This window comes from Astyanax mexicanus, chromosome 24, assembly GCF_023375975.1.
Source record: "Astyanax mexicanus isolate ESR-SI-001 chromosome 24, AstMex3_surface, whole genome shotgun sequence".
Classification (NCBI taxonomy): Eukaryota; Metazoa; Chordata; class Actinopteri; order Characiformes; family Acestrorhamphidae; genus Astyanax; species Astyanax mexicanus.
Window position 1 is genome coordinate 25,017,605 of NC_064431.1, and position 288,358 is coordinate 25,305,962.

General features: G+C 38.3%; 9 protein-coding genes, 2 long non-coding RNA genes and 15 other non-coding genes across 37 annotated transcripts; 20 read left to right on the forward strand and 6 right to left on the reverse strand.

Annotated features, from left to right (window-relative positions):
- Positions 1–6,034: 6,034 nt before the first annotated feature.
- On the reverse strand, positions 6,035–8,067 carry LOC125787486 (uncharacterized). Its single transcript, XR_007429353.1, has 2 exons — positions 7,323–8,067; positions 6,035–7,231 (listed from the first exon to the last, which is right to left on the reverse strand). It is a non-coding gene; the product is annotated as an uncharacterized LOC125787486 (long non-coding RNA).
- A 10,260-nt stretch (positions 8,068–18,327) lies between these two features.
- Positions 18,328–18,981, forward strand: LOC125787568 (uncharacterized). Its single transcript, XR_007429434.1, has 2 exons — positions 18,328–18,359; positions 18,862–18,981. It is a non-coding gene; the product is annotated as an uncharacterized LOC125787568 (long non-coding RNA).
- Positions 18,982–22,153: 3,172 nt separating this feature from the next.
- LOC103043315 (golgin subfamily A member 6-like protein 7) lies at positions 22,154–23,478 on the reverse strand. Of its 5 annotated transcripts, XM_049471980.1 has the most exons (3): positions 22,973–23,478; positions 22,901–22,930; positions 22,154–22,816 (listed from the first exon to the last, which is right to left on the reverse strand). In XM_049471980.1, exons 1-3 carry the CDS (start codon positions 23,429–23,431, stop codon positions 22,169–22,171), a joined length of 1,137 nt encoding a protein of 378 aa, XP_049327937.1. In that variant the 5' UTR covers positions 23,432–23,478; the 3' UTR covers positions 22,154–22,168. The 5 variants fall into 5 exon arrangements, with proteins under 5 accessions (XP_049327937.1, XP_049327934.1, XP_049327936.1 ...); XM_049471977.1 differs by having other exon boundaries at positions 22,154–22,930; XM_049471979.1 differs by having other exon boundaries at positions 22,901–23,478.
- A 6,452-nt stretch (positions 23,479–29,930) lies between these two features.
- On the reverse strand, positions 29,931–105,661 carry camk1b (calcium/calmodulin-dependent protein kinase Ib). 3 transcript variants are annotated; one of them, XM_049471654.1, is made up of 13 exons: positions 105,551–105,618; positions 100,991–101,003; positions 91,507–91,617; positions 59,786–59,917; positions 53,407–53,481; positions 45,037–45,175; positions 42,448–42,574; positions 41,186–41,261; positions 40,169–40,281; positions 39,206–39,284; positions 37,570–37,657; positions 36,366–36,531; positions 29,931–32,965 (listed from the first exon to the last, which is right to left on the reverse strand). In XM_049471654.1, the coding sequence occupies exons 2-13, from the start codon at positions 100,999–101,001 to the stop codon at positions 32,859–32,861; spliced, it is 1,224 nt and encodes a 407-aa protein (XP_049327611.1). In that variant the 5' UTR covers positions 101,002–101,003; positions 105,551–105,618; the 3' UTR covers positions 29,931–32,858. The 3 variants fall into 3 exon arrangements, with proteins under 3 accessions (XP_049327611.1, XP_049327612.1, XP_049327613.1); XM_049471655.1 differs by having other exon boundaries at positions 36,296–36,531; XM_049471656.1 differs by lacking the exon at positions 100,991–101,003 and having other exon boundaries at positions 105,551–105,661.
- Positions 105,662–113,384: 7,723 nt separating this feature from the next.
- nek4 (NIMA-related kinase 4) lies at positions 113,385–130,655 on the forward strand. Its single transcript, XM_022682782.2, has 16 exons — positions 113,385–113,677; positions 115,009–115,275; positions 116,296–116,493; positions 116,886–116,993; positions 117,141–117,295; positions 118,176–118,305; positions 119,099–119,713; positions 120,072–120,128; positions 121,895–122,032; positions 122,169–122,285; positions 123,033–123,099; positions 124,199–124,308; positions 126,310–126,398; positions 128,097–128,296; positions 128,941–129,074; positions 130,069–130,655. The coding sequence occupies exons 1-16, from the start codon at positions 113,591–113,593 to the stop codon at positions 130,165–130,167; spliced, it is 2,571 nt and encodes an 856-aa protein (XP_022538503.2). The 5' UTR covers positions 113,385–113,590; the 3' UTR covers positions 130,168–130,655.
- On the forward strand, positions 126,468–126,539 carry trnae-cuc (transfer RNA glutamic acid (anticodon CUC)). The gene has a single exon. It is a non-coding gene; the product is annotated as a tRNA-Glu (tRNA).
- On the forward strand, positions 127,188–127,259 carry trnae-cuc (transfer RNA glutamic acid (anticodon CUC)). The gene has a single exon. It is a non-coding gene; the product is annotated as a tRNA-Glu (tRNA).
- Positions 130,656–131,277: 622 nt separating the features above from the next.
- On the reverse strand, positions 131,278–134,742 carry spcs1 (signal peptidase complex subunit 1). The gene is made up of 4 exons (XM_007228731.3): positions 134,590–134,742; positions 134,117–134,176; positions 133,934–134,020; positions 131,278–131,557 (listed from the first exon to the last, which is right to left on the reverse strand). The coding sequence occupies exons 1-4, from the start codon at positions 134,623–134,625 to the stop codon at positions 131,432–131,434; spliced, it is 309 nt and encodes a 102-aa protein (XP_007228793.1). The 5' UTR covers positions 134,626–134,742; the 3' UTR covers positions 131,278–131,431.
- A 1,513-nt stretch (positions 134,743–136,255) lies between these two features.
- glt8d1 (glycosyltransferase 8 domain containing 1) lies at positions 136,256–148,973 on the forward strand. The gene is made up of 10 exons (XM_007228730.4): positions 136,256–136,392; positions 137,312–137,374; positions 137,458–137,556; positions 138,699–138,906; positions 143,782–143,890; positions 143,975–144,059; positions 144,791–144,903; positions 145,153–145,319; positions 145,658–145,770; positions 147,044–148,973. The coding sequence occupies exons 2-10, from the start codon at positions 137,362–137,364 to the stop codon at positions 147,226–147,228; spliced, it is 1,092 nt and encodes a 363-aa protein (XP_007228792.3). The 5' UTR covers positions 136,256–136,392; positions 137,312–137,361; the 3' UTR covers positions 147,229–148,973.
- trnae-cuc (transfer RNA glutamic acid (anticodon CUC)) lies at positions 139,696–139,767 on the forward strand. Its single transcript has one exon. It is a non-coding gene; the product is annotated as a tRNA-Glu (tRNA).
- Positions 140,020–140,091, forward strand: trnae-cuc (transfer RNA glutamic acid (anticodon CUC)). Its single transcript has one exon. It is a non-coding gene; the product is annotated as a tRNA-Glu (tRNA).
- trnae-cuc (transfer RNA glutamic acid (anticodon CUC)) lies at positions 140,583–140,654 on the forward strand. Its single transcript has one exon. It is a non-coding gene; the product is annotated as a tRNA-Glu (tRNA).
- trnae-cuc (transfer RNA glutamic acid (anticodon CUC)) lies at positions 140,896–140,967 on the forward strand. The gene has a single exon. It is a non-coding gene; the product is annotated as a tRNA-Glu (tRNA).
- Positions 141,279–141,350, forward strand: trnae-cuc (transfer RNA glutamic acid (anticodon CUC)). Its single transcript has one exon. It is a non-coding gene; the product is annotated as a tRNA-Glu (tRNA).
- trnae-cuc (transfer RNA glutamic acid (anticodon CUC)) lies at positions 141,662–141,733 on the forward strand. The gene has a single exon. It is a non-coding gene; the product is annotated as a tRNA-Glu (tRNA).
- On the forward strand, positions 141,975–142,046 carry trnae-cuc (transfer RNA glutamic acid (anticodon CUC)). Its single transcript has one exon. It is a non-coding gene; the product is annotated as a tRNA-Glu (tRNA).
- On the forward strand, positions 142,360–142,431 carry trnae-cuc (transfer RNA glutamic acid (anticodon CUC)). The gene has a single exon. It is a non-coding gene; the product is annotated as a tRNA-Glu (tRNA).
- trnae-cuc (transfer RNA glutamic acid (anticodon CUC)) lies at positions 142,734–142,805 on the forward strand. The gene has a single exon. It is a non-coding gene; the product is annotated as a tRNA-Glu (tRNA).
- On the forward strand, positions 143,084–143,155 carry trnae-cuc (transfer RNA glutamic acid (anticodon CUC)). The gene has a single exon. It is a non-coding gene; the product is annotated as a tRNA-Glu (tRNA).
- trnae-cuc (transfer RNA glutamic acid (anticodon CUC)) lies at positions 143,641–143,712 on the forward strand. The gene has a single exon. It is a non-coding gene; the product is annotated as a tRNA-Glu (tRNA).
- Positions 146,728–146,799, forward strand: trnae-cuc (transfer RNA glutamic acid (anticodon CUC)). Its single transcript has one exon. It is a non-coding gene; the product is annotated as a tRNA-Glu (tRNA).
- Positions 148,974–150,271: 1,298 nt separating the features above from the next.
- Positions 150,272–159,440, reverse strand: gnl3 (guanine nucleotide binding protein-like 3 (nucleolar)). The gene is made up of 15 exons (XM_022682784.2): positions 159,336–159,440; positions 158,630–158,688; positions 157,650–157,790; positions 157,439–157,558; positions 157,267–157,356; positions 156,382–156,517; positions 156,187–156,290; positions 155,859–156,000; positions 155,587–155,674; positions 154,077–154,254; positions 153,802–153,944; positions 152,304–152,440; positions 152,024–152,193; positions 150,662–150,722; positions 150,272–150,537 (listed from the first exon to the last, which is right to left on the reverse strand). The coding sequence occupies exons 1-15, from the start codon at positions 159,346–159,348 to the stop codon at positions 150,431–150,433; spliced, it is 1,689 nt and encodes a 562-aa protein (XP_022538505.2). The 5' UTR covers positions 159,349–159,440; the 3' UTR covers positions 150,272–150,430.
- On the reverse strand, positions 154,351–154,428 carry LOC125787595 (small nucleolar RNA SNORD69). The gene has a single exon (XR_007429444.1). It is a non-coding gene; the product is annotated as a small nucleolar RNA SNORD69 (small nucleolar RNA).
- On the forward strand, positions 159,438–186,978 carry pbrm1 (polybromo 1). 4 transcript variants are annotated; one of them, XM_049471546.1, is made up of 30 exons: positions 159,438–159,562; positions 161,508–161,656; positions 161,830–161,927; positions 162,170–162,317; positions 163,116–163,265; positions 163,405–163,515; positions 163,627–163,695; positions 164,364–164,462; positions 164,571–164,656; positions 165,507–165,598; positions 166,046–166,262; positions 167,119–167,260; positions 167,420–167,514; positions 167,980–168,259; positions 169,439–169,544; positions 170,795–171,434; positions 172,418–172,629; positions 172,779–172,964; positions 173,059–173,216; positions 174,253–174,507; positions 174,624–174,769; positions 175,522–175,679; positions 176,100–176,287; positions 176,675–176,875; positions 177,435–177,636; positions 177,930–178,085; positions 179,686–179,817; positions 181,232–181,281; positions 184,377–184,590; positions 186,162–186,978. In XM_049471546.1, exons 2-30 carry the CDS (start codon positions 161,519–161,521, stop codon positions 186,332–186,334), a joined length of 4,902 nt encoding a protein of 1,633 aa, XP_049327503.1. In that variant the 5' UTR covers positions 159,438–159,562; positions 161,508–161,518; the 3' UTR covers positions 186,335–186,978. The 4 variants fall into 4 exon arrangements, with proteins under 4 accessions (XP_049327503.1, XP_049327504.1, XP_049327505.1 ...); XM_049471547.1 differs by having other exon boundaries at positions 177,930–178,001; XM_049471548.1 differs by lacking the exon at positions 179,686–179,817.
- A 1,214-nt stretch (positions 186,979–188,192) lies between these two features.
- rpn1 (ribophorin I) lies at positions 188,193–197,453 on the forward strand. Its single transcript, XM_007228726.4, has 10 exons — positions 188,193–188,560; positions 190,132–190,196; positions 190,366–190,672; positions 190,972–191,181; positions 191,778–191,970; positions 192,249–192,348; positions 192,905–193,043; positions 193,249–193,368; positions 194,698–194,943; positions 196,509–197,453. The coding sequence occupies exons 1-10, from the start codon at positions 188,309–188,311 to the stop codon at positions 196,689–196,691; spliced, it is 1,815 nt and encodes a 604-aa protein (XP_007228788.2). The 5' UTR covers positions 188,193–188,308; the 3' UTR covers positions 196,692–197,453.
- Positions 197,454–224,614: 27,161 nt separating this feature from the next.
- gata2a (GATA binding protein 2a) lies at positions 224,615–244,184 on the forward strand. Of its 3 annotated transcripts, none has more exons than XM_049471744.1 (6): positions 224,615–224,745; positions 231,262–231,715; positions 233,507–234,111; positions 237,066–237,224; positions 241,476–241,601; positions 242,336–244,184. In XM_049471744.1, the coding sequence occupies exons 2-6, from the start codon at positions 231,493–231,495 to the stop codon at positions 242,630–242,632; spliced, it is 1,410 nt and encodes a 469-aa protein (XP_049327701.1). In that variant the 5' UTR covers positions 224,615–224,745; positions 231,262–231,492; the 3' UTR covers positions 242,633–244,184. The 3 variants fall into 3 exon arrangements, with proteins under 3 accessions (XP_049327701.1, XP_049327700.1, XP_007228786.1); XM_049471743.1 differs by lacking the exon at positions 224,615–224,745 and adding an exon at positions 230,872–231,077; XM_007228724.4 differs by lacking the exon at positions 224,615–224,745 and adding an exon at positions 230,874–231,077 and having other exon boundaries at positions 233,507–234,112; positions 237,079–237,224.
- The last annotated feature ends 44,174 nt before the right edge of the window (positions 244,185–288,358 follow it).

The following is a 288,358-nucleotide window of genomic DNA, read 5'->3' on the forward strand; positions in this document are numbered from 1 at the left end:
AGATATGTAATTCTTCCTATTATAGTCAGTGGAGTAACACATATTATTTTGAACCTGTAAGATAAGGTAACAATGCTACAATTGATTTACTGCATGTAGTTTTTTCATTTATAGTCATTTAAACACTCAGAATTGCTATTTGATATCTGACCTTAGATCCACTTTACATACTGTGTGAAACTATAGACTGCCTTCAGTGAAACTCTCTACATATAATTTACCTCTTTTAGTATATCTGTTAGTGACACATTTATGGTTAATCTCTTCATAGACTGCCTCAAGCAGAGTCTTCCTCCTCGCCTGAAACATGGAGTCAGTTCAGTAGAAGAGAAGACTGATGACAGATTGAAGGACTAATGATGATTATAGAAAGTACAGAAAGTGGATTTTAGATGATCTCTAAATCTCCCTACCTCTCCTGAGCACTCTGTTCTGATAAAACAGCACAACCAGAAGCACTAAGGCCAGGAAGAACACAGATCCCAGAACCAGGAGAGACACTGGATAGATGTATGGAAAATTAGATGATGGATTTTTTGAAGGAGGGACTGTCTTTTTCTCTGTTAGCTGTGCTGGTACTGAAAACACAGAATAAAAACACTGTTGAACACTGCATAGTGTTGTTTAAACTTAAAAAAAAAAAATCACACAAAGGAACTAAGTAAAAGAGTACCTGTGGTGTAAGTTGTAGTTGTTTCAGATGAAAAAGGTAATGTGACAAATATGTCTGAAAGAAATATCATAAAAATGGTCAAGAAAAAGAGGTTACAGAAGGAGAAAGAGATTAGAGCAGCATTATTTAAGAAATGGTATTTATTGTTTTTGTGTTTATTGTCTTTGAAACAAAAGAAGTATATGGCTGATTTGGTAATATTGTAGGTATTTTCAAAAATATTGTTGCATTATTGTCTGCCAATGTTACTTAGTGTATTTATCAGTGTTGTGAGCCTAAATCAGCGATAATATAAATGCTATTCTCCCTTTTACAGGTCAGAGGAGCACAATAATAATAATATTGAACCTGACTGAAATACAGAGTACACTGCTTAACATAACCATAGTTATCTTAAGAGAAGTTAATACTAGATTAAAAAACGTTCTCGCACACCTGCACAGGTGACTCCAGCACTGTGGGAGCAGCCAGTGTGGATCTTCAGGGAATGAGGACAGTCCCACAGGTGAATCTCATTCCCTCTACACTTCACTCTGTTCCTCCACCAGAACCATCAACAGCTCTTCTATTAGCACTCAGCGCCGGCCCACAACCCAGCTGCCTGCAGACCACCTGAGCATCCCTGATGTCCCACAGATCAGCACATATAGACCCCCACTCAGCATTATGATACACCTCCAACCTCCCAGAACAGATTTCCTCTCCTCCTCTCAACCTAATAGGCATGTAATCTACATCACACATGAACAGACACATGAATAATATTACATTTTTATAACAAAACTACAGCAAACTGCATTAGTGTTTTTATTTAATCAGTTTTCACTCAAATCAAAGATCAACTGATGAAAAGGGAAGTTTAGAATTATTTGACAAAACAAGTTAGAATGTAGGCACGAACAAATCTGATTAATATGTATACTTATTCAAGTAGTGAATGGAGTGGTAGTCAAATATTCGTACTTGAGCACTGACCCTGGTTTGGAAATAAGAAGAATTTTTGAAGGTTTTCAAATGCAAGCTGTTTCTTCTCTCCTAGAAATGGAGACACATGCTATAAATACTACAAAAATCAAAATCAATACTACTAAACTCATTACTAAAATAATGATCTCAGCAATAACAATTGAGAGTTTCAATTGAGCGGCAAACCCCCTCATTTCACACCAACGCACAGAATTAAAAGTCAGTCTGGTTGTGCTGATTTTCAAATAACACCAGGCATTCTAACAGGGCGCACAGGAAACTTCAAGCTGCACCAGACTGCTCTTTTTCTCTAACCCCACCGAACTATTCCAGCAATGACAAAAACTTTTTCAGTGCGATTTTCGGACAGAACAGGCTCCTATTAGTAAATGTACGCCATTATTGTAAGTCACTTTGGACAAAAGCATCTGCCAAATGTAATGTAATTCAATGTAAAATATCTTATTATTTCACTCACAAATGTAATTTTTTCTGATACACTTTACACTTTTTATTAAAATGTGTTCCCAGCATGACCAGATGAGTGTAAAAAGCACAGCAAGGTGTAGCTTGTAGTCCCAAAAAATCTCAAGCAATCCTGCACACATACATTGCCATGAAGAAGTATTTGCCCCCTACAGATATACTGATATTTTTCTGATTATTAAAAAAAACTTTAACATCAGACAAAGATAACCCGAGTAAACATAAAAAAAGCTCATTTTAAATGATCAGGAATAAAGGAATTTAAAGAATTTCTTGATTCTACAGGTCTGGCAGTAATCAGGCCTGGTTGAGTTAAGTGAAATTGAATACTCATCTATCCAAAAAGTGTAATTAATCATTTTATTTTTTAGGGGGTGTTTGGATATTTTTTTCCCCTTAATAAATAAAATGATTATTTAAAAATTATTTTATATTTACTCAGGTTGTATACACTTACACAGGGAAAGAGGATGAGGAAAAGTGAGGGTGATCCGGTCACCACAACACTTTCTTTCAACACAACTTTCCATGAAAAACTGTTTTACTCATGCTCATCTACTACAAAGAAAAACAACATACCGGAGCAGGTAATGTGAGTCACCTCACTGCTTCTATCACAATTGTTCTGACTCCAGGATGAAGATGGACAGTGAAACAGAGAAGAGTCATGTTTCCTACATTTTACATCATCCAGCCAGTTAGGAGCTGATTCCACTCGTGCTTTGGTAGCTCTCTCAGTCTTAAATCTTCCACAGTTCAGCTCCCGACAGATGAGACCCATTGTTTCTACATCCATCCCATTGTTACACACATTCCCCCAGGTTCCATTATAGAACACCTCCAGATTCCCCTCACAGCCCTCAGTCAGTCTGATCACTTTATACTCTGATGAGAGAAAATGCTTTATGTTTGACCCTGGAGTTTTCATGTAGTTTAAAACAAACTTAATGAATCTACACTATTAGTTAAAAGTTTTAGAACACCCCCATTTTTGCCATTTAAGCTCTCCAGCCCAGTTAGTAACCTGAAATGGTACAAAATCCAGTGTGCTCGAATGGTACAAAGGTTAGCAGTGCCAGGGCCTTTAAACAGAAAAGGACCCCAAAAAAGTGTATATTGTATAAAAAAAAAATAAATAAATAAATAAAAAACCTGAATATATTTGTTTTAAAGAAAGCTTTGGAAATTGGCGCAAAAATAAGAATAAATTAAGTCTTAGTCTGTAGTAAAGTTAGAAGAGAATGTGTTACTGCACTCTACTGCTGACTTTGTAGTAAACTGCACTTTTATCATAATACCTAAAAAAAGACACCAAAATACAGATCAATTTGAAACAATTAAGTTTGCCCTTTAGATACATTCTGACACATTCAAAAAAACAAGAAAAAAAAAGGTACAGGAAGAGGTCTGGCTGACCCACATGGCAACAACTTTAGATTGGTTTAACAAGTCTTATTTTAAGAGTTTAACTAAGTCTCACTTTCAGCACTGAAGAGAAAATTTAGAGGTCTGACAGGTGAAGTGTTCAATGTAAGAACACCAGCAATCAGCACACTGTACCTGAGCAGACGACTCCTACATCATCCTTGTGTCCACATTCATCCTCTCCACACAGCTGATATCAGCAGTTCCACAGAGACGCCTCGTTCCCCTCACACTCCAGCTCATTCAGCCATATGGGTCCAGTTCCAGATCCAAACCGGGCTGGTACCGGTACTGGAGCACTGAGGGCGACTCCACACTGCAGCTGTCTGCAGACTACCTGCGCATCCTCAATATCCCACAATTCATCACTCACTGTCCCCCATGATCCACTGTGGAAAACCTCCAGCCTTCCAGCACAGTCTCCCCCAGAACCAACCAGCCTGATGAAGCTGTAGCCTAAAATTCAGAGAAACCAGTTAAAAGTATGATTTCTTAGTTCACCCGTAGTCACATGATGATTGGTTCATTTCAGATTCATAATAATTATAATAACTCTTACAATAAAACAAAATAAAACAATTTCCCCCTAACAACAGGCATTATTCACTACAACTCCAAATAATTTGAATTAAATGTACCAGAGCAGGTGATGTAGAGCTGTTCCGTGGAGCTGCAGTTAACTGCTTGTGAGCTGCTGCAGTTCCTCAGATGAGCTTCACTCCCAGAGCAGTTGAAACCCGTCACACACATGTAGCTGTGTTCAGGACTGGATGAAGAGGAGCTGGAGATGTTGAGTACAGAACCACAGCCTCAGACTCACTCCAGGAGTCCAGCAGAACTCTCCTCCACTCCTGCCTGAAGAAAACCTCTACCTCCCCCTCACACTCCATCCCTCCAGTCAATCTCACTACACCCTCATGAGACGCCAGAGAAGAACCTGAAAGTACCACAAATATATTTTAGATTTTACAGGCTTAATAAGATTGTTTTACAGCACTTGAAATAAATCAGATTTAGAAATTAAACACATTGTTTTTTTACAGGTACTGCTGCATTAGCTGAGCTATATATGGAGCAAAATTAGAAATTGATTTTCAGAAATCAAAATTGTCTATGGAAATGTATATACATGTTCAAAACTGAGATACATTAGTAAATTAATTGAAGTGAAGTAAACAAAAATATATATAAGAACATTATAAGGGCACTTCCTCCTAAAATCACTTTACAGCCCATTGATAAGAATGTTTAAGATTCTTAAAAGCTCACCACTGCAGATGAGTCCAACATCCTGTTTATGAGAGCATGCAGTTCGACTCCATGATGAAATGGGACATTTTAACAGGTGTGTTTCGTTCCCCTGACAATCAAACACATCCGCCCAGATCCGGCCACTCCCCTCCCCAAACCAGTCTGACCCCAACACAGCCACAGCACTCCCACACTTCAGCTGAGCACAGAGGACACTGGAAGCTCTCATATCCCAGCTTACATCACACACTGTACCCCACTCACTGAGGTACTGGAGCTCCACTCGACCAGAACAGGAGTCTGAGCCGTTCATCAGCCGAGCCTGAGTGTGACCTGAATTTACAACCAAGAGACTCGTAAAAGAGCAAGTTCTCTCCTATACTGTATATTATATAAAGAAATGTTAGACAATAATATCACATATTATACTGTACCAGAACATACAAGTCCCACATCATTACCATGAGAGCAGTTGTATTTGTGTGAAGAGGTTATTGGACAGAGAGTAATCTCAGATTCATCTCCTCTACACTGAAGCTCCTCTGACCACACCTGACCCTTCCCTTTACCAAAAGCAGCTGCTCCCAGAACCTCCACAGGAGAACCACAGCCCAGCTCTCGACACACAACCTCTGCACCCTGCTGGTCAAAGTCAGCATCACACACTGTGAACCAAGACGCTCCATGAAAAACCTCCACTCTCCCAGAGCAAACATGAGGACCATCAGCAAGTCTGGATGTCCTGTGATCTGTGTGTAATGCAAAAATGTTAAATCTCTCTCTCTCTCACAATCAGATTAAATAAAGACTTGTATAATAGACAAATGCTAAACAAAACAGAAGGCTAGTAATGAGATGAAAAAATACTAGAGTTGTCAAATTAACATGTTCACTTCATTAATGAATAAAAAAAATGAACACAAATAACAAAAATACTGCTCATTAATTACCCTACTTTGTGCCCTCTGACCTCCGACGCTAGATCCCAGTTCACAGATCATATCAAACCACATAATCTATCCAATTCATCCATGTTAATAATACAGATTGATTTAGCTAGGAAAACAGTTGGCATCGCCAAATAGCCATAGTGGCTAATCCGCCATTTTGAAAATCATAACAAAAGATTTATAGAAAAACAATAAAAAAACATTTTTTTTTTATTCTGACTTTTTTTGTTGGTCAAAATATAATTAAATATCTAAATTCTGTCCATATTTGCATATTATTTTTAATCATTTTAAGCAGGGCTGGTATATTTTATTATTACACAGCAAAGCATTTAAGCTGTTATTGTAATAATAAATGTAAAAAATGTTAACTATTTTAGAGTAGCCTAGAATATCTGGCATGTGTGACCTTCATTTATATTTTTTGTAATTTGCATACGAATAAAGGAGCATCAATTTATAACATTTTTTTAAGATATGTACAGTATTTACAGCATCTTTACTGACTGATTTTTTTTAAGCGAAACAGCAGAGTGGTATAGAATACCATAGTCTGGCAATCTCAGTGTGTGATAATGTACACATCAGGAAGTTGTTCAGTTGAGCTGTACACATTTATATCAAAACGATAACACATCGACTAAAATTTATATATTGTGACATAAGTTTTGTCATATCGTCCAGCACTAAATTGTTAAGCTGGAAATGGCACTATGTTTCTAATTACAGTGTGTTGACTGGTTTTGTTTTGGCACATAAAGTGTTTGAGAAGTTGTCTGGAAGTGGAAAGGACTAATGCATTTTGTTTCATTCAGGTTATAATTTTGAAAACAAATGTTGTGCTCTAGCAAATCAGTACTGCAGACCCTTTTTTATTGAATTAAATTTTATCAAACAAAATGAAACTGACTAGACAATATCTTGGGTTAATATTTTCAGCAATTAAATAAAAGTCAAAGCAAATGTTAAAAAAAAACATCACTGCTTCTCACATTAGCTGTAACTGTCAGAATTTACTATGTAATAGAATATTTAATACGGAATAGGTATACAAAACAGTGACATTCCATCATATGATCTCTGATTTGATTTTGTCTATGATGTGTCGAAACATTCTCAGAAAGTTCACAAATGTAATACATGTAATACGTACGTATTACAGTTTTTGTCTAATTAAAACATACCTGAACAGGTAAGCTCAATATCCATATTATGATTACAGCTGTGTTCACCCCACCCTAATGATCCACAGTGTTTCAGTGTAGACTCTGATCCAGTACACTTCACATGACTCATCCAGATCGGTGCAGATCCTGGAACAGCTGCATCAGTCCTAAACGGCTCTCCACAGCCCAACTCTTTACACATGACAAAACCCGCTATGAAATTTGCACCAGCACCACAAATTGTTCCCCACTGTCCTCTGTGAAAAACCTCTGCTCTCCTCAGCGACTGCCACCATCCGCCAACCTCACACTGTCTGTGTAAGAGAAAATAAGAACAAGAAAAATTTACCGAATTATGAACTAGTAAGAGTAAAAATGGGAAACATTTTTTTGAAAAACACTTACCTGCACACACCAGTCCCACAACGTTATCATGGGAGCAGTTGTGTTTGAGCCCAGCTCCTGACACACAACCTCTGCATCCAGCTGGTTAAAGTCAGCATCACACACTGTGAACCAGCTCTCACCATGAAGAACCTCCACTCTCCCAGAGCAGCGAGAGCCATTAACCAGCAGGACACCTAAAAATTACCATGAAAAAAAGAAAGCTTATTTATCAGTAATGATAAATGATTAAGCATGATGATGCTAAATATTGCACAATGAATGATTCATAAATGCATTGGAAAAAACTAAAGAGAGTATAAGGATTCAAAATAAGTTCAGTAAAGCTATGAATTACATTAAACAAATTAATATGGATCAGCAAAATTATGAAATCAGTAAAAAAAAAAAAAAATCAGTAAATTAATTGTTGGTTGAGAATTCCAGTGTACAGCACAGTTTGGTGATTGCTCAGTTTAAACATACCAATTTACCTTGGCAATCAACAAGGATTTAGGGTGGGTTAAAAAGAAAAATCATATGTGCTGTACACTTTGCCTACATGGCAGATAATGTACAGTCCCTGTTTACAGTGTTTTACCTGAACAGATAACTCCAGCATAGGACACACCTAATCAAAATGTATATTATTGTGACTACAGAAGGAAATAAAAATGACCTAATGTTTAGAACACATAACATTGAAGTGGACACGTCTATTTAGCATTTTTTATATTTTTTCCCTTTACAGTTTCAAAATAAAAATAAAAAAGATACACATAGACTTTTAATTTGTTGGCAATCCTGTGAGCAGTTATTTTCCAGACACTATATGACCTCCACCAGTCTTGTTACCTGCTTAATGGACTGGAGGAACAGAACAGTAGACACATACTTAATTCACCATTCTTGCTTTTAAACTATGTGCTGCCAGTACAAGTATTCTAAGTCTGTTCCACTCCAACCCAGAATATTACATGTGATTCACATGGATACATGTTGCTGTAGCCATTTTGTATAATGTGTTACTGCAGCTCCAAAAATCCACAAATTATCTCCAAAACAACAGTCTCTTGTGTCTGTTAGACTAGAGAAACTCATTACATTTGTCCAAAGTCTATTGTGTTTATAATTAGTGCTATCCACCAGGAAGTTTCTGCTAGCTGTGTTTTTAATGTTTTTAAATTCACACTGCAAGGTATTCTAGACAAACACAGATCCCCTACACTTTATTACACTATTATCCACTAAAAAACAAATGCCAGAACAGTAATGCTGCACAAACATAACACCCTCACCCCAAACAAACAATATAATAAGTCACAAATATTTAATTTCACCAGGTCTTAATGGCAAACAGGTAATGGAGCACAGGGCTGAGCTACTGAGACAGAGGGCTGTCTAAGTAGGAATAGATGAAGTCACAGGCTCATTGTGCTGAATGCAGTTCTTACCTGCACACACCAGTCCCACATCATTATCATGGGAGCAGTTGTGTTTGAGTGAAGATGATTTTGGACAGAAGTGAGTGAGATTTGTTTCCTCTACACTGACACACCTCTGACCACACCTGACCCTCCCCTCTACCAAAAGCAGCTGCTCCCAGAACCTTCACAGGAGAACCACAGCCCAGCTCTCGACACACAACCTCTGCATCCTGCTGGTTAAAGTCAGCATCACACACTGTGGCCCAGCTCTCTCCATGAAGAACCTCCACTCTCCCAGAACAGCGAGAACCTAAAACCAGCCTGGCTCCTAAAATATCACAAGAGCATAAACAATGAGATAACAACAGGATTTAATAAATGAAAGTCAGACAGCACAGACACACAATGTAACTATTCAATACAGTGCACATATTATATGAACATAGTGTAGCTTGCCTGAACAGATGACTCCAGAATTGTGGGTTTCATTGCAGTCATGTTTACCCCATACTGGTGATCTACAGTTCTTCAGTCTAGACTCTGATCCACTACAGTCCACATCATCCATCCAGATTGGTCCTGATCCTGATCCAATAGTGCTTCTTTTGTATTTTTACAGTTAAATATACATTGGGGCAGCACGGTTCGACAAGGTAGCAGAATTCGACAGAACACCGGGTCGGGCTGGATTTTTGGGCCCGATCTAAGCTCTACCGCTCCACACACTGCAGGCTTTTTGCAGCGGGGTAGCCATACACTTTTACAAAAACACAGTTAACTCTGGACTGGAAATATTCCGCTGTTTTAATCTTTCCAGACCTTGTCTCACCCCTAGGCTATTTTAATTAAGTTTTTCCAATAGCAAACTATTTAAAGTTGGCTTATTTAACGTTATATAATATTTACATTCTTCATGCTGATGCTAAGCTAATGGTGGGAATACACATTCATTGAACTCTAGACGAGAAATATGTGCAGTTTTAATCTTGCAAGGTTTTTTTTTTAATGGCTAGGCTTTTTTATTGAATTTTTCCAACAACAAACTATTTAAAATTGGCTTATTTACATAATATTTAACTTACATGTAAGTTATTTAACGTTACTTCTAATGCTAATATAATGCGGGGATACACTTTTAACACCTGACCAGAAATATGTGCAGTATTTTAACAAAACAATTTCAACAACAAGTTGGCTTATTTATATGAAATTTACATATAACGTTACCTTTATTCTTCACACGAACACTGAGCTAATGCTAAGCTAACAGCGCTAAGCTTACACCTGAGGAAAAATATTGTGCTGTTTTAATTTTCTCACACTTCGCCATTAAGCTATTTTATCTAGGTTTTTCCCACAAAAAAAACTATTTCAAATTAGCTTATTCATAAGACAAGTTTTAAAAATCTGCTCATTTTCAAATGCAATTCATATTACATTTAAACTATGGCAATGTTTAGCTATCCTTAGACAACTAACGTTAGCTAACTACCTAGAAAGAGAGGCAAGGCCAGCACGTGCAGGTGGTGTAAGACACTACAAACACATACATGATCATAAAATAAAGGACCTGGTCGAACTTACCTTATATCTTAGTAGCACAACAAGTCCTGAGGTGAGCTGAGCTGAGCCTAAATGAGCTGTGCTTCCGCAGCAACTAAAAACGTGCTGCTTGGCGCGTTGTGGAGTTTGGGTTAGAGGTGGGCGGATCGATCCAAATATCGATAATATCGATACCAACGCTGGTATTGGTATTGAGCAATACTCGTGTAAAAATATCGATATTCAAGCTTTTTTTCTCTGCCGCACGCACTGACTGCTTCGCACGAGATTCACCACAGTCTACTCTCTGGTCTCTTGTTGTTGCACATGCGTCACATGGCTCAGCAAAGCCAGCCAAACCGCCACGCAGGTAGGCTCAGCCTGGCCCCGCCCACTCAGCGCTCTCCTCGAGTCGACACGCCTCTACCTCAGGAGATTTGTGTTGAGTGATATTTTTTTACACTGTTTATTTAAGAAAAACTTGCATTTGAATTGCACTGAAAGGAAGACAATTCCTTATTTTTTATTGTTTTTCCAAATGACAATTCTATTAAAAAAAGAAACAAAGAAACAAAGAACTATAAAAGATGTCTAGTGAGGGGAGAATTTTTATTTTATTTTTTTATATTTTTTTATTTTATATTTAAACTTTGTTTTGTTACTGTTCCATTGTTTTTAAACAAAAAATGTTGATTGTGATACTAAAGTATTTTGTTATCACTTACAATGTTTGGTGAAATTATATCCTAGGTTTTTGGATCATTTGGATCTATAAAGCTTAAATATTAAAAAGTATCGGTATCAGTATCGATATCGGCAATACTGGCCCTGCGTTTACTTGGTATCGGATCGATACCAAAATTCCCGGTATCACCCACCTCTAGTTTGGGTTGTGATTATAGACTGTATAAAAGTATGGACTGGACGGTCCCCATTTACTCTCATTAAGGCGTTTTAAAGCCAAAATATGGCCGAAATTGAAGCTGCCATCTTGCCTGCGCTTGCAGAGGCAGTAGAGGCAAATTGGAGCCAGAACTGGCGTGACAGAGTGTGACTGCTCAAACCCCGCCCACTCCACGTAATTTTCACCAAACAAGTTTAGTTACTTTACTTAGCTAACCTGAATTGGCTAACCTAGTTAACTATCGTTAAGTACCCAAGGCTAAGTTAAAAACCTAACGTAAATACTAAAATTAGGGAGAAGAACAAAGTATGTGTAAGGGACAGTATTAGTATAACAGTAACGGCATTAGAAATGTGTGTTACCACTAGGCACCTGTAGGTGGTTAGATTCGGATAATTACAGTGTTTTTTGGGCAGGAGAAAAAACAAGACAAGCAGTAAAAAGCCAAAGGAGCCTCACCTTTTCTGACCGCAGTTTTAGGATTTAGGAATTAGGAACATGAATATAAGTACCTAGTTTTCTGTTTATAAGCATTTTAATCGTTTTTTGTTCAGTTTTCTTGTGTATTATTTTGTAAAGAAATAAATCTTTGGTTTGGAAACCTAAAGCGCGAGTTGGAAAGTGAGTCAAGAACCGCATGGATCTACAGTATGAATACTAATGAACTGATGGAGAGAAATGATCCACTCACCAAAAAAAAAACTGGAGAGAAAGTTTTCCTGAGGGTACTGTAAAAAAAAACAAAAAAAAAAAAACACTGGGGTTATTAACAAAGGAGTGGGGCTTGCAGAATGTACAGAAATCAACTTTCCAAAAAAATCCTGGATGTGTAATTTTAGATTAAAAATTCCGTCATCTTTCATTCAGTTGAATGGAAATAGGCTTTAGGGTTAAAAGCTGTACTGAAACCAGCCACCAGAGGGCGTAAGAGACGTTGTGGCTTCACTTTTCAACCCCTGCCGTGCTGTCCATACTTATATACAGTCTATGGTTGTGATCAGTGCGGTCTCAGCAAATCAGAGTGGTGTTGACTGGTTAAAATCAACCTAACAATTTTCCGCACAGATTGCATTTTCAAATAGAAAAATACATACAGTGAGTCCAAGAAGTATTTGATCCCTTGCTGATTTTCTTCGTTGGCCCACTAATAAAGACATGATCATTCTATACTTTTAATGGTAGATGTATTCTTACATGGAGAGACAGAATATTAAAAAGAAAATCCAGAAAATAAATCTAAGGAATATATATTAATTGATTTGTATTTCATGGAGTGAAATAAGTATTTGATCCCTTAGTATTCATTAGCAGTTCTGGCTTTTACAGACCAGTTAGACACTCCCAATCAACTTGTTACCTGACCTGAAGCCACCTGTTCTCACTAATCACTTGTGTGAAAAACACCTGTCCACAGAATCAGACAGATCACACAGATTTCAAGTCTCCAACATGGGTAAAACCAAAGAGCTGTCACAGGACCTCAGAGTCAGAATTGTTGACCTTCACAAAGCTGGAATGGGCTACAAAAAGATTAGTAAGGTGTTGGATGTGAAAGTAACAACTATTGGTGCAATTATCAGAAAGTTTAAAGAGTATAACATGACAATCAACAGACCTCGGCCCGGTGCTCCAAAGAAGATTTCGCCTCATGGGGTGGCAATGATGCTGAGAACGGTCAGAAATCGTCCTGCAACCACTCGGCAGGAGTTAGCAAATGACCTGAAGGCAGCTGGGACCACAGTTTGCAAGGAAACAATTGGCAACACTTTGCGCAACAATGGATTCACATCCTGCAGTGCCCGAAAGGTACCCCTGCTGAAGAGAGCACATGTGGAGGCGCGCCTCAAGTATGCCAATGATCATTTGAAAGATGAACCAAGTTATTGGGAGAAGGTTTTGTGGTCAGACGAGACCAAAATTTAACTTTTTGGCCTCAACTCCACCCGCCATGTGTGGAGGAAGAAAAATGCTGCCTATGACCCCAAGAACACTGTGCCCACCGTCAAGCATGGAGGTGGAAGCATAATGTTTTGGGGGTGTTTCTCTGCCAAGGGTACAGGGCTACTTCACCGCATCACTGGGAAGATGGATGGAGCCATGTACCGCACAATCCTGAGGGACAACCTCCTCCCCTCTGCCAGGGATCTGAAAATGGGCCGTGGTTGGGTCTTCCAACGTGATAACGACCCTAAACATACAGCAAAGGCAACAAAGGATTGGCTCAAGAAAAATCACATTAAGGTCATGGAGTGGCCCAGCCAGTCGCCAGACCTCAATCCGATCGAAAATCTATGGAGGGAGCTGAAGGTCAGAGTTGCCAAGCGACAGCCCACCAACCTTCATGATTTAGAGAGGATCTGCAAAGAAGAGTGGGACAAAATTCCCCCTGGTGTGTGTGCTAAACTTGTGGTTAACTACAACAAACGTCTCACCGCTGTGCTTGCAAACAAAGGCTTTGCCACTAAGTATTGAGTGTGTTTGGCAAGAGGGATCAAATACTTATTTTCCTCATTGAAATACAAATTAATTAAAATATATTCTTTAAAATTATATTCTGGATTTTTGTCTTGATATTCTGTCTCTCCATGTTAGAATATATCTACCATTAAAAGTGCAGAAGGATAGTGTCTTTATTAGTGGGCAAACAAAGAAAATCAGCAAGGGATCAAATACTTCTTGGACTCACTGTACATAAATACCTAAATTCGTTAATTAATTAAATAGATACAAAAATATAGTCTACTAAATAATTAATAATAAATAATTATTAATAAATGACGCTTAATCAAATTGTCTATATTCATACTGATTAACAATATTTATAACAATGATGTTGATATATTATAAATAAAAAATGATATGTATTCTTTAATAATGTCAATTTCCTGCACCTGTCACCATAACGTCCAAAAAGGGAGCCTGCTGACAGTACGCCGGCAGTTTTAAAAACTGTCAAGGAGCTAACCTAGGATGGACTCTTTCATATGGAAGTGGACCTGTTTTGGCATTATGGAAAAATCATGAGAAATTTAATTTTAAGCATGAATAATAAAAATAAATAAATAATATAAAATAAACAATACAGTGAATTTTTCCCAAACTTGCAGGAGTCATAGCTTAGGACAGACTCTTTCAAATTGTAGAGATCATGAGATCATGAGAAATTTAATTTTAAACATGAATAAAATAATAATAATAATAATAATAATAATAATAATATAAACAATACAGTGAAATTTGCCCAAACTTGCAGAGGTGATAGTGTAAGAAAGACTCTGGCATTGAATCTTAGCCCCGCCCCCTTCACGTGCAGTTTGGTCTAGTTCTACTGCTGTTTAGTTTTACTCTGTTGCTTCAGGCAAGTTACCACTTCAGGTTGACTAGATCACAGCCTCAAGAGAATAGCATGTGAGGAGTTGTGTGCGTGTATTCCAACCAAACCACACACCACTGAGACTCTTGCACATTTAATTGAAGTGTGAAGTTTAATAAAGAAACGAAAAGGAGACAACTGCTTCATGGTGTTCTGACCGACACCCCCCATACAACACACATCCCATCATTAGAACCTGCACATACAGTCCTTTAGTGGTCCTCACCAACATTGAGGTCCTTCGAGCCGGATTCTGTGTTGATTTGGGATCAAGATGCAACAAAGCAGTGAAGCAGTTCGTCCTAAGCGGCAGACCCGTCTCCCTGCCTACCTCAGAGATTATGAGCTTGATGCAGCCAGCTATAGGCAACATCTCAGTGGACCGACAGCGATGCAGATGCACTCACCAGGGAGGGAGTGGACATCCAACATAGAGGGAGCAGTCGAGATGACACCCACCACACGCCCTTACACCTCATATCCCAGGCGCCAAGTCCAGTGGGATTCATCCCTCTGCGAACAAGAGGACGAACATCCCCACTTGCATGCCATAGGACATGAGAGGCGGCGTGAACGGCCTGGGATGCCCCGTCCATCCAGCGCTGAGTATGATGTGAGCAGTGACTCAGTCAATGCATGCAGAGCTGAACTACAGGAGATTTGCATTGAGAACATGAAACTTCAGCTATCTCATCAGCATATACTAGACAGTATGGCTGAACTTAAAGATGTTTTTAGAGAAGTGAAGTCGCTTACAGAGAGAGTGACAACCCTCAGTAATGCTCAAGCAGAGCATCGACAGGAAGAGTGGCCAGATCTACCCCCTCCTCCACCTCCAGCACCACGTGCCACAGACAGAGAAGGAGAGGACTACAGTGACTGGCCACCCCCTCCCACACCATGGCCACCACAGTCAGAAGGCTACGATGAAGGTCAAATGGTCTCAGCAATAGACAGAATGATGAATGAGCTACAGCTACTGAAGCAGAGTGCTGCCTCAAGATAAACGCCAATGGCTAGCTCCCCTTCCACCCAGCAAACAGGCTATTTCTCTGGGCCCAAGCACCCTGGCAAGCCCGCAGCTGCTCCGCCACCGCCAACCATGGGAACGCCTACGCCACATGTGTCAAACACAAGGCCCGCGGGCCAAATGTGGCCCGCCACGTCTTTTTATGTGGCCCGCGAGAGCTTGTAAAATCTTAGTGTCTATAATAAATAGGTCAGAAGCGTTCTTTGACCAAAAAATACATTTCCCACAATGCTTGTCGATTGTATTACCCGCAAAGTTACGGCTTACTGCCACTACACGGCAGTGTAGTCATTGATGTGGAAACCCTGCCGGAGGGAAGGTGTAACTTCGCGGGTGGAATTGGAATGTTTATCCCATAATATCCAGAAAAAGAAAAGTTGATGCAGACGGACGGCTGTGCTTCAAGGCGAAAGACCGGTATGCATTTTGTGTTACTGACCAAAATAAACGCTTTTTAGAAGAGATATAAATTATGTGTAAATATTTATAAGACAATAGCTGATAAAATCTGTTTTAATGAGGTTAATAAACATCACTGTGACATCGCTAGTCGCAGTTTCACCTCAGCAAAGGACGAGGAGTTGAATCACTTATCTAACCAGCCTTTACTGATTTCTGCCCCCAATAACCCTTTCAATAACCTCCAATAGCCTTTAATAGTCTCCAGTAGCCTTCAACAGTCTAACCTTGCAGCCGTGGTGTGTTCTAAACTCCGTAGTTATAAACATCCTGAGGTTAGCAGCGCGCTAACTGACCTGTTTATAATGTAATCCAAGCAGTGACTCCGGGATGGCTGCTCTAAACTGCTGCTGTTAGCTGCTTGGGCTGAAATATGAACTGTAGAGAGCTGTATTATCCGGTTAGTGGGGTTATTTTATTTCATACACAGAAGAACTTAAAATTTTAAAAACGCTCCAGACTGGCTCAGCTGAGTCCTGTAGCCCGTGGCCGGGCTGTAGCTCTGACTCAGTAAAGACTGCGGGCTTGTGCTGCTGCAGCTCCCACTAGTGGTTGGATGAGGAAATGCTAAATCTGTCACAGCTCACAATTTTTGATTTTATATTTATTAAGCCTCTTTTCAGTATCAAACGTTTTGATCAAAGTTAATATAACTTGTATTTTATGTCATTTCTATTCACTTGTATAGTTTGGTTCTTGATTGATGGAGTTTTTGGATTTCATAACAGGATTTATGTTAATAGAGCAACAAGCAAACATTTTTTCCATGCAACTGTAATATTTGATTGAATAAATAATATATTGAGAGTTATTTAACATTAAGGAGTAATTACATTCATTTACATATATTACATTTGGTTACATTTTCTTATATTTATAAGTTACATCTGGCCCTCGGAGGACAGCCAATATGCCAATGTGGCCCTCGGCCAAAATGAGTTTGACACCCCTGGCCTACGCCTTCCCCAGTCTTCAGTCCCTCAAACTTCAGAGCCCAATACGGACCTGGCCAACACTCCAGTTCATCGCCTAGCCCACGAGCAGGCCAATCATCTCCACATCTGGGTGCCCAGCAGTCTTTTGTATCATCTGCGTTTGGGGAGAAGGTGTATAGGGGACCCAAGCCGAAAATTCCAATTTTCAAGAGTAGAGATCTGGTGGAGTACGCAAGACTTAAGATAAGTCTAGAGAATTTGCTACCTGAAGACAGCACAGAGCTCTTTAAATATCAGGTCCTTATCGACCACTTGAAACTTGAAGAGGCCTGTCTGATAGCTGATTCTTACCTAAATTCGCCTACTCCATACTCAGACACCATGGCAGCGTTGGATGAGAAGTTCGGCCAGCCGGAGCTGATGACTAATGTTCAGAAGTTGTGGCAGATGGATGTGCTGCCATTCCGTAGCGACAAAGTCGTCACTCGGTCTAAGGAAGACCAGGAGGCCGTGGCTCTGTTGGAAGCAAGGACAACCAGAGTGGAAATCGAGGGCATCCTACGCTATGCCACCCCCCTGCTTCGGAAGCGCCAAATGCCCCTCTTTCAGGCCACCAAGGAGGCGGTTATGCCCAGTCTGAGGAACACAGAGAAGAGGCTGGCCAGAGATCCACAGCTGGCGGAGGCATACTGCGAGGAGATCAGTAAGCTGGTCAAAGCAGGATCAGTGAAGAAACTAGGCCCTGACCTCTCGACGGAGGGTGAATCCTGGTTCATTCCCCACCATCTGGTACAACACAACGAGAAGAATTGCATAGTGTTTAATTGCTCGTACCAGTTCCGTGGACTAAACCTGAATGAAGCACTACTGCCTGGACCTACACTGGGTGCCTCACTTCTTGGCGTCCTGCTGCGCTTCAGACAGAGCGCAGTAGCAATCAGCGGTGATGTACGCAGCATGTTTCACCAAGTTAGGCTCTTGCCGGAGGACAGACCACTTCTCAGGTTCGTATGGAGAGACATGAAGCGAGAAGATCCCCCAGACGTGTACGAGTGGCAAGTCTTGCCATTCGGCACGACCTGCTCTCCATGCTGTGCGACATACGCACTTCAGCGACACGTCAGGGAACACAGCGCTCCAGACTAGGCAGCATTTTCAGGCAGCATAGGCGCGCTCCCGAGAAAAGGACTGTCCCATTCGGAAGGTAGCATGTGCTGCCTACCTGGGCAGCTGCCTTATTTTACCCCGATTCTGAAGGCAGCGCGAGATGTATCCTTCACGGCGCAGGCAATCCCATGGTGCATTTCACCAGCTCAGAGTTCCAGCGCTCAGATTTAAAAACATGGCGGCGGACAGAGCCGGCACTGCCACGGAGTTTCTGTACAAATGTAAGTAATTCCCTCCTGTATTTCCACTCACCGCTGCGTGGGTTTATCAAACTAGCATATTTTAGACTGTTTTAAGTTGTTTTCCATCGTTGTTTTCGCCTGTACTTCATTTAATGTAAGACCTGACCGGCGGAAGCTACCGTTAGCTTATCGCGCTAATTTACCGGTTAAGCTAACACGCATCTAGCCGACTTACAGAGTACCAAACGCGGCTGCAGCGCTGAGGAAACCCCCGCTAGGAAACAAAGATACCCTGGCCGTCCAGTATAAAAAGTTTTAACTGTTTTAAGTCACTGTTACGTATAACTAAGTGATTTACTGTGTAAATAGTGTAAAACTGTAGAATAACCTGTAATTCAGTGATTTAATGCGTAAACAGTTTAATTGTTAGAGGGAATAACTAGATTTACCTGTAACTGAGTGATTAACTGTGTAAATAGTGGAATTATGAGCGTGTTCTCCATAAACCGCTGTTACTAATTCAGATTTATTTTTTTCACAGGGATGAACGTGGGCCGGGGAAGGTGAACTCTGGTCAGACCGGCTGGAGGCAGCGTTAGCTCCCTTTATGAATATATTTTTTTTTTCTTTGAATGTAATAAAGTTTTCTCTCTTAACATTATTATTTTTGCTTGCTGTGTTTTTATTGTCACTATGCTTATTGTAGTATCACATCTCAACTAGTGGGTATGGGTAAATAAATAAATAGAAAGTTTCTGAATCATGTGTTTTATGCAACTAAAAGGTAAAGATAAATTAGCTGACTGTGTATGAATGTACTATTGTGTGAAACGTAGCTTAGTTTGATAATTTAGCTCTGATGGCTCATACAAAATATTTATTATATTATGGTTTCATTACTCATGCATTTCTATGAAGCATCTAATCAAAAATAAATTAAATACATAAATAAAACTGACCATACTCTGAGAATTAAGTGAGGAAAAGTGTATAATTAAAGTAAATCATGAATATTTAAATATCTGTAATATTTGGATGAGTAAAAGAGAAATAGCTGCCGCTGCATTGAGATTTATCCCGAGGTAAGTGATCATTAACTTTAGTTATTTATAAACAGCTCACGGGCACAGCGCGCTAGACGTGATGACGTATGCTGACTCCAGAGCGTGTCCCGAACGCGCTGCCTTATAAGATCCCTTATGGGTGAAAATGCTGCCGAACGAGGGAGCTGCCTTTGAAGGCAATGACTACCTAGGCAGCTCCCTTCAGATTGGACCGCAGCTACAAGACATTTTTTTACATTAATAGCTGAAATATGTCCCACTAAACAAAGAGACGTTGAAACGACATCTTTTCTAGGTTAATTTTTGCACGTCCAATTTTGGTCTTCTGAAGGTGCAGACTGTGGCGGCAGATAACGTCTTTTTTTACGACGTCTTCCGCACGTTCAATATTGACGGCCCAGACCTTCAGATAAGGGCTAATTCTAGTCCAAATTAGGTCTTTGCAGACGTCTTTTCTATGTAAAAGGTTCAGGTTCAAATCTGCTGCTACCCACTAAACATTAGACGTCTAATGTTTGGATGTCTAACTATGACCCTAATTGGACGTCAATACGTCAATACGACGTACATTATTATTAAAGAAAAAGTATTACTATTTTTATATTAGTTTATCAATCTTGTTGTTATCAATATCATTGATCAATATGAATATATATTATTAATTATCAAGCATTGTTTATTACATTTTTGTATCTATTTAATTAATTAACGAATTTAGATTTTTTTTTTTTTTTTTTTTTGGAAATGCAATTTGTGTGGAACATTTTTAGGTTGATTTCAACCAGACAGCGCCACTCTGATTTGCTGAGACCGCAGGTCATCATAACCCAAACTCCACTCTGATTGTCAGGTCTCAGCGTTGTAGAGCTGTAAGAGCAAATTACCTTTACTCTGTGTTACTAGTGATCACAGTATGTTGGCTTGGAGCTACAGAGTTCACTCTTTACGGAGTTTACTCTTATAATGTCAGTATTGGCAGTATTAAAGACGTCTGCAACGACCTACTTTGGACTAGAATTAGCCCTTATCTGAAGGTCTGCACTTTCAGGAGATCAAAATTGGACGTGCGAAAATTACCCAGAAAAGATGTCGTTTCAACGTCTCTTTGTTTAGTGGGATAAGTCAAACAATGCTACAGGAAGGTTTACTGGAACACAAAACAGCTTCACCACCTTCTGGTACTAGTTACGCTTGTTAGTTACACACCATGTTTTACAATAAATTGCATTTTAATCCCCCTCATTTTTTCTAAAACACTTCAATCTTCAACCACTAAAAGCAATGTATAAATTACATTAATTACCCCTATGTACCACTGTGTTGATTTTAGCAAATCAGAGTGGCGCTGTCTGGTTGAAATCAACCTAAAAATGTTCCACACAAATTGCATTTCCAAAAAAAAACATAAATAATACCTAATTTTGTTAAATAATTAAATAGATACAAAAACTGAAACTAACTGAAACTGAAACTTTGATTATTCTGCACACTATCAGAAAGCCTGTGATTGTTTTAATGAGTTTATATTTTATATTATTTTTTTTATTCATTGTAATTATTTGTATTTTTATTATTAATATTAGTTTATTGGTATAAATTTGCTAATTTCTTATCATTATTACCATTATACTTTAATTTCACTGCTATTATTATTTTATTCCTAAGATATAAATTCTTTACTTTTTATGTCAATTTTTATGATCTTTTTAAAATGTCCTATTTTTCCTTTTTTATGTATATATTTTATTCGTCTATGTCAGTTTTTATTTCAATTTTTTTTAAATATTTTTAATTCCTTTTAAATTGTAAATGAGGTTCCCCCTTCAGTGTAAATAATCGATTGCTTGATTAATATTCAGTGTTGCAAACCCAGTTTTTACATAAACAATAAACAGAATAAAGAATAAAATAAATGTACTCTTATATAAGCTGCTGGTGTATCTTCACAGCGTGACGGCACAGTTTCCTATGCGCTCTTAAAATAGGAACGAACAGAAGTCAGAGCGCAGCTGTAATCTTAGCTAGCTAGCGGTTTGAACTTGCTGTTTGACATTGATACTGTACAGAAAGTCAGCTGGACATGAATTTGGAATTATTGATTTAATTAACCCATATTTTTTAGATAAAGAAACGCTTGCGCGTGTGCATTGTTTAAAAACGTTTGGCGCTAATGAACCTGATCACTAGTTTCCACCATCCAAAAAGTGAAGAAGAAGAAGGAGTAACTGAAGAAAAAGATTAAATCTACAGCCTTTAAATGGTCCTTTGATTTTCCAGATCAGTGGAAATAAGTTATCATCGTTTTTAACCAGTGTTAAAAGTGTTCATGTGTTTTTATATAAAAAACTTGTGTTCCCACCTTACTTTTTGAGTGATACTTGGTCACTAACTTGTGGGCTCTTAACACTTGTTCCACCCTGTTCCTCCACTGTGTGTATGGAGACAGTTACAATTGGAATGTAGTATTCTCTTATTTTATATTGCCAGCTCTTTGGATTTGAAGAGAGCTTCATTGCTATTAAAGCAATTTGGAAGTTCAGTGCTATATAAAATAATCAGTTGCGTTAATATGTAAAATTTGTTGAATTGAGGTCAACTTTTTGCATTAAACCAAATTGACTATTTATACTAAACACTCCCCCCCCCCTTTCTAATGCATCCTCCCTCTTTCTTGTTTTCCCCCTTTTTCTTATGCTTTATAATTCACCCCCCTCTTGATAATCCACCTCCCCCCCTTTCTAATGCATCCTCCCTCTTTCTTGTTTTCCCCCTCTTTCTTATGCTTTATAATTCACCCCCCTCTTGATAATCCACCTCCCCCCTTCCTAATGCATCTTCTTCTCTTTCAGCAGGATCTATTTCTGCAAGTCCTTCTCTTTCAGCTGCATCTTCTTCTGTTGCATCTACTTTATACAGCTGTTCTTCCTTCTCTTGCAGCTGCTCTTCCTTCTCTTGCAGCTGTTTATCCTGCTCCTGCAGCTGCTCCTCCTTCTCTTGCAGCTGCTCTTCCTTCTCTTGCAGCTGCTCCTCCTGCTCTTGCAGCTGCTCCTCCTTCTCTTGCAGCTGTTCCTCCTTCTCTTGCAGCTGCTCTTCCTTCTCTTGCAGCTGTTTCTCCTTCTCTTGCAGCTGTTTATCCTGCTCTTGCAGCTGCTCCTCCTTCTCTTGCAGCTGTTCTTCCTTCTCATCCAGTATTTCCTCCTTCTCTTCCAGCTGCCTGTTCAGCTCATCCAGATGCTCCTCCTGCTCGTGTATCTCCTGATCCTCCTCTTCCAGATATTTCTGATACTCTTGCAGCTCTTCATTTTTCTCTTGCACCTGTTTCTCCTTCTTTTGCAGCTGCCTCTCCTTATCTTGCAGCTGTTTATCCTGCTCCTGCAGCTGCCCCTCCTTCTCTTGCAGCTGTTTATCCTGCTCTTGCAGCTGCTCCTCCTTCTCTTGCAGCTGTTCCTCCTTCTCTCGCAGCTGCTCCTCCTTTTCTTGCAGCTGCTCCACCTTCTCTTGTAGCTGATCCTCTACCTCTTGCAGCTGTTTCTCCTTCTCTTGCAGCTGTTCCTCCTTCTCTTGCAGCTGCTCCTCCTTCTCTTGCACCTGCTCCTCCTTCTCTTGTAGCTGATCGTCTACCTCTTGCAGCTGTTTCCCATACTCTTGCAGCTGCCCCTCCTTCTCTTCCAGCTGCTCCACCTCCTCTTTCAGCTGTTCATCTATCTCTTGCTGCTGTTTCTCATACTCTTGCAGCTGCTCCTCCTTCTCTTGCAACTGCCCCTCCTTCTCTTGCAGCTGCCCCTCCTTCTCTTGCAGCTGTTCCTCCTTCCCTTTCAGCCTAGCCGTCTTTCTTTTCAGACTCATCTCCTTCTTACTCAGTTGCAATTCTGTCTCTTTCAGCCCCGCCTTTTCATCTTTCAGCTGCATCTTTTTCTTTTTCAGGTCCTCCTCCGTCTCTTTCAGCTGCATCTCCTTCTCTTTAAGCAGCCTCTCCTTCTTTTTCAGCTGCATTTCTTTCTTTTTCAGCTGCAGCTCCATTTTCTGCTGCATCTCCCTCTCTCTCATCTGTATATCCTTCCTTTGAAGGTGCAGCTCTTTCTTTTTCAGAAGCATCTCCTCCTCTTTCTGCTTCACCTCCTTCTCTCTTAGCTTCATCACCTGCTCTTTCAGCTCCCTCTGCCACGGCTCTTCAGTCTGTACGGTGCCAGAGGAGGCTGAAGGCACAGGTTGGATACACTCCTCCTGCTGTCTCTCCTCCTGTTTCTGTTGCACCTTAGTCTTTGTATTAGGTACTGCCATTATAAAAGTAAGATCCATTGATGAAATCCCTGATACCCTGATGCGTGGCTCTATTTATAACCTCGGCGGCGTATGACGTCACGCGCCCGAACCAGTGGGTCTATTTTTAGCCTCGGTCGTATGACGTCGTAATGCGGTCGGCGCAGCAACGTTGTGACGTCATAATGCGGTCGGAGCAGCAACGTTGTAGTTAGCATAGGTCCGCGCATGCGCAGTCCTGTTAGAAAGCAAGTTTGGACGTCGCGTAACTGGGCAGAACACCTGCGCTCCTGACGCTGCCAGCGTTGCTAGGATACGGGTGTCCGAATGCTCAGTAGGCGCAATATATATATATATATATATTGAGTTGTGGCTTCTTAGTGATTAAAATGGCATTTTAGTGATTAAAAAGCGACTAGCGACAAATCTAGCGACTTTTTGTGGTGTTATTGGAGACTTTTGGCGACTCTGAGATGAACACGCGCTCTTCAGTTCCTGTCCTCCGCGCTGCAGCGGGCGCTACCGGGAGCCCCGCCCCACACCACTCACAGTGCAGTCTGACTGTCAGAGCACACACACCGCTCCACCAACACAATGCAAATGAGTCGCGCGTGCCCACAGCCGCCGCTGACTGACCTCGCTCTGTATTTACAGAGCAGAAGTATAAATATTAACGTGTCTTCAGTGTGACCACTCACACAGTCTCAGTCATTCACTCACCTCCTCCACAGTGTCTGCCTCCTTATAAAAAGCTAAATATCTATTGAACCATTGAACAATTTGTCTATGATAGGTTTAAAAATAAAGAAAACTTAAGAAAACGTAAAAAATAAAAATAAAACAAACAAACTAAAAACAAACAAACAAACAAAAAAACGTAGAACAACAGTTCCAGCTAACTGCTGCTCTTATAATAACATTTAAGAACATGGCAAAAAACTAATTTATGTAATTCACATAAAAATGAAGTTACTGTAAAAAAAAAAAAGTGACCACCTATTTAAAAAGCAACAGAAGTTGTTAATTTGTAACATTTCTAACATATTTATGTTGTTTTTACTCACCTTTTTCTCTCCCTCTCAACCCTAATCCTTAACAGCTTCAAAAACATGTATTATGCAAATTAGGAGATGGCGTCATTTAACGACTTCTAGCGCCTTTTAGGACAGCCAATAGCTACTTTCCTTAATGAGGAGTTGGCAACACTGGGCGCATGGGAGACCCCTCCAATATGGCGGATGGCGTCAGGGGATTTACAGATGTCTATGGAGCGGCGGAGGACAGGGGAGAGAGGGGTATGAGATAAAGAGCTTTGGAAATCTGAACTGTGTTGTTTGTTTGTGATATCGGGCTGTAAAAGAGAGATTTATGAGGGTTTATTTGGATTTAAGTGCCGAGTTTTAGGTGTGAGGGTTTATTATTAATGGTGCTGCAGACAGAAAAACGTCTTTATTTTCGATAATAAATCTGAACTGCTTCACAGAGCAGCGTTAGACAGTTTAGCATGTGCTACTGAGAGCAGTTAGCTAGGGCTACCAAAATTATCACAACTCTTTATAAAAAATTTTATTGTCTGCAGAACCAGCGTTTACCAACGCACTACAGCCCTGTGTATTGCTGGCACTGCTGACGAGCTGGGGCAGGTTTAATTTAGTACCGATCAGCCTGTATAAACTCTTCTGAGGTAAAAAAAAAAAATAAAATAAAAAGGCTTCTGAAATCAGAGAGGCTAGCCCATCTTCAACAGACCGACTGCCACGAATCACACTTATAAATTATATCCAAAATCTGACCATTCCAAAGGTTTTTGCTTTTTAACTAGCTAGCTAACGAGCCACGGTGGTAAACCTGTTATGTTGTACAGAACATAATATACAGTTCTGAGAACAAGGGGGCACTTAAAAATGATGTGTTTCTTTGAGTTTACCAAATTGAAAACATTTGGAATATAATCAAGAGGAAGATGGATGATCACAATCCATCAAACCAAGCTAAACTGCTTGATTTTTTCCACCAGGAGTGGCATAAATTTATTTAAAAGCAGCGTGTAAGACTAATGGAGGAGAGCATGCTAAGATGCATGAACTGTGAATAAAAATCAGGGTTATTAAACCAAATATTGATTTCTGAATCCCTAAATCTATGAACATGAACTTGTTTTCTTTGCATTATTATTATTATTATTATTTGAAAGGTCTGCATTTTCTTTATTTCAGCCACTTCTCATTTTCTGCAAATAAATGCTCTAAATACAATATTTCGATTTGGAATTTGAAAGCAGTGTTGTCTGTGGTTAATAGAATAAAACAATGTTCATTTTACCCAAACATATACCTATAAATCGCAAAATCAGAGAAACTGATTCTGAAACTGAAATGGTTTCTCAATTTTTTCCAGAGCTGTATACTTTTCTAGGAAGCCAACAACATAGGGCAGTTTTCCAGACAGGGAAAAGATCTAAACTTAACCATTATCATCTATCAGAGGACCAACTTGGCAATAGTAAGGAACCTCCATTTATACCACTGTGCTAATAGCTACAATATCATGAGAATTAGGGAACACATCCCAGATCAACACTCTTGCACTGAGATATTTCTATATAACCACATACTTTCACACAGGCCAACAAGGTTGTTCTGTTCCATCTCATTTCAGTGTAAACCACAGCAAAAAAAGCAGCAGTAGCACAGCAAATACCCCAAACCCCAGCCAAATTTTCCTCTTCCAAACCAGCAGCCAGTTATTACCCCAACCTACCATTATCCTCTTCACCACAGCCTCTTCCCAGCTTTCCTCAGGTTCTCTCGCTCTCAGTACACACAGCACGAACACACAAAACATAAAGCTTTTTAAATCTTTTACAAGTACAGATCTTTAGATTAAATTCTAAGTGTTACTACATTGTGTGCAATAATTCAGGCATTTCCCCTTAATGCAGTTCATCCATATAAATAAATAGCTCAAAACTGCTTTTACGAGTCATACAAAACATAAAATCACAACTTAGTAAGTAACCCAGCAAAGCAGTAAAGTAAAACTCTGTGTGGAAGCAGAAGAGCATGCTACATCAAATAGATCAGGATATTTCACAAATAAAAACTTTTCCAACATTGTTCTGACATTTAAATTTTAAAAGTTCCAATTACCTTTGAGTGAAATTTTACAGGAATATTTCTCACAATTTTTTTAATTTATGAGAAATGTCAAATTTCTTTTGAGAAAAGAAATCTGCAATAAAAAAATAATAATTTTAGAGAACTTTTAGAAAATTAACTTTTGTAAAAATTTTACTTTATTCGAAAGAAACTGCAGTTAAATGTCAGCAATTAAATGTTTTTAAGAAGCAAAAAGGAGTGATTGGGAACTTGCAATCCACAACATTTTTGAAATTGCTTATTTGAATGTTGGAGTTATCGTTGGATATCGATTTGATCAATAAATGCAGTCGTTTGCAATAAACAATAGAGATTAACTGTAGATTAAAGCAAAAATAAGCTAAACAAAAGCACATGTCAATCAAACAAATCAGAATATCATACCACAAAGAGCAATATATATTTATTTGACATATTAATACATGCAGAAGTAACATTTGTCTTTGAGTGAAATTTCACTTGAATTTTCTGAATATCTGAAAACTGTTGTTTGAATTTTGGAGAACAATCGATCTTGCAATCAGAGAATTTTTTATTTTATTTTGGAGAAAAAAAAAAAAATCAGAAAATAATTGTAAAAATTCTACTTTATTTAAAAGAAATTTCAGTTAAATGTCAGCAATTTAGCATTTTAAAAACTTAATGCAGAAGCAAAGAAGTGATCGTGAACTTGCCATTAAAACTTGCAAACCCCGAAATTAAAAAAAAAATTGTTTGAGAATTTTTTTAGCTTGCAATAAAAGCTTACAGGTGTCATTTTTTAAATACATGTTTTTGTTTTTTTTTCTATATAAAAAGAAATTTGTTTTGCACAGAAAGCCACAAACCAAGTTATTCAACCTACCGTTATCCTCTTCTCCACAGCCTTTCTCCTCCGGTTCTCTCGCTCTCGGTACACATGGCACAGACACACAATGCATAGACAAGAAAGATTTAATAAGCTTTACATTTACAAATCTTTTAAAAGTACAAATTGTTAGCTTGAATACTGAGCGTTACTCCATTACGTACAATAATATCCAGGCATTACCCCTGATGCATTGCATCCATACAAATGAATAGCTCAAAACAGCTTTTACAAGTTTCCAAAAAATAAACTAGAAATAAAATAATAAATAAGGTTAACATTCAGCTCTGCCTGGGTAAATAGGTGTTACACAGTAAGATTTCAGTCTATCAGTACAATTCAACTGTCCAAAAGTACAAAGGGAGGAATTGAAATACAATAGGAATTTTCAAACCACAAAAAAATAAATTTAATTTCAGATCAGAATTGGGCAAATCAATTAACTAGTCAATTATGTTTAACAATTGTAATTACAGCATAAATGTTGGAAAGCCCTGTTGCTTTTAATAAAATCAAGCCCTTCAAATTCTTCTTGCATATAAAATTGCAACCGCTTATCAATGCCAATAATGCTAATTTTGTACTAATCCTTTGTGTACGAATACTACTTTCTTGGGTTACGAAGGGCATGCCCTTTTTCTATGATTTTTACACAACATCAGCATCAATCACATTACTGTCCTGAGTACCTATGTGAATTACTAAATGTTTTTACTATATATTTTTCATTTTAAACTTGAAAAACCTTGGAAAATATTGTATAAACAGGCCAGCAGACATTGTGCATCCTATGCATTAGGCAACTGAGAGGCAGCCATCAAGACTGATCTTAATGGTGCAGTAAAATAAAAAACCTTGTACAATAAAAAAAAAAAAAAAAAAATGACCAGAAGTTGTAATTTATCGATTGTCAAAATTTACAATTTAACCAGTCCATTGGTTTTGTTTTTTATTTTTTTAAGTAAAATATTGAAAATCTTGAACTTTTTTTGTACATCTATTTTGATAAAAAAAAAGAAACATATCATAGCATTAACTCAGGAAAAGCATACAGAATAATAGATATTAGCATCAATGTATACAATCCCTTATTTCAAACATGACGTCTTAGTTATTTTAGAGAAATTTTAAAGATTATTAATGATTTTAAGAGAATTCAGACATGTTATTGGAATTTTTAAAAAATTGAATTTTTTGTGCAATGTCAAGAATCTTATTAGCATGTCAGAGAAATTGCATGTAAACTGAAGAGAAATATCTGGAATTTCAGTACTATATTTTAGAAATATTTGAGAAGTTTTAGAAGGAAATCTACTTGAGTGTTTTTTTTTATTTATGCAATATATCTGGAATTTCAGCACTATATTTTAGAAATATTTCTGAAAAGATTTAGAAGAAAATCTAGTCCAATATTTTGTATTTACAAGATATATTTGGAATTTCAGCGCTATATTTAAAACATATTTATGAGAAGTTTTAGAAGAAAATCTACATGAGTTTTTTATTATTTAAATTTAAGAGAAATATATGGAATTTCTACTGCATTTCAGAAAAAAAAATATTAGAAATACATAAGAGGAATTTTAGAAAACATATTTAAAGTTCAGATAAATTTCATTTAAATTGAAAAACAAACAAGCATTGAATGTTAATTTGAATGTCAGAAATTTCAGTTCAATTTCAAAGATTTCAGATAAAATTATTTGAAATTCATAGAAAATATTTTTAATTGGACTAACTGAAAATCTTTAAATGATAGAAGCTTCTGATGAATTTTAGATATATTCATTATTATTAGATTTTTTTATTTTATTCTACTGAGCCGACAATGACTGTACTTATTACAGAAATACCTATATTTCTTTTCAGTTGAGTTTTCTGTGCAGAACCACTTTCAGACAAACAGTGTATAGCTCACCACCTACGCCTCACAAAACAGCTGACAATTATTATTTTGGAAAAAACACCACATTCACCATAAAAGCAGTCAGTCAATAAAGACGTCATTCCCCTTTTGACCTGTAAAAGCCGCAGTGGAAGTTTGATCAATAAATGGGATATTTTGCAATAAACAATGCTGCAGGATACACTGGTGATTAACTGTAGATTAAAGCAAAAAGAAGCTTCTTTTTTTAATTTCTCACAAAAAAAATCAAACCCACAGATCATCGTGAAAATTCAAGCAAATAGACAACAGGGCAAGCAAAACATAAACAAATAAACAAAATCACTCCTCAATCAACAAAATCAGAATATCATACCACACAGATCTATATATCGCTTTGTTGTTTTTTTTTTTTTTTTGTCCTCATATTTTATTTGGCATATTGATACATGCAGAAGAACCCAAACCCGGGAATCTAGTGAACCCAGTCTGACCCAGAATAAAGAGCCTGGGTTCTGGCTCCACCCACCTACTAGAGGGAAAATTTGGTTCTACAGAGGAACCAGTAAGGAACTTGCAGTTCACAAGTGGAGATTAAAAGGGTTCTTAATATTGGGAAACATCACAACTAAACATAATAAATTCAACCTAAAACTGAAAATCAGCATGGCTAATGTTTTGTGGCTAAAAACACATACTAGCTAAGTGGTAAAACTCAATGTGGAAGCAAAAGCCAAATATATTATGAGCTTGCAGTTAGATAATCTGAATGAATTTTACATAAATTAAAAGCATTCTAAGAAATTTGACATCGCTAAATTTTAACTGATTTCATAAAAAAAAACAGCAATTTCTAAGAAATGAATTTAAAAACAAATGCAGAAGTAATTTCTGAAAATTTTCTGAAAAAAAAAAAATCTATTTATAGTTTAGAGATATTTCGTTTAAATTTTAGCTATTTTAGATTTCAGGATCTCAGTGCAGAACAAGAGTTTGCAAAAAAAAAATAATAATAAAAAAAAATGAAGTAATTTATTTTTAATTATTTTTTTTAGTTTAGAAACGTTTTATTTAAATTAAGCAATTTTAGATTACTAAACACATCAATACAGATGTTGGTCATTTTCATTTAAGGTAAAAAAAAAAAAAATCTGGAGATATTTTTTAAATTCAGCAATTTTAGATTTCTAAACCTTAATATGAAAGCAAAAAAGCTTGCAAAACCTTACAGATGGAAAGTTTGCTATATGTTTGCTATAAATTTCAGAAATGTTCTATGTTTAAAATTAATTACAAAATAGCAGTAAATTATTTTTAATTGAAAATTATTTAAATTTCAGATTTGTTTTACTTCAGATATATTTTATTTAAATTCAGCAATTTCAGATTAATGAATTTTGATACAGATGTTAAGCTTAAAATTAAAAGAAATGAAAAGAAATGTCAGTAGTTTATAATGGAAGTGAGAGATATTTGTTTTTAAAAATGCAACTTTACAGAAACTTTTCAGATTTACTTTTTAAATGTTATTTAATTGTTTATTTATTTTTTTAATATTTAAATGTTAGATTTCTAAAACTCAACGTGAAAGCAAACATGCGTACAAATCCATAAAGATGGTGATCTTGTGATTAAAAGCAGTTCTATTTTTTTTTTTTTTTTTATAAAATGTAAATGAAAAAATGTTTGAAAAATATTAAAACAAATGCAAAAGAAAAGAGCTGGCAGCGGAAAAAAGCATGTGTGAAACAAATCAAATGGGACGCATGACGTACAACAAAATTCTTTAATTAATTCACTTCTGTACAGGTTTAATGGTGCAAAGCAATATGAATGTTACAGCAGAACCTAAAATGACCGGGAAACTTCCCTCCCTCTGGTGATATAGCTCCATATATATATATATATATATATATATATAGTTCAATATCCCTATCATATATATATCTATATATATATATATATATATATATATATATATATCTGTGTATATATATTTAAATCTTATATCGTATGCTCTGCAACACAACTATCATTTAAAATCCCCAAACTCTGACCTTAATCAGTCGTCCTCCCCTGAGTTAAAGCATCATTTTTTTTGTGGTTTCTTTATGGAAAGAAAGGGCCTCAGAAAACAGGAATATTAAAATACCATAGCATTTACAAACATGGTAGAATGATAGATGGCAGTAGACGTTAGACGTTTTTGTATTAGAAAGAAAAAAAAAAAAGTTCCACTAACAGCGCATAGCTGACATGGAAAGATACGCCCTGTAGGTGAACACAAGATAAAAAACCTACACTTCGACATTTACAGCTTTCAAATTAGTATGAACCGAAGAGACAGACATTTTACACGTTTACAAAAGAAACAAGAACACTAATAATCATACTGGAAAAAAGAACAGGATACTGCAACCGTGAAGGCACTGCAGATGATGAATGTCTGATGACGTATTAAAAAAAAAAAAAAGACAACACATGCAGCATGATGATGTTACAGGACACTTTGCTGAATTAAAACTGAACATACAATGTAAAAAAAAAAATAATTACAAACACGATGTTCTGAACTTAAGTAGAGAGCTACCTAGAAACCCTAAATGAGCCCGAATAAAGTGTCATGCTAACATAGTGTGTGTGTGTGTGTGTGTGTGTGTGTTTGCGCAATATTACTCTATTATAGTACCATTCTAATAACCAGTGTGCCTATGATCTGTACTTCTGAATTTCTGTATAACCTTCGGTAAGCGTTCATTATAAAACTAACCATTATATTTATATATATATATATATATATATATATTTTTTTTTTTGTGTATATATATTTATCTATATGTTTGTCTGTGTGTGTGTGTCGCATTTGACTAAAAGTCAAGTTGAGGCAAGTTGGACTCTGGATTTTAAAACTAAAACAGGCTTGAACCCACCGTACTCCATACGCTCAAAGATAAAGAGATGACATATGATGGAGTTTTTCAAAGAGTTAAAAAGTTTAAAACACTGTCCAATCTCTGTCCAACTCAATATCTGTCCACTAACAGCCTACATTACCCACGATGCAGCTGTGGCATCCATGTTTTACTTCCTCATCATCTTCTCCTCTTCCTAGGCTGTCTCCATAAGCAGAATCCCTCCATTGGCATAGTGACCCTGTTCCCGTCTGGGTTTGGTGACACTGCAGCGCCTCCTAGTGGCCAAATGCTGGAGTTACTCAGTATTCCTGGCCAGACTGGGGATGTGGCAGGGCTCCAGCGGGAAGAAAAAGAAAACAGGACAGTCAAGTCATTGGTTGCAGCAGGACTGATTGGCGGGGGGGTGCGCTCAGACCCGGCTGGGTGGGTGGACGCGGTAGGTGCAGTTCTGGAGGCCGTCTCGCTCCGCCCCATCGCCAGCACTTTCACAACATCCACTACTGTCCCTCTGAGAGGCTGCAGGAGACACAGAAAGAGAGAGCAGGTGAGTGAGTGGGAGAAAAAGAAAGAAAGAATGAGGACGAAAAGGATTTACATGCAATATGCAGTATTATAATATAGAGTGCATGCACATGCTTCAAATCCTCCAGAGCACTGAACAAATAAAAATCCACGGAAAGCTCTTTAGAGAGGGTAGCCCATATTGCTGCCAGCAAAGCAAAAACCATGCATCTCCAAAACAGCAAATTTACATGAAAAGGGGGAGAGAGAGAGGGGAAAAAAAAAAAAAACTCTTTAAATCAGTAATGGAGATACATGCTTATCCAAAATCATTCTGAAGCATTTCTATTGGTCCACTTATCATGAAATTCAGGTACAATGTAAAGAGAGCAGGTGAGGAAAGAATGAAAAGAAAAAAGAAAGAGGAATAAAAGAAACAAAGAGAGAGAGGTGGGGACAAGGAAATTAAGCAATAAACAAACAAGCAAATAAAACAAGCGTCACTGTCACACAGAAACTGAAAAATCTTCAAAATGGTAATTTTACAGGAATTAATTTTAAATTATTTTTTTAAAGAAGTCAATGTAAAAGAAGTATTCAAAGTCATTGTGAAGCATTTCGATTGGTCCACTTATTATAAAATTCAGTTACAATGTAAAGAGAGCAAGTGAGTAGGAGAGAGAGAAAGAAGAGTGAGAGGAAGAGAGAAAAGTGGAAATAAAGGAAACAAGGGGGAAAAGAAAGAAAGAAATAGAGAGAAGGAGACAAGCAAAGCACGGAAATAAGCAAGCAAGCATCAATGTTACATAAAATGGTAATTTTAAATGGTCAAGAGCGAGAGGAAGACAGAAAAAGAGGAATAAAAGAAACAGGAAAAAGAGAGAAAAGAAAATGAGAGCGAGAGGGAAAAAATTGCAATAAACAAACAAGCAAAGAGAGAAAGCACAGGTGAAAGAAAGAGTGAGAGGATGAGAGAAAAATAGAGGAAAAAAGGAAGAGAAAGAAAGAGAGAGGAGACAAAAAATAAACAAGCAAATGAGCAAGCATCACTGTCACACAGAAACTCGTAAAAATCTCCAAAATGGTCATTTCGCAGGAGAAGCTAAAAACCTTCTTAATTCAATCATCATTAAATTCATATACAATGAAACAAACAACTGCCAAATTCACATTATGCCAAATAGTGTATAGTCTCAATACAATTTGAAATTATGGCTGATTGGCTCAATTCCATGGATATTTTGTCTTTATAGATTTCATTACATTACATTACATTACATTTCATTTGGCAGACGCTTTTGTCCAAAGCGACTTACAATAATGAAGTACATGAGTACAATAATGAAGTTTCTTAGAGATATGGAATTTTTTGCTTTTTTTACTTGCTAATGTTGTGCAAATTTAAGATATATAACGCACATTTTTATAAACAAATAAAGCCTATTTAGATCAAGCGAATTGGTTGCGTTTTAATTGTCCATCAAGTGTAAATGGCTAAAACAAGGATTTTTTAAAAACAAATAATCCAGATGCGGTGAGACAGCAAATTAATTAATTACTGTAACTCTGTAATGTTTACAGATTAACATGCAATATGCAGTATTTTAATATACAGTACATGCACATGCTTCAAATCCTCCAGAGCCTGCATGTACAGCGATTTACAAAAAAACCCACTGCAGGCTCTAGAGAGAGTAGCCCATATTGCTGCCATCAAAGCAAAAACCATGCAGCAAATTTACATAAAAAGAAAAAAAAAACCTTCTTTAAATGCGCAATGGAGATGCATGCCTTTTGTGAAATATATACAGCTCTGAAAAAATTAAGGGACCAGTTTCTGAATCAGTTTCTTTGATTGTGCTATTTAAAGGTATATGTTTGAGTAAAGTGAACATTTTGTTGTTTTATTCTATAAACTACTCTATACATTTCTCCCAAATTCCAAATAAAAATATTGTCATTTAGAGCATTTATTTGCAGAAAAGGAAAAACGGCTAAAATAACAAAAAGACACCGAGCTTTCAGACCTCAAATGATGCAAAGAAAACAAGTTCATATTCATAAAGCTTTAAGAGTTCAGAAATCAATATTTGGTGGAATAACCCTGATTTTTAATCACAGTTTTCATGCATCTTGGCATGTTCTCCTCCACCAGTCTTACACAACTGCTTTTGGATAACTTTATGCCACTCAATCCTGGTGCAAAAATTCAAGCAGTTCAGCTTGGTTTGATGGCTTGTGATCATCCATCTTCCTCTTGTCCTCTTGATTATATTCCAAAGGTTTTCAATTTGGTAAAATCAAATTAAAAATAAAGTGGTCTCTTATTTTTGTTCCAAAGCTGCATATATACATATATACACACACTCAAAGAAAAAGTTGATAAAATAGTTGCACCTAGAAGGTGTTGAGTGAGTCAACGCACCAACACCAACTTATACATGATTCAAACGGAACCCTATTGTTTCTAAAAATAAATAAATAAATAAATAGCACTGACCTCACGCTGAACTAAAATGTTTTTGAGAAATCTAGATGTGGGCAAATCAAGAAAAATAAATTTGCCTGGTGCTGCTCCTGTATTCCGTCGCAGTGATAATGAACTATCCTCAAAATCTTTATACTTTTAACTAATATACACTCTAATCTAACTATTAGTGAAAACTAATAGAAAACTCTATTGTTAATTGATTTCAAGTCTGTACATTAAAAAAAAACAAAAACAAAAAAAACTAATTTTAAATTTCAAAACATGATCAATTCCTTGAAGACTTACAAACTCTGGAATCGTTTGGATCTCAAATTATGACATTTCTGAGCAGCTCAATGTCTTTTGGTATAAATTAAAATAATAGCATTTGGCTGTCTCCTAACATAACTGTTTTATAACAAGTGAAAGGGAAATTGACGAAAATTTGAGAACAAAAACCCACCAAAAAAGTCTGTAATGTAAAAATGATCTAAAATTAGTTGTGGAACTAATATGGTCTATAAAAATGACCCTATCTGCCGAACTAAGTCTCCCCAACACAGTGTGACGTCTCTACCCACCAAGTTTCCTTCCTGTCTGCTGATTTCTTCTGGGTGCAACTATTTTTACTAAAGAAGACGAGGGCAGAAATCTGTTCATCTCCGCCTTCCAGATGGACTGACCCCAGCATTCCCCCCGCCCCCTTCAGCTCAAACCATGCAGGCACTTTGCATTGCTCCAAAGCATTCCTCCACTGAAATAAGTGATGCCTTGAATCTGCTTGATTTAAACTGAAACATGGGTGTTGTATATATGATGTGATGTATTTATTATTATTTTATAGAGATTTGAATCAAAGAAATCCAATGCATCACTTTCTTTCAGCGCAGCGAGTTCTGGTCTTGGGTTTAAAAATGCGGCGGAATGTGGTGTGAAGGCACTGACGGCTCTGCTCTTCCTCCTCCTCCTCCTCTTCCTCCGTCCCCTCGGGCAGCAGGAGACGCTCGTGGCAGGGGCTGTGTGGTGAACGGTCAGAGGTCTGACCTTCCTGACTGGTGCCCAGCTGCAGCCGCCGCATGTGCCTAACCACCGCCGTGGCATTGAACGCTTGCTGTGTGTGAGAGAGACAGACAAAGAGGGTGTATTGTCAATTGGCTCTTCTTTTTGCAAATATTTTATTATATACTCTTATACAACACTATGAAAATTAATCTTTGATATACTAGTGAATCTAAAAAAAATTGAATATAATTGAAAAGTTGCTTTATTTCAGTAATTCAGTTCAAAATGTGAAACTTAAATATTATATAGATGTATCTCACACAGAGTGATCTATTTTTAGCGTTTATTTCTTTTATTGTTGATGATTTTGGCTTACAGCCAATGAAAACCCAACAATCAGCATCTCAGAAAATTAGACTATTGGTACTTTTGGCAATGTGGGCAGTGTACCAAGTCCTGCTGAAAAATGAAATCTGCATCTCCTTAAAAGTATAAAGTGCTGTATGTTTTTGCGGGAAAACACTGCACCTGCTTTGGACTTGATAGAACACGGTGGATCAACACCAGCAGATGACATGTCTCTACAAACCATCACTGATTGTGGAAACTTCACACTAGACCTCAAGCAGCTTAGACTGTTCGTCTCTCCACTCTTCCTCCAGATTCTGGTCCCTTGATTTACAAATTAAAAATGCTAAATTTACTGATGGTCAGTGATGGTTTGGAGAGACATGTCATCTGCTGGTGTTGATGTTTTATTATCAAGTCCAAAGCTGGTGCATTTTTTTTCCCGCAAAATCTTACAGCACTTCATGCTTCTCTCTGCTGACAACTTTTATGAAGATGTGGATTTCATTTCCCAGCAGGACAGCAGACGCAATCCCCACACTGCCAAAAGTACCAGTTGGTCTTATATAATATTCGAAGACACACCGACGCCCTAAATCCAGCTGTGCAATCCACTATAGATCGCCAAAATAGGGCCGTATATGTTTAAAAATATATATATTTTATTTAACTATTAAACTATCTGAATTGTGACTTCAATCGAATATGAACAGACTGAATCAGACTGACAGATGGAAGGATATAAAAAATAAACTGAATGAAATGACAGATGAGCCGCGGCACCGGTCCAGGCACTGACCTTCCATTTGCTCTTGGCGAAGTTCTTCTTGATCTGCGCGCTGACGGACTCGTGTATGTTCTTGTCCAGAGCTGTGTCTCCAGCAATCCTGCAAAAACAAAAACAAAAGCTAATTCACTCAGTCCTCTCCATGGAGATCAGAGTTAGTCATCCGTTATTTCTGCCAATGAAAGCAGTGCTGAAAGTCCCTCTGGAGTCGCCAAAGTGGATTGAGAAAGTAGAACCAGATCCGGCCGGCTGTCCTGCAGCTTAGCCATCCGTGCTGGTCTGATAAAAACCTCCAACTTAGAGACCAAAGGAAGTCTTGTGTAATTTTGAGTTCTTAATGAAAAGTAGTCATTAAAAGTATTATTGCTTATTGAATTGAGAAGGCCAAACGTATGCAGACTTAACATAAAGATGTACATTATATTAGAGACGCACCAAAATGAAGAATTTTAGCTGACACTGAAACAGCAGTGCTATATTAGTCATACATTTACCTCAGCAGTGCTATTTTAGTCATGAATTTACCTCAGCAGTGCTACTTATGTTAAGTATGAGTGAAATATACACAGAGAAAGGCAGACATTCTTTTCGGAAACAGACGCTAACGCTAAATTAGCTCAGCTAACGTTACTAGAGTCCTGTACAGCTTGAGTCATTCAGCTGGAACTTGTAGGCTGCTCCAAAATGAACACTTATACCTCAACAGTGCTATAAAAGTCACTAATGTGCGTCAGCAGTGCTATATTAGTCAGAATTTTTCCTTAGCAGTGCTATTTTAGTCATGAATTTACTTCAGCAGTGCTGTTTTAGTCATAAATTTACTACAACAGTGCTACACAAACGTGCTACCAATGTGACTGAAATTTGCAATGAGAAAAGCAGACGTTCTTTTCGGAAACAGATGCTAATGCTAAATTAGCTCAACTAATGTTACTGTCCTAGCCCTGTACAGCTTGTATCATTCAGCTGGAACTTAAAAAAATGTTTTGTCTTGCTTGAAAAAACTTAAACCACAAAAATACTATTTAAAAATATTTATTAAGACACTAATCAGTGCTATTTTAATTAAAAATTTACATCAGCAGTGCTATTGTAGTCAAAAATTTACTCCAGCAGTGCTATATTAGTCACAATTTTACCTCAGCAGTGCTGTATTAGTCACAAATTTACCCCAGCAGTGCCATTTTGGTAACAAATTTACATCGACAGTGCTATTTAAGTTTAATTTACCAGTACTACTAAAGTGGAATGAGTAAAATTCACACAAAGAAAGGTAGGCATTCTTTGGTAAACAGATGTTAATGCTAAATTAGCTCTGCTAACATTACTTTTCCAGCCCTGGGTCAACTTGTATAATTTATCTGGAAAATATCCAGTCTGTGAAATGATCCCAAGCATGATAAGTTATACTAAACACAGTTCTATTTAGTCTAATTTATGCGACAGTGTAAAATCAACTTAAATCTGCTATCCTATTTAATAGGCAGTACTTTTTAACAGAGACTAGATAACCTACACGTGTGCATTTGCACAAACTATTACCCCTCTTATATAATGTCTATGTATAAGGTGGCTATAAATAAAGATCTGTGTAGTTGGTGTGTAATAGACTATAGTTATGCTATAATGTGTATTGCATTAGTCGTACCAGGGGTGCTGCAGGGCCTGGTCACATGTGTAGCGCTGACCTGGGTCTCTCTCCATTAGATGAACAATAAAGTCTTTAGCTGAGGATAAAATCACAGATTGAAAAGGTTTAAGTTCAAGTAAAATTACATATTCAGGACAAAAGTGGAAAATGTTGGCCTTGTTTCGGTCTTATTATATGCTACTATTCTTCTTATTATTATTAATAATAATAATAAAAAAATATTAATTTTCTTTTTCTCCAATTTGTGTATCCCCCATCACTAGTGATGCCACAACACATGGAGGGTGAAGACTAGCACATGACTCCTCCGACACATGTGAGGTTAGCCACTGCCTCGGAGGAAAGTGCGGCAACTCGGTTCCGATACATCAGCTCACAGATGCATTGTCATAGAAGAGTAGGTTTCCAATTTATGGAAATATATATTTTGGTTCTATATCAATAGGTAATCATGTATTTAGAGAAGATATATATGGAGTAAATTAAATTCACAGCTGTGAACATATTAAACACTTTATGTATGCCTCAAATGCTATGTTTATTAATGTCATAAAAAGCCTCTTTAATCAATTCAGATTTTTATTTACACTGGATCCGGCCATCTTTACCGTTCACATTCATAAATGTTCTGTTCTTTTAGTGTGCAATATAAACAAATATATGGGAATGCCCACAAATTGGATATAGAGCTGATCTGGTTTGATAAAATGTAGGATAAATTGTGCTAAAATCTAATATATATATATATATATATATATATATATATATATACACGTACATACATGTTTGCAAAAGTTTTGACACCCCTGGTCAGTTCACATGCTTGTTGTTTTCTATATAAAAAGTTCCTATGAATAAATTAACCATGTATTGCATTAGACTGACTTTTCACATTGTGAATGCTCTCTACGCAATAAAACTACGCTACTGTGTCAATCTATAGAGGAATTCCACAACAACCTGAATCGGAGATATCGTCCCAGTACGGAGAGTCAAACTCATATTCCGCCTTCAGAATCTGTTCAAACAGCTTGGCATCATTCTCATCGTAAAATGGCGGATAGCCACACAAACTGTGAGCAGAGGAGGAAAAGAGAGAAAAAGAGGGAGAGAGAGATCAGAGGAGTATTGTTTAAGATGAGGTGCAAAAAAGATTTTACTGAAAACACACATTTTAATATGTAATTGATGTGTTTAATTCAATTTCAACATTTGGAGACACCTTTTCATTCAACATTTTATTTATTAATTTATTTATTTAATTGTCTACATGTAAATTAATGCTGAAGTCACAGAGAATATGAAGGAACACGTAAGGAATCATGTAGTGACTTAAGTGTTAAACAAACCAAAATACTCCGTAAAGCATTTAGGTGCTCTTATCAGGGGAGCAGTCCTAATGAGAGCCAGTTTCATCTTTTTTGATCAACATTTTTGATGGTCTTCGCACTTGAGGACACTTTCAAAGTTCATGAGATTTTTATTGGACCTTCATTTCTTAGTGTTTTTTTCTTTACTTAGTTGAGAAGTTCTTGCTTCTCATAATCTGGATTAGAACATTATTTAAATAGAGCGATTCACTGTATACCAACTGTATCTACCTCTTCACAACTTTACAACTGATGCTCTCAAACTAACATAAGGAGGCAAGAAATTCAATTAATTAACTCTTGACAAGTTCAGCACAGCTGTTCACTGAAAGCCTAAATTTCAGGTGACGTTACCTCATAAAGCTGACCTAGAAAATGCAGCCAAGATGTGCAAATAATGTGGTGCTACTTTGAAAAATCAAAAATATAGAACATATTCTGGTTTACTGAACTCTTTTTTGTTTACTAAATAATGATATGTTCTTCATAGTGTGGATGACTTTAGTATTAATCTACAATGCAGAACATTTTAAAATGATGAAAAACACTGAATTTAAGGTGCGAACAAACTTTTGTCTGGTACTGTATTTTATATGGTGGTACTCACAGTATGTATGCGATAACTCCGATGGACCAGCAGTCTACTGCTTTACTGTACGGTTTCTGCGCCAACACCTCTGGAGCTGGAAAACAACAGTAAGTAATAATGTTCACATGTTTCTTATTGATCTTATTCACAACACATTAATAATCAGACCTGCCATGATAATTAAAAAATATACTGTCTCAGAAACAATGGTCCTTTTAAGACCATTTTATGCCCCTGACATGACTATTGATGTGCCAACTCTTCCCTAGATAAGTAAGGCACCTGCACCAGGCCATCCACCTGACCTGATGATGGTCCATTGGCCTGATGGCTTCCCACCCCCTTCTTCTAAATTTATGTAAAAATTGCATGAATTCTTATCTGGATTACACTGAAGGGGCTGAAAAATTACTTGAAAACACCAGATTCAGCAAATTGAAGTAAATGTAAAATTTAGAATCCATGTTCTCATTGGTGAATATTTAATTCAGCCACTCTCTATAACAAATTCACTTTCCCTAAACCATTTGAAAAGGAAAGTTTTATACATTCTGAAATATTAACACAAATTAACAAAAATTGAAGATTCAAGGTTTTTCTCCACCAGTGGCTACATGTATTTCAGTCTTTCTAGAGGCTTCCTGGTATCTTCACAGCTTGAAATGCAAATATGTTGTGCTGTTAAAATACCAATGCGCCAGAGTCAGAGCACACCTGGCTCTTAAAGGGAATGGCAACTGGCACACTGATTGGTTTTATTTCACATTACGCCCAAAACACCCCCATGACTAATTAAGATAATAAGTTCATGCCTTTAATGCGTTCCGAGATGCACAAGGTGTATTTTTTTTGCGTCCTCAATTCAGCTGTGCTAATCTATAAAATAGGGCCCATAATGTTCCTAATAAATTTAGTAATAATATACACTAAGTAATATACACACATTATCTTTATAGATACCTCACAAATAAATAAGTCAATCACATTTACATTATCCATCTCAGCTTTATGTGGGACAACAGAGTCATACCAAGTCCTTAAAGGCTGGGCAAACGCAGAGGCAGGGGCGGGACAACACAGAGCCAAACTCAGGCAGAACCAATCAGAATCTTGATTCTGGGGAGGGGCAGGACTTCCAAACTCCCAGTAAACGCACACGTTTGGTATGAGAACAGCTTCAGCTGATTAATCAGGTTAATTCAATCTTTTTTATGGCAATATAGTATCCGAAATGACATCTGAATTTGACATGCCTCTCTAACGTATGAGCATCTTCTTACCTACGTATCCAGGCGTGCCGCAGGCCGTGCTCATCACACTGCCCGAGCCTTCAATCTTTGACAGGCCGAAATCGCTGATCATGATCTTCGAGTCCTCTTCCATACTGTAGTACAGCAGGTTCTCTGGCTGTGAAACGAACACACACACACTGTGATTTTGTATACTGTGTGCATTTTACACACACATTCATTCCCCCTCGCTCCGGTTCCCCTCGCTTGGATGCTGACTCTAATTCTGCATGTTCTGAGAGAGGCTTAATTAGTATGTGCATGAATTAATCTGTGCATCCTTCACTTCACCGCCTGTAAACAAACGAGCTTGTTGGGTCCGGAGACCAACAAGACTAATAACTATGACCTTAAAAACCTTGCAGAAAAACAAGTGGCATGTTAATTAGTTACTACACACACACACACACACACACACACACCAGCTCTTGGGATTAGATTAATGAACAAAAGGGTAAAATCTGAACTCATAAACTGATCTGTTATAAAACAATTATAAAAAAGCAGAAAGAAAAGATTTAATCCTGTCATGCTTCACTGATTAAATACAATAATTTCAATATTAATCACCATGTGTAATAATACAATTTTTTCTGGGTTTTACTCTTACATTATAAATTCAGGCCTGATTTACACACATTTTTATGCATTCTGGCAACACAGTATCTTATATTTATTGCTGTAACAGAATTTTTTTTTTTACAGGAAACTTTACAGGAGTAGGAGGAAATAAATGTCATTAACTAAACAATATTTTAAACCAATGAGGAAATTAGATGTGAAAGAAATATTAAACTAAACTTTTTTTCCTCCATTAGTTTAGTAGCTGAAATGTGTTCCTTTTAAGTAATAAAACATACATAATAAAACAGTCCTGCTTAAAATTTGTATAAATATTTCCCAACCTTTAAAAACATTTTTATTAAGGTAATTTTCACCTCTGCTATAGGCGTGGATGATGTTTCTGTGTACTTCAATCAATCAATAATACTGCTTCCCTGCTGATACACTGCTGCTACTGCAGCTCAGCCAATCAGCTCTCCTTTCTGCCCCGCCTCTAAACCCATACATCAACCAAGGCCCCTTCCATTTTTAAGCCTTTTTCAAATTTGAGCTGAGGGTGGGGTCAGCCAAAATCAGGGGGTTTAGCACTCCTTTAAATGTTTCTTTTAAAGCCATTTACACTGATCTGTCACATCAATGCACCGCAATGAATCCTATTCATTTTCAATGGGACGTTTTGGTTCCATGAGACACAATGCATGCACAGTGCATCATGGGTACGCCGTGTTGAGTTTCTGCCGACAACCTGCCAGGTACATCTCCTAGAAATCCCTGGTCCCTTTCCCTGCTCCTCTGAATCCTATTTTCCATCCACAGACAGTGGTAAAAAGGGGGTGCTGTTCAGCTATACGAGACAGCAGTCGGAGCTGGAGCCGAGCCAGGAACAAGAGCCAGAAATACGGATGAAACTGGCACCAATCCGGCCTTCAGTTATCATCGGTAATGTAAAGACTTTGGCAAACAAACCAGACAAGCACTCCATGCCGAGCAGAAGTCGTTAAAACATCTGCAGCGTCCTGAGCTTTACAGGAAGCCGGCTGACCCTCACTGTCCACTTCCTGTAACGCACAGTAGCTCTGGCCTGTATTACATCATACATGTGGACGAAAAAGAGGCAACAAGAAGGCAGGTGGGGAATTTGTGATTGACAGATGATGAAATTCATGCCAACCCTAGGGACATAACGCATCAACTCTGTAGTTAGAAAACTTTTTATACCCACTTCAGTTTCTGAATCAGTTTCTCTGATTTTGCCATGTATAGGTTTATGTTTGAGTAAAATGAGGATTGTGGTTTTATTCTATAAACTACGGACAAATTCCAAATAAAAATATTGTCATTTGGAGCATTTATTTGCGGAAAATGAGAAATAGTTGAAATAACAAAAAGAAGCAGAGCTTTCAGACCTCAAATAATGCAAAGAAAACAATATGTGGTGGAATAACCATGGTTAGTTTTTATGCATCTTGGCATGTTCTCCTCCACCAGTCTTACACACTGCTTTTGGATTTATGCTACTCACTCCTGTTGCAAAAAGTTAAGCAGTTCTTCTTGGTTTGATGGCTTTTGATAATTAATCTTTCTCTTGATTATATTACAGAGGTTTTTAGTTTGGTAAAATCAAGGAAAAACATCATCATTAAGAGGTCTATCATTTTGTCCAGAGCTATGTATATATAGTGTTTTTGTTTTTTTATGATTTTTGTTTTACATTGTACATTTAATATTGAAGACATAACAGCCATACAGGGACAGTAAAATAATAAAGTAAGAAATAACAAAAAAAAAATAGAGTAAAAAATACTGTGTTACTGACACCAATTTTTTTAGTTTTTTGGCTATTCTAGACTCCCACAGATTTGGTGATGTTTTAATGAACACAGTGAACATGCTCTAATTGTAAGTATTTTTGCTGTTGGGGTGTATGATAGTGTTACACTGCTTTGCCCTATTTAAACTTTCCTTTTTTTTAACAGGTGCCACAACTCTCACACCTGCTGCCTTCCTAGGCCTCACCTTCAGGTCTCGGTGCACGATGCCCATGTCATGCAGGTACTTCACAGCGTCCAGAATCTGCTGGATGAGCTTGCTGGCGTCCTTCTCCGTGTAAAATCCTTTTTCCACAATCCTGTCAAAGAGCTCCCCACCAGAAACCCTGCAAACAGGAAAATATGCTATCAAAGCTGCTCTCTCTCTCACTCTATCTTCGACTTTCTCTCTCACTCCCTCACACACTACCACACACAATTTTACACGTTCTCTAGACAGACTGCCTCACAGCATGGCCACTAAGCAAGCTGGTGATGTTCTACCCCTCCTTCACCCCCCAGGGGGAGCTCTTTCCACTCGCTTTCTGCCAACACGCTTACCAATCGCTACCCACACACACACGTTGGTTTTGCTATGCTTGTGAGGACAGTGCATGCAGATAAAATTAACCACTGTGACCATTACACATAAGCCTAACCCTTATCTTAATCTTACTGAGCAAAAATAAATCATTTCACTCTTCACTTCAGATTTTCTAATTAAAAGCATTAAAAGCAATTTGTGTAAAGAAAACACATTCACCACCAAACTATCCTCTCACAAATTACAGTTTTTGCTACACTTGTGGGGACACTGGTCCTCACAATAGTACCAAAACGTGTACACAAACACAGACACATACACACACAAACGGACATATTTGGAGAAAGTGAAGTCTGAAGTGTGAATCATCAGAACTGTTGCACATATTTTGTTTCTTTTGCGTTCTCTCAAAAGTCGAGCGTCATTAGCCGCTGAAGCTGTTTTCCTTTTCGGGCGGATGGTGTGATAAGAGCCTATGAAGGAACCGAAGTATAAAAAGATGGTGCTGATGAAAAATTTGACGCCAGAATAACGTGACAGAACACTCACATGCTCGCTTCAGTGCGATATGGTGTAAATAGCAATGCTCTATTTAACTGGGAGTTTTCCAAATTTAACCAATAAGGGATAAGTAATGAGGGCTATTTTTCGCACTATAAGGCACACCGGGTTATAAGGCGCTTTATGTGACACTAGTAAGGAACAGGGGTGTCAAAATGAGTGCTGGATGTTAATCTACACAGATTACTCTTTTTAAAATTGTTTATTTAAGTACAATGAGTACAGTTCTTCCATTTTTTCTGTACAGTAAGCTTAGATTTCCAGGTTTACACTAAGGCTGGGTGCAGCAGCAGCACTAGCCAGGGTTAGCGGCTGTTGCCGCCCGACATCACTACACTGAGGAACCCTGAGAGTTCCAGTAAGCCAGGGTGATTTTAGCTAGCGGTTTGCACCACGTAACTTGTTTTAACTCGATAAACGTGCAGGCTACAGGCTGATAATACTCATCTCTTATCAGCAGAAGAGCTAGTGCTTAGCGGGTAAGGCTAATGCTGCTCCAGCAGTGCTAGCTGGGGTTAGCAGCAGACTACAGGTCGATAATACTTAGCTTTGAACAGTGTAAGAGCTAGCTTAGCACTTAGTGTCATTATTTCATAACAAATTAACATTACAGAAGACCTACATGATGATGCACTGCCAAGTTTGCTCAGACAGGTTAATCTGGTATTCAGCCCTGCCCCTGATCGCCATCAGTGATTGGTCGATTGTACTTAAAGCCGAGTAACTTAGGGTAAAAGTTACCCTGTTTTTTGTCTTGTTTCCAAGGAACTTAGGGACATTTTGTTCTGGGAAACTGTACAGGCACACACACACACACACACACACACACACACAACGAAGATGAAAGGCCTGGCAGGCTCCAAACCTTCCAGCTTGCATGGCAGGGTGGTGCCATCCCCCCCTAAGGAGCAGCACTCTCCATCCTTAAGCCCTCCCTCTAACTCCGCCCCTCCCTATCCACCTCCCAAATTCCCCTCCATTCAGCTCCAAATGGGCAATCAGTCAGTACTGAGGGAGGATTTCAATGAAGTGCTTCAGATGTCCATCTACTCAGGCCAGATTGTGAGCCGAGCACCATTGGTTACCATACAGTGACCTCCAGGGACGTACAAATCAGCCAAAATAAACATTTAACTATCAAGCTGTACATAGTAATTTTGACATCAGTGCTCATCTAATAGTCTTTGCTAGACATCATATAACCAAATAAAAAAAAAAAACACTTAAAAAAAAGTCCTGCGTCATTCTGTAGTCCTAAGCGTTTTTCCCGATGACAAAAATAAATAGGGTTTTCAAAAATCCGCCTCTGTCACATTCTGTGGTAAATAAATATGTACAGAACCCTGTACGTTTTACTCTGTGTACATTTACCTCCTGAACATCACTGGATCCTCTGAATTACGAGATCGTTTAAGAGTCGCAATGAGAAAAATTCTAACTTTAAGCTAATGCTACAGCGGCGTGAACTGACCTCCCAGCGCAGCTGCAGAGATCAGCCGGGGACTATTTTCAGCGCATCACCAGCAAACTCCAGCCGTAACTATACAGCGTATTACCACATTTTAACACAGCCGCTGTGCTGTGATGTCAGTCATTAGCTTAAAGTTAGCATTTTTCTAATTACTACCCTTAAACAATCTCGAAATTCAGAGAATCCAGTGATGTTCAGGAGGTAAATGTACACAGAATAAAACGTACAGGGTTCTGAACATATTTATTTACCACAGAATGTGACAGAGGCCAGTTTTTGAAAAGCCCATTCAAATCCCCCATTCATATGGACCGCATAGACACGGAACCCCAAATATGGGCATAAACAACATGGCGCCGACTACAAAAATGACAACACGACTTCAGTGGTCTAAAGTGGAAGAATCATCTTAATCTCTTCTTCTCTCCATCAGCCCCGCTCTAATTCCTTTTCTCTTTCCACTATTACCCTGTCTAAACCTCCCTCTCTCTTCATTACCTCCATTTATCTGTGCTATTCCTTCATCAATCATAATTATAGATGAAGCAGATGCAGCAAAAGCCAAATAATTAGAAGTTGAGCATAAAATGTAAGGAGAGAAAGAAATTAAAAGAATAATGAAAAAGGAAGCAGAAAAGTAAAAAGAAAAAGCAGCAGAAAAACAAGAATAAGCCAGATTGAGTCAGAAGAAGAAAAAGAAGCAGATTATGAAGTCGTTTAAGGAGAAAATGGAACAGAGTAAGACGAAAAATAATAAAACAAATAAAAAGTAAAAAAAAGAAGCAGAAAAAGATTCAGATGATGCAAATAAAAAATAAAAATAGAAGAAAAAAATAGACAAAGAAGAAGAAGAAGCAGCAGATGAAGAAAGTAATGATTGAGGCTGGAGGATGAAGCACATTGGTAATTATAAAAGAAGCAGATGAAGCAGAAACAAAACAATCAGATAAAATAGAAGCAAAGGAAAAGCAGAAAACGACAAGAACAAAAAAGAGCAGATGATCTTTCTTTTCACACAGAATAATAAAAAAAATCTATACAATGTTTTTGAAAATGTACACAGTATTTTAAAACTTAGTATTGCGATACGATGTGATGGGATAGGATACCAATATTTGCTTATGCCCCTATGCAGTTCATTTAAAAATGCTAGGGGGCAGTGCAGCACTTGGCGGTAGCAAAAGTGCTAAATCATTTTTTGGAGTTTTGAAAAAAGGCTACCCGCGGAGCCTTTCTTCAAAACTGCATGATGTGTACAGGTGTGAAAAGACATTGAGGCAACTGGAGCCCCCTAGTTGAGGCCTCCAGTAACACATGGGTGAGTATGTAAACAGCTACATTCACAAAGCAGCCAGTCACATGGCCAAACATCGACAAGTTTATGCCTAGCCTAAGTGAAGCAAAAGATGCTAACAGTTAGGTATACCATGTCCTCATACTGGTCACAGGTGCAGGTATACTCTCCAAGTTATACCTAGTGGGTGGTGTGTGTATGTGTGTATTTATGTGTGCCTTTACCTTGATTTTTCAATGGACAGACAATAAAGAGTCTCTGAGGAGCATGTGTAATTGAAAGGGCTTGACATTACATGCAGCAGAGAGTCAGAGGGCATTATGGGAGGCAGTGACAGACATAAAACACACACACACACACACACACCTAATCTTAAACGTGTTAAAAACACAGACAGATAATAACCCTCATTTTATACTATACACAGACAAGCCAATCATGAGTCATGGGCAAAAGTGGAAAGTAACTAATTACATTTACTCACATTACTGTAATTGAGTAGATTTTGAGTCATTTGTAATTTTTAAGTAGTTTTTAAAATAGGTAATTTTACTTTTACTCAAGTACATTTTGAGTAATTTACTTCACTACTTTGGAAAACTTCTGTTACTGAGTAAAAAATAAAATGCTGGGGAAAAAAAATTAAGTTTTGTTCTCCGTGGCAGCGCAGCTGAACTTTTCCCAGCAGTGTTTATTATGGTTAGCGGGAGAGACGCTGTGTGAATCAGCTGTGTAGCCTGGGGTCTGTGTGCACGGTTCGGGGAAACCGGTGTTCTGTCGAGTTATGCTACCCATCAATATGTGCTTCTTTACGGCACTGCGCATGCACCGACCAACAGTTTTTTGTATGTTTTCACGTTTTTCATGATAATTGCTTAAGTTTTTATTTATTAGGAACATGGATGCTTGGATGTTAATAAAACATGTAAATAGCAGTTAAAGCATATCAATGGCAAGTTAAAAAATAATAATGAACTGTAAAACTATAAAAATACAGTTTATAGTCACATATATGACCATAACCTTTTAACTTTTTAACAGTAAAGAAAAAAAAATGGATCATAGAAACCTATGCCACTTGTTCTTGAAATTTTTATGGGGTGGTCTGAACAAATACTGCCTTATTTAATTTAATCATTATTTAATTTATGATTTGTACTTTTTTACATCAAATGAATTTTAGCAAAGTAAAGGTACTTTTACTTAATTACAATTTTTCAGTACTTTTTCCACCTCTGGTGGTGCGACAACAGTATGTAATCAATCACAGTTTTTCAGTGTTCCTTCAGGGGACAGCTAGCTTAGAAACACCCACAAATGTCCTGTATAAGTTGTGAGGAGCTATCTATAAGCAAGAAAGGTTAAATGCTGTCCAATGTACTAATGAGGCAAAAGGCGACATCATTTATCAGAGTTTGAGGTGAACTGACACAGTGTTTAAAAACTCCAGCAGCACTGCTGTTTCTGATCCACTCCACTCCGGTGGGGCCCTGATCATTAAAGAAGAGAAACAGAACAACTACAGTCTTATTGCAATCTTATTGGAGTTGGAAAAAATGGAAAATTGGTGAGAAAATTGGTCAGAACAAAGAAGTGGTCATATTGTTATGCTTGATTGGTTTATTTGACCTCTTTAAACAAGGTAGAGGAAGCTCACATCTGAAGCTTAAACATCTCAACCAAAAAAAACTGTTTTGAATCATTAGGCCACATTTTGTAAGTCATCATATTTCAAATGCTATTCTCCCCAGGAGCAGCTCTGCCCATATAAAGTCAATCACTTGCTCCAGACAGCTTCTATCAGATCATCTCTGGCACAGGTTTGGGTTTTGTCTCTTTGAATAGGCCTAGATTTCTGGATTTGCTTGGGCTCTGCTATGAAGTTAACTATGAGCTGATTTTTGGATGGAACAGCTGTAGAAACAGAGGGGAAAAAGTGATGAACTTCAGAAAAAGTAAGGAAAAGCTGTTTTTTAGAAGGTCAGTCTGCCCTCTGTTTCTTGTCACAGGGTTGGAAAGGTGGAGGACTGCGACATCGCTGGCTCGGAAACTTTAGAGATGAAAGTACTGGCTGCCGTTGTGCTCTCTAATGCAGCATGATGAACTGGGGGACACCTGCTTCCACAGAGACATATCCCAGCTATCTGGCAACCAATTCCTGGCTAGGCTGTGCTGTGTGTGATGTATGATTGGCATGAGGTGGAGGACTAGAGTGGCAGGAAGCCTCCAGAGAGAGAGACTGCGTCCAGAAACTTTTGCTACTCCTCCTCTCCTACTCCTCCTCATCTACCCCGGAAGAAGGTGGAGGAATCGAGGAGAGGAGAGGAGGAGGAGGAGGAATTGAGGGAAGGAGCTGTAATTGGGGAAATGGGACAGCTGATCCCTTTAGATAGGATGTTGACTACCGTTGAACTGAGCCAATCACAACGCTCACTTTCAGCACATGCCGGATACTGCCCAGCCAATCACAGCTTCCACATACAAAAATAAAAACGAGAAATCAATAAACACAACTCCAAATTCTAGAGATCATAACTTTGACAAACATATTAAGCTTCAAAGTCAGCCTGATTTGCTATTGATGAAGGTTGCATATGTAAATATTAAATTATTTTAATAGTAAATGTGATTTCATTGAATGTAATAAAACAAATAACAAATATTAATAATTAATAAATATAATAATAAATATCATATTTTTCATACATGTTGAAATTATGTGTATATATACACAACATGTTACATATAGGGTCATTAATCTAGTTTTACTGAACATACAGCTTACCTAAACTAAACATTATATTACTGCTTTACTGGCTGTTTAATTAGATAAGGAACCTAGTTAATTTATATGCTTATGACTTATATTTGAGCGTTGCCTTCTCCATTCCCACGTGCTCTGTGGGCGTGGATGCAGTGATGTCATTCGAAAATCCCTAAAAGTCTCCCGGAGTAGGATGGTCTGATGTACCCTCCATTGGAAGTCTATTCGAGGCGGATTTTAAGCGGCTTCTTTCGTCTCCTACGGTATTCAGACAGGGGGCAAGATGGAGTCATGAAATCAGTTTCCGGGTCACGGAAGAGAGGAGGAGGATCGGTAGGAAAAAGGAGACACTTTTGGGGTTTCTGGACGCAGCCAGAGACTGTCTAGCAGTTACATTACAATTACTTTAAAATAGTGATCTAAGGAGGTCATGGGTTCATTCAGCCGATTTACTCCACTACGGGGACAAAAGTGTTTGGAACCATGTCTTGTGGTCTGACGAGATCAATATAAACTTAATATACTGTCTACAGTCAAGCATGGTGGTGATAGCATCAAGGTCTAGGGGTGAATGAATGCTGCCAGCACTAGGGAGACAAACTAAGGAGTGACGTGTACTGTGACATTCTGAAGTAGAGCATGATCTCCTCCTGTCAGAAACTGGGCCACATTTTTCAGCAGTTTTCCGACTCAAACACACCTCCAAGATGACCACTGCTTTGCTGAAGACACTAAAGATAAAGGTGATGGACTGGCAAAGCCATGATCTAGATATCTTTAGACCTAAACCCAATCAAGCATCAGTGGGGTATCCTTAATGTGGCCATTTTTAATTGGGGTGTACTCACTTTTGTTGCCAGCTCTTTAGACATGAATGGCTGTGTGTTGGGTTTTTATGAAGGCACATTACAATTTTCACTGTTATACAAGCTGTACACTGACTACTTTAGATTGTATCAAAGTGTCATATCTTCAGTGTTATCCCATGAAATTGAAAAGATATAAAAAAAATGTTTATAATAAAAAAGGTGATGGGTGTATTCTCTTTTGTGAAAATGCCTTCTACTAGCATTTAAAGCACCACTGTATGGATCCGATTGCAATGTTGGTGAGAAGTCAGGATATTGCATGGTCACCATCCCACCTCATCTCTAACTAAGCAATGGAACTCTGGTATGATGGTTGGTGCTTCATCCAATACGGGATTAGTTTCTCAGGGGGACGTCTGTGAAAAATATTTCACTTTTCTACTCAGTGATAAAACTCTTGCGTCTGGACTGCAATTGAAAAAAACAGGAGGACCAGTGAGGTTTTTTTTTTTTTTGCTTTCTCGGTCACATGACAATCGCGTTCAGTAGTTCCTCCATTTCCACTCACTGTTGTTTTTACGTGGATCTCCGTTGAAACGTGCACCCAAAGTGTAATTATGGTGCGTAGCAGTGGACAAATAGCTATTTTATTAAACACAAATTGACGAAACTCAGTATTTTAAGTCCCGTCTGGACTTATCTCTGTTTAAGGTTAATACTGTAGTAGGTGATTCAGCCTGTAATTTTCTTAGAGGACGTCTGAGGGAGAGAGGGGAAAAAAAAAAAAAACATACATGGTCGTTCCAGACGGGAATAAAATCACAGAGGACCCCCCAAAAAAGGGAAATTTCCCCCAGGACCCCCTGAAAAACTAATCCCATTCCAATAATGAGTGAATAAAGTGTGTTGACTAAAAATACACCTGAAATACAGTTTAGAAAAGGACACCCACACACACACACACACACTCACACTTCCCTATCCTTTGTGTCAAACGCTGTCAAGATTCAGAACATGGATGTGTTTTGAAACTGGGGCTAAAAGAAGAAACTGAACTAGATCACGAGTGTCTTCTTTAGAACTCCAGCAACCGCTCACTCGCTCTACACTCCGCCCAAAGAGAGACATCACTTACAGCTGCATGACAAGGTAGAGGTGAGATTTATTCTCGAAGATGTCCTCCAGGGAGACGATGTTGGCATGTTTAATCCTGAAAGAACGACAGAAAGAGAAAAAGAAAAAAAAGAGAGAGAGACATAACATTAAAAACACCCATCACAAATCACAATTTAGACTACACAAGACCTTTTCTTGAAGCCTGTTCTTCACAAAAGCAAGCAAAATACATGATCCTGGAGAAATACAGGCAAAGTGGAGAATCATTCTGTAAAGGTACTCTAACATCCCTGGTAGTCTGGCAGAAGTCCTGCGTTTACATCTTTGCTAATTTAAGTGGGACACACTGAGCCAAAGCCTCAACCCAGCGAAAGGAGGAACATGGTTGCGATTCTGTTTGTACGCAAGAAAAACTGACCTAGAAACTAGGACTGAGGATTTGCAAGAACTTGGAAATATGACGCACATGATTCTATAGGGATTACAATTCCATATATAAATGATGTATTGCAATAAAATAAGGCAGATGTACATTATATTTTGTGATTGTTTGGTTGAGTTTTAGGAAAATTGTCATAGTATTAAAACACGTCTCTATTTTCAACAGAGTAAAAAAAAAATGCTAGTTCAATCAAAAATAGTTTAAATAAGAGATCACTGATTTGAATCCCAGTCATGCAGCTAGCTCTCCATCAGCTGAATTTTTTGGATTACTGGATTACTGTGCACGTGTAAAAAGAGAATATATACAACTCTGGAAAAAATTAAGAGCCCACTTTAGTTTCTGAATCAGTTTCTCAAATTTTGCTATTTATAGGTATATGTTTGCGTACAATGAACATTGTTGTTTTATTCTATAAACTACAGACAACATTTCTCCCAAATTCCTAATACAAATATTGTCATTTAGAGCATTTATTTGCAGAAAATAAGAAATGGCTGAAATAAGAAAAAAAAAAAAAAGACGCAGAGCTTTTAGACCTCAAATAATGCAAAGAAAACAAGTTCATATTAATAAATATTAATAAAGTTTTCTCCTCCACCAGTCTTACACACTGCTTTTTTTATTACTTTATGCCACTCCTGGTGCAAACATTCAAGCAGTTCAGTTTGGTTTGATGGTTTGTGATCATCCATCTTCTTCTTGATTATATTCCAGAGGTTTTCAATTTGGTAAATTGGTATATTGTATGGTATATTTGGTATATTGTTTTTGCAAAAATTCTTTGGTTATAAAATAACGATCACAATCTTTCAGTGAGTGAAGCTGCTGTACTGGCAGGAAGTTGACTTTTCATTCAGTAGAAGTAGAACTGGGTCTCAATCAGAATGACAGAGTGATCTAGATTACTGTATGACATCCTCCTCCTCCTCCTCCTCCTCCTCCTCCTCCTCCTCCACTCCAGTCAATAGCCTGACTCTCTCTGAGACTTCTATTCACCTGCAAGCAACTGTGTGTGTGTGTGTGTGTGTGTGTGTGTGTGTGTGTGTGTGAGGGAGAGACATGCGTGGGCTCTAATTGGGCTGTGGTGGATTCCCACACATTACCCACGAGGCACTGCAACACGAACAGCACGACAGAGCTGGCGAGGTGAGTCACTGGCCCTCAGAGCCCCTCACTCTCCCTCTCTCACACACACTCTCTCTCTCTCTCCAACTTTCACTCAGTGAAAACACAACACACAACACACACTGGCTCATTGTCCGACTCCGCCTCCAGCTCCCTTCTGAATGGCGCGCTGTCGGCCTTGTTCCCCCGCCTGCCTCCCTCTCTCATCACCTCCACCTAGAGTGTGTGCGTGTGTGTGAGGGGGTGGGCATGTTCTGGTGGGCAGTCTGACACGCAGAACACGCACCAACATCAACAATATATCCTCCTCCCCCACCTCTGTCTCACACACCTCTATTTATGAAAAAGAAGCCAAGAAACTTCTGTGACTCTCATAAAACATCTCAAAAGTACAGACAGATGTAAATGAACTGGTAACACTTTACAATATGGGTCACAATTATCAGTATTTACGACAGTAATAAACATAATTAAATGGTTAAGTAATGTCTAAACTAATATTTTGACATAAGTTAAGACATCATTAACATTATTTTATACTGTAACACCTAAGAATGTTGTAAATAATTCAGCTGTCGGAGCCCTGTGAGAGAACAATTGGCCTTGTTCTCTCTCTGGGTGGGTAGATGGCGCTCTCTCCCCACATCACTCCAAAGGGTGATGTCGCTCAGCACAAGTCTGCGTCTGTGAGCTGATGTATCTGATGGAACCGAGTCGCTGCGCTTTCCTCAGAGTGCGCCGTGATGCTACTCAGCAATTCTGCACTAACAGCAGTTTGAAAAGAGGTGGTGGCTGATTTTACATGTATCAGAGGAGGCATGTGCTAGACTTCACCCTCCTGGTGTGTTGGGGCATCACTAGTGATAGGAGTCCTTATGAGTGGGTTGGGTAATTGGCCAAGTAAATTGGGGAGAAAATGGGGAAAAATTCTGTAGAAAAAAAAAACGATACTGGGCTCACGAGAACGAGACGAGATTTATATAATTAATTTTGCAATCTGTGTATAAAGTGATTTTTTTTTATAAACTACCTGTGCACGTTCTCATGACTGGAGGTGAATGAATAAATGTTTTATTCCTTAAAAGCAGAAAAAAAAATCCCCCAAAAACAAATCTGCTATTTATGCTTGAATGCTGCTCTTTACACAGATCCAAGTTTATACTAATAATAATTAATGCAATTTGCACTACCGCACTAGAACTCTTATATATCCTCACTGTCCAATGAAAAGCTAGTATCTCCAAAATTTGGTGCAGATACATGGAATTATTGAGGAGCTACACAGCACATATATTAGGTGTCCTCTAGGCATTTCCAAAGTAAGATTTCTGGGAAATGGTTCCATAGAGATGGTTGAAAATTTGTATGTAGATAGTCATAGTAGTAGTAAGAAATTTTAGTCTGTGTATTGTATGAACAAAGCTGGGTTTGTTAATACAATACAAAAATCTCATTTTTTGGATGTGACAGCAGTGCATAAATTGAGTAGCCACTCCCATCTCAATAGTCCTCTATGCTCTAATGTCTTATTATCTTGTGTGATTCTTATCCTGATCATAAATTTACAGACAATTTCTACTAAAATTACAGTATCCCACCATCCTATGATTCTAAAACCAATCCCATTGAAATTGAACATAAGACATGTTCTCGAGGTCTTGTACAGGCAAATTCACAAATAGTGATAGGACCAGGGCTTGTTTTCCCATAACTCCAAAGCCTGTTGTATAAGAGCTGCTTGATTTACATCTGAGGGTCCAAATTGGATTAGGTCCCAAAATCTGGCAAATTACATTGTGCATTTCCAGGCTTTAACCCAATACTCAACCAGAATCCAACAGAATAGCTCACAGCTGAACCCAGATTTGTTTAGTCTGCCCCACAAGTCCAGGAACAGTGTTCTCGGTGGATGTGTGATATATCTGGAGTCTAAGTGTGCGCGAGTGTGTTTTTGAAGTGAGAGACTGAAGCTTCAGCCTGAGGATCACTCAGCGGTCACCTCAAGTGGTGCTGCAATCTGGAGGACTAATAGTGTAAACGTGGACGAGAGAGTGAGAAAGAAGGACAGAGGAAAGGGGGATAGTAGCCAATAGGCAAATTTGAGGCCATGCTGCAATTTATTTAGGTATACAATACGAGAACTTTAAATGCACACTGACCAAAAATGGGGTGGTCTAATTAGACACAAGAGGACGTAGAAGAAGTGTTTCCCTCACAGCCCCGTAAAAAAGCTCCAACGGCTACTTTTGGGTAGTGCACCTCTTGGTGAGAGACTGTTCATAGACTAAGCATCTAGTCCAAGACTGGGCTAAACTCAATCTTACATCTTATAAATGATAGTCATCCAGCAGCATTAGCATTAGCCGCTAACCACGCTAAGCACTAGCTCTTTTGTCATTTAGAGTCGAGAATATCGGACTGTAAACTGCGTGTTTATCGCCCTGTTAAAACAAGCTATGCGGGACAAACCCCTAGCTAATCTCGCCCTGGATTACCGGAACAATCAGGGTTCCTCAGTGTAGTGCTGTCGGGCTAACGCTAGCGGCTAATGCTAATGCTCCAGCCTTAGTGCTGGAGAAATTTGGGAATCTAAGCTAACTGTAAATTTTATTCACCCAGGAGAGAAATCTGTGTAGATTAACATCCAGCACTCATTGGAATTTGAAAGAAATGTTATTATTATTATTATTATTTTTTTTTTAGAATTACAGTTTTGTTTACTTTCTTAGATTAGCTTTTCTTAATTTCGACAACCTATCCCAGATTAGCCACAATGGAGCTGGCTAACAGGTAACTGGTGATGCTAACTGCTTTTCAAGCTGGTTTGATTGCTCATTCCTAATAAAAGATAACATGATATTGGGTTAAATATCATTAAATATCATAATTGTTGTCCAACTGTATGTAGTCATACACTGTTTTTTTTTTCCTGGAAAATTGAAAGAAAAAAAAAATCTCTGTTCAAAATGCTGAGATAATTATGCTGAATTTAAGTAACAAATTTAGTTGCATCAGTTTCTCTTTCCTACATCAATTTCAATCTTCTGAAACTTTCGTCTCAGCAGAGCGCGACATTTTTTCCCTCCTTCACTCCGTGTGATCTCTCCAGTCCTCCATACAGGCCCAGAGCTCCCTCTGTGTGATCTCCAGGTCTGTGTGGCGGCGGTAACCCAGGCGACGGCGGGTGCGCGGGGGATAAAAATAGCGTCGACTCCTTCAGAGCCGGTCGTTTCCGGAGCGCTCGGTGATTCCAGGGGTTCAGTGGGGAGATTCTTTAACAGCAGCATCATTACTGCTGCTGGCCTCTGGTGTTTACATGAGCAGCTGAAAGCGAGGACTGAGAGTTCCCTCAATGCTTCACTCGGGCCTCCTGAGTAATGCGGGGGCTGAGTTAACAGGGTTCACGTGTATACAGAGGGCACCAGGGGGTGGGTGGGTATGTGATGAGGCTGCTGGGTGTTGAGTGAGCCAGTCTGAGGGCTAATGAAGTTATTACCTAGATGGTAAATTTCACCCTGTTCCCTGTACTAGGGCTTAGTATTGTTGGTATTGTTGATATGATACTTAGTGATAAAAATATTATAGGGGAATATTTAAAGTCATTTTCACGATACATAATGTTTAAAAATTTTACATTGCCACAGATTATGAAATTTTATGCTATGATGCTCTGTTGATTTGCGCTACCTTAGTTGTATATTTATTAGGTCAAGCAGCTTAAATTAGTAAGAATTAATAGATACAAGTGCATCACAAAAAAATCTCATTTTTATAATTGAAAAGTTACTTTATTTCAGTATTTCAGCCAATATAAAACCCAAAAGTCAATATCTCAGAAAATTTGAATATTATATAAGACCAATTGGTGCTTTTGGCAGTGTGGGCAGTGTGCCAAGTCCTGCTGGAAAATGAAAACCGCTTCTCCAATACATTTTTTTTTTGTCACTTTGGACCAACACCAGCAGATGACATGTCTCTCCAAACCATCACTGATTGGTGGAAACTTCACACAAGACATTGAGCAGCTTGGACTGTGTGTCTCTCCACCAAAACTCTTACTCCAGACTCTGATCCCTTGATTTACAAATGAAATGTAAAATTTACTGATGATCAGTGATGGTTTGGAGAGACATGTCTGTCATCTGCTGGTTTTGATCCACTGTGTTATACAGTATCAAGTCCAAAATCAGTGCAGTTTTGTTTTCCTAGTGTTTTCTTACAGCACTTCATGCTTCCCTCTGCTGACAACTTTTATGGAGATGCAGATTTCATTTTCCAGCAGGATTGGCACACAGCCCACACTGCCAAAAGTACCAATTTGTCTTATATAACATTCTTATATATTTTCTGAGACACTGACTTTTGGATTTTCATTGGCTTTAAGCCATAATCATCAACAATGAAAGAAATAAATGCTTAAAATGCTTTTAGCTAGGCCAATTCATCGCTATTTTATCCATAATTAATACTGATGTTTTTGATCATTCTGCCAATACTGTGGATGTTTTGAGCAAGTTGATCGCTCAGGTTTAGACAGACGTCAATATAAATAAGGGCCAGTGAAGAACAATATGGTCAAAAAATAAATAAATAAATCAATCATCTTAAAGCTCAGCTGAAGGCAGACAGACAGGATGCAAGACTGCATGAGTGTGAGTTCATGTGCATGTGGTCTGTGTGTGTGTGTGAGAAAGTGAGACTGATTGCGAGTGTGAAGAGTGTGTTCGCATCTGTGCATGTGCGAGAGAGCGAGTGAGTGAACGTGCGAGTGTAAGCAGGTATGAATATGTGTGTCTCTGTGTGAAACAGCTAAAGCGTGGTGACTCACTTGTGAAGAACGGCGATCTCGTTTTCAATACTGTTCTCTTTGCCTTCCAGCGCTTTTTTGGGAATACACTTTATGGCCACCAGCCTCCTCGTCCTCTTCTCTTCCGCTAGGACCACCTCAGAGAACGCCCCGCTGCAACACACACACACACGCATGAACAAATTACTGTAAATGCAGGAGACTAAATTTACTGAGCTCAGATTAAAAGGAGAAATATGTATAATACTTTCTGCATTAACATTAATAATATGATGCGGATGTGTAATCAGATACTAAGGAAATATGCTAATTTTAAGTACTAGATTCTGGTTGAACAGGTGGACAACCTGAGTAGAACCTTGGATGGGTTCCACTATCGTTTTTGAAAACAAGTCTCACAGATTAAAAAGGAAAATGCAACTTATTTGGACTCAATCAATCACTTATACAGCTCTGGAAAAAAATAATAAGAGACCACTTAAAAGTTTCTTAATTTTAATTATTTGAGGTCTGAAAGCTCTGCATCTTTTTTGTTATTTCAGCCATTTCTCATTTTCTGCAAATAAATGCTTTAAATTAAATATATAATATATTTTTATTTGGAATTTGGGAGAAATGTTGTCCGTAGTTTATAGAATAAAACAACAATGTTTATTTTACTCAAACTTATATTGTACCTATAAATAGCAAAATTAGAGAAACTGATACAGAAACTGAAGTGATCTTCAGAATTCTTTTCCAGAACTGTATATATAAGGGACACAACTGTAAAGCATGAGGGTGGATGTTCACAGTGAAATGCTTAAAAAGTCATGGGACTGGAACAGCTTTCAAGTCCTATTACTTTTTCAAAGTTGCTCTGCAGATAATGACTGTGGCATTGGTTTGTGATGTCAGAGTCCCTTGTCTGTTTGCACGGACAATTCTAGACAGACACCGCCGGCCACAATCATTCCCACCCAAGGAACATTAACTGCCCACAACTTTGCCCACAACTTCAGCCCTTCAGCATCTGGTATCCACCATCAGAGCTCGTTCAAACTTGTTCTAAACTTTTAGAAAATCCCCGTCACCTTGGTAGCACCTCACTATGTACACAGATAAGGATGTTCCCAAGCTATTCCCTGAGGGAACACTTTCAATTTACATAATGTTGACTTCTGTTTTTTGGCATATCATGCGAGTATATTTGAGATTACTTAACATCCATTCAATGGAATTTATTTGGTAGGTTTACCTCCTCTCTAAACTATTTGCCCAACAAACTGCTGCAGCTTCTGTTTGTACAGGCAAGAACCAAAAAAGCTTAGGCAGATCCTGCTCAACAAAAACAACCAGTGTATCCTCCGGCAGGGTGTGTGACCTGCAAGCCCAGGTCCAGGCCACTTCCAGGGAAACGTTCTGCATGTGTTTACGCATGGCCGAGGGATTCCGAAAGATGTTTTTTCGCCCCCTATTTATCCTTTTCTCCAAGAAAGCTAGATCAAGATCAACATCGCATTCAGCCCTTAGAGACTGTGGGGGAGGCGAGGGTCCCATACTGATACAGTGGCCGTTAGTATAAATCACATCTGGAAGGTTTCCTGGTAAACAGTTAGTGGGAAAATACTTATGGTAAGTGTACACTGTTAACAGAATAAAAGTTCCTTGAGAAACTTTTAGATGTTCTTCAGTTTAAAACTGCAGAAACAAAACTCTTTAAAGCCCTTGGAGGAAGAACCCCTAGGTACTCAAGGAACTTACTACTTTTAATAGTGATACAGGAGGTCTAAATGCAAATATCCAGAACTCTGTAGATGTGTCTCGTTAGCTTAGCTTCCCTAAAACTACAGCATGTTTTGAAACTGCTCAGCTGCCACATTTAAGGTGGAGCAAAAGACCTCAGCGAAATAGCTAACTTGTTAGCTAGCCAGATGCTAATTATTTACAATGAGACACACCTTGTTTAACTAGTCTAGCAGGCACTAGTAACATTAAGCAAGAGGAAAAAAAATAAGACTTGTCGCTAATGTTAGCATAGCTTCTCTAAAACTAGGCCTATGGTGTGTTTTGAATCTCCTCAGCTGCCAAATGTAAGGTTTTAAGACATTTAAGACGGTTACATTAATGCTTTTTATTATTATTTAATGTGTCGCATTAGCTTAGCTTGGCTAAAACTATAGCATGTTTTAAAAAATGCTCAGCTGCCACATTTAAGGTGGAACAAAAGACCTCAGCAAAATAGCTAACTTGTTAGCTAGCTAAATGCTAATTATTTACAATGAGACACACCTTGTTTAACTAGTCTAGCAGGCACTAGTAACATTAAGCAAGAAAAAAAAAACTTGTTGCTAACGTTAGCTTAGCTTCTCTAAAACTAGCCCTAAGGCATTTTTTTTAAAATCTGCTTAGCTGCCACATTTAAGGTGGAACAGGGATCTTCCACAGATTCAAATTAAAGAACCCCTAGGTACTCAAGTACCTAACACTTAACAGTGATATAGGAGGACCAAATGCAAATATCCATGGAATAAAAGCCATGCTAGGTTCTAAAGCTGGGTATCAACACTAGTTTAATAAAACTTATTTTAGCTCCAATTCCCAATTGGGTTCCCAATTACATTTTGATTAATTTGGAAAAATTACATTTACAAATCACAGGATTTGTTCACATATGATTTTTTTTTTTTTTTTTAGAGACTTAATGGTTTTGTGCAACACTCAACCTACCACACAAATATTAGTGTTTACATTAAGAATTAACCTGACGGTTACATTAATGCTGTTTTATTATTATTTAACATGTCACATTAGCTTAGCTTCCCTTAAACTATGGCATGTTTTTAAAAAACTGCTCAGCTGCCACATTTAAGGTGGAGCAAAAAAAAAATCCATAGAAAAATGATTAATTAATTAGCATTTAGCTAGCTAACATTTTTTTACAATGAGACACACTTTGTTCAACTAGTCTAGTAGGAACTAGTAACATTAAGCAAGAGGAAAAAAAAAAAAGGTTGTCGCTACATTTAGTTTAGCTTCTCCAAAACTAGACCTATGGTATGTTTTGAATCTGCTTAGCTGCCACATTTAAGGTGGAACAGTGATCCTGATCAAAAAAAAAAACCTAGGTACTCAAGAAACTTATACTTTTAACAGTTCAATATGTTCTATGTTCAAATATGACTGATATTTGTAGAGACCCAACGTTATTGTACATAACTGAATCTACCATAATTACAAATATAAGTGTTTACATGAATAATTAATCCAAGACAGTTACATTAATGCTTTTTATTATTATTATTATTATTTTATGTGTGTCTATAACACAATACAGGTGTACATGTAATGCAAACATACAGTTAGCTGTGATTCTTCCACTCTTTCACATAACCTCCATGTCAAAAAAAAAACTTAAAAAGACTTATTCTTTTCTATTTATATTCTATTTAAGGTGGAAATGAAAAAAAAGGTGGATAACCTAAAATAAATGAGACACTCCAGCAGGCTTCAGTAACATTGAGAGAGGGGGGGGAAATCAAACTTGCTAATTATGCTAGCTTAGCTTCCGTAAAACTTAGGCATGTTTGGAATCTGCTTAGCTGCTACATTTAAGGTGGAGCAAAAAAAATTGAAAAATTACTAACCAACTTATATTAAACTTATATTATTTAAATTATTTAAAACTGAAACACACTTTGTTTAACTAATCTAGCTGACACTAGTAACTAAGTGACATGTTGTCACTGTTTTGAATCTCCTCCGCTCCCAGATTTAAGGTGGAACAGAAAACTGTATATAAAAAAAAAAAATTAAAAAAAAAAAGGAGGAAAATAAATAAATAATAATAAAAAAAAACTAACTAACCTTCTTTGTTAAATTTGACCTCGGATTTGGAGTTAAGTTGGGCCCATAATTACTTAACCCAGACATACCCAGATATACTGAATTCTGCAAGTTTTTAATCAGTATTTCTTCAGTTTCAGTTCTAATCCTCACAGCTGTGTAAGCACTGTTCAGTACAGTACAGTAGCGTATCAGCATCAAGAGCTGTACGTGACATAAGCTCATTACATGCTCATGCTGACATATCAGGGACAGGGACAGAGGTCATCTCTACTATCTCTCTCTCTCTCTCTCTCTCTCTCTCTCTCTCCTATGCTTACTTGAACACACATGCACACATACAGTCGAACAGCAAACGACTGGAGCATCTAGAACTTTCAAATTAGTATGAAAAAAAAACATCATATATAAAAATTGTGATCATCCAGAAATTGTGTGGTCACGTGAGAGATGTGAACACATGGGAAAAAATTGGAAAAAACATGGAAAAATGTGAGATTACTGTATTTTTCACACTTTAAGGGAAACTTAAAATCCTTTTATTTCCCGAAAAATCAACAGTGCGCCTTATAATACGCAGAAGCACAGCATTATAAAGGAGTTTCAGTGTAGTTTCTCCCAGAAATTGAGATACATGATATTATTGTTATTTTAATTAAATTAATTAAATTAATTTATTAATAATTATATATATATATACCGTATTTTTCGGACTATAAGGCGCACCGTATTATAAGGCGCACGATGAGTGAACGGTCTATTTTTAGTGTTAGTCCATACACAAGGCGCACTGGATTATAAGGCGCACTAAATGAAACTTTATTTATATCAGTAACAATAACTCTGAGCAATAAATCAACAAGCACAGCAAGTACGTATTACTCCGCGACGCTCCTGACAACGGTAGCCGCAACGCTCCGACAGACCATAATATTATGTTGAAGCACAGCAAGTACGTATTACTCCGCGAGGCTCCTGACAACGGTAGCCGCAACGCTCCGACAGACCATAATATTATGTTGAAGCACAGCAAGTACCGTATTACTCCGCGAGGCTTCTGACTATAATAGCGTGTTGTGCCGAATTCGGTGAATAAAACGGTTTTAAAACAGAGATAAAGATTGGATAAGTTTCATTTCTGGATGAAGTGATTTCCAGCGCTGTTTGGATATAACTGTGGATTACAGGAGACTGGATTGATGGATTCTCTTTAGTCTGGACGCGTTTTGAAGGTAGGACCTGTGGCTGAGCGCGGGTGTGTGTTCGGGGGGTGGCGGCAGTGACCGGAGGTTACCCCAGGACAAAAGGAGAGCCTTTTATTACTGGAAACATGCGCTCTGACGCAGCTCTAATTCATGAAACATACATCCTACAGTAAAAGCACAGTTCTGGAATCCGGAGAGCCAGACGGTTCGAATGGTGTATGACATGACCGCATTCGATGAAATATGGACGAACGATAAACGCAAATATGAGAGTTATGAATTATTAAAATCATAACCAAGGCATATTTCGCCCTAAATGTTTATTTTCTGAAAGGATATTCCGCTAAATAGGCTAAATAGCTCAAAAGCAGAGATTCTAAGCTTTAAAATGGTATATTGGATGTCTATATTGAACCTGTAACTGTTCATAACTATTCAGAAACACAGCCAGTTATGAAATATTAAATATTTCTGGCCCGCCGGTGGGCCAGCGCGTGTTAAGAGGTTAACTTTACTTAGAAGTGGGCGCTATAAAGAAACAGTTTGTGCTATTACCCCAGAACGGGTGGAAAGGAAAGTTTACCGGCACCTTGTTCTGGCCACGGAGCTACAGTGGAAACTAGCTACCCTGAACCACAGCCGAGAGGCAGTACGGCAGTCAAAGGTAACCGCGCGCTAGCCCAAGAGGGGGATCTTTTTCTGGCGTGGGTGAGGAATTCTGCACAACAGAGCGCCGTGTACCACATAAAAATCGAGGTCAGTAAACACAAGCAAAATCCATACACAAGGCGCACTGCATTATAAGGCGCAATGACCAATTTTTGGAAAAAATAAGTATTTTAAGTGCGCCTTATAGCCCGAAAAATACGGTGTATATATATATATATATATATATATATATATATATATATATATATATTTTTTTTTTTTTTTTTCAATAATTTATTATAATTAGTTTGGGAATTACATACTTCTCTTTACCAACTGCAGTTGGCACACTGTGTGTATGGAGTCACAGATATTAAAGCATTGGTCAGTTATTGAAGCATGATCGGCTAAAATACTTTTCACTGTTATATATATATGAACAAACCTACAAATAAACACAATACCCAATATCACATTTATCAAATACGATATAGGTCATGTCCATGTCCATTTATTAACAATACATCAAGAATGTAATTATTGTGACAGGCCTTGTTATCAGGAGTCATTAGCTGCTAACTGTGGCTAGCGGCTAATCTTGCTGCTCCCAGCCTTACTCCAAAAGTATGACTTTAATTTTATTAGTTGCAGGCATTTAATGAAATCTATTTTTTGGAGCATCCATTTGGTAAAATCTATAAATATTATTTGTCAAGTTTATTTCTATGTACACAAACATGCAACGAAAAAACGGACAATAAAGAGGTTAGTACGTTTTTTTAAATGATCTCCATATACTGTAAAATAAGTCAGTAATGTAAATGACTGTGACAAGCAGGTGATTATTTGATGAGCTACAGGATGAGTTTATTGTCTCCTAGTCAATACGAGAACAGGAACAGCAGCCTGAGATCAGCTGAGCACACATTTAAACAGCAGGCCAGTCTGTCCACTTAACATCACCCAGTTCAACTACTGTCTGATACCATCAGCAAACCATCCAGCCTGAGCTCTGTTTACACACAGCCAATACAGAGAGAGAGAGAGAGAGAGAGAGAGAGAGAGAGAGGGGGGAGGCATGCACAGAGAGAGAGAGATAGTAAGAACATAAAAATGGAATGGAATTAGGCGTTCAAAAAAGGAGGGAAAAGAAAGGTAGAGAAAAAGAAGTAAAAAGAGAAAGACGGTGGAAGAATGAGATGAAGAAGGGAGGACCAATAAGAAAGAGAAAAGAAGAGAGAGAGAGAAAGAGGCAAGAGGGTGACAGAGAGTTACCAAATAAAATAGTAATGAAGAGCAAGAGAGTAGTAGAGAACATGAAAGAGAACAAAGAGAGAGAGACATGGAAAGAAAGTGACAGAAAGAGAGGGAGCGAGAGAGTGAAAACGAATGAAGATGGAGAGCTGGAAAGAGATAAAGAGCCAGTCAGACTTATGCAGACAGAGTGAGAGCAAGGACATAAAAAAGAGAAAGGTAACAGAAAAAAAACACAAAAGAAAGGAAAAGCAAGGGAGTAGAATAAGCAATTGTAAAAAGAGAGAAAGAAAAAAAGACTGCACAAAGAGATAGAAACAGTAGAAGGGAGTGTCAGAGAGTGTGAGTGTGAGAGCGAAAGATTAACAGAATGCAGAAATGAGTGTACGGAGTAAGAGTACGGAGAGAGAAAGTAAAAAAAATGTAAGAAAGAGTAGGAGAATAAAAAGGACAGAGAGAGAGAAAGAAAGTGACAAAGAGAGGGAGAGGAAGAGTAAAAACAAGATAGAAGTGAGAAAAAAAAACAGACTGAGTGAAAACTGTGTGTGTGTGAGACAGAGAGAGAGATGGAGAGAGAGAGAGAGAGAGCGCAAGAGAGAGAAAGAGCGTGAGAGAGCAAGAGAGAGATGATGGGTTAACAGGACATGGTTATGATCCTCATTCCCAGATCCGGCTGGGCACACACACATACACACAAGTAAACACTGATACAGTTATCAGCTGATGAGTCGGTGTGTGTGTGTGTGTGTGTGTGTGTATGTGGTGCGTGTGTTTAGACTAACCAATCCGGTCACATGATTAAACAGATGAGGATGGAGGTCTGGATCTGTGAGACTGAGAAAAGCTGGAGAACTATCTCTCAGAGCACATTCACTTAACAGCACATCACCATCAGCACTGCTGCTCTAACACACACACACACACACACACACACACACGCTAAAACACACAACAATCAATAACGCACCACTGCTGACACCCAAACTGGGGCTGGCCTACATTCAGAGCCCAGCATGTTTATGACAGTAGGACACTGAACTGAACCAAACAGCAGAGGAGCCAGTTGCACACACACACACACACACACACACACACACACACACACACAGCACATTAACAGTGTGTGTGAGGTGAGATCTGTGTGACGGCGGCAGGTGATCATTTAAATGTGTGCAGATGTTATGCAAATGATCGTCCTTTCCTACTCTTCCATGTAATACATCACTGTTTCATTGCTATAGTTCTATTAAACTATTCCCTTTACAGCCATGCGAATCTATTAGGGGTGTCACGATTCTCAAAATCCTCGATTAGATTTTATTTCTGATTTAAGGGTCACAATTCGATTTGATTCTCGATTTTCTTTTTTCTTTTTTTTTACAGCAGAGAGGCCTATGTCAGTTTTAGATTAGTCAGTCATTGGTTTGATTCATCAAATTTACAATATCTTATTTCAAAAGGTGGGCTTGATATAAGTGATGCAAAGTGATTCAAGTGATCTGTAATACACCACATTAGGCACTAATGGTCAAATTTAAATAATTTAAATAAGATATATATGTAATGCCATCTAGTGGCTTTTTTGGTCGGTCCTCTTTTTGACTTCGAGGCTCGAGACCATGACATAATTTCGATTGATTTCGATTAAATATCGAAATCGTGACACCCCTAGAATCTATGGAGGACAATTCAGCCATACATACAATAAGAAACAACTGCACCTAACAATAGATCAAACATGTAACAATGTGTGTAGAATAATCACAAATTCTGTATAAATGTATATTTCTCCAAAGGCTTTTCCATAGTATGTAATTAGGGTTTTAAAAAAAACAAACAAAAAAAAAAAAACAACATCACATAAAAATTGTGATCATCCAGAAACTGTGTGGTCACGTGAGAAATGTGAACACATGGGAAAAAAATTGGAAAAAACATGGGAAGATGTGAGATTACTGTATTTTTCGCACTTTAAGGCAAACTTAAAATCCTTTAATTTTCCGAAAAATCAACAGTGCGCCTTATAATACGCATAAGTACAGCATTATAAAGGAGTTTCAGTGTAGTTTCTCCCAGAAATGATTGAGATGCATGATATTATTGTCATTTTAAGACGATTAAATTAATTTATTAATAATTATTTATATATATATATATATATATATATATATATATATATATATATATATATATATATATATATATATATTTATTTATTTTTTTTTTAATCAATAATTTATTATAATTAGTTTGGGAATTACATACTTCTCTTTACCAACTGCAGTTCATACTGTGTGTATGGAATTACAGTTATTAAAGCATTGGTCAGTTATTGAAGTATGATCGGCTAAAATACTTTTCACTGTTTTATATATATATATGAACAAACATACAAATAAACACAATACCCAATATCACATTCATCAACTATGATATAGGTCATGTCCATTTATTATACAATACATCAATAATGTAATTATTGTGACAGAACTTATCAGGAGTCATTAGCAGCTAACTGTGGCTAGCGGCTAATGTTGCTGCTCCCAGCCTTAGTGGAAATCCGGAAATCTAAGCCTACTGTAAATAAATGGAAGGGCTTTACTCACCCAAATAAACAATTTTCAGGATAGAAATCTGTGTAGATTAACATCCAGTGCTCATTTAACTTTTAAAGGAAACGATTTGTGTACTTAGCTTAGCGTTACAGGGTTCTGATTAGAAGGAAAACATGGCAACACCCTGTTTCTGTCGCATAATGTGCCTAAAAATGCGATACGCCTTATGTATGAACATAGACCAGAAAACAGATGTTTATTGATAGGGCATCTTACAATCTGGTGTGCCTTATAGTGCAAAAAATATGGTAGGTAAATAAAAATAATATTAATAATAATAGAATTAAAAATGTGGCCATGTGGAGAAAAACAAATATCACAAAAAGAAAAGGAAATCACATAGAAAACATTAATTGTATAGAAAATGCTTGCATTTTTAAAACGTGACCCCTTTAACAACAACCATCCCATAAAACAAAATAGGATCACAAAAAGGCAATAATCAAAGCATTAATAAAGCATGACTGAGAAGGGTTAAATATATTTAAAATAAAGAAAACACGTAATTCACATGGAAAAAAAGGGTCAACTGATCAAACCACTATAAATTCAGTGTGTGTGCGTGTGTGCGTGGCCGAGCGAGTGCATGTATGTAAGTAATGAATGTGAGCTTCAGAGAGGCGGGCTGACAGAGCTTCATTCAGAAATGCTGCACTGGAATCCCCAGTGATCTCGGCTGCAACCAAACACAGTGAGGAACCAAACGCACTCAGAATGCAGCAGGAGAACCGAGTGGTGTGAGGTTCTATGTAAAGGAGAACCAAAAAAAACCCAAAATAAATAAATAAAACACTTTCGTTTTAAAAGGTTAATGCCTATTTTTGTGGAGAGTTGGTGTCCAGACCCTGTTGCTAATGGCAACCTCCAGCGAACAAGATGAACTCTCATTACCTCTTAAACAAGCTGTTCTACATCAGCGAGCGTTTCACACACTTACACACTTTCACGTACAATATGAACGAAAAATGTGAAATGAGATAATGCTGTTTTTATCCTGATATTGATGTGGAACGTGATAAATTTGGTGATTAAGATCCTTAATTGCAGCTCTTTTAATGCGTTTAATGCTAAAACTCACATTTTCATACTGATAAAAATTCAATTTATTATACAACTCTAGTCTGCAGGGTCAAGAACTCCCTCTGTTGCTGTACGTGGGTACTACAGTTTTAGTTTGCGTAAAGTGAACATTGTTGTTTTATTCTATAAACTACTGAAAACATTTTAGCCAAATTCCAATTTCATTTAGAGCATTTATTTGCAGAAAATGAGAAATGACCTCAAATAATGCAAAGAAAACAATTTCATATCCATAATGCTTTAAGAGGTCAGAAATCAATATGTGGTGGAATAACCCTGATTTTTAATCACATTTTTTATTCATCTTGGCACGTTCTCCTCCACCAGTCTTACACAGTGCTTTTGGATAACTTTATGCCTTTACTCCTGGTGCAAAAATTCAAGCAGTTCAGTTTGGTTTGATGGCTTGTGATCATCCGTCATCCTCTTGATTATATTCAGGAGATTTTAAATTTTACGTTTGGATACATTTTGATAGTGTACACATGACACACTGAAAGGGGTTGCCTGTTAATTATCAAGCTACACCTACGAGAGTCATCTGACCACTCGACAGGAACTCCTGTGACTGGTCACATCACTCGCAGCGGACATTCCTATGATCAGCCAAGGCGCTCAGCTGTTTAGCATCTCCGTTTATTATATTATGACATACTCAATGGCCCAACATTAGCCCTAGTGCTACTTAAAGAGCAGAAGCCAAGAACAATGAATACATCAGAGAGAGAAAAAAAAAAAAAAAAGGCAAAACCACAAGGTCCCTGTCGAGACTGACAGACATAGCTCCGGGGATCGGAGTGAGCCAAGCAGCAAATTCCTCTCAGGTCACACACTCAAGCAACGGGCCATCTGGCAGAACCAGGGCAGCTGGACGTACAGTAGGTCAGTCTTGCAAGAGTGCCTGATAAGACTAAAGAGACTCCATTTCCCAGAGGTGCTTCTTGCTCATTCAAAAACTCTTCAGAAACTCTTTTACGCTTGAAATGTACCTAAAATTGCTTACTGTCCTTAACTAAACTGATAGAAACCAATCGAAATGGTCAAGAAAGCTTTTGGCACAACAAAAACTGAGATTGGTTCCATGTGATGCCAAGTATATTTGATTCAACCAAAATCTGAGAAAAATTGGAAAGCAGGGCACCACCATGAACTTTTCTTTATCCTTTTCAAACCTTTCTTAAACTCCATCCACAAGAATCAATTCCCAAAGACTACATGCCTTATATGCCTTTGGTGCCAACAAAACATAGACTTGTTCCAGGTCATTCCATAGACACGTTGATCAGACTGAGAAGAACCTGCTACAAGGGAGCCAAAAAGTTGAAGACTTGTTGCAGGTCATCCCACGAAGATGCTTGGGTGAACTCGGAAAAAGCCTCCAACAAACTTGGTTTTCCCCCAAGCAACTAATAATTTAAGCATCAATGATTCTATATAGTGCCATTTTCTTTTCTAAAGTACTTTTGGGGAAACCCAACTCTTAATTAAAAAAAAAACTATATCCCAATCAATCAAAACTTCTGACTAACTGATGACAGCCATTATTTTTTTTTTAGGTCAAATCAAGGGACTACCTGTCCGAAATGCTGTTGGCGCCTCCAAAACTGGGACTTGTTCCAGGTCACCCAACAGGTACTCAAATCGAATCAAAATCTAGAGAATTTGAAGAACAAGGAAAGACAGTAAAGTTTCCTCAAGTTTCTTGATTCTTTCCTGACCAATATGTAGAGTGAAGAAAGACAAAACACCAAGCTAAGAAAGGCAACTTTCCTTTTCAGGGAATTTCACTGCTATAAAGGGAAGTAGCTGTCCACGACAATGGTTAGGAAGTTAGAACATTAAATTGAATTCCACACAAATGCCCGATCCCAGGAAACCATATGCAAGAAGGACACTGCCCAGAGCAGGGTTGCCTAAGTCCACCAGCCTGTCATCTTCACACAGTGCTGACCTGGAGTATCTTGTAAGCACTGACATCCTTAAACAGAACTGCTGTGCAAGAGTAAAGATTGCCAGTGGAAAGGCCATGCCCTCTTTCACACTGCCAGAATGACAGAACTGCTGTGCAAGTGGGATAAATTTGCTCAGTGTTTTCCGAGATGCCCACTCCATTGCGACAGCGACATAAAGTCCTCCATTCGATTTATTAGTCTGCTTCTAAATTTCTTGGTCGCGGAAAGCATTGCGAAAGGTTTTTAGCTTGCAGTTCTGTTTCTTTTTATCACTGACAGCCACTTAATCATCTTGAATTTTGTATTTGCGTCACACATATGTAAAACATGATTAAATGATAGCATGCTGTGTTGAGAGATGGTGTTTGTGATGGTGGCATGTAGAAACCCGCTCATTCTGGGTGTCTACACCAAAACATAGACTTGTTTCAGGCCATCCCATGAATGCTTGATTGGATTGAGAAGATATATGGTGCAACTTTCCGTCATACATCAAGTAGAGCTTGAGATACCTCATAAAGTCTTTATCACCTTGTATCGACATCCAGCTACAAATCAAATCAAGGGATTGAGGGGCTCCTGGCAGAATGTTTTCTATCTAAAAGGCCTTCAAAGTCAAGGCAGAGATTTCCCAGAGGGCAAGTATCAGTGGCAAGTCTTGGATTGCCTTGCTTGTGTTTTCTGGAAACAAATTGCATTCCAAGTTGATGTCAAAACCAATCGTAGCTGGGGGTTCAAGGGAATACTGGATGGAAAGAATGAGGTTTCTTTCCAAAATGTACTGTACAGTGGTGCTGGCCTAGCACTTTCAGCTGTCCTACATTGTACTACATTGCGGATTCAGCAGTTCAAAAGCAGATGCAGGGGCTTGGTCTAGAAGTAGTTTGGTCTGGACTTGCTGTTAGGAGACTCACAACAACACACACACATAGAAATTCCCATCACTGCTGAGCTTTATTAGCATAGCCAGCTGAAGAACATCACCACAGGGAATAGTTAATAGCATTCCTACTGAAAATATGCATTTCTGATTGTTCCCCCATCAACAGCACGGTCCGCGGACTTCAAAGCCGAGCCTGGAGAGGAGCTCAGCTGAGGCAGTTATTCTGAGTCAGTTTAGGGGCCTAAAAATAAATCGCACCCGAGAACACAGGAGGGATTCAGAGATAGTATTGTGGATAACAGAGCACTCGTTTGTGTGTTATTCCATTCTCTCATTCACTGCTTCCCACCTCCTCCCTCTCTCAGATATTTACACTACTGAATTTTTCCCTCAGCCTCTCTCGCTCTTGCGCTCCCTCTCTCTTACTCATGCTCCCACTGGACAAGGCAATAACACCATTTTTTGAAAAATGGGAACGGGACCAAAAGGATTGAGAAAAACAATTACTCTTTACAAGCAAAGATCCTTCTGCTACTGCTTCCAAATCAACAACGTTACTAAACAAGTTGGGGCAAGAAATTTTCACATTGTGATAATCTAATCAAATAAGTATTACAGGATAATGATTAAAATTAAGTAGTCTGGCATGCTTTGTGCAAATAAACTGATTGTAAGACTGTATAGAAATTACTGTGGGAAGTTTAGAAGTGCTAACAGACAAAAGATCATGAAGTGTTTCCTTAGGGGATGGCTTGGGAATGCCTGCACCTGTAAACATTGCGAAGGGGTGAATCTTGTGAGTGTGGGTACACTGTGTTTAAGATTCCCTGACCCGGGGCTCTGGGTGGACTAAGGCACTGCCACTATGATGGGGAGATTGCCGGTTCAAATCCTGTTCATGTAGTTTGACATCGACTACCAGAGCCCTGATAGAGCACAATTGGCCTTGCTCTTTCTGGGTGGGTTGATGGCGCTCTCTTCAAACATCACTACAAAGGGTGATGTCGATCAGCACAAGGTGTCTGTGAGCTTATGTATCTGAACCAAGTCCCTGCGCTTTCCTCTGAGCTCACTGTGATGCTACTCAGTAATGCTACATCAGCAGCAGTTCGAAAAGAAATATGACATTAATTTCTTCCCCAAGACACTTGATATGTCAGTTTAATGAATCGCTATTAATCACAAATGTATCCAAGCAGCAGATTAAATGCTGGCCTACTACTCTTAACAGGACACTATCAATATAATCACTTGCTTGAAGGATTAAGCACAGCTGCACACAAACAGCTTCTCAAACCTACCCACTGTAAGCTGTCATAAAGCTTTGTGAAGCAAACTGAGTGAAAGGTGAGCATACTGCAACATAACACACCTGCTATTACAGTATTTGACCATTATAAACACTACATGAACAGCCAGTACAGAGAGTATGACTCTGTTTAAACTACACAGAGGCTTAATCTTATCAAAAGAACAAGCTAAAACAAACAGAGCTGAATTAACTTTTACAGTGTTCCCAAGCCAACAGGAAAACAATCAAGCAGTTAATCCACTTACACACCAGCCAGTCCTTCCTACCCAAGTGCCAAATGACCGTATGACCTTCATAATCCTCATAATAATCCTGATCTACTAATCCTATCACCGGTTCTGCCAAGAAATACTGTGCTACACACTCTTCAGTGACTTACAAATCAAGTTGTGTTTGTAACTGAATAATAAATGTTAATAATAAAAATAATAATACTCATTATTAAGTTTCTTACAATATCAGACTAAACAAATCTAGATTACTTGTATAAGTATAAAATGCATCTAAAATAAACAATATTATATTTTACTTCATGTAATAAATGTCAATTATACAGCAGAATAAACTTTAAATGGTAGTCAGGGTACTGATTTTTTCTTGCGCTATAAGCCACACTTAAAATCCTTTAATTTTCCCAAAAATTCACAGTGCACCTTATCCAGTGCACCTTAAGTATGAATTCTACCAGTCAGGTATTAAGGAGCAGTAAAGCCACTCCTCAGTAGTACAGCGTTATAAAGGAGTTTCTCTAGCACCGAGGCTGGAGCAGTTTTAGCATTAGCCGCTAACCACAGCGCTAACGTTAGCTCTTTCGCTGTTCAGGGGCGAGTACATGACGTTTTATTGCATTTATTTACAGTGTTCAAACAAGCTACATGGGTCAAACCACTAGCTAATATTGCCCTAGCTTACTGAAACACACTCAGGGTCCCTCAGTGCAGCGCTGTCGAATGGTATTTACTAGCGCTTAGCATTGCTGCTAACTGTGCTAAAATAGTGGAAATCTAAGCTCACTGTAATTAAATAGAAGCGCTTTACTCACCCAAAGAAAAAGTTTTTTTTCAGGAGAGAAATCTGTGTGGATCAACATCCAGTGCTTGCTTGATCTTAAAATATATATTTCTAAAGAATTACAGTTTTGTTTACGCAGGCGCCTCCAGTGGCGAGACCTGCTGGTGCAACTTAAACATTGGGAACAAGTTATTTAAGAGCATTTTTGTTGGTCCATTCATCATGAAATTTTGACACAACATAAACAACAGCCACATTCACATTAAGTGAAAAACAAAACAAAAAAAGTATTACATTTAAGGTTTCTGTCTGAGCTTAATAATCGCAAAACCATCTACCATCTAAAGTTGGAATTTTGCGTGTACTTCTGTACTTAGATTATGATATAGAAATAATAGATGATAATATTGTATAGCTATAGAGAACTAGGAGGGACAAATTAATAATGAGTAATACAAATATGATGCTACGTGATGCTAACAGCCTCATCATTTGGGCACAGCATAGTAGAAGCGAGTTAGCTGTGATGCTAACAGCCAGACTCAACAGTATTTGAGCTGCAATGCTAGAAGTAAGAAACAGCAGCTGGGTTCAGCAGTGTAGAAGGGGGTTAGCCACAATGCTAACAGCCAGGCTCAGCAGTGTTGCATGTAGTATAGCAACAGTTTATTGTTATTATTATACAATTAGTAATTATTGTGCAAAAGACGTGTTCTGAGTATTTATCATGGATTTTTGAGTATACTCAATGTCAGCACTTTTATCTATACCACATACTTCATACTCAAAAAGTAGTTAGTATTAGTAATTGGTACACAATTATTAATTAGTATGCAAACAGACATGTTCTGAGTATTTATTGTGGATTTTTGGGTATACTCAGTTTCAGCACTTTTATCTATACTGCATACTTCATACTCAAAAAGTAGTTAGCATTAGTAAAAAGTAAACAATTAGTTTTTAATATGCAAACAGACATGTTCTGAGAAATGCCTAATTTAAGCACTTTTATCTAATACTAAATATTTCATATTCAAAAACTAGTTAGTATCAGTTATTATTATACAATTACTAATTATTGTGCAAATGACATGGACATGAGTATTAATTGTGGATTTTTGAGTACACTCAATTTCAGCACTATACTACATATTTCATATTCAAAAACTAGTTAATTTAAGTAATTAGTACACAATCAGTAATTAGTATGTGAACAGACATGTTTTGAGTATCTATTGTGGATATTTAAATATACACAATTTTAGCAATTTTATCTATACTACATACTTCATATTCAAAAACTAGTTAGTATTAGTAATTAGTACACAATTATTTAACATGCAAACAGACATGTTCTGAGTATTTTTCATGGATATTTAAGTATACTCAACTCTGGCACTTTTATCTATACCAAATACTTTATATTCAAAAACGAACTGTTAACAGTTTATTGTTTATGCCCCCATTTTTTTATTTATGGATATTTTTTTTAACATTTATGTAGCTTTTATTAATAAATCTATTTTTTGGATATTTTTTCATGTTTTATCCACCATTAATTATCAAATTAAAAACCACTGCAATCTCTCCTTTACATGCAGACACACACACACACAAACCAAGTAAGAATCATCCAGTACCTGAAGAACCAACAAAACATGGGGTTGTGTCAGAGTGACCTAGTAAGGTCACAGGCACACACACTCAAGCGGCTCATCTGTCATTACATCTCAGCGGGGCAGCCACCACCACAGTTTTAATTGTGTAAGATATCGGCACATCTACCCAGAAACGCTGCGTATTCGGTCACACTGTTCCACTACAAACACCATTAAAATACCCTAATCACTATACCGTTTTTTTATAATAATAATAATTATTTGGATCTTTATAAGCCCAGCAGGAAGCCAGTCTTGATTGGCCAACTCTCGTCATACTGAGATGGCAGCGAATCACACAGCTTAGCTTTACTTTACATCACCCAGGATTTTTACTGGACCAACTTCTTCTCCAAACTCCACATTGTGCCATGTTTCCGCCTACAAAAGCCCAATCCCCAAATGCATTGTAGGCGGTTCTTCAGAAACCCATGCAAACTGTTTTCTTTAGGCTTCATGCCACAGTCAGAAGCCTGGGAGACGATGCACAACATGCAGAATCAGAGCTTTAACACTTAATAAAACAGTGGGAACACTGACAATTTAGAAATTAGGCTGCAAAACAATATCACAAAGGGGTAAAAAAACACAACATAATAAAAATATTATGTTTTTCGATGCTAACAGACACATCAGTGAAGTGCAGCAGGGTTGTATGAGGTTAGCTGCAATGCTAAAAGCCAGTCTTAGCAGCGTTGGAGCTACAATGCTAATATACTACTTACAGCCAGGGTTAGCATGTAAAAAGAGCTGTAATACTATAGGTCAGGGGCTGTAGGGCTGAATGGGGCTCAGCATGACAGATGCAGGTTAGCTGCAATGCTAGCGGAGGCCAATGGGGTTAATACAAATCGCATGAAGGATTAGTGTTGGTTATTAATTGTTGCATTTATGTATTAATTTAATACATTTTTATTTGATATTTAAAAGTGTTCAAGAATGTATATAACCGTATTTGTCAAGGTCCTGACGGTTTCACAGTATATCATGGTATTTTTATTATCATCATCATTCATTTATATTTTTTGCTAGGCTTTATGACTAGGCTTTAATATAAGTTTTTGACTTTGACTCTGCCATAAGATTCACATGAAATAAAAAACTAAGGCTTTAAATTAAGGTTTTGATTACAATTGGATTTACTTTATCCCACAAAAAATTGCACAATATATGAAGAAATCAAACTGCATTAGCAGAAAAAAATCCGCCACAACTCCCTTCTCGTATTTAATACCTTGAATCCAGTGTTTTAGGGAGTTTTATCCCTTTTTTTCTGAGCTGTGGATCGATTGTGTAATTCCATTCCTCTCTTTTCTAAATGAATTATTGCTGTTTTTTTATCCATGCACATTTCAGCTATTAATGGAAAAAATATATGGTTTAGGGTTAAGTGTCTCTTTACCCAACCCAACTTTATTTGCAATGTGTTGTAGGCATCTCTGAAACGTAGACATGGATGTATATTAACATACTTAATTAAGTTCACCATGTGGAATATATCTTAGGTCAGGGGTGTCCAAACTACGGCCCGCGGGCCATTTGCGGCCCGTTTCCTTTTGTGGAGCGGTCCGCGAGGGAGAATGAAAGTTGGCCCGCTGTTAAGCAGGTTTTTATAATGTGAGATTCAAAGTTTGAATGCTAGGTGTCAGAAACGGGCCAAAGAGTCTAAAAGCGGATTGAGTGCGCATTTCTAGCGTAGAAAAATGGGGCAAAACTGTCTAAAAGCGGAGAGTGTGCGCATTTCCAGCGCAGAAAAACGGGGCAAAAAAGTCTAAACGCGGAGAGGGTGCGCATTTCTAGTGCAGAAAAACAAGGCAAAAGAGTCTAAAAGTTGTCTAGAGTTTAATATTAAGAGACATCATGAAATTAAACATCAATTTGCAAAATCTTAGTTTACACAACACTGTCAAAGATAAAGACAGTAAGTCAAGTAAAATGGTGTGTAAATGAAATAATCAGGAAAAAATTATTATTTAAAGTAGTATATTTCATTATTTAGTTAGCCCCAGCAGTCTTATCATCGTCACCAAATCATCACACATCGACCTGACAGGAGGGGGGACAGGAAGACCTTAGCGAGCCGCACGAAAGCACTGCAGCTTCAGGGAGGAGGTGTCACTACACAGTGTTCTCCTCTGAGAGCTGCACTGTCGAGGCCGCCTTAATGGATCTAGTGAGGCTGTTAGGGATGGTGTAAGCCAATACTGGCCCTGGGTGAGGTCTATATGATGAGGTGTTGACATTATCGTCATAAATTATGCAACTGTGCCTTTAAGACCAATATATACTGACTGAAAACTTTATTAGGAAGACCTGCATCCAATGCTGCAGATAAGGTCCTAAAACTTTAAGTACAATTCACATTAGAGCTTTTATGATATTAATTTTAGGGATAAATTATATTTTTATAATTTTCTGACACTAATATAATAAAATAGTAGCCTGGCATGATAAATGTCATTAAAAAATAAAAAAATGTTATTGATTGGAGTAGTTAAAAAAAAAAAGCTTAATGTCAATAAAAGACACATTTACACACTTTTAGGATTGCAAGGAACAGAAGAAAAAAGTGGTCGCAAACCGAATGGTTACACAGCTGAAGTGGTTCACACTGGCTGCTACAGTACCCAGAATTGTTGCTGAAGTGTTGCTTAGTGGTTTCTAGGTGGTTACTATGGAAATGTGTTGACACCTATGGTGTTGCTAAGTGGTTTTCTACTGTATACAGTTGGTTGCTAAGGTGTTGCTAAGCCTTACCTAAAGTGTTGCTATAGAAAAAGGGGTACAGTAGATAAACACTAGGGTTATTCAGGTGTTACGATTCAATAAATCGCAATATATTGTTAGCATACTGTTAGCAAGGCAAAATAGTGAGATAGTGAGACTGAGTAGTAGAAAAGTTTACTTTTTATCCAATCAGAACAGTAGGATACAATGACACTGAGTACAACACTGCACTCTAGTGGCCGGGGATTAAACACAACCCAAAATGAATCACTGTCTGACACCAATCTTTACACATAAAGTAATAAATAAAAATCATTTTTTTTAATTAGATACAAAATACTTATATATAAAAAAAATACTGATATACTGAAGCATCACAGTATTTTATTTTTTATACCCTTAATAAAACATGTAAAAAAAAAAAAAAAAAAAAGATTGGGAACCGATAGGGTGGAAAAAGGGATGCAAAAGGGGTTCGTTTTAGAGAGACACGGCATCGGGGTCAGAAACGTCAGGTGTAACCTAGAAAAAAGGAGGGTAATGGATGAAGCTGGAGTGTATCTGCAGTAGACTCGCTCTGTACGCATGGGAGGCTAAAGTAGTGTGTGAAGAAGCCCCACAGGGGTTTTAATTTGTTGTGTGTGAGGGGAGGTGTGAGCGGAAGGTGCAGAGGAGGGGGGAGCAGGTGTCTAGCAGCCTGGTAAACACAGGGAGGTGCCTCAATGTATTATTTAACTCCACATACACAGACAGACAAAATCTACACACCTACTCACAGACACTTTAAAGCGATTTTAGATTAGAAGAGCATTAGGTCATATCACAAGCAAAATGCATCTCTATCTGATTGTTAATAAGATCCGATTATGAAATCCAAAGGACACCAAACACCACAAAGTAAGAACACAGTGCCAAAATAAATCACTGCTGGTGAATACATAGGATCAGAACAAGGCTGCAACTTATGATAATTTCAGTAATTAACTAATCTTGCAATTATTTTTCTGATTAGCTGTACCATTACATTAGTTTAAATTGAAAGAAATGCTGAAAGAAAAGATGAACGTAGGACTTAAATGCATTTTAAATGCAAAAAAGTACTGATATTTAGCAAATAAATATGTAATCTGTTGTGTTTTGGCACTTCTAGAGACACACAGAGTTGAGTGTAACTGTACGAATTGGATCAAACTTAAAACAGCTGATACTTTCCTGCAATGAGGGTGCACATGATGTTTGGGGTGGTGTGGCTGTGAGGACACAAACCCTATGGCTTGGGCATGTGCAGAAATGAATAGAAATGAATTGCAGAATTAAGAAATTACAAAACAAGAAATGACAAATAGAGGACTATGGGATTTATTTTATAAGCTTGAAAATGGAGCAAAGAGTGATGAAAAAATATCAAATAAACAAGTGAAGTTCAAAAACTACAGCAAAAAGTACTTATATTTAGCGAGTAAATATGAAATCTGTTGTGTTTGGGTACTTTTAGAGTCACAGACAGAATTTAGTAAAACTGTATTAACTGGATCAAACTTAAAACATACATAATCCACGTAATCCATTAAAATAAAACATGCCTGGATTGGCTCCAATCCCAAACCAATGGATCAAATTTGGACAGTCTACAGACTTGAAAGATTCCCTAAACTTAGAAGGAGAGAGATACCTTGTACTGAATACCAAAATACGCCTTTAATTGAAGTCAATAAGCAGATCATGTAATGTTGATATTATGTCCAAGTATTAGGGATGGGACAAAGTATTGATATTGCAATTAATTGTACAGTTTAGTTTGTAAAACATTATCCATAAGTGGTGTCAAATATCTAATATTTTATTGAAACATAGGCACTCTAATCTCCCAAACTATCAAATTCTGTGAAACTGACACCAATAAATCTGCGATGGATTGGCAGCCTGTCCAGGGTGTATACTGCCTTCTGCACCACGAGGGAGTAGCATAAAGTTATCCAAAAGCAGTGTGTAAAACTGGTGCAGGAGAACATGCCAAGATGAATTAAACTAATTAAAAACCAGGGTTATTTCACCAATTGATTTATATTTTTTTATTTGGAATTTGGGAGAAATTTTTTACTCAAAAAAACTTTTTTGCTCATTTTACTCAAACACATACCTATATAGCAAAATCAGAGAAACTGATTTTGAAACTGAAGTGGTCTCTTATTTTTTGTAGAGCTGTACATCATTTTTCTAAAACATAGAGATATTAATTTTTAAAGACAAATCGCCCAGCCCTAACTGTACCTGTTAACAATGAGAAAATTCACTTTCCACTGCTTTACACAACTGAGATCAGTGAAACAGGACCTTCCGGCCCCTGCAGAAACTCAATACTGCCGTCTGATCCCCTTTACCACAATACAGCCACCAACAAAGCAGCCCTGTAGTGGACTAGACGTCTGGGGCATGCTAGACCTGCCCAGTAGGGAGCAACAGTTTGTATTTATTAATAATTTAGAAAAGAAACCCTTGAAATCCATTTTGTTACAGTATATAACCATTTCCAAGTGTTCCAACCAAGGGTTCTATAAAGAACTTTATACAGAAGGTTTTCACTAAAATGTAAAGAACATTTTACGCCTCCAAATGGTTGTTTGAGTTGTCAGTTGTGAGTTTTAGTCAAGACCAAATGAAAATATATCACATCCTTTTTTTAGAAGCATGAGGTGCTGACCGTTTGGCCAAACCACACGGCCCATTTGCATCACACCTCCACCTACTGATCTGCAGAAGATAGCTGCATGAGACTTCCTTTAGAATCAACTAACAGACATAGAAAACAGGAGATTTTTCAGCAGCAGATCTTTCTTTCAGGCTTAAATGTTCAGATGATGAAAAAAAAAAAAAAGTTTTGGTTAGCATATTGGCTAATAGTTTGGGTATCCAATGCTCAGCCTAATCGTTAAACTGTGTTTCTTGGTATGAAGCATTGTTCTACAAACAATGGCTAAAAGTGGGTTTAAACCAATGACTATAAAACCATGACTCCACTCCATAGAAATGAATTAACACATTTCTACCTATTTAATTCCTTGTTAAATCACATTACCAATTTTGGCGTCAATGTCATTCTATATTTCACTTTTACAGAGCCTGGTGACGTTTTAGCATTTTCTGGCAGTTTTTCTTGGCGATTTAAAACACAGCGATATAAAACACAGAAGATAATTTTTTATTTATTTTATTTCACCACAACTGGCCTGAAAATTCTAACCTAAAAATTTTAACCTAAAACCATTTTTTATTCTCATATACATCACCTTTTTGAGCACTGTTAGCACTGTCACAAGCTAGCATTGCTAACAACTAACAATTAATAACAAAGTATTATGCATGGTTTGTGCATCCAAATACAATGGGGGAGTTGATTTTAAAGTGATTTCAGTTTCACTCTTTTGCTCGCTCGCTCTCACTCACCCACACAAAATCTCCTGTCAATCATGTGACTCTCCTCAACCTTTCACCTCATGAAGCATGCCACAGTCACACCATCACCACTGTACAACACACTGAGCTGCTCCAGATCAGCATGGCCCACTGAACAAAAGCAATTTGCTGGACACACCAGTGAAATCAATAAACACACATCACAGAGTGTGTTGGACCGGTTAGACCAATTCCCAAACTGTACAAATGGCAGCTTAACTAATAGGGAGCAATAAAAATAATAAAATTTATATTACAATTATGAACTGGAACTTAATTAAATCAGTCTTCCTCAGCTCTACTTTAGATATTACAATTAGTTCAAATTGTTTGTAAAGTTTAATGCTTTAAAAAATACATTAACACCTTCTGTCTCATTAGAAAGTGGATTCTATATGTTCATTTCCCCTTATTCAGTGCTATAGGGTACTTTTTAATAACTGAATATACCTCGACTGGTTTCCCAGCCTTTCTGTGACTAACAGGGGGACTACAGCAGGAGTGGGGCAACATCATTAGTTACCAGAGAGGCACCCTTGAGCAAGGCACGTATCATAAGGTTGTCTTTTCCAAAGCTGAGGTGTCCTGGGTCAAGACACCAATCGGAAATTCACTGGTTTGATCCAGGACTGGCATTAGAGTTGCTCCCGACCAAAAGGATGTTGGTTAAATTCTCAGAATCTGAATCTATGGCTAAGGTGCCTTTGAGCAAAGCACTGGCACAAAGATTGCTCGACATTTTACTGGAAGGTCGCTGGTTCAATCCCAGGACCAGCATCCGTAAGAAGCCCTTGAGGAAGGCACTGATCAGAACGTCAGAAGATAACCAAGACAGTGTTTCCTGGCACAGTTGGGTTGCGCCTTGTGCAGGACACTGACTGGAAGGTTATTGGTTCAATCCTAGGACCAGCATTTCATAAGTAGCCCTTGAACAAGGTACTGATCAGAAAGCCAGAAGAGAACCAGGACAGTGTTTCCTGGCACACTTGAGTTGCACCTTGTGCAGGACACTGACTGGAAGGTTGTTGGTTCAATTCCTAGGACCAAAATCTACAGCTCCACAGTTGCCGTTGAGTAAGGCATGTGTGTTTGATGGCTATGGTAACCCTGAAACAAGAAACGAACCAGATCATCCAAATTTGAGGTGGCCACAACTGGAAGGAAGTTGGTTAAACTCTCAAAACTTGCATCAATTGCTAAGGTGCCCTTGAGAAAGGCACCGGCAGGGAGATTGCATCTACAGCCGAGTTGCTCTTAAGCAATGCACTGGTCGGTAAGTTTGCTAGTTTGCTAATCAGGACAGTGTTTCCTGGCACAGCTGAGGTGCTTTTACACAAGACACTGACTGGTAGGTCGCTGGTCCAATCAAAAGGTTTGGCATGCAAAGATTGCCCTTGAACAAGGCACTGACCAGAAGGCTGTCTGTTTGCTGGCTGAGGTGCCCTGGAGCAAGGTCACTACTGTGACATCATGAGTGTGAATGTGTGTGTGTACACTGCCATTGATGGGTTAAATGTGGAGGTTAAATTCTGCTTTACTGCTATGAGCAACATTAAAGTGTGCAACCTTACTTTTCACACAAATTAAACGAAACTAAAGCTTACTAAACAAAGAAAAGATACCAAAAAAAAAAAAAGAAAAGAGAAAAAGGAACAAAGTCATCCTTCATAGAGGAAGTTCTGCAAGAACGTGCACAATAGTTTACTCAGCCAAACATTTACTCAGGGGTGTCATAACACTGCTAATAAACTAAGTTTGTTGAATAATGGCGTGATCATTCGGCAGAGGAACACGCTTCCCTAGTTTGAGCTTATTTACATTTGAGGGCCGAGTCAGAGTCCATCCAAGAGGGTTCAAACCAGACAGAGTGCATGGGAGCCACCCAAAAGCTAAACATTAAACTGTGTACGTTTGTAACGGGATATGAGCTGGAAAAAAGGCTATGATGTATACACTCAAGATTGTAATGGGATAGCTGTGCGATGAACAGACAGAGTACGGTAAAAGGCTGTACTATTATACATTACTTGACAAATTTATTTTAATTTATTTAAGTAGCAATACATGTCCTAAAAATGATCAATTTCTATATAAACGTAATTAAATCTTTCTTCTGATTGAACAAGCTGTTTTTTATTTTATTTATAATAAAATGTATAATTCCCCCCCCCCCATTTTCTTCCCAGTTTAGACTAACACATGCTTCCTCTGACACACAACTCAGTCTCTTTTCAAACTGCTGCTGATTTAGCATTGCTGAGTAGCGCACTACACAGCGCACTCAGAGGAAAGCGCAGCAACTCTGTTCCGATACATCAGCTCACAGATGCCTTGTGCTGAGAGACATCACCCTAGGAGTGATGAGGGGGGGAAAAAGCTTCATCTACCCACCTAGAGAGAGCAAGGCCAATTGTGCTCTCTCAGGGCTCTGGTAGCTGATGGCAAGCTACATAAACAGGATTCGAACAAGCGATCTCCTGATCATAGTGGCAGCGCCATCGTCGCCATCATTTTAAAAGATATCGCTCTTCTGGAGAGGTGAAGCGTGTTCAGTCATAACATGTCACCAAAAAGCAAATCCCACTCTCTGTAATGAAAGCAGTTTGTAGGATGAGTAAGAGGCTCCATTTGAAATTTAATGAATGTGATGAATGTGTAGAGGGATTGTGCTCCTTTTAAATATGAATCAGAAAACAGAGAAAAGCTGGAACTTCACTGCACTGTTAAGCACCATTGAGTTGTCCATTGTTCTGAATGGTGGTAGAGAGCAGACTGGAGGAGTGGAGGGGGGAGGGACCAATAGAAAGACGTTTTTTAAGCTTTGAATTAAAGTAAAGACATTAATTAAATCAAATAAAATTTGTGTATAGCGCTTTTTACAACTGATGTCTCATAGCAGCTTTACAGAAATGTGATCGCAGGATAGAGAATCAGGAAAAAGCATCAAAAATATAATACAACCCCCAGTAAGCGATATAATGGCAGCTAAAACCAGTTAACAAGTCTTAACCTGGATCTTTTGGTAAAGTATGGGAGATTACTAAAAACTCTACAGACAACTTCAAGCCTTCGAACAAAGTAAACTCATCATAATATACAGCTGCTGCCATTTTAAGGACCGAATCAGGGACTAGGTAGTTAGCACCAAAACAACCTGTGCACAGATCTGAATGGAATGCTTAGCTTCCCTAATCTAAAAGACTAGATTAGCTTAGCGTAGTTTAGCTAAGAAATTGGTTTTCATCCCAGCTTTCAAAGATTACATATTTTAATCCCAAATGCCCACGGGGTATGCATTTTTAAGGGTGGTCTTCTTGGTTGGCTAGACTGAACAATGAAACTGAAACTGAAACACCTGGTTTTAGACCTCAATAATTTATTTTTCTGGACAGATCTGGCGGAAACAGGAGAGTTGAGGTGCACATTGAATTCTGCCGTGATTTGGGCAGTCGTGGTTTTATGTTTTTTGGATACAATCCGGGTTAGCACCCGAACATCCCTTTCAGACAGCTTCCTCTTGCGTCCACAGTTAATCCTGTTGGATGTGGTTCGTCTTTCTTGGTGGTAGGCTGACATTACCCAGGATACCGTGGCTCTTGATACATCACAAAGACTTGCTGTCTTGGTCACAGATGCACCAACAACTTGTCCTCTTTTGAACTCTGGTATGTAACCCATAATGAATGAATGAATGAATGAGGAACTCATACTGAATCTGAATGGGTTCACCTCTGCAAGTGTCAAATCTTAGGGGGGGGGGGGGGAGAAAGAAAGAAAGAAAGAAAGAAGCCAAAGAGGGGTTTCCTGGGGAGCTGCCGAGCGATGCACCAAATCCTGATAAAAAAAAATAAAATTATAATAATAAATTTCAGCGGGATTAAACTGAGCCCTCCTCTCAAATGCTCACACATTCGCTAGCCAGATTATTAATAGAAAATAAGACGAAAAAAAAAAAAAAAAAACTTTGTTTCCATAGCAACTGTTATAGTCCATATGGAAAGTGTCTGCTCCTGTTGCCAAGACAACCAACCCACGGTGAACTCATAGCTGAGCGATGCCGAGTGCACGCGATCCGTCCCTGGCTCAGCCCGGTCAACAGCCCCAACTCAAAAACTGACCGGGGAGGTTTTGGGCAGGAGGACAGAGCATGACTCCGGTGAAAGCGACTAATAGACTGACGGGCCGGTTCTGGAGATACAGGCCTGTTTTTAGGAACATAGATTAGCCTCCTAGGCTAAAATTACAAAAATGCTATTGGGCTTTTTTGGACGAATCAGCCTAAGAAACACTTTTCTTTGGATCATTTTAAATAAAGGATTTGTTTTCCTGTTACTAGAAATGATGTGTTAGCTATGGGGAGGTCTGAATAACCCATGTGGTGTCTGAATGGGTAGCCTAACTGGAAAACTGGGAAAGTTTTATCCAGTCAGTGCTGGGCAGTATGACCAAAAATGCACATCATAGTATTTTTCAAGATTCTGACGATTTCATGGTATATCACGGTATTTTTATTTATTTATTTATTTTTTCTACTGAGCTTTTTTTATAGGTCTGTGACTTACTGTACTGTTAGGAGTGCATATAATAAAAACACTAAGGCTTTAAATTATAGCCTTGATTACTTTTGGGTTTACTTTGTTCCACAAAATTACACAATATATGAGTTAATCAAAATTTATTAGCAGAAGAACAGCTAAAGAATGTAAACAACAAACCTTAAAAAGAGACGCACCAAAAACACTGCTTCCTTTTTAAAACCATTTTAATAAATAGTTTAATCCAGGGGTGTCCAAACTACGGCCCGTTGGCCATTTGCGGCCCGTTTCCTTTTTTTGGAGTGGCCCGCGAGGTATTTTAGAAATAGAATGAAAGTTGGCCCGCTGTTAAGCAGGTTTTAAAGTTTGAATGCTAGGTGTCAGAAACGGGCCAAAGAGTTTAAAAGCAGCAAGAGTAAAGTTGAAGCGCGTTATTTGTTTTATTATAGAGTCTGTGGCCCGTGACTTCAAATATATTTCTCCTTCTGGCCCCCAACAAAACAAAATCTTGGACACCCCTGGTTTAAGCCATTAAAGGCCTTGCAGTATTAAAATCAGCCACAATTCCCTTCTCTCTCCAGTTAATAAATAAATTCAGGGCGAGGCCAGACAGACCAATCACAGCTGCGGCTGTCCGGGTCGCATCGTTATATTTCCAGAGAGGTGCGCGTCAAGCTACAGGAACACTACTGTGTTCTCCCCAACTCTGCACAGCAACAGGTGGCCCCAGTGCTTGGTAATTGCTGGAGCATTCTGATTGGTGCTTAAGCAGAGCACTGTGTGGCCATGAGCTTAGCACGTGAACAAAGGGAGCCTGGCTATTAACATTGCGACTCACCTGCTTCAGCCCTGCCAAGCTTTCTTATCGAGTGTGTTAAAGCTTGATGTTAGCATGGCAACAAACACAACTACAACCTTGCTGGACCTGGCTGTTGTATCTGTTAGCATCATGCCTCCAACCGAGCTGGGGCTGGCTGTTAGCATCACAGTAAACTGGCTAAAACTTAACTGAGCCCCACTGTTAGCATCATGGCTAACCTACTCCAAAACTACAGAGCCCAGCTGCTGAGTCTGTTAGAATTGCAGGCTAACTTAGTTTCCTTAGAGCTTGTGAACTGCTCATACCGCCACTTCTGAAGAAACCCTAAGGAGGAAACGCTGTTTACCCTAGTAGTATTCTTGGTGCCGTTATTTTTAGAGAGAGAATATAAGCGAACACAAGCTGCCGCTGTACAGAAAACAGACTTAATTGCTTGCTCTCCCTCTCAGGACCTTCTGACTACTGCCTGATAACCCACACAAGGCCTTCAGAGGCCCTGCTGTGGAGACCTGGCTTGGGAAAAGAGGCCTGAAAAAAAAAAAATTCCACACATCCTACAGATGACCGGGGGTCATCTCAACCATCCACATGCCGAGCGGGACAGCATCACCAAAAGATTGGCCGCAAATGGCTGCCATTAATGTGGAAGTGGTTAAGAAATCCACTGAGAGAAAGAGAAAGAGAAAGAGCTGGTCTCCGCTCTCGTTCTTCCTCAGAAAAACCAGAAGCACATCATTAAGCCACAGATTGAACAAAATTCCACTCCCAGGCCTTTGCAGCAGGAAGTAACTACAGACGAAAGACAGGCAGAACAACATTTGTTACCGCATTTTTACATAGTAAAGCCTAATAGTTCTGTGCAAATGGCAAGAACACTTAAACTGAAAGCAGAATTTAAAAAGGGATGTTGGTGTGGTCACAAAAGATTGTTATCAAAAAGGGTTATAGGATTTAGAAGTGCTAAAGTCCTCATCCACTACAATGTTTCTTCTGTAAACTTGGCAAAATCCACCTTATTCTGCCACACCCACTTTCAATATATATATATATATATATTTTCTGTGTTTGTGCAGCTACTGTTGTGGATAGTAGCTACCTATGCTAACCCAACATCTCAACAGCCCATTTAAGCTTATTTCACTGCTATTTACAACATATGCGAAGACACAACATAGCTATACATCCATCCAAATGTCCATACCTCTATTCTTACTATTCTGTGGAGAGAAACCTTGATTACGAGGCTCCAGTGTCTGGAGAAGGCGTTAGCTTTAGAGCTAATAGATCTATGAGGACTGGAGCATTGAGGTGTGTGTAGCAGGTACCCTCAGAATCAAGCCATTTCCCATGGGTTACCATATTCTGATGCTGGTTTCTTTTTCACAAAATGGTAAGAACAGACGAACAGTATGGACGTTTGGCTGGATGGGTTAAATTCAGCTCCTTCAACCACAGACGCAGCTTCTCTCTTTTGGAAAGCACTTCAAAAACCTCCAAAAACCTCCAAAACACTGCAGTTTTCTTGTGTTGTGTAGGCCACTCTGCTGTTTAACCACAATTCTTTTTCTTCTCTTCCAATTACGGGGACTCCCTTCAACTAACTGAGAATATTTTAGGCCTACCACTCATCCTGTACATTTATCTTCACTGTCGTTTTAATCTATATCAGTGGTCCACTGCCACAGCAGAAGTTATAACACAAAGTAAACCAATGTGGCCTCTTCCTTCTCCTCTTGCAGAATAAAGTTGATACTTGATTTTATCTGTGTTTTATCAAAACAAAAACTCATACCATACTGAGAGTAAGTTTTTTCCCTTTTATACAGCTCTGAAAAAAATAAGAGGCCACTTAAAAAATGATGAGTTTCTTTTATTTTACCAAATTAAAAACTTCTGGAATATAATCAAAAGGAAGATGAATGATCACAAGCCATCTAACCAAGCTGAACTGCTTGAATCTTTGCACCAGGAGTGAGTAGCATAAAGTTATCCAAAAGCAGTGTGTAAGACTGGTGGAGGAGAACACGCCAAGATGCATGAAAACTGTGATTAAAAACCAGGGTTATTCCAGCAAATATTGATTTATAAATTCTTCTTTGCATTATTTGAGGTCTGAAAGCTCTGCATCTTTTTTTTGTTATTTCAGCCATTTCTCATTTTTTGCAAATAAATGCTCTAAAATGACAATATATATTTATTTGGAATTTAGGAGAAATGTTGTTCGTAGTTTATAGAAATGATACAATATTAAATACTAACCCAATATACTGTCCGACCGCTAATTATGGTGCTTTTCTGTAAATACAAGAGTCAAAATTGAAGTCTGATAGACAACAGCAATCACCCAAGCTGTACTGTAATGTCTAATGGATTTTTACAATGAATTAACTACCATTAGTTGCAATGTTATTATATGATTATGACAAGATAAATAATGTATTATCATGTTCCTACACAGTTTTTAGAGACAACTGAAAGTGATAATTATTTCTTAAGAATCTGCAGTAAGTCTTAACTGTTATGCCACATTTTTTTAGCGGTTGAACAAACGATTCTCATTCAAACCTCATCAAGTCTTATTCATCAGGAACAAAACCACAAGTTAACTCTATCTGAGTGTCCCAAAAGTGTCCCAATCCCAGTAGCCCTTACTGTGGTCCACAACAGCAACAACCACAACAGTCCATTAAGGCTGCTGCCCATATACAAAGTCCAAAGTAACACACAATGCATTTCAATTATAAAGCTGATATCTAGCACTTACGTTCCCAAAACATCCTTGAAGTCATAGATCTCCTTAACGTCAGAGGTCTTCTTCTTCCAGGAGTGTCCATCTTCTCCCAAGGGCATTTTGTGACGGTCGAATATAGTAAAGCTGGGAGAAGAAAAAACACAGTTCAGTCACATGAGCTGGAAACACAATCGTTCTCTCCCCATCACACACACAGACACACAATGCTTGGTGGCCTCATTTTAAATAGGTTAATGTAATATTGAAACTATTGGAGAATTGGGGCTGTATTAAAGCTTCAGGAAGAGCAAATCCTCTGAAAAAAGCACCGCTTCTGTGTCAAGAACAGTCTGACCTGACTAAAGCTTCGCGATGAACTGTCGCACGCACGGGAGGACGAGCGGCGGGGCTAATTGCTAGGCCTCAACTTGCCAAAAAAATAACAAAACAAAATGCTCCAGGGAAGTTGAAGCAATCAGTCTGCCAGCAAACTATTAAAATGTCAACCACAACTCAGATCAGGTGCCAAGAAGAATGCTGCAGCACCTGTTCACTGGAAACATAATGAATTTCTTCTTTACTTCATGCACCCATTCTTTTAATACTTGCATATGAAAAGATTGTTTACTAACTAGATAGTCCACAACTGAAGGTACAACGTGGAACTATTAAGGAACCTCTATTTTTAAGACCCTGTTGGTTCTGACAGAGTTGGAGAATAAAGAACCTAAGTATTGTACTACAGGACAAGCTGAAATATCTGAATCGTATATCGTAGATATTGTCCCTGTATTTGAGCAAAAATGCGCCATATATAAAACAAGAAAAAAAGAAACATTGGTTATAATTAGGGCTGCATGATATATCGTGTAAGCATAATCATCATCGCAACGTGCAGATGCGCAATATAGTCACAGTGAAATGTCACTTAAGGGAATTAAATCAAACACGTCATACTGCAATGTTTTGATTCTTGACACAAGAAGTAGATACACAGTGCTGTCTCTGTGTCTGTGCGAGTGACAGGCTGCTGCTGCCTGAGAAGAGTTTGTGCTTTTAATCTAGAAAAACGCACTCAATTTACCCTTAAAAAAGCCATTTAAATGCCTGATTAAAGGGCTGATTATTGTTGTTTTGCTGTTTTCCTCGGGTTTTGAGAGCTCGGAGCTGACTCAGCTCTTGATCAGTCCGGGCGCGGGGGCGGGGCTGGTGACGTCATGGGCCCTGCAATGGTCATGTTCAGAACCTCACTGAATGTGAACTGAATGTGTCTGTAATTGGTCCTAAGAATAAGTTCAGCCTGTAACTGCAGACATTCGCTTTAACAAGTCATAATTCAATTACATAAGGTTGAGAAACTCTCAACTCCTCGCTTGACGCTGTGTCGTTTGCGCCGTGTCGCCAAACTGCAGCTACAAATTGCACCATCCCATAGGAAATAAACTGTCATTTGTCGCTCTGTGATCTGCCAGTGTGAAAGCAGGGTTAAGGTGGATTCAGTACAGATCAGTTTGGGCTCATTAAATAGAAAACTGCAATTATATTTAGATTTATGTAGCTTTTAACATACAGTTTGAATATAATCCAATTTCCCAATGGCTAAAAAAAAAAAAAAAAAAGCTTACAAGGTTTTGGTATAAAGTGACATGTGAGAATGTAGTACCGGGGTTAAAGTGCAGCCTTGGCATGAAACCATAAAAGCTTCTTTCACAGTATGTTGCCATTACAACACCTCTGAAGTGCAACAACTGTAATAACTGTAACAACTGTGTGTCATAAATGACTTGTGAATGGTTTTATAGGTTTTAGGTGTTTGCTGATTAGCTGGTGACAGCCAGAGCTACTGTTTGGCTTTAGCTAAAACAACATGCATTCCTTCATGCTTCAATGACAGAAAGCTCTTGACTGGGCATGAGAGCTTATGATAACTGTGCAACCACAAGCATGCTTAGCTAAACTAGTTTAGTCTCTATATACAAATCCACTAACTGGGGGCTCTGAGCGGTTCAGCGGACTAAGCTGCCACTGTGATCAGGAGATTGCCGGTTCGAATCCTGTTTATGTAGCTAGCCATCGGCTACCGGAGCCCTGAGAAAGCACATTTGGCATTGCGTTCTTTGGGTGGGTAGATGGCGCTCTCTCCCCACATCACTCCTAGGGTGATGTGGATCAGCACAGGGCTGCGTCTGTGAGCTGATGTATCAGAACCGAGTCGCTGCGCTTTTCTGCTCAATGCTGTTCAAAAAGAGGTGACGGCTCACTTCACATGTTTTGAAGGAGGCATGTGCTAATCCTTACCCTCCTGGTGTTGGGGTATCACTAGTGATAGGGGGGTTCTAATCAGTGGGTTGGGTCATAGGCCGTAGAAAAATAGAAGAAGAAAAAAAAAATCCCTACCTTACAAAAATTAAATAATAGTGCCATTTCTGCAAAAACCTTGACCTGCAGTTATACTGTATATCTATCTCAAGCCGATATATAATTGACTACAGGTGTGGACTGACTAGACAATGGGACTGTTTACCCAAAATAAACTTTTGAAAGCCTTTTATACGCCCTCTTATAGAAGTGTACCTCCTTGTGAGAAATTGTAACACTCAACACACAATTTTAAACAAGCTTTTTAACAAATTTGTCCACCACCTAAGCAATTCTGACCAAGCTGTCAGCTGTTAACAAGAAACCTGTATCACGGCTAGTACTGATACGAGGGACACTAAAAGCTTAGTTATTTATGCAAAACTTTTTGCAGACACATGTATTGCTAATTGGTCTAACAATTAGCATTTTTCAGCAGGATAATGCTCAGGGTTTTGAGCAAGGGTTTTGCAGGATTGTACCCACCAGATTGTAACACATTCTTTACCTGCAGGTTTGCAAAATGTATCGACAATTGAGCATATCATCGCTGTCCAATGACGAGTATAAAACAAGCATTTCCATTTTTGTGGAATTATAGTTTACTAAAAACACAGAGTGTCCCTTACGCTGCGTCAACATTCCTTGTTGGACGGATAGACCAGTAAAAATTCTCAAAAATGACCTGAAATTAACGCTTTTTGCATTGACTTCCACTGAAAGTTAATAAGGTTTTATCTCTGTCTCTCCTGTAGAGATACATGATTTTCACTGGACAGTGACGATATATGGGACCAGCCTATGCTACAACTGTAAATTATCTTGTATTAATTTTTTTAAACAAACATTCAAGCAAATATATCCCATCATTCTAATACTGTAATCACTTCATTATATTCACTCAAATAAAAGTTTCATTCCATTGCAACCACTCCTACTGGGTGTTTTATTTTTTTGTAGTTTTTTTATTGTTTAAAGCACTGGTCCGAGCTAATGGTCTGTTCCATTGTACAGTTGTGATCAATGAGCTGCTGATCAATGGACTGAATGGCCGAACTATAAATGGAGCTGCTGCATTCTCGCGCTGTGTGAGCGGGGCCTCCTCTCCATATCTGTGATCCGTGTGGTAAATCGCCTCCGCACGCCTCGCTGTAAGAGCTTTCCTGCGAAGCCGCGAGAGTTCATCATCCGTTTCAAAATACATTATCTCCAGAGTGAGAGTGACTCTTACCAGCTTCAGATAACGTTGCAGATGAAGCACGCTTTCACACAATGACTCCAGCGCTTTACATAGTGCTCTGAAACACACTCCTGAAGAGCCAAAACGGGCATTGTGTCAGGCAGCTTTGCATCTGATACGCTCGCGGCCATGGAGAGTCACTCAACACGAGCGTTTAAACCTTATAGTACCTGTTGAGTGAGATTTTGTGCTCTGTTCAGGCAAGCAGGGTTACATATATGAGGCAAATGTTTAGAATTAATATTTTTGATAACATGTACAAAATTATCATATTTTTCAAACTTAAAGTGTCAGTCTGTATTATTTTGGTTTCTAAACTGAAAGCAGAAGCATTTTTAATTGAAGAAAGAACAAAATATTGTGTTTTAAAATGTTACCAGTGTGCTGGAACCACCCTCCCGGCTAAGCATAATATATTCATTTAAAAAACTGGTGTATCAGGTCGCTTTTCAAAGGAGTTCTTCTGGCCACGTCACGCATCTTTACGTACTTTTTTTTTCACACGTACAGCCTCTAAAAGAGGATCCGGCTTAGTTTTACTGAATGCGAGCAGCTGGTGGAGCAACGGAGACTTCAGAAGGGGGAAACTCAGAGCTCAGTAACTCATTCACTCATAGTAAAAACAAAGAATTAAAGCAGTCAGGTTTCTGAATGAGCGCTCTCTCTCTCTCTTTGACTTTACATAACCTGGAATCGAATTCACACCTGCCCTGTTTAAATTGATTCTTCCGCATGCTCGGTGCAATTACCCATTCTCACCAGAGAGGGCCCTAAGTCCCTAAACTTACGGACATCAGCTTTAAATGCAGAATTCCTGCACAGCTGAATTCTGGTGCTATGTGGTCACTAGGGTAAGTCTGTTTTTGTGATCAGAGCCACATGCTAGTTGCTATGTGGTTGCTAGGTCAGGTGGTTATTATGACATTGCTAGGTGGGTACCTTGGTATGCCAAATTACTTCTAGAATACTGTTCTGTTCAGTGGTTGCTGTTATATACAGCAGTAGTTGCTGTGGGGTTGCTAGGGGTTGTTATGGCACTGCTAAGGTGCATGCCAAGTAACTGATAAGGTGCCACTAAGTGGTTGCTGTTGTATACTAGGTTGGTGCTATGAGGTTGCTAAGTGGTTGCTGTGGAATATCTAGATGGTTGCTCTGATGTTGTAATGTGGTTACTATTGTCTACAAGGCAGTTGCAATGGTATTGCTAAGCGGTTGTTGTATAACAGGAGGTTTATCATGGTCTTCCTATATGATCTGCACTGGAGTTGCTAAGTGGTTGCTAGGCATTTGCTCTGTTATTCCAGATAGTTCTGAACATGTTGCTAAGTGGTTGCTAATTTACAATAGGTGGTTACTATGGGGTTGTAACGAGGTTGCTCTGATGATGTAAGGTGGTTACTATTTTATGACAGGTGGTTGCTATGGTGTTGCAAAGTGTTTGCTATTGTATACCAGGAGGTTTACTATTGTCTTCTTCCATGATTTGCTCAGGAGTTACTTAGTGGTTGCTAGGCATTTGCTATGTTATTCCAGGTAGTTCTGAGCACTTTGCCAGGTGGTTGCTGTGGTACCCCATGTAGACAGTTGGATAGTACTACTGCAATTGTATTCAAAGCTAGGTTTTTGATTGGACGGTGATATATTGTCCCAAAAATAACTATGAAAATGATACTACTGGCATTTTAAGAACATTTTATGCCAGTCATTCCTACGGAGAAAAGAAAATCCTAATTATATTACCTAATATAGCTCTAGCGAAGAAGATATTAACTTACTGGAGTAAATAATTGCATGAAGCTTCTAAAAGTGGAAGGTTATTATAACACAACCCTACAGCCACCACTTTAAACCATCTAATACCAACAGGGCTGTTCAGCTCTAATCTAATAAACAGGGTGGAGCAATGCCTCACCACCCCACCATGATGGGAATGTGCTTTGTGACTATTTTTAGGGGCCACGGCAGCGGCACCCGTCCAGACCAGACCAACAGTGGGAACACTGGGCATCAGGTCCTTTTAAATTAGGCTAATCTGAGGGCGTCTCGGACCAAAATAGGCTGCTTAATAACGTCCATATTCTAGGACCCTGGAGATGGACATTGTGGGTGCGCTGCCAAATGTCGCTGACCTCGTCTACAACTACAACGTCTTTTGGAAATTTTGACTGACAGTTATGAAGCTTACTACTCAAGCCTCTCCTGATCAGACATAACATTTTTAACCACCTGCCTCATACTGTAAGTTTCCTTTTTCTGCTAAAAGAGCTCTGACCCGTTAAGGCATGGATTACACAAGGCCTTTGATGGGGTCCTGTGGTATTTGGCTCTAAGACATTAGCAGCAGATCCTTTAAGTCCTGTAAAGTTGAAAGTTGTGAGGTAGGAGCTCCATGGATTGAATCAAGAAGCTTGGTGGTCCTTCCTTGAGGCACTTCTTTTAATTGATATGCACCATTGTGTACAAGGGCTGCAACGATTAGTCGATATAATCGACAATGTCAATTACTTAAATTTGTCCACTATAAATTTCACTCTCGACTAATCGTTTATTTGTGACAGTACCACATTACACAAAGTGCAAAGCGCAATGGGATATTTAGTTTGTGTCTCCAAAAGTGCCCAAATACAACAGATTACATATTAAATTACTAAATATCAGTAATTTCCATGTTTAAACAACATTCAGATATTTAACTGCCATTTAAATCTCAAATTCTGCTGTTTCTATTGTTTTTAGAGATGGCAGAAATAATCGCTGACTAATCACTGACCAGTCGACTAATCGAAAAAATAATCGTCAGATTAGTCTGCATACTGCATACCGGGAATACCCTTCAAAACCTGCTATTTAGGAGATGCTTTGGACTTTACAAACGTATTGTTCACTTGCTTTACAGTTTGTACACTTATAGATTATAAAAGATATGGTCAGTATAGGCTGGTGCAGAACTGGTTTCAGGTTCAGGTGGTGTCTGACTAAGCCACAAGAAGGCGTAAAGTGTTTTCCCCCCAATTGCCCTATAAAAAGGCTCTCAAAGACTCTGAAAGACTACTTTGGGGGTAGTGTACCTCTTGGTGAAAGATTGCTGACTGATATACACATGCCTCCACGATGCATTCAAAGACATTTTGCCCAGTTGACAGACTTTAAAATGGGGCATTTGCTAGGAGGTCACCAGCTTCGCCAACCCAAGGGTTTTTTGCAGGATCTACTGGCTAAGCTGGCTGAACACCTGTGGGCAAATATGCCAACAGATGCCATATGGAACCAGTATGATTCCATACCTGTACTGTAAGTACTGCATCTCCTTGTATCTTGTACCTGTAGGCTAGAGGCAACCCAACAGGGTACTAGAGCCCTCTTCAATTCAATTGTACAGTTGTCTTAAAGAGTGTTTATGCTTAAATCAAATGCTCAAATGACCTTTTAGAGTATTTAACTGGTAAGACTGCTTGGCTTTTACACATAAATGTACTACAACTCCTCCCACTTTGAGTCCTTTGCAGAGGTTTAGGCTTCTCTATTAATGGCTACATTCATTAGCCATTAATAAAGAACTTGCGGTTCTGCAGTTCTGTTTTTCTGGTATAATAAAGGCCAGCTGTGAGCAGAACCCAAGCACCACTGCCTGTACTGTCAGTACACTGTGTTCATTCCCCACCTCTGGTTCTGAGGATGTCTCCATAGATACCAAGGAGAGGCGTCTCTTCCTCTCACTCTCGCGCTCTGTGCTAAAAGCTGGCAAAGGTAGAAACAAGGCTGAAACAAAAGAGGGGCTGGTTAGGCTGCCACAGCAAACACAGCGCCTGTTCGGCTTCGCAAGAGACCGAAATTAACACAGCGAGTGTCACGGCTGACCGCAGGATGTGAAGTTTCACTTCCCCCATCAGAGAGACACAGTGACAGTGGTGCAAACAGTGAGCGCCTCATATTGGGTAAAGCTTTTACGAGGACGACCGACTGCACACGCCATTATAAACAACGTTATAATCTGACAGGTTCTGTAAAACACCAAGCACTCATCGAAATCAAGGAGCAAAAGCACGGAGCTCATCTCACTAAGCTCATCTCACTGTTCTGCAGCAGACATTAATGTATTATACTTAATCTTAATGTATTAGCATCTAATCTCAACTCAAATCGATGGGTTTTATTCCATCTGTCATCGAGGAGGCAATACAGCCAACTCAATCACCACTGACTTCCTACACTGTATATACACTGCCATTATGATTGAGATATGAAGATTTCGGGGTTTAGAAATGCATTGTATTAGCCTAATCACACAGACACAGAAACCAACTCTACCGCTCCTTCTATTACAGAAGACTTTTATAGGATTATTGAAAAATAAAGGAAATTCGATTAGGCGCAGCTTCCAGAAAGATCCGATACAAGAGGCTGGATACTGCTCTGAGCAGAATAAACATGATGTAAGATAGAGAACAAGAGAAAGTCACATTTTTAGATAACAAACAGGCTCTTCTCGAACAACAAACCATCCCACCAAACTGACTTTGGAGGAAAAATATGATTGCAAGAGAGATTTAAAAAAAAAAAGTTGCTCACCATTACAGGAGTTTTTTTTTGTGCTTAGATTTCATTGTCCTACAGTTTCAGTTTTTTTTAGTTTCAAGAAGCATTCATAGCATTGGCGCACACCATTTGAAATTCAGTGCAATACACTCTTAACAAATGAGCGCAGGTTACTTTCAGATTTAACCTGGTTGTTGCCAATATCGTTCAATGTCTTGTCTATAGTATGTAAGCAAAATATGATTTAACACGTACACATCTGCCGATGCTGATTCCAATACACACATTTATAACTATAACTATTACAGAGAGACTATTTATTTGCATTACCTTTTAGCAAATCAATTTTATGCAAACAAAAAAATAAATACATTTTTGGTCAGTGTCAGCCAGTGTGACTTGATCCATTTCCAGGCTTTAAATATCAGCTAAAACTGGGCACTGGGCAGATGAAGATGATGTTTCTATTTAAAAAAAAACCAGATACAATATAATTGCAATATCATCGCACATCCCTAATAAATTGTAGAAAAGCTGATGCCCTGCTTCTTAAAAAAAATATTTGTGGTACTGTTTCTTTTTTTTCTGTTACTGGTGGACCCAAACTCAAGCTGCAGGGCTTTTTAAAATCAAATTGTTGTCTATTTCTGTCTTTTATTTCTAAAATCTCTCTCTGAAGTTCTCTGCATTAGGAAGAGTATGGAGCCCTACATTTCAGCCATGTTACAGAAGTGCAAACGCATCTGAATCTCACTGTAAATTATTACGACCAAAAAAAAAATCAGTAAAAAAAAAAACAGTAAAACTCTCAGTAAACGTTAACAAGACCAGTAATAATTGGCCCACAACAAGCAAATTTGTATATTCACTTGGAGATGCACTTGGCTAAAATCTGATCAGGTCACATGAAGTGACCAGGTATATAGGAAGTCTAGCAGGACACTCTTAACAACTTACGCAAATAAGTTGAAATTCTACAACAAATAAGATTTAATTGAAAATCTCTGAATAAGCTTAAAATCGAGGCACGGAAAAGATCCATCTGCAGGCAACTGACCAAACAAAACCAATGGACATTCCTTGGGGACTCAGGCAAAAGGCAAAGAGGCTTCCAGATAAGGGCCTGAAATGTTGAGTGCTTGCTTGGGTGTGCATGCAGGGTGACCGGTCAGAGGGGGCTCAGTCAGTCATCACCCATTGGTGCAGATTAAGGAAACGGAAGGAACGAGATAGGCTGACCAACAAACTCAGGGGAGATAAGATCAACAGGCAAGTTTGAGAGAAACAACCAGCTACCCTACGAACATGATGCTAACATCTACTCCAGCATGCAGCATTCACAGAATCTGGAAATCATCGCATATGGAAGGTGCAGATACTCACTTGTTTCCCATGGCTGCTCGGAACACAGAAGAAACACACACAAATAAAATCAAAAATATAAAATAAAGACCTGAAACTTGAGCCCAGTGCAGCGCACTAGCAAGTGAGAGCTTTCAGAAAAGTCTACAGAGTAGGCTTCTCTATATATCAGGTTCACCACAGTCACTCAGCCAGGAAGCAGAAGGCCCGTGTACTGGTTCCCGTATGTATTAACCGCCCAAAACTAAGCTGCCTCTGGTTGAGGGTTATGCAAAAACAACTGTCATAATCGGTTAACCCTCCCACCACTCTTCTCCCTGTGCTAATTCAGCCTAAACATCAAACATGCCAATTCCGCTTTCAGATTTGCATCCATTGTGAACAGATAACAGGGTTCCTTATCTAGTTGTATGAACTGTCGTTTTTCTACAGTAGAGATCCTCTTATTAGTTTTCCCTGCACTTACACTATATGTCCACATATTTGCAGACACCCCTCCTAATGCTATTCAGCTCCTTCAGCTATTAAGTTTTACTCATTGTTGATACAGAGCTGCAAATGGAAACACAACTTGTCTAGTTCCATTTGAAAAGTTCTGCCAATAGAACTGAACTAGGACTAGAGCAGATAAATGTGGGCTAGCTAGAGGGGTACAAAGCCCACTACCCCAACTTAGAGGTGGGATGTTCGGGGTGGAAAGATATTGGGGATGTTCATTCGAGGTGGGAAGAGTTGGGAAAAGTTGGTGGGAAGAGTTGGGCGTTTGAGACAAGAGAGTTTGGGGTGGGATGGATTAGAAAGTTTGGGGTGGGAAGGACTAGAGAGCTCGGAGTTGGATGAAATTGGGAAGTTCGGGGTGGGATGAACTGGAGAGTTCAGGGTGGGATGGACTAGAGACAAGAGAGTTCAGGGTGGGATGGACTAGTGAGTTCAGGGTGGGATGGACTAGAGACAAGAGAGTTCAGGGTGGGATGGACAAGAGACAAGAGAGTTCAGGGTGGTAAGAGATTGGGCAGTTTGAGGTGGGATAAGACGGTCAGTTTGGAGTAGCATTACAGCAACAATGCACCAAAATCAGGAAATTATTCAATTGTACAATCCTTGCAATACTTATATTTACCCCATATTGTGCAGCCCTTGCACCATATCATTGTCTCAAATGACCCTCTTACTGCATGAAAACACAAAGCCTATTCATCCACGCAGGGCAATTGTCACACACTCTGCCGACAGGTCAGAAGGGCAGCAAAATAAGGCAATTTTCTGCTGCTAACGATGTGGAGATGACCCTGCAAGACAACTCTCTTTTATGACACTTGGTTATCTGCATCTGATAGCAATCTCTTCTCCTGGTTGACATTTGCAGTACATTTTGCATTAGAACATAAACCAACCAAGCTTTAAGCTGTTGTGAAACCTGCAGTCCCCTCTGCCCCGTCAGAGAAGGGTATAAATGCCACCAGGGCATAAGAGGAAGCCCCACTTCTGTGATGTTGTGGTTTCACTACAATACTGTGCAAGAAGCCACTTCATGGACTTCCCCCTTGCACTGTTGAGCAGAGCATTGGTGGAATGAATGAGAAAAAGAAAATGGGTAAGAGGGTGGGGTGGTCTTTATTTAGCGCTTTTTTTCTCCGGGCCTTTGTAAATCAACAGCGGTTTGACCTGTATACCAGTCAAAAACCCTTTATTCAATTCAATGACTGTATATATAAGCATGGACACTTTAGTTCTTGGTCCCTTCCAGTGTAAAGAAATTTAATTGTGTTCATACATTTGCAACCAAAGTATGCACAGTAGAAAAAAGGGACAGAGCTAGACACACTCTCTTAAAAAATATTTTTCTCCTTCTATCATTATCTCTTACAGCAGTAGATTGGGGTTAAATTGGAATGTATTTACTCCAGTTCATCTCAGCAGCAAACAGAGTAAACTAAGCTCCAGTACTCCATTGTTTGAAGTAGGATGACTTGGGGAGCGTCTGGGGTGGGATGACTTGGGGAGCGTCTGGGGTGGGATGACTTGGGGAGCGTCTGGGGTGGGATGACTTGGGGAGCGTCTGGGGTGGGATGAGATGAAACTTTTACTGTTGAAAAGTTACACTTACTGGTCAAAAATCCACTTCACTTCTGGTCCTTTAGGTCGTGTTATAAACTTAATATTGGTGATCTAAGAAAGAGTTAGTTTGGAAGAAGGGGACAGGGCTACTGCGCAGGCTCTGGTTGCAAATTTGGCAACATGGCAGATATATCAGGCCTTATTTTTTATAGAACGGTAGGCAATAGATACATCTATATTAATTTGACTAATGTAATTGGCTAGGTTAATAGGATTGTCTTGAGGAAACAGGGACATCACCAAACTTTGCTGTATGGATCCCAGACGTCCAGTACCTTAAGAAGTCCTAGAACTTCTCAACTTTGCTGTAAACCATGCCAGTTTGAAACATACAGTATGTAAAAGAGTGATAATGAACAACATCCTGAAAGAAAAATAGAAGATAAGACCGACTCTGAAGAAACATGAAACATGAATCAGGAAACTAAATATTTATCATTCTTCACTCATGTGGCCAAGAACAGGAATTTATTTGACCTTTTATGGAGTTAAGTGAAAGCTGTGGGTTTTTTACCCTGGATGTTTACCAGTTTTTCTTCTTCCTCATGGTTCCATCAATCTGCTTTACAGCTGTCAAACCTGAATGGTGTCATAACCCTGTGTAGTATGTAGCTTCCTTTTTTTAGCTTGCCTTTCTTCTTCAGACTTCTTCCCAGAGCTGGCAATGGCTAACCACTTCCACCCCAAAGTCCGTCAGTCATTCACAACAGGCTTTCCTTTATGATAGTGCTGCAGATAAGCCTATAGCTATGCATGTACCTACATTATAGTGGCTGCTTAAGGTAGAATAATTAGTAAGGCTAAACCTGTATTAAACTTAGAGGTGGGCAATGTGACAATATTTTATGATATTGTAAAAAAAAAAAAAAAATTCTATATTGTACATACTTTTGGAGCATATTGTAGATATCATCAATGCTTAAATAACAATCTGTTTTATTAGAAAGAATTTACCAACTCGACTTACCAAATTTACACTATTTCAGCTATGCTATCTCAGGACAGGCTCCTGAGAATTAATTACCTGTCATTTTGACATGCACTCATTTACTTGTCATTTTTTATTCATCCCTCATTACTCCCATTTACTTACATTCATTCTGATCCCTACCAAATACCAGTTTCACTTTAGGTCGAACAATTTAGGAAGGGGCAGGTCCTCAAGCTTTAATCCATAATAATACTGACCGGAATTCATCTTTATGTTTTTTCATCCCTTGTTCCTCTCACTTTAGCTGCACTTCCTTTGTAATAAAGGACAAATATGTTCGAAATAAGAGCAAGCATGTAAAATGGCTATCACAGTCCAATTTCAACACACTGGAGACACCAGTTGTCTGCCCCACCCCCTGGTCCCCAGACACATATCTCACACAGGTTGCCAGGCTGAGTAAACACATTTGGTATTGGTGACTGATTAGCAGTTCACATCATATTAGCATGTTGTAGCATGATGACAGAGTTAAACAGCACTAGTCTGGAACACTTTATAATTTACACACATTTTACTCCATCTCAGATCATGCATGGACCTAGAAGCAAACAAAGGCTGCAGCTAAATGGTTTTGACTGCTATTGTGTTCTTTACCTGACAACCTGGCAACATGAGTTGGAAATGGGAAGAGGCTAAAACACAAGCTTAAAAATGGATTTACAATTCCTATTACAGGGGTAATGTTAGGTAGTGTTGAGAGTCTTGCCCAAGAACTCTTACTGGTGTAGCATAGCATTCAGTTACCCAGACCTGGAATTGAACCCCAGTCTCCCACATGATGTGGTAGCTCACTGACCGGACAGGTAGTGGTGTTATCCACTACACCACACCACTTTAAAGAACATCATTCTGGATGCAGTCAAGAAATTAACTTAGCAACGTAGCATGTTTCCTTAAAATCTAATTAACACACCATAATTATTTAAGCAGAGTGAGCATAGAAAATATAATAAAACCATTGGCCCTTTTTAAAATATATATATATAGAAGATTAAATAAATTAAATTAAACAAACACTATTGCCACTGATGCATTTTTATGTATTTATATTATTATATATTTGTACCATATTGCCCAACCCTAATTTTTTTTTAACCTGGATACATTCATCTCACTGCACATTCTGTCCACAAACAAATCCACAATCCAATAGAAAACTGGTCACAACTAGTGATAGGAGTGATGCATCAGTAACCTGATGAGAGCCAGTTTCATCATCTACAAGTTCTGCTGCTAAGATAAAAGAGCTGAATGATGCACGAGCTGCAACACCATTGGTGATAGAGATAGAGGAGAGGCACAGGAGGACGAACATCACCAAGCAAAGTCTCGCGACCACAAACAACCGAAACCAATCAGTGTACCCTACCTAACCAGCGCCCTGCTCACTAACGCACGAGCACCACAGCCAGCTGCCCCGCGCGCGCTTGTGTGTAAGTGAGTGAGTGTATTAGCGGCTATGTCCTCACCTGGAGCTGGTACAGCGGTACAGCGGTACAGGAGCAGATGTGTGTTTGAGAGTGTCCGCCGCCCGCGCGCTGCCTCTAATGCGGATGGCTGACTGCTCGCCGCTGCCTTTCACCAACCCCAACCCGGCACACGCCTGACGTCACTGCGCTCGATGAAAGAGGCGGGGTAACGACCAGGGGCGGGACCTGTTTAACTCCTGGCCAATCAAAAGCTCTAAAATCTCGCAGGTAGACGGGGAGCGGTTTCCATTGGCTGATATTTTCGGCTCTTTTTATTGGTAAGCCGTCTGTCATTAAATAAACCCCATCAATCTCCAGTTTTCAGCGTTTCATTTGCATCAATTTGCCTCTTGAGTTGAAAATGCTATTTAATATTGCTGCTTTTAGCAGAGGTATTAAATTATGGCTAAATTATGGATAAAATATGTTTTATTTGATTTTTATTAATTTGGTTTTTAAGCCTCCATGAACAGCTTTTGTACTTTGTAAGCGTTAACTTTTTATTACTTTTTAATTTAAATTCTTTTCACCTTTTTTTAATCCAATATTTTATTCAAACATATTTTTATTTTCTTTTCATTTGTTTTTTAAGCCTGTTTAAGCCTTTTTTATTTAAAATGAACTGTATTTTGCTTTTTTAAGCCTCCATGGACAGCTGTTATAATTGTGTAGCGTTATTTTTTGTCACTTTATTATTATTATTATTATTATTATTGTTATTATTATTATTATTGTTATTATTATTATTATTATTATTATTATTATTATTATTATTGTTATTATTATTATTATATATTTGTAATATATATGTTTGTTTATTTTCTTTTCTTTTTTTGTCTTTTTTTTTGTTTTGAATGTTGTGATCTCTGCAACATCAGTGTTATCTAAAACAAATAATTTTTTTTACAATATAGCTGTATGCAATCAGATATATGTTTTCTGCTCCCTGGTGGACTGTCCGAGCACTGCATGCAGCTGAAAAAAAAAAACATAAAATTCAAAGCTTTAAATTAGTGATACTTTAATAAAACTTAGTTAAAACTGAATTAATTCAGATAGAGGTGTTTAAATATATATTTTTTTTGTTTAAAAAACTACTGTAATCCGGATTTATTAAAACTATATACACACATACAAAGTGTTATAGACAAAGGAAGACAACAGACAGATTAGATTAAAATCATTAATTAATTGAAACACTATTAAAACTGTTGCGCTCATTATAAAAAAGAAAATAAAGTTATAAACAGTAAAATTACATATATGTTTTAAATGTAGGGTCAGAGGCAAATAAACAGGAAATTAAAATAACTTTTAAGATAAAAATGTGTTAAGGCTCTTTTTAAAAGTGCCTCAGGGCTCATCAGATTTTTAGAGGTGGGTTTCAACTGCTTGTTTTCGCGTTCCTACCTATTGGTCTTTACAGGTGGAGTGAGCTGTCAATCATCGTCACGCTGCTGATTTGATGTAAGAAAAATGGGCGGAGTCTTTTGTTTAAAGCTTCGCGGAAAAGAGCGTAAAGACGGCGTAAAAAGCGGCGTTTTAGTGTCTCTCTTGACGCCGTAAAAAGCGGCGTTTAATAATAAGATAATGAGCTCCACCTTCCAGTTTTGAAAGCCAATACATTTAAACTCTGTTCAGCCAATGCTCTTACAGAGAGACTCAGTCTAAAGCAATTCACTGCAGATCCGAGCTCTTGAACCTGAGCTCTTCAGTTTTTTAATTACAAATTTACAATATACCTTCTTCAGACATTCACGCTGGTGCTCATGCCTTTTATTAGTCTAATATTTATGCTGTTCAATGTATTTTAAATAAAATTAATAGTAGTAGGGACGCCCCTTGTGCATGAATTTTATTAATTAATAGTGTGTTTCTTTTTAGGCTACGTTTGGTAAATGGTAGCTAATAGGGTCATTTTGCTATATTTCAAGAGTTTCTTGGTTTATTAGCTCTTAAATATTTGGCCAGGTACTGTATCAGTATTTATATAATTTGAAGGATCTAAATAACAGGAGTGTTAGTAATCATAAAAACGTAAACGTTTATAAGATATACAGTGATAAACTAAAAAACAACAACAAAAAAAAAAAAAACACCCCCACAGCTGAATATTCAAAGAACGGACACGGAGGTGGTGGTAGAGAGAAGGATGGCGACTAAATTTATACTCCACGAAGAACACTCTTGATCACTGGATAGCTTAACTTACCAATCATTCAATCATTCAATCAATAAACCTTTTTTTACTCTCGGGAATACATCATTTCCAGTGTAGCCGAGCATTTACAATTTAAAAGAAAACAGAAAGTAAGAAAATAGAATTAATAAGAATAAATGAGAAAAAAAATTATTTTTCTCATTTTTCTCATTTATATATATATATATATATATATAATATATATATATATATATATATAATATATATATATATATAATATATATATATTATATACATAATAATATAATATAATATATATATATAATAAATGAGAAAAATTAGAAAAATAAAAAAAAATCTCATTTATTCTTATTAATTCTATTTTCTTACTTTCTGTTTTCTTTTAAATTGTAAATTTATCCACTTTGTCACTTTGTCAGATCTGATCCACTTTGTCTCGGAGCCGCGTCAAGAAAAATGCATACACGCACGCAAAATTAAACAGCGCTTTTTTAAGCTAATGATCCAGGCTGTCCAGCATTTAGACTGGAGTTAGGCTAGCTGTGGTGCTGTTGGTCAGTTTGTGTGTTTATAATAAATACAGTGTATTGTACTGCCTGTATGTGTATCAGCTAATTGATGTTACATAATAATAGAATATGATGAGATAAGTTGACACTCATAATGTGCGTGGGGCTTGCCAATGAGTTTGGATATTGAATAGATTTTCCAAAGTAAAGAGCCAGATTAATAATTTAATGAAGGTTTCTAAACGACTGAAGTAAATATAATATAATAATAAATATAAATATAATAAATATGTAACTTGTAAGTCTATGTCTGTAAATGACATTACTTGTTTCCTTATGGAAATAGAAAAATTACCGGATCTGCTGAAGCATAAAAACTAATATTAATAATATTATGCTTAAACAACAACAAAAAAATAATATTCATAGTAAATTAAGAATAATTTACATCTTATAATAATAATATTGTATAATTATAATATATAATTTTATATAATATATATATATATATAATATATTATAATTATACTGCATAATTATAATATTTTAATAAGAATAAAAATAAGAAGAATCAGCTTCCTAATATAATTTGTAACTAATTGAATAAATTAATGAATTCATTTATTGAAACCCTGATGTTTTTGCAACAATAGGGTTCTTCATGTGTGGTATACTGACAAGGTGATGTGATTTCCGTCTGGATAAAAAAAAGTGGGGAGCTGCACAGCATTTTGCTTTCACCTAAACCTAGAGTTTATTTTTACATTGATACAGCATAAATATTAGACTAATAAAAGGCATGAGCTCCAGCGGGAATGTCTATAGATGGTATATTGTTAATTGTGTCTAAAAAACTGTGTCTGAAGAGCTCAGGAGCTCGGATCTGCAGTGAATTGCTTTAGACTGAGTCTCTCTGTAAGAGCATTGGCTGAACAGAGTTTAAATGTATTGGCTTTCAAAACTGGAAGGTGGAGCTCATTATCTTATTATTAAACGCCGCTTTTTACGGCGTCAAGAGAGACACTAAAACGCCGCTTTTTACGCCGTCTTATTGCACTGAGACGGCGCTCTGTACAACGCGCCAAAAGGGTCGAAAAACGCCGGGGGAAACGGCGTTTTCTGTGCTTTTAGCGGCGTTTTTAACGCCGTTGTGAAATCATATGGCGTATATTACGGCGTCTTGAAATCATACGGCGTATATTACGGCGTAAAACCCACACAGAATTCTTTTCTATAAAAGGCGTCTGGTCCAGGCGTTTTTTGGGCCTTTTGGCGTTTCATACTTTCGCCCAGTTTGAACGAGTTACTGCTGAGTGGAAGTGTAGGTTAGCGATTACACGCCAATCCCCTAGCGTTTACCGTCCCTGTTCTCTCTCCTGGGTAAGACAAGACTAGCTGTAATACTCCTCTGTTGTGTCTCTATCTAGTGATGGGCAGATGAAACCTCATTGGGTGTATGGCACATTTCCCAAACTGTATCGACACTGTGTTGAAACTGTGTTGCTGTATCACTTAATGGCGACATCTGCTGGACTAAGAAAGTCATTGCAAGCAACTGCGCGAGGAAATACATCGGTCACGTGGTTTTCCTTAAAATGATACGCGGTCTGACACAGGGGATCGCCTTGTTTGCTCGGTGCATGCGCTGAGGTTCCAGTGTCGTCAGACCCATCGCTACCAAACGATACAGGAAGTGCTCCGCCTTGACAGCTCGGAGCATGTGTCGAGGTTTCAGGGTCATTAGACCCATCACAATCTCTATCTTTAGTATTCTTGAATAAATTCTATATTGTCTTTGTTAACGTCTCTTCAGTTCTGCCAGCACTCCTACCTGTAGTTAATTACTCTAAATCAATGAGTTTTTTTTTTACTTGGAACGTTTTACAGTTGGTTTGGTTTGTTTTCACACATGCGCTAAATTGCTCCTCAACAAATCATCCAAGCACTGCATTCTTTGATTGGTCAGAGTGCATGAAAGTAAATGAAGCAAGACCAGCATGTATTTGCGCAGTGTGAGGCTGCTTTAACACAACATTGCTGCTCCGCTTTCAAACAATAAGTGTAGTTTAGTAGTGTTGCATGGACATGAGCGGTAAGCTGTGTACACTTTTCAAAATCATTACATGCAGTTGTTGCCCTCTCTATTAATTAATGCCTTGCCTGCTCCATAGCCCTCATTGGCTGTGAATTATTGTTCAATCACTTCTAAAGATTAAAATCGGTTTCCACACATTTTAATCCTTATTCATCAGATCATTTTACAGCAATAATTGATATGCTTATTAAGTGACATTGGTCTTAACATGGGTTCAAATAAATGAAGTGGTCTAGCTAGTTCATTGCTTGCAAATGAATTTGGATTATTTCAGGAAAAATGAGTTTGAATCTTTTTTTTTATTATTATTTAGTTCCAATCAATAAAACTATTTTATAATGTTTTTAAAGTTGATCAAATCAGAGTTGATTTCCAAAAAGATCTGAATCTTCAGGTGAATGGGACCGGATAATCTGAATAGGACGCGGGCGAGTAAGAAGTAAACTTCAGCCTTGTATTGAATCAACCTTCAGTGTTTTCATTAGAGGGTTCTGGTCTTCTCATGGACTTGTACAAATAGGATATGGCTCTCTTCTAGAGTGTTTTGCAAATGTGGTTGGAGTTCCTAGAACCAGGCCCGTAGCCAGCATTGTGATGGGGGGGATCTTTTTCCCCCAAAAGTGGACTTCATTTGGCTCTCTACTCCAATGCCCCCTAAATACACGAGCACACTTAAAACCTTTTAATTTAGACATATTTTATTTATTATAAGTTTGTTGTGAATCTGTTGTTGCCTTATTGCTTGTTGTCCTTATTGCTTCGTCTGTTGCTCCCCACTGTTAACATACATTTTATATAAATGTAAGTGTTACTCAAACTTCCTACATCTGTGATGTGACTTCATTGTCTGTCTCTGTTGCTCACCTCAGTTGTCTGTTGCTTTGTTCCATTGTCTCTGTTGCTGCCCTCCATTGTCTGTCTCTGATGTTGCTGTCCTTTATTGTCTCTACTATTGACATAAATAGATAAGAATTACTTCATTAGGAACACTATCGGTATTGTCATTAAAACTTAAACATGAATTAATAATAATATAAATTGAAGTGTTCTGTCTTATTCAAATCTTCCTAACTGTGCTGGGACTTCGTTGAACATGTCCGCATTCGATCAAATATGGACGTACGAAAAACGCAAATATGAAAATAATATTTCATAACTTTCATAAACTAGGCATATTTCGCCCTAAATGTTTATTTTCTGAAAGGAGATACGGTTAAATAGGCTAGATAACTGAAAAGCTTTAAAATGGCATATTGGGTATCTATATTGAACCTATAAGTATTCATAAACACAGCCAGATATTAAATATGATATTTTTCTGGCCCGCCGGCGGGCCAGGGCGTGTTAAGAGGTTAACCCCCTTTTTACACCTCTATACTGTATTTTATATATGGCCTTAGGAGTAACAGGCATGTTGAGAGTAAAATACACCCTAGCTTGATCGTCAGCATTGCAGAGTGAGTGACTGAATGTTATTGTCACTTAACCTACATTTCTTAAAAATCAACTAAAATCCAGACTTTGGAGTTATCGCAATAATAACAGTAATAATCCGGTGTTACATGTACAATATACTATTGGGCTAAGCCGAGCCCGGCACTTTTAACGCAGGGGAGTTGTAAAGAAATAGAAGCCTGCACTCAGCAGCTTACCGATTTTGGGCCTTTTTTTTGAACAAGTCACCAATATTTTGGGACAATGTTACTGCCGTTTTCGCTCCTTGTCTTCTTTTTTACCCATTATGTCAAGTAACCTTCCCCTGATTCTTATTCTTTCCACAAGCTAAGAACAGAAACGGGGGAATTGCCGCCACCTACTGGATTGGTGTAAAACAGTAGAACAAAATGTGTAAAGAGAAACAATTTTTCTTACTCGTCACTACTCTGGGGGCAGGCGGGGGGGGGGGGGGGGGGGGGGGGGGCGGGGGTTGGGGATTTGGGTGGCTGAGGGGGGGTTGGGGGGATGGGGGGATCGAACGAACCCTTCGATCCCCCCTGGCTACGGGCCTGTCAGAACAGTGGTTTGGATTAATTATCCGGATTATTTTTGTCTTGTTAAAGTGTAGTGACCTTAACCCCAGTGAGAATGTTTGGGATGCGCTGGAGAAGGCTTTGTGCAGCGGTCAGCCTCTACCATCATCAATCAGCAAGATCTTGGTGAAACAATAATGAAAGTAAATTTTAGAAGTACATTTTTTCACACTGCAGAAGCCTATCGAAACTCAATCAAAACTAAAGGTGGTCCAATGAAATGTTGGTGTTTGACTTTTTTTTTTTTTTTTTGGCCAAGCAATGTATATTTAGAGAGAGAATAAAAATAAAATATTTTTTATCATGGCATACATTTTTTTCTCTCTTCCATGCCATTTTTGGCATCCCAAATGTGAGCTATGGTTTATTAAAGGTTGAACGCACGACAGAGAAACAACATTGCCATATCAACGCTGATTCACTTTTCAAAATCAACACCAAATTCATCGTTCATTCAATGTTGAAATGCCAGCTGGGGTGAAAAATAAATCATTTTGGCGGAGTTTTGAGATCACACACTGGTATATACACACCACTTCAGGTAACTAGCTTTTTTTTTTTTTTTTTTTTTTTTTGAACCCAGAGACTATGGTTGAACCTGGTCCATTTTAAAAAAAGTCATTAAAAGTTCTTTATTTAAAATCCTGCATTTAATATGATGCAAAAATGTATATAAATGCGAATCTAAAAAACGTTTAATGTTAAATGTTGCTGGTTTTGCTTGTAACTTAATTTATCTCCATTTTCACAACAAAGAATATATCCCAAACCTACCTATACATGTACCTAAATATCTGAGACAATTATCAAAGCTTCAGTACACTCAAGTGTGAAAATAGATCATGGAATCATGGCAAATTTGCATTTTTTTTAACTCTTAAACTTCAGAAATTGACACCGAACAAAAAAGGAAGTATAAACACAAACGCTGCTTTGTAGTGGTTGGTGGTCGCTGGAGGTCCTTCTCCCGGTGCCTGCTGGGGGGCGCTGTGTAAAAGTAGCCCACAGTAGACAGCAGGAGTGTCTATGGTTTACTGTAATCAGTTGCTTGGTGACGAAAAAGCCACGGAGGACTGTTTTCTGAAGCATCGCTGTTTCTGAATTAGTTTAAACCCGGATAAAAGCGGATAGAGCAGTGTGAACGGAGCTGTTTTAAACCGGAGCGGAGCCTCGGTAACTAATCCCCCGCTATGTGACGGAGAGTGTAGCCGCAGAGTCAGCGCTATGGAGAGCTACGGGTTTATCAGAGTTGTGGGGAAGGGCAGCTACGGAGAGGTGAATCTGGTGCAGCACAAATCAGACCGAAAACAGGTAAAACCAGCTCCCACTGTTTAGACTAGGGGGCAATTTTTACTGTTTTACTGTTTCCTAAATGATGTGTATAGGTAGGTTAGCTTAACTAAGCTAGAAACATGATATCCAGATTGAAAGTGCTAACTGCCCTGATTTAATGTAACGTTAAGTTAACGAAACGTAACTAACGTAAGCTAATTTCTGCCATGTCATCATTAAAATATTTTATTTATTAATATTTTAATCTCAGCTCTTTCTATTCGCATATTTAAGCCACTCCAGCCTAAATATAAGCCAAAATGACACTAGCGATAACCATCTATGTTCTAAGTTAACGTTATCTCCGCGTTTACTAATTCAACTTTAATAAACTAGGTTAACTAAGTTAGTTAAGTTACAGATCGTTTTAATGCAGTTTTACCACGGCTGGGTGACATGACCCTAAAACAATATCACGATATTTCAGACAAAACATTAAATAAAAAAAATTAGCCATATTTGTGCATCTCAAAAAAATCAACCATCATTGAAAAGTTACTTTATTTCAGTAATTAATTTAAAAATGTGAAACTTATATATTATATAACGTTAGTTGTATTACACACAGAATGATCGGTTTCATTTGTTTATTTTTTATGGCTTGCAGCTAATGAAAACCCAAAAATCAGTGTCTCAGAAACTTTGAATATTATATAAGGCAGTGTGGGCAGTGTGCCAAATCCTGCTGAAAAATGAAATGAAGTGCTGTGAGATTTTATAGGGAAAACACTACACTGACTTTGGACTTGATATAACAGTGGACCAACACCAGCAGATGGATCAAAGTCTGGAGGAAGAGTTTTGGAGGAGAGACACACGATTTAAACTGCTTGAGGGTTTCTAGTGTGAAGTTTCTACAGGCAGTGATGGTTTGGAGAGATCTGCCCTTTGGCCAAAAGCTCAATACTGAACAGATTTTTTTTCAGATATGCCTATTTTTTCACCATTGTTTACATTACTTCTTTTACGTATACGGAACATTTTCTTTAAAGCACTTTGTGAACTGTGTTTAAGAAAGGGCTTCACCAAGTTTATTGTCAGAAAACCTTGGTTGCTGGAAATTTGGTGCACCCCTACATAAAATGTATTATTTATTAATAATGGTTTCCTGCACAGAAAAAAACACAGAATCTTAGAAAATAATGTTTTACATATTAAATATTTTATATTTCATTCATTAATGTAATTCTACAAATGTTTAATATATTTAATATCTAGTAGCCCTCTAAAAAAAGACAGGTTGGCAGTATGTGCCAAGCACTCTAGTGCTAAACTAACTAACTAAGTGCTTTTTTTTTTACTAATCTCAGTACGTCATTAAGAAGCTGAACCTGAGAACGTCATCGAAGCGTGAGCGCCGGGCGGCGGAGCAGGAGGCTCAGCTTCTTTCTCAACTCAAACACCCCAACATCGTCACCTACAGGGAATCATGGGAAGGAGACGACTGCCAACTGTACATAGTGATGGGTTTCTGCGAGGGTGGTGACCTCTATCATCGACTTAAGCAGCAAAAAGGAGAGCTGCTGCCCGAGAGGCAGGTGGTGGAGTGGTTCGTCCAAATAGCGATGGCTCTCCAGGTATGGATAGGCAGGATTTTCGTATTTCATGCTCCTCCTGGCTTACTGAGTACATAATAAGATAGATTTTAAAAATTTTGAAAAGGTTTTTTAGCTGGTAAAGTTATAGAAATAATGTAACATACTTATTGTTTGCAACACAAAATTATTAGAACATTGCTCACATAGTATCAGTGTTCTGGAATAAAGTTGGAATAAATTGGAATTCTCTTTTCATTAACCGATACGAATTTCCCAATAAGCCCGTCTCTGCATCTCTTACTTGATAGTTCTTCCTGTCCTATGGAAAAGAGTACAGAAATTTTGGTTGATTGGCCTTACAGCTGCTAAAAAATTATAGTTTAATGCTGGCTTAGTCCATTCGCTTTCTTTTCACGCTGGTTACATTCCTTTTTAAATATTCTTATACTTAGAATTATTCATTAATAATTCAGCTAGAATCAATAGAGCAAATCCGGATATAATGAGGATATGGCTAAATGAAATTAAAAATGTGACAATCCATTTTTTTTTTTAAACCATGATCAACATCAACATGATGAACATTTTTCTAGTACTAGACTATGTATGTTTTGTGTATATATTGTGTACACGTTTGGTGGTAGGGTGGGGAGGGATGTTGATGTGGGTGGGATAATGTTGGGTTCGGGTCTGGATAGGATTTAAAAGGAATAGTAAAATATTATCTGTTTACTGTACTATTGTCTATAAAACTTTCAATAAAACAAACAAAAAAGCATTTTTCACATAACATTCCCACAAGTAGTAACATTACGGAAACGTTTAAAAAAAGTAACATTGATATAGGTAATTCTGCAGAAACCTTACCAGAACATATTTAGAACATACTATAAACATCCAGAAATCCAGATTTAACATTTGAAGAACGTTGTTTGTAACATTCTACCAACCAAAAACTGTTAGCTGATTGGGTGGGTGGGTGGTATAAGGACTAGTCGAAAAGGTAATAATATTTAAAAAAAAAAATAATAATAAAATAATTGTTGTTATTCTCTACAGTATTTGCATGAGAAACACATCTTGCATCGAGATCTGAAAACCCAGAACATATTCTTGACAAAGACCAACATTATCAAAGTTGGAGACCTGGGCATCGCACGTGTGCTGGAGAACCAGAACGATATGGCCAGCACCCTGATCGGTACACCTTACTACATGAGTCCTGAGCTCTTCTCCAACAAGCCTTACAACTACAAGGTAATTTACTTACTTATTGTAAATTTACATGCCTTAGATTACAATGTGTTTTTAGGTAATCCCATATCCTATAAACCCCCTCTTTGGGATAATATCATATTGTAAGGTGCCAAGTCATTCCAAATTTAGCATTTCGGCCATGCAACATAAATGAAAATGTTTGTGTATGCTTAAAGTAAAATATATATACAGACAGAGAGTCTGGAGTAAAAGGAGCAATCCAACTGGACATTGTTTGCCAGAAGGTAACATAGACATGATAACACTTGTGTATGTGTTTAATATAAAAAGATATTTTCAAAAGTTGGGTAGGTAGGTTTATTTTTCTACAGCTTTTAATAATTTAATCTTCATAGTTGAAATCATTCTTATTCTCTCTGTGGTCTCTGCAGTCGGATGTGTGGGCTTTGGGCTGCTGTGTCTATGAGATGTCCACTCTGAAACACGCCTTCAATGCGAAAGACATGAACTCGCTCGCATTCCGAATCATCGAGGGAAAGGTAACTTGCGTTTTTCCACATCAGAAACACTGCTGTAGGTTTTGCAGCATTGTTGTTTATTCATTTACTGCATGACTGGGTTTAATGGCTGTAGTTATTTCGGGATTTCTCAGGGGGGTCATTTTTGTATCGCTTCATTTTCCCCAGTTGCCGCAGATGCCGAGTAAGTATGACCCTCAGCTGGGGGAGCTGATAAAGCGCATGCTGTGTAAGAAACCGGAGGACAGACCGGACGTCAAGCACATTCTGCGGCAGCCGTTCATCAAACAGCAAATCGCCATCTTTCTGGAGGCCACCAAAGAGTATGTGTCTAATTGAGCTTAATTAGTAATTATGTCCAGAGGTTGGTTATTGAACGTTTGTTATGGGTATTAATACCTTGGTGTTGTACCCTTTTACAATTCAGTTTATAATCAGGCATAGTGCTATGTTCACATTACCAGGCTGAAGTGACTTAAATTAGATTTTTGCTCAATGTGTTTCAGATCTGATTCAGATTTTTCTTCACTGTGTGAACTTGCCAAATCTGATTTTTTTCAAATCAGATTTGAGTCACTTTCATATGTGGTCCTAAATCGGATACGTATCCGATCCATGGTCATGCGACATGAATGTGAATGGTCAAATTGGAATTCATGCACCTTTTTGCTTTTACAAATGTACCCAAACACATCTCTCGGTGCTGCTGTGCAGCTATAGCTGCAAAAACAGCAAAAGCAAACCACCTGGCCTTTTTTCTCCTCCTCGACCTGAGCATGAACTTCAGACCAGCTGTTTGCTGTTTCTCCACTGCAGCAAAAGATGCTCCACCTTTGAGCTGCTAACTCATCCATTTCACCTTTATAAAGCTACGAGTCGTCTCTCAAATATGACAATTTTAGTTGTTGTTGAAGAATTCGACATTTATACACATATCAATGTGTGCATGTAAGGCGTATCAGGGACAGATTCGTTCACATTACACACAGATGCAGGTCATTTACACTTGTGAACCGTCAAGATCTGAGCAAAAAATCGGATTTGAGCAATGTGGCTTGTTATGTGAACGTAGCCTTAGACTCAAATGTAGATACTGTAATTGTATACTTCTGGGCATGTGCTGATAAAATATTTGTAAATTATTTCGCCAGAATGGAAATTATTGACATTCCCAATTCATTAATAAATGCTGCCGTTTAACAGGAAAACTGCCAAATCTCGAAAGAAGGTGATGAACAGCAAATCTAACAGCACTCCTAATGCCGCAGTTCTTCAGAAACAGGAAAATTCCCTTCAGTGCCTCAACTCTGAGCCAAAAAGCAGAGGGAAAAAGGTAAAATATTGTTGTTTCATTAGGCAGTTTTAATAATATGATGAAGAAATATCATGGCATTTTGGTGACCGCTTTATACTACTAAATCCTTTCACTCGTCAAGCAGTGTTAAAAGCTCACGATGGACCCATTCATGACGTTTGTACAAACCAGAAGATAATTTATTTTTTCATCATTGCATCTTCCAAAAACATTTTTTTCTCAATATAAATGCAATATAAAAGTGATATTATAAATATTTTTAATTAAGCATTTAGTCATGTTACACATCATTGTGTGTTCTACAAAGTTGCAAGATGTCTAATAACCGATAACCAAGTAAATTAATTAATTAAAAATGGTTTTGGAATGAAATTTCATATATACCCACTGGGGGAAAAAATAAGAGACCAAATAAAACATGATGAGTTTATTTGATTTTACCAAATTGAAAACCTCTGGAATATAATCAAGAGGAAGATGGGTGATCACAAGCCATCAAACCAAGCTGAACTGCTTGAATTTTTGCACCAGGAGTGAGTAGCATAATTTTATCCAAAAGCAGTGTGTAAGACTGGTGGAGGAGAACATGATGCCAAGATACATGAAAACTGTGATTAAAAAACAATTGTTGGTTATTCCACCAAATATTGATTTTTGAACTCTTAAAACTTTATGAATTATTATTGCTTGGAGTTTAGAAGAAATGTGGTCTGTAGTTTATAGAATAAAACAACAATGCTCATTTTACTCAAATGTATACCTATAAATAGCAAAATCAGAGAAACTGATTCTTTTTTTTTTTTTTCCCCAGTCAGAAGAAAAAATCCTCCATCAACACAATGCTGCTAAAGACCCTGTTCCACCAAACGGACCACTGCCCCCTAAACCCCCCAACCAGGATGCGCTTAACCTGACAGGACAGTCCCTGGCAACCATCAGCAACATAAACATTGACATCCAACCTCCGGAGCCCAAACCCAACCCGAGGAAAGCGAAACCACCTCGGCCAGTGTCCGCCCACGCGATCGCGGGCGAGCCACCTTCAGTGTCCAAGCGAAGAGAGATAGAAAAAAAAGAGAAAGAGGATCCATTCAATCTTCAGCCACACCCCAGGAAACCAAAGGTATTGGGTGACCACAGCCGAGAGGATGAACTGTTATCACACCCAGTCATACCCCAACTCCCCAAGGGAGACGTACCACCAAAACCCACCGACAGATTGAGGCATTATAAAGAGAATAAGGCTCCTAATGGCAATTTGGCCGTGGAGGAAGACACTCTGAAGCTGCTGCAGCAAGCAGAGATGGAAAATATAGATACAGAGATAAAGCTGGAGAACCAGGCCGGTCCACAGGCCTCAGGGGACCACAGAACAGGGGCTGCCCTGAGGGACGTCTCTGCAAAAAGTCATGCAGCAGAGGGAAGAGTAAGTTATTCTCTGTGTTGAAATGAAGGTCAGAGCATTTTAAATTAAATTCACTTATATATATATATATATATCTTATATATATATATATATATACTTATATATATATATATATCTGTATATATACGTATATGTGTGTATATATATATATATATATATATATATATATGTAATATATATATATATATATATATATATATATATATATATACATATATATATCTGTATATATACGTATATGTGTGTATATATATATATATATATATATATATATATATGTAATATATATATATATATATATATATATATATATATATATATATATATATATATTTTTTTTTTTTTTTTTATTTAACAGACAAGTTTGGAGTCCACAGATAAACTACTTGAGCCATTTGTTCCAGTAGTTCTCATGGTAAGAAAAGTTTTTTTTGCTTTTTATTTAGAAAGTATAAATATATGACTACGTTTGGAACGTAGTTTGATTTGTGTGTAATGTGTATGTTGAAAATTTTATACATGTTTGAGGTCTGAATTTGCTTTACTTTTGCTTTAGAAACAAGCACAGGGTTATGTAAACAAAGACATAACAGAAAGCAGACAAGAATCACCAGGGTGCAATGATGAGAGGGCGGGGCTACAGATTAGAGACAGTTAGGCCACAACACATAGGGACAGAACCCATATTCTGTACATTCTGTGTTATAGATTAAAATGCTGAAATTGAGTATACTTAAACTTATACTAATTCGTTTTTGAATATAAAGTATTTGGTATAGATAAAAGTGCCAGAGTTGAGTATACTTAAATATCCATGAAAAATACTCAGACCATGTCTGTTTGCATGTTAAATAATTGTGTACTAATTACTAATACTAACTAGTTTTTGAATATGAAGTATGTAGTATAGATAAAATTGCTAAAATTGTGTATATTTAAATATCCACAATAGATACTCAAAACATGTCTGTTCACATACTAATTACTGATTGTGTACTAATTACTTATACTAACTAGTTTTTGAATATGAAATATGTAGTATAGTGCTGAAATTGAGTATTCTCAAAAATCCACAATTAACACTCATGTCCATTTAATTTGCACAATAATTACTAATTGTATAATAATAACTGATACTTACTAGTTTTTGAATATGAAATATTTAGTATAGCAAAAAGTGCTTAAATATCCACAAAAAAATTCTCAGAACATGTCTGTTTGCATATTAAAAACTAATTGTTTACTTTTTACTAATGCTAACTACTTTTTGAGTATGACGTATGCAGTATAGATAAAAGTGCTGAAACTGAGTATACTCCAAAATCCACAATAAATACTCAGAACATGTCTTTTTGCATACTAATTAATAATTGTGTACCAATTACTAATACTAACTACTTTTTGAATAAGAATTATGTAGTATAGATAAAGTGCTAAAATTTAGTATACTCAAAAATCCACAATAAATTCTCAGAACACGTCTGTTTGCATACTAATAACTAATTGTGTACTAAATACTTATACTAAATAGTTTTTGAATATGAAGTATGTAGTATAGACAAAAGTGCCAAAGTTGAGTAAACTTAAATATCCATGAAAAATACTCAGAACATGCCTGTTTGCATACTAATGAATAATTGTGTACCAATAACCAATACTAACTACTTTTTGAATATAAAGTATGTATAATAGATAAAAGTGCTGAAATTGAGTATAAGCAAAAATCCATGATAAATACTCAGAACATGCCTGTTTGCATACTAATTAATAATTGTGTACCAATTACTAATACTAACTACTTTTGAGTATGAAGTATGTAGTATAGATAAGTGCCAAAGTTGAGTAAACTCCAAAAAAATTACAATTACTTTTCAGAACCTATTAATTTTTGGTTGTGGTTACAAAAAGATGCTGTTATCCCACAATGCAATGCAAAATGGGAAGAAATGGGCCACTCACTTCTGAAAGAGTATTAGATAATTATGTATGTTATTATGTATCATTGAAATTATTTATTGTATTTTGTTTATTATTTAATCTGTGCATTAAATTAATGGTTTTACCTACACATTGTTGGTAAAACCTAACCCCACCGTGCGGAGGATGTATTTTAGTCTAGGTAGATCTCACAATGAGTTAACGTAGTTGAAAACATGAAATCATGTGTAACATTTATTTCAGGAGCCTCACAATCCAGAGCCAGCTCCAGCTCCATCACAGCGCAGCAATCCGCCTCTTCATCCTGCCTCCTCTTCCTCTGAGCCGTCCATGTCCCGTCAGCGCAGACAGAGAAAGAAGGCTGAAGATGATCCCAGCAGAGTGAGTGATTAAGATTTAAAGATTTAAAAGTGTTATTTGGTTTACTGATAATTATATATTAAATGCAGTTCTCATAATTCAGGCTCAGCTAAGAGCTAATTTCTTTGTTTAATCTCTTTTTTTAACCTGATTACAGGAGAAAGCAGCGAACTCCAGACCTCTTCCTCCTCTACCTGAACATGCACCATCAGTAAACACACAGGCTAAACCTGCAACACACTCTGGATCTTCCAACAGCCGGCCTGCTCCACAGGTGGGAGAGACTTAGACCCTTTAAACGGGAACTCTACAATGTACCCCTGCAATAATGCAATTACCAGTGTTTGGGAATTGTAACGCTGTAGCCATTTCACATGCTTGTTTTCATATGGCAACGATTTTTTCTTTAAATTACAATTTCGGGGGATCCGGGTGGTCCATTGGACTAAGGTGCTTGCCGTCAGTTTGCCTTGTTTTCTCTGGGTGGGTAGATGGCGCTCTCTCTCTCTCTCTCCCCAAATCACTCCAAAGAGTGATGCCAATCAGCACAAGGCGTCTGTGAGCTGATGTATCGGAAGCGTGTCGCTGCGCTTTCCTCCGAGCGTTAGCGCTGTGATGCTACTTGGCAATGATGCATTAGCAGCAGTTCACATGTGTCGGAGGAGGCATGTGCTAGTCTTCACCTTCCTTGTGTTGAGGCTTCACTAGTGATGGGAGATATACAGCTAAGTAGCAGCTGAATGGGTGTGAGAATTGGCCAGATAAATTGGGATAAAACTGTAAAAAATAAATTACATTTTCAAAAATGCGTTTTGTCTTGCTTTTCAAACAAAAGCAATTACAAAAAAATACAATTTATAAATATTTATTGAACACTAAACAGTAGACAAACCGACAAGGCACAGTGCATTTACCTCAGCAGTGCAGTTCTAATCATAAGTATCTAAGCTATAAAAATGCAGAACGCGACTGCAGTGTTGTCTGTCACAGTTTGTCTGACCTGTGCTTCTTTTTTTTACAGAATCGTCTTCTGTCAGCCAGAGAGAGGAGAAGGTTGAGGCAGTCGCAGGAAAACCAGAGTGAACAAGGTAAACAGTGTTCTGATTTTTTTTTTTTTTTTTTAATTTCCTTAAACAATAGTTTTGTTGTTCAAATTTGACCTCTTTAATTTTGCATGCAAGGGGTTTGTGGGGGGGCTGGTGGGGGATGAATTAGACACAGCACTTTAAAAAATGCAACTCACAAAATTACAAACATGCTGCCGCCTAGGATTAGTTGCTCAGGGGGACGTCTTTCACGACTTTCTACTTTGTAGAAGATAAAACTCTTGCATCTGGACTGCAATTGAAAAAACAGGAGGACCAGTAATTTTTGGCGTTCAGTAGCTCCTCCATTTCCACTCGCTATTGTGTTTATGTGGATCTTAGTGGAAACGGGCACCCAAAGTATAACTCTGATCTGGATTATAGGTGTGAAAACATCTAGGTATGGAAGCTAATATCGGAATTGCCCAATAACTGCTCAGAAATCAATATTTGGTGGAGTAATCCTGGTTTTTAATCACAGTTTTAATGCATCTTTGCATGTTCTCCTCCACCAGTCTTACACACTGCTTTTGGATAACTTTATGCTACTCACTCCTGGTGCATAAATTCAAGCAGTTCAGCTTGGTTTGATGACTTGTGATCATCTATCTTCCTCTTGATTATATTCCAGAGGTTTTCAATTTAGTAAAATAAAAAAAATCATTATTTTTAAGTGTTTTTTTTATATTTCTCAGAGCTGTACATGTGCAATATTGGATTTCCCTATCAACCAAGAATCCCCACATTCTCTGCATCCCTAAAAACGCTAGATATTGCTTTAAGTGTGTCTTAAATGTCAAAATTCTGGACCTTAATCCCCCCTGCAGTGACAGTGACAAGCTGACCCGGCCTGAATGAGCTCCAAAATGTGTCTTTTCACCCCTCACCTGAAAAGTTGCCCTGGAGATGAAAGCTTTTCTGCAGACTGTGACGATATGAATTCATGAATTTAGAGAATGCTCGCAGAATTGCTGGCTGTTGCGGGATGATCAAAGCGAGCAGGTGCTGCATATATGAATGCGGATAAAGGGGGCATTGTGTTGTGGGGGCTTTTTTTTTGCGCCGTATGGTCTCTCGTTAAAGCTTCTGCTCTTCTTTGAAGCGGCCCCTGCTGTCAGAAGGGCATCGTGTGATGTCTCCTCGTTAGGCTCCGAGCACGCCGACCAGCCCGACTGCCCGAGACCTGCCAGCGTTGCTGTGGTAACACACAAGGTAGGATGACTGGCCCTTATTGGTGGTCTGCAAATTGGACGTTTTAAGACGGTGCTGACTGCATGAGCACATACTGTAGATCAGATTTCAGTCCTGGAGGGACGGGATTGGCAGAGATTAATGTTTTTTTTGTACTGCTGAACTGTAACACACCTGATTCAGTTCAGTTGTGAATTTATAAACTAGCTAATAAGATTTATAAGAAGTATTAAGACTGAGTGTTAATAAAACACCACAGATGCATTTTTGGCTCCAGTACTGTAAGAGATTAGAAATAACTGCTATGTTTCAGCTTTGAAAATCTCTCTCCAGGCAGTGGGCTATTACTGTTACTCTGCTTCTGCTACAATATTTTCCTTTTCTGATTCTAATAATACTGAAATGTTTAAAAAGCTCCACAAAATACACAAAAATAAAAAAAATATTGTGGCCGAAACTAGGCCTGTCACTATAATTTATTTCTTTATTTTTTTATGGACATTGCGCTAAAAACTGTTTTATTATATTTTTATAGTTCAGAAATCAATATTTGGTGGAATAACCCTGGTTTTCAATCAGTTTTTATGCATCTTGGCATGTTCTCCTCCACCAGTCTTACACACTGCTTTTGGATAACTTTATGCTACTCACTCCTGGTGCAGAAATTCAAGCAGTTCAGCTTGGTTTGATGGCTTTGAAAGTCTCTCTAAAGACAGTGGGCTATAACTGTTACTCTGCTTCTGCTGCAATATTTTCCTTTTCTGATACTAATGACACTGAAATCTTTAAAAAGCTTCACAAAATCCACAAAAATGAAATTATTTTGGCTGAAACTAGGCCTGTCGCTATCATTTCTTTCTTTCTTTATTTTTTTTAAGGACATTGCGCTAAAACTATTTTATTATAATTAAAATGATTACCATGCTGATTTAGCCATTTGCAGGGGTGACTGGAAGGGGGGGTGTAATTTGATTCCCCACAAGCAGTTACTATTTTCAATCCAGTAATCAGATTATTAAGTAATTGATCCAAGGCATTGTGTGTAACTGTTTTGTCATTTTAGTAAAAAGATACGCAAGTATTGTCGCTTTATTGCTGGAACTTACAAAGGTTGCTGTTAGTCGCAACCACGCCAAAATGACAACAGGCTAGCGAGCTAACAAGCTAACAGGCTAAAACTAGCACTCGGGCTGAACACTCACACTAGTGCTTGTCTTTGTTGCTTAAATCTATACATTTTAAAGGGGTAATCAGTAATCAGATTACTTTTTTTTAAGTAACTATGTTATCACTGCCAACAAGGGTCATACAACAGAACAGTGTGACCAGCTAAAAGTAATGATTCCGATTTAAATCACGCAGATAAAGACAAACGCAATATCGAAGGCGGCAAAAATGATCAACATCATGTTTGTTTATGGTAATTACAGAATACAGAATACCAAACACAGTTTTTCACAGGTTTTTATTTATGTTGCTGTTATATATGCATTGTATGCAATGCTAACAGCTTGGTTAAAAGCTGCAGTGCCCACAGAAACAGCAGCCACACTCTGTCTTGTGGCTGCGAATTGTTTTCAGAGCTGGATTAACAGGTAGTTATTCCTGTGAGGGTCTTTACACGCTTTAGGCTAATTCTGTCATCTTTATGACTTTTATTTACTACTAAATAATTTGTTTACTTACATTTTTACATTACACTTGTGCAGGCATTGAATTGACAGAGTTTAATCTTTATTTTAGCAATTACTTTATGACTGCACTTTACCAGTCAGACCTCTAATTCTTCTGTCTTCTGTTGCCATGTGGGTGAGGCAGACCTCTTCTTTTGCCAGTTTTCTCCAGTCTTTTGCAGGTGTAGGAAATGATTTTGTGCTGGGTTGTGTATGGAGGGTCTTTTGTGCCAGTGCTGGAATTGGTGTTGGCTTCCATGTCTGGATATTCTTTTTTTGCTAATGCTAATGCATTAATACTCAGTATGGGCTAACAGGAAGGCTTCTTGTGTTTCTGTGTGGGAAACAGGAGAGGAAGTCGTCTTGGCGGTCAGACGAGGAGGAGTGCAGTTCTTCTACCAGCTCCACAGAGCGATCAGAGGGGGAGTACAGAGAGGGGTAAGAGCCAACAACTCAATCTATACACATCCTGACCCTACAGACAGCTGCTTCTTCCTGCCACACAGCTCCCTGGTGGTCTAGTGGTTAGGATTCGGCGCTCTCACCGCCGCGGCCCGGGTTCGATTCCCGGTCAGGGAACATAGCTTTTCACCTTTTTATGTTTAGTAAAGCATTAGTTTTGTTCATTTTTTTGTTACTTTAATTTAGTTAGCATACTAAAAAGGTAAAAAGTAGCCACCTGGATTTAACTAAGTAAATGATCTGGGGTTGATGCTGCAGTTGATCTGCAGGTTTAGGTTCAGCAACAGTATGTGCTGAAAGAATGAGCTCAGCTGACTACCTGAATATACTGAATATAGACCAGGTTATTCCGTCAATGGATTTTTTCTTCCCTGATGGCACGGCCATGTTCCAAGCTGACAATGGGAACAATCTTTGGGATGTGCTGGAGAAGCTGCTTTGTGCAGTGGTCAGACTCTACCAACATCAAAGCTGCTGCAAAATCATGGTGAAAAATTAATGCAACACTGGATTGAAATATATCTTGTGACATTGCGGAAGCTTATTGAAACAATGCCACAGTGAATGTGTTCTGCAATTAAAGAAAATCTGTAATTCTGTAACCTACACATCCTAACCCTAGTAAAGAAAATCACAGCAATAAGGAGCCTGTCCAGTCAGTGCACACCCAACAGGTTAAAAGTTCAGTCTCAGTGTGTCCTACACTTACTGCCATTCTCAGGTTGCAAACAGCTGCATCCCCCCCCCCCCACTCACCCACACAGCTCCCTGGTGGTCTAGTGGTTAGGATTCGGCGCTCTCACCGCCGCGGCCCGGGTTCGATTCCCGGTCAGGGAACACAGCTTTTTTTTTTACCTTTTTATATGTAGTAAAGCATTAGTTTTAAGTTGAGTTCAATTTACAGAAGAAAATGTACACAGAATAATATATACAGCTCTAAAACAAAAATTAAGAGACCACTTCAGTTTCTGAATCAGTTTCTCTGATTTTGGTATTTATAGGTATATGTTTGAGTAAAATGAATATTGATGTTTTATTCTATAAACTACAAACAACCTTTCTCCCAAATTCCAAATAAAAATATTGGCATCATTTTAAGTATTTATTTGCAGAAAATGAGAAATGGCTGAAATAAAAAGATAACAAAGATGCAGAGCTTTCAGACGTCAAATAATCCAAAGAAAACAAGTTCATATTCATAAACTATTAAGAGTTTAGAAATCAATATTTGGTGGGAAAAACTTGGTTTTCATGCATCTTGGCATGTTCTCCTCCAACAGTCTTACACACTGCTTTTGGATAACTTTATGCTAATCACTCCTGGTGCAAGAATTCAAGCAGTTTAGCTTGATTGATGGCCTGTGATAATCAATCTTCATCTTCATTATATTCTAGAGGTTTTCAATTTGGTAAAATAAAAGAAACTCATCATGTTTCAGTGGTCTCTTATTATTTTCCAGCGGTGTGTAGGGTTTCAAACATATTAATTCTTCGTACATTTTAAATTAGATGTTGGAGCTGGGAATGACGTCACACCCGAGTTGGCTACCTCAGTTTATAATGAGCACCACCCTCAACTGTACGCCGAGCCTTTATAAAGGGTGATTTGATTAAAATTCGAGAGCTTTCACGTTTACCTCCGTAATCAATCCAGTCCCCATTCCTGTTCTCTAGGAAGAATGAGAGCAGCGAGATGCAGGATCTGGTGCAGATGATGACGCAAACATTGCGAATGGACTTCCGAGACGTTTCACAGTCCAACTCTACACTGCTCCCAGAGTTCAAACTCAACAGGAAGTACAGAGACACGCTGATGCTTCACGGGAAGGCCTGCGATGGAGAGGTGGACTTTCACATTAAAGACTTTCCCTCAGGTTGGGTCCTCAAATTTTACTCAGTACTGTAGTAGTCTAACACACCTCATTTAGGCCCTATATAAAGATGTTTTTACCTTTAACTTCTATTACTTTTGTACTTCACTATTGTAAGTCGCTTTGGACAAAAGCATCTGCCAAATGTAATGTAATGTAATGTAATGTACTGTAATTCCAAAATGAAGCTTTTAATTTAACGCCTAGCTTCATTTGTATTGTATAAATGTACAAATGTATTGTATAAATGTAATAAATTGTTTTAGATTATTTACTACAAAAAAACTTTAGTTTATTAATTTATTATGGTCTTTTGTTGCTGTTATTGGGACACAGCACTAATGCAAAAGAAATCCCACTTTTTTTGTTTTGTTTAATAACTGACTGTTCTGGCCTGTCTATTATACATTTTCAGCTGTTACCTATATCAAAAGTGTTCTAAAAATTAATGCAGTTTATTATTATTTATTAGGGTTTTACTCCATGCATTGTCTAGGGGGGATACTGTAATTAATTATTTTTAAGATATGTTTTACTTTTATTTAAGGATTGGCTTGCACCCACAATAGAATTTCTCAAAAATTTAACTAACCCACTCTTAAATACATTAAGTTTAAAGCTTAAGATCTCTCTTTCACTGTGTACAGAAGATTCTTCAGGACCAGCAAAGATCAGGAGAGCTGTGGAACACCTGCGCACGGACGTGGTTAAAGGACTTGGAGTCAAACTGCTGGATAAAGTCCTAGAGATCATGCAGGAGGAGGATGAGGAAAAGAGGGAGGCAAGTTGGATGTAATTAATGGTGTTTTTATAGCTAAATATCACATTTAGAGTAAACATTTATATATGGTTGCCATATTTCTCGCACTATAAGGTGCACTTAAAGTCCTTTAATTTTCCCATAAATCATCAGTGCGCCTTATAATCCAGTGTATTAATTCCACCAGTCAGTTTGTAAGGAGCAGTAAAGCCACTCCACTGATGTACAGCTTTATAAAGAAGATTCAGAGCAGCATTAGCATTAGCCATTAATCGTAGCGCTAGCTCTTTCATCATTCAGAGGTGAGTATATCAGACTGTAATCTGCGTGTTTATCGTGTTAAAACAAGCTACATGTGACAAACCGCTAGCTGATTGTGCCCTGGCTTACCTAAACACTCAGAGTTCCTCAGTGTAGTGCTAAGATGCTGCTAGCCATGGCTAGCGCTTCTGCTAACCACTCTTAAAAATATTGGAAGTCTAAGCTTACTGTAAATAAACGGAAGCACTTTACTCACCCAAATAAACATTTTACAGGAGAAATCTGTTTAGATTAACACCCAGCACTTGTTTGACTTTAAAAGAAAATGTTTTTAAGAATTAAAGTTTTGTTTACTTAGGATTTTCTTTAATAATCATAGGTTTAATAATCATATATTTGGCATGTATATGTATTTATGCATGATTGTCTAAGAAAACTGAAAGAAATCAGAAAACGTGCTAAAAAATATCCGGCTACTGAGCTGAAAATCCAGCTGTCTTTATCCATTTTTTTTAATCAAATTTAATTTAATCTAGGTAACTGAATTTGAATTTATAGATAACTGCAAAAATCAGATTTGATATGATCTGATTACTGAGTGCATGTAAACACACTCATTGTTTAACTGGTCCTATAAGCAAATCTATATACAATAAAATGAATTGATGTAAAATGTGAATATGAAAGTTAAAAGCCAGACAAGATAATGCACATTTTTTAAAATACGTTTTTTTTTTTTCTGGCTCTCGTTTAGGTCCTGCTCCGCCAGCAGATGGGGGAGGAGAAGTACAAGACGTATGCTGTTATGGTGCGGCAACTAAAGTTCTTTGAGGACGTCGCTTTCAAGCACTGAACCTGATAAAGCGAAGAAGCACTCCAGCAAACAAACAGAAACAAACACTGATTATGTCTCCACTTTTAATTAAGAACATCTGAAATGTTGAGTCGAAGGCTGTGGAAAACTGCTGTTACATGTTGATGCCTTTCTACGTCTGCATTGATCAAATGCACGATGTTGTTATATATGCAATTCATCTAATTACTGCTCATTTGGGCCATGTGATTCTGATTATTCATGTATTTGTTCCCATGTATTTGAAATGTATTTGTGAGCATTATTGTAAACTTCACCGGAATCTGATATGATAGAAATATGAGAGAGAAGTTTTTTTTTTTTTTTTTTACTTTTTGCACTGTACATTATGTTTCTAAGAGAATAAATGTAGACTGATTAATATAGAAAATATAGTTTTGGATGTAGCATTAAATTCTATAATGCGAAGTTAGAATGTAAGAATGAAGAATCTTCTGTATTAAAACAGATTTGTTATTTAACGTGAATTATGAGCAGTTCTTTTATCATAGAATTTTGGCAAATCCACAATTTCTGTTAAACTTGGATGGTTGTTTCAAGAACAAAGCTTGGTTCCAGATTTTTTCCTGGACACCTCCAGCCTGCATGTGGATGTGTTCAATTCCATCAGCAGCTCACCTGATTTAACATTATTTAACAGCATGATTTACCAAACCAGGTGTTTTTCTCTAAAAATATGTTTCTGTTTTTTTAATTGCAATTTTAGCTATGAAGCGTAAGGAGGAATATGTAATTCATTTTTTGTGTTACTCCTTTAAGAACTTATACTATGTCTAAAAAGCACTATTGTTTGAGATTATTTTGGGTTCAGATTTTGTTTTATTTTTTTTATATTCTAATTTGGGGGGGTAAAAAACAACCAAAAACAATTATCTTAAAAGTGTGCAGTAAATAATCTACATTATATAGACAAATGCATTGGTACACCTGTTACTTTAGGTGTGTTTTAATAGTTTTATCACACCTAAAGGTTATTTTATTGTTTAATTTCTACTGTTCACAGTGTATACTGACTCAAAGAAAAACACTGTAGAAAGATTTAAAAAGAAATAGTTTTTGATGTAGCATTAAGTTCTACAATGCAAGATGTAAGAATGATGAATCTTCTTTATTAAACAGATTTGTAATTTAACATGAAACGAGAGCAATCCGTACAGTTTTATCCAATTTTGGCAAGTCCACAATGTCTGTGAAACATGGGGCGGGTGGGGCAGAGGGGTTCAGGTGATAAGCAGATGGTGTTCTACTTGTGTTTCTTCTTCTTTAAATTCTCCTGAGGCTTTTCACGGCTCTCTACGGGGGCCTCGGGTAAAGCAGGCTGCCAGGTGAGGGGGTTCTGTCTGTACATGGGCCATGGAGGCAGTGTGAGCTGCAAAAGAATAGAAGAAAAATAATTTTAAAAAAATTAACAGAGGGATAAAACAGCTCTTGAGCTTATAGCTGCATTACACTGACATGCCAAAAAGTCATGGGGCAGCAGCATGCAAAGAGATCATGATGTGTTACCTCACTAAATGGCCTGTGTGAGGTGTGAGGTGTTTTCTTCTATGTGAGACCAGTAAAACACTGGTCAACGTGCTCATGGCAAGGCAATGTAAATTATGAAAGTTCGAGCAAGGTCGGATAGTGGGTGCGAATAGATGAGACTTTCCAATTAACGAAGTATAGCCTCTTTAAAACAATGCAAAAGTCATGGGACACAATACTAGTCCCTGTTCTATGATATTTGGCATGTCTGTGTACATAATTAAACAGTACAGTAACAGTAATACAAAATACGGCTGTGCCATATCGAACCATGCGCAATAATATCGCCAAGATTGAATATCGTGAATGATACCCTAAAATATTGTTCCATATCACCCACCCCTAATTATCACATCAGTGTAGGGCTGTCCCTAACGATTATTTTTTAAACGATTATTCTAACGATTATTTTTTTCGATTAGTCGACTAATCTATTTATTGAGAAACATATTTAAATAATTATTATTTTACGTTTTAAAGCAAACGATAAAATACTATATTTATATATAATAACAACAACAGCAACACAAGCCTACTAAACCAAACCCCACACTTATAATCACTTACATGTACAACACGTTTAGATCTATAACGCTAAAAATGGATAAGCTCCCATACACCACAACCGTGTGTTGCACTGTTTTCTGTGACCGCTAGATTTTGTGACCACGGGCAAGTAGTTCTCAGCAGACCGGTGCACTGGCCGATTCGAAACGTGTTCGTTTCTAATGTTTACCCCGACTGGCCAAAACGGTTCAGTTTAGGGCTGAGGGTAAGGTGTAGGTATAGAAAGCTTCCGTTTTGCCAATGAACGCTCATAACCGTGAGCACTGGTCACAAAATTCCGACGGTGACAGAAAACGGTGTAACACCGCAGCGCTAAAATAACTTAAGGCAGCTAGCTAGCTTAGCTAAACACCTGAACTTATGAATAATGCTACTGTTTCTGGAAACTGTGAAATGCCATGCACAAATATAAACCAAAAATGTATAATTTCTGCCTGTGGCAGGTTTAAAACCTTTGGTAGACAGCCTTAAGTCTTTTTAAGGACACCCGCGGAGACCCTGATGTAAACGGTAACTTACTGTGTGACCCTGTTGACATAGTGCTCCTGGATGTTTGCGCTTCAAGTGCTCCTTTTGCACGTATGGCAGAGGACCACATTGTTGCCCTTTTGCGTGAAATGCTCCCAAACTTTAGATGCCCGCTGGCGTTTTTTTGTAGCTGTTTTCACTACCGCAGTTCTACAGCGGGGGTGTTGTGCCGATTCTGTCCGCGAAGCGGGAGTCAGATTCAGCAGAGAGTCTCTCTCTCTCTCTGTCTGTCTCTCTCTCTCTCTCTCTCTCTCTCTCTCTCTCTCTCTCTCTGTGTGTGTGTCTCTCTCTCTCTCTCGCACGTGAACTCCTCCGCGTTTGACTTGCAGAACTGTGTTTAGCTGTTCTTAAAAATCATTTTAATTAAATAATAGTTCTATGCTTCTATGTTACCGTGTTAATTAACATGTTTACGACGCGCCGACGCACGTTATGCAAATCGATGTATTTTCGTAATCGATGACGTCGATTATGTCGACGCGTCGCCCCAGCCCTACATCAGTGTACTAATTTTATCCTGTTTTTAGCAAAAGAAAAATTCACACTGTTCTCATTTTCTATTATATATCTACTAGAGACAGATTATATCTGTTCAGTATCATTTATTTTACTTTAATCCTGGATATATGGAGATATTAAGAGTACATTATTATTATCATGACATTCTGGATCATTTACTTCTGTTACAAATCTGATAAAATTCTTATATTTTTCAATGTGTCAGTTAGGGGTGTGCCATATTATATCCTATACAATAAAAAAAAAAAATTGTTTTAATGTAGTGTTTTGTCATATCGCCAAGAGTATCATTATCATGAAAATACCAGGAAATATTGTGATATTATTTTAGGGCCATATCGCCCACCACTAATAAAAAATGGCTTTTCTAGTCATGTAAAATACATGACCAAAAAGAATTTCTGTGGCAAAATAGCTTTTTAACAAAAATAGGCATCATAAATATTTCTAGCAATATTTTCACAGTTAAAAATAAAAATAGCAGCATATTTTACACAGTTTGGCCCAATAATTGCCTACTGATATATAAAAACATTAAGACATATACATACAGCAAATAATATAGAACAGTAAGACATAAAAAATATAAACATAATCTGCTTACCAAACAAGAGACAGTGAATCCAGCTAACATTATATAAACAGTCCATCCAAACTGCTCAATTATAAGACCATAAATGAATCCAATGACCTGAAAAAACACAAAAATACAGATTACAGGGATAAGAAAGAACAGAACAAAATGATGCTCAAATGTGACGCAGAGGGAACCAAAAACTTTTCTTACCGCAGAGACGAGGATGATGCCCTGGAAAATCTGCTCTGCAAGTTTCTGTCCTTTGTAATCCTAAACAAACATATTTATATTAATATATCAATTAATGATTTAACACCATAAATAACCTAAATACACTTGTCTTATAACCCTACCAGTGGTGAATTGGGCAAAAATAGTAAACAGCCATTCAGGTCTCCTTTAATTTACACAGCACTGTGTTTCGCGTTACAGTGGGTCTGTCCATATGTCAGCATTTACAGCTAACTACAGATTATAGAACCCACATTTGAAGCAGCAGCTGCAGTTCTTAATGTTTAAAAATATGAATTATTACCGAATTATTACTGTAATGCGGTTAAAACTGACCGCTAGATATCAATACCCTGCTGCTGCTAACACTAGCGCTAATAAACGGCGCTAACCCGCCGAATAACAGCTAAAACTACGCATTACCGAAAGCTCTATCTAACGTTCACACTTACCATATGCGTCGGAATCGATTTGAACATAGACAGCATGCTGAAATATCCGAATTAATCCGATTTAAACATAAACTTATCTGCAGTTAATATGAATGTGTGATTTCCTGTTTCAAAAAGGTGCACGTAGATTTCGGAAGGACCCAGACAGAGCATCAAGCGGATAAAAGGAGATAACAGCATACGGCTTTAAATCTATAACGTTATATTTAATCATTCATATCATGGTTTTATTTACATATACGTACATTAAATAATCTACACTACAAAGAATTAATTGAAGTTAAACGAATCATGCCAAATTTTTATACTGGCAGACAACTAGACAGCTTTGGCTAATCTATATTACATACGGATTGGCCAGTAAGCGTGGATGGCATGGAGCGGAGATGGTTTAGAAATCTAAGAACCGCTCTCCGCTTGCGTTTTATTTCTTCGGGGAAAAAAAGATAAAATCATATTTTTTGTTTGTCTTTTTTACTTATTGATGTATCATTTTGGTGAAATAACAAAAATAAACCGATTTTTATATACTAATATAACTAAATGTGATTTCCCCCCCTGTTTCAAAAAGGTGCACATAGATTTAGGAAGAATTAACATAAATAACAAAGGTTTTTATCCTACAAATGTAAACAATTAGATCACGATTTTTGATTAACAATCATATAGGTGCACATAGATTTCAGAAGAATTAAATGGAATATAAATAACACAGGATTTTAACCTACAGATTTAACCCTTTAGATAAAAAAAACGATTTAGACATTTAAATCATGCTTTTATTTACATAAATCCGTAAATCGCTTTTCCAGTGTTTTATTTCTCAAGGAAAAACGTTTTTTAGACTTATTAATGTATTGCAAAGTAACGAAAATAATCGCAAATAATGTAAATAATATATTTTTTTCTGTTTCACAAAGGTGCACATAGATATCAGAAGAAATAAAACTAACATAAATAGCATAGGCTTTTAACCTACAAATTTAAAAATTTAGATCATGATTTTTGATTAACCATCATTTAAAATAAGAAATTAAGTCAAGAAATCTGTAAATCACTTTTACAGCATTTAATTCTTTCAGAATAAAAGTTGCAGGGTATTTGCCTGCTTCACTCTTTGATTAACAAATATTTGCTTTGAAGGATGGGTTTTATGTTGATTAAATTAAGTTGACTGGAGTTGAATCAGGCCAAACATTTTATTTTCTACAGGCAGCGAGCTAGACAACTAATGCGTGCCATAAAAGCGATGTAGCAGGTTTGTACTGATTAATAAATAATAAGGATGGCCCGATTAGCTTATACTATATTAGTCCGCTGTTGCGGAGATGGTATAGAAGTCCGTGGAAATACGTGGATCGCCTGTACAGCGTTTTATTTCTTCAGAATAAAAATGGCAGCGTGTTTGTCTGCATCGGTCTTTGATTAACACATATTTACATTAAAGAATGAGTTTTGTGTTGATTAAATGAAGTTAAATTAGGTTAAATGGAGTTGAATCAGGTCAAACATTTTATTTTCTACAGGCAGCGAACTAGACAACTAATACCTGCGATAAGGCAAAAATGGGCGGTAGTTTTTAGCGTCATAGCCGGATTGCACTGATTAATAAACAATACGGATAAACCTGTTCGGGTATATTGTATAAGTCCACTGTGGTGGCGATTATATAAGGATCTGTGAATCGCCTTTGCGGCGTTTTATTTCTTCAGGAGAGAGGGCAGCGTGCTGGTGTGTTTGTGTGACTTGTTGATGTTGAGTTGGCGTTTTGGATGAGGAGCTGGAGCAGCGCTGAGGAGGCGGGTAAGCTTAAAGAAGGCAGTAGTTGCATAAATTATCTGTTTATTTACAGTTTTATTGGGTTTTGTGACTATACACACGTTATGAGCCATGGCTGCTTATATCTTAAATCAGAATTAGTCACTGGCCTTATTTTATTCGCTACAGAAGATAAATTTAATTCACAAAAGTATCCAGGCACATCTTTATATTGTTAAATTTAGCAAAATATCACTGATCCAAGCTTAAGGTCACTATCTATATTGCTCAAAGTCAGTTAGAGGGGTTTAAACCCCATGATTCCTCTCAGTATTGAACTGTAGATGAGTTAAACGGAGTTCTCTGTATTGATTAAGATCAAGCCACACCTGGGATAAGCTGGAGTGGCATTTCTGATCTGCATGTAATTATCTGACATTAGTACTTGGCCTTTTTAAACCTCTATGGACGGTTGGGTAAACAATACTACTAATAAAAATGTTTTTTTTTAGTAATCAACAAAAAATGTTTTTTAGTGATAAAAAATAACATTGCAAAATTTTAAATTATGGTGTAATATATAATAAAAAATTATCTTGTACAGTCAAATCCTCACAGCAATGTCTCAAATAGTTTACACTAGATTTAGTCCAATAAAAATAAAGGAAAAGGGTTAACATATCAAACATTTCCATCTTCCCAACTATTGAGAAACATCTCTACTTCAGCATGATCCTACCACCACCAGGCTTCACTGTAGGTATGGTACTTTATTTGGAAGCTTAATATAACCATTTATATGTCACCAGGCTCTGTAAAAAAGATAACTTTTTACAAGAGGCTTGTAAAAAAAAAAAAATCACTAATTTGAAGTCTTTCCAAATGCATTGTAGATGCCCATTTGTTCAAAAGTTGACTGTTATAATAGGTGGTGTTGTAATTGTGTTTCTTTCTTTCTATACAGAACAGAACCAGTGGAGCAGTGTCCTGTCCCAGTCTGAGAAGTGAAAGGCAATGACGCGCAGAGGTAGATAATGAAATTTATCCCTTTTTGTTTTGTCATATTTTTAGGTAAATTCGTATTTCTAAGCTGGCCTTGTTGTCTTTCAGTGAACGTGGTCATCCTTGTGCTGCTGTCCATTGCGTTCTTGATCATTGTTCATCGAAATCTGCAGAATCTCAGTGATTTCCTGAAGCAAGACAATGCAGGTCCGTATATCTTTTCTGTTGAGAGTGTTTCTTAATATTCAAAATATATACTCAAATTAGAAAGAGTTTGCACTGTCTGATGCCAAGGTATGTTTAATGTTTTGTCCACTCAAGTTAAATGAATTTGTTAAAGTGGCAGTCCATATTATTTTGTTTCTAAACTGAAAGCGGAAGCATTTCTAAGGGGAGAAGAGATAAAATATTGTGTTTAATGGTCCCAGGGTGTTGGAACAACCATCCCTGCTAAGCCTAATATATTCATTCTAAAAACTGGGGTGTCACGTTGCTTTTCGCTGAGTTCTTCTGGCCACATCACGTGTCTTTGTGTATTTAAGTCAAATGTACAGCCTCTAAAAGTGGATCCAGCTCAGTTTTACTGAATGCGAGCGGCTGGTAGAGCAACAGAGACTTCAGAAGGGGAAACTCAGAGCTCAGTAGCTCATTTACTCATAGTGAAAACAAAGAAACGAATGAGTGAAGTTTCTGACTGAGCGCTCTCTCTCTCTTTGACTGAACACAACCTGGAATAGAATTAATCCGCTCTAAAAGAAGACTGCATCACCAATAGCGCACAGCGTACTCTCAACCGGAAACAACCGTCCACCTGGAGGACTGTATAGGACACTACAGCTTTTACCCAGGACTGAGTGCCATTCCATTTCTGGGCCCACAGTCATACATACATACATACATACATACATGAAATTAGAGGGTCCTAAATATTCTGGGTAATTTTAGAGTATCCAGTTTACCTGATCTACATGTTTTTGGACTCCAAAAAAATCCAGATAGGGACTTGAACTCAAGATCCCAGTGCTAACCACTAAGCCACCGTGTCATGAGATATAGTTTAAGAGGGGAGGAATAGGAAGGAATTTCGGTGCTTACTGGGCAAGGCCATCATTCAACAGTAGCTGTTAGAACCACATTAACAAATGCCACTCAAAACTTTATGGTGCAAAACAACCGAAGGCTTGCATTAACCACGTCCAAAAGCGGCGTCAATTACTCTGGTCTAGGAGGTTTCTGGGACAGGCCATCACACAGCAGGTTTTTCTGATTTGGGGTTGTAATTATATTCATAGGCGTGATGTTGTTGGTGTGCCTTTCTTTGGATCTTCATTTCTTTCATCTCTTCCTAGATGTTGCACCTGGTATGATCCTGCCCTTTGAAACGGGATTCTTCTCAGATCGCAAAGCCAGGACAGGGGAGGAGATCCCTGTGGTCATCACAGCCGCAGAGGAGAGGCTGGGGGCCGCTGTGGCTGCCATGAACAGCGTGAACCAAAACAGCAAAGCTAATGTGGTCTTCAGCATAGTCACCCTCAACGAGTCTGTGGAGCATCTCAGGTAAGAAATGTTTTAGAAACACGAATATAGATTGTGAATGTTAACGGTGGCATGCCCCTTTTATCTGCTGGTCAAGGGGATTGAACCAACAACCTTCTGGTTCAAAACCTGCTTTCTTATCATTTTAAAAGCTTAACAATCCTGGACAATCTTTGCATATTGTAGCATAGAAAGCTCCTCTGAACCAAAAGCTTCAAGGACTTTGCTTAAGAACCCTCTAACAGTGGCAGCTTAGGAGTGGGTCTTGAACCTACAACCTGGGAAGCCACCTCAGTACTTGTGGGACTCTAGGGAACTTTGGTTGTAAAGGTAAAAACAGGAGAAAGTGCTGGTTCTTGACTCGCTTTTCTTCCTCGTGTAGGGAATTGAACCAATAGGCTTTTGGTTCCAAACCTGCTTCCTTGACCTTTTTATGAGTTTTAAATGCTGTAAAAATACACTGTTGCATATCCTACCTTAAGAAGCTTGGGTCAGCCATGCTATGGCAACCCTTGTGTAGGGTTTTTGTGGGTATTGAACCCTCAGCATTGCCCCTTCTATTATTTTAGTAAAAATGACCCTGTAATATATAACAATGTATGTAATAATTGTTGTGTTTTAAAAATAGTATTCAGAGTAGTTACATGGGCAGAGTGTCCAAAGGCTCCTACCTGATTGCCATGGAAACCAGGGATTCTCAGATAAGAGCTTTTCACAAGAAGGACTTTATCTCTTTTTTAATCTGACCAGTGGTGATGCTTACAGTTCAGTGTCAGTGTCAGGGGCTTACATTTCCCCTACCCACCCAGCTCCCTGGTGGTCTAGTGGTTAGGATTCGGCGCTCTCACCGCCGCGGCCCGGGTTCGATTCCCGGTCAGGGAACACAGCTTTTTTTCTTTATTTTTACCCTGTGTGGAACCCTGCATGCAAATTTATGACTCGCCATTAGATCACAGGCTTTGTACATGCATTTCTAGACAAGCTGGGAGTCAAAGAACAGTCATCTGAAGTAGCATGTGTCAAGTTTTATAGAGAACCAATAAAATAATGATGCCATCTTTAATGTTGGCTTCGTCAAAGGAAAAGACTTCTCGTTCAGTCTCACAGACTGCTGCTTCCTTCCATGCACCAGCCTCCCTGGTGGTCTAGTGGTTAGGATTCGGCGCTCTCACCGCCGCGGCCCGGGTTCGATTCCCGGTCAGGGAACTCAGCTTTTTACTATGTTGCTCCTGCTATCAGCTATGCAGCATATATTATTCATATTTATGGGTGAGCCATACAGTAGTGAGTGCTAATTGATATGGAAGTTTCGGACTCCTTTACCTTTCTGTGTATCTAAAAAAAAAAAAACTTTATTCAGAAAATTAAGCACTTCAGGAATCCAAAAATCCAGCCAAATCTGAAATTGAATCGGGACATTGTGATTCTGTTCATCAGTGGTGATACCCAGCACTAATGTAAATCAGTGGTATTTAAGACATATAATTATGTGACTTTGTGTTTCTCCTTTTTGGGATCCCTCTACAGTCAGTATGTGAATTTCAATCCAAAAATTGGATTAATGTGTTTATGATCCAAAATACTCAAGGAACCAGCATTTCACAAGAAGGGCTTTATGTTTTTTAATCTGACCAGTGGGTATGCTTACAGTTCTGTGTCAGTGGGTCAGCGGGTCACATTTCCCTACCCATCCAGCCTCCCTGGTGGTCTAGTGGTTAGGATTCGGCGCTCTCACCGCCGCGGCCCGGGTTCGATTCCCGGTCAGGGAACAAGCCTTTTACTATGTTGCTCCTGCTTCAGCTATGCAGCTATACTTTTATTCATGTTTATGTTTATGATGCAAAAAAACTAAACAAAACCCAAGTGAACCTGTGTAGGACAGTGGTTCTCCAGCAACCAGAAAGACAATTTTAAACCAATCAGGGAGACACTCACAGGTCTGTGTCAGTGGCTCATACTTTGCATGCCTTTCTCAGATTGCAGACAGTTGCATCCTTGTGTGTAACCAGCTCCCTGGTGGTCTAGTGGTTAGGATTCGGTGCTCTCACCGCCGCGGCCCGGGTTCGATTCCCGGTCAGGGAACACAGCTTTTTTCATTGTTTCTACCCTGTGTGGAATTCTGCAGTGGATTATGTGCCTTATCAGGAGTGTTAAAAGCAGGCATAAGCAAGAATTTATGACTCACCATTAGAGCACATGTTTTGTACATGCATCCCTGGGCAAGCTGGGAGACAAAGTTATCTGAAAGTTAAGTAGCATGTGAAAATTTTATGTAGAAAAACAATTTAAAAAATAGCGATGCCATTTTTAGCATCGGCTTCGTTGAAGGGAGAGACTTCTTGTTCAGCCTCTGACTCGGCTCACACATTGCTGCTTCCCTTCTTGCCCCAGCCTCCCTGGTGGTCTAGTGGTTAGGATTCGGCGCTCTCACCGCCGCGGCTCGGGTTCGATTCCCGGTCAGGGAACGAGCTTTTATCATTGTTTCTTCCTTGTGTGGAACCCTGCAGTGGATTAACGGGCCGTATCAGGATTACTTAAGCATTATGCTTTGAATTGATGACTCCACATTAGAGCACAGACTTTGTACATGCATTTTGGGAAAGGCTGAGAGACAAAGAACAGTCACCTGAAAGTTAAGTAGCATGTGTCAAGTTTATGTAGAGAACCAATGAAAAATAGTGAAACCATGTTTAATGTTGTCTTCGTTTAAGGTAAACTCTTCTACTTCAGTTTCTATCTCTGCTCACAGACTGCTGCTTCATTCCACGCACCAGCCTCCCTGGTGGTCTAGTGGTTAGGATTCGGCGCTCTCACCGCCGCGGCCCGGGTTCGATTCCCAGTCAGGGAACACAGCTTTTACTATGTTGCTCCTGCTATCCAGCTATGCAGCATACTTGTATTCATATTTATGTTTATGACGCAAAAAAATCAATAAAACCCAAACAGTGATCCTATGTAGGACAGTGGGTCTCCAGGAACCAGATACACTACGTTAAACCAATCAGGGAGACACTCACAGGTCTGTTTCGGTGGCTCATACTTCGCATGCGATTCTCAGCTTGCAACTGCATCCCTGTGTGCAACCAGCCTCCCTGGTGGTCTAGTGGTTAGGATTCGGCGCTCTCACCGCCGCGGCCCGGGTTCGATTCCCGGTCAGGGAACACAGTTTTTATCATTGTTTCTTCTTTGTGTGGAACCCTGCAGTGGATTACGGGTCGTATCAGGAATAGTTAAGCACGTGATGCTTTGAATTGATGGCTCCCCACTAGAGCACAGACTTTGTACGTGCATTTCTGGAAATGCTGAGAGACAAAGAACAGTCACCTGAAAGTTAAGTAGCATGTGTCAAGTTTATGTAGAGAACCAATAAAAAATAGCGATGCCATCTTTAATGTTGGTTTCGTTGAAGTAGGAGACTACTCGTTCAGTCTCTGTCTCGGCTCACAGGCTGCTGCTTCCCTCCTTGCACCAGCCTCCCTGGTGGTCTAGTGGTTAGGATTCGGCGCTCTCACCACCGTGGCCCGGGTTCGATTCCCGGTCAGGGAACACAGCTTTTATCATTGTTTCCACCCTGTGTGAAACCCAGCAGTGGCTTATGTGCTGTATCAGGAGTATTAAAAGCAGTGTAATGCAAAAATGTATGACTCACCATTAGAGCACAGGCTTTGTACGTGCATTTCTGGGCAAGCTGGGAGACAAAGTCACTAATCTGAAAGTTAAGTAGCATGTGAAAATTTTATGTAGAGAATCAATAAAAAATAGTGATGCCATTTTTAATGTTTGCTTCATCAAAGAAAGACACTTCTAGTTCAGTCTCACAGACTGTTGTTTCCCTCCATGGACCAGCCTCCCTGGTGGTCTAGTGGTTAGGATTCGGCGCTCTCACCGCCGCGGCCCGGGTTCGATTCCCGGTCAGGGAACAAAGCTTTTGCTCTGTTGCTCCTGCTATCAGCTATGCAGCTATACTTTATTTATATGTGTGGGTAACTGTGAGCCATACAGCAGTAAGTGCTGCTTGGTATGGGGGGGGGGGAAACAAAACAAAAAAAACAGTGAACTGTGTAGGACAGTGGGTCTCCAGGAACCAGAAACACTACTTTAAACCAATCAGGAAGACACTCACAGATCTATGTCAGTGGCTCATACTTCACATTCCTTTCTCAGCTTACAGACCACTGCTTCCCTCCATGCACCAGCCTCCCTGGTGGTCTAGTGGTTAGGATTCGGCGCTCTCACCGCCGCGGCCCGGGTTCGATTCCCGGTCAGGGAACAAGCTCTTTTACACTGCTGTTGCGCTTTAAGATGGCCAGTTTGTGCTGTGTGTTCTAATTGCGTTGTGTAGAGTCTTGATTTTATTGGTCAGTTTCCTACAAAACATGGACAGAATCCAATTACAGATCAGAGGCAGATGACAACACTACCAGTCAGACTCTGTTAGGCTCTGAGGTGGAGTGAGCATCTCAGCCCTAGTAGGCGGAGACTAGAGCCTTATAGATTAAATTGTGTTTAAAAAAAATACATTTCCGAATTAATCAAGTGTTAATGAATTAACAGTCACAGCACTACTTTTTTTTTTTTTTACCTTAAAATAACAGCTGAAAAATCACTGTTATGCTCCACTGACAGATAATAACATTCATACTCATACTTCATACTTCATACTTCAGTTACATACTCCGTATGCTAATTTTAGTGGGGCATGCCCTACATGCCTCTCTCAGCTTACAGACAGCTGTATCCCCCTGGCCACCCAGCTCCCTGGTGGTCTAGTGGTTAGGATTCGGCGCTCTCACCGCCGCGGCCCGGGTTCGATTTCCGGTCAGGGAACGAGATCTTTTCACTGCTTCTGATGTTTTTATGTATACGACATACATTTTGTTATTTCTCTTTTTTTAGGTCCTGGTTAGGTAAAACGGAGATAAAACATAAAATCATCACGTTTGATCCGAAGGTCCTTGAGGGGAAGATTCCAGATGATCCACAGAAGGCAGATTTGTTAAAACCAGTAAGTGCACATGTCCATTTTGGCATGCTATCCATGTTATACTGTGAGAATTAGCATTTTCAACTTAAATATATTTTCTTTCAGCTAACTTTTGCCAGATTCTACATGCCTGTGTTCCTGCCTGATGCAGAAAAGGCTGTTTACCTGGACGATGACATTATTGTACAAGGTGAGTGTATATCCAGTTGGCAGGTGTATGGCCACTTAACAAACTTGTTGATGGTCCCGTAAATCAAATAAAGTACCGTATTTTTCGCGTTATAAGGCGCACTTAAAAACCTTTAATTTTCCCAAAAATCATCATGCGACTTTTAATCCAGTGGCTTTATATATGAATTTTACTAGTCTGGTATTAAGGAGTAATAAAGCCACTCTGCTTATAACTTGTACAGTTTCAGTTTTGCTCTCCAGCACCGGGGAGAGAAATCTGTGTAGATGAATATCCAGCACTCCTTTGACTTTAAAAGAGTCATTTTTTTATAACAGTTTTGTGTACTTAGCTTAGCTTTACCCAGTGTCTTTATCCTTTTCTAAATATAGATTGCAGTGTGCTTTTCCAACAGGACAATGCTTGTCCACATGCTGCTTCTGTCTTAAGACACTTTGAAGACACATCACCAGACCTATCTCTAATCAAAAATGTGTGGGATTCTATTAAACCCGCTAGCTATAGCGTGTATTATCACAGGACACCATTAAGAACCTCTACAACTCTACACACTGAGACATCGCTCTACTTTTTTTGTGTGGCTCAATTAATATGACCAAACGTTGCCCATATAAGTCTTGTGTTTTAACCATTTACTATTCCTTGTAGCCATTATCTCCTATCTAAAAAGCATTACAACTCGACACGTCCTCAATGTTTCTTTGATGACAACTGTTTCTTTGCCATTGCAGGAGATATCCAAGAACTTTTCGAGAGCAGTTTAAAGCCTGGCCATGCCGCTGCTTTTTCCGAAGATTGTGACTCAGCATCTGCTAAAGGCATCGTCAGAGGAGCGGGTAACCAGGTAAATATAACCAGAAGCCATAAAACACACAGGATGTGGATTTTTTTTGCTCCATTGCTTCAGAAATCTGATAAAGCATGCGCACTCAGTTTCCAAGGGAACTGATACTGAACACAAAACTGTTAAAGGTGGAAAGGGTAGAAAAACTTGTCATTTATTTTATTACGCAAGTGTTTGCATAAAAATTAAGACATGCTGACCGCACGTACACAAGCACTTATACAATTATCATGTCTGTGTGTTTCTCAGAACAATTATATCGGCTTTCTGGACTTCAAAAAAGAAGCTATTAAGAAGCTTGGGATGAGGGCGAACACATGCTCTTTTAATCCTGGAGTCATTGTAGCCAACCTGACCGAATGGAAACACCAGAACATCACCAGGCAGCTGGAACAGTGGATGGAGCGCAATGTCAAGTAAGTGCACACATGAATAGTGTTTGGTGCCTGTCTTTGTTTCCCATTTGCAGAGTGAAGAAAGAACTGTTAATGTAAATTTTAGTGTTTAGGTGTGAATTTGTAGCTATGCATGATCAATATAAAAATAAATCTTCTGTGAAATCCTCTTAAATCATAAATATCAGATGTCTTTTTTTTTCAGATTGTTCAAAAATATTGTATGAATATTTAAGTTATTTAATTTTTATATATATAAAATTGTTTTAATTGACAAGTAATTTCGTCTTCTGAAAGTGCTAAGAGAACCTGTATTTTTTTTTAATAATATTTCTCTCAATTCTGATCTGTTCTACCAGGGAGGATCTCTACAGCAAAGCTCTGGCAGACAGCTTCACCACACCTCCCCTGCTTATTGTGTTCTACAAGCACCACTCCAGCATCGACCCTATGTGGCACGTCAGACACCTCGGTAAGAATATTCATTAATTTTTTTTATCTTTTTTGCTCTAATACTAGAGCAGTGCATGTTTAGATTCTCCAAAATGGCCACTGTAGGAGAAAGAAGGAAGGACGATTTGGAGCATTTCTATTATACTATCTCAATATTTCAGGGTTATTTTATTTGCCATAACAGTATTATTGGTGATGTGACAAAACACCAGAAGAATATATGACTGCAAGCAAAATACAGATTTTTATTAAGTTTATTAAGTATAACAAAAAACTTAATAAACAAACAATTGTAAACTTGTCTTTTTTTTTTTTCCCCCAAACAAAAACCATCATATAAAAATATATATACAGCTCTGGGGAAAAAAAAGAGACTACTTAAAATGATGATTTTCTTTGATTTTACTAAATTGAAACCTCTGGAATATAATCAAGAGAAAGATGTATGATCACAAGCCATCAAACCAAACTGAACTGCTTAAACTTCTGCACCAGGATTGAGTGGCATAAAGTTATCCAAAAGCAGTGTGTAAGACTGGGGGAGGAGAACATGCCAAGATGTATAAAAACTGTGATTAGAAACCATGGTAATTCCACCAAATATTTATTTATATAATGTATATATAAACTGATATATAATTTTTATTTTAAAATGTGGCAATTGTGCATTACGTAATATGGAACACACACATACCGTCCCCACATATAAACTGGATACTTTTTACTTTTTAAGTGGTGCTTTTTGAAGCTGACAAGCTGACTAGCATCGTGTATATATATATATATATATATATATATATATATATATATATATATATATATATATATATATATATATATATATATATATATATATATATATATATATATATATATATATATATATATGTCTTATCTGTTCAAACTACATGTTGGTGGAGCATACTCTACATGCCTTTCTTGGCTTACAGACAACTGCATCCTTCAGCCACCCAGCTCCCTGGTGGTCTAGTGGTTAGGATTCGGCGCTCTCACCGCCGCGGCCCGGGTTCGATTCCCGGTCAGGGAACACAGCCTTTTTTTTTTTAAATGTATATATAACATCACTGCGTGAGCTGCTACTGTTTTTTTTTGAGCCATGCAAAATGTTTTGTACATATTGCATGGAAAATGTTATATACAGTGATATGTACAGAGTCCCTGAACCTCTGGATTGTTTATAAAATCTCTACCTTTCTGAGAATCTTATAGGATAGAAATAATTTCCTGTACATTAAAATTTCCTCCTGTTCTTCTACTACTTCTTCTTTCAGGAACCACTGGAGCTGGAAATCGCTACTCGACACAGTTCGTCAAAGCTGCCAAACTACTGCACTGGAACGGACATTATAAACCCTGGGGCAGAACCTCCTCCTTCTCTGAGATTTGGGACAAGTGGTACATTCCAGATCCCACTGGGAAATTCCATCCAATTAGAAGACACTCAGGGGACGAATGAGCTTGGATTTGATTACCCGGACACTTTTGCACTATCATTCCTGCTCACTAGGATACACTACTTTGTTGCATCAGAAGATTTAGCCCTTGTATTTTGTATTTTTGCCACATAAGACAAAACTAGGAATAGGGCAACACTGCTGCTGCCCCTTCTCTCTAGTGATGTATGTTTTGGTTGGCATTAACTTTAGGAACCAGCATTGAATATTGAGTGCATTTACACCAGCCAAAAATCAGTTCATAATCTGCAATATAAACAGAATACTCAAGTCTGATTAAGAAATCTGATTAAGTAATCATAGCAGAGATGAAACTGAAGCATTTAAATAATCACGTTCATGTTGTTGCCTGTTTTGTTAAACAAAGTTTGGCCACGAGTTTATTGGCTGTAGACTCAAGTAAACTCATTTAAATTAAAGTTTTACCAGGATCCAATTACCCAAGGATTACTAGCTAACCACAATCATATGCACTTCATAATCACATCATAATGATGATTTATGAACAGTTTTCTCATGTAAACAGCATACATTGATTTCTTAGATCAGCTTAATCCAAAATAAATCCAGTTAAAAATCTGATAGAGCTGGATTGTATCTTTAGAAATTTGATTTCTCAGTGCTTGTGAACTCATGCACAGAAACTGACTGTGACACCAGTCTGAAGGATTTTAGCTGATTTACATTCATAAAAGAGCATGACAAGGCATCCTGTTTTGTTTATTTGATGGTTGCAAATCAAAAAGCAGCGACTCGGTTCTGATACATCAGCTCACAGATGCCCTGTGCTGATCGACATCACCCTTTTGGAGTGATGAGGGGCAAGAGCGCCATCTACCCACCCAGGGAGAGCAAGGCCAATTGTGCTCTCTCAGGACTCCGGCAGCTAGAAGATGAATATTATTTAAATTCTTCGGTTCCAGTGTCGCTCCAAAAAAAAATTGTTTGGTCAGCATTTTGTTTTAGCTGTGTTAAACACTGCCTTTTTTATTTCTACTAAAACGGGTCTGTTTTCACTTATGCACAGACTGAGAAATCAGCTAAATAAAAGATGGTTTGGGCCTTATTCTGATCTAAGAAATTAGATAATTGCAGTAATCTGATTATGAATGGATTTTTGAGTGCTAGTAAACACACGCATTGTTTTTCTAACCATGTCAGTCCTATTTTTTTTATCTTAATTGTTTGTACACTAGCTGTCTGTTACATGTCCAGGAGAGAATTGACCTAGAGATCTTCTTGTGACAGAATCCACTAAAATGCGCTACTACCTCAGCCCTTAACAGTGTGCAGTATGGTGAACTATAATAATAGGAACGGTCCCAAATTTCATCTTTTCATAAGGTTGTGTTTTTTTTTTTTATATATATATATATATATATATAAACTCACTACATTGCTTCTACAGGTACTTTATTCTGTTACAGTTACAACACTAACCATTGACTGCCTTTTTTGTGGCTTTCCAAGCATGGAACAGAACCACTGCCAACATGTTTTGTGTCTGATGTAAGCTTGTTTTCATATTGTTTTCTAATTTGTTTCATTACCGTGTAGTATAAACAGTTAAAGCATGCATGTATTTTGTGTTTTTGTTTGTTTCTTTGAATAAAATGAAAGCATGAGCTGCATTTGATCCCATACGCTATGGCTTCCCTCAGTATGATTTTAAGAGTGTAAAGGGATGTACATGTATATAGGGAAGCAGTTGTTACGATGCCTTGAATAAAATTGGTTACTCTTTGTATCCCTGTTTGACCAGTTATTGTTCTTCTGAAAGATGTTGACTAAGGCTTTGTTCACTCAACAGGTAAAAAAAGTTGCCCAAATCTGATTTTCTCACAAAATATGTATATGGTTATTATTAACGGTTTTTAATATGACCCCTATCTGACATTATTTCGGAACAGTTCTTCTCCCCTTTTTTTTTGGCTTCACTGGCTGTTCCGTGACTTGTATTTATGCAAATAATTTGTATGTATGGCATATCAGTAGAACAAAATCTCTATTACAGAGAAGAATACCCACTTGAGAATCTCTCATGGGGTTTGATTGACCAACAAAAGGTGGCAAAATGAATGGGTTCACATGGAGCAACTAAGCAATTATTGTTCAAATATTTCTCATACCGAAAAATGTCCTCATTTTCTCAACAAAGCCCAGTATCAAATGTTTCAGCACTGCATCATTTTAGTAGTAATTATTAAAGTTTATACTCTATTTTTAAACGTTTAAAACATCTTCTGGCTCTATTTACAGCATCATCAGTTTAACATACAGCTATGGAAAAATAAATAAGAGACCACTTTATGGAGTCACATCAACGTCAAAAGTCGAGGGCTCAAAAATACATCAGGGGCACTTTTTTTGCTCGATATTTTCACATTTGTGCTTAGGTGTAATTTACACACTCACAATTTTAAACCGCGCTGGTTAATTTTTTTTCACCTGTTATTTTTGCGCCCTCGACTTTTGACATTGATGTGACGCCATACCACTTAAAATTAGTTTCTTTGATTTTACCAAATTGAAAACCTCTGGAATATAATCAAGAGGAAGATGGATGATCACAAGCCATCAAACCAAACTGAACTGCTTGAATTTTTGCACCAGGAGTGGCATAAATACATCCAAAAGCAGTGTGTAAGACTGGTGGAGGAGAACATGCCAAGACGCATGAAAATTGATTAAAAATCAGGGTTACTCCACCAAATATTGATTTCTAAACTCTTAAACTTAATAGGCATTTGATCATATTACATTACATACCAGTTGATAAACTGTACATAAACTTTAATTTTTGAGGAACAGGGAACCAACACAGTCAATTCCACAGAAATACTGTGTGAGGGAATTCTCCGTAATTGTACATTCATATGCACTATACTGGAAACAGAGTATTTCAGATACAGTATATTTAGGCAACAAAAGCATGAATCCTTTTCTTTATAAGCTTTAAAATTATTCAGAATGTAACTCCGCATTAACATGCTTCTCAAATGTTCTTTTTTTAGACCAGAAAGTATGGACACACAAGACACTGTGTAGAAATCTCAGAAGATCAAAAGTTTAATTATCTGTCTCATATTTACAACAGGTCCTGTCAGACAGACAGAAATACAGAACATCCGACAAATCAGCCTCATCAGACCTTTACACATACACACACAAACACTCTGCTCTCTGTTGTGTAGACACAAACATTTATACAAAGTCTGTGTTGAAATCATAAGCTTCATCATCATTCTGCTGTGCAGCCGGCAGGTCAAAGCTGACATGTGCTGGCGTGGCCTTTGCTTTCGTTCGCTTCCCTGTAATACATAAAAAAAAAAGCTATTACATCACACAGAAATACAGCACATATTTAAAGTGTGATTTCAATTGGCTAATTAGTCACAAAACAGGGTAATTAAAATATATAGATATCATACTTACGTGCATTTTTCTTCTGAGATGGTTTTGGAGTCTGTACCACTTCTGACTCAGGAGTCTCAATCTTAAGACCATAACAAAAAAAAAGGATGAATAAATCATAGTATATCACAAACATACCAACCTTGCTATTGCAATTCTAAGCTCTACATGAACAGTACTGCAAGATCAGAGTTGGATTATTATGTCATCAAAAATATATGTGACACAATAGACTCATCATGATAAACATGCAGATACTGAACAAACATGCACAGTTTCTGTTCAACCAAAAATGACTTAATTAATTAATATTTTTTTAACCTAAATAAATACATTAAATCCAATAAAAATAATTGAACAAAAAATAATTTATTATTTAAAGTTAGCCCAGTTTAATTGCTTGCACATACATACGTTTTACAGTGTAGGGTTCTTTTTAATATATAAAATAAACTAGTGCATCTCAAAAAAAAATGAGTATCAATGAAGTTATTTTATTTCAGTTTAAAATGTTAAACTTATATTATATAGATGTATTGCACACAGAGTGATCTATTTTAAGTGTTTATTTCTTTTATTATTCTTTATGTACTTTAATTATGGATTACAGCCAAAGATAATCTGAAAATCAGTATATTATATAAGACCAATTGGTACTTTTGGCAGTGTGGGCAGTGAGCCGATTTCTGCTGGAAAATGAAATCCACATCTCTATAAAAGTTGTCAGTAGAGGGAAGCATGAAGTGCTGTAAAATTTTCCAGGAAAAACACTCCACTGACTTTGAACTTCATAATAAAACACAGTGGATCAACCCCAGCAGATGACATGTCTCTCCAAACCATCACAGATTGTAGAAACTTCACACTAGACCTCGAGCAGTCTCTCCACTCTTCCTCCAGACTCTGATCCCTTGATTTCCAAATGAAATGTAACTTGTACTCATGGTCAGTAATGGTTTGGAGAAACATGTCATCTGCTGGTGTTGGTCCACTGTGTTTTATTATCAAGTCTAAAGTCAGCAGTGTTTTCCCCAAAAGTCTTTTATGTTGATGCAGATTTCATTGTCCATCAAGACATAAGACCAAATGGTCTTATATAATATTCCAATTTTCTGCGACACTGATTTTTGGGTTTTCATTGGCTGCAAGTCGTAATCATCAACAATAAAGGAAATAAACACCTAAAATAGATCTCTGTGTGTAGTACATCTACATAATGAGTTTCACATTTTGAACTGAATTACTGAAATAAAGTAACTATTTAATGATATTCTATTTTTTTTTTAGATGCATTAGGATCTTGAAGGATATTCTCTCTGCATTAACGAAACAGCCTGAAATAGAAAGGTTCATCACAGTGCATATGGTAAATTTCTACTGTACCTCCTCAGCATCCTCAGTTTCCTCAAGATTCTCTGTCTGCTCCTCCTCCTTCTTCTCCTCCTCCTCTACTGCAGGCTTTACTGCTGGTAGCTCACAGACACTCAGAATACCATCAGTCATATTCTTCGAGTTGAAAGGAATGCTGCTCGCCTTGTTAGGGCATCGTATGCCTAGAAAATAAATAAAAATAAGAAATAACTGTAATAAATTATTTGATGATTCAGTCAAACTCAGGATCTTGTGTTGAGAACATGCTGTCAGTAAGAGGAGAGAAACATACATTTGATGATCTGCACGTTCGCCATGTTCATCTTATCCAAGTTCATGCCAGCCTGCATCTGTGCAACCAGATCTTCAGTGAGGTGTGGAGGCAGGCCCTGTCGCTCTGGTACTTTGGTATGGTAACTTAGTTTAGGTCTGAGAAAAACAGATACACACATCACTAACAGTTTAATTTTTATTTTTTTTAACAATGAACTGATATGTGCTGCCATTGGCAACATATATATGTGCCTCACCATTATGAGCAGTCCAACCATCAATCATTCAACCACTAAACTTTTCTACATTAGCCCTAAACATCTATACTGTGTTTTTATGCACCAAAAACATTTTTACTTGATTTTTTTTTTTTTTTGCATATGGTCCTTAGATTTCTTTAGCATGTTCCCTTACACAGGCAGTTTTCAGATTACTGTGTCTTTAAGACTAATCTATCTAAATGATCTCGGTTGTGACTTGCTTTTCTGTATGATAAGTGATTAAACAAGCAGTTCAAGCTAGGACTGCACGATATTGTAAAAAACAAACGATATATTGTGTTATGTAGAGAATTCAGGAATTAATACCCAAATCTAACATGATAACAATATTAATAATGCAATCTGTGCATTAATGATTGAAGTAATATAAAATGGTATTTGGTATATACCATCTTCAATGTAATACAAAATATGAAGTGTGATTTCTTTTTTGTATTAACAGCAAAAAATGCAATGTGACTACTGTGCTTGTACTATATATTGTGCAGCCCTAGTTCATGCTGATAAAAAATCCTATTACTGGTGTGTGGGTGGGAAGGGCTAAACTGTTACAGGCATTTTAATTGGACCACATTAAACGTATTATAAATGCTCAGATCCACCATTCACAACTATTACCACCCACTGTGCTATCCACTGTGTGGGTTAAGGCTTTCTATGACATACTCCCAATGCACCATTGACCCTGAGACTAAGATATGCACATCCTGCATACATCTGGATTGGGAAGATTGGGATATACTTGTATACTTGAAACAGACATTTATTTTCCAAATTAAATAAAGCAATGGGTTTTTTGAACGTCAGTGTTGGATTGAATGCAGACTCCATGGTACTGGTCAGATCAATCACTGTCATCATTGTTCAAAGAAACCCAAAAAGGTAAAATTGGTGAACACCTCACTTTGATTATGTTAATTTCACAAAAACATTTTTACAATATCAGATCATATAGTAGAGATAAAAAAAATAAACTGTACTAGAACTTAATCCCTGTCTGAGAAATCATTCATTAAAGTGACCAATGTGATGTACACAGATAGGATAGGGCTGGACAATACTTCAATATCAATATACAGTCTATTGCAACAGAAACTGTCTCAGTAATGACATGATTTTTAAACAGTACAGTACTTACTAGGGGTGCAAGAAAATATTGTTGAATCTAAGTAGCGCAATATTTGGTTTTGCAATACTGTATCTATTCCCAAAAACATGGTATAAACCTTCACTCACCCGGTCCAGTCATTGAGAAACACAGTTGCAGCCTGTTCTACGTTGGGCAGTGCACCTTTCTGCAGGAACCCACGCTTCTTGGCAAAAAGGGTTAAAAACTCCAGAGCGTTTCTGTAGTCTGGAACGGTGTACTCCAGCATGATCTGAAAGAGATACAAAGGTATCATAATTTAATCTAAATAATTAAATGAATGCATATGGCTAACATTTTAATAGGATACAATCCAGACAGTAGTCACATGATGTGCAAGCAGATCTACAGTAGGAATACTTACATCTTGTTGGTTGCAATGTTTCAGCAATGTTTGCACTGCCTCCAAAGGACTCGCCTCATTCTCCTCCACCTGTAGACTCCTCAAAACCAGCTTTTCTCCAGAACTGGATGGAGCTGCCACCATTGCTGGACTGTCAATCATCTTCACCTTCTTGGAGATATGCACTTCCTGCATACACCTGGATTGGGAAGATCATAACTAACTGTAATAACTGTATACTAAAACCAGTGCATTAGTTTTTTTATTTGTTTCCACCAAAATAAAAGCACTGGATTCTTTGAACGTCAGTGTTGGATTGAATGCAGACTCCATGGTCTTGGTCAGATCAATCATAGTCATCATTGTTCAAAGAAACCCAACAACGTCAAAATGGTGAAAACCTCACTTTGATCATGTTAATTTAACAAAAATATTTAATTATGCAACATCATATAGAAGAGCTACAATAAGCCAAGGCCAGGACTATACACCAGTCTGAATAGAAAGTCTTTACTGAACTAAAACTTAACTTTCTGAGAAATCAATCAAAGAACAGATAGTGCTGGTAAATAATTCAATCTCAATTTATACAGCTCTGGAAAATATTAAGAGACCACTTCAGTTTCTGAATCAGTTTATCTGATTTTGCCATTTATAGGTTTATGTTTGAATAAATTTACATTGTTGTTTTATTCTAAAACTACGGACAACATCTCTCCCAAATTCCAAATAAACTTTGTCATTTAGAGCATTTACTTTCAGAAAATTGGAAATGGCTGAGTGACAAAAAAAGATGCAGAGCTTTCAGACTTCAAATAACGCACAAAAAAAAAGTTCATATTCATAAAATGTTAAGAATTCAGAAATCACTATTTGGTGTAATAACCCTGGTTTTGAATCACAGTTTTCATGCATCTGGCATCATGTTCATCCTCCACCAGTCTTTCACATTGCTTTTGGATAACTTTATGTTACTCACTCAAGCAAAAATTCAAGCAGTTCAACTTGGTTTAAAGGCTTATGATCATCCATCTTCCTCTTGATAATATTCCAGAAGTTTTCAATTTAATAATATTATAGAAACTAATTATTTTTTAAGTGGTCTCATTTTTTTCCAGAGCTGTATATTGCAGTTTTTAAAAAGGGGTGTAAGAAGCTATCATCAAATCGAAGTATTGCAATATTTTGTTTTGCAATACTGTGTCGACTTACAAAATTAATTCAGATGTAAAGACTGGTGTCAGACAGTGGGTTATTTTGTGTTGTGTTTAAACACTGACCAGTAGACAACAGTGATGTACTCAGTCATAATATCCCATTAATTGGATTAGATAAAAAGTAACCTGTTCTTTTACTCAGACTTTATAAAGATAAGTTCTCCTAAAATTTGAGATTGGTGTTCAATACAGGGTGCTGCTGTCAGGTCAAACAGTTTAAGCCAAGCAGAAAAAGCAGAACACAAAAAGTTTCCACAGTCTGGCTACATCAGACCACTGAACCTTAATCACAATTATAGCCAATATAAACTCACTTTGTCAGTCCTCGCTGTACACCAGCATGGCATGCTCTGATGCCCTTCAGAGAGTTAATAATACTGCTTTTTCCCACACCAGGAAAACCTTTAAAAAAAAAAAAAAAAGTAGGAAAACAGAACCATTATATGATGAACTTCCTGAATAAAACCAATACAGAAAACATATAACTATGCATTTATATGAAAAAAGGAATATTATAATAAAAGAAATTCACATCACACTCAGAAAACTAAATGTAATAAAACATGTTTAAATCAAGCAGTCTTACCAACAACGCCAACTTTCAGCATGCTCTCACTTTCAAGCTTGTTGGACAAGTCTGAAAGGGTCTGCATTAAAGAATCACAACCAAACGAAGATGCTGCTCTGCTGAGGTCCACTTTTCCATTGGCTTTTTGCTTCTTCTCCATCTAGAACAACAGCAGGGTTAAAGGCATGGGCCTTTGCAAATATATAGATTTAAATAAAAAAAACATGTTAAAGAAATAAGGAAAAGCAAATTTTATAGGGGTTTAGCTTAGGAAGAACTTCAGCCTTGCAGTCCCACTAAAATGATACCTAAACCCTAACATTAGGAATAACTAGAAGATACATACCACAGTCTTATCCTGTATCCGCATGCATGCTTTGAAGACAAACGTTGGACACTCTTCTTTAAGATATTCAACCCACTTCTCTAAATTCTCTTTAGGAACAAGATCTAAAGGACGAAAAGAACACAGTCAGTAAGCAATCTTATCAACAGGACCCTATTTGAGTTAAAGATTATGGATGTTGTAGAGGTTACATACCTATCTTTGTCATCACAAACAGCAGTCTTTTCTTCCCCTCATGTTTCAGCACTGCCTCCTCTAGCTGAGGACAGCGGCAGCCCAAAGGATCCCTTGCATCCAGAACTTCTATTATAACATCTGATGCTTCGATGACCTGAAGAGGACATGAAGCATAATGCAGTTATGAGTATAAGCTGAAAATGCAGTCTGACGAACAGCTTAAAGCCAACACCGACACAAACTTTCCCTTTTCACCAAGAGATATTTGGTGTCCAAGGTTTGATTTGGAGTGCTGCACTTGCTGTAGGTCCAAATGTTTGTAGACATCTGATCCTCATAAAGTTACAAATATGGAGTTTTGTCTTTTTTTCTCCAGGAACAACCCTGACTCTACTAGTAAGTCTGTACACTAGGTGTTGGAACATTGCTGTGCAGACTATAGCTAATAAAAAAATAGCTGCAACCACCTACAGTGTTCATACACGTTTTAACCAATATATTTCAATGATTTTTTTCATGACTTTTCCATGCCTTGGAAATTTTCAAGACCATACGATTTTTAAAACATGCAGACATGGACAGTAAAAATAAAAATCAACTAGCACTATAACTTTCAAAACTTTTTTTTCCCAAAACATGTCTGGTAATCCTGGTCTGGAAATTGCTATTTTCAGATTCCTTGACTTTTCCAGGTTTTTCATGACCGTACAAACCCTGCACCTAGAAGTTTAAGCACAGATCATGTCTGTACTGTTTTTGGTCTCTGTACCGTGTACAGTGCATTGTATTACAAACTAATGATTAACCAATACTAAAATTGACACATTTTTATAATAAACTTCTTCAATCAACTAATAGTTGCATCCCTAATGGTTATCAGATTGTCTTACAGAAGTGTTTTACCTTATTCAGCTCCTTGCATCTGAACACCTTGTTGCTTTTCTCCTTGGCGACAGCTGCCCTAGCTTGCCTCTGAGCCTTTACCTTCTCCTCCTAAAAGCAACGACATCTTTAGAGGCAAATACAGAAATACATTTTCTTTTTTTCCATTGTTTCAACCTCACATGCAATTCACCTTTTTAACTCTCTTTGACTTTGGCTCCTCAGCACCACTGACGCCATCTTTGGCCGCCTTTCTCTTCTCTGCTCGCTCCTTCTGCTTGGCTAGTCTGTTCTTTTCCTTCAGCTCTTCAAGCTGTGGAACAGATATAACAGAATTACTTAGCTCTGCAAATTTTTAACCCATAAAACAAAGCAGACGGACTTAGCATGTAATTTCGTAGGACCTCCTGTTTCCTCTGCTCTGCTTCTCTAAGGACCTCTTCCTTAAATGGAGCACTGTTTGGTACTTCAATGTCCTTCTTGAGCTTTCTCTTGATTCCACTTTTCTTCGCCTCCTTCCGTAATTTTTTGTGGTGTTCCCGAACCTGGAATGGGTAAAACAAAGATAAATGTTAATGATTGTGCGCAATAGTATATCAAAAAATTACATATTTATATAAATATACAAAAAACACTTTGAAAGCTGTGTAATTAGCATTTGTATTGCTATTAACAGTATTTATATTTAATTATTTGTATACAGTTTAAATGCAGCACTAAACATTTTTGTTTTATGTATATAGATGTATATAGATTATGGGCAAAATTTTTATCAGAATTCACTGTTTTTTTTTTTTTTTTTAAATTGGTCGATACACTATACTCTGATAACAATATGAACATCAGCTCACAGATGCCTTGTGCTTATCGACATACCCTAGGATTGATGAGGGAGAGTGCCATCTACCCACCCAGAGGGAGCTAGGCCCATTGTGCTCTCTCAGGGCTCCGGCAGCTGATGGCAAGCTACATGACCAGAATTTAAACCAACCATGATCTCCCAATCACAGTGGCTAGACTTTAGACTGCTGGACCACTTGAGTATCCCTTGTAATGTAATGTTTTGTCATATTTTTTTTTGTGCCAGTAAGTGAAGACAGTCAACTAACGTTACTGTCTGATTCAGTGACCATGTGTGTCACACAGTTTGATCACAGCTGCAACTTTGTGACCAAACTGACAATATGGACCAGTTTAGAATGTACAGTATTGAGCTATATCCACTCAAAACTGTTTGTGTTACAACAGCAGTAAATAAACTATATGTTAACTAGGTTATTGATCTTTTATGTTTTAACTAGTTAACCTAGTTAACTAGCAACACAGCAAGTAGCTAAACAGCAAGCATATTTAAACTACGCAGGTTAAGCGTAAGATTTCTTACCTTTTTCTGAATTTTGAAGCGTTTAGCGCAGGATACGCGCTTGCTTCCCTTCTTTAACTCTAAAAGACAGAAAAGAAAAAAGAAAAATTAAGTTAGCTAACTAACGTTATTTAACCCTTTAATTTTCACAACACGCTGACTCCACAACGTCGGCTAGCCAGCTAACTAACCTATTAACTAAGTTCCATAACAGCTAACCTACACATTTAGCTAAATACCCAATTAATAAATTAAAAATTCAAATTAAAGAACGATTAGTTAGTTAACCTAGTTATAATTTTCACAACACGCTGACTCAACAACGTCGGCAAGCTAGCCAGCTAGCTTAACTAAACTATTCGGTTAACAGTTCTAATTATAACAACTAACCTACCAACACATTTAGCTAACTTAATACCTTAACTAGCTATTACCTAACTACAGATATATGTTTAAAAAAAATGAGGAAAATATAGCTTAGTTAGCTTGTTAGTAACGCTATATTTTTTACAACACGCTGCCTCACGTTGAGACAGCGTGTTGTAAAAATATAGCGTCTATGCTAAGCTAACGTGGCTATAAGTTAAGTAAAGCTAGCGCACACAACTAACTACGTACATATTTCAAGTTTAACTGGCCTAAACCATATGATAAAGAGTTAACTATATCTCTATTTCCCGCTGTAATTGTTAATAAACGCGTTTTTAAAGCGGTTATCGTGACTCACTCGGTCGCTTCATGGCTCTCTCTCGGCGGCTGCTGCTGCTGTTCGCACACGTGCACTGAAACCAATGGAGCAGCGCGTGCAGCGAGCGCGCGCACGGTTTCCGTTTCCGCCGTCTGAACCGAAATGGTTAATTTTTTCTCTCCATCTAATAAATTCACTCTGCTTATTATTCCAAATGCCTCCAACCGCCCGCAAACACCACACACAGGCCCGGACTCAACGCTGAGGTAAGGCTCACCCGCCAAGCGCCGTTTTCCTCCAGCGGTGCTGGTAGATAGTTTATCAGCTCAGCGGGCGAGGCAGCAGGACGGCGCCGGGAGAGGAGGCGAGCATCCCGGCTACAGCTAGCTACAGGCTCCGGCCGGCGCGCCTTTGTGTTTGTGGAGCGGAGCCGCTGCTGAAGCTGCTGCTGCTGAAGCTGCTGTCATCCATCCATTCACACCAGCACTGTAATAATCCTGCCCTGGACTATAACACTCCACGCAGCCCGGGCTGTGAGATATTCCTCTCATCTTAAATAAGGAGTTGTGCATTAAGTGTTGAAATTAATCTACATTTTTTTTTATATAAAAACAGATTCCTGAGCTTTGATTTATTCCACACTGTGGAACAATAGAGTGCAGGGTATTATATTAAGCTAGTGAACCCAAATCAAACAATACAGTGTCTATGTTATAAACACATGTTTATAGCTAAATATTATTATTTCCCACCTGTTTTTTCATGATTTGTTGTGAAATCTGTTGTGACACTGCTCCCCATAAACCAGAAACCACTGGACTGACTGGTTGTTGACTGGACGTCTGCTGGGACCAATATAAAAGAGTAGATGATTCAGGTGGTGCTTGGTTTAAAAAACGGTGGTGATATTTTAATTAAAATACTGTATATTGAGTTAAACCTTGGTTCCAGGCTGCTTTTAATTAATTAATTTTTACAGTATAAACCTTTTTTATACTGAAGAAGAAAAAAGTAAAATTATGGAAATACATAAAATAAAGGCATTATCCCATCTACTGTACATAACCGCTAACTGATAATATAATAAGTCAAGCAATAAAAATATTATTAGCAAATGTTACCATGTGGAAGTCAATTTGGGCTTAAAGAAGTGTTTTTATACACTGACTGGCCACCTAGATTTAACTGAGCAAATGATCAGCAAATGAGGTTGCTGCACTTGGTCAGGTTTAGGTTTAGCAACAGTATGTGCTGAAAGAATGAGGTCAGCTGACTACCTGAATATAGACCAGGTTATTCCATCAATTGATTTTTTCTTCCCTGATGGCACAGGCATATTCAGAGATAACAATGCCAGCAATTCACGAGGCTGGAATTGTGAAAGAGTTTCAGGTTCAGGGAGCATGAGATCATCATTTTCACACATGGATTGAGAGAGTTCACCACAGAGTCCAGATCTTAACCTCATTAAGAATCTTTGGGCTGTGCTGGATGGAGAAGAATTTGTGCAGCAGTCAGACTCTACCATCGTCAATGCTGCTGCAAGATCTTGGTGAAAAAGTACTGGATTGAAATAATTTTGGGACGTTGCAGAAGCTTATCAAAACAATACCACAGTGAATGTGTGCCGCAATCAAAGCTGAAGGCGGTCCAACCAAATTTTAGAGTATGGGCTGCATCCTATATTGGTGCCATGCTGGAATTCACTGAGCTCCCGAGAGGCCAATTCTTTCATGCTATTGCTTGCATTGACTTGGGGGGCAAATACAAGCCTGGAGTTCATGAAAACCATTAACCTGTTAGCACTATGCCTAATGCCATGCGTAGAAAAGATGGATATTGGTTGACGGGGTTGTGGCTTCGATTCCTGGGTTTGGCAAGCTGCTTTTTCCTCATATATATTGTATATTGTATTGTACATTTATTAACTACCCAAATGTACCTCCCAAAGCTAAAAAGTTTATTGTAAAAGACATTCAGAGTGATTTAATGTGAAACTAACTATATTAACTATATTATAGAATTATCAGTTAACCTCTATGCCTTCTAAATTTTATATATGATGTTGAAAATGGTAGAACTGTGGGAGAATGTTTAGCCTATCAATAACTATTGATAAAGTACTCTGAATAGCCATTTAATTCAGCAAATTTATAAAAAAAATCTGTAAAATAACCCATAAGATTTAAAATCTATATATTTTTCCTTAAGGCACCTCGGCAATGGGATCTAAGCGGAGGCGGGCCACCTCCCCGTCCAGCAGTATCAGTGGTGGTGATTTTGAGGACAGCCAGCCAGCCTCCATGCCTTCCACCAGTCGCAAGAGAAGGAGAATCACAAACATCCCCACTGTTGATCCTGTGAGTCTTTCTTGTTATCATTTTTTTTGCAGTGTTTCAGTTCTTTTCTTTATATTATCTATTTTCTTTAACATTTGCTGTTTTATTTAAGTACATATGTAGACTACAATAACTTAAAGAATTAAACAGTACCAACTACACCAACCTCTCTTTCTCTCTCTCTGACCCCAAAGATTGCAGTGTGCCATGAACTCTACAACACAATAAGAGACTATAAGGATGACCAGGGCAGGATGCTCTGTGAGCTCTTTATTAGAGCACCAAAGAGAAGGTGAGCTTATTACTGCAATGTTCATTATTATTATTATTATTATTATTATTATTTTTTTTTTTTTAAGGGGAAGTAGAAGAAGAAGGTTCAACATTCTTTTGCAAGATTTCCATGTAAAAATGTATGTGGTTGTGTATTTGATTCCAAGGACTTTGGGCCGTTTTGTTATACTCCAAAGTGTCTGAAATGTACTGGATGTATTTACAAAAGGAATTTATCCGTTTTGTTTTCTCCTCTGAAAGGAATCAGCCGGATTACTATGATGTGGTGTCTCAGCCTATTGATATGATGAAAATACAGCAGAAGCTGAAGATGGAGGAGTACGATGACGTAGAGCAGCTCACCGTTGATTTCCAGCTACTCTTCAACAACGCCAAGAGCTACTATAAGGTATGCCACACTTAACTTTTTAAAAAGGCAAGGGGGGTATAACGATGCTAAAAGAGCTTCTAGGTTTGCTATTTTCCAAAAAAGTAGAGTTGTGTGAAAATGAATGGAAAGGAATTAACATCCGACAGGTTTTAATACTTTGACTACCGACAGTAAAAATCAAAACAAACCATCTTATGACTGTGTTTTGATAAGAAACTGAGTTGACAGAACCTTTTTTGTGGAATTGTGTTGATAGCCATTTACAGACAGACCTAAATGGCTTTATATTGTTTGTTATGTGTTTAATATCTGCTTTGGTTAATCAGTACTTTATATTAAATTAGATGGGCTGCTGGTAGATTTGAAAAAAAACATTTGTTCAGAAAGATAAGATAAGATAATTTTTAATTACCGTAGTCCCATGTTACAGCAGCAAAGTGATAGCAAAGTACACTTAAGCAGAGCAATAGTATTAGCAAAATAAACTATTATAAATAACAATAAGAAGCTTGAGTTAAAATCTAGAGTTCTTTCAAACTAGCTAAAAACATATAAACTACTTTTTAACAAAAAAAGTCTTTTTACACAATTAATCATTAAGTAAGTTTGAATTTGTTATAGTGTTATATTTTATTTCTCATGCATAAACTCACAGCTACATGGTTTACATGTTTTTTTTAGGTTGCCAAAACCTATAAGAATAGTTTTTAACATCTATTTTTAATAGACTCCCTCCTTAATATGTCAATTTTTTCAAAGGTAAATATGCTTTGTTTGTGTAAACTGCAGTAAAACCTCTTTAACCTTTCTGTCCAGCCTGATAGTCCAGAATACCGAGCTGCATCGAAGTTATGGGATCTCTACATTCGCACCAAGAATGAGTTTGTGCAGCGAGGAGACTATGAAGATGATGATGATGATGGTGACGACACACATGACAATACTGGAGGCTCATTGGAGGATGAGGTGAATAGATTGCATTTTGATTGCATTTTTACACACAGCAACACAACGAATAGATCAGATCTTTACTGAACGTACATAATCTTCTTTAATGTGGGGAGAAGTCTAACTTGCTTGTGTGTGCGTTTGTGCTCTTCCTCAGCCTGCATCCAGTCTTAGAGAGGTGTTGGAGCAGCTGCTGGACACAGTGTTGACCTTCACTGAACACGGACGTCTAATCAGCGAACTCTTCCAGAGACTTCCTTCTAAATTAGTAAGAGATATTATAGCTATGGTTAGGTATAGTGTTTTCACTCGCATTTCATAGTGGCAAATCCTAAATTCCTCTATATTTTGCTTTATTTTATTTATTTCTTTTCTACAGCAATACCCTGATTATTTTGCTATTATCAAGGAGCCAATAGACCTGAAGGCCATTGCTCAAAGAATACAGGTATCTGTAATATATTTTACATACACATGAACATACTGACACACGGTCTAATGCAGGGTGTTCTCTGGATTGATGGCTGGATGGTTGGTTGGTTAGTTGGATGGATGGTTGGTTAGTTGGATGGTTGGATGGTTGGTTGGTTGGATGGATGGTTGGATGGTTGGTTGGTTGGTTAGTTGGATGGTTGGTTGGTTGGTTGGTTGGATGGATGGATGGATGGTTGGATGGTTGGTTGGTTGGATGGTTGGTTGGATGGTTGGTTGGTTAGTTGGATGAATGGTTGGTTGGTTGGTTAGTTGGATGGATGGTTGGTTGGTTGGTTGGATGGATGGTTGGTTGGTTGGTTGGATGGTTGGTTGAATGGTTGGTTGGTTGGTTGGTTGAATGGTTGGTTGGTTGGTAGGTTGGATGGATGGTTGGTTTGTTGGCTACATCCAGTACTTTTGGGATGAGTTAAGGAGTTGGGGGTGATAAGATGAGGTTGTGATTAATCATCAACCAACATCCTAACCAACAATCAAAACCTCAAAACAATGCAGAATCAAAAATCTAGAATATAGTCTTTTCTGGACACTAGAGACAGATACTCCAACCAAAGTAGGATAAAGTGTTACATATTACATTACAATATTATGTTAATTAAAGCATTGATTTTTTTTTCCTCCTAGATTGGCTACTATAAGAGTGTGAATCACATGGCCAAGGACATCGACCTCTTGGTCAAAAATGCAAAAACATACAACGAACCCGGATCACAGGTGTTTAAGGTAATTTGTTATAAAATAAAAAATGTGAATCGTAAGTATCAGTATCCGTGTTGCTCCATATTTTATTTTCTAAAATATTTTGACAAACCTGTTATCTTAAACCTACAGGATGCAAACACCATCAAGAAGGTCTTTGCGCAGAGGAAGATCGAGCTTGAGCATACTGAGCCTATTAAATCCAGCATCCGAATCAGGTTAGTTAGTTCTCTCAACCAATCAGCTGAGCCCTTGTTGTTTTTGTACAGCATGTAACAAAGAAATCAAAACTGGTTTGCTTAGTAGCAGGAATTAGCAGCAATTTCCTAACACATAATGTGTTTGAATTTGTGGGCGGAGTTTGTTGAGCGCTTGTTGAATTCAAATATAAAAAATCATTCTGCAGAATCGTATACAGCACCTTTAATGTGAACAGTAGCTAAAAGTAGGTTTTGTACTTAGTAGGGCTGCACAATATATTGTCTAAGCATCGTCATCACAATGTGTGCATGCGCAATAGTCACATCGCAGGCAATTAAATCAAACACGTCATGTAGCAATGTTTTGATTCTTGACACAAGAAGTAGGTACGCAGCGATGTCTCTGTGTCTGTGTGACTGACAGGCTGCTGCTGCCTGAGAAGTGCGAGGGGGAGCGATTTAAATGCCTGATTGAAGAGCCAATTACTGTTGTTTTGCTGTTTTCCTCGGGTTTTGAAAGCCTGGGGCTGACTCAGCTTTTGATCGGTCCGGATGCGAGACAGCGCGCGGGTGGGGGCGGGGCTGGTGACGCCATGGGCCCTGCATTGTTTAATATCGCGATATATATATAGTCGAAAGAAGAACATTTGCAATGTCATTTTTTTCAATATCGTGCGGCCCTAGTACACGACAGTGCTCCAATAAAATATACAAGTAGTCGTAAGATTCAGTATTTGTATTTTACATTGTATTTTACTCAGGAAAGAACAAATACACCAAATACAAATGTTACATTTCTAAATAAAAATAAATAAATACTATTCACTGTACGTTTTACTGTATTGTGTTGTCCTTTGTGTGTGAGTAGGAACAGAAGGGTAATACATGGAGACAGGCTCTCCTCTATCACCATGGCTTTACAGTACGGCTCAGAAAGTGATGAAGATGGCATCCTAACAGGTACATTTTATTAATTTAGTATTTGTATTTTAATACTACCTCACAGTACAAAAATCAGATACATTAAAGATCAAGTGAAGTCAATCAGCTTGTCAAGACATGAGAGTGGCAAAGACTCAAAACATGATTTATCTTAAAACAGTCAATCTGGATTCATAAAAAGGACTAGATATTTAATGCCTGTTTGCCATCAGCAGCCGGAGTCTGAGAGAGCAACAACTGTGATGCTCCTATTGTGATGCTGCCTGGCAAAGGTGTCTGTTGGCTGATGTATCGAAGCTGGGGATCCAGCTCTTTCCTCTGAGCACATTGGCTGCCTAGCGATGCTGCATTGGCAGCAGGTCAAAATCCACTCCACATGTATCGAAGGAGGCTGCTCTTGTTCACACCCTAGTAGTGCCTGAAGCACTGTAAGTAAAATGAAACCAACTTCTCTCCTTGTTCCAGGCTCGGTGCATTATGACGAAGGGGAATCAGAGGCAGAGAGCATCCACTCCAACATGGACATGTCCAATCCCATCTTCCAGATGTACGAGGCTGTGCGAGGGGGTAGAAACAGCCAGGGCCAGCTCATAGCTGAGCCTTTCTTTCAGCTGCCCTCTAGAAAAGACTACCCTGACTACTATCAGCAGATCAACCAACCCCTCTCCCTGCAGCAGATCCGGTATGGGCAACCATATTCATAACCGTTCATAATCATAGCGGATATTACAGTAATTATTTACAGAGTTTGATAGGAAATAATAGGCAAATTAATTGTAAAATGGTTTTAAAGTAGAACATTTAAAAAATGTTGCCTATTCTTTTTTTATTTCTAAATGTTTGTAAAAAAATTTGGAATACATTTTGGAGTAGATGTGTAGAAGATCTTAAAATCTTTTATTAGGAATCTTCATTATTTTTTTATATATATTATGATTATATTATATTCAGCTCTGGAAATAATTAAGAGACCACTTCAGTTTTTGAATCAGTTTCTCTGATTTTGCTATTTATAGGTATATTTTTGAGTAAAATGAACATTGCTGTTTTATTCTATAGACTACGGACAACATTTCTCCCAAATTCCAAATAAAAATATTGTAAATTAAATCATTTATTTGCAGACAATGAGAAAAGGCTGAAATAACAAAAAGATGCAGAGCTTTCAGACCTCAAATAATGCAAAGAGAACAAGTTTATTTTCATAAAGTTTTAAGAGTTTGGAAATCAGTATTTGGTGGAATAACCCTGTTTTTTAGTCACAGTTTTCGTGCACCTGGCATGTTCTCCTCCACCAGTCTTACACACTGCATTTGGATAACTTTATGCCACTCCTGGTGCAACAATTCAAGCAGTTCAGCTTGGTTTGATGGCTTGTGGCCATCCGTCTTCCTCTTGATTATATTCCAGAGGTTTTCAATTTGGTAAAATCAAAGGAAAACATATTTTTTAAGTGGTCTCTATTTGTTTTTCAGAGCTGTATATTATGATTATATTATATATAATTATTTAAAATGTACTGTCTTGTCTTCCGCCAGAGATAAAATGAAGAATAATGAATATGAGAGTGTGGAGCAGATGGACTCTGATCTGAACCTGATGTTCGAGAATGCAAAGCGCTGTAACGTTCCCCACTCCCACATCTACAAACGGGCTCTGAAACTACAGCACGTTCTCCAGGTACACTCCCTCAACTCTGTTTCACATTAACCTACCATAATCCACATTTTTAGATACCATCTATAAGTTAGACAAGTTAACCAGTTAACCAGTTTTCAGTTTTTTTATTGTGTGTTTTATTGTGTGTGTGTGTGTGTGTGTCTGTGTGTGTGTTTTCAGCTAAAGAGGAAGGAGTTGTTGAGGAGAGAGGATGAGGATGGGGACAGTATGCTATCCTCTACTCTGTCGGACGGTGGCAGCATCAAACGCAAGAGGTAAAATCTTTCAAATCACTTAATAGCTCAGTTATAAAGCTAATATTAATATGTGAATCTGCATTTTGTATATTTGAATTACATTTATTTTGCGTAAACATTAAAATATTTAATGTTGAAATAAAAAGTATTTTTTTCCGTTGTAAAATTTGCAGTTAAAAAAATACAGTATATTTCAGCTTTTAAGTCTTATACTAAATTAGCTATGCGTGAGTGATCATCATGTATACATTCTTTAAAAATGGTTCTTAGCAGGTTCTTTAATAAAAGCATTGATTTAAGAACATAATAATATACCTTCTAGATAGTACTGAAAAAAAATTTTTTGGGGTCTTTTTGATGCTGTGTAAAACCAGATGTAGTGTAAGTAGTTCCTAAAAAACAACTCTAGAAAGAATTCTAGAAGGATATTTAAGTGCTTATAAATAACTTTCTAAATCTTTCTTTTCTGGAATTATCCATCAGTCATAAGAAGAACACCAAGAAGAACCGTATGAAGGCTCTGTACCTGGCTGTGACCGAGGCTCGAGAGTTAGGCTCTGGTCGGAGACTGTGTGACTTATTTATGGTTAAACCCTCCAAGAAAGACTATCCAGACTATTATAAAATCATACTGGAGCCCATGGACCTGCGCACTATAGACCACAACATCCGGGCAGACCGATACCATAACGAGGACGCCATGGTGGAGGATATGAAGCTGATGTTCCGTAATGCCAGACACTTCAATGAAGAGGGCTCACAGGTGGGTTACTGATGACATGGAACAAGGCAGTGGAAGCTAAATCTGTGGTAAATTAAATATGTGGTAAGATGGGGTACATTTTTGGAGATCAGAGCAATGGAAGCTTTGTATAGCTTAGTTCAGTATAGCAGTTTTTTTATTAATACATGCTTAGTGTTCTAGTGTTTACCAGAGATGGCATATCATTATTCTGATTACTATACTGTAACAGTGTATATACTACCCTATATTTCCTATACTACCATACACTCCATATTTTACCCTTTACTACCCCACAATCCCTATTTTACCCTATGATGCCCTTTATTTCCTATATTACCCAATTCTACCCTATACTACCCTACATTCCTTATACTCCCTGTATTGCCCTACATTCTCTATACTACCCTATACTCTGTATACTACCCTATACTTTCCTACACTGCCCAACAATTCATATACTACCCTACATTCCCTATACTACCCTGTACTCCCTGTATTATCCTACACTCTTATACTATCCTACATTTTCAATACTACCCTATACTCTGTATACTACCCTATACTTTTCTATACTCCCCAACAATCCATTCACTACCCTACATTCCCTATACTAACCTATATTCCTTATATTCCCTATATTGCCCAACATTTCCTATATTCCCTATACTACCCTATACTTTCCTATACTGCCAACAATTCCTATACTGCCCTACATTCCCTAGACTACCCTATACCCCGTATACTACCCTGTACTTTCCTATACTGCCCAATAATCCATATACTACCCTACATTCCCTCTACTACCCTATATACCTTATATCCCCTATATTGCCCTACATTCCCTATACTTTCCTATACTGTCCAACAGTCCCTATACTTTACTATACTGCCCAACAATCCTTATACTACCCTACATTCCCTCTACCTCCTACACTAATCTATATTCCCTATAATACATATTCTACACTACATTGAATTTAATGATGAATTGAATTTTTTTCCTGCTGAAATCAGGAAAACTTCTTATTCTGTGACTTAAGACGATGGTGTGTTGTGTAGTCAAATAGACGTATAAGGGATTAACATATTGGTTAGCTTGTGATAATGGTAATGCAGCAGTTACGATACCCAGTATAATCTTTTATAGTTAGTGTGCACTATATAAGACAGCAAGCTCATGTGACGTTTTGACTGCAGGTGTATAATGATGCGAACACTCTGGAGAAGGTTCTGAAGGAGAAAAAGAGAGAACTCGGGCCTGCGCCGGACGACGATGACATTATCGCACCAAAACTCAAAATAAGTATGTCACTTTCACAAGCAAACTAAAAAATGGCTTCTGTAGCTTCTTTATTTTCCAAGATAGATTGAAGACAGTACGTGTTCTTCCAGCTGAAGAAGGTACATGCCACCATCATCAGTTTCTTAGGCAGGTTTCTCCCTATCAGATTGAGGAAAGCTAGACTCTACTCTGCTACTTTTCAAAGCAGAATAAGAAAGAATTAACCATTAAACCGCAGACAGAGCATTTTGTGTATATTTTAACAGAACATTTTTAATTTGTTAAGAATTAATTATATTTATGCTGCATTCGAGTGCTGATCAGAAGATTGTATGTATATCCCACTAGAAAGTATAACACTCTATACTGGTGCATTTTTAGAAGATTGACTAAGCATAATTAAATTAACCAAGCAAGATCTATAGCATAATTAAAGACATTGAATAGTTGATAATCACTGTGAAATATCAAATATTAATCAAAATAATATCAGCAATAAACAATAATATTTAAAAGCAGAGTTTACTATGATACTGTGATTCTGTGGTATTGATTAGTAAGTCAAATTGAGGGTGAGTCTTAGGGAGTTTAGAGCTTCTATGTTTAAATAAAACCATGATATTTGATCAATATGATACGATACAAATGAATCAACATAATATATCACAATATTGACATATTATCCCACCCCTAGTAGGCGCAACAAGCATATCTGAAGCTCCATTACATTGTGAATTCAGTACAAACCTGAAAAAGCAAACCTTGGACACAAAACAAGCCTTGACTGATTATTCAACTGTATTTAGAATATACTGATAATTGTACACTAGGGGTGGGCAATATTATATCGTATACAATATATCGTGACACAGAAATATCATGATATTAAAAATCCATATCGTGATAATAGGGCTGTTCTGTCTTAACAGTAGTCTATTATTATTTACTGTGAAGCTTTAGGTGTATTTATTGTATAATTGTTTTTGTTTGCAGTTTATATGCATGCACTAAATATTCTGCAATATTATTTGCTGCATTATATTATTTTATGCTATATTATTTATTTTGCCACATTATGATTATTCTGTTATACTATTATACTATATTCTCGAAATAAATGAATTATTTTAGTTTTCCTATATTGCCAAGTATATCGTTATCGCAAAAATACCCTAAAATATCTTGATATTATTTTAGAGCTATATCGCCCCCCTTTATTGTACACATTCTTTATAAAATTATATATTTTTTAATATCCTATGTAATGACAGGAAAGAGTGGCATCTCCCCAAAGAAGTCCAAGTACCTGACCCCTCTGCAGCAGAAGCTGAACGAGCTCTACGAGGCGGTGAAGAACTACACGGATAAGCGCGGCCGTCGCCTCAGCACCATCTTCCTCCGCCTCCCGTCCCGAGCCGAGCTCCCCGACTACTACGTGGCCATCAAGAGGCCCATCGACATGGAGCGGGTCAAAAGCCACATGCTGGCCAACAAGTACCAGGATGTTGACGCTTTGGTGGAAGACCTGGTGATGATGTTCAACAACGCCTGCACCTACAACGAGCCCGAATCGCTCATCTACAAAGACGCACTGGTGCTCCACAAGGTCCTTCTGGAGACCCGGAGGGACTTGGAGGGAGGAGACGACGCCCACGTCCCAGACGTCCCCCGCCTCATCCAGGACCTGATTCGCAGTCTCTTCGTGTCCGTGCTGGGTCACCAGGACGACGAGGGACGCTGCTACAGCGACTCGTTGGCGGAGATTTCAGCAGAGGACCCGGCCCATCCCGAACGGCCCCCGCTCAACTTCGAAATCATACGGGCCAACGTGGATAAAGGACGATACAAGCGGCTGGACGTCTTCCAGGACCACATGTACGAAGTGCTGGAGAAGGCCAGGCGAATGCACAGGTAAGAGCATGTATTGATACTAAAGTTCTAATGTTTTGGAAGGTGCTGGGAGCTGGCATGTTTAAAGCCACTAAAAAAGGCCGTTCAAATATACAGTGTACACTAAAATTCAGAAGTTTAGAATTACTTGATTTATTTTTAGTTCTACTACTTTCTCATTATTATTGTGAGAAAGTTGTCTATAGTTTATAGAATAAAACAGTGTACAATTTTACTCAAACATAAGTAGCTAAAACTATAAGTAGCAAAATCAGAGAAACTCTGATTTTCATAAACTGAAGTGGTCTCTTATTTTTTTCCAGAGCTTTATATATACATACATTGTGGGGTTGAATATGTTAAACTAGAAGTATTTTAGATTTTCTCTATTGAATATTTAAAAAATTGCTATTAAAGGTAATAATAACAAAATAATATAGTAAAAATATGTATTTACGTATAATAATTAATCTGCCTTGAGATAATCACTATTAAAACATATTTATTTATGAATTCTGGATATAATTCTTCATTTTACATTTTTTTTAATTTGCAATTTATAAATTAGGGCTCCGTTTTTTTTATTCTGAACAGATCTAAAAAAAATCTGAATAATAAAAAAAGAAGTGTTTAGTAGATTTTTAATAGTATTTGAAATTCTACATTATTATTATACAAATTGGTTTTGTATAATTTGAAAACTAAACATCAAATAATTGGTATTGTTTTGTCTTATCATTTGTTTGAAGGTGACTAGAATTGTGATGCAGAATTGAATTGAGTTTTTATGAGTATTATTGTATTTAATGTATATTAATGTGTACTATATGCAATATTAAATCATAAGTTATTAATCAGTTATTACTATAACATATGATTCTAAACTTTCCATACAGTATAGTTTTAATATTGGTGTAATTCTGCTTTCCTAGTTAGTGATTAAATGGTAGTTACTAATACTAATTTCTGTCATTTATGATCGTTCTTTGTGGTTTCTGCTACAGGACGGACTCTGAGATCTTTGAGGACGCAGTGGAGCTGCAGCAGTTCTTTATCCGGATCAGAGACGAGCTGTGTAAGAACGGAGAAATCCTGCTCACCCCGGCACTCAGCTACACCTCCAAACACCTGCACAGCGACGTGGAGAAGGAGAAGAAGGAGAAGCTGCCTAAAGAGTTCGAGGAGGACAAACAAAAGAGGGAGGAGGAGAAGAAGGGTATATTGGACAATGATTTTTCTTTTTTATTCATAATTAATGGAAAATCTACTCTAGTCTAAATAATTGTTGTACTTACATAGTTAGGTTATTTTAATACAGCAATCAATAAATGTATAATTATATAAGCTGTTTTTTTCTGACTCCAGAAGCAGAGAAGAGTGAGGAGTCCTCTGGGGGGACGTGGCAGGGGGGCCTTCAGCGGACGTACAGTCAGGACTGCAGTTTTCAGGACAGAATGTATCATGTAGGAGACTATGTTTACGTAGAGCCTGCTGAGCCAAACCTACAGCCCCATATCGTCTGTATAGAGCGCCTCTGGCAGGATGACACAGGTATAGCAACTGGTGAATAGAGTCAGAATTCAGTAATAGATTAAATGCTAATAGGTGCGAACTTTGCTAAATGTGTGTTTGCATTTCTGTTTAGGGGAGAAATGGCTGTATGGCTGCTGGTTCTACAGACCCAATGAAACCTTCCATTTGGCCACCCGCAAATTCTTGGAGAAAGAAGTGTTTAAAAGTGATTACTACAACAAAGTTCCTGTCAGCAAAATTCTGGGCAAATGTGTGGTCATGTTTGTGAAGGTAAATTCTTTTTATGCATGGTTTGATAGACGGATCTTGGAAAATAGTGTCTAATAATTGTCTGACTCTGTGCTGGGAATGCTTCTAACTGCACTATTGAACTTTGGTGAAGCAAGCAGGGCAGCATTTACAAGAACCGAGACACAGAGACACTGTACAACTCGAGTTATATTTGTGTAAAATAATGGAGAACATATAGAAAGGAGAATTACCACTTTAGAATATCTTGTCATGTTTTTTAAACATTATAGGCTTCTCTCGAGGGAGTCCAAAATAATTGTTTGATAATAAAAAAGACACATACCTCCAGCGAAGTGAGGCGGAGTAAGGCTTGCCATCAGCAGCCAGACTCTGAGAGAGCACAATTGGCCATGCTCTCTTTTGGTGGGTAGATGGCACTCTCTCCCCACATTACTACCAAGGTGATGCTGGTCAGCACATGTATCTGTTAGCTGATGTATCAGAGCTGGGTTGCTGTGCTTTTCTTCGAGCGTTCTGTGATGCTACTCGTTAATGCTACATCAGTGACAGTCGGAAAAAAGGCGGTAGCTGTAGTATTCACATTTGTCAGTGAAGGCATGTGCTAGTCTTTACCCTAATGCCCCTAGTGCTGGTGGCATTCCTAGTGATAAGAGGAGGCTTAGTGAGTGGGTTGGGTAATTACCTTCTGAAATTGGGGAGAAATCTGGGATAAAATTAGACATACATTTTAAAAATGAAAAATATACAGGTGGGTTTTCAATAGTTTTTTAGGTAGGTTTTCGAAGAGTTTTTTAATAAGATGTCCCCCCTAGTCCACCTCAGTCCACATGCTTCTTTCATTTTTTTTTTTTTTTAGTTGCGGTTCTTAGCTTAGGTTCTAAGCTATAGAAATAGCTTAAAGTGCAATTTACACTTCCCTCCTGTAGGGGGAGCCCATTAGAAAGAAATGCTTATTCCTGCATTATTCTGCCTGGTTTAGACCTGCTAAATTTCATTTGTTGTTTCCACTAAATATCTATAACAGTATCTGCTTTGCTGGATGTTTATGTTTTAGGAGTACTTCAAGCTCAGTCCCGAGAACTTCAGGCCCGAAGACGTTTTCGTCTGCGAGTCGCGTTACTCTGCCAAGACTAAATCCTTCAAGAAGATCAAAATGTGGACCATGCCTCTCAGTTCAGTGAAGTTCGTGCCTCGAGACGTGCCACTGCCTGTGGTTCGAGTGGCCTCAATGTTTGCACCTAAGCCAGAAACCGAAAAGCCTTCAGAGCCGGCTGAGGACAACAAAAATTTAACCTCTATCATCGATAAGGTAATTATTATTAGATAATCAGAAACTGAAAAGATTTATTATCTGTATTGTTTCAGAAACTTGATTTAATTTCCTTTTGTGATGTTCCACTGGGATGTGATGACCTGTGTTTGCAGGAGAAGGAGGACGTTCCTGTGGAGGTCACCAATGGGGAGCCAGGCTGTCAGTACTATGAGCAGCTCAGCTACAACGATATGTGGCTAAAAGTGGGCGACTGTGTCTATATTCGCTCTCACGGCTTGGTGCGCCACCGAGTGGGCAGGTAGAGCATTAATAACATCAAATTCCCCGACACTATCTGTATTAAAGTTTGTGGACACTTTTACTGCAGTTCCACTAGAATGAGTAAAGTAATCGTTGAAACTCCTTTGTTCAAGAGAATACAATTCCACTGTTTCACAGGACAATGCTGTGAAGTGGAGTGGCTTTAATGCTTCTTATAATCTTCGTATAACTGGTAAAATCCATACATAAAAATTGCACAGGATTATAAGGTGCACTGGCGATTTTAGGTAAAATTAAAGGATTTTAAGTGCGCCTTATAGTGCAAAAAATACTGAAATTTTGACTTCAATAAACAGGTGTCCCAATACTTTTTGTAGACTAATAATTCTATGAACATCCAGCACAATTCATTGAGGACTCACAGGTTATTTTCTTTCCTAGGTTTTTCATGAACTGGCTTTGATTTTACTTCATTACCTCAGTGCACATGTTATTTTCATTTTCAGTTGGGGTTCTGTATCTCTCAGCTTGTCCAGAAATGTGTGTATTTCAGAATAGTCTCAAAGCCACAATTACAAAATACACTTCAGTCCTTTAGACGAAGCCCAGGGGAAAGAAATGACAATTTCTGCATTATGCTGACTTAATAAGCAGGATAGGATACTTTGTGGGTGTGGCAAATTGTTATAAGTTGAATGCTAAATAGTGCTAATACTATTTACAGATTGTTGCATACTGTATGTTATATGAGACATGAGAGGATAAACTTATGGCTCTTTAATGTAACAGGATAGAGAAGATGTGGGTGCGTGATGGGGCTGCCTACTTTTTTGGCCCAATCTTCATCTACCCCGAAGAGACTGAACACGAGCCGACCAAGATGTTCTACAAAAAGGAAGTGTTCCTTAGCAACCTGGAGGAGTCTTGCCCAATGACCTGCATTACAGGTATCCTTCAGTTCTGTATCCATCATTCTGTTTATGACACTTTAGATAAATATACTGCTTCTTTAAACCACTTGATGAAGCCCATCTAATGGAATGCTCCTCCAATCTGGCACCCACTTTTTTTGGACTTCTCTCAAACTATTATATAAACATTCTCGCCAGTGTGTTCAGCCTCAATCACAAGATAGAACCTCACAACTTACAATACAGGTGAGGGCATTTCCAAGCTGCCCCCATAAGTGATTCCAGAGTTTTAAGCCCATTTAGTACAAGATTTCTAGTAGTTTATGGATATAGTGGTACAAAGAGTCTGTTTTAGAGTTGCTTTTCTAGATTTTAAAAAATCTGCATAACACCATAACACATCCTTAAGATTGGTACAAAAAAATACCCTCTCTCACTTTTCTCACTGTTCCTTAGGGAAGTGTGCAGTGTCCTCGTTTAAAGACTACCTGTCGTGCCGTCCGACCGAAGTGCCAGAAGAAGACGTGCTGCTGTGTGAGAGTCGCTATATCGAAAGCGAGAAACAGATGAAGAAATTCAAAGGCCTCAAACGCTTCTCCTTTTCTGCCAAAGTAGTAGAAGATGAAATCTATTATTTTAGGCAAGTTTGTGTGTTTTGAATGGTGCTTAGTGCGTACACTCCAATGCAGTATTTTAACAATACAATGCTTGTCCACATACTGCTAATGTTTTAAGGGCCTTTTTTGGAGACACAGATACTCTGCCCTGGCCAGTCGCATCAGCAGACCTATCCCAGACTTAAAATGTGAAAAATATGCAGGACCTGCGCGAATATTCAACTCCATGCTGAGACGTCTGCCATGTTATGTTACACATGCGTTACATTGAAACCCGATACTTTCCTTACGTCTACTGTGTGTTACTGATTAAGAAATTGAGAGATTGCCGGCCAACACTTATTCAGTATTTCCAATTAAATATTATTTTTACAGAAATTATTAAAAAAACTAGACTGTTTCTCTGACAGAAAGCTGATAGTGCCTCAGAAGGAGCCGTCTCCTCTCCTGGACAAGAAGATCGAGGAGCTGGAGGCTAAGTTTGCCGACATGACGGATGAAGAGCTGGAGGATCTGGGCGATGACGATGGCGAAGGATCTGATGCCCAAGGCATGCCTCAGATGCAGACACCTTTGTCCAGTGATATGGACATGATGCAGTATACACCTACACAGGTTGGCTTTAGTCCCTTTTATTACTGTTTTACTGTATATAAAATGCAAATAGGTAAAGTAATTAAAATGCACAGCTTGTTAGGGGTATATACACTGATCAGCCATAACAATGAAACTGCTGCTGATGTAGCATTGCCAAGTAGCATCACAGCGCTAACACTCGGAGGAAAGTGCAGTAACTCCGTTCTGATACATCAGCTCACAGACGCCTCGTGCTGATCAACATCACCCTAGGAGTGATGTGGAAAGAGAGCACCATCAGGCCACCCAGAGAGAGCAAGGCCAATTGTGCTCTCTCAGGGCTCTGGCAACTGATGGAAAGCTACATGAACGGGATTCGAACCAGTAATCTCCCGATCATAGTGGCAGCTCCTTAGTCTCAGAGCCCCAATCATTGTTTTTACTTTACCTGTCAGTGGCTTAATGTTATGGCTGATCAGTCTCTACATGAGATTGCCAGTGTCTTTTTCCAGGGATTTTTTTCCAAAATATTATTCACAGATCCACAGATATCCAGAGATATTTCACTCATACCCATGTTTCTTCATACCTACCACAGTCCACACCCAAGTCCATCAAGGGCCTATCAAAGAAGGAGGGAGCGAAGAGGAAGATCAATATGAGTGGCTACATCCTATTCAGCAGCGAGATGCGGGCGGTGATCAAGGCCCAGCACCCAGATTTCTCCTTTGGGGAGCTCAGCCGCCTTGTGGGCACAGAGTGGAGAAACCTGGAGTCGGCCAAGAAAGCTGAGTATGAAGGTCAGGTCAAACATCAAACATTCCTTGATTTACAGTGTGTACTGAGTATTCATATTCATAAATACCATAAATTACCACCCACAGTGGACAGACCTGTGGGTGGTAATGATCGTGACCAGCTCCTTTTGGCTGGAATTGTTCGTGTGAACACTCAAGCAACACTGGTAAAAACACAGAACATTCAATATCAAAATGTCAAAAGTCACTGGACAATTTTAGCTCCTGTCCCATGATTTTTGACATTTCAGTGCTGCCATGTTTAAAGCACTCAGTATGAATCTTGTGTGTTTCAGAGCGGGCAGCCAAAGTAGCCGAGCAGCAGGAGCGCGAGAGAGCGGCTCAGCAGCAGAACTCCCCGAGAGCAGGTACCCCAGTAGGGGCGCTCATGGGGGTGGTGCCCCCTCCGACCCCTATGGGGATGCTTAGCCACCGCATGACACCTATGGCAGGTAACCCCTCTCAGACTCGGTGGATACACCTCACTGGTGCCACACAGAGCCGCAATAAGAAGCTTAACTGCTAACACACTTCATATCTCTAGCATTCCTCATTCCTCCCAATCCATTCTTAATAATATACATCTCTGGAAAAAAAGAGACCACTTCAGTTTCTGAATCAGTTTCTCTGATTTTGCTATCAATAGGTATTGGTTTAAGTAAAATGGACATTGTTGTTTTATTCTATGAACTACTGACAAAATTTCTCCCAAATTCCAAATAAAAATATTTTCATTTAGAGCATTTATTTGCAGAAAATGAGAAGTGGCTGAAATAACTAAAAAGAAGGTTTGAGGTTTCAGACCTCAAATAATAACAAGTCTAATTTGATAAAGTTTTAAGAGTTCAGAAATCAATATTTGGTGGAATAATCCTGAATTTTAATCACAGTTTCATGCATCTTGGCATGTTCTCCTCCACCAGTCTTAAACACTGCTTTTTGAGGTTTTCAATTTGCCAAAATCAAAGAAACTCATCCTTTTTAAGTGGTCTCATTTTTTCCAGAGCTGTACGTCACTGTTTGTGTTTTTAACATCTAAACTGTAACTTTCAAAAAAGATATGATGATTGTGAATGCATCATATTCCTATCATAGTAATATGTTAGTCTATTAAGGAGTATTTAAGCATTTTTCAAGCATGTCTGTATGAATGTCTGAATCTGTCTCATCTGTAGCATGAAGACCAATACAACAGACACATTTTCCAGTATTTAGTAAAAGAACAAAAAAACAATGACAAAGAACAAACAACCCTAAATCAGAAAATGTTTTTTTTTTTTTTTTTTTTTTTTTTTTTATTTTTTTACATTTATTGACTAAACTCCAGCATGGTACAATCAAAGTGTGCCCAATGTACAATTTTATTCTACAGCCATGCCTTTAGTCTTTCATAAAAAATCTTTTTGAAGGCAACAGATGTTGCTTTAAGACCCCAATGTACTTCCTGCATTTATGCTGCGTCACAGAAGAACCTGTTTTTTGGATTTTTGATTGTTGCTGATAACAGACTGGATGGTCCTTTTTGTCTTTGGTCTAGAGCACACAGTGTCCATTTCTCCGAAATATTCTGACCCCTCTATATGAGTCAAACATTTTTTAGTCTATCCTAGATGCCACAAGCCCAAAATAACTTACTTTAACAAACAGCTTTAACAAATGAAATGAAGTTAGACCTGAAAACCTTTAAAAAAAAATCTTGGTTTTCAAATATAAGAAACATTGCACTTTTTTTTTTTAATTTTCCAAACTTTTCTTATTTGGGGTTGTAAATACACAGAACTACACTCATGCAGATGCATGAATGTAATAAAGATGCTGCACATTCAGATTAGGAAAAATATAGATTTGTAAATCTGCAGCATGTGCATGAATGTACATATTAGCTGTAGTTTATAACATCATGTTTCTCTGTCATGTCTTGTGGTGGTTATAACCTGTCTGTCTCTTCTGTTAAGCACAGTGCATGGATTCGCCCTCCATAGTTAGCTGCATGTTTTACTGATGCATGGATTCTCTTGTGTTGCCATCTCTCCTCCCCTCACTTCTCAAAAGGCATGATGGGTAGCTTCCAGCCTCCCATGCCACCGCTGCTAGGTCCTGTTGATGGTATTGTTAGTATGGCTGGCATGCATCCACACCACATGCAGGGCATGCTCGGGTTGCCAGGCATGCTGTACCCCCCGGGTAAGGACAACTCCACAGAGACATGCCCCCCACCACCCCCACCTCTGCAGTTGCTTCCTGTCTGCCTCTCTAACTCAAACTGGAGGGGATACCTGTACCATAGGCTCAGGGGCTTGTACTGACAGGCTCTTGAAAGCTGGATTGAAGAAGAGAGATGTGGTCCAGAGTAATCCAGGATTACAATCCAGTCACAGAGCGACAATAAGCGAAAATAAGTATTAATAAAAAAATAAAACATTTGGCAGGTTAATTAAATAAATAAAATTTTCTAAGTATATTTTTTAACTTATTAGCTTTTCCAAGAATGGGCACCATTGCTACCATTTAAAATACTTTATTAAACATTTAACATTTTTAATATTCCAGCATACATACAAATTAAGCCCTAATTTACCATGTATAGCATAATTTGTTTACCATCACTATCTGCAATATCACCACTTTTTACTATTTATGTGCTATTTATATACTATAATATATTTTGTTGGTATACTTCTTGACACTTCTTCTGTTCTATCTCTGTGCTGCTGAAATATTGCAAATTTAATTTAAATTAAATGTAATTTTAATAAAGGATGATCTTATTTTATCTTATCATAATAATAAACTTACCTCATCAGTTCTATTCTGATCATGAATTTACCTTAGCAGTGCTAATTTGATCATGAATTTACCTCAGCAGTGCTATTCTGATCATGAATGTACCTAAGTAGTGCTATTCTGATCATGAATTTACTTCATTAATGCTATTCTCATCATGTATTTTACCTCAGGAGTGCTATTGTAATCATGACGTTACCTCTGCAGTTTTATTTTAATTATGAGTTTACCTCAGCAGTGCTATTTTACTAAAAAAATTATCTCAGCAGTGATACTGTAATCTTAAATTTACCTCAGCAGTGTCCTTAGCAGGGACAATCATTAAATTTATTAAATTCTTAACTTAATTTAATTTAAAATTTACCCCAGTAGTGCTATTCTAATCATAAAGGTTTCTTAGCAGTTCTCGTCTAACGTCACTATTCTACCCCTGTACAGCTTGAATATTTCAGCTGTTACAAGAAACGTTAGAGGAAACACTGCAGGGTTACTTCAAATAAATAACAAAATTATTATTTTTTTATTATTTAGTCTTTTTGCTTTTTCTGTTCAAATTTATTTTCAAATTTCTTGCCGTTTTAGACTGAACAATTTTGGTTGCCAGATATTCGGTGCATCCCTAATTCTTATTATTCATAACAGTAACAAAATCTAGTTGCCATCAGGTTTTAGTAATTTTACTACTTTGTTGATTGCTCACAAGGTGGAAGAGCACAGGCTTGTATATCAGGCAGTTTGTCAGTATGCTTTTATTTTATGTGGTGTCCAGTTTCCAAAAACCTCATTTGTATGTGTGCTGCAACTGCTTTCACAGGGATGAATGGGATCGCTCCTGGGACTGCAGGAAACCCTTATGGAGCACAGGTAATATACTGTACAAAAAAAAAAGAACAGAACTTGTTAATTTTCTGTAAATCAAGCAGTTTTATAAATATATATATATATATATATATATATATATATATATATATATATATATATATATATATATATACACTGCTCAAAAAAATAAAGGGAACACTCAAATAACACAATATAACTCCAAGTAAATCAAACTTCTGTGAAATTAAACTGTCCACTTAGGAAGCAACACTGATTGACAATCAATTTCACCTGCTGTTGTGCAAATGGAATAGACAACAGGTGGAAATTATTGGCAATTAGCAAGACACACTCAATAAAGGAGTGGTTCTGCAGGTGGGGACCACAGACCACTTCTCAGAACCTATGCTGTCTGGCTGATGTTTTGGTCAGTTTTGAATGTTGGTGGTGCTTTCACACTCGTGGTAGCATGAGACGGACTCTACAACCCACACAAGTGGCTCAGGTAGTGCAGCTCATCCAGGATGGCACATCAATGCGAGCTGTGGCAAGAAGGTTTGCTGTGTCTGTCAGCGTAGTGTCTAGAGGCTGGAGGCGCTACCAGGAGACAGGCCAGTACACCAGGAGACGTGGAGGAGGCCGTAGGAGGGCAACAACCCAGCAGCAGGACCGCTACCTCCGCCTTTGTGCAAGAAGGAACAGGAGGAGCACTGCCAGAGCCCTGCAAAATGACCTCCAGCAGGCCACAAATGTGCATGTGTCTGCACAAACGGTTAGAAACCGACTCCATGAGGATGGTATGAGGGCCCGACGTCCACAGATGTGGGTTGTGCTCACAGCCCAACACCGTGCAGGACGCTTGGCATTTGCCAGAGAACACCAGGATTGGCAAATTCGCCACTGGCGCCTTGTGCTCTTCACAGATGAAAGCAGGTTCACACTGAGCACATGACAGACGTGACAGAGTCTGGAGACGCCGTGGAGAGCGGTCTGCTGCCTGCAACATCCTTCAGCATGACCGGTTTGGCAGTGGGTCAGTAATGGTGTGGGATGGCATTTCTTTGGAGGGCCGCACAGCCCTCCATGTGCTCACCAGAGGTAGCCTGACTGCCATTAGGTACCGAGATGAGATCCTCAGACCCCTTGTGAGACCATATGCTGGTGTGGTTGGCCCTGGGTTCCTCCTAATGCAGGACAATGCTAGACCTCATGTGGCTGGAGTGTGTCAGCAGTTCCTGCAAGATGAAGGCATTGAAGCTATGGACTGGCCCGCCCGTTCCCCAGACCTGAATCCGATTGAGCACATCTGGGACATCATGTCTCGCTCCATCCACCAACGTCACGTTGCACCACAGACTGTCCAGGAGTTGGCGGATGCTTTAGTCCAGGTCTGGGAGGAGATCCCTCAGGAGACCATCCGCCACCTCATCAGGAGCATGCCCAGGCGTTGTAGGGAGGTCATACAGGCACGTGGAGGCCACACACAATACTGAGCCTCATTTTGACTTGTTTTAAGGACATTACATTAAAGTTGGATCAGCCTGTAGTGTGTTTTTTCACTTTAATTTTGTGTGTGGCTCCAAATCCAGGCCTCCATTGGTTAATAAATTTGATTTCCATTGATGATTTTTGTGTGATTTTGTTGTCAGCACATTCAACTTTGTACAGAACAAAGTATTCAATGAGAATATTTCATTCATTCAGATCTAGGATGTGTTATTTGAGTGTTCCCTTTATTTTTTTGAGCAGTGTATATATATATATATTTTTTTTTTAAGATATATATTTTGCATTTTTTTTTCTTTATTGTCTCTTGTCTTTATTCTTAGATTTCTGCCATTTCTTTTACTTTCCAACTCCAGATTGTTCAGTCTGATTGTGCGATTCTGGGTTTTTGTGGCATTTTTTTATATCAGATGTCCAGTTTCTGCATAGCAACAGATTTCTTTTCATCTTTTTCTCATAGAACTGAATAAGGTGCAAAGGTTTTGCAGTTTAGTAATAACACCCAACAAACATCATGGGGTACCAGAACAACAGTTTGAAATCTGCATTAGACACCGTAGCACTCGCCTGCATAGCAACACCTTAGCAACACCTCAGTAACCACTAAGCAACACCATAGCAACTGTTTTAAATACAACTGCAGTCGAATTTGAAACCATGTAGCATCCATATAGCGATCAGTTAGCAACATCATAGCAAAAATAGCAACCACCTAGCAATGCCGCAGTAGCAGTAAAGTAAGCTGCTAATAAAACTGTGAAAATTGCAAGCCTATATTATATTTAAACAATGATACATGAGAGGGAGTGTTATAACGTGTCATATTGGCACGTTATAGCATGAACCACGAGTGTATTATTGCGATTATATCACAGTTCCGTTATCACTGTTTATTAAAAGAAAATACGATCGGTTATGTTACAAACACTCCGCGAGTTAAAATAGTGCCATAGCTGTAAATAACTGTAAATAAACCAAAGCTCTTTACTCGCCAAAATAAACGTTTTTAGGAGAGAAATATGTGTAGATTTAAGTCCAGCGCTCGTTTGACTGAAAGGAAATGTTTTTTGAAGAGTTTTGTTTACCTCCCAGCGGCAATACCTGCGGAATTACAAGAGTTCACCTTATATTCAGCTTAAAATACCCTATATTAACTGGAAAATATATGAATATATATATGACTTAAGCTTTTATTTTAATAATAACAACTCCTAACCTGGAATTAGTGGCTGATAATGTGTGTGATAATGTGTATTTTCGGATCACTGGGCTTATTTGTGGGACCGCGTCTTTGCTTGTGTTTCTGCACTGTGCCTATGAGATCCGGTGCCCCCCAGTGGTGTATAATGACATTTGGTTGGTATGCGTTGCATCGTTGCTATGTTACCTATATGTGACGGAGTAATACATGGAGAGCTTCGGTTACAGTGCATTATTGGCTAATATTGTCACTCATAAAACGCCTCTCAGCCAATCAAATTGCAGGTTCGGAACTAAATGTGGTATAATAAACCTTAAATTTCATTAGCACATCTAAAAAGCAGTGGACATTTAAACATGTTACTTATGTGTTTTTGTCAAAGTTTAACCCTCAGGTATGTTTGTATATATTTATGTATGTATGCATGTAGGCAGGAGTTATGGGTTCCAATCAGCAAGCTCCTCCACCCTACCCAGGGCAGGGGCAGGTAGGCCAGCCTGCCCTCCAGCAACCTTCTACGCCTATTTTTGTAGCTCCTCCTCCAAAACCACAGAGACTGCTCCACTCAGAGGCCTACCTGAGGTACATTGAGGGCCTCAATGCAGAGTCTTCTACTGTGAGTAAATGGGACCAGACACTGTCAGGTGAGCACTTAAAATGTTTTCACATTTTCTTCTGTGTCTCAAACTACATTCAGTTGTGCCTAAAACGGTTTTAAAGCAGGTTTTGTAGACTGAAACCCATTAAAGAAAATTTGTGTAGCAATTATATCCTAAAATATCTTCAGAATCAAGTTGTTTCTCCACTAACTATCCTTAAAACATCCTTTACATATTCAAGGTCTACAATTTTTTTTAAATGCTGTCTTGAATTTTAGGAAGAAAAACATTAAATTATATCTAAGGAAAAGAAGTAATGTAAAAAAATGTAAGCAAGGGATTCATTGCATGTTTAAATAACCATGAAATAAAAACAAGAGTGGCTTTTTTTGCACTTCTTATTCATAAATAATACTTTCTTATATTGCATTGATTATTAACATATTCTAAAAATGCAAATAGAGATCTAGGGAACATGCCAATTATTCTGCCAGTGCTTTTGGGAAAGTAGTGAGTATTTAAAAGGCTGTTTTGTCAAATTCTTTAAACAGCTCACTTTTATATTTATTAGACAGTTATTTGAAATTACTGTATTTTTGCTAATAGAAAGGCAGTAATATTCCCTAAGGTGGACTGAATTTTTAGTTTATTTCAATTCAGTAAAACTTTGTATACTATCACCTAGTTTGTCATTTTTTTGCGAGTTTTTTTCTGAGAGGTTTTAAAAAGGTTGTTTAATTAGACCTTTATACCCTTATGGCGGGGAGTCTAGTCTGCCTTCTTTGGCATTACCAATCCAGGCTTCTACTGCACTGTGTAACTTTGGTGGAGCTGTCTGAGGCCTCTTGAACTGGATCAGTACTGCGTAACACTGTATAACCTGGGTCATGTGTGTAAAATTCTGTAATATTTCTCTATGTACATAAAAATGATCTGATAGTCAACATCTGTTGACTAATAGCAAATATAATTCCATCTTTTACATATACAGCTCTGGAAAGAAATAAGAGACCACTTCTGTTTCTAAATCAGTTTCTCTGATTTTGCTATTTATAGGTTTATGTTTGAGTAAAATAAACATTGTTGCTTTATTCTATAAACTACGGACAACATTTCTCCCAAATTCCTAATAAAAATATTGTCATTTAGAGCATTTATTTGCAGAAAATGAGAAATGGTTGAAATAGCAAAAGAGATGCAGAGCTTTCACATAATAACCTCAAATAATGCAAAGAAACCAGTTCCTATTCATAAAGTTTTAAGAAATCAGAAATCAATATTTGGTGGAATAACCCTGGTTTTTAATCACAGTTTTCATGCATCTTGTCATGTTCTCCTCCACCAGTCTTACACGCTGCTTTTGGATAACTTTATGCCACTCTCTCCTGGTGCAAAAATTCAAGCAGTTCAGCTTGGTTTGATGGCTTGTGATCATCCATCTTCCTCTTGATTATATTCCAGAGGTTTTCAATTTAGTTAAATCAAAGAAACTCATCATTTTTTAAGTGGTCTCTTACTTTTTCATTAATCAGGTTTATGCACTCCTCCACAACTGTGTTTATAATGTTGCTTTAACAGTCTTTTAAGTTAGTTATCAAGTCTATGTTTTACTCCAGCCCGTAGGAAAGATGTCCGCCTCACAAAAGAGCAAGAAAGCCGACTTCCTACCCACTGGCTGAAGAGCAAGGGGGCTCACACCACCATGGCCGACGCTCTGTGGCGACTGAGAGACCTAATGCTGAAAGACACCCTGAACATTCGACACACTTACAACATCCAGAACATCTAAATTTGGATGATTTCAAATGTCATGTGTTAAACACGGCACAGTTTAGCTTATAGCATAACGCCAAATCGGGTGCTTAAAAAAAATGAAGAAAGCACTGAACTGTGCCTCCGAGGAACCGTGTCGACCCCTCGAGTTCAAACTATTCCGTTCATTCTCTAATACATGAGTCCGCTGTAGTGTTTTTAACGTGTGTAACGTTTTGTAAAGTGTTAAGCGTAGTCTCGTTGACTTTGTTAGTGTTCTTGTAAGTTCATAGCACTTTAAATATATATTTACATTTTAGTTTGTTATTAACTGTTGCTCTAAGATAGACGAACATTTTCATAAAATGTTGTAAAACTTCACCTGTCGATGCCTTCATTGCCTTTTCTCCATTAGTCTGAAGATTGTTTGAAGTTAGTTAGATACGTAAAGCAACTTGAAAATAATTCAATGTAGCCTGGGGATGTTTTAAGCCCAGCTTTACTTCACTCAAACTATTCCCTACCGAGGGTAGGTGATTTTTTTTTCTCTTTTCTTTCGTTTTCTCATAAGAACGGATGAAGTGATTTTCATATCTTCTCATTTGAATTAGCTGGAATGCATTTCAGTGTGAAAAACATTTACTGCTGAGTTAGTGTTCCAATAAACTGCCATTCACGGTGTTTTTGAGTTTTCATTTCCTGAGTTTAAATGTCACAATTGAAAAGCAAATCTCATACACTGGCATGCCAAAAGTCATGGGATAGCAGTATGTAAATATATAGCCATTATTCACATTATGCCAACAAATAATAGACATTAATGTAAAAAAAGGGAGATGCACAATAATTACATGATGGAAGCTAATGAAACATTTAGTTGATTTTGCTTTGTTGACATATGTTATTAATATGGTACCAGTCAAAGGTTTGGAAACACCGTCTCTTTCAATGTTTTTCCTTATTTTTTTTATTTAATGTATTTTCTACATTGTGATTAATATTAGAGACATGAAAACAATTAAGGGACACATTTGAAATTACAAAATAAACAAAATAAGTGTTTGTCCTCCACAATCCCCTGACCTAAACTCTAAAACTGAGATGGTGATTTGAGGTGATTTGGGATGAGCTGGAGCTTCACAGCACGAAGGAAAAGCAGCAACTATTGTTCAGCACCTCCAGGAACTCCTTCAGGATACTGAGAAAACTATTCTAGGTGACTCCCTCATGAAGACACTGAGATAAAAATACCAAGAGTGTGCAAATCTGTCCTTAGAGCTAAACGTGGCTACATTTTTTGAAGAATCTAAAGTAAAAAAACATATTCTGGTTTGCATAACCCTTTTTTTTTTTACAAAAAGTTTACAAAATAAACTGAATAGCTTTAATGTTAAACTTTTGACTGGTACTGTATATTGTGTATATATTTGACTTAAGAATAGGTCTCATTTAAATATTAACCATCATGAATGAATATCCCCTTAGTTCTTCATATTTAAACAATCAATGGATCAATGGACAACATTTCTCCCAAATTGCAAATAAAAATATTCATTTAGAGCATTTATTTGTAAAAAATGAGAAATGGCTGAAACAACATAAAAGATGCAGAGAAGAAAACTAGTTCATATCTATAAAGTTTTCAGAAATCAATAATATACACAGTTTTTTTCTCCTCCACAAGTCTTACACGCTGCGGTTTTCAATTCACGCGGTTTTCAATTAGGTAAAATCAAAGAAACTCCAGAGCTGTATATGTTAATTATACATCTTTGTGTTTATATGAGCAGAGAAGGTAAAGTTGTGCTTTTTTTATATTACTATATTTTTTTTGTTTGGACGGACCAATGGGAGGGTCCCACCGTGCCACTGCGTCACCGTCTGCAGGACTGAGTGAAACGTCATCCTTCCAGCGGCGGCGCGGCGCTGCTCCACGTTCATTCACCCGGCGCGCGCTGAGAAATCAGGGAATTTGCTGCGTTTTTTTTATTGAATGCAACCTCGCTGAAAGATGCAGAGACCGGGAGCCGCTGTGTGTCTGAGCCCCTGGCTCGTGCTGGCGCTCGGCTGGGCGCTGAGCGGGGCCGCGGCTGCGGACGGGCTGCTGAATGAGGAGGTGAAGCGGACGGTGGATCTCAGCACTCACCTCGCCAAGGTTTCCTCCGAGATCCTGCTGGCCAACCAGGGGAGCAGCCCGGTGCACAGCTTCACCCTGGCGCTGGAGCCGGAGCTCGGGCCGCACCTGGCTTTTATCGGGGCTTCTGTAAGTGAAGAGAACCGGCGTAACTAGCTAACGTTACTGGGTTAACACGGTTAGCTCAGCTCAGCCTAGCCTAGCCTAGCTTAGCTTAGCCTAGCTGGAGGAAAGGGGCGGACACGCTGCTCTGTGTGATCAGTGTTCTGTCAAGTTATGCTACCCATCGATACGTGCTTCCTAAGGGTACTGCGCATGCGCTGACCTACATTTTTAATAATTTATCGTTTTTTTAAATAATAAATCTGTTTTATTTGTTTTTTTTTTGTTCATTAAACAACCTGTCGTTAAAAAAGTAATATTAATAAATACAATGATTCTTATTTAAAAAAATAAAATAAAATACAAAAGCAGTTTGTAATGCCCTCTCATTGCCTTAACTTTTCAATGGATGCTATCTAACCATACCAACTAGCTATATCTACTGGGACTTTTACTCGGAACATGCTCTAATTTGGTGCTTCTTTTGTATTTTTACAGTTAAGTTAAATATACACTAAGGTAGCACAGTTTGACAAGGTAGCACAACTTGACAGAACACCCCCGGGGCTCTGTGCACAGTTCTCCGGGTAACCCTAGCTTAGATAGCGTTAGTTTGATGGCTAGCTTACTTAGCGACTTTAACACGTTTGCTCACTTTTACAAATTTACTCACGTTACAGCTGTGCACCTTTTTAATAAGTCAATTTTAAGTGTAAATATATAAGCTATCTAAAGTGACTCTAGCTAGCTAGTTGGTTGGTTAGCTGGCTAGGTAAATAGTTAAACAGTTAAACTCTTAGCAGTTGTTAGCATTAGCTTGCTAGCATTCCTACGTAAAGGAAGTTAGCTAGCTAGCATGCTAAGGCTAGTTGACCCAAACTTAGCTAGTTAGCTAGCGTTAATTAGCTACACATTGCTGTAAAGTATACTTTGAGTCGTAGATGTAACGTGGCTGCCCAAAATAAATACAGCACTTATAATTGGTTATTTATTATAGCTAGTATATTAGTATTGATCTATTAGCATAAGCTAGCTAGCTGATTTCTGCGGGACACGTCAGCGCTGCTTAAAGCGGACACTTCCGTGTGTTCTCTCATTCATTCTGCACGCACTGCAGGAACTCAGCTAGTAAATACAGTTTAATGCGAGTTTAAAAGCTTTTCAGTATGTTTTAACAAACGTTCATCCAATATCTGAGTGCTATAATTGTTTTTCCCAATCGCACCAATTTTAAATGTTTGTAATTTCTAACTTTACATACATTGCTAGGGTGGTGGTGAAGCCCAGTGCTGGGTTGCACCAAATAAGTATTTTTAAATCTCTACTCAGCCTTTAGTTTATACTAGGTAGTTTCAAACTATCCTGTTACTAAGTTTGGTTGTGTTTTAACTAGTAACAACTGACTCCTAATGCACAGTTACCGACTGTCAAATGTATAACATGGCAATCAACATTCTGCCACTTGTCAGCAGAGGGAAAGATGAAGTGCTGTAAGATTTTCCAAGAAAGCACTGCACTGACTTTGGACTTATAACACAGCCATTTCTGAAACATCACGATGAGACTGACTGTCATCATCTGCTCCATGTTGAACACAGGTCAAAGGTGAGGAAGAGGAGGATGAAGCTCTGGAGCTGAAGGAGACTGCTCTCCAAGGAAGAAGGTGAGAACAATGTGATTAATACAAAGTAATTATGATACTTTTCTTCAGCTTTTTGGTTAAAAGGGTCAGTGTCTAATCGAAGCAGCCCAGCACATCTGTGTGTTATTATAATACAGAACAAAAACTTATCACAGCTGTGTCATCATCCCTCCCCTTTTTTCTCTTGCAGTGGTACATTCTTCCAGGTGCAGCTGCCCTCTGCTCTTGCCGCTGGTGGAAAGCTGCGGGTAAAGGTGGAGACAGTGCTGTCCCATGTGCTGCGCCCGTTCCCCACACACATCACCCAAGCTGAGAGGCAGCTGGTGGTTTTCCAGGGGAACCATTACCTGTACTCTCCATACCCCACCCGCAGCCAGACCACCCGTGTGCGTCTGGCCTCCAAAAATGCTGAAAGTTACACCAAACTGGGCAACCCTAGCAAGAACGACGAAGTGATTGAGTACGGCCCGTTTAAAGATGTCGCTCCTTTCAGCCAGGTAAATATGATGGGGAAATGTGGCGAAAGTAGACTAGCTCGTTGTTGTAATTAGAGCTAGTTTAGAGTTTAATCTGAGGGACTACAAAGTCACTTATATGATTCTTTCAAGTATGTAGTGCATATTCTTTAAATCTGTACTTCAAAACAATTTCAGATTTTTTGCATACTTTTTTTAATACATAATTTTCATAAAATAGTGAGCCCTGAAAGACAATTTTGGAGAATATTTGAAGTTAAATTATGGCTTATTGGTGAATTTATTGTATCTGAGACTAAATTGTATATTATGGACTGCAGGACACCATGAAGATCCACTATGAGAACAACTCGCCCTTCCTCACCATCAGCAGCATCACCCGCACCATCGAGGTTTCTCACTGGGGCAACATCGCTGTGGAGGAGACCATTGACCTGAGACACACTGGGGCTTACCTGAAGGGACCTTTCTCCCGATACGATTACCAGAGACAGTCCGACAGTGGCATCTCCTCTGTCAAGTCTTTTAAGGTGTGCCCTGCTTTTTACAAGAAACCTGTTTTTCAAAAAAGAGTAAAAACTGCACATTTTTAAACATTGGTTTGTATCACAGGGCCCACGATAGTGATGATACCATGATACTGTCATTTTGTGATATTCAATATATCACAAGACTATATTATATAATATATCACAAGATTCTCTAGGATGCTTTATGCCGTCCGTGTTAATGTAAAGGATCAACTGCTACTAAATAAGCAAATACCAGGAATTATGAATTTATTGGCATCAGTTTTACAAATCTTTAATAAGCGATATTTTTCACGATAGGTTTAACCTGTGAAGTAATGATGCGGAAACTTTAGTGAGATCAGTTTGATGGGTGCATCTTCTGGAGGTTAGAGACCCTGTGTTTAAAAAAAATACTGATATTTAACACTACCTATTGATGATGTATTGCTTACGAAAACTATAAAATATATCACAATATCGATATTTTGTCCCACCCTTGATTTTAAATTGTGAAATATATTTTTTATATATAGTTATTGTGGTTTCATTATTCAGTACTTTGGAGCAAGTGATCAGTACTTTTTACTTATGCTTTTCGTTTCTTCTTCCCGCAGACTATTCTCCCTGCCTCGGCTCAGGACGTGTACTACCGTGACGAGATCGGCAACATCTCCACCTCCCACCTGCAGGTTCTGGAAGACTCTGTTGAGGTTGAAGTCCGGCCACGCTTTCCCCTTTTTGGAGGCTGGAAGACTCATTATATTATCGGCTACAATCTGCCCAGCTATGAGTATCTTTATACCTTGGGTGCGTTCCTTACTTTTGTTTGATTTGGCAGCAAAAAAAAAGAAAAGAAAAGAAAAGAGGCGTGTCTGATATCACATGTACCTAATGTTGAAGGCATTGCAAGTGATTAAGGGACTCATAGTGAGTGTGGGTTAATTGGTCAGCTGATTTGGGGGGAATCTTGTCTATAGATAAAGAATTCCATAAATATGTATTCTATATGAATTTATCTAAACCTGTTTCAGTGTTTTTATTGAAGTGTTTCTCACAAAGCATCTACATGTCTAATTACTCCACAGGTGATCAATATGCTTTGAAAATGCGCCTGATTGATCACGTCTATGATGACCAAATTATTGATCACATGACTGTCAAGCTGATTCTTCCAGAGGGAGCCAGGTACCAGACCCCTATTCACTTATAATAAAAAAAACTAATCTGAGCTTTAAATCCGAAAGAGATATGGATATTGATATCGAATTCAAAATTAAATCAGATCAATTCAATGAGCAAATCATAAATTTATTTTGTTTTATTATGGGCAATTTCATAGCTTTTATGCTAACATTATGTCTTGAAATTAGGCTTAAACTAGATGTGTAGAAGCAAAATATTAACATTTTAAATTATCTAGTTTTATCTCCAGCACTAACCTAGTGCACCTACTTTTTATTAATTAGGTTAGATGAGCAAACACACATTCACACACTGTCCTGCAGTGATGCTCTCATGATGTTCAGTATATGTCAGTTAAGGACTATATGTTAAAATAGCTGTAAAAACGCTATAAGGAACTTTACACGTCTTTTAAAGCATCTTTGACATATATGTGACCATAGGCAGCACTTCACTACCTAGTTCTACCAGGTTCTTAAGAGCTTCTGGTTTACACAGTGTTCTTATTTACATTTTAGTACATTTATTACCTACTTTTCCTGTACCTCTCCTTCCTCAGGAACGTACATTTGGACACCCCGTACTCCATCGACCGTTCTCCTGATCAGCTGCACTACACTTACCTAGATACATTTGGGAGGCCTGTGCTCGTCGCCACCAAGAGTAACCTGGTGGAGCAGCACATTCAGGACGTGGTGGTAAGATAATCAGTATAGATGGGTTAACTGTTAAAGCTTAAACCAGCTTATCGTATATACGCTAGTCACTCTTGTTCCAAGTTTGGTCTTGTTGTAAAATAAATGTTATAATAATATTAATCTAAACTTTGTAGTCATTTTTGAGGTCTTTCTTTCTTTTATTTTTTCATCTTTATTGTATTTTATTTTGTGTGTATTATTTTAGGTTCACTACACCTTCAACAAGATCCTGATGCTGCAGGAGCCTTTGTTGGTGGTTGGGGCTTTCTACATCCTCTTCTTCACAGTCATCATTTACGTTCGCCTTGACTTTTCTATCACTAAGGTATGCTTTTAGATGGACTTTTTTATAATAAGGACATTCATTCCCCAGCCTTTCAGCTCTTATGTTTTCTTCTCTTATGTCCTCATATGTCTTTTTTTAAACTGTGTGTTTTTGTAGTCAGCGTGTTGTTCAGAGTGTAAGCTTTGAATGAGCTGTTCTGATTGGCCACAGTCCACCAGTTTTAGAATCTCAAGTACATTATATTCAACTCCCATATTTATTTGCTAGGTATAGTAGGTCTTTTGGAGCAGAGAAATAGTCAGACTATGCTTGTTTCTGACCCATTACTAATTTTTTAAAAGCACCACAGAGTCTAAAAGTTTATTACACGCTTATATGCCTCTAAAATAAATGTGTATATATATGTCTAAACTGCAAACATGGAGATATCAGAACAGCAAACTCAGTTTTCATCTGTTTGTTCATGCGCAGTTCAACCAAACGCAAAATTAGAACTGAAGAGAGCTGGCAAACTGAATGAGAGTGCAACTCTTTTCCTGCTACAATGAATAGTTTAATTAGAATCGCAGTGCACTTAAAAAAATTGCAATGTGTTTTAAAAAGTACTTTTTAGCATGCTCTGTGCATTACGCCATTCAGTCTCTTTAATATCAATCAATCAACCTTTATTTAAACTACATGGCCCTCATTTACATTGTAGCTAAGCAATTACAAAGGGATGGAATTGACATTTTAAAAAAATAAATTAAATAAAAAAACAGCATTTTAATAAGATAAAATATTATAACAAAAGCTATAAAACAAATGAGGTAAAAAATAATTTTAAGAGTAGGAATCATAAAATCATATGTAAAAAAAAAAAAGAATTCTAAGCTAATAAAACCAATAAAATGCAAGTACAGATGAATAAATACGATTAACCACATAAATGAGTAAAATATACAAAAACAATAACAAAAAATAATAAAAGAATTGTTAAAAATAATAACAATAATAAAATAAATAATATAATGATAATTGCCAGTAATATAATGATTCTGTAGCATAAAATTACAATTACATAATTTTTACAGTACCATAATAATTCTAAAGAATGCTTAGACATTTTCAAAAATACTTAAAAAACAGCTTTAAAAAAAATAATAAAATAACAACTCTATTGCCCTGTTGGCTCTAACAAAAACAATATAAATGTATTTCTGATATCTAAGCCTGATACTGTACTGCAGAGACTTTATCTCTTCAGATAAATGCCATCTGCTGAGATCTCCCAGTGATAGATCTTAAGATACTTCTTCTAAGCCAAACCTATTGCACGTATCAGTTGCTTTTCCAAACCTGTTGCTGATTTCCATCTCCTTTTCCAAGGATCCAGCTGCAGAGGTGCGTATGAAGGTGGCCTCCATCACGGAGCAGGTCCTGACCCTGGTCAACAAGAGGCTTGGGCTCTACAGGCAGATGGATGAAGTGGTGAACCGCTATAAGCAGTCTCGAGACACGGGGGCCCTTAACAGTGGCCGCAAGACTCTGGAGGCAGAGCATCGTAACCTCACCAACGAGATCGCAGCCCTGCAGGCCCGGCTCAAAACCGAGGGCTCCGACCTGGCTGAAAAGGTACGTGCAGCTCAGTTTGATTGCAAAATATTAATAGCAGCACTAAGGGTGACTGCATGGCCCAGTTTTATTTCACCCCTTACATTTACCACTTTCACTTTTCCCTTTCAAAAAAGAGGGTGTTCCAATTCTTGTTGGGTTAGAGGGGTAGGGTAAAGTGTTAGACCTACATGGCCCTTCAAACTGAGAATTTATAGAAGAGGGTAATGAGAAAACTGACAAGATTCTTATGCAAATACCCGAGGAGATCCACAAATTTCAATTTTTTTTATCATTGTTAAAAATAAATGCATTTTTTTTGTTGTTGTTTTTTTTTTTTTTTTCATTTTAAATTAGTAGTAGCAGTTTAAATTATTAGTAGTATTCTTGAGTGGGGAGAGGACCTCTATTCAAGGTCATTGGGCCTTTTCTTTTACTTGCAAAGTGTTTACATGTAGCCATGCAGAGCTTTTATTTTTAGCAGTGCCAAACATTTCATACTTTTTTGTACTTTTTATTCATAACTTCTACTTTTTTTTTAATTAAATTATAGCTAATTAAGCGTACATTGGCATGTGAATGGTTTATTAATTGATGTGCAATTCAAGCCAGTTAAAATGTCTTAATCATGTGTTTGATTGCTCATTCTTTTAATTGAATTGATTGTTAACATATTCAAAAAAATGCTATGTATGTTATAACTGATTATTAATGATTTTTAAGGCATTTACAACCTAATTAGTAAGCATTAATAAACTAATTGTAAACCATTTATAAGCCTTTATAAAGATAGTCTTGTTTTAAAGTCGTACCGATATTTTAACTCATTTTTGGTAATAGAAAGTCAGTAATCTTCCCTAAGTTGGACTGAATTCCGTAAAAGGTTTTGTATACTATCCCCTAGTTTGTCTTTTTTTTGCCACAGTAATAGTATATTTTTTTTCTTGTGAGAGGTATTTAAAAAAAAAAAAACGTCATTAAATGTGAGCTTTAAAAATTTGCAGCTACCCTGGTCTGGTAGGTCTGGGAACCTTTTTCTGTCTATAACAACTTTTGTTTTGTTGGTTACCTCAGCAACTACTTTGGTGCTGATGATGATGATGATGATGATGATGATACAAGAGCTACTGCAAACATGGATGGAGATATACACACACACACACACACACACATATATATATATATATATGAACAGCAAACTCAGTCTTCATCTTCAAGAGATCTGACTCCTTGCTAAAATTACAATCACTATGCTTTTTAAAAATGGCAATGCACTTTAAAAATGACTTTTTAGCATGCTCATTTTAATAACCCATTCTCGCCAAAAAACGTAGAATTGTAGTTAGAATTGTCGTTCAATGTGTTTTGGCCCTTTTCTTCATAACAAGCATGAAATGTGACTAGTATTTAGCCCTGTTACCATAATTTTTGTACGGACGATATATTGTCCCATAAATATTTGACATAAAATGAGCAGAAATTGAGCAATTTACGAGTACGGGTACAAATGAGAAAAAGGAATTGGTCCAACAGTTGAAGCAGCGTCTCTGAAGTACAGTACTTCTCTATCTCTGTGTGTCTCTCAGGTGGGTGAGATCCAGAAGCTGGATGGCCAAGTGAAGGACCTGGTGTGCCAGTCCTGCCAAGAATCAGAGCGGCTGGTGGCGGGTAAGGTGAAGAAGGAGACGTACATCACATCTGAGAAAACGCTGAGCGGCAAGAAGCAGGAGCTCATTTCACGCATCGACAGCCTCCTCGACGCTCTGTAAAACATACCACACACACATTCTCTCACACACACACACACACAGTACAGTAACATGGTGATTAAGAGTCGTAAGGCTACACATTACAACTATGACCTGACCCCTTCCACACAAACACATGTTCATTGGCATACACACACACTTGGTGTTGGGTTTACTATCAAATTCAAGTGAGCACAGCCTCCTTGATGAGTGTGTGTTTTGGTGCCTCATTCAACCTCTAGGCTGGCTGTGTGAGAGGGCTTCTCAAAAAAAAACGTCCGGAGAGATGCTTAATTTGTCCAACAATGAGATTTGCTTTTTTGTGAGATTTTTTTTTTGTTTTCTTATTGGCTTATAAAAAACGTTTGTTTTCAGGGTTTTTTGGAAGCATTTCATTCATTCAACTCATTCCCAGTTTATTCCGTTGAGTTTTTATATATGGGGGTTTGTCCCTGGCTCCTCTGTTCCTTGTCTATTTGGCACTTACTTTAAGAAAACCAACATACAAAGTTTTGCTCTACTTCGCCCTAAACAAACGCAAAAATACTGAAGCTCTGAAGATGCACGATGGCCTGTCTCTGACGTCAGACTTTCTCCTCTACAGTTTCTGTTAAATTGTTTTCTTGCATTTTTGTATGATTTTCACTTTTTGTAAATGATCCATGAGATTGAAGATGTACCATAGGATTGTCCGTCTCTGGAAAGGGAGAGACATGGAGAATGCTGACGACTTCCTCCAGTGTCAAAAGTTTGGAAACTGAAATTAAACACGGTTGTTATAAACTGCTGTCTTGTTTTTTTTTTCTTCTGTTTTCTCATTCAAAGAAGTGGTTAATTAAAAAAAAAAAATAACCTTATTTTAATTGTAGCCAATACTAAATAGTAAATACTAATGGAAGTGGTAATAAAAATAATACTTAAACAATATAATTAATAATAGTAATTTAATACTTAATTAAATAATAAAAGTTTCTATGATTTTACCAAATTGAAAACCTCTATAATATAATCAAGAGGAAGATGGATGATCACAAGCCATCAAACCAAGCTGAACTGCTTGAATTTTATCAAAAAAAGACTGGTGGAGGAGAACATGCCAAGATGCATAAAAACTGAATAAAAAGCAGGGTTATTCCACCAAATGTTGATTTCTGAACTCTTAAAACTTTATGAATATGACCTTATTTTCTTTGTATTATTTGAGGTCTGAAAGCTCTGCATCTTTTTTGTTATTTCAGCCATTTCTCATTTGCTGCAAATAAATGCTCTAAATGACTTTTTTTGGAATTTGTAAGAAATGTTGTCTGTAGTTATCAAATAAAACAATGTTCATTTTACTCAAACATAAACCTATAAATAGCAATCATCTATCAGAGAAACTGATAGAAATTGAAACAGAAGTGGTCTCAATTTTTTTGCAGAGCTGTAAGGACCACAGTTTGTATCAGCCTGAGGGCTGCCACCATTGGGAGGCGCCAACGAGCCATTTATGTAAAGGTTTTGTGAGTGTCCCAAGAAATATTTCATTAAATTGGAGAAATTAATTTAGCGGTAAAAGTTGCAGACCCAAATTTATTCTAACTTGTATTTCTATTCTAACCTCTATTTCTAGACTGAAGAACCATAAAATCAAGCCATTATTGTCTTGCAGGTAATAGTTACGTTGCTGGGAATGTATTGGGAAAATATTTTAAATTATTTTAGTATCTTAGTTTAACTTCAAATGATATTTCTAACAACTGCAGTATATAAATGCAGATCTATTTATAAATGTAGTTTACATATTTATTTTCTATATAGTATTTGTGTTTATTTCTTGTTTTGCTGTCCAGCCAGCATGCCCACCAAACAGGCATTGTTAAAACACTTTAGATAATAATTATATAATAATGTATATTAACACGCAGAAAGAAAATGCCTTTTTTCCTAAGTGTGTTAAATGTTTGTGTCATTTTTCATTGTATTTATAAATACAGTTTACATACACTTTTTCAGGTTGGATCATATCCCAAAGTGAACAAAATGTATAGAGGGTGTGTTTTTCTCCTCACCCCCAAATATGTGAAATATATTTGTGAGTATATTTGTTTTGCCGTTTAAAGTGTTTTTAATGTATATTTCTTTTTCATTTGGACCATGTTCCATTATCCAGTATCAGACAATAGATCACATTTAAATTTAAAGCAACATATTCTGCTTTTTGCTGTTGATCAGCTGAACTATGGTGAGGCATGTTAATGTATATTTATTGATTTATTTATTTGTAAGGTTAGGGGTTTATTTCTGGTCATAGTAGCGAAGAAAGGTTTGTTTAAGCAGTGTGCTGGGCTTGCATTACTTCTGTCTGGAAATAAAGCCTGATGTTTGTGTAAGGGTTATCTCCCGAGAGCTAGATTACAGTGATAACAGAGATATTATTCAGTCCAGAGCTGCGTTTGTACGTTCAGAAGTCTATGAGGAGAAAAACTGAATTTTTAACTCATTATTAACCCAACCTCATATTTTTTATTATTATTTTGGTTCAGTTTATGAACAAACAAATTTAAAGCCGTTGTTTTAAAGCCATTAAAATGTTTTTTTTTTTTTATGTATATTTAATTTATCCCCTACAGAAAGGAAAAATGAAAGGCATTTAAAAAGGATGTAAAAATGCAATGGCTAAAATGTTTTTTTTCTTTTTTAATATGCTGCTATTGTTTGAAATAATTAATTTCACAATAATCAAACAATATATTTGACATGTATTTCATATTTAAAGAAATATATGTCTGTGTAGTTGTTTTCTGTGTGGGATTATAAATCTGTTCTTTTCCAAACAGACAAAAGACAGTGCTAATTTAATATAAAATTTACATAGAAAAGTGTAAGTATTAAACATTTAAATTTCTTAATACATATTTGTCCAAAGCTTAAGTATCAAACATTCAATGACTTCTAAGACCAGTCAGAGACAACAATGTTTTCCCGCCATTTCTCTGCTGAGGTAAATCTGACTAGAGCCGATGTAAATCTGGATAAAGCTGAGGTAAATCTAAAGTTACACTTCCAGCCAAATGCGAACAGCAGACGGGAGGCCAGGCCAAGGTCGGGAGGTCGTGCCGGGGCCAAGCCGAACTCGCTTCCTGAGGCGAAAAAACAAGCGCCGTTCTCGTGTCCACGATAATGCGGCCATATTGTACACGCCATACAATGATCATTCTGAAAGTACACACTGGAGGGAAACCGAGACAATGTCCATCAGCGCCGATGCGTGGGGTGTCGATTCGGCACAATGGCGTCACGGTCGGCTGTTTAGGCTGGAAAGAGTGCAGAACTTTCATTCTCACACATCTGCAGAGAAAGCTGAGCTGGAGTCAGAATGGCTTTTGTTGGAAGGGAACATGTAACGGCTTTAAATTCAGAATTGGACAAACAGTGGGAACGCTTCTGCAGCTCTAGTGAAAGAATGACGTGACTGACAGCTGCCCATCAGTTCAGATCAACAAATACAGTATACACCCAGCATCCAGTGCTACACAGCATATGTAGGCCTGCTATACATTGCAGTATGTAATTGCTCTCTCTCTCTCTTTGTTTTATATTTAAAAAATCAAAAAACCTTGTTTTGTTTTTTCAAAATCATTTTTAAGCATTTTTATCAGTCCACACCTGACAACTTCACATTATGTCATATAAATTTGTATAGATAAAATCAATCATAACATAAATGAAAATGTGAATTTTAAAATGCCCAAAAGACCAAGATGACTAATGACCATTATAAAAATAAATATTTATCTTGCATACCGGGAAAATTTAAGAGACCATTTCAGTTTCTGAATCTGTTTATCTGATTTTGATATTGTCTTTTCAGAAAATTTCAGACCTCAAAAAATGCAAAGAAGACAAGTCCATATTCATTAAGTTTTAAGAGTTCAGAAATCAATATTTGGTGGAATAACCCTGGTTTTTAATCACAGTTTTTATGCATCTTGGCAAATTAAACACCTTGTTTTTCCTTCGAATCATTTTGGACATTTTAATTGGTTCATTCATCAAATTTGGAACAATGTAAACACCTGGAAGCTTCACATTATGCAAAAAAGATAAAATCTAAAATAAATAAAAATGTGAGCTTTAAAAAGTCCAAAAGACCAAGATGACAAACAACCAATATGGAAAAAGAAATTACTGATATTTTTTGCAAATATATTTTTGCAAAGTGTAAAAAATAGACCAAAAATGTATAGGTAAATCAAGTTGCATATCTTTCCATTTTAAATGTATATTTGCAAACACTCCACTTTTACATATGCTCCAAATCTGTTTAATATTTTGTCTTTAATATTTTTTTTTATCCATTTTTTGCAAACGGGAAAAACCAACCTGGTGGCAGTGAAACATCAGATCTGAAAGCAGAAAAGTAGCTGTGTAAATATTAAAAGTTATTTTAAAGACAAGTGGAAGCTGCTAATTGGTCAAGCTAAAGGTAACATAAGTTTTAGCTGGATTTTTTTATTTCATGTGTGTTGTTGTAATAAAAACGTGTTTTTGGAGACTCATTGCGGGTTCCTTTTGGTAAAAAATCTTGTAATTTGTGACTACTGTGTTGCTGATTATTTGTGTTAACCTGAACAACTAAAATATTCATAATTATAAGACAACATGCTGTGTGAAAGTGTGAGTGTGTATGAATGGTACTACAACCAAAATCTTATTACTCAAGCTCTGGGTGCTTTTTCAAGAATAGCTCGGCCTGACCCAGCATCTCTCTCGATGCATAGAAGACAAGCATCCAGGTTATTCTATTCTTCAAAAGTGTCCAAACAGCAGAATCACTTGTGTAATTTGGTAGTCTCTGTTCAGACTGTAGGAATTGTGTATGGTTAGCCGTAGAGTTATTGTGTGGCTTATTTCTGGTAATATTTGTGCTCCAAGTATCTAGAGTTTGAGGATTATCGATAATAGCCTTTGGATGTTCCAAGCGAGTGACTGAGCTCTTTCTATAAGTCGCTGTGGATAAGAGCGTCTACTAAATGCCATGAATGTAAATATAATAAAAAAAAAAAACAATCTGACAACTCTGAAACTTGTGTAGTGTGAACCTGGAATTACAGACCAACTAATATTTTAACTAGTGAACAAAATAGCAAAAGGATTTTTAATCATGATTATAATTTTTAATAGGCTTATATGTGGGATGCACCTTTCACCTAAAAGCAGTGTTGATACAGAGGGCTGCCCGTAAAACTCCTAAATAAATGTCCTAATTTAAACAGTAACTAATGCCTCTAAGGAATTGTTAAAGTGTTTTTTAAAGGTTAATTATTACATCATTAACATTATAAATATGTGATGCAACCAAAAAAATACAGTCTATTCACTGTTCATTGCTGTGCTGGGATACACAGAATGTTTGGCAACCGAAAATATTTGACCAAAAATGGCAACCCCCCAAAAAAAACACTTTCAGTGAAATTATCAAATAATTTATATTAAACACAGGCTAGTTTATATTAAGCTATATCATATACTGTTTCCTCTAGCAGCTCACCCTCCAGCCCCTCCTCCCCTCCCTCTCTCCTCCATGTTGTGTATCTGAACTCTGCTGTATGGCTACATTGCCATCATGAAAAGAAGCCGTCAGGGAGCTGACAGCCAACAAACGACAGGTTTAAGTTTATTTTAATGCTCTACTGGTTATAAATGAAATGAAATGAAGTCAGCATTACTTATCACACTCTGTATTAGTTTACTATCTTCACAGATTTTACTATTTTCTCAAACTGGTTTCCCAGCTGAAAATATACACATTTTAGCTACAAGGCTAGCATGATAACATTAGCTGCCTTAGCATTTGTGTGTTTAACAAAAGACTGACTATCTTTCTCAGTGTACATTTAACTTGAGGATTTGAACAGCACTGCTGAGGTAAACTGATGAGCAAAATATCATTGCTGAGGTAAATTTACGACTAAAACTCTATTGTTGAGGTAAATGTATGATCAAAATATAATTATTGAGGTAAATATTTTACTATATTTAAAACTGCATTTTTAAGGTAGATATATGAGCAAAATATCGATAAGGCAAATGTATGACTAAAGATGCATTTTTGAGGTAAATATATAATCAAAATATCATTGTTGAGGTACATATATGACCAACATATTATTATTGAGGTAAATAGTATATTACTAAAACGGCAATTTTAAGTAAGATATATGAGCAGAATATAATTGTTGAGGTAAATATATGACTAAAACTCGATTTTTGAGGTAAATGTATGAGTAAAATATCATTGAGGCAAATGTATGACTAAAATTGCATTACTGAGGTAAATATATGAGCCAAATATCATTATTAAAATAAAAATATGATTAAAAATGCATTATTGAGGTAGATATATGACTAAAACTGCACTATTGAGGGAAATATATGACTAAAACCTCATTGTTGAAGAAAATAAAGGCCTAAAACTGCATTGTTAAGGTAAAGTTATAAAAATTGGACTGCTCAGGTAAATTTGTGGCGAGAGTAACACTGTTGAGGTAAGTTTATGATTATAATAGTGGCTAGTTAGCACTGCTGAGGTAAATGTATTGTACGTTTTTAGTATGTCCTCTGGGATGTTAAAAATGTTCAGTGATCAATAAATATAAATAAACATAATACACATCAAAGCTATCTAATTGATTGAGTGGTGGAAAAAATAGCTAAATGAATAAAAACCTGCAAAAAATCCTGTTATGTATTCATGTTTGGTATTTGGCCTTTGGTCAAATTATTTAAAAATGTTAATTTAGGTGTCTATGGGTTTTTTTAAGCAACAATACTAAATAATGCTGCTTTAACAGTGTAAATACTTTATAGTGCAAAGAAAGCTAATAGTGTCTATCTCTCTCTCTTTCTCTTTTTCTCTCTGTTTCTCTTTGTCTCTCGTTCTCATCCTCCTGCTGAGTTCCACAGGTTGGCGTTGCCAACGCTGCGGTTGAGCTGTTGACCAAACCGGAGCTGAAATTCTGTTTAAACCGGAATCCACAAGCAGCACTGTATCCTGACGTGGTGTACTGTGAAAGCTGAGATGCAGAGACAGAGGTGTGTGTGTGTATGTACGAGTGTGTATGAGTGTGTGTGTGTGTGTGTGTGTGTGTGTGTTACAGGGGAGGAGGTTGGGGTTACAGGTTAGACAGAACCATGTGGTCGCACACACACACTCGCACACTTTCTCCTGTGTGTGTGGGGTTGAATGACAGCCCATGAAAACACACACTAAAAAGCTCCAGCAGCCAAAGAAGCCCAACACACAAAGCCGGGCCTCAGACTGGCTGCTGTTAATTAGTGATAGAGAAGTTACAATAGCCCAGAAAGCGGACCGGCCGCAGGCCTTTCGGGCCGGACTGCCCGGCCGCTGATTGATTGTGCCGGCCAAGGCTCACCTGCAGGCCCTCCTCTCTCACACACACACATGCACACACATATACACACACACACACACACACACACTCCCTGACAGCCTGCAGAGAGCAGTCAGTGTCAGGGAACAATATCCTGCACTGTGCACCTCGCAACTGAGCACGCTCATAAATCACCACGGTGACAGAGCCACCGCCCTTACTGTCCACACTCCATCACATACACACACACACACACACACATGCACACACACATGGACACACATATACACACACACACAATGTCTTTGAGACTGTCAAAGAAGCTCAAATAATAAAAGTAGATGAAAGAATGTTTTTGAGAGGGTTTGTAGTAGGGCTGTATTAGAGATGCACTGAAATGAATTTTTTTGTCCGAAACCAAACCTATTAAAATATATGACCGAATGCCATGTGTATTTTCACATTTGAATAGGCTAAATTTCTAAATGTCCTTGTTTAGTAACACCTATAATCAGTATTTTGTATTTTCAATTAATTACTGTGAATACTTATAAAGCACCTTTCTAAAACCCAAGGATGCTCTACAGTCTTTTACACTTAACCAACACACACACACACACACACCTGCAAGAAGCAGCAGCCAATCACACACAGCATACTCTTAACCAGAAACAACAGCATTGACCTAGGATGGCTACATTGCCATTTCCAGCGCATACAGGCTTACACACACAGCACACATACACACACACACACACACATACACACTCACCAGGACAATTTAGAGTAATTAGTTCACCTGATGTCCATGATTTTGCACTGCGGGAAAGAAACCCACAAACCCACACTAGCAAATGTGCTCACCACCAATCCACCAAGTCGATTAAAAAATTTTAATAATTAAAAAAAAATTGCAAATATTTGGCATATCTCTAGTTTGTAGATGTTGTTCCACAGGATGGTCAGGAAAGCCTTATGATCAGTTTCTTATATAAAATTCTAGAAATTACTAAATTATTTTCACAATTACTTTCAAAACAAGTATTGATTTACAAGAACTGAACATATATATATGTATTGATTCACAAGAACTGAACATATATATGTATATATGTATATGTATATATATATATATATATATATATATATATATGTATGTGATAAACATAGATATGTATGCTCAAATCTGTCGAAACTCAAAGTGCAAAGTGACTCTAAACTGAATATATTGTTCAACTAATTATTAACATTAGTAGCATTAACTGTGTCATTTTTCAATTACATTTACACACAAAAATTGCGGCAGAATCAGAGTAATAAGCCACCCAGTTTGAACAGAGACTTCCATCTGAACTGCAGTTCACACACATGCCATCATACATACATCACTCATCTGACCACAGGTGGGCATACTGTACCTCTCCACACGCCACACTCCTCTCTTCCTCCCCCTCTCTCCTAGATTCCACTTACAAGAATCTGCTCTCTCTCTCTCTTTCTCTCTCTCTCTCTCTTTTTTTTCATCACACACAGCCAGTCTGTTCACACCAACCAGACTGATGTCCAGAGAGAAGAGTATCTGCTGGTATGATTTAAACATTTTAAGACTTTTAACATCAATCAGAGAAAAAACACGACTAATTTCACTATAGCAAAATGTCAAAATGCACACATCAATATTTTTTTTAGACTTAATGTTAAGCATGTGATTCTACTGTACTTTCTGACAGACCAATACCCTATATTGCTAAAAAAAAAAAAAAAAAAAAAAAAGTAGTCACTCAGCCATTCAAATGATTAAACTGGTTGCAACTGGACTGAGCAGTGGAGTAGAGATGTATTCTTTGGAGTGACAGATAATCCGATTGATGAGTTTGGGTTTGCCTGTTGCCAGGAGAAAGGTACTTGTTTGACTGCAAAGTGTAAAGTTTGGTAGAGGGGGATTATTATTATTATGGTGTGGGGTAGTTCTACAGGAGATAGACTTGGCTCCTTATTTCTAGTGAAAGGAACTCTTAAGCACACTCCAAAAATGATCCAATTTCAAGGCAATAATTTTACCTTTTTTATCTGATAAGATTATGTTGATTATTTTAGGAACAATCTTAATTAGTCTATCTCAGACTTTTAACCTTTTTTTAAGTAATGTGATTTAAAATAAGCACAGGAAGTCACAAGTCAAGTCATTTAGATTTTATGTTCAAATTTAAGATATTAAAACAAGGATTTTTACTTGATTCAAGTCTTGCTTTAAAGATTTTGAGCTTATTTTGCTAAATCTTTCTTAAAAATGCTTTCCCCATTGGCAGATTTTGGCAATTTACACATATTTTGTCTAGATTTTTCCAACAGATTTTTTTGCAGTGTATACCAAGAGATTTTATACAAAGCAAGGTCCAGTAAACAATGCAATGTCTATAAAGACATGGAGGAGCGAGTCTGGTGTAGAAAAATTTGACTGGCCTGCACAGAGTCCTGCCCTCAACCCAACAGAACACCTTTGGGATAAATTTGAGCGGATTTTCTTCCCAGTTTGGAAGGTCAATTACCCCACCCACCAATTAGGACACCTCCTGTCACTAGTAATGCCCACAACACCTGGAGGGTGAAGACTAGCTCCAATACATGTAAAGCCATGGGAGACTCCACCTCTTTTAGAACTGCTGCTGGTGCAGCATCACTGGGCAGCCAGAACACTCGGAGAAAAGAACACAGTGGGAGAGAGCGCCATCTACCCACCCATAGAGGGCAAGGCCAACTGTGCTCTCTCAGACTCCGGCTGCTGATGGCAAGCAGAGTGTCCAGGATTTAAGTTCATTGGACCACTCAAAGCATGTTTACTGTAAAACACTTTCAATACAAGCTGTGTGTGTGTATTTGCACATCTGTGTCAGCAACAGTTTTTGTTAACACATTTGTGTTAAATCTTTGAATGAGTTGTTTAAGTGATGCTTTTTGTAAACTGTAGCTGGACATATTAAACTAGGTACAGTTTCAATAAAGCCTACTGAACTGAGAGAGTAAGAGAGAGAGAGAGAGATGAAAGCTGGCCACTCTCCATCCTGTAAGAGAAAGAGAGAGAGAGGGAGGGATGAAAGCTGGTGGGGTGGGTTGGGTGGGGTTGTGCAGGTGGCAGGTGTGATCAGGACGGTCGGTGACGAGTGGACGGCAGCGGTGGGACACAAAGAGCCGGTGTGTCCCGCTCACGCAGCTGCAGGGGGGCGGAGGCGGGCGAGTGAAAGACAGACAGACAGAGGGAGGGGACGGAGGGAGGAGTGGAGGGAGACAGAAAGATGGAAGGAAGACTCTGACACTGAAACTTCAAACGGAGGATTGAGTCGAGAGAGTGCAGAGAGACACATTCTTTCTGAGGGAGAGAAAAAGAGAGAGAGAGAGAGAGAGAGAGAGAGAGAGGTTTATCAAGAGTTCTGCATGTGTATGTCAACTCCAGTTGCCTGATCTAAAAACTGCCTCACTAAAAACAGCGTCAACAAAAAAAACATAATTATATACATTAAACTTGATACGCATCCAGCTCCCACTCAAAGAAAAGTTCATATTCAGTTTTAAGAGTTAACCCTGGTTTTTAATCACAGTTTTCATGCTTATTGGCATGTTGTCCTCCACCAGTCTTACACACTGCTTTTGGATAACTTTATGCTACTCACTCCTGGTGCAAAAATTCAAGCAGTTCAGCTTGGTTTGATGGCTTGTGATCATCCATCTTCCTCTTGATTATATTCCAGAGGTTTTCAATTTGGTAAAAGACCAAAAGACCAAATTTTCGTCAGTTTTTTGTATGGCAGAAGTATTCCAACTGCAGGTGAGAGGTGAAATAAAAATGCAAAAAGATAAATATTTATTTGACTTATTTTCACAATCTTATATGTTATTATTTTTACAATGTAATTAAGTAATGTAGCTTTATTTATTTATTTTATTTGTTTAATTGTCAAATAGTCACATGAATAAAGTAACAATAATTTAGTGTTGTGAATTGGTAACAGGAAAAATGACACACATAATTTTCATCATATAAATTGTGTGGCCGAACCGATACACACTGCATCACGCTCCTACACTACAGCAGCTTAGTGTACAGCAGGTATTGCCGAAAATCTCTGTAATAAACTTCTAGCTCTTGTAAAAGTGCCCAAATCAGCAGCTGGATAAGACACAAGAGTGTTGCACATCTGCCTAAAGCAATGTTTTGGTTGCTGAAAACTTGGTCATATTGTAAGCTTGCACGAGAAAGAAACAAGCAAGAACAAAAAACAGTTTTTACCTAAAGGACTGAAAAGGAATATAAGGTTTAAAGGAATGTATAGGGAGTGTAGTAGTTGTGTTTTTATATGCTGAATATCTTATGCCCTGCTGTTTAATTATTATTTTTTAATTGTTAGCCAGTTCATACATTCTGATTTGAAAACTTGATTTTTTTTATGTGCAGATGTAGTTTTCATATTGATATTTGTTTTAAGAGGAGCTGCAAATACTCAAAAATAATTTCAGCTCTGCAACACATTCCAAAAAAATGATTAGAGCCATTTAAGCAAACCATTTAAATTTGTTTGAATGTTGCCTTTTTCCCAACACTTGAAATGTGTGATGCAGAGTTTCAGATGTTTTAACGTGTGTAACAGTACGGGTCATAATTTTTGCTTCAAAGAATATCCATACATTCTCTGTTGATGACAGAACAGGACTGCAAGCATGCTTTGTAAAATCTGCAGCATGTGGTTTTGTATAGTTTCTATACGTCCTAACTTTTTTCTGATTTGGGGTTGTAGTTGCAATATGAAAAAAAGATTTTAAAGATTAAAATAAGCATGACAGTATACTCCAAAATTCTTTCTAATGATAATATAATCATTTTCAAGTAGGTATAGACATTAAAAAAAATATTTTATTTTAAATTGATAATTTAAGTTAAAATGTCTCAATGTTCCTGGGTTACAGCTACCCAACCTGTCTATTGTGAATTATATGAATAATATTATGAAAAAAAAAAAATATGTATAGGTATTTTAAGCAGTAATAAATATGACAGTGTCTTTACTTTATCCCAGTTCCTTGATTACCATCCCCTAATAATTCTCAAATAAAGATTAAATGTTTATTCAGCTAACAATTTTTGGTTGGTAGAATATTCTTTGAATTTTACAATCTGTTAGGATTTCCTGGATGTTTTTAAAATGTTTTTATTTAATGTTTAATTGTTAGTTTTTGGAATGTTACTTTTAACATCTTCATATATTTTGTATTTGTCTACCCGGGAAAGTTATGAGAGCAACATTCTAATAACGTTTAAACCATTAATAGGTCACCCATTATTTCTGTCACAAAACGTTGCTAAATGTTTATATAATCAGGCTTTGTACGGTCATTAAATACTTGAAAAAGTCATTTCCAGGCCTGGATAAGGTTTGGAAAAATAAATATACCCAGAAAGTTTTAGAAAAGTCATGGAAATTTGCTCTACAAATGTTTTTTAGTATTTATTAAGAAGCTATTTTGAGCTAACAAATATGTCAGATCAGTTAGTTAAGTAATTTAGCCCTACTCAATTAATCTTTCAGGATTTGACACAAATTTTATTTTTGAAGATTCTGTGTCAGTATTTCTTAAATATATATATTTTTCATCAAATTAATTTTAGGCCTGTTATCAATTCGATTATAGTTTATAATATTGTTTGTCCATGTCTGCACTGGTGTTGTAAAGAATTTGCTTTGAAGGCATGGAAAAGTCATGGAAATGTATAGTTTAAAAAGTGTATGAACCCTGCATAATGTTCTCTGTTAGCTGGGATGGGAAGTTATCAGTATATTAAACTGTATGAAACTGTAATAATATATAAAATAATACCGCAGCCGAAGGTCAAGTTTGAATCGGGTCGATTCAGAGCACGAGAATGCGAGGAAAGTTTGTGCTGATACCGCACCTCAATCTTCTTGTTCTTCATCTAGTTTGTTACTGTCCAGAGCTCCAGCTAAAACCCCTGATCTGTGCCACATGGCGTCCCATCAAAGGCTCCCTGCTCTGGGCTTCCACGGGGAGTCTCCCCCCTCCACACACTCAGCTCCGGAGAAAGCCTGGCTCACATCTCGGCCTAATGTTTTTTAATGCCTGTGAGTTATTCTTCGCCTCAGCATGACTCTAAATAGAGTTCAAATCCAGCTTCCTGTGCCTTAGCCATCTGAGGACACAAGACAAACACACACACTGTACACACACAGACACACACACACACACACACACACTTATGTATATATCCCCGTTTCCTCCTCTGTATTTCTGCACTACCGAACCCTGGACACACACACACTCCACATACTTATACTTAAACACCCACCAATTCACACACACACACACATCTACACACATACAGATACTACACTCTAAAAAACAGAGGTACGATATGAGTACTTTTTTGTACTTGAAGGTACACTCTTCATAATTGTACCCTCAAAGGTACAATATTGGTCTTTACAGGGTCAGATTTGTTCCCTCTGAAGTACAAAGTCATTTCTAACAGCAATAAGTACAAATTTGTACCATTTAACCAGCCAAAAGGTACATTCAGTATTCTGCATCACTGTACTAATGAACAGTATATATTTAAATTGCACATTTTTTATTTGAAAGCCAGACAATTTTGTATCATCAAGTTTTTGAGCCATTTTTAGTTGATGATAATGTTTATAATCTTTATAATCTATACTGGCACAAAAACCATGGGTACAAAAAAGGACTTTCACTGAAAGGTACTTTTTTTGTACCTCAATATAAGGTACAGCCCCAGCGACAAGTTTTGTACTCTTTTAAGTACAAATCTGTACTTATATTTCTTAGAGTGTAGATAGGCCTACATCCTATAGTTTTTTGTGTGCAGCCCCCACAAGTAAACTTAAATGCAAACTTCCTATAGACATCCCATACAAGCACATACTGTACTAAATTAGGGCTAAATTCAGTTTTTAAACACATTTTTAGTTAGTTAAATATCCTACAAATCTTGCTTGGGTAAATTTGACATTACTTTTACACATTTTTCTTGCAAAATGTTTCTAGTTCTATGTGTTTCTCGGATTTTTAAGTCTATCCACAGACTGTTGATGATGTTTAGGTCAAGGCACTATGAAAGCTATGACAAAACCTTGAAATTTTGCCTACTGAAATAGTTAACCATTTTGAGGTATTTTCAGGTAATTATCTTTTTTATCTGCTGCTTTTTTTTAACAGAATGTTTGCTCTCTTTTTGCTGCTAAATGAAATCTAAGCTTCAACAATCCAGTTTAAACAGTTTAGGTTTTAAACAGTTGGGTAATATGTAGTTGTTATCCAAATAATACTCAGTTTAGCAAGTCTAACTACTCTAAGATTAGAGTAGTTAGCTGGCTGGCTAACAACCAATTAGATCAAACTCAAAGAACTTCTAACAGAGTTTCTGGTTATGCAGAGACAGCTTAGAAGAAAGAAATGAAAAGAAAGTGGGTTGTTTGTCCATTAAAAACATTTGAGGATGGGCAGAGCTAATTATAATTCTACAACCAGTCAGCAGAAGAGCTAGACTTGTGGTGAATTCACTTTTTTGAGATGCTGTGCTGTCCATGCTTTTTTACAGTAATTAAAACAAATTTTAGATACACTCTATGAACAAGTTATTGAGACACTTACACATCACAAATACCATACACGTTAATATGGAGCCGGTCCCTCTTTGAAGCGCTAACAAAAGGTTTAGAACCGCAGTTATTGAGTCTTTTATACACAATGCTACTGTATCTGAACTGTTTGAATTTTTGCACCAGGAGAGAGTGGCATAAAGTTATCTAAAAGCAGTATGTAAGACTGGTGGAGGAGAACATGCTAAGATGCATAAAAACTGTGATTAAAAAACAGGGTTATTCCACCAAATATTGATTTCTGAACTCTTAAAACTTTATGAATATGAACTTGTTTTCTTTTTTGCATTATTTGAGTCCTGAAAGCTCTGCATATTTTTGGTATTTCAGCCATTTCTCATTTAAATGACAATATTTTTATTTGGAAATTGGGAGAAATGTTGTCCGTAGTTTATAGAATAAAAAACAATGTTCATTTTACTCAAACATCTACCTATAAATAGCAAAATCAGAGAAACTAATTCAGAAACTGAAGTGATCAATTCAATTTTTTTCCAGAGCCGTATTTACACCCTTCAATTCCTAATCTCTACTACTAACCCTATACACACAAACACACACCAATATGTAAACATTTCTGTGCTACTGTACCGCACACTCATACATATACACACGTTTCCTAACACTGATTAGAGTGACAGGGGCATTTCCCATTGGCCGCAAGTCTAACCCTGAGCTTTCCAGGGCAGCCAATTTCCCCACTCCAGCACTGATAGGAAGCTTAGATAGTCCCCGAGTTTAACACACACACACACAGACACACACACACAAAGAGATTCTCCCTTTACACGTCCTCCACCTCTCCACACGCACTTCTCTCAGCCGCCAGCCTGTACTTTCAGTCCTCCTGTCCCTTCCTCTGGAGCCCTGCATCCGTCCTTCCTAATACTATTAACCCTTTACATATAAATCAGCAGATTACTGTACAAATTATAAGAATAATATATAATATTAATATCAAATTAGGTTTTTCAACACATTCCAAATGTAGTAAATCCATCATTTTAGCCTTGAACTGGAGGTAGGAGGCTAATGTAGCTGATGAGTAATATAAGCTACGGTTACCGCTGTGCTCTTGCCTCAAACCATGTTAAATGAAGTAACCTCAGTCTGACTAGTTTATGAGGTTCCTGATAGTTCCAAAAAACATTAATGATTTGGGTGAGGTGACCATATTTAGCTTTATAAAAATGAGGACACTGGGGACTTACTGATGTTAGAATGGTTTGGCTGGGGGTGGTCTTTAAGTAGGAGGTGGTTTAATATATATATATAAAGTAATTCAACTAAAGCAACAAAAAACTTGCCAGCTTTTACATAACTCTTAATAAAAAAGAAGTGAGGTAAGGTCAAATTATAAGGTCAAATAAGGTGATTTGTGTTTATTTTTATTTATTTTTGTCTGTGATGGAAAGACACTTGCCCAGAAGAGAAGGTAGGAAAATGAGAAATGGCTAAAATAAAAGAAAGATGCAGAGCTTTCAGACCTCAAATAATGCAAAGAAAACAAGTTCATATTCATACATTTCAGAAATCAATATTTGGTGGAATAACCCTGTTTTTTAATCACGGTTTTCATACATCTTGGCATGTTCTCCTCCACCAGTCTTACACACTGCTTTTGGATGAACTTTTATGCCACTCACTCCTGGTGCAAAAATTACACGTAGGTACACATAGAAGCAATAAGAAAAGGGACTTAAACAGATGTTTAAAGCTATAAAAAATCTGCACAAATTTTTTTTGTGAATAAGAGTACCAAAATGTAGGCTGCAGTCGATATAGGGCAAATCCTTAGATCCTGAAACAAAACTCAAGTTTCTTTCATTCTTCAAAAACAAAAGAAACCATTTTCACCTAAATTTTATGCTGCTCTTCCTTTTTTGTCAAAAAACTGAGGAAAACTGACAACCTTGACTGACTCTACTTAAGATTACTCAACAATTGACATGATTGGTTGCTTGCTAGTGTGTCATGATGTATTGTACAATGCTAGCTAGCTAATTAGCTACAGTAGCCTAACTACACTAGCCCAAAGTACTTATAGAGAAGTCAGTTCAGTCAGTCGACGGCCATGTTTGCAACACACCGGTTGCTTATTTCCAGTCATGAAAGACCAGCCTTCCATCTGTTTGAATGGGGAACACCAAAATGCTGGAAATAAACATTGGTTTACCATTTCAGAAACATTTTTTTTATCACTGCTAAAATCTGATAAAAAAAAAGCTCATGAACAGTTTATAGCATTCGACTCAATACTACACAAAAAAAAAACATTAACATGCTGACTCCCCTCTGGTTTCTGCACAACCAGCTAGCAGATTGGCTGTTTTTGCTGAAGGGCGGGACTTTGTCCTGGAATGCACACCAAGATTAGCATTACGAGAAATACCATTCATAGAGGTCAATGGTCTATATCGACTTTAATAAGGTCTCTGATTAGCCACTGTGCAAAACTAAACAAGAAAACTTTCAGAAGACTTTTCCTCAGCTATCTTTATTTACCTTTAAGGTCCTTAAACCTACAGTCTAAGGGGTTAACTGGCTTGCCCTCCACCTGCATAAAGGGCATTTGAAGGTGAGCCCAGGTGCGCTGGCAAGCTGATCCAGCCTGTGACCAGTATAGTTCTAACCGGGCTCGCTTGATGGACAGGAAGTGGCCTCCTGTCACAGCCGCTTCCTGCGTCACTCTTCTGTTTACCCCACAACCGCCCCATCTGCCAGATGGCCTGACCTTCTATCCTTTAATATCTGACCTCGCTGCAGCCGGCCAAGTGCTGGAGCTGACTTTAATAGCCATTCACGCTGCCACAAGGGAAGTGTAATAGCCTCTTGGCCTGCAGTCAAGTCCTGATTGTGTCTTCTTCCTAAACATCCCAACTGGCTTGCTTATCTCTGAAAGTATTTTTGAAGGCTTTGAGTGGAATATGGACGTTTTTTTCTGAATCTAAATCATCACCATGAATTCAAACACGGATCTAAAATTGGGTTAAAATTATTACAAATAATAAATCAGGCAAAAGAGAAAAACAGACGAGCCCTGGCAAAGTATCTGTCTTTAAAGCTTGAGATGGCAGCATAATGTGGATGAGTATTGTCCTGTTGGAATAGTGGTGCACAGGAGTGTGCATTCAGAAGAGGTAGGGCCACTGGCTGCAGGACCTAAATAATGTAGAGCTAGACAGTCCAAGTGGTTGTAATGAAGACCAAAGGTGATCCAAGGTTAAAACCTTAACACTTAAAAGCAGTCGGTATTCAATTGTATTATGAGGACACAACTGATGTATCCTTTGTGACCTACACTTATCTGTGCATGTACAATGTAAAGGAAGCAGAGTTTGTTTTAAAAAAAATATAATTATAATGCATTTCCACATAAAAAAAAAAAGATAAAAAGGAAATTGGTCTTAAAACAAGCATTCATTGTGTTATTTATCCTTTTACACAGAATTCCATAATGAAGATTAAGGAAGTACTAATATATGAAAGTGTTGTTGTTATCGCTGGATAGCAGTGTTGTACTCTGAGGACTGTGTTATTGCCAATACTCTAAAACAGTGTAATTTGTTAGTCTTAGTATTAAAAATGGGAGAACTTTTTGGGTTGGGACACTGTTTGGGTTATTCCAATATTGAGGGTGTTAAAAATATTGATCCTGCTTTTGTTGGAGTAACTGTCTTGACTATACAAGGAAAGTGTGAGGTCAGGGTGTTTAGTATGATCACCAGCCCAACTCATATTAAAAACATATCAGATGAAGCACCATCATTCCTCTTCCTCTGGAATTATTTTCCCAAAAGTATGTAGACACCTGCTCATTCAAGGCCTGTTTAGAAACCAATGCAATTCGTAGAACCACCCAAGCCTTGAGCTGTGGAGTAGAGGAACGGGAACCATCTCTGAAATGATGGTTGTTGATCCATCCATTATCCATAATAAAAAAGACTATTGTAGTGATATTAAGCTCCTTATATGATTTCAAAAAATGCACAAATTCAACAGGTCAAAGACCTCCCTACTACATAGAACCTTTCTGCAGTCTTGTGCGTCTATTGGATGCAATTCACTCAGACCAGCCAAGACCAGAAGAGGATGTCCAGAACATTGAGACAGACTTGTGGTTGTGTGTCTGTATACATCCTATTCCGGTCACATCTAGAACATCATCCAGATTTTACCTCCATCTAAGACGTCACCTGACTTTCTGGAGAGCTGATCCTCAGAGCTGGAGTCACTTAAGAGGAATACCAGGCAGCAGGAAACAATCCTCGTGCCCCCACCCTGCGCTGCCCCTCCCAGCGTCCCCTTCCTGTCAGAACTCAACACACTTCCTCTGTAGCCATCGGGAATCCCAGTTGGGACATTCCATCCATGTAATGCAGTCTCTTTCTCTCTCTCTCTCACTCTCTTACTATTTCACTCTCTCTTTCTTTCTTTAAAACACACACACTTACAGTTACACTCAGTGGTGGAATCCGGCCGTAGGGAATGGGCAAAGAAATACACTCATCATCAGGAAAATATTTGCAAGTGTCAGATTGCAATGCTATCCGAAGGAAAGATAAAGGTTAACATGAACAATAAATGATTGTTGAAACATTTAGACTGATAAGGGAAACTACTGGTCATACTGTATATATTGAACTGCACATACAAAAGTGATGTATAATTGTTGTGTAAGTCAGAGATTTCTAAAATGTTGAGGTAGGGGTGGAGTGTTGATAGCATGTCCAGTAGTATCCCATACATTTTCAATCAGGGACAGGTATGATAATGTGGCTGCCCATAGCATAGTATCCATGTTTCCAAGCAAGATCTTGAAATCACTGTAGTATGTAGACGAGCATTGTACTGTTGAAATAGATCACAGAAGTGTGCATTTAAAAAACGGTAGTGTCACTGGTTGCAGGACCTCAATAAAATATATCCTTCATGAGACTCGTCAATGAAGATGTCCCAAAGCCATTCTCCATGTCACTCCATGACAGTCTGGCATAACAGGTTTTTAAAAAGTTCCGGTTTGTTGATTTCCTTCTAGATGCAACTATTTTTTGACGATGAAAGTAGAATACTCTCTGGACCTACTGGACGAGTATAGGTAGTATAGAGGATACTTCCCTCCTTTTCTTCTGAAAGGGCAGAAGACTCCTATAGATGGCCACTATGGGTGATCAGACACATTATCAAATTGAAAAACTGAGAACAACTGAGAACCAGAAAGTTTTGTCCAGAAGTTACATAATGGCCCCACATAAGGATGTCAGTGAAGGCGCCCATCAGGTTTAGAGCATGGCATCTCATTTTTTTTCTTCTTCTGAAAAAGGCACTCTTTGGGACATTCTTTGTCTAGTAGAAGTGCCATTGGAAACAGAGGAGAACCCATGTAGTACCCAAGAGTACCTATTGGAAAAGAGAAGGACACCCATAGATGGGCTTTCATCATCAATATTTATTGCAAGAAGGAGAACCCGAGCAGGCAAACAATCACTTGTGTATTCTACCATGCACAACACATCTGTTTTTAGCCATGCATTTTCAAACATGGAGGTCCTCCCTTGTGTCCACCAGTGACTTTTTGTATTGTATGAGCTACAGGACCTTTTTATCCAAGCTGATTCTGACCTGCAAGTTTAGGATTGGATGGGACAGGATGGGATGAATGTCTTGGTGAGGAGGAGGTGTGGATTGATGATCTGGCCTGAGTGAGCACTAGAGGGCGCTACATTACAAAGCATGAGGCCTCGATCATCTCATCATCCATCCATCCGTCCAACCAGCATCATCATCTCTCTCTCACACACATATATACACACACGGGCACGAGCAGAGCTGCAGAGGGTGTTTTTTTCCTCCCCATCAGTACTGCTAGGGTCCTCCATCCATCTTTGATTATGCGCGCGCTTTAGGGCGCCTGACGTGCGCACAAAAAGCAATTACTCCGATGAAATTAGGGAAATTAAGGGGACGGAGTGACTCGGAACACACGAGAGAGAGAGAGAGAGAGAGAGAGAGAGAGAGAGAGAGAGAGAGAGAGAGAGAGAGAGAGAGAGAGAGAATGTGCAGGGCGGACTCAGGGGTGGAAATACCGGGTTGCATGACTTTGTGTTTGACCTTTTCGGAGCGCGAGCTAATCCCGGGCTATAATAGAGTCCGGGGCCGATATGGAAAAGCGCTCGCGCCGTTATCGCCGTCGCCGTGGAGACGATCAGCGCTGAAGATGGCGCGTTATTAAAACGGGAGTTTGTGTATATTGGAACAGGCGCTTTTTGTCATAAGTGTCACTCAGGGCTGCGCTCTGCTACCTGCGCCATTATTAATGGAAACCTGTTTTCTTTCCAACACAGAGAGAGAGAGAGAGAAAAGAGAGATACAGAAAGAGAGAGATAGAGAAAGAGAAAGAAAAGAGAGAGACAGGGAAAAAGAGAGAAATGAGAGAGAGAGAAAAGAGAGAGAGAGCGGTGTTACAGCATAAAAAAGAAAAGAAACCCACTACGTATCGCTTAAAAAAGACCAACAAAAATCCTACAAAACCCTCCATTCAAAAGATGAAGCTCATTATCACAGAGCCGCGATAATTAACACCAGCAATTAATGAGCAACATCCGGGGATTTCTCACCACAGAGTTCATGCTACTGTATTATTAGCAATTAGCCTAATAGCGTTAGCCTACTATTACTACTATTGCTTTTCTTACTATAGCCTTTCAATGGTACCAATGCTATTTTATGATTTGTGTATTTATATTTAATATGTTTACATTATCTGTTTTTGTTAGAACTTGTATATAACAAAATTGTTTTAGCATCTAGCAATGTAGTCTGTTATTCGTTGTAACATTAATAGTTATATCTGTTATTAACCAACTACAGTAGTTGAAGCGTCTTAAAGTTAAAGTTTTTAAACACTAATATTTCTAACAACAGATCATAGTTTGCTAATGCAAACTAAGTGCCAAATGCTACTGCTGTTGTTTTTTTTAATATGAATGCTAGTTGCTATTCGTTCTAATATTTTAATAAAGATCTAACATTAGTATACATTCCAATGTGTTTACTATTGTAACGAATATCAGTTCTTGTTAGTCAGAAGATCAAATAAATATTAAATAAAGTTTAATCTATTGCTAATGTTTCTGGTATATTTGCTGTTATTTTTAACATTAGAATTAAATTTAGAACAACCACTTCTATCTGTCTACTTATCTATCTACCTATAATATAAAACACTGCCATTCTTTTTGCCACGGATGGTCTTTACATTGAAGGAATTGTTTTTATGTTCCAATATGATAAGGAATTAGATCGTTTTACATGACTTCCAGTGTGAATTAAGGAGGATTTTGATCATTTGTACTTTAAAATAGCAACATTACAAAAGACTTGGTAATAATAATAATACTGTAAGAAAACAGCAGCAATACTACTATTTTTTCGCATACAAACTAATTTGTTTTTTAAATGGCACCCTATATCCTTTACCCTGTACTTTTTCACACAGTACAGTCTTAAAAAATATGTACACCGGTCTAAGAGGTGTAGGTGTATTTAACGATTTGAGACTTTCTAAGAAAAGATATTCTTGACATCTTATAAACACGCCAAAACCCATTTAACTACACGGCTTTAAACAGTAAACAACATAGCGATCGACGAATACTGTAACTCAAAATAACCTATTGAACTACGGTTGTGTTCAATATAATTTACTTTAACAGCCATTAAACTACTTTTATATTTTTTATCTAAACCTTAAAGTCTGGAGAGCAAAAATGAATTAAATGCACAGTACAATCCCAGCACATCTCCAGTACAACTTTTGCAGCGTAATGGTGCAAGTGCCAGGATTGCCATTTAAATATAATGCCATAATAACTATTCACACTTCTCTTTTAATCTCTCTCTCGCTCTCTCTCTTTCGTTAGCTTGTGGGCACTCAAGGCGGGCAGGTTAGTGAGAGGTGGCGACAAAAGGCGCGCGGAGCGGCGGTGGGCTGATAGCGCGCGGCCAAACGGAGAGAACAAGTGTTTGGAGGAGCTGGACTCATTTCACGCGCGCAGCAACATGTTCCCAATCTAATCACGCAGATAGCCATCATCAATATCAACCACACCGGCCTGCATTCATATGGTAAGCGCGTGCGAGCGTGCGCATGTGTGTGTGCGGTGTGTATGTGTGTGTATGCACTGGCCTGTGCAATAAACCAGCTCTAAAACAAGCTCGTGCAGGCGAGTTAAATGGGTAAATATTTCTCCCTTTTGCAGCCCTATCTGTCTCTATCAACCTGCACCATCTTCTACCACCCCCCCCCCCCCCCCCCTCCACAAACCCCCCTCCATCTCCCCCCCTACACCCCCACAAATGATGCATTAGATGCACTGAATGTATTTGTTGTGGCGCTTTTCAAAAAGGCCCCGATAATCTGGGCGCGAGAGATAAGAAACACCAATTTATTCAGCGGCTCCGCGGAGCCCGCAGCCCCGCGCTCGCGCTCACACCTCCAGCGGTGAGCCTGATAACGATTAGGCCATTTATTATCTTCACAAAGAACAAAGATCGGCCCGAGCCCGTGAAATATTAGCGCCGGTAATAAGCAGCAGAGGAGGAGGAGGAGAGAAGGAAGAAGAAGAAGAAGAAGAAGGAGGAAAGGAGGAAGCGGTGGATGTGATGTGACCATTTAGAAAAGGAAGCTTTAGCATGAAGAACAAATGCATGCAGTAAAAAAAAAAAAAAAAAAAACGAGACAAAACAAAACAACAAAAAAACACCGTCACTACAACTACGAACATTATTATTACTATTACTATTATTATTATTATTATTATTATTATTATTATTATTATTATTATTAATAATAATAATAATAATAATAATAACAACAATATAATAATGATAATAATAATAACAATAATACATATTCTAAAAAATAATATTACAATCTATAGTTTTCATACTTGAAATACTACTACTACTTCTAATAATAATAATAATAATAATAATAATAATAATAATAATAATAATAATAATAATAATAATAATAATAAAAGAAGAAGAAGATTAATGGAAAACTTTAAAACATACAAATACGTGCACATTTACAGTGTTTAAGACAAGCTTTGTTGTGTACAACCCACGTAGTACCATATATTACAACGTCTCACCATATAGTACACTTTCGACTCATATAACACACAGATTTGTATTTAAGCCTTTTTTAGCACAGCTCTTATAACACTCGGTAACACATTGTAACACACTGTAACGCCATAAAACACACTTTCTCATCATCATGTTCTATCAGAGCTTTGTTAGGTACATACTATTCAGTGTAGCCTTCATAGTACCATAACACAGTGGCTTGCCATTCGTGAACAATAACATAAAGTCTTTCTATAAAACTTGCAGGACGTGTTTAGTACAGAACAGAATTTAGAACAGGCGATGTTTAGAACATGGTGTGTTTTATCAGAGCTTTCATATAACACACTGCTTTAACATATAACACACTGTTTCTCCATATAACTCACAGGTTGGGATTAGTACTGGCTGTGTATAGTACAAGACGTGTAGAGAGCCAGGCTTTGTTTTAGTATTACATGTTGTATTGAGTATATGCTGAGTGAAGTACACGATGAGTGTCGTACACGAGCTTTATACAGGCTGTTATACTTAGTTATATTTATTACATACGCAAATCTAGTACATGCCGTTCTTGGTACAAATCCAAAACTGGGTTTAGAACATGCAGTGTTTAGTACAGCTCTGGGTTTAGTACAGGAATAGGAGTTTAGCAGACATAGATTAGACGTGTTTCTCTCTGTGTCTCGCGCTCAGTGTGTGATGGACATGGTGAAATGGAAATGTCAGCGTGTCCGGCAGGGGGAAAGAGCAGCGGGCTGCGAGCCTTTATTACTCTAAAGTGTGTGTGCGCGCGCATGTGTGCGTGTGTGTTTTTTTTTATGTGCTGGAGATGCGAGCTCGCTCCTGATAAGGTTTATCGCGCGCTGATCGGCCGCTGCGCTCTGCTCTCCGCTTAGCATTACAAAGAGGCAGCTAATAACAGCTTTAAATCACAGCACATTCACCACAGCCAACACACACACACAGTACAAACACCTACACTAAACATGTTGATAATTATATTATATCAATGTACAATCATTATTATATCAATGTTATATCAAGTTCCTTAGTTGTTCTTGATGATATTGTGTTTTCAAAAATAATTATTTTTTTACTATTATTATTTTTACTAGTATTGCTCGTTTTAAAATAAAAATAAACTCTTTAATATTTGTATAATACTCTTACATCATCATCCTCCTCATCCTCCTCATCATCAGGTAGAAGAGCTATCTCTGAGCCTGGGGTTTCTGCACCCCTTTTACACCATATAACACACATTTATTACAATGCAATATAAAATGAATAGTGTGTTACATAAACCAATATGCACGGTGTGTCATGTGTGATAATGTGGGTCTGGTACTATATGGTAAGATTGTGTTGTGTGGTAATATGACGGCATTTTAGGAGAGGGTTTATGTGGTACTATGGAACTGGGTGTTACATAATGATTTGGTGTGGTGAGTTATATGGTGAAATTAGTGTTATATTGCAATATGAGACAGTGTTATGTGGTACTATAGGACATATGATGTCCTATATAACAGTGTGTTACATGGTGACCTGAGGCAGTGTGTTATGGTACTATTAGACAGTGTGTTATATGCTAATATGTATGAAATGATATGGCACTAGCACAACGACAGTGTGTAACATGGCACTATGAGTTATATGTTATTATAAGACAGTATAAGATGGTAAATAATATGGAACAGAAAGAATGAAAGTGTTTTAAATTATATGATGAAGCAGTTATACTCTATATGGTAATATACGTCTGTTTTAATACTAGAAAGTGTTAAAAGTAATATGATACAGTGTTAATTATATGATACAGATATACAGAGATATTAGCTATGAGGCAATGTGTTGTGTGGTGCAATGAGAAAGTATGTTATGTGATGATGCATGAAACAGTGTGTTTAGACAGTGTGCTGCAATAAGATGTATGATATGTTAATCTAAGCCAATATAGGGACTATATGAGAGTTTGCTGTTTGATGTAATATAGTGTATTATATTGTATATTTTGACACTGTTATAGAATTATAAACGAGTATATGCTATAGTACAGTATTTTGGCATTGTGTATTATGTGACATGCCTATTGTGGTGAAGTGTACTTAATATATGCCATATATGATCTTACAGTACAGTGTATTTATTATATGGCATTATAAGACACTTCTGTCATGCTGAAGTTTGTTTCTCATTGTATTCCCACCGTTTACATTGTTTTCCAGCGCAATAAATCGGAGTAAATAGATAACAGGTAATCTGATTCTCTGTAATATAAGAATTATCAGCTATATCAGCTTGTCGGCGCATTAAGATCGTTTAGGATGTGTACGCTCTGCCCACAGTGCCAACCAGCCCCCAGATCTAGTGTTGATATAGCTAAATGACTGGGCTTGGTGAACGCGCTGTATGTAAAGTTAGCGCTTTTTCAGAGCAGAAAAAGCGGTGCAAGAAGTTTGGCAGAAGAGCTCGCTCTTGCCTTGCGCTCTCCGTGTCTCGGGGTGGCCCTGGCCGAAGCAAGAGCGCACTGATGTTTATCGTTAAATCCCGCAGACAGAACACGCGCTGACAGCCACAAACCAGCGCAGAAAACACGCTTACACATGCGCGAGATGCTGCTTTGCTGCTTTATTTTTAAATGCAATTAATAGTGTCAGAGTTCACTTCTTATCCTCTCTCTTTCTTTTTTTTAAATTCCAGAATGCCCCCCTCCTAACTCAATACCCTCCAACACCACCCCCATTGCACCTGCCTGCCTTGCGCCAGCAGCCGCTGCACCAGGGCGAACCTAGCCGGGCCACGCGGTCTCGTGCTGGAGATTTGCAGCGGCTTTGCATGTTTTAAAAGTTGCTTCGCGCGCGTGTGCGTGTGAGAGAGTTAAAAATAATAATAACAATAACAGGAGGAGGGGCTGCTCAAGGGAGGCGACTTACTGATGCAAAGCCAAGCATGCATATTTAAATCACTTCGAAATAAAATATTTTATTTTTAATATTTTAATTATTTACCTAGTTTCCTTACTTTTTACTTCTTTTTATTCATTGTTTATAATATATTTTTATTTATTCATGTTTGTTAACACATTATACATTTTAAATTCTTTATGTAAGCCCACACTTAATTCTGTTAAATAATTTCCACGTCTTAAAATAGAAGTCTGCCGGATTTCCAAATAATGCAAGAAGTTTTTAACCTTAGTTTTTTTTACTGAATAATAAACCTACAGTTTTATCTAAGTGTCTCATTTTGAAGTGTACTTATTTTGTAGTTTTTGAAATATAAAAAAAATATATGAAACTAAATTGTAACATGATTTATACCTAAAAAAAAACACTAGAAATGCATCTGCGAGAAAGGGCCTTGTGACTAAAGTCCACCATAGCTACACGAGACCCTCCATTTGATGATTTTGTTCTGTTCACAATAGTTAAATTGATTAAACGCTCAAAATGAGGTGTGATGCAACACTTGCGGTGCCAGTAACATCCCCACCACCCCTCCCTCACTGTACACGAGCTGGTTGGATGCGCATGTTGGCACTGTCCAGCAGCGGCGGTCAGTTACAGCGCCAACTGCGGGCACGAGCGAAGGAGGAGGTTTTGGTGGACGTGCCATAGAGCTGGAGAGCGAGGGGAGAGCGGGATTGGCTGACAGAGCAAGAGAGAGAGAGGAAGCGAGAGAGAGAGACAGAGAGGAAAAGAGAGAGAGAGGTGGGCTAAAGAGGCCACAGCACCCTTTTCCAAGTCTGCGGTCAGTGTGCAGCGCGCTTGTCTTGGCTACCGGACCTGCGCGCGCGCTCCTTCCTCCCAGGCTGACACGGACAGGGCGAGATTTCTTTGGACGAACCACCGCGAGACCGCGTGCACGCGGGTAAGAGCCGTTTTCTGAGTGTGTATTATGACATACAGGCAGAAGAAGGGTATCGAGCGCGCGTGCACACACACACAAACACTTTAACAATCTAATGCAAACACACACATGCATACACACACCGCGTGAGAGCTGGTTACCAGGGTGTCTGGCAGCGGAGCGTGTTTAGGGATAATGAGGATGTTCTCCTGCTTTCTTTCCTAATTAGGAGTTGCTTCATGCAAAGAGGAATTCTAATATTCCCGCAAATACAAAACACGATTTTACGTGGATTGCAAAAATAATTTAGACATGATTTGCATTGGCTATAATAACAATAATAATAATAATAATAATAATAATAATAATAATAATAATAATAATAATAATAATAATAATAATAATAATAAACATTATTATCCAATATTATTCAAATAATGCGATTATATTTATTAATTCATTTGTGTCGTTCGAATCGTTCTTCTTTTCTCTGTTTAACACCATTAGCTTCTAATATCTGTGGCACTTATTTGTTATATAAAGAATCAAGGCATGATTACGTTACTTCGGAAAACAGGATATTTTTATAAGGCACTGGTGTATTCTTTTCCAAAGGAATAATTATTGATGATACGTTTTTATTATGTTGCGCTTACGCTATCATTGTTAATAAACACACGGCATCTTATAAACACCCTGAAAACAGGAGTTTCCCTGCATTCTCGTAACAAAACCGAACAAATGTACAACATTAACCGGACTGCAGTAAAGGCACAGGGCCGTGACAACTCTGCATGCAAATACACGTGTTTGTTCGCTTTTGTGGTTTTATATTAATTCATAGTATTTGGTGGCGTGGTTATCAAACTTACATATATGCTAAAAACTAGTGTGTTTTTATTACTACCTATGGCTTTTATATAGGCCCTACTATTTTTATTAGACAAATAATACCCTTTTAGTTGAGTTTACATACATTTTACAATTTATGCAAAAATAATCTCAATTGTACATGTCTGTTTAAGATTCATGTGCTGGTATTTTTGCGTGTTATATATTATTGTGTTTACAGTGTTGGGGTCTTCAATGAATATAAGCCAAGGCACCTCGTTGCACGTGGTTATTTGACGCTGTGTACCGCTCTTTTACAGGTCCTACAATTGGTACTAGACAAATAACTCCTTTCCACTTGGGTTTATACGAAGATAGATAGATAGATAGATAGATAGATAGATAGATAGATAGATAGATAGATAGATAGATAGATAGATAGATAGATAGATAGATAGATAGATAGATTATATAAGCGAAACTTATTTAAATGTACAACCTTCATGTTTACACTTCACCTGGGCATGAATAATCCAGCAGTGTTTTTGCTGTGTTTGGATGCCATAGCAGTGTTCAGCTTTAACCTGCAAGCTGCCTCCACGAAGAGCAGCACGAGCCGGCCAAAAAGCTGTCAAAGTGGGTGTGGGTTCTCCCCCTGTCATCACCGTGCAGATTTATGAGTGCTGCTGGGATCAACTGCTGATAAAGAAGTCACACTTCTGACTGCAAGGAAAACTTTCAAGTGCCTTTAAAGCCATATACACATCCCGTCAATATAATCACGTGTCCATTTCGGAAGGCTGAACTCGTGAGCGTACATTGAGGTGGAAAAAAAGACCCAGGAGAAGAGGGTGCTGTAGCTAGTTGACTTTGCTGGGCCTGGCCTCCAGTGCCCTGCTACGATCTAATTACCCGTGAGTAAAGGACAATGCTGCTTCAGCCTGCTCTGTGTCATCCCCCACCGATCCAAGTCTGCTTATCTTCACAAACCCTTCTGTGGCAACCTCCAAACGCCTCCACCCCCACAATCCCCCTCGGTTTGGCCCATAGAGAGGCAAACCTATTTGAGGGCACCTGTTAATTATAGGGACGATTGCCCTCCATCTTCCACTAATATAAGCAATAAGGAGGCAGGATGGTGCAATGGATGGGGAGAGCCTCCAGTGGTTTATGTGACAGCACCGAGGGTTACACTCTTAAAAATAAAGGTGTTAGGAAAGGATTCCTGGCTGATGCCATAAACAACATATTTGGTTTTGTAAAGGTCAATAACTATTTTTATAGAAGAATTGTGCGTGTGAATTTTAAGAGTTCTTTACACAGCTTTTGTATAAAAGCGGTTCTTCCTATAATCATTTTCTTTTTGTGTATTTGTGTTCCATTTTATGCATATCGGCCTACTTTCAAGTGTGCTCTAGACGTTTAGCGTAATGTTACCCAAATGTTTCCAAAGTTTGTGTGGTTAATTTTGCGAAATTCAAAATCCAAGTATTTATTGTTTATTGTCAGTTAAACCAGCTCATCATTGACATTGAATAATTACATTGCATATAGACTAACAACAAATCCCATGTTTTTTATTCTAGTTTGACAGATAAAGCAAATTGTCAGTGCACCCGCAGAAAAAGCGGGGCAAATGTAGTGGGTTTGGTTTTTGAACCCCTATTAGCTAAGATTACCATGGTATAGTAGCTTTAGCTGTATCATATGGAGTGTCTTTTAAACTTTAAGAAGTTTCTCCACTCTCACTCATAAAAAAACTAAATTGAAATGCTTTTTAAAGAAGTGTTACTCTGCAGAGATCTTCAGAGTTCCTCTATGGTGCTGCTTGGGAGAAGCCTGTATTAGAAGACACAGAAGGCCCAGTCTTATATATATATATTTTTAACTGCAGCAAACGACCACGTTGACAGATACACCACTTCAAGTGCATCAGTCTCACTGAGGATTTCAGAGATTAGTGCCCCACACTTCGGGCCCTGCTTGATTACCACAGGCATTTAACAGAGACCTGCTTCAAAGAAGCCTGCTGGGAGAATTGCCTTATACTAAAGAGAGCCATTATCAACACAGCTTGTGGAAAAGTTCAGGCAGGCTTAGCTAAGGTGGAGAAACCATGGCCCTGAACTTGTGGCCACATTAACAGCTTCTATACAAACTTGTTACTAAGGTGTTATTATTGTTATTGAGCTTTAATAAGTCCATAATTACTGTAATTTCATAACCACTAGTTTCTGACACTCGCTGCCACAGTCATAGTGCTGTCATGAAAGCATAATTTGTCGAATATAGTCTGACAGATATTTTATTTTCTCAAAACAAAAAAAACAACTTCAAAACGGCGAATTTACACGGTGCGAAAAAAAAACTGTTATTGGAAGTCCGATGCTGTCACTTAAAAACTTGCATCTCTATATTTTTTTAGGTTTATTACATTTTGATCAAGCATAATCTGAATCAGACAGTTGATCTTTACGTTAAATTGTTTTGATTAGGGCAAGTACAAGTTACAGATTGATTTAGAATTTTCTTTTATGGTATAACTATATCAAAACCGACTAGGCATATAACTTAATGAATGATATAAACAATATAGGGATGCAGTGTGTAAATTAAGTGTGTCCTGCCCTCGTGCACCTAAAGTCTTTCTCGCATACCTTAAGAACTCCCTCCCGCCCTCCCGCTTCTCCTTTCTATTCCTTTGCTCTTGTACAGTGACGTCAAGCGGCGGCGTCAGCTAGGCGGCCGGTCTGGTCTGGGAGCTCGTGCCGCTTATTGCCTTTAAATCACGTTCTAAATCACGTTTCTTTTATGTTTTCTTTTTGTTTTCTTTTTTGTCTGTATTTCTTTTTAGAAAATAAATAAGGCACATCACTACCGTTTTATGCACAAAAATCACAATCATCAAATGTGTATGAAGGAAGCAAATGAAAATACAATGCGTGAACACAGATCATATCTTCGTTGCAAACTAATACAATATCAGTGAACCAACGCTGCAGACTTTTCCTGAATCACCAGTACAGACCCACTCAGGTGATACTATTTACATCCTAATGGCATTCCAAGAGCCTGGAATGTCAAGCTAAAGGGCTCCTCCATGGTGGCAGTGGAGTGAAATGAATAATTAATACACACAAATCGCTGGTACACGGTGTCAGAGCCCGCGGGGCTGCGTTGAGGTGTGAATCCGCAGCTGAGGAGTGGCGCTGCTGGCCTGCAGGGCTTACCTGAGGACAGGTGAGCAGCTCTAAGTCAGCACTGAAAGCACTGAACTGAATAATTGCATTAATTAAAGTGAGCCATAAAACGTTACATTCAGGGCTATGCCACAAGGGTGTGGCCGTGGAATTGCGATAGGCTACTGAAAAATAAAAAACCGTGTGAAGTAAAAGGCATTTACGTTAAGTAAACGGTAAATGTGAAATACATTACAAATATCTCAAATAATTAAATATACAATAAAATAAATTGTGTTATAAATGAATAAATAAATGAATGACCACATTCACAATTAATCTACAGACAAATATACACAGATTAATTCAACAATTAATATTTAAAATAAATATAAATAAAATAATACGTTTAAATACATTTAAATATGGAATAAATGTGAAATAAATATCGTAACGCTTTACTTTTAGACCTATGAGCGCAATACTTTAGTCTATTAAAGCTCGCTTACACCGGCTTGGCGGCTCGAGCTACTCCCAGCTTTTATCTTTGTACTTATCAACCTAATTGGCGACGCTGTGTCTTCATGCCCCGCATGATTCAGCGCGCGAGAGACATGCCAACCGAGCGAGACTTAACGAAGCCTTTGCTAATGGTCCGCGCTTTGGCTCTGCTCGGCCAAAAACCCGCGACCTGTCGGCACCAGCGCGAGGGCGACGTACACACACCGTCCATTAATATGTAAAGGGTCGTTTGATCGCCCAAGATCGCCCGCAAAAGAAGCCCCAATGTTTTCAAAAGAGGAGTGTCGTGACTGCTAATTAAAAACAATTAGGCGCGCGCCACACCGGCCCCCTGCTTTTACAGACCATAAAGCTCCACTCCTCCCCACTTAATGCACGAGCTGGGGAGGCTGTGGGTTTGTTTGCTTAACACCCGCGTGCGAAAAACAACCTTTAAAAGTTTGTTGTTTTAGGCGTATGCTAATGATCAGTGATCAGGGCAGATGAGTGTTTTACTGCCGTAACAAAAAAAAATGTAGCATTGGCACATCTATCTATCTATCTATCTATCTATCTATCTATCTATCTATCTATCTATCTATCTATCTATCTATCTATCTATCTATTTTTATATAAATACATCGTTAAATAAAATAGCTATTAGAGTTGTAATAGAAAGTTTAAATAGCGTGTGAAGCGTTAAAATTTAAAATGTATAATTTGCAGATTCGGTATTTAGTATATTATTTAAACCCACTCAATATATTTAAAAACTATATCATAAATATGCATACATTCTATAATTGCAAGTAAAATAAAGAATGCATTATGTGCATTAAAGTTGTTGATATGGGTAAAATGCTTGAAAGGATAAAGTAATTTTCCATTTTGTCTGTTTTTTTTTTAGTTTATTCAGTAAACGTCACTTGAGATACTCAATTTAATGATTACAAAAAAAAGGTGAACAAGCAGTACCTACTGGCTTACAATGATTAAACCTAGCTTATATGTGTAATTATTTAATGGTTAATAGTTTCTGTGTCATAAATCTAGCAGAGTGCTCCATTAGCAAGGGATAATTCAGGGTAAAAAATACAGTGAAAATGTATAAATCAATCTGTTATGGAAAGCGAGAAAAGAGAAAGAGAGAGAGAGAGACGTTATCAACCTTGAGCGCCAAGCTGTAAGAAAGCTAGAAGATCTCAATAAAACTGCCCCCTCTGATTGATGTATCTCTCCCTCATTCTCTCTCTCTTTTTCTCTTGCTTTCTTTCACCCTCTCTATCTGTCTCTCTCGACCTGAGCCAATAGCGACGCGCGCCGCCCCTCATTGGTTAGCGCGGAGAAGGTCACACCAACAGCGACGTTATTTATTTCATCCCAGCGTTTGTTTTGTTTTTTCACTCCCCACTCGTTTTCCTACAAGCCCCGCCCGTTTCGCGTTGGGATTAGCCCACAGCTCATCCTTGCCGCTTTGGTTGCTTTACGCATTTAAATGGTTAGCCAATCACAACGTATGGGGGGCGGGGCTTCGATGCTTCATAGCGTTGCTGAGTGCGCAGAGTACGGAAAACGGGTGTGAATTAAAAACGTCACTGCCTGCCTGTAGCTCCGCCCCCTCGCCCGCGTCATATGGAATGCACTGGCGCCAGTTCAGACAGAGCAGAGAGGCGCAGCTCATTAAACACGCAGCGCTCGGCTCGACTCGGCAGCAGAAAAAAAGACTCAAGACTTGTTTTAACTCAGATCATCAGAGCATCAGACTAGACTGGGTCTAGCAATATGTCAACAGGATTAACTTTCTCTACATCGGACTAAGGGAGGAGCGGAAAGCAGTAAACTGTAAGTTCGGGGTTTGTTTGGACAGGGGATCTTTGCCTGTAGTCATCTTACTGGAGTTGAGATGTATAATTTAAATTACTATAAATATTAAAACCCTAAATCGATCAATCGAGTCGATTTGATGTGTCTGTTAAACCACTCTGTTTGTTTAAAATGTAAAGCAATGCTTTGTTTTATTTTGTAGCAAAACAAGAAGGACTCCAACTCAACAAGAAGTGCGCAGAAAGTGAAGAGGACGCTGTCAACCTCTGCATCTTATTTGGTCTTCGCACCAAAGCCAAAGAAGGCCTGATCTTCAACTTCAACTGTTTTTGGAACTATAAATGATCCCAGTTCTCAGAGAGTGAGCAAGAACATTTAAAAGTACATTTTTATTTTTTGAACCCCACCACAAAAAAACATCCTCTCCAGAGACATGGAGGTGGCTGACCAGTCCCGATGGATGGCGCATCACCATGCCGTGCTAAACGGTCAGCACCCGGACTCTCACCATCACGGCCTCGCTCACAACTACATGGAGCCTATGGCGCCGCTCTTGCCCCCGGACGAAGTGGACGTGTTTTTAAACCATTTGGACTCGCAAGGCAACCCGTACTACCCTAACTCCAGGGCCAGGGTGTCCTACAGCCAAGCGCACGGTAAGAGAGCGGTTGTGCACATGTGGAAAATTAAATGTATGCTCATGATACATAATCATCAATTCTCTAATTAAATAAAGGTTTCATAAAGAACCGTTTTTTTAAAGAGCTGTAAATGCGAAGAACCTTTATATTAATTTATAAACCATTTTACAATTACAGTGTACTGAACAGTATGTTATAAAAATGATTGATAAAAAATATTTATTATTATTATTTTCATAACGCATAATTAACAGAACACTATGAACACTATTTTAGTGCACAGTTTAGCAATAATGGACCGCTATTTAATGTTTTTGAGATCGGGTTTGTTTTTCTTCAAGAAAGGAGGTCAGAAAGCAAGATGAGGCTCCGCAAACAAACATCACCCCGGTCACTACATGTCTGTAGGCTTTGCGAAAAAAAATATTTGACGTTTGTCGTTTAAAAAAATCCCAGCGTGATTATAACATAAAATTTATGTTATTTATTCTTGTGAGCCCCTTTTGCATGGGCAAACTGTTCCAACCAAAGTTTTTAAATAAAGGTTTAATTACTGTGGTTTAGCCTAATTTAAAAATGTAGGCCTTTATTTGGCGTTGGATTCAGTATGCTGCCGTTGGAATACAAAATGTATTTTAATTTAAAATTTAGAAAGGAATTTCTCAAAATTCGAAATAGATTAAATTAGGAGCTTTGCTTTGAAACCATACATTTAAATAAAATAAAATAAATAAAAAATATTAGGTTGTTATTTAAGGGGGTTCTCTCTCATGCACTTAAAACGTGTTGACACGTAATTACACATGCAAAAAATCTGTCCAGTAAATGGGACAAAGAGGAAAGGGAAGTTCATGTCACTTGTCCCCCCTCTGTTTTGGGCTGGGAGAGCGAGAGATAAAGAGAGAGAGTGAGAGAGAGCAAGGCACTTCCCGGATACAAAATCCAAACGAAAAAAATCACTGGACAACCGCGCTTAGTTCTTCTTCTGGAAGTTAATGAAGAAGAGGTCCTGTTTGTGGCCTGTTGATTTTTAAATGTAAAGGTTATATATACTGAGGTTAGTTATAGTTTATATCTGTAAATATATTCAGTCCTTTGGGAAACAGTACTATCTCAACTCGAGAAGAAGGACTTACCAAGGCGTTGGCTTGACGGTTGGCGAAATTCTATGCTGGATTAATTTGCTGTACATGTAATCTGTAAAAAGTTCCATAAGTGGGAAGGCAGTTTAGGTTTGAACTCAATGTCGAGTGTGTTTTTTCTGGAAGTGAATCAACAGGTAGGAACAGAGTTTGTGGATGTACCGTTTGAAATATACTCTTTTCTTTTCGTTTCTGATCTTAATCTGTCAAATCTTTATAGTCTAAAATCGATTAAAATCTTATCTTTCTAATCTGATACCTTTACATCTAATCTGAAACTATTGCATTGTAATGATTAGTATTCGATGCATTCTTTCCATCTTGATGTCGGATTGATCCTGTTATACCGCATTCTTATTAAACGTTCTTAAATATGTTTTGTTCTTTTTCTAGTTTGAAATGTGTACTTTCCAGAGTTTACTAAGTTGAAAAGAATTTATTTTTTAATGTGTTAGATTAAAAAGAAAATTCTAAATGCAGATCCTAAATATTGAATACTGTCACTTTGCATTTTTACCCAAATGCTTTGAATAATATTGCATCAATTCTTATCTTTTTTCACAATCATATATTAGTTTTAATTAGTTATATTTACTTTTAACGATTGTGTTTTAGCCTTAAAATGTGTTATAACAGTGTCTGTCCCCCTCATCCCCCCTCACAGCTCGTCTCGCGGGCAGTCCGGTCTGCCGGCCGCACCTCATCCACAGCCCGGGTCTGTCGTGGCTAGACACCGGCAAGGCGGCTCTTTCCGCAGCTCACCACCACAACGCCTGGGCGGTCAGTCCATTCGCCAAAGCCGGCCTGCACGCGGCTAGTGCGGGCTACCCGTGCAGCAGCGCCGGTGGCGGAGGCTCGAGCTCCAGCTCTGGTTCAGTCACGAGCCCTGTTCCGGTGTCCGCGCCTGCGAGCCACGCGAGCCCGCACCCGCTCTACAACTTCCCGCCCACCCCGCCCAAAGACGCGTCCCCTGACCCAGGACCCTCTTCACCCACCGCCTCCGCCACCAGGATGGACGAAAAGGAAGCCGTGAAGTATCAAGTGGCGCTGACCGACGGTATGAAGATGGAGGGCTGCAGTCCACTGCGCACCGGCCTGGGCATGGGCGCCCCAGCGCCCTCCGCCCATCACCCAATCCCCACATATCCCGCGTACTCCCTGCCCGCCCCACACGACTACGGTGCGAGTCTCTTCCACCCGGGCAGCCTGCTTGGAGGCTCCCCGTCAAGTTTCACGCCAAAATGCAAGAGCAAGACCCGCTCGAGCTCAGGTGAGGCTCCTTGTGCATTTTTTAATGATCAGTTATTATATCAAGTGAATAACACAATAAATATAGGTAAAGCAACATAATAATTGATATATAATGCATTGGGTGCTTTGCAATACCCATACAAATATATACCCATAAAAATATAAATATAATGTCTGACATCCCAACCTGCAAGCTAGAAATGTGTACAATCAGCCTTAATTTGCTTCCCATTTTCCATTTTTGTCAAGAAAGGCTTCTCTGACATAATGGCCTACTTAAAACACCAGGGCTGCCTTCGTGTTTGTTATTTATACTGGTTAGATAAATTAGAGAGACAAGTCGTTCCTCCATCTCCCTCCTTTTTCTGTCCTCCATCAGGATGGTTCTCCAGCAGGTCCCACCAAAACGAGTCCCTAATAAAAAGGCCATTCACTGAGAAAAATATACTAACAAACATAAACAAAGTAAACGGTGTTAGTAATGCTGTGTCAGGTGTGTTTAGACGATTAGACAAAAAACACTATCAAATAGACACTACATTACACAGATTATATATTAAACTAATTTGCGACTAGTTTGAATATAATAAAATAGGCGCCAATTTTACAGATCTTTTTATATTAACATTCGGTCAGATCAACCACATTCAACTTAAGCTTAACATAAACAAGCCAAGTGTTTCTTTTTGAATTATTAAGAGGCGTGACACTTGCTTTCGTTTTGCACAGTTTTGTGCGCTTGTTTTCGTCTGCACTGGAGCTCCGTTGCGTTTTTATTCCTGAAGGAGTCACGACGCGCTGGCTCCTGCCATATCCTGTACACCAAATCACACCCTTCTAACCCCCCTCCACCCCATCCCCCTACACTAACAAAGCTCCACAGGGACACGCCGTCCCGGACCACAGCAGCCTAGGTTTTTTTTTTTTTTTTTTAAACTAGAACTCTGAGGACTAACCTTTATACACATTTAAGCCCGTTTATGATCTGTAGTGATGGGGGATGCGATTTAAATATCAGAAAAAATAACATCATTATTATTGTAATTTAACAGTGCAGAACAATTATTTAAAAATATAACCTTACTGTAATGTTTTTTGTAGATATTGTTGTTGCTATTATTTTATGTTCATCCATGGACAAACAACACTCTTAAAATTGCTTTAATAGTTTATTTGAGTGATGCCATAGAAAAACTACTTTAGCAACCTTTACATCAAGTGTAGGTTCTTTAGTGCTTTAAAAGTTCTCACTCTCTTTTATACGCCTCTGTTACAAACATAGATTGAATCATCTTAATTTTAAAGAATGATAGTTAGTCATATAATAATGAAGATAAAATAAAATGATAATCAGTGATAATCAGTGCCAATGAAGTTGGAAGTACTAAAATTGCCTCGTTTTTGCCATGAAAGTCCAGTAGAAACGAAGCTGAAACCCCCCTTGAAAAAGCTTGATTTCAGGCATTGTGTGCTGTTGAGCTGAACACTGGCACTGATCACAACAGTGAGAGCAGCACAGCAGCCTGTCATCCTTACAAAGAGACATATGTAATCATCATTAAACGCTGACAATCCTATAATCTCTACCTCTTGGCAAGAGTGCCCTGTATTCAGCTTGAATGCAGAATTAGGTTCAGCAAACAAGCTTCACAACCTTTGCAAGCCTTCAAAGGGGAGTCTATGAAAACTGTTATTCCTATCTTTTCTAATGCTATAGGGTCATGTGCAAATAAGACGCTAACAATACAAAGTTTCAGAGTCTAGAAGAAGGTAATGTATCTATTATATACAATCACTATTGTAGGATTAGCTTCTTCTGGGTTCAGTCTTGTTGAAAGCTGCCTGGTGCAAAAGGACACTGTAACACTGAATTCAACACTGGTGACTTTGCACACTTCGGTGAAACCAAACCGTTCTGCTTTCCAAGTCATGTCAAGGGGTCAGCATTTGTGTGGGCATCTTGAACAACCTCTCCTACTGCTGTTGCCTGAGGCTCAGGGCCCAACCCTGCGGCCCCATGGCTTCAACACCTCGTAGCCACATTGTCCTCGCTCTCCCAGAAACACAGAGTAGTTGAAACATGCCGAAACCACTCCAGTCTGTTGCTCCACTGGAATAGTGACAGAGAACAAGGGAGGCGGCATGAGTGAATTACTAAACATCACACACTTCCACAGGAGCACCTCCATTGTCCAGGGCGGATTCCTTTCTCTGGCCTGGGTGGGACAGGTAGTTCTTCACATTAGAATGGGAATAATGGAGAGATGCTCTAGGGAGAGATGAGAGGTGAGAGCAGAGGAAGGTATGAAATGAATATGAATCTTCAGGAGCTTCATCTAAATTTGGACATCTAAATTTCACAAACACCGTTGTTCAACCAATATATGCATGTAGAATAAAGGCATGTAGAAACTGGTGGAAGATTTTTACATAAATGTGACTCAAGGGTCAAAATCAAACATTAGAGGTTTGTTGACATGTTGTTGAAGCAGAGTTTGAATATGTCTATGTTGATAAATTCAATGCTAAATTATGCAACGCTGATTCCTAATGGGCTCCTTGGGGTTTGGACATACCCTTGATGCCTCTCTGCAATGCTCTGGAGGATTATTTTACATGCAGGTGTCTGTGTCCGTGATGATCTTACTGGGGGTATGTGACAGGACTGGGACCAGTCAAGCAAGGATGTCTATTGTTCTAGTCATTCTTTGACAGAGATATTTTATATCATGAGGAATATCTTAATGTGCTGCCAATGGGAGGGGTCAGATTACATATATCGGCTAATTAGCTTGGCTGGTTTTCCTGACCAGATTGCTTCACGTTGGCTTGTAGGCGCATGTAGACTAGGCTACAGTAGTACTGCAACAAAACAAAAAAAAAACTATTCATGTAGATGCTTTACTTGACTTAACTGATGAAATATGAACTTCTTAATTATATAAAATTTGTCTTTGATTTTTCCCCCACCTGAATTCTACACAGAGGGGCGTGAGTGTGTGAACTGCGGAGCTACCTCCACTCCTCTCTGGAGGAGAGATGGAACTGGCCACTACCTCTGCAATGCCTGCGGCCTCTACCACAAAATGAACGGTCAGAACCGGCCACTCATCAAGCCCAAACGCAGATTGGTGAGTAGATATTTTAACCCGTAACCTCTGTCATACGCACACATACACACATACACACGTGAGAACGAGGGCTAAATAGAAGCCCAGAGCAGAGAGAATAAGCACAATTCCAGGAAAGTTATATTTTCCCTATGATCTTCCTGGAATTGTTTGTCGCCCTCACCCTCCGGTGATCCCCTACACTGCCTGTTACAATCCTGCTACTATTGCTATTGTTACTGCTATCATTATTGCTGCTAGTCCTGATACTGTCACTGATACCAATGCCCACGCTGACTTAATTAGCACTACGGCACGTTGACTGGACAGCTGCACACACTGACCCTTCACAGTGATGACCACACGCCTTGTCCTACACCAGTCCGATCCCTTGGAGACCCACGGTTCTCCAGTTAGCCGTTACGCAGCACGGCATTGTCTTTGAGAAACATGTCAGAAAACTTCCTCGCATTTAGGCAGAATTTTGTGATGATTTGCTTTAGTGTTTTCTAAGTTTAGTCCAAGGAACCCGTGGCCTATTAATGAGACAATGGCCAACAGTTTAATAGAACTACAGTGCTAGAAATAAACAAATTACCTCATCATCATCAGTTGTTTTTGGGTGTCCTGTGCCATTCCAGCAAGTGTATCTTGCTCACTGTTTAAGACCTAATGGGGAAAACCAGAAACAAGCCTCATGTTAAATGTTGGAAAAAAGTCTCTCAAACTTTTTAAATAATAAAATCTAAAGCAAAGGAAACATCTGAATTTTAGAGTAACTTATAAAGCAGGATTCATTAACACTGGATTCATTTAAACAGCAAAATCATAAATATGCCTGTACATAGCAACTTAAAATAATAATAATAATAATAATTTTACAGTTTTGGGTGTTGTTAAACAGCAATAGTTCGTTTTCCTTTTTTATGTTTTATATTTTTCTTTCTTTCAACCAGTAAAGGATCAATGAAACACATTTATTAAATTATAAATTACTTATACTAAAACTCTGTACGGCAGATACTTGACAGGGCTGTGTTCACAATATAACAGAGACTTTCTGTAGAATGGTGGCTCCCTATAGAGGCTTTGTTTCTAAATTTTACAGAGGATTGAGACTTTATAGTGACTGTACAGGATAGAGGCTCATTAGGACAGTGACTATATAGGACAGGGACATGCTATAGCATAGTCGCTGTCTATAGTACAATAACTTTTTATATAATATAATTTTTTATAAGACACAGACAGGGATTTCCAATAGGATGCAGACTTTATAAGACTTTCTGTAAGGACACTGACTCTATTCAAAAACTTTCTAACTGGACATGGACTTTTGTAGTACTTTGAAGCTTCTACAATTCCTTGCCTCTTATGAGCACATAGACTTTATACTGAATATAGACTCTCTTTAGTATATATTGTAGACTCTATAGGCCAGAGGACTGTCTATGGGACAGGGACTATTTATTGTACAGAATCTTTTTGGAAGGCAGCTACTCTGCAGGACAGCGACTCTAGGACAGTGATTCTGCAAGACAGAGGCTTTTTATACACAGCTCTGAAATAGAAATACAAAAAAGCTCTTGTGCATGGGCTTGCACCCTTTGTCATTTGCAGTTGTTTTTCCCTACTTTGGACCTGAATGATCATGTTGTTCCTTCTTGAGGGTACATTTTCACGGTTTGTACTTTGGTGAACAAAAATGTACCCCAAAAACTTTTTTTAGAATAAATCTTCACTGTTCTTGTATGAGTCCTTTTACAGTCATTTCCAATTGCAGTCCGTGTTTAATTATTTAAGTGGACTGGGACATTATTATTATTATTATTATTATTATTATTATTATTATTATTATTATTATTATTATTATACTACACATAACACAATAATGGGTATCTTTTGGGAGCCAGCTTTGTGCCGTGCTCTCCAGATGAGAACTCCATAAGCTTTTCCATGCGGCGCAGGGCGCAGCTTTGGGCTCGAGTGTTTTCAGAGCTCCGCGTTCAAAGGCCGTCCAGTTGTTTCCTATCCGGATATCTGCCCGCGCCCGATAAGGAAGCCAGGCTCCCCGGGTGCTTCCGTCTCCAACAAACCCCACTGCATTCTCTCTGAGCCCCGGCAGGACCGCGTCTCACACTCATACACACTCTCACATACACACACACGCATACACACACAAACACGCCTTTACTGCAAAGCGATTAGCGCAAAACACACACCACACCGCAGCGCAGCGGCAGCACCAGCAGGACCGCTCTGTGTGTATACGTGTATGAGTGTGTATGTACGTGTGTGAGGGGCGGGGACGGCGCGAGGCATTTTGGAAAATAAATGGATTTATGCGCTCGCGGTCTTCTTGTTTGTGCGCGCACGGTTGGCACCGACCTCAGCATCGGAATGCGACTGTGCGGTATTTCATGTATTATTATTTAAATTATACGACGACTAAAACGTTCCATATAAATATATATATATATATATATATATATATATATATATATATATATATATATATATATATATATATATATATATATATATATATATATATTTCTGAACTCTTAAAACTTTATTGCAAATAAATGCTCTTAATGACAATACTTTTAAATTCAGAAAAGGTGATTCAGAAACTGAAGTGGTCTCTTAATTTTTTCCAGAGCTGTATAGGTTTAAAAAAGCCGTTATTTTTAGCATTTTTTCTCCGAGGCTATCCGTTCTGTCATTTTTTCTCCTTTTCTTCTTCTTGTATTTTTTTTAGCTTTTTTTCCTGAAGTTGTTCATCCTAATGCAGGATGAGGAGGCTACCAGAAGCGCTTATGTAAACCGTAAACGAACAGAGGACACGAAAGGCTCGTGGCTGCGGGGGGAATTGTATTGTACGCTTATAAATGTTTCTTATTATGTGTGAAAAATTGATGTGTAATGGACACAGAACCCCCCCAATCCCCCCAAACCGCACCCACATCAACTCTCTCTCTCCCTTTCTCTCTTTCTCTGTCTCACATACACACTCCCTCTCTCTTTCTTTCTCTCACTAAGCATCACCCTAAAACTCCAAAAACTTAACGCGCCCTCAACTACTCCATCAACAGCCAACAGCAGTGAAGCAGTTTGGTAAAACAGAGAGGCAGTTCGTTTGGCCAGGCGCAGCATCACCCAACATCCACCCCCCCCCCCCCTCCCCCCCCGCTCCGAACCCTTCATCATGGCACAAATTGGAAAATTAAATTAAGCTCGTATGAATGCACAGAATATATTCAGTTAGGCCGATCGAGGCTACTCCCTGGAAGCGACTTGGTGCGTTTGAACTCGCGCGCTCTTTCATCTGATTCGGGGACGGTGGGATGGTTTGGAAATGCTGTGTGCAGTGGAGTACACACAGCCATAATATTCGTCACCCCTAGCTCCTCCAGCAGATCTTTATCATGGACTGAAGTATTTAGCCCACAGTGCAGGAGGCCAGCAACTGGAGCAGCTTATAGCGAAGTATTAGACATTAGAATAAAACAATGTGAAACGGAGCAGGCCTGACTTCAATAGACATATTAGGAAAAGGTTCCCCAAATATATACATACAAGTCTTTGTGTTATACACAAAGTTATACACAGTGCGTTACTATACAAAATAACAGTGCTGTATAATAAATATGGGAACACCCAAACTCTACACAGCAAATTTGGCAGGCAAATTTAGTGTAAAAAAATATTTACTGTGTTAATCCAACGTGAATTTGTAAGGACGTACATGGAAAACACGACAAAAATGCTCTGTGTTTTACCCTTTCATTCTATAGTTTAGATCTTAGATTTAGCCTGCAATTATGCAGTACCCAAAATACCGCACGTTTTAAAAAAATCAGATTGTAAACATGTTACATATTTTTTGAGGTCTTCTGTATTTTTTTATAAACCAACTCACTTTCCCCACTTTTTCAATACAGTATTTTCCCAAACATTTTATTTACGTGATAGTTTAACTTACGTATTATTAATTTTTATTACATTTTTATTAAAGAAAACAGAAAAATCAGGATTACAAAGGCACAAGGTGTCTTTTTAAACATGGCAAAAACAACAATTGTTTTTCCAGACTTTTCCAAACATTTACAAACTTAGTAAACTGTGCTTAAAGTGTTTTAAACAAATCTCTGTCTATTTTATAAATTTATAACTGGTCCCGTTAAACAGTGTCCAATGTCTCAATAGGTTATATGAAGTGTCGTTTTTAAACGCGCCCACTTAACGTGTCTCGTGTCTGTCCTTTTGCAGTCTGCGGCGCGGCGCGCGGGCACCTGCTGTGCGAACTGTCAGACCACCACCACAACGCTGTGGAGGCGCAACGGCAACGGGGACCCGGTGTGTAACGCCTGCGGCCTATACTTCAAACTGCACAACGTAAGTAAAGTCCCAGTGGACGTTTTTTTTTAACTCTCTTAGGGGCAACGGTTGGGTGGGGAGGGGTATAAGCGGGCTTTTTGTGGGAGGTAAAGGGAGCCTGTGCCTGTCAGCCTGACCGTTTCTCCGTTCTCCGCCTTTTGACGGGACCAGCTTTGTCTGGGTGGGTGGGAGGCGTTACCCCCAGGAGAGCCCCTCCGGACGGACCTGCCACTCAGCGTCTTTCTGTCTTCAGCTTGGCTCACATTAGCTACTTTATCCTGGGAATAAATCATTGCTCGCCATTAATGGGACAAGCATGACGAGTTGCAACAAAGTGGCCACCCAAAAGAAAAGAGGGTGGACGTTTTTTACCAGTAGGCCTGGTCATGGCCGGATGGTGGTTCAACTATATAATGATATTCATGATCGAAATGCTCTGTTTTAAAAACATGAGCATCACAGCATGCAACTTAAATGGTTCTTTTTGTAATCCAATACAGCTCAGCCTCAAAGGAATTGATAAATAAAATTACACAGGCAATTAAATGAAAGCAGTAATTAAAAGCAGCTAATTTTCCAAAACAAGGGCGAAGTTAAAAAAAATGTCATATTTGAAATCTTAGATAGCATAGATGATCATCTCTTAAAAAAAAAAAAGTTTTGAGTGTCCTAAATTTTACCTTTAGGCATGGAAAGAAATGTGAACCTACTAAGCAACCATCTAACCTCTCTCACATTTTCTTGGTTTCTAGGTGAACAGACCACTGACCATGAAGAAAGAGGGCATCCAGACGCGCAACCGCAAAATGTCCAGCAAGTCCAAGCGCAGCAAACGGGCAGGCGAAGGCTTCGAGGAGCTGTCCAAGTGCATGCACGACAAAACATCACCCTTCTCCACCGGGGCCATGGCAGGCCACATGACCCACATGGGCCACCTGCCACCTTTCAGCCACGCAGGCCACATGCTGCCCACTCCAACTCCCATCCATCCCTCATTCGCTCACCCACATCATGCTGGCCGCTCACCTGTCTGGGCCGAGCCTCACTGAGGTCCCGTCCAGAGTAGTGCCATCTCAGATGCTCCTCACCTATTGCAGTGGTCACCAGCACAAATCATGGACATCTAACTTCTTGCAAGATTTATTTCCAAGCCTAATCCAGCATACTTGACTCAACTCTTGGTTGAGAGTAGGTTTAAAACTATTTTAGTGCACACGCCATCTCAGGAGCTGTTTTATAATAGTCAGTACTAAATCAAGGCACCACAATATGTAGGGATTTGATAAAGTATATTGTACCACTGTACTGTAGTGGAAAACATCTATAATATATCCTAGTTGATAAGGGATACCCATAATGTGCGGTCGCTTTCCAAGGAATGTCCCTATCGGTGCAGATAAATCAGATAACCTATGTCAAATTTAAGTACAAATCTATTCAAATGAATTTTTACCATGAATTTTGATCCATGCAAATTTATTCCAGACTGTGTTCCTGACTTTCCAGTGTTAGGAACACAAATTAGGAATCCATTCACAATAGGTTGTATATTTCCAGAAATCCCTGGCTATTTGAATCAGGTGAACAAGATTTGGTTTGAGAGTAAAACTTGCAAGAAGATATGTCCAGTAGATGTAGTTGGTGACCAAAGTGGGTGACCACTGGTCTTCACAAGTACGTCCACAGATCAGAGAGGCTGTATTGGGAGCTTATTCGCCATCACATCCTGGTTGAGCGCTACATAAGAAGAGGTGGTTACATTTTGTAACAGACGACCATAAAGAGACACTGTTCGTGTTGTTTTTTTGCCTAAGGCTGAAAGGCCGGAGTGTAAAGAGGACATGTTGCTTGTTTAAAAGCCCACCCCCACCCGCCATCCCTCACGGACACTGACTTAACAAGAGTGTGGAGTTTTGGGGAGGTAGGGGGGTGAGGGGGTTGGGGGCACCTGATGCTTTTAGCCTTTCTTTATTTTGTACTGAGTCACTTTGGTACTGCCCGGAAAGAGAGGATGTGTGTTATAGCCGAGTCACTGTGTAGGTGTGTGTGTGTATGAGTGTGTGTGTGTTGATGCCATCAGCCGCTGCCACTGGTAAAGGCTTGCATGGGCCTGGCTCTCGGACTCTTAAACCAGAGAAAAGAGAGAGCAAGAAAGAGAGAGAGTGAAAGTGAGAGAGGTAGAGAATATAGAAGGACTGCTTATTCTGTGCCGACATGCTGGGATATACACACTCCACGGACGTGACTGCCTCCAAACAGACTCTATGGACACGATTAGCAAGGAAAACAGATGTTTATAAAGCTTGATTGTTATTATCGTTATTATTATAATTGTTATTATGATAATTTATTTTCACACTTTATTTTTTTCTTTTGCTCTCCTCAAAACCATATGGGTATATTGTTATAATTATAAATATTATTTGATTATTCTTATCGAAAGAAAGAAATGATAAAAAACAAGACAAAAACGAAAAAAAAAAAATCGACAAAAAAAACAACAACACTGACTTATCTTAGCCAAGGCGATATTGCTGAACTGTACGTTTTTATCATTTTCCATTACACAAATAAAGCAAATAAAATTTTAATACTTAAAAATTCCTCACTTTTCTTTTTTTAATGGATTTAAAATGTGTTATTTAAAGACAAGTCATATTTCATGCCATTTATTTTCTTAAACAAGGTATCAACAAGGTTTAAATATTTGTATAAATTAATCATTAAAATGTGAGCTCCAATAATGAAAGAAGAAGTATTAGGACAATTTAAAAAACTGTTTAAAACAATTACATGGACAGTAAGTGTGTTTTTGCTCATGCAAACACATAACTTAATATAAAATAATGGTAAGCATAATTATAGTAAAAAATATATATGTTTTTCCAGATTTACAAGTTTTAAGTGATGTTTAACTTAAGAATATGTGTTGTATAAGTTTTTGTTCCTATCATAACTATCAATGCTGGCCTGTTAAATCTAATTTGTAAATAGGTGTCAATTAAAACTACACCTGTCCTAGAGATGCAGCAAAATAAAAAAAAATACCAAAATTAAACATATAGATGAAGGCCAATTAGTAAATACTGAACAACGAATTTTGCTATTTTTCCACCATTGCATAAACTTAAAAGCCTAAATGGTTAATTACAAAAAAACAATTTGTAAAGGCTGAAAGTGCTTTTTTTGCCACTTTCACCTGAATAATTTCTGTTGCCAAGTATTTTTGTTGCCTAATGTTCAGAAAATGTCCAAAACATCAGGCAGGTCTTGTGAGATGTTCTTAGTATGCAATGGTCAGTACCTAGCAAAAGAGCTCCAGATGACCAGCGACAAGGTGAAAGACACCCAAGACACAACAATACGAGTGAGGAGTGAAGACAAGCCAATTTAATGTTAATCCTATCCTAACTTATTTTTTACTTAATATGTTTTAGGTCATATTAATATAATGGCTGTAGGAGCACCTGTAATGAAGACCAAATGTGATACTGATCTGTACAAAAATACACTGTGACAAGATACTGTTCATCTTAGGAACTCTTTAGTCTGTATCCCAGACACTTTGGCATCCCAACCCGCAATACATTCACGAGGTCCCGTAACCACTGGCTTTACGGTTTCTGGACACACGTTTTGGTGGGCTATATTCAGACAGGACAATACCACATACTGCTGCCAATTATTTTTTTTTACCATTTACAAAAAGTCTCCTTTATAAAGTGTTTATAAATAGTTTAGAAATTAGGTTGTAAATACTGTAAATACTTTTATAAACATTAATACACACTTATTAAACATATTAACTGAAAGAACAACAGAGAAATAACTGTTTTCACATAATATAGAAAGTCAGTTTAGCCATTTAATGTTATTACAGTTAAATTAATAAACTTAATTAAAAATGATTGATGGAAAAGATAATGTAAGACAAGCATCTAGAGAGATCTGAGGTTTAACAGTAGAAATGAATGTAAAATTACTATTTGGTACATGACACAATAGTTATAACCTAATTAGAATTAGCATTCTGACCGTCAAACAACAGACTCCAAACACAGCGAACACTGAGAGTTCTTACACACTCATGCCCAGAGACAGACAGAGAAGAACAGAGAATTAAAACAGAATGGGACACTGAGGATATGTCCCGTTACGTAGGGATGAACATATATCACATTTATTGGCAGTGCAACAAAATGGATTTGACTATTAACAAAACTAGTGTGTAACAATATATGACATTTTGTGATTAATATTATTTGACACTATGTTACATTATATTACTATGTTACACTTTAGCTTTAGTGCCTGAGAAGTACTAATCCATAGTAAAACTGATGAAATTGAATTGGTGGGACCTCTTAAATATTTATCACACACCAATAAATCAGAGATGATAAATATATGACGATATAAATAAATCAGAAATTATCGCCAACACTAGAGTTTGCATGTAAACATTATGTCCTAGTGCTTTCTTTACAGGAAGACTGAGGCAAACAGCTGTTTACATTCACTGTCACTTTTTAACCCCTTAAAGTTTTCAAAAGAACGTATTACCTACTATTACTACTAAGGGAATAAACTGACAAGTAGATAGATACCGGGTAATTTGATTTTAAACAGGTTAATTAATAAATACGGGCCATTATAGTTTAAGTAGTTAAAGATAATGAATTTCAAACATAGTTACTGGATTATTTTAATAAAAAAACATAAATATATCAGCTTTTGAATCATGGCTATGCCTTACTGACTGTAACGGGGTGAATAGTATCTCTGTCCTTCTCATTTTGGGTCAAATACTGTGTAAAATGCTGAAATATTTACTTTTAAGTCCACATGTTTCTCTTCCTTGTCAACAAATGCACATGTACATCTGTCCATAAGAAGGATGGCATATCTGTATTTGTATTTACTGTAGTGGTGTAAAAATGAATTAAATTACACTATATTACCTGTAGGGGAGCCCAGGAGCAAAAATACAAATACTCGTATAATATAAAGTTGTGCACGCATGTAAACTTTCCTCAATCTACAGTGTCACATGGATTCCCACATGTACAGGGGAAACATTGATTGAAAAAGATTGTGACCGACGGCATCTGGCTAGAACTGTCCATTCTTTAGCGTTCTTGGAAGCATTCTTTAGCTTCCAAAAAAACTGTTTCAAAAACCTCTGGAATATAGGAATAAGAGGAAGATGGATGATCACAAGCCATCAAACCAAGCTGAACTGCTTAAATGTTTGCACCAGGTATGAGTAGTATCAAGTTATCCAAAAGCAATATGTAAGACTGGGGGAGGAGAACATGATGCCAAGATGCATGAAACTTATTATGAAAAACAAGGGTTATTCCACCAAATATTGATCTCTGAACTCTTAAAACTTTTTACTCAAACATATACCTATAAATAGCAAAATCAGAGAAACTGATTCAGAAACTGAAGTGGTCTCCTATTTTTTTTTCCAGATCTGTATGTACTGTATATATACAGTCCCCTCCAAAAGTATTGGAACAGTGAAGCCGATCCTTTTTATTTCTGCTGTAGACTGAAAACATGATGTTAGTTCCTGCAAGCGAAGGATTAGCAACTAAATATGAAGTCTTATTCACTTTAATTTTACTTTTAAGTTTATCTGATTCAATACTTTTGCTCACAAGAAAAATGGGTTGGTTCTAACAGAAGTTTCAATCTCTTTCTAGATGCAAATACATTGAAATAAAAATTAAAAAGTTGATCTTTTGTCTCATATTCATCTGTTAAACCCAATTTTTTTTAGTCTACAGCAGAAATAAAGAGATTGGCCTCATTGTATATACATATATGAATATTAAACTGATATCATTGTTGATCCAAAATTAATATTGGATTTTTAATTTAATTATCAATTGGTATTATTATAAAATAGACAATGATTTCATTCATTTAACTAACATGCAAAAAAAAAAAAACACACACACACACACACACTATACTGTTGTCCTCGAGTCCTCCTCTCTCCACTTGACCCAATCTCTCTCTCATTTTCTTCCCTGTGCGTATTCTGCTGGAGCCAAAGAAAGGAGTGAGAGGAAGGACAGAGAGAGAGACAGAGGGAGAGAGAGTGAAAGAGAGAGAGAGCGAGAGACAGAGAAGAGAGGGAGGAAGGAAAGGCAATCAGGCCAGCCGTAAGCAAACACATGGGGGGCAGTTCTGGACCCCTTTTCAGGCGCTCTCTCCCAGATGTGCTTGCAGCTGAGGCTGCAGGAAACAGCCCTTAGACTGGCTCTCATTTACAGAGAGCGTTTAACCCAGAGCACCAGCGGCTAATGAGGGAGGCCAGGAGGAGCGGGGCGGACTGGGGCCAGGACCAGGTCAGCGCTGCCAGCTTTCTCACCACACACACTTCCACAGCGCACCATACACACCACACAACACAACAGCGGCCAGCCTGGGTGCTTCCGTCAGGCTTGCAGCAGAGGATTACCTATGCGAACTGGTCCAAAGCACATCATACTGCTATGATCATGCTCGTGTTTAAAATGAGCGTTTGAAGAGGTTATTAAAATGATTAGACTAGATTAGTTTGTCCAAAATGTTTAAGTGTGTTTGGTTCTGTATTAAATTTAATTTCATAATCATTGTTATTTTGTCCAATTCTTCAACAGGTTAAGATAGGTCAGTCCAGTAATCATGCCCTCTTTTTCTACAGACATGCAATTGTAATGTGTGGAGCATGTGGTTTTGCATTGTCTTGTTGAAGAATGAACAGCCATCCCTGAGAAAGCTGTGATCTTGAATGTTCTTTAATGTTCTGCATCAGGCAACATAAACATGACACGCTGATAACAGTCTGGATGGTCCTTGTTGTCTTTGGTCCACAGCACACTGCATTGATTTCTTACACAAAAATCTAGAATACTGAGTCGTCCATATCCATATTTCCACTGTGTGATGGGCCATTACAGATGTCACTTTTGGATATACAGCTCTAGAAAAAATTGAGAACAGACCACTTCAGTTTCTGAATCAGTTATTCTATAAACTACTGACAACATTTCTCCCAAATTCCAAATACAAATATTGTCATTTAAAGCATTTTTTATTTTTTTTTGCAGAAAATGAGAAATGGCTGAAATAACAGAAAAGATGCAGAGCTTTCAGACCTCAAATAATGCAAAGAAAACAAGTTCATATTCATAAAGTCTTAACAGTTCAGAATCAATATTTGGTGGAACAACCCTGTTTTTTTAATGCATTTTTGCACCTCCACTAGTCTTACACACTGCTTTTGGATAACTTTATCAAGCAGTTCAGCTTGGTTTGATGGCTTGTGATCATCCATCTTCCTCTTGATTAAATTCCAGAGGTTTCAATTTGGTAAAATCAAAGAAACATATTTTGAGTGGTCTTTTATTTCTTCCAGAGCAGTGCTTAATCAGAAGTAGTTAATATGCACTAGTAGTCAATAATCAATCAAAAACTTTGTCTTTGATTTATGTCTACAAATTTCCTATTTATACATATACGAAAATATCATGAAAAAAACAAAAAAACAATGGTATAGAAATTTAATCTCTTAGATAACATGCCCATATGGGGCCTGTACAGGAAGCCCAACTGGGTCTCAAAAAGTTTTGTCCTTGTTTTGTTGTGTTCCTCTGAGGTTTAACCTGTGAAGCTGGGAATTTGTGGGCGGGAACATGAGGCTCGGCAGACCAATCACAGCTGCTGCTGTCTGCTCCACACAAAACATAGTTACATCAGGCTAGGCTATGGCGTAGATTACAGTGTAGAGAACGTAGCTATGCTTTAGCCAATGCAAAAATAAAATATAAATATAAACTGGCTTTAAGACGGGCTGTAAGATGGGTTCCATTTGAGAATTTATGCAAATTTGCTTAATATGCAAAACCTACTTTTGAGAACTTTGACCTCATTGGCTCATTGACCAACCCTGACATGTTTGGTGTCAAACAACTCAGCAGAGCTTAAGCCTCAATAATTCGGAAAAAAATCTTGAAATTTGTAAACAATATGGCCATCATATCCTATTTTTATATTAATTTATTAATATTATAGTTATTATTCTTTTCTGCCATAGAAATAGTGATTGGCCGGAAGAAACCTTAAGGCCTACATTGCTGAGACTTACAGGTTATATGGAAATACTATACACCAATACTTAGGCGCGTGACATGAGCCCAATCGGCCTCATGGGGGCGCTATGGCAAATCAATAAGGGCCCAGTATCAAGTAACATCAAGTACAAACCCACTCAATGGGAAATTAACTCACCTGAAAACCACCTAACCCACATTTTACTAATGTTAGCTCCACATGAGCATGTTGACAATACTAGTCGACATTTTGTAGCTTTAAAATATACCTTTACATGGGTCATTTTCTACTGGTCCAGAGTAAAAGTGCATAACGGATACACCGTAACATCTGCGTCAGTTTCAGGAGGCGATGTGATGTGCTGCTTCAGCGAAGCTCGACGACACACAGCCTAAATGTGATTCCCCTTAAGAAGACAATGCAACTGATTGGCATCAAACCACTTTAATTTTCTCTTTCAAGCTCTTCTTCTTCCAGACTGGAGTCTTCCTCACATCGCTGAGCACGGCTCCGCTGATCCGGGTCCAGAGTTGGCCGGGATTGCATAAAAAAAAAAAATACTATGTTACTGTAATGGCCTTTTGTTTCCCGCTGTGTGCTTTCTAGTTATGGATGCCACTGGGTTTTCTTTTGGTGTTTGTATGTGTGTGTATTTGTGTGCGTGTGTGTGAGTGTGTGTGTGCTGTTCCGTTTGGCCGGGCTCCCAGAGCATGAAACGTCCACCGGACTCGAATGAGGCCCCTCCGCAGGGAAGGAGCTGTCTTCCCCAAAATAATAAAAGGATCTGCCCGCGTCAGAGAGACGGGGGCTGGAGAAAGAGTGGCTTTATTCAGCGCTGAGGACGAGGCACCATGACACGCTCGCGTGGTGCCGCGTGTATGTGTATCTGTGTGTGTATGTGTGTATGTGTGTTTGTATGTGTGTGTATTTTCCCCTCAGATTCCTATTATTAGCGTGTGCTAACTGTGTGCTTAATGAGTACACAGGCCAACAAAAGAAACTTCTCTTTTTTTCTCAACAATTTTTAGTGATGTTTAGTTTTCATTGTTAATTAAAATACTCACACTTTTGTAGTTTCTAATACTTCAGGTACATAGTGTATAAGATTAAGTTTCTACTTAAATAATTAATATTTAATTAATCTAATCCTTTCCTAGACTACAGTTAACCCTTTAACATCCTGCACACCCATCGCCAATTTTGTGTCACTTACGGTGTTTCTTACTGAAGGAGGTCTTGAACTTTATCCATTGTGCCATCGCCACCATTCAGCAGAGGTATATGTTGGGCTAATAAAAGCCACTAGAAGTCACATATTTGGATTATATTTGGTGGAATATGTGAAGGTAAATAAACGAACATTTTATTCATTTATGATTTTTGTATTTGTGGTTTGTGTTTTGATTTTACCATAATGTGTCATCTTAAATGTGAAAAAGGTGTACTGTTTTTTATTGCTTTTTTTACTTGGTGAGGATGTTAAAGGGTTAAAAACAGTCTTTCTTTTGCCCAAAAGTGGCTTAACCCTTCGAGACACAGTGGTCTATGTAGTCATTTTCTAATTTCTCACTTTGCTACAGAAATTTTATGGAAAAAACTAAAAAAATTCTTTATTCAAAATGAATTGAATGTTTTATATCTCCACCTTTCCAGCCTACCACAGTTTAGCCCCTCCCATTAATATTGCAGTTCTCAGTAGCGTTTCAGCTTTGATCTCATACCAGAATTGAATATACAGTAACAAAATTAGCTTGTTTAAAACTAAGGGGTACCTAAGGGTTGGAAAATAGTTGTTTTTAAAAAAATGATAAATGTTTTCTAACATTTCTAATACTTTAGGTAAATAGTGTATTAACTATTATATATATTCCACAGTTAGTTCCGACCCTGCAGTGTGATTGGTTGAGAGGCGCTCTACAGTATGAGTACCGTTATCAGCCAGTAATGCACTGTAACCGAAGCTCTCCATGTATTAATCCGCCACATACAGGTAACCTAGCAACAATGCAGCGCTTACAATCCAAACAGCACAGCTACAAACAGAGCAGCAATGGAACTATTTTAACTAGCGGAGTGTTTATAACCAAACAAATCGTATTTTTTCTTGTCCTCTTTTACTCAAAATATTTCAATAAACTGCAATAATGAAACTTGTGCCTACGAACGCAGCACAGTAGTGCCAATTTTACACGCTATAGCATCAACCTCGAGTGTATAATTGCTTAAGTGTACTAGTTTCTACCTAAATAATAATTCCCAAACCACTGTTAAAAAAAAACTCCTTTTGGCTCAAAAATGGCTTAACCCTTTGAGGCACAGTGGTCACTTTTTTTTTTTTTACACTGATGTTTTGACCAATTCTCTATTAAGCGCATGTCAGAACTGCAGGTGGGCCAGTTCAGTACCCATAGCCTTTGGTTTTGCATTGTTGTTGAAAAAAAATCATGGACATCTCTGAAAACTGCTCTGAAAGTACTATTTAATGCTGCCATCACAGAAATGTACTGACATCTCATATGGCTTTTAAGTTTTTGGCTGATAACAGTCTGGATGGTTCTTTTTGTCTTTGGTGCAGAACACATGTTGCAGATTTCTTCCAAAAGATTTGGAACACTGATTCTTCTGATCACACATCGGAATACACATTTCCACTGTATGGTAGTTCTTTCTAAATGCTTCAGAGACCAGAAATGCTTTCTGAACATTATTAACAAAGTATTCACATATTGCACATGCATGAGAAAATTGCTTTAAAAGGATCATTCTTTCAATTACTAAGGACTAAATACATAAGTGACATAAGTGACAGATAAACAGCATTTTAAAAGGCAAGGTTCTGCAATAGAAGTTTCAGTTTTAACAGTGATTATATTGCATATATATATATAGCATATATATGTGTTAAACTTCCCCAAAATCCCATTATTAGTGCCTTCTTACTGTGAAAAAGCTATAAAAAGCGATAGCACAGCATGAAGAGGCACGGGTTAAAAAAGAAATAGTCGCATTCCTGAACGATAACAATATCTTACCTCCCTAATAAAGTGGGTAAATTATGACTAATAAGTTGTCGGATTGCTCATTTAACGGCGGTGTAATATACTGTGCTGAAGGCACGGAGACTTATGAGCTCAGGTTTAGAAGCAGCATGGTGGCCTGGCTTTATTGGGCCATTACTGAGACGAGCCTCCTTTTCTTCTTCTTCTTTTCCTTCGTCTTCTCTGTCTTTATTTCTTTTCATCCTCTCATCCCTCCCTTCCCCTCTCCCTCTTTGGCTGTCTCCCTTCATCTCCTCTTTATTTCTCTCTCTCTCTAGCTCTCTCTCTACCCCCCATTCTCGCTCCCTTCATGTATTTGTTTATGTATTAAATTGAATTAACAGAATCAAAAGGTACTCGGGCCTTCCTCCGCGCAGAGCGGAGTTATGGAGCTCAAGATGAAAGATAAAAGGCAAAAAAAAGAGTGCGGTTCAGCCGAGGGTCTCTCCCAACGCCTGGGGTCACACGCCTGACCCCGGAGAACTGCTTTAACGGAACATACCCTCCCTCTTTCTCTTTCCCTCCATCTCCCTTCGCTCCCCCACAAAGGAAACAAGGCGGCATGTCCTCACCGGAGTCTAGCACACCTCGCTCGCATCTAAAAGCACGTTCGATGTCATTTCCTCTCCAGGGCCTTTTTTAAAAAGCGCAACGTCTCAGGTTTTACAACGTCAACATGTCAGATTCGATTTCGGAAACGTTCGCGAAAGAAACCGCCTGGCTCACGCCGGAGGCTTATTACTCCGTTATAAATCTCAAGACTTTTTTTATTCAGAACTACTGTATATAAAGACGGCTTCACTGGCTTGAAGTACAGTAACATACCTAAAAGTAACTAGACAGAATCTAGAAAGTCTAGGGAGTCACTTGACTCTATTCGCATGGACAATTCCAGCCAGAAACTGCCAGTCACAATCATTAGCATCCATCACCAATTAGCTTATATTACATTTTCAACGTATAATCCAAGTAAAAATCTACATCTACTTTTAAAACTAGAGAAGCCACTGGTATTAAAACTTGCACAGTAATTTGGAACTGATATTGTTCTGTGTGAAACTGTGTTCAGTTGGTCTGAGTGATCCAGTGGCTAAGCGCTTCCACTATGTTCAGGAGATCGCCGGTTCGAATCCTGTTCATGTGGCTTGCCATCAGCTGCCGGAGCCCTGAGAGAGCACAATTGGCCTTGCTCTCTCTGGGTGGGTAGATGGCGCTCTCTCCCCCACATCACTCCAAAAGGTGATGTGGATCAGCACAAGGCATCTGTGAGCTGATGCATTGGAACCGAGTCGCTGCACTTTCCTCCAAAGCGTGCTGTGAATTGGCACTGTCAGCAGCAGTTCGAAAAGAGATGGTGGCTGACTTCATATGTAACGAAGAAGGCATGAGCTAGTCTTCACCCTCTTGGTGTTGGGGCATCACTAGTGATAATGGGAGTCCTAAGGAGTGTATTGAGCATTGCCAAGGAAAGCACAGCGATTCGGTTCTGATACATCAGCTCACAGACGCAGCCTTGTGTGATTGATATCACCCTTTGGAGTGATGAGGGGAAAGAGTGCCATCTACCCACCCAGAGAGAGCAAGCCAATTGCGCTCTTAGTGCTCTGGCAGCCAATGGCAAGCTGCATGAACAGGATTTGAACCGGGGATCTCCTGATCATAGTGGCAGCGCTTAGCCTGCTGGACCACTCAGAGACCCATGAATTACGTTTATTTTAGTAATGTATAATACTGAATGGAGTCGAACAAACCACTTAACGTACTTAACACTCAAAATGTGGTGAACCTGAAACTTAACTTAATCTTACTTTTTTAAGTTTATTGCAATGATTGCATTAAGTCGTTTTCCCTCAACATATGCATATTGTAGTTGTTTTCATAGCCAAAAATTCCAAATTAAACTAAACTACACTAAAGAAAATCTAAATAAACAATGATATGAACACAGAGACCAGGCAGTTAATTATAATATATGATCTACAACTTTATGTAAGGTAGCAGGGGGGAATCACTACACACTGATGCGATGGTGTGTCAGAAAATAGGGGGGACACACCCAGTATACAAATAGATTGGGCCAGAAGCCAATGGAAACAGACTAAACTCAGCTGTTATAAGTTGGTTCAACTCAAGACTTAAGATTCAAGATCTCGGTTTGAATGTATATGTGCCCACAAATGTTCAGCTAACTCAAAATAGTTTAGAGTATTGTTTAGAAGTATCTTATTTTTTGTAAAACAGATCATAGTTCTCATAAGTCATTTGAGTTCAAACAACTTATAGGTTTACATTGTATAAGGCTTCTAACTCAGCCAGCTGAGACGCATGCATGCCTGCATGCACACACACACACACACAAAGTGGAGCATTTGATATTATTAGCTGAACTTCCTCTTTTTAGGGTCCACAGAAATTCATAGAAGCACTGTCCCTTGGTAGTGAAATGCCAGCCAAGGGGCGGAGTAACAGCAGCGCTGCTCAATAGCTCGAGAACAGTGGGTAGGAGGTCACAGATTCTGCAGGTACAATATGCTTTCCTGGATTCACTCCAACACACACACACTCATGAGGTTGAAACACACACACACACATAGGCACACATACCGTGAGACACAAACCAACCATCCAACCAGTCAAGTGCATCTGCGACCCGCATGTACTTTCCCTAACAGCTTTCGGTACTGCAGGCAAGAGGAAGCCAATTACTCCGTCTCGGTCTTTTGGCCCCCTGTTTGAAGGACCAGGGCAAGGCCATGGGAACGCCAAGCAGCCACACTTCTCCTAACTTCCCTCCTCACTGTTATTCCTCCCAGTTTCCTGCCCTTTCATTAGGCCATTGTTTTAAAAGCCAGAGAAAAGAGGACAGCCAGTGTCGAGCCTACCAGCACACTATCCATCAGTATGAGGAACCAAATAGCAGTGGACAATTTTCGCTCTTTACAAAAAAAGATTGGGTTATGAAGTTACTTTTTCTCTTGTTTTGTTTGTTTGTTTGTTTTTAAGGTTTAAGGCCAGATTTGACCTGAAAAAAGAAAAAAAGAACAATTTCATAATAGACTTCCACTATTTAAAGTGCTATAGGATATTTAATGTCATTTAAACAGATAGCAAAAGAGAAACCATAGTTATTTTAATATTAAAAGCCAAAGTCTACCTTAAGGCTTTCTGATCTCCTGTGTTTGTAGTAAGCCCTAGCTCTGTAAAAAGGAACCAATCAAAATGAGGTTCAAGTTTGGACATCATCCAGACGTTTCCAGATTTTTCAGACGTGGTTTAGGCCCACATGCAAAAAAACATGAAATGATGTAAAATGAACTCTGTGGAAAATAGCATAGAACCTTGATTTTTACATCAAAAACACAAGAGTCATGAACAATATGTGAACACCATGAATTCTCCAGAAACTTTTACAGGACTTTGTGTTGTATTTTTCGGGAATTCTAGGCTCTTGTGAATGTGTGAAAGAGACAACAGTGTCTCAGGCCGAGAAATTCCTGATTCAGTTAGAGGGTTACCTCAGGGGACGGTTTGGGAATGCCCACACCTTTGTATTCCAATGTACTTTAGAAAAAATTACGTACCATATTTTTTGCACTATAATGCACATTTAAAATTCTTTAATTTTCTCAAAAACAGTGTGCCTTTTAATCCACTGCCCCTTATGTATGAATTTTACAAGTCAGGTTGTAAGGAACAGTAAAACCACTCTGCTGAAGTACAGCGTTATAAAGGAGTTTCAGTAAAGTTTCTCCAGCACCAAGACTGAAGCAGCATTAGCATTAGCCTCTAACCGTAGCACTAGCTCTTTTGTTATTCAGAGGTGAGTATATCGGACTGTAGTCTGCGTGTTTTTACTGTGTTAAAACAAGCTACGTGGAACAAACCGCTAGCTGATAGGGCCCTGGCTTACCGGAACACTCAAGGTTTCTCAGTATAAGTGCTGAATAATACTGGAAATCTCAGCTTACTGTAAAAAAATTAAAGCGCATTACTCACCCAAATAAACAGTTTTCAGGCGAGAACCTGTGTTGATTATTATCCAGTGCTCATTTGACTTTGAAAGAAATTAGAATTACAGTTTGTTTACTTAGATGCGAAACATGGCGACACCCTTGTTCCTTACTATTGTCGCTTAAAAAACAATTTATAATCCGGTGAGCCTTATGTATGAAAATAGAAGTTTATTGATAGTGTGCTCTATAAAACGGTGCTTTTTATAGTCTTTAAAATACGGTACATGAATTATGGGAATTGAATTACGGGCATCCAGCTACAATGACCCAACGTGGACAAGTAACAATATCAAAAATCACGTCCAGATTAAATGCTGGAGTCCCTACACTCATACCCTGCAGGTCAGTAATGCGTTCTTTTGCAGCTTTAGTCCCATTATATTTGTCCCTATAGTATACATATAAAATGCCCCGCATAACTCTTAAAATAACGAGGGCTGAACTCTAATGATACAGCCCACACCCGCTGCTATAATTGCAGCGTTCTGCTTAATCAATCATGTCTGTTGGTCATGTGGAGCATCACAGGAGACCTTCTACTTTTGAACTTTAACTTGGTACTTTCGACCTTGAACAAATCGAGAAAAATTGAAACACTAATAAAGGACAATTAAACTGGCAATGGAGTGTTTTGGCCCAAAGCATAAATTAATTGAAGGTTTGTTTTTTTTTGCAAACTCTTCCCTAATGCACTATACCTTCCATGTCACACCCATAGCACCACAGCTGGTCCAGAAGCTAATAAAGCACATGTTTTTCCAGCGATACACACACACACACACACACACATTTATACACACAAAACAGGAAGTGAAAACGACTAGCAGGAAATACTTCTACTGTATTAATATTACTGCCAACTGAGACCAAAAATCAAACTATAGTACAAAGAGCAGACTGGTGAAGGGAAGCTGCTGAAGTGAATCGTAGAGGTCGCCTGTCATGCTCACTGCTGTCCTGTTCTGCTATACATAGGCCGTACATCTGTCCGATGTTTCTGTGGATGGCTCGTTTCAGATGACAACACAGCGCGGCGTCTGACAGCAGAGAAGTGAAAGAGAGAACGGGAATAGAGAGAAAGTGTTTTACATGAATACTGGCGGTTAAGAGCCACATTTATTGCTTCTTGTGGTTTTCAGATTGGGGCGAGACCTACATTATTGTGAAAATAGTAACGCTGTGGAGAATCTGGTGACTACCAGAGAGTCTGGTGACTACCAGCTGCTATTCATAAACATAACATTTTCCTATAAGTTACGTCTCTAAGTTATGGCTGTTGTGAAATCAAAGAAAATTTGTAATATTATACAAGATCAATTGGTATTTTTGGTCCTGCTGGAAAATGAAATCCACATCTGCATAAAGGTTTTCAGCAGCACTGATTTAGGACTTGATATAACACGGCCGACCGACACCAGCAGATGACATGTCTCTCCAAACCGTCACTGATAATCAGTACATTTTACATTTTATTTGTAAATCAAGGGAGCAGAGTCTGGAGGAAGAGTGGAGAGGCACACAGTTCAAGCTGCTTGAGGTCTAGTGTGAAGTTTCCACCAATCAGTGATGTTTTGGAGAGACATTTCATCTGCTGGTGTTGGTCCACTGTGTTATATTAAGTCTAAAGTCTAAAGTTTTATGGATTTCATTTTCCAGCAGGACTTGGCACAGTGCCCACACTGCCAATTGGTTTTATATAATATTCTAATTTTCTGAGACACTGACGTTTGGGTTTTCCATGGTTTTCTATTTTTTCTGAAGTTGTGCAGGGATTCACAATGTCATGTCTGAATAGGGAGTACTTTATAGAAGGCAATACCCCCCACAGTTGACAGATGATAGTGATAATAGCAGTAACAATTGTGACCGGCAGCATCTGGTTAGAATTGTCCATGCAAACAGACAAGTGGCTCTGGCAGGAATCACACCTACTTTTTAGGTATCATGACGCAAGGCAAAAGTCATTGGACACTACACTAATTGCCTTCACATGACACATTTGGCATGTCAGTGTTTATTGCCGTACAACAGCAGTGAATATCTCAGAACTTTATTAAAACATTAGGATACACTATATTAGGGTTATCAGGGCTATTTTACTTGTCTTTGTTCCAGTCTACACAGCGGCTGTGGAGCTGGGGTGCGGCTCTAACAGCCGTCTATGAGAAAATAGGTCAGCTTTCTCACTTGGGACCTTAGCATTGAGCCCTCTCTCACCTGACAGCGCTGGGACTGACCTAAGAGCAAGAAAGGAGGCCTCACTCTTTCAGAATTAACAGTGAAACTATCGTTTTCAGCAGCTAATTAGCAGCGTTTTGGGTGGTAAGCGTTTCATAATTAGGGATTTCTATATCAGAAATAGCATTTCTTCTAATCCTACCTTGGAGAGTTGGCTTAGGGCCGGGATGTGTAGTTAGCTTTGAGGCTAGTCTGGCGAGAAAGATAGTATTGCACCCTTTGCTGTCGAAATACTCCCTCAGTTGAGATATCCAGCTTTTAAACGAGCTGAAAGAGCTAGCAGGTCTAGCTTAGAAAAAGCCCACAGCGACATGCCCTCTGAAATACATGGCACGATATCACGTCGGTGACACAGCTAGGCTTTTAAAAACATGCCCACTGAATATCCTGGGCTGGTGTGAGGTACATTTGAGCCCAGCACAGCTAGAGTGGAAGATGCATTCAGCTGAGAGAGCCAATATTGAGGCTAACACTGAGAGCACTCTCACCTGTGAGAGGTAACATTCAGCAGCCTCTCCACCATTCATCCGTCCCACCTGAGACAGCCTGGCCATTCATGGCGTCCTCCGGGGAGGCAACGTATTCAGGCCTTCCTGTTCTTCTCTGAGGCAGACAAATTCATCCCCGCTGTCTGCGCACAAACAGCCGCATTCATCCGGCCTCCCATTGACAGAGCGAAGGGGGGCAAGTGCGAATGCCAGAGCAGGCTCAGGGGAGCCCGGGTCTGGACGGGCTCTCCCCATCCGCACCCCATTGGCTTTCACAGGCAGGTAATCAGAGAGGGTAAAGCCAGGCCAGGCCCGGCTGGCTCAGAGCCGGTGGTGGGTGGTGGGGTAAAGAAAGAGATAGATAGAAAGAGAGAGAGAGAGGGAGCGGACCCAGGGTCGGTTGCTGAACCTTCCCTACGAGGCCTCAGTGGTAGAAGAGATCAGAACAGACAGAAAGCAGCAGCAGGGACCCTTTGGGACGCTGGAGAGAGAAAGATGGGCCTCAGTGTTTCACTCATTCAATGAGATAGCAAGAGAGTTGCCGTGAACAATAGGTTGTCTCTCAGGCAACAGTGATGCCCAGTATCAGGGCAGATTTGAGCAGCCAGCCTGGTTCAGTATCTATTTCTGCTTCTTGGCTCTATTTCTGTTTCTTGGCTCCTAGACTGGAGGTTCTGGAATTAGCCAGGAGATAGATTTTGGTTTCAAATCTGAAAAGGGACCTTGACCATTCTTGTCAGGTATGACCTGAACTGACCCACAAGAGAAAGCTTTGAATTTAATCCTTGACCCTTAGCTCAAAATTTAGTTTGAACCTGACTGTGGTCTTAACAGGATCTTGTCAAAGCCCAACCTTTGCCTAAAAATTATTTTTTCCAAACCCCAAGCTTGACATTTAAATTATTATTAAGCACTTGTCAGTGACAGGTCACATCATCATGAATGAAGAAAACTGTCATTAGGAGTCGAATTACCAAATAACAGACTGGTAATTACATTATAATCGTGGCATAGCAGTATGTAAAGTGATAATGAAGTGTTAAACAGATTGGAAATGTCCACACTCTGTATAAGCTGAGAGGCGTTGCCTTCTAAATGAGGCTGAACACAGTGGCCAGTGAGGCCTGAAAGTAGCAGTGGATAGAATATTTAATGTCCAGTCATTTAAGTTTTGCAGACATTAAGGCTACATTTACATTACCATGCTGAAGTGACTCAAATCTGATTCTTTGGTCAATGTGGCTCGGATCTGATTTTTTCATGGCTGTGTGAACGTGCCAAATCCGATTTTTTGAGTCACTTTTATATGTGGTCCTAAATCGGATACGTATCCGATCCATGGACATGCAACATGAATGTAAAAGGTCAAATTGGAATTTATGTATTTTTGCTTTTATGCATGAGTACGTACCTTGTACCCAAACATCTTTTGGTGCAGCTGTGCAGCTATAGCTGCAAAAACAGCAAAAGCAAACCGCCTGGCCTTTTTTCACCTTCAGACCAGCTATTTGGTCTCCACTAAAGCAAAAGATGCTCCACGCATCCATTTCCCTTTATAAAGCTACAAGTCATCTCTCAAATAAGACGTTTTTTGTTGTTAGTGAAGCGGCGATGGTTATACATATATCAGTGATTGTGCCATGAATTGCATCATCTAACTAGATAAACAGATTTGCAGTTTCTGCAAAAAGCATCTACATTCAATGCGGAAAACACAATATGCATATCTCACAGGTCAGTGCAGCACTCTTTAGCATGCATGGAACATGGCAAAAGTCATAGAACATGATGGCATGTCAGCGTATATATAACCCAAAATTGAAGTCCAATTTAGCCCAAGAACCTGACAAACTGAAAAAAATTAAACCTGATTGATTCCTGCAAAGAGTCAGGTACCAATGAGTTCAAACAAGTACAGCATTTCAAGTTCTAGTATGGTGGATAAATCTTCATTCTCCATCTGAATCTTCCCTCTGAGTCTTGTTGAGATACTATGTTCTGGGACTGATTACAGATCCTAGCCCATGCTGCTAGGCCTCATTTGACATGACTTTGGCACTTCAATCATGCACAGCCAGAGGAAGATCAAGTGAGGGCATCCCCAGCTTTGTTTATACATGCCTCCACTTTTTGTTGTGTCTCACTGTCTCATCTGCTACCATTTTTGTCCTATGAATGTAAACATTTTGGCTGTCAAGTCGTTTATTTTGCATTATTGTGAAAAAGATGAATCGCAGATCCATCGCGGAGAGCTGGCTGTGTTTAGAGATCGGAGTATATGAAGGGTGAAACTTGTTCACTGGATCGGTTGATGTAGGATAAGTAGTTTTAAGAGATTGTAAGTGAACGAGAACATTCACTGCTGCTCTCTCAGCTTCTTTCCAAAGTCACTAGAGGCCATGTTAAGAAGAATTAAGGAACGCACTTAAGTAAATGTGTGATGCGCCACAGAATTGTCCAATAATCTGAGTACCTGTGCCTTTGATGTATAAATTGAACTTCCTGGGTTAGCAGTTGGGTTGGTTTCTACCTAAAGCACACTGCTTTGGCATTTTTGAGACAAACTAACTTAGTTTGGGTTAAGGGTTATGGTCTCTAGTCCATGCAATTGGATGGGAAGTGTATGGTGCATTTCTAAAGCCGCGGGGCATTATCCTTATTCTCAAAGCCATCAGCTTGCATACAAGCAGCACAAGCCTCCTACTCCTCCGCAAGGCTAGTAGTGCGGTTACAGCTCCTGCATGAGATAGGGCCATGTGAATGTACGTGTTTGAGGCCCGGCCTGGCAGACGCCAGTCTCCGAGAGATTAGCATGGTAATCAGTGATGCTGAGGGTGCTGGAAGAGCCGTATCTCTCGCAGAGATCGCTATGAGAAGCCCGTCTGCGCTCTCTCTCGCTCACTCGGTGGGATGTTGCAACTCCAGCATCTAGTGGGCCTTATCTCCCCGAGGCAGATTGCAGAATTTGATATGCATCTGTGAAATGGTAGGAAATGACAGTCTCCAAAAAACTACGTGATGAGTCAAACGATGTGTCTCAACATCACTCCTTGCTCATTTTCTCTCTCTCTCTCTTTTTTTGCCCCTCTCTCTCCTGCAGTATACTGATCTCTTTCAAACTCTAATCTCTCATTCTAAGGCGAAATGTTTGCCAAGATGATCATCTACCCCGTTTGAGATGGGTGCGAGGTGTATGCGGATGTGAATGTGCGCAAAAGTGTGTGTGTTTGCATGCATGCATACATATATATATACGTATTGGCTCGACAACCGCAGCAACCCAGCGGACGTGTTTGCACGGGACTGTGTTCCTGTGCACGGTTGTGTATTACATACGGGTGTGTGCGACAGCTCTGGAGCTTGGGAAGATTGTCATCAGCGAGATTGTCATCATCTCTCTCTTTCCAGCATGAACATCATCACTGATAAAGGGTCGTCCTCGTCAGCACGACACGCTAGCTGAAGCTCGGGCTCAGAGAAGGGCCTTATCAAGGTTTGGGAGGGCCCTCCGGTGTGTGCTTGGGATTCTGTCAGCAGAGTATCTGACATGATCGAGGTGACTGAGGAGGAGAGAGAGATGGCACGCTGTGCACCAGAGGTTACGGTTCAAGAGATGGTGGTTAAATGTATGTAGAGGTTCTCACTAACCCAACCAACATCGTGATAAAGATCTCCTCCAGCTTGCTCAAATGTGTCTTTCAGTCTGATGCAAATGTGAAACTGAATCACGTTGGAGAATCTTCACTTAAGTCACATTTCATACAGATTCTGGTACAAAAGATGTTGTTCTGATAATGCAACCAAGCAAGATACCAGATAAAGTGGAGAACTGCCAACTTGTGGCTGCGTTGGCAACTTAGAATTAGAGTTTGCTCAAGGGAAAGTCAATTTTGACCTTAGTGAATAATAAATGGCTTATCTGGATTGAGTATTGATAGTCTAAACATAACAGAAAATAACAAATCAAATTCCAACCTTTTAGATAAAAAAAAAAAGCGATTCAATCTGATTTTTACAGATGGATCTCAGTCTGAATGCTTTGGCCACTTCAATCGGACTTCAAAGTGTCTTTTGGGGCACTTATATTGTGACAAACAACAACCACATCAAATTTAGGGTGATGAGAGTGTTGTGATCCAAGAAGAGCACCAAGTTCAGTTATTGACACCTACAATTTATTGTTCACACAGCAACCCATGGAGATTTTGATATTACTTGATATGATGACTTGCAAATAATAGTGCAGACAGTCATCTAAACAGATTTGCCTGCAGTCTAAAAATAAATACTTTTTTTTGGACGAATTACAGAGGGGGACAACCCTCAACATGGCCCTACTATCAAGAGTTTCTTGTTCAATCAGTGTAATGTCAAATCCATCCACTGCCATGAGCCCAAGACAGCCCAATTAACCTTATGTACAGCAATTGCGATGATAGCCTAAACTGCTGTAACAGAATTGCCATTTTTTTGTCTCTTCTCCAAGCATGTTAAGTCATCAATTGGATTTGTTGCATTAGGCCTCTGAAGAAGCTCCATAACACTGGCCCTTTCTTTTCTGAAGGCAAACACTGGTGCACTATTCCAACAGGACAATGATTATCCACAAACCCCACAACACAGATGCTATTCCACGGCTAGCATCTACCAGTTAAACAAGCTGGGAGGCAGAAGACAAGTCTCTCTCAAACATATTAATAAAACAAAAAAAAAAACAGAAAAATATTGATTTCCTCAAATAGCCCTGGCATGTTCATTGACCCAACATAGCCTATGTTAGAGTCCTTGTAAAAGTCTGCTCCAAATGTCACGGCAATAGTAAAGTAAAAAAGAACATTGTGCTAGGGTCATTGAGTATAAAGTACACAGGCCCATTTTATCATGTCCCTACCACCCTCCTTCCACCTCCTCAATGGAAACGGCAAGGCTCGGGGGCAGTACTGACACACCAAGCCTTAATGTGCCATGGAACACTCTCTATAAAAGCAACAGCAATCCTTACCCAGCCAGGACTTCCCAAACAAGAGGAAGCGAGCTCGGCTCACGGCGCAGCCAACCACGAGCCCAGCCGCCCCAGGGTCAACTCCCAATGACATTGGCAGTCACGGAGGTCAAGGAGGAGTGTGCACACTATGGACTGCGCTATCAGTGGGCGAATGGAGAGAGAGAGAGAGAGAGAGAGAGAGAGCAAAAGAGAGTGAGAGAACCCGAGACAAAGGAAAAGTAGAGGTCCTTTTGATTAGTTTCCTTGGCAGGAGGACAAAACTGTAAGGAATGCAGGCAAGAGGGGAAAGAGTGATCAAGAGAAGAAAGACATGGAGAGAGCAATAGAGAGAGAGAAGGATCAGGAGGAGTGAGGGACTTGCTGAGTAAGGCTCCGTGACTTAGTCCATTTCCCCCCAACTCATTCCAATCCTCAATTAGTCTGCTTATTGCCAACACCACTAAAAAAGCCATTAGTTCATCTTACCCACCCTCCATGGATGTTCCCTAAGTTTGGCCAAAACAGAAATGCCAAGGAAATGACCCATACCGAATGAAAAGCTAACTATAGTTGGACTGGAACACACTGGGGTGTGTCTTACAATGAAGCCAGTTGTTTGTTCTTAGAAATATTCACTATAATTCTACTAATCTGTCAAGAGGTAGCTTCTATTAGCCATTAGCAGAGGTGAGTGGAGCTGTCTAGATCCATATTCAAGTAAAAGTCTGAAATGGCCAAATCCAACCAACCAAAACAATGTAATCTAAATTTTGTAGAACGTAGAATTACACTGACCTGCTGAAAGTCATTGTGGAATGTCAATATATACATTGATCATGAAGGTTTGGGAACACCTACTACTGTATAAAGTGTGAGATGCTATTTATTGAGAGTGATTAAGAGCATGAAGGTCATGAATCTTAGTTTGACACATGTGTATGCTGGGAATTAATCATAGAAAGCTACTATTACCACCCACAGTGGGCACCATCCGCATCTGGCTAAAACTGTTGACAAGAAAATATAATAGAGATAGACATAGATATAGATATATATAATAGAATAGAATAGATAAGAAAGTCATCCAAACTATCAAGTTTGGAAAAACATATTAAATTATTCAGTAAACAAAATGAAGAAGGCACCTTTTGGCTTAAAGAAGTAGAGTCACCTGGAATTCAGGCTTTTAGTTAACAGCTGTGCTGAACTTGTCAAGAGTTAATTACATGAATTTCTTGCCCCTTTATGTGTTTGAGAGCATCAGTTGTAAAGTTGTGATGAAGAGATAGAGTTGGTATACAGTGAATGACCCTATTTGAGTAATCTTCTAATCCATATAACAGCAAGCACTACTCAACTAAGTAAATAAAAAAAAGACTTTAAGAAATGAAGGTCAGTCAATCCAAAAAAAAAAGTACGAACCATCAAACTTTATGATGAAATTGGCTCGCATCAGGAACACTCCAGAAAAGGAAGAGCAAGAGTTTCCTCGGTTGCACAGGATAGGTTCATCAGAGTTACCAGACTCAGAAACCACAAGATTCCTATTGAAAACAGGGGGTTTGAAAGTGCAGCGGCAAATGTTCAGCGTTCTGTGTTAAAGCGGCTTCCCACTGCACAGATTCACATGTTGGAACACAGAATGTTCTCGCTAAATTTACTTTATTGCTATCGCACGGAAACAACGTATTTTGGTGCGTTTAAGTTTGTGCCTGTGTGAAACCAAACCAAACCAAACCAAGGGAGAAAACACTACAATAAATGAACTCATCAACCGATTTGGACCAAAGAAACCAATTACAGCTGTGAAAACGCCCTTAATTGAAATTGCAGAGTAAGCCTGCTGAAGGCCTAACTGTGCTGCTCTTTTATAAACACTGCTCTGTTTTGACTGCAGGACTCCTAGAAGTCCAAACACCCGTCTGGCCGAGAGCAGCGTTCACAGCAACATCAACAACAACAGAAAAAAAAAAAATCAGTCTGAAAGTTAAAGCGTGGTGTTTGGGTGCTGTTTCGATGGGGCGATAAGGCCTGAGAGGAAGATTTCATTGAATATTTCACACAGGCACGAGCCAAAGGCAAAACATTAAGTCAGAGCCATCTGGGAATGTGTGGGGGAAAAGCGTGGAGTTAGGCGAGATAAAATCAAACGAGATGACCTGCGAAAGCATGTTACTGCACACTGCGGCTCTATCTTGTGCCTCGTACCCTCATTCATACACAGCCTGGCCTTGTAACATCCGTACCCCACACACACACACACACACGCTGCAGTGTCAGGCCCATTTCACACTGCGTCCTCAGCCTCCTGCGCGTGGCCGGCGGGCAGCGATCGCTCTGGTGTTGGGTAAACATTAGGACGCGAGCCCACACCCTTCTGCTGATTAATGGAGCGAGTGCATTGGACATGACAGGCCAGCGAGGCCTGCGAGACCCAAATCAGTGTGCTCAAAAAGACTGCTCTGTTCTCTCTCTCTCTCTCTTTCTCTATCCCTCTGTATCTATCTTTTAATATAATAAATAAGAGACGACTTAAAAATGATGAGTTACTTTGATTTTACCAAATTGAAAACCTCTGGAATATAATCAAAAGAAAGATGGATGATCACAAGTCATCAAATCAAGCTGAACTGCTTGAATTTTTGAGTGAAATAAAGTTATCCAAAAGCAGTGTGTAAGACTGGTGGAGGAGAACATGCCAAGATGCATGAAAACTGTGACTAAAAACTTTTAACTTAACTTTTATAAATATAAATTTGTTTTCTTTGTATTATTTGAGGTCTGAAAAAAGCTCTGCATCTTTTTTGTTATTTCAGCCATTTCTCATTTTTCTTGCAAATAAATGCTCTAAATGACAATATATTGATTTGAAATATAAACAAACATATACCTATAAATAGCAAAATCAGAGAAACTGATTCAGAAGGGAATTGAAGTGGTCTCTTACTGTTTTCCAGAGCTGTATGTCAAGCATAACATTATGACCACCTCCTTGTTTCTACACCCATTATCCATTTTTACAGCTCCACTGAGCATATAACATATAACCCTGCTGTTTTATAATTACAGAACCATAATCATACAGTTGTTCTGTATCTGTTTCTCTGCATACTTTTGCATACTTCATTACTATCCTCCTTTCACCCTTTTCTTTAATGGTCAGGACCCCACAGGCAGGACCACCACAGAGCAGCTACTATTATTTGGGTGGTGGGTCACGCTCATTCATTCTGGTCACGCTGGTTGTGCTGGTACGAGTGGATCGGAGACAGCAGTGCTGCTGGAGTTTTTAAACACCATTTAAGAACAGGGTGAAATGAGGATAAAACAGTCTGCAGAGGAAAAGAAGGACTACAGTTTGTGATTAAGATAAGATATAAGATCAGTGCACCTGAGTTTAGGGTTTTCATTGGCTGTAAGGCATAATCATCGACAAAAAAAGAAATAAACACCTAAAATGGATCACTCTGTGTGTAATACAATTAATCAATATAAAATTTCAAACAGAATTACTAAATTAAAGTAACTCTTTAGTAATATATTTTTAGATGCACCTACAGTATGTATATATATATATATATATATATATATATATATATATATATATATATATATATATATATATATATATATATATTAGACACTACTTTAATTGAATAAAATCATTACTTTACAATTACTTTAATTGGCACCAATTACTGGTGCAGACGTGCAAATGCACACACAAAAACACACAGCTTGTCTTGTCCTTGTAGAAATGTTTTAGAAGTATTAGCCAATAGATTAGGACTCCCAGCAGTGATATGCACAATATGTGATATATCAGCAACTTTCAAATGTCAAGGAAGAACCTAAAAGGGAACCTAAAAGGGTTCAGTACACTTGAAATAAACATGTTCTCTAAAAAGTAAGTGCAGTATCACTGGCATTGGGCAAGATGACAAAGACGGTGACTAAGGTCGTTTACATTTCAACAACTGAACAACGCACTCTGTTTTACACGGGAGATTTATCAAACACAATCAGACACGCACACACACACATACATATACACATTCATATATAAAACTACAAAGCCATAATTGTGAAATGCCTGTATAATGTTAATAACAGCATCAAAACTAAAAGAAATATTAAAACATAAAGACAGTGCAGCCAAAAATAAAAAAATAAAAATTGTATTGGGACAAAAAACCAATGGTATATTGAAATAGTTTATCATGCTTTTATTGGAGTAACTGTCTCTACTGTCCAGGGAAGCATTTTTACCAGATTTTGGAGCATTTCTGTAAGGATTTGGTCAACATTCCATCAGATGACATGGCTCTCTAAACCATAACTGACCAATTTTTTTTTTCATTTAAAGCATTTATTTGCAGAAAATGAGAAATGGCTGAAATAACAAAAAAACATGCAGAGCTTTCAGACCTCAAATAATGCAAAGAAAACAAGCTCATATTAATAAAGTTTTAAGAGTTCAGAAACCAATATTTGGTGGAATAACCCTGGTTTTTAATCACAGTTTTCATGCATCTTGGCATCATGTTCTCTTCCACCAGTCTTACACACTGCTTTTGGATAACTTCATGCTAATCACTCCTCGTGCAAAAAATCAAGAAGTTCAGTTTGGTTTAATGGCTTGTGATCATCCATCTTCCTCTTGATTACATTCTAGAGGTTTTCAATTTGGTAAAATAATTTTTTACTGTGGGTGGTCTCATTTTTTTCCAGAGCTGTATATAATACAGGCACTTTGACAGCCCAACATTATGTTAATGAGGCCTTGTAACCAGTGGCCCTACCTTTTCTGAATGCATACTCCAATGCACTATTTCTACAGGGCAGTGCTCATCCACATACTGCTACAGCAAAATCTGCAAAAATGTGTGAGTATTTTCTAGCATTGAGAGTGAGATGAATGATATGATCGCAGGACGCCATTAGGAACCTCTACAACTCTGAGATTATGCGATACACACGATACACACAACCAAGAGTTGCCTATAGCATCTAAATATGTATTAGAATTTATTGTTTCTGGTAACTTTGGTCCTCATTCTGAATAGCACTATATGCAACTATATTTGCAACTGTTTCTTTGATAAATATATAAACATATATATATGCTATATGACGGCAACGTGACTGTACCAGCACTAAAATGCTGCATCTGTAAGAGTCCTTGTTCGCGTGAGTGCATGCATGTAAGAGAGGCCAGGGAAAGGTTGGGACGCAGACAGCACCGCTGACCCAGACTGCAGATTGTTCCGATTCGTCGGGACCAAGGCCTCGCACTTGTGTACACACACACACACACACATATACACACACACACACGCTTGCGTACGCACACACACACCGCCCTGGCCCAGGTCATGTGTCATCAGCATTAATACTCCATTGTCTAAAGGGAGGGAGTTTGGCTGGAAACTTTCCTTGTCATGTGACTCCAGTCAGCACCCCATAGCCACCCCCCCCACACACACACACACACACACACAGTCCCCGGTACATCCCTCCTCCCCCCCTGCTGGCGCCTACACGGTTTGTTAGGGGTTGCCATAGGCCATCATGTGAGCTGGGTGCCATTTGCCAAACGCACACAAACTCACAAAAGCGGAGGGAACAAAACACACACACACACATTTGCACATTTGCACACACATATATTCACACACACACACACACACACACACACACACACACGCAGATCAATCTCTCTTATTCATTTCATGTACGTATTAGCTGGCGCGCCGCCTGGCCCCTTTCATCAGGGTTGAATCAGAGAGCTAACGCTAATCACAACAATACACGGCATTATGCAGCTCACATCACAGGCCCGTGTGTATGTGTGAGTGTGTGTGTGTGTGTGTGTGTGAGAGAGTGTAATTGTATGTGTGTCAGCCTATCAGACACACAGTGCAACAGTCACACCTCAGCATCGGTCAGATCTCTCAATTCGTCCTGAGTGCTGGTTGGTGGTTAAGACTTACAAACACATTTATAACACAATATAAACATGGCTCTTAACATTTCTTTATAAAAATGCATAACCTCTATAAAACCATGTTTATATTGCGATCATAATGCATCATAAGCTGTGTTTATACTGTATACTCATCATCAAAAACAATACTTGCACCCAGAAGATGGGCAACATATACTCTGCCTGCCAAAAAAAAGGTCACACGCTCTAATATTTCATTGGATCACCTTTAGCTTTAACTGCATCACTCATTCACTGTGGCATTGTTTCAATAAGCTTCTGTAGTGTCACAAGATTTATTCAATCCAGTGTTGCATTAATTTTTCACCAAGATCTTGCAACAGCATTGATGATGGTAGAGTCTGACCGCTGCCCCATGAATCCTGGCACTGTCATCTTGGAATAAGCTCGAGCCATCAGGGAAGAAAAATTCTATTGATAGAATAACCTGGTCTATATTCAGTATATTCAGGTATTGAGGTCAGCTGACCTCATTCTTTCAGCACCTACTGTTGCTGAATCTAGACCTGCAGACCAACTGCAGCATCAACCCCAGCATCATCTTTCATTCTGCTTCTTTCTTGGTCGATAAACCAAACCGAGTCCGAGTCCATGTGTGGAGGCACTGTGGTCAGCGCAAAAATGAATGGTTTGTTGTCATGTGTCACACGTCCAGAAGGCTTAGTGTCATGGTGTGGGGGTTCAATTTCATACAATGCCAGATCACATTTGGTCTTTATTACAAGCACTTTGATAGCCCGTTAATAATGTATAGCAAACAGTGGCCCTTTTTTCTGAATGCACATTCACTTATCATAGTGCACTAATCTAACAGGACAATGCTCTTGTCCACATACTGCTTTCGTCTCAAGGGCTTGCCTTGAATGGGCCTTGATTGGTCCAGTGGACTGCAGCTCTGCCACTATAAATGGGATATTGCTGGTTCCAATCCCATTTATGAAGCTTGCCATCAGCTGCCAGAGCCCTGAGAGAGCACAATTGGCCAAAAGGCATCTGTGAGCTGATGGATCGGAACCTAGACGGTCACGAGTGATAGGGGTAGTCCTATTGAGTGGGTTGAGTAATTGGCCTTGTAAATTGGGGAGAAAATGTGTAAAAAATTTAAGAAAAAAAGAGATTGCCTTAAAGGCATAGATACTGTGCCATGGCCAGAGGTGTCTGCGTTATAATCGCATTATAATGTCCTATTAATGTGCTCATACCACTGAAATGACATTCAAAGAAAGATGATTGTTACCAAGATGGTGAACTTTCTTTTAAATACAAAGAAACAAATGGAAACTGTTAGAAGTTCTCAAACTTGAATTTTTGCTTTGTTCTTTTTCTCTGAAAAAAAAAAAATTAAGAGATATGGAAAGGCAAATACTTATCTCTCTCTCTCTCTCTCTCTCTCTCTCTGTCACTCGCCTTTGCCTGTCTCCCTCCTTCCCTGGCTGTCTGCCAGGCAGTGTAACCAAAGACGATACCGGTTCTGCCCTTCTTAGAAAATTTAGGAAGCCATTAGCAACATCAAATCATTACTCTAGGAAAAGAGGGGGAGAGAGAGAGAGAGACTGAGAGAGAGAGAGAGACTGGGAGAGAGAGAAAGATCAAGTTTCTCAGTGTTTTCATGCGGCCACTCCATTACAGTAATGTGCTGGGGCCCATTTAACTAATGCAGAAAAGCACATTGATACCCATAATAAACAGCATTACACAGTGAATTAGAGCCCAGGATGGCACAAATAGAAATGTGCTCACAAACACACACACTCTTTCTGACACACATACACACACTCGGACACACACACACAAATGTACTGACAAAGACAGGCTAAAAGAGATGAGACACAGTTCCAAAAAATCCAAAAATGAACATTATTAAACTAGAATAATTAGAAGAAAAGTGTTTAATTCTATTGGAACAAAAGCAGGAAACACAGCTTAAGAGCTTCCCTTTGGTTTCTTAGGTGTTCTTAGGTGTTGCTATGAGGTTGCCTTGTTTTGGACTGGTTTAAAACTAGGGATATTTCACCAATTAGAAGAACATAATAACCACTACACTATATAAGCCCACCATGGATGGAGGTTGCCATGGTGGGCTATGGGATGGGCAGAAACTGATGTCAAGGTTGTGGGTTGGATCCCCAGACATGACAACCTGCCATTTTCGGGTGTGGGGTAAGTAAAGAGTAAAAACACTGGGCCTTTGGCAAGGATGAAAATAAATGGGAGTGAATGAGAGGAACGAGGGATTAAAAACATGACAAACAAGATTAATACACACAGGACTAGAAGGACTAGAAATTGCTGACCAGCCCTGAAGGAGTACATGAAGGTTGGTGACTGTTGGGAAATGGTAACCCTATGGATTTGGCACATACAAAAACGAATGGGAGTGATTGGGAGAACGAGGGATTAAAAACATGACAAACAGATGAGTGTAGGTCAGTATATCTGTAAATTAGAGCTCAGTTACCTACCGGGAAGAAGCACAGTCAGTTTGGTTCCAGTTGGTACACAAAAAAAAACTCTACGGCTATGGCATGTGCTAAAATGAATGGAAGTGAATGGGAAGAACAAGGGGAAAAAAGCAACTACAAATATTGGTGGACCTTTTCTGAAGACGTACATACAGTTTGGTGACTAAGGCAAAAACAGAAAAAGAAAGAATGGGATTCTGTTTGTAAAAAGGGATGAAAATGACCTCATACAATCAATCAATCAATCTGGAGTTGGAACATTGCTGATATCATGAAAAATATATGAAGGGCTAATGACATGAAGGCCAGCAGTGATTTATAAAGTTTCAAAAGAATTGTACCATTAGTTTATTCAGTGATTCAAGTTTTTTCCAGAATATTACATTGACTTGCAGCAATATAATACCTTCAAAGCTTTCACAGTTTCCACAGTTTTTGTTATCCACAGCAGGGGTTTTAGTTCCAGCCCTAGATGGTTGTTGTCCAGCAGAATTTGGTGATCTGCCTGTTCTAATAGACTAATAGAAAATAAAAACACTAATAGAAAGGTTTAGGTTTAGATTTGTAATGCCAATGTAAACCTAAATTTTAAACCACCACCCTTTACAATATCATTTTTATCAAGCAGACACAACTTTAGGAAAACCCATTTACCCATTTGCTTTTGTGGTAATATCTAGTCCTCAGGTGATCAGTAAGAAAAATGATGTAGTCTCAGGGTGCTAACACTGTAGTTGTGATGTTGGACGATGCCAGTAGCTTGGATGCTAAAACCGTGGTAGGGTTTTTGATTTAACACCTGGATTTAACTATGCAAATAATCTGGAGTTGATGCTGCAGTTTGTCTGCAGGTCTAGGTTCAGCAACAGTATGTGCTGAAAGAATGAGGTCAGCTGACTACCTGAATATACTGAATATAGACCAGGTTATTCCATCAATGGATTTTTTCTTTTTTCCCTGATGGCACGGCCATGTTCCAAGATGACAATATGAGGATTCATGGGGCTGGAATTGTGAAAGAGTTCAGGGTTCAGGGAGCATGAGATCATCATGTTCACACATGGATTGAGAGAGAGTTCACCACAGAGTCCAGAACTTAACCTCATTGAGAATCTTTGGGATGTGCTGGATGGAGAAGAGCTGCTTTGAGCAGTGCTCAGACTCTACCATCATCAATGCTGCTGCAAGATCTTGGTGAATAATATAAAAATAGAGTGTGTGACCTTTCTTGTGGTGGCGACAGACATATATGAGGGTGGTCCTTGATTTCCTAAGCATCTGCTCTAACACTGCAGTCTCCTTGAGACCCTGGCTTGGATTCAGAACCAGTAATGGATGAGTAGCAACACCACCCAAAATGAAAGCATGCAGACAACACACTCAATTCAATTACATACATCAACAAACAAACAGGCCTACATGCTTACTCATCTCTCTCTCTCTTTCTCTCTCTCTCTCTCGCTTGCCCCCCCCCCCCCCCCCTCCATGTTAATCCAGTTCAAATGTAAACAGGCTTAGGTCTTCATTCCACACTTAAACCGTATCAGATGTATCAAAGCCGGAGCTCAGTGGCGTCCCTGGCTACAGCGAGGTCACGCCGCGGCTACACGGGGCCACACACCCAACTCAATTAGCCTGAGAGCCAGGCAGTCTGTCTGTCCGACACCAGAGTGTGTGTGCATGTATAAGCGTGTGTATGTGTGTGTGTGTGTGTGTGTGTACGTGTGTAGATGGGACTTGGTCGGCTCAGAGCTCGTAATTGTGTGTGAACAAACGTGTGTTCCACTGTGTATGTTTGTGTGTATTGGGTTAATAGGTCAGACCGTGGTAAGGCGAGCATGCAAGTCTTGGGGTCAGTGTGTGTGTGTGTGTATGTGTGTGTGTGAGTATAAGTATGTTTGTGTGACAAAAGCCCTGTGTTAACAGCATGCCTCGGAAAAGCCTATAGCTTGATTAACCAAAACAAAAAAAAGTGATGTGAAGGGTTGTCTGTGGGTCAAAGCTACACTGTTAATAACAATGAATGGACAGAGAGATAGATAGAGAAATAGAGAAAGAGAGTAAGAGAGAGAAAGTCTATTCATAAAAGCATTTTGTATTTTGTCTTATATATATATCTTTATTATTATTTTCTTAAAATAAAAAAAAGTTCTATACTTAACTTAGGGATTAATAACTCCAAAAGTCATTACGCCCACTGTTCTACAGTCTGTCCCCTTGGATTTGACCAACTGATCCACTGTACAGACCTAGATAAATTATCCACTTAAACTTGTATCAGATATTATAAAAAAAACCCATAAGCTTTTCATAAACTGAGTCTCTAAAGGCCACATCCATCTATATTGTCTCTAATTGGCTTTAATATATGGGAAAATAGGAAGGATTCCCCCACCCCCATTCCCTTTCACTCAGCAGTATGAAGCTAGCTCAATACTTGCTTTCCTACCTGTCTGTCTGTCGGTCTACCTGTCTGTCTATATATCTATTCTTTTATGTACCTACATGTTTACCCAACTACCAACCTGTCTGTTTACTTGTCTTTATATCTAGCTGTCTATCTATGTCTGCTTCTATATCTATCTGTCCGTCCGTCCATCTGTCCGTCCGTCCGTCTATTTAGCTATCCTACCTACCAACCACGGTGTCTCTCTGTTTATGTGTTTGTCCATCTCGCTGTCTATCTATGTAAACATTTGTTGTCCTACCTACAAACGTTTTTGTATAACCATCTGTCTGTCTGTCTGTCTGTCTAGGTATCTCTCTATCCATGTACTACTTGGTGTCCTAACTACCTACCAACCTGTCTATCTACCTACCTTCCCACCTGCCTACCTTCATTCATCTTCATTTTATATTTTTGTCTATCTATCTATCTATCTATCTATCTATCTATCTATCTATCTATCTATCTATCTATCTATCTATCTATCTATCTATCTATCCATCCATCCATCCATCCATCCATCCATCCATCCATCCATCCATCCATCCATCCATCCATCCATCCATCCATCCATCCATCCATCTATTTAGCTATACTACCTAACAACCAAGATGTCTGTCTGTTTATTTGTTTGTCCATTTTGTTGTCTATCTATGTTAACATTTGTTGTCCTACCTACAAATGTTTCTGTATACCTGTCTGTCTGTCTAGGTATCTCTCTCTCCATGTACTACTTGGTGTCCTACCTACCTACCAACCTGTCTATCTATCTACCTACCTTCCCACCTGACTACCTTCATTCATCTTCATTTTATATATTTTTGTCTGTCTGTCTGCCTGCCTGCCTGCCTGCCTGCCTACCTACCTACCAGGACTGTCTGTCTTTCTGTCTATCTAGCTACCTACCTACTACCATCATATCTGTCTGACTGTCTATTACTAGACATTTATAAATACTGGGGCTAAGCTTTAACTAGGTAATTCAGTAATTCCAGTAATTCAGCAGAATGGCCAATTTTTAATACTGAAACACATTTAATATGTGAAAAAAACAACAATACCCTTAAAAAGGGCTACACTTTTATTTGAGATGAGAAGGGTGTGTATTTATGGAACAATGTTCCTCGTTTTATTTGGTTAAAAGGTGGAAGGTAATTAAAATAATCAGTACAGAATCTTGTGTAACATCCAAATGTTGCGTAAGGTCCACTAATCTTACAGTCAATTAAGACACTGATACAAAGAAAAAAAAAGAAATATTCTAATTATATCATGCTTACGCTTTTTATTGCTGGTAAAAACTAAGGCTAGTACTAAATCGTTAAATCCCACACACCTAAAACACAAAGATGAACCATCACCCAGACAAAATGACATTGACAGAAAAAGGAATAATAGGTAATGGTCATGGAAACTGGTTAAAATGCCATTCCCTAGGCAATACCGGCTCCGCAGTGTGGGAATGGACAGCTCCAAGGTGTCCCACTGACCGCTCCCAACCTGATAGCAATCACCTTAAACATTCCCAAGAGCTCGTTCACGTCCCTGATCATCCCTAAATCAGCTTTTCCTATTGGCCTGCCTTATAAAACCGCAACACCGAGGCCCTCAGAAATTCCCAAGCGTCGACTTGTCATGCAAAGGTGATTTCTATTGAACCAATGAGCCGTGATCCTAATTTGAGAGCCTCTTCATGTCTGTTTTCCCTCTCTCACGCATAAACACACACACACACACACACACACACACACACACACACATACACACACACACACACACACACACACACACACACATATACACAAACACACATTTACACACTAACACACCCTTGACCCTCAGAGACCTCCAAGCTCATTTTTCTTATTGGAGCACAAAAGTGTGGATTTGTCTCTGATATGGGAAGAGCTCCTTATCTGATTCCTCTACCATCTGAAGCTCTACCCACCACAAACACACACACACACACACACACACACAGGAATACGGAGACGTACACACACACCCATAGAAGCCACAGAATCCCCCCAGGACAACTGCCCCCCAGCCAAGCCAAGCCAAGCCTGTGCATATTCCCACCCACTACATTCCCCAACAAACACACCCCCCCCCACACACACACATGCATACACACTCACAGACTCACAGAAGGAAAGGTCAAACCCCCTTAAAGATGTTTTGCAATAATGTCAACAGGTTCTGAACCAGTGCCCAAACCCAGATTACACTAGTCTGGTTTTATGCATGTTAAAATGCATTAAAAAAGTATATTTATGTGACAATAGAAGAGGAAAAAAGTACCTGTTTGAGTGTATGGTACTATTTTATTAATGCTCCATAGTGAAGAATAGTGTCAGTCCTGATGCTGTCCTGATGCTGTCAGTCAGTCTGCTCCGGACTGTTACAGCGTTCCTGCTCCCCCAATTACTGATTGTTCACACCTGGCCTGTTTAGTATATATACCACTCTGTTTCCTTAGTTTCCTTAGTTCCTGATAAATTGTGTAATTGGTGTTGTAGAGAGTATCTGTCCTTGGTTTGGTGGTCACAGTATTCTATCGTTTTCTATAGATCATCCACACCAGGGCTAAAAGGTATGAGTGAAAATTCTATAATAACATATGATTTCATTTCAGTTAATATCTATATCTATATACAGTACCATTTAATATTTTTATGCCTTTATGTCTTTAATTTATTTTCTACACTGTAGATTAATAGTTAAAACATCAACAAGAATGAAGGGACACATTATTGTTAATTATGCAGTAAACAGTAAAAGAGTACAACCTGATAAACTGAGATGGTGATTTGAGGTGATTTGGGATGAGCTGGAGCTTCACCACGTGAAGAAAAAGCAGCAACTATTGTTCAGCACCTCCAGAAACTTCTTAAAGATAAATGTGAACGAATGAATTTAAAGTATAAAACACTGTTTGTTTGCAGAACAATTCCACATGTGTTCTTGTATAATAATTATATACAATTATATACTGATATATTACATTTACAATGTAAAAAAAAAATAATAATAATAAGAAAACACACTGAATGAGAAGAGATGTGTCCACACTTTTGACTGGTGCTGTATATACAGCTCTGGAATTAAAAAATATGAGTTTCTTTGATTTTACCAAATTGAAAACCTCTAGAATATAATCAAGAGGAAGATAGATGGATGATCACAAGCCATCAAACCAAGCTGAATTGCTTAAATTTCTGCACCAGGAGTGAGTAGCATAAAGTTATCCAAAAACAGCGTGTAAGACTGGTGGAGGAGAACATGCCAAGATGCATAAAAACCATGGTTGTGATTAAAAGGTTATTCCACCAAATATTTTTCTGAAATATATTTCTGAACTGTTAAAACTTTATGAATATGAACTTGTTTTCTTTGCATAATTTGAGGTCTGAAAGCTCTGCATCTTTTTTAAGCCCTTTTCAGCCATTTCTCATTTTCTGCAAATAAATGCTCTAAATTACAATATTTTTATGTGGAATTTAGAAATGTTCAGAGAAACTGATTCAGAAACTGAAGTGGTCTCTTAATTTTTTATACTGACAAAAATTCACTACCCCATGTGTTTAAAAGAAGAAAAAAAAAGATATATCTGTACAGATGTCTGAGTGTGTGTGTGTGTGTGTGTGTGTGTGCGTGCTGAGTCACTGTAACTGATTGAATTAGTCAGGTATTTCAGCTCCAATCGTCCCGTGTCCCGTCCATCACGGGCAGATTTAATTGTGCTGCCTAATTAATAATTGCGTTTATCGAGGGGACATCAGATGCTGGGACAGGAGAAAGGCTTGTCGATGTAATTGGACGGTCTGATTAAGCGCCAGAGGAGAGAGAGGAAGCTTTTAGCCGGCAAGGTTATCAGAGTCGCCGCTACTGCCTGTCATTTACTGCTGCCGCTGCTGCTGCTGCTCGTCCCTCGCTCTTCCTTTCCTGCTCTCTCTCTCTCTCTATTTCTATCTGCCCATCTCGCTCTCTCTGCATCTATTCACCTGTCTCTCTCCCTCTCTCTCTTTCTTTCCATCTGTCCATCTTTCTCTCTCTCGCTCTTTTTTATTCTCTCTCTGTCATTTATCTGTCTCAATCCTTTCTGAGTTATTACTCCGCACTCCTCCGCTCCGTCTTATCCCTTCGTTTTTTGTCCGCTGCCTCGTCACATCTCTATTCGCTTACATAAACAATGTCCTCTTACTCGAGAGCAGCATTTTAAATTACCGTATTTTTCGTACTATAAGGCACACTTTAAAAAAAAATTTAATTTTCGCAAGAACTTGAAAATTTGGTGCACCTTATGTATGAATTCTACCAGTCAGGCTGTAAGAAGCAGTAAAGCCACTTCGCTGAACTACAGCGTTATACAGGAGTTTCAGTTAAGTTTCTCCAGCACCTAGGCTGGAGCAGTATTAGCATTAGCCACTAACCGAAGCGCTAGCTCTTTCGCCGTTCAGAGGCGAGTATATCGGACTGTCGTCTGCATGTTTTCCAACAAACTTTAAAGCTAAGGCTGGGTGATATTGTACTAAAGAACTTGGATACTCTCTTCAATATATATATATATATATATTAGATTGATTCTCAATTACAATTTTGATGTGCTTAAACAAGCTGTGCTTTGATGTGCTTACTCATATGCAAAATCTGAATTCTAGTGCTATCTGCCTGTAAATGTTGTAGTTTTTTTTTACTTATAAAGCTCTGTAAAAAAATAAGAGAGCACTTATAGCAATTATGAGTTTCTTGGATTTTACCAAATTGAAAACCTCTGGAATTTAATCAAAAGGAAGATGGATGATCACAAGCCATCAAACCAAACTGAACTGCTTGAATTTTTGCACGAGGAGTGAGTAGCATAAAGTTATCTAAAAGCAGTGTGTAAAACTGGTGGAGGAGAACATGCCAAGATGCACCAAAACTGTGACTAAAAACCAGGGTTCCTCCACCAAGTATTGATTTCTGAACTTTATGAATATGAACTTGTTTCCTTTGCATTATTTGATGTCTGAAAGCTCTGCATTTCTCATTTTCTGCAAATAAATGCTCTAAATGACAATACTTTTATTTGGAATTTGGGAGAAATGTTGTCCGTAGTTTACAGAATAAAACAACAATGTTTATTTTACTCAAACATATATCTATAAATAGCACAATCAAAAAGAAACTGTTTCAAAAACTGAAGTGGTCTCTTAATTTGGTCTCTTCAATTTTTCAGTTTGCTGTATATGGAGTAAGAAGGTACGTAAAAAACAACGAGAACTATGCATATGTTGAGATATAAGTATAATTCCAATAGGACAATGCTTGTCGACATACTGCTACAATCTTAAGAGCTTGCTTTCATATCAAAGATACTGTGACATGATATTGCCAGACCTATTCCTGACTGAAAAAGAGTGGGATACAATATATATACAATATATAGAATATATTGGACATGCTATCAACAAAACCTGTTGCAACTGCACAAGTTGCGTGGTATTTAAGCTGCATGGGATGGATTAGCCTTTACATCATTAGGAACCTCTACAACTCCAAACATGCCAAAACATCTGGCGTGTTGCATTACTCATGCATTACACACATGCGTTACACACTACTTCTGTTTGTGTACGTCAATAAATATGACCATATTTATTTAGAAGTGCCCGTTTCAGTCTTTATTTGTATTTTTTCATCATTTATTGCTCCCTGTAACTTTTATCTTCATTAAAAATAGCAATGCAAGCTTTTATTATTTAGATACGTCTGTTTCTTTGATGATGAGTGTATTTACACACATATACAGACACGCATAAACAAATGCAAAGCGGCAGTGCCACACAGGGGCTCGTACACACACGACTGCATGAACCACTTCGACTCGTTTACCTCACCCTGAGTCCGAGCGGCTCGGCTCCGCCTGTTAGCTTCAGTCTAAACAGGTAGCAATTGAGATTGATCTATTGATGCTTATTGGCTGAGCCAGAAATACTAACACAATTACCTTTAGCCCAACTCATTCCTGCTGTGCGTCCATCTTCATCAACACAAAGCCTGGGGGGACACACGACTGCCTCCACGCAAACACACACACACACACACACGCACACACACACAAACACAAAACCCTCTCTCCACCTCACCATTCTCTCTTCAGCTTTCTGTCTTTCTTTCTTTTCTCCCAATTCCACAATCTCTTCATCTCCCACCCTTTCTCTCTCAACCTCTTGCCCTCTGTCTCACTGCCCCCACTCATTCATCCCCCCCACCCACCCCAATATAACACCCCCCCCTTTCCAAACTCTCTCTATCTCTCTCTAGGGCATTGCAGTAACGGTAAAACGTCCCACTGCACCAGTTTACAGGAGCCAGTTACACAAAGCCGTGAGAACGCATGTGTACATTTAAAAAAGCTTCAAACGCACCAATAGCAGAGCAGAGCTGAGCTCATGTGTTATTACTGCGCTATTACTGCTTTACTCTAAAAAAATGAATTTTTGCTAAATTCGGGCAAATAATGGGCTTAAAGAGTTCAAACTAAAGACAGAAATACAGATACAGACCATTCTTATATTATAATATGTAATTTTGAATATATTGTATGAAATTTACATATTATACCACATTTTTTAATTTGAAAGTACATGCAGTAAATACCTGTTTTGGTTTGGGACCGTAGGTACTCTGTTCCTATATGACAAATGGTTTTACAGTACATAATTTTTTTTTGTTATGGGCCATTTCACCATACTCTTTACACTTACTATATGATTTATCAATAATCAATAATTATCACAATGCATATATTTTTATTCACTGTATTTTATACCATTGCTGACTAAAATATGTCTAAAATCTACATTTTTGTTGATTTTTAGTGTAATTATACTATGTAATCTGAACACACAAACTGTCACATATACTAAATCAACATAAACACTTTTTACATTGACTTACATGTAAAGATTTTTATAAGATTTTTTTCCCTGTACTGTAGTCTCCTGTAGTCTTTGTAGTCTGTTTTGGAGATACATGTTTTTTTTATTGGAGAGCAAATGTACGCAATATTATATTTATTAAAAAGATGCACTTTTTCATTAAATTTAATAAATATTTTTTAGAATATACATATTCATAGCATATATATATTGCTATTGTTTTCTTTCAAATAATAAAAAAATGGTAATTTATATCATCGCTGTTCAAAGAAAAACAAAAATCTCAATTTTTGATGATTTTTAGTTTAGTACATAATTTAACAAACTGTTCCTTACACTGTGCCAAAATGTCTTCATGAACAAACCAATAAAAATACTAGAAATTACCAGAAAAACATTGACTTCCATTGAAAGTTTAGCATTTTTTTCTCTGTCCTGTAAAGTTGCTGTTTTGGTGATACTTGTTTTTAATTGGACAGCGATTATATGTAAATATAAAGTTCAAGTATACCTTCAAATTATGTGGATTTTTTTTACTGATTTTGTCTTTTACAATGTAGAGAAATTATTCTGAAAAAAAAAATGAAAACAAAAAAACTGCTAGTGACAAAGTACAATCAAATACAACATTCAGAATTTAGGCCTAAAGACACGAAACTTCAGCAGAGGGAAGTGGCTATTTGGACAAGCCGTAAATTTTGAAACAATGCAACGCTAAGCAACAGAGCAACACACAAGCTTTCACAAGCGACACACACTTTCCAACAATCTGCAGTGATTTATGAGCGCAATAAAACTGCTGATTTCCAACAATCACCCCAAACCGGCCAGGTAATCAATAAAGCTGAAGACTGCATGAGGAATTCAGAAACAGCATCGCCTTTCATTTCTCTCAGCTGCATTTTTTACAACTTACATCAACAATATTCTGTGCTTAACCACGCAATCATACAATTCATTACTGTACTCAAGTGTTACACAGAAACATACAAATATATACACTCCACCTTTAAGCTTTGATTGTGCCAAGGATTCACTGTGGCATTGTTTCAATAAGCTTCTGCAATGTTACAAGATTTATTTCAGTCCAGTGTTGCATTAATTTATTCATTTTTCACCAAGATCTTGCAGCAGCATTAATGATGGTAGAGTCTGACCACTGCACAAAGCCTCTCTTCTCCATCCAGCACATCCCAAAGATTCTCAATGAGGTCAAGGTCTGGACTCTGTGGTGAACTCTCTCTCAATCAATGTGTGAAAATGATGATCTCATGCTCCCTGAACCCTGAACTCTTTCACAATTCCAGCCCCATGAATCCTGACATAGTCTTATCTTGGAATATGGCTGTACCATCAAGGAAGAAAGAAGATCCATTGATGGAATAATCTGGTCTATATTCAGTATATTCAGGTATTGAGGTCAGCTGACCTCATTCTTTCAGCACATACTGTTGCTGAACCTAGACCTGCAGACCAACTGCAGCATCAACCCCACATCATTTACTTACTTAAATGGATGACTAGAATATTTGCACTATTTACACCTTTTACCAACAACCAAAGACAGGTGGATTATTGTCTTTCTGGGAGACACTTCTCTCACACCAGTCCATCCAGTTTATCCAGTTCCAACACATTTTATTTTATGCACCAAAATCATCATTCTTTCTGTAAGAATCAGTAACATCCATTATTCACCACATTAAAATGCAAACAAACAGACAAAAGACATATCCTGACTGGTTGGTTGACCCTCAAACAACAACAGCTAATTGCACTTGTTATTGAAATTAAATTAGCTTAACTTAAATTCTACAGAAAGTTAAGATATCTTAAGTGAATTAACCCAATCAAATTTAAAATGAATAATTAAGATCCACAATCCGATATTTCGTGAAATATCAACTTTATTGGCACTTAGTTATTTAAGGTTTATTCTGTGATTATACTGTCAGATTATAGGCAGATTATGTTTAGTCATTTAGTGGAATGAAAACACAAGAACTTTAGGAAATGCTATTTCAGATTTAAGCTACACTATAAGCCAGGGTAAGTTAAACTCACATAAATAGTTTGAGGCAACATGTTTACTGAAAACTTGAGTTTTATTAGGTTTAACCCTTGTGTGGTGTTCATATTTTTGTTACTCGTTTACTTTGTTACTTGTATTTAATTCAGCAAAATTAAGCAATTTTACATTAAAATGCTTTACACATGCTTGCTTCACCTAAATTGCAAGCAATATAAAAAACAGCTTACATGGTTAATATTTGCCCTTTACCTTTCTTATGTTACATTTCTTTAAAAAGTGCTACTCTTTTTTTTATTAGTTTTTTAATAAAATGTAAAAGAAAATGAGTTAAACTCAAGATATGAGTAGAAAATTTGTTTAGTTTCAAATTTACAAATGAAGCAATGTTTATTAGCCCAATTTATACTGTATGTAATATAAAAGTGTAGGGGGGGGGGGTAGGTGGGTGTACAGTGTGTGTTTATCGAAAATGTGTTTTGATATAGGTTTTTTACAAAAAATGAGCCAATGCCAATGAGTTTGAGATAGAAAAAATATTTTTTAGTATCATTTGATGAAAAATGAAAACGGGTCCCACAGACCCGAACACCACACAAGGGTTAAAGGCTTTAAGATGTCATGCCTGACCTGTAACTTAATTAAATCGTTTTGTGTTTAACCAATTGCTTTACACAACAATTCTATTTGTATGTTTGTAATTGTATGGTTAGCTGAATAAAATAGATTTGTATTTTGCCTTTATATATATGTATATATTTCAGCAAAATATAGATTTGATATAATCATAGAAAATTAAAATTAGAGAGTGAACAGTATAGCATACAGCCAATATAGAGTTACTGCAGCTGATAAAATGAGGCTTCATTCTCACAGCCTACAACATTGCGGCCAGGCAGTTTATCATAATATATGATCGAAAAGTTTACTTAAGATATCCTGTAATATAGATGAGTAATACAGATACCCACAGATGGTGAGTGTCAGCAACTTAGGACACACCCAGTATGCAAATTGATTGTGCCAAAAGCCTATAGAAAATAAGCATTCAATGAAAGTTTATTCAACTCAAAGATGTCTGTCTGAATGTACTGTATATGTGTCCACAAATGCTGTATAATAATATAATGTTTACATTTTATAATATATAATACAACATAAATCCGCACAAATGTTACAAGTTGACCCCAGAAATGAATTGTAGTATATGGGTCCTTTAACTCTGTGAACTTACTCATTAAAACATGTTTTTTTTTTTTTTTTTTTTTACTTTCATTCGCCTCTGCATGCTAATTAAATGTGACTACTTTATGACTTTTACTCTTTCAAATTATTTTTGGCTCCATACTTTCCCTTTAATCAGGTACAATTTTGACACAGTACTTGACCTCACTCTGAAGAACAGATTTTTTTTGTACTTCTGTCTTTCTTTCTTTCTTTCTTTTGAGATTAAAATCCAAATAATGTTTGGCTTTCTGTGGTAATGTAGAAGCATGGACACAAAACGGCATTGTTAGCATTTAGCGCGGCCCGGACGGTCACACCTTTAGGCCTAAGACTGAATTCCAGACAGGAGACAGAAGGAAAAAAAGAGCACGTCTGAACTGAACTGTGCTGCACTAATAAGAGAGAGAGAGAGAGAAGGAGAGGAAAAAATAAAGGAAAAAAAAGAAGGAAATCAAAACAGAAAAATGAGGGAAAAGAGAAAGAAGCCAGTAGAAATACCAGTAGAAAGAAAGCTAGGCTGTAGTAATAGCAGCGTGAGGGCAGGGTAAGTGTGGGTATAGTGTGTCATTCTTCTTCACACGGCTGTAGGCTGAGCTGGGAGGAGGAGAGCGTGTGGATTTGCGTAACCTGTTGAACGCTTATTGATTTCTTTGTCACTGGAAAGAAAGCCTCCACAATGCGGTCTTCCTCTGTGGCGGAAAAGAAAGCTCCCTTTTCTTTCTCTAAAGCGTCCGTAAGCCGCGTAAGCCATCAGCGTGGTGTGTATTTGTTGTTCGGAAAAGAGGCTTCCTGACGAAATTTCAGAAGCTCCCTGTGTTCCATTTCCAAGGACTAAAAATCCAATTTACACCCTTTCCCCAAATTCTACCATTTCCCCAAAGTGTAGTAAATCAGTCAAGACAAGACTGATGTTCTGAAGAAGGAGAAGAAGAAGAAGGTCTCCTTTAGTTCTGTAGTAGATAAAATACTACTACAAGTAAGGAAAACATTACAACATCCATTACACCAAATCCCACATCAACCATTTCACAGCAAGCAAACTGCTAAAACCTGTAAAACCTGACTGTAAAACACAGACGCTTTGGTTCCATTCTCTTCTATAGTTCTACAGAAATTAAGCCACAACTCTCCGCCATGTTGGCAAAGAATTTGCAACCAGAAGGTGGCTGTATTTCTTGGCCACTACGTCACTAAAGGCTATTCCAAAGTGAAAGATCCTTCGTATACAGCAGATACAAGAAATGTAGCCGTAGACGTTCTGAGCGATTTGAAGGACGCAACTGATGTATCCTTCTCGTTCCTTGGTCACCCATGGTTACTGTCCACTACATACGTACAAAACAAGGGGGGGGAAGAAAAACAGTTCCACAAATGTTGGCTGATAATGTCGGGAATCTAAAACAATTCTGGACACAAGTTTCGTGCCTTAGTGAAATCATGCGAAGTTGGAGAGTGATGTCACCGCAAAGCCTCGATTCAATTGTTTTTTTTTTTTTTTCAAATTTGTGACAAGATGCTAAGACAGAGTCTTCATTACGCAGTCCTACCAAGGCAGCTAACACTTTGGAACACATAATTTGGATTGCAGGCTTATCTACTTATATGGTAGACCCACCCAATTTTCCCAAGCCATGTGTCTCAGACTGCCATCATTGAGTTTACAGTCCAGTACCTGCAATAGTTTAACAAATCTTACAATATTATGTAATATGTATAGTCACATATTTGCAATGCTCATGCAGCTTTGCCATGAAACTTCCGGCACTCAGAGAGAGCAAAATTTGCTCTCTCCCCACATCACTGCTTTTTACTCGGCATTTGCTTGGCAATATGTCAGTCTTCGCCCTCCTGGTGTGTTGGGGCATTACGAGTGATATGGGGGGGGGGGGGGGGGGGGGCAATATTCCAGTGGCATCTCACTGACATACCCAATGCTAAAGGTGTTGGACAGGATTTAGAATTGTGTCCTATAACTTTTGTCAAGTACCATGTAAGTGGAAAAAAAACAAAAATGCTTTACTGACCTGTAGGATATGTGTGTAGAGCCTCCTGCTATGAATTTAGATGTAGTGATTTCTGTCAGAGTCACTTGTCTGTCTGCAATTCGGACAGTTCTAGTCAGATGTCGCTGGTCACAATCATTACTGTACAGTAATGTCTTCTAGGACATATTCACTTTATACACATGGACCAAGGACTATTTAATGCCAATATTGGCGATTAACTTCCATACTTCCTTTTCAACATCCCCTTGAGAACACACTACTGGCCAGTGATCAAACTCACTCACAAGATAACACCTCACAACTTGCCACAACAGGTGTAGGCATTCCCGAGTCATTCCCTGAGGTAACACTGCACACATTTACCTACTTTAAGTTGCACTTAACACATGAACAAAAGTGAAAACACAGCTTCTCTAGTGTTTTAGAGATGTACTGCCATTAGATTAGGACTAGATAAATCAGAATATATTGGTACCATGCCTAGAGCCACACAGTATTGAGCTGTGGAGCAGTGGAAGGAATGGAGGTATTGTCAGGGATGATGGGGCTCCATCCAATAGTTCTGGGACAATTTTTATTTTATAATAATTAATATTTAATGAAATATTAGCTTGAAAAACACTGTAACTTTAAAAAATAAAGCTCTCCAGCAGCACAAGACATTGTTCAGTCAAAGCCGTGGATGCCCTGGAACCTTCAGATTCTTGGGAAAGGAGTGGTAGGAGCTCTCTGCACTCGTTTCTCCTGGAGGAGGGATGGAGAGATGGATGGAGGGATAAAGCTAAAAGGGAAACGGCAGGCT

Bases quoted from the DNA above. Each gene is read 5' to 3' on its own strand.
- gnl3 (XM_022682784.2), bottom strand. The intron at 156,518-157,266 runs GTAAAACACTTC...TGTCCTCTTCAG, and splicing joins GATGCAAGGAGCTGAATAAG to GTCATCGAAGCATCAGATGT. The intron at 150,723-152,023 runs GTACAGTAGAAA...TATGGTCTTAAG, and splicing joins AAACTGAGGATGCTGAGGAG to ATTGAGACTCCTGAGTCAGA.
- spcs1 (XM_007228731.3), bottom strand. From the start codon at position 134,625: ATGCTGTCTATGTTCAAATCGATTCCGACGCATATG. The intron at 134,177-134,589 runs GTAAGTGTGAAC...ATGTTTGTTTAG, and splicing joins AATCGATTCCGACGCATATG to GATTACAAAGGACAGAAACT. The intron at 131,558-133,933 runs GTAAGCAGATTA...ATTCTTTTGCAG, and splicing joins GATTCACTGTCTCTTGTTTG to CTCACACTGCCTCCATGGCC.
- rpn1 (XM_007228726.4), top strand. From the start codon at position 188,309: ATGCAGAGACCGGGAGCCGCTGTGTGTCTGAGCCCCTGGCTCGTGCTG. The intron at 190,673-190,971 runs GTAAATATGATG...TATGGACTGCAG, and splicing joins ATGTCGCTCCTTTCAGCCAG to GACACCATGAAGATCCACTA. The intron at 192,349-192,904 runs GTACCAGACCCC...CTCCTTCCTCAG, and splicing joins ATTCTTCCAGAGGGAGCCAG to GAACGTACATTTGGACACCC.
- LOC103043315 (XM_049471976.1), bottom strand. From the start codon at position 23,431: ATGAGAGAGAGGGAGATGCAGCAGAAAATGGAGCTGCAGCTGAAAAAG.
- glt8d1 (XM_007228730.4), top strand. The intron at 138,907-143,781 runs GTAAGAAATGTT...CTCTTTTTTTAG, and splicing joins GAGTCTGTGGAGCATCTCAG to GTCCTGGTTAGGTAAAACGG. The intron at 145,320-145,657 runs GTAAGTGCACAC...CTGTTCTACCAG, and splicing joins TGGATGGAGCGCAATGTCAA to GGAGGATCTCTACAGCAAAG.
- pbrm1 (XM_049471546.1), top strand. From the start codon at position 161,519: ATGGGATCTAAGCGGAGGCGGGCCACCTCCCCGTCCAGCAGTATCAGT. The intron at 163,696-164,363 runs GTATCTGTAATA...TTTTCCTCCTAG, and splicing joins CCATTGCTCAAAGAATACAG to ATTGGCTACTATAAGAGTGT. The intron at 174,770-175,521 runs GTAGAGCATTAA...TTAATGTAACAG, and splicing joins GTGCGCCACCGAGTGGGCAG to GATAGAGAAGATGTGGGTGC.
- camk1b (XM_049471654.1), bottom strand. The intron at 41,262-42,447 runs GTAAGAAGATGC...GTTGTTTTCCAG, and splicing joins CGGCACGCCTGGATACGTAG to CTCCAGAGGTGTTGGCGCAG. The intron at 32,966-36,365 runs GTCAGTGCCTTC...TGTCTCCTGCAG, and splicing joins GGAGGAGGAAGAGCAGAGCC to CCTCTCAGAGGGACAGTAGT.
- gata2a (XM_049471744.1), top strand. From the start codon at position 231,493: ATGGAGGTGGCTGACCAGTCCCGATGGATGGCGCATCACCATGCCGTG. The intron at 231,716-233,506 runs GTAAGAGAGCGG...CCCCCCTCACAG, and splicing joins GTCCTACAGCCAAGCGCACG to CTCGTCTCGCGGGCAGTCCG. The intron at 237,225-241,475 runs GTGAGTAGATAT...GTCCTTTTGCAG, and splicing joins TCAAGCCCAAACGCAGATTG to TCTGCGGCGCGGCGCGCGGG.
- nek4 (XM_022682782.2), top strand. From the start codon at position 113,591: ATGGAGAGCTACGGGTTTATCAGAGTTGTGGGGAAGGGCAGCTACGGA. The intron at 116,494-116,885 runs GTAATTTACTTA...TGGTCTCTGCAG, and splicing joins ACAAGCCTTACAACTACAAG to TCGGATGTGTGGGCTTTGGG. The intron at 122,286-123,032 runs GTGGGAGAGACT...TTTTTTTTACAG, and splicing joins ACAGCCGGCCTGCTCCACAG to AATCGTCTTCTGTCAGCCAG.